Genomic DNA, 211,259 nt, shown 5'->3' on the forward strand with positions numbered 1-211,259 from the left:
TTAACAATTACGTCAATCACTCCTGGAAATTTTATGAGCCATTGAACAAATCTAACTAGCTATCATCAAATTATTTCCCTGGCAACCATTTTCAATGCTTGTGGGTGTTAGTCATTTCCTAAGCAAAAACTGCAAGTGAGGTAGACAGATATTTTGTCCATCAGAAGATATAGCTGTTTTACTATTATTATTATTGTTATTATTATTATTATTATACAGTCTGTATTTTATTTCTTTTTTTCCCCCCATTAACTTTATTGGTACATTTTAGGTATAAAACACAGTTACATTCATCATTGGGATCTTGTACCTTTACATGAGTCTCTTGGCTCTTATTTTTTTTTCCCCTTCCCTTGCCCTCCCTTCACCCCCTCCACCCTTCCCTATTTGCAAAGACCTTGTTTCCATTTTTTTCCTCTTCTCATATTTTTTCCTTTCCCTTTTTTCCCTTTCCCTACCCCTCCCCATTCCCCTGCTCTTTTAGACCTTTTCTTCCTGTTACACAATATCAGTTATACATTTTTTAAATTACAATATTAAGATCTAGGAGACATTACCACAGATTTTACAGACTTTAAAAGGATATAGAAAGCATATTACAAAAATCTTTTTTGAAATACATTTGACAACTCCTAAGAAGTAACTTAGAAGATAATTAATTAATTAATGAAACTAACTCTGGAGGAAATATAAAATTTGAATAGCACCTATTAAAGAAAGTATATTCCTAGCTTGAAAACCTACCTATATGACAACAGCAGGCTCATAAACATCTTAACTGATAAATTATATCAAACATTGAAAGCAGAAAAAAGAAGGAACACTTCTCCCCTCATTTTAGGAAATCAACATTGTACTAATCCTAAAACTGGATAAAGATAATAGAAGAAAAAGGTATGAACATAGATAGAAATTTGTTTAAGAAAACAAACTCTTAGAAGTCAGATCTGGCAGTATGTAGAAAGTGGTTTTGTTATAGGGATGGCAGTGTTGGTTCAGCATTGGAAGATCCACCCCCAAAAGTCATCATTTTAACAGAGGAAAGGAGAAAGCCATATGATCCTGTCACTAGTTGGAGAAAGAGTATTGGACTAAATTCTACAGCTGTTCATGGTAAAAGCTATCAGGAGACTAGAAGTAGAACAGAACCTTCTCAACAGATCAAAGACATGTACTCCATACTTCCAACAAAAACTCCTTCTATGAATGGAGACGATACAATGCTTTCTCCCTAAAGTAGGGAACGAGGGCATACATGCCTACTCTTCATCTGTCCATTAGACTTTGAAACATAAGTTTAAACCAAAATAGTCTGGCAATAAAATGACACAACTAGGATAGGATTGGCACAGCAGAAGCAAAATCTTTATATGTAGATGAAATGACCATCTACAGAGAAAATACTAAGAAATCTCTAGGAGCCCCTAGAACTTGTATTTGAATTTAGCAGGATTAGAAAACACAAGGTATATATAAAAATTCAGGTCTGTGTATACTTGCTATAAATGAAGAACTGGATATTGAAATTTTAAAGTTATGTAGGAGTACAAAGGACCCAGAAAAGCCAAAAACAAAAACAAAAACAAAAACATAAACAGTGTTGGAAGATGTTTAGCACGCAATTCTAAGACTTCTTCTAAAGCTACAGTAATCAAGGCAGTGTTGGTGTAAGGAAAGACATATAGATCATCTGAATAGAACAGAGAATCTAGAAATAGAACCACACATATATGGTCCACTGAGTTTTGAAAGATTATTTAACATTAGCATTTTATAGAATATAAACTCGATTCAAGAGCCGAGGAAGAGACAGTGTCTTCAGCAAATGGCACTAGAACACCTGCTATCTGTATATAAAAAATTAACCTCAACCCTTTTTTTCCATACATGAAAATAACTTGAAGGGATCTATGAACCTAAATAAGAAAGCCTAAAAGTATGAAACTTTAAGAAGAAATTATAAGGGAAAATATTTATGAATTCAGGGTAGGCAAGAACTACCTAGGATACAAAAGACATGATGTATAAAAGAAAAAAATTGATAAATGAGATTCCATCAAAATTTAGAACTTTAAATGACATCATTAAAATGAAAAGTGGTCCTTAAACAGACCATATTTACAATGCATATAACCTATGAGCAGAATATATAAAGAATTCTTAGAGCTCATTAATAGACAACCCAATTAAAATATAGACATAAAATGATAAATAGCCAGTATAGCACAAGGAATGGTGTGCAACTCTAGAATCAGAAAAATACTAATCAGTACAATAATAAGATTGAATTATACACTCATTAGGGAGATGAAGTCAAAAGTTTTAAAAGCCTTGTCATGACTTTTTCTTTTTATTGGATTCTCCCCCTTTGCATTTAATTTGTCACACCCAATGGATTCATTCTGCTGGGTTTCCTGGGGTTGTGACCCTCATGGTCTTTTCCTAGGGTATTGTCTAAAATTTTTTGGAGTGCCGGTTTATTATTCATGAAGTTCCTCAGGTGCTCTTTATCATGAAAGTATCTTATTTCTCCATCCATTTTGAAAGATAGTTTTGCAGGGTACATCAATCTGTGTTGGAGGCTGTTTTCCTTTAGGGCTTGAAATACATCACTCCAAGCTCTTCTTGCCTTGAGGCTTTGCATTGAGAAGTCTGCTGTGGTTCTGATGGGCTTTCCTTTGTATGTGATTTGTTTCTTTTCTCTCACTGCTTGTAGAATTTTATTCTTCTGTTGGATTTCTGGAATCCTAACTATGCTATGCCTATGTGTAGATTTTTTTTGATTAAGGCTAGCTGGAGTCCTATATGCCTCACTTATCTGTATGTCAAGTTCTTTTCCTGCCATCACTTCTGTGAAGAGTTTTTTTTTTATGTCATCTGCACTCTCTCCTCTTTCTTCATTGACTCCAATCAGTCTTATGTTATTCTTCTTTGCATTGTCTAGCAGCTGCTGGATTGATTTCTTGTGTTCCCTTACAATTTTAAAGCAATTTTTCTTTTCCTCCTCACTAATTGCAATCTTACCTTCTATATGTGAAATTCTGTCCTCACATTGGTTCGTTCTGCTGCGCAGACTTTCTATGGAGTTTTTAATCTCTTGGAAATCTGTTTGTATCTGTTTTATGGATTCCATTTGTTTCCTATGTTGGGATTCCATCAAGTTCCTCAGATCCTCCATTTTTTTATCTGTGTCCTCTCTAGATTTAGTAATCATGTCTTGCACCATGAGCACAATCTTTGCTGTTATCTGAGTAATTATTTCTGATTTCATTTTTCCCAGATCCTCTTTTGTTGCCAGTTCAGAGAGTCCAGGTGGTTGAGTATCAGAGTGTTCCATTTCGTTTCCCTTTGGGGTTGCTGTAGGTGATCTGGAAGTCTGTTTTTAAGGCTTGTTTATGTGTCTTCTCATTTCCACCGGGGAGGGGTGCTTCTGACACCCACGCGGCTCACCTTCTGTGCCCTAAGAGCTTGGGATGGTGGCAGGGGAGCTTCCTTCCGGGTGCTGGGACCTGCTCAGCTTCTCTGCTCTAGAAGCTTGGGATGGCAGTGGGGGAGCTTCCTTCTGGGTGCTGGGACTGGCTGAGATTCACTGCCCTAGGAGCCTGGGATGGAGGCAGGGAGCTTCCTTCTGGGTGCTGGAACCGGCTGAACTTCACTGCCCCAGGAGCCTATATACAGTCAGTATTAAACTTGTTTTATTTAGTTAAGATTTTTCCCAAGTTATGCAAACTTTGAAAAGCATTTGGGTTCATGAGTACTCATTTATGGCAAAGTCAGTTTGGTACCATGTAGATAATATAAAAATACAGGTTGGACATAGCATACCTGTAGATATATTACACACTATACATACCTGAATGTACACAGATATACAAAAGTATACACAGAAGTAAACAAACATAGCTTTTATTTAAGTTCTTAATTTGCTAGCTTCCAACTACTTTTTTCTTTCCCTGTAGACTATCAATCAATCTTTTGATCCCTTATTCTATCTCCTTAAGCAATCCCATCAGCTGGACAACCCTAAATTTGTGCCCCCACCTTCTCAGTATTAGGGACTGAACCCAGGGCCTTCATACAAGCTAGGTAGGCACTCTACCTTAAGTTATACACTTTAAATATCTGACTCTGGTGAAGCAAGATATAAGATTTACATTTTACAGAACTTAGACTAAACACCATTATTTAACAAAAATCCAAGTCCTTTTCTTTCTTTCTTTCTTTTCTTTCTTTTTCCTTCCTTCCTTCCTTCCTTCCTTCCTTCCTTCCTTCTTTTCTTCCAGTACTATCCATTGAATCCAAGGCCTTCGTACTGAGCTACATCCCCAGCTCCCTCCCTGTTTTAATTTTTTTTCTTTTTCTTTTTTCTTTTTAGACAGGGTGTCACTAAGTTGCTGAGTAGCCTTCTGCCTCAGCCTTCCAGAGTGCTGAGATTACAGGCATTTGTCACTATTCCTGGCTAGCTTGGTTCTTAATTAGATTTTAGGGAATAGCCCTTTAACTAATAGAACAAAGAATATTTTGCTTTGTTTTTGAGGCAGGAGTCTCACTATGTTGCCTAGGTTGCCCTTGAATTTAACAATTCTCCTACCTCAGCCTACCAGGTATCTGGGTCGACCACACCCAGCTCAAGGAATTTTTTTTTTTTGCACTTTATTAAATTCTTTTATTGGTACTTTGTAGGTATACAACACAATTACATTTCTCATTGGGAATTGTACCTTTACATAATGCATCTTGGTTCTTATTTTTTAAAGTTAGAGGCCATTTTTTTTTCTTTTGTTTTCAGTACCGGGGATCAAACTTGGGTCCTTGTGCTTGCACAGCAGGCAGCGAAACCACTGAGCTAAATCCCTGGCCCCTTCAAGGAATATTTTTTAATCCTACTTGGTCTGAATGAGTTTGTGAAAGCATCTATAGGGAAGTCTAAAGCTTTCTTATCTTGTTTTAATTCATTACAAGTTTCAGTCATTTTAGAATGTCTTGCAGAGAAGGAATTTTAGTGTCTGTAGATTGTCACAGAAGTCTAAATCTGTGTGTTCTGGTTGCATTCCTTATCCTAACTGCTTGCTTGCTCTAGATTTAAAAACCCTTGCCCCTTTTGAGAGAAGGACATGTATGCATAGCGCATTTCTAAGCAGTCCCTTCTGAGAAGATGTGTCCATGTAAATGGACAGGTGGTGGAGGATATAGCTCGGCCCCTCCTGTGGCATCCTGGGATGGGACTTGGCAGCAGCCACAGGATGATGAAACCCCCTCTGTCTCAATGGCTTCAGTACTCTGAGGAAGGTGACAGTTTATATCTTCCATACTTGCATATCACTTAAAGGCCCTTTTGTTTTGTTTTGTTTATTTTTTCAAACTTTTCGAAATAATCGAAGACTGGTTCACTGGGTTTTTCAACAACTTGTTGGCCCATTCTCCAACAAGCGATTTTAGATAAGGCTTGAAGAACAGTGTGATCAAGGGCCCGGGCTAGTTCTTGCTCCCTTTTCCATCCTCAGCTGTCTTTTATGAAGGGATCCACAGCTCCAGTCCATAGCTCCCATCCATCTGCTCTTAGCAGGCCCCTTGTGAGGCTGTCTTTCGGTCATACACATGTGCACAAGTTGGTAAGGATGAGAGAAACCTGGCTCATAAGTTCAAATGACTAAGTTAAGTTCCTTGGGAAACCCTCCTGGTCAGTGGGCAGCATCAGGGGAATTGATGATGGCTGCTCACTCAGCCCTAATCCAAGGGGAGCACAACACTGAAGGCTCCTCTTGACCTGTGGGCTCAGTCCCATGACGGGGACATCAAATGAGGGGCCCCAGTGGTGGCTCACTGAGACTGAACAGGCAGCAGCCATGTTGGAGGACGATGGGAAGGGGGAGGAACAGGCAAGGCAGATGAAAGAGCAGAAGGCTATGTCTCCAGCATCTGTTTTGTTTTGTTTTGTTTTTCCTTGAGACAGGGTCTTGCTGAGTCACTAAATTGCCCAGGCTGGGCTGGAACTTGCAATCCTCCTGCCTCAGCCTCCTAGATGGCTGGAATTATAGGCATTTGCCACCACAACCGACTTCCCTCTTCTCTATGTGACTTGATTATCTCAAGTATTTGTTACAGTGTCAGGGAGCCCACTGACACAGCTGCTTCCCCAGAGTTGGGAAACGCAAAGGGCTAGAGGCTGCCAAAGTCAACAGGAAGATATGCTCCAAGGTATGTGATTGCCAGAATCTCACAGGAGTGGATAAGAGAAGGAATTTCTTTGAGCCAAAAGTGATGCTGGCCTCCCAGTGGGCATTCTAGTTGTCCTGCCTATGTGCCCCAGAATGGCAATGAGGAGGTTTGGTCTTACAGATAAAAAAGACTAAGATGGGGCTTATAGCAAGTTGTCTGCTCGTTGCTTTGGTCAACAAGAATTGATATCAAAGACCATGGATTGGTCTTTGCTCATGTAGGCATTCTAGGTAAGACTGTGAAAAGCAGAAACAAAGTGTTCTTCAAATTATTTATGTTCTAATGGCTTCCACGCATCTAAGGAACTAGCCTGACATGGCTAAAGGTCAAGATCAACAGATCCTAGACTTTGGAATCCAGCGGAATGTGACTGCTGCCCCCATGGCTCATGTCCTGGAGGAGCCCTTTTCTTTCTCTATGTCTTCGTAATTGGCAAGCATGTTGCATGAGGGGCATCCTCCTATGTGCTTTACATCTAAGTTACTTCATCCTTAGAATAAGGAAGGAGCTTATTATCCTTCTGATTTTACAGACAGGGAAACCGAGGCAGGGAGAGGTTCTGTGACTTGCTCAAAGACACACGGCTAGAGAGGACTGGAGCTGAGGGCTGCATCCAGGCATCCTGGTTCTAGAGCCAACTCTCTGAATCTCTCCACCACCAGCCTTGCATAAATGTGGATGGTTTGGGTGGGTGGGATGCCGCAAGGATAACACTTTAATCCATGTCTGCACACCCAGGAGGGTGACCAACCATTCCAGTTCTTCCTGGGACTCTTCTGCTTTCGCCACTGGAAACTCTGCATTCCAGGAAATCCCTGCATGCCAGCGAACCAGGACAGTTGGTTACTCTGGTTTCTGCCTCTTCTCCCATGAGCATCATGAGTGGATGTGAATCCCACTGGGGGAGTTCCAGGGTTTGAAGATGGGAATTGTCCATACAACATGGCTTTTCCATCAACAGACACTGAGTTAAGACACAGGGCGGAACCCCGAGGAGGTGCTGGCTGCACTGCAGTGGCATTGAGTCTGTCTCCAGCCCTGGACCTGCCAAGAAGGTTTCCAGGGAGGAGTGGCAGAGCAGGCTTCCCCCAGGGCATCCCTATTGGCCTCCATAGTAACCACAGTGGAGTTAGACCTCTTTCGGCTTAAACACACAGCGTCCCAAGACTCCTGTACTGAGGATTTGATGTGCAGTGCAGCAATGTTCAGAGGCGACTGCATCATGAATGGGGGATGAATCCATAATGAGTTCATGGCCAAATGGGCCACTAGAAGGGGGCCGTGGTGGAGGAAGTAGGTCATTGGAGGTGGCTATGAAGGACACACATCCTCTCTGCCTTTCTTTCCCACTCTGCTTCCCGGCTGCCACAAGAGGAACAGCTCTGCTCTGTCACACCCTTCCACCATGGTACCTTGCCTTGCCTCAGGCCCACAGCAATGGGACCAGTCAGCTACGAGCCAAAATAAATGTGTGCTCCTGTGAGCTATGCATCAGGTATTTTGTCCCAGCAATTCAAAGGCAACTAATACAATGCCTTTGGGACTTGGCTCTGATGTTCCAATATGGAAATGACTAGCCGTCATCCCCAGCTTTGAGTCTGAAGTCATCAAAGGCTAAACTGACATCTAAGGAATGAGCCATGCTATGGGCTCAGATCTGCTGGCCAGAAGCCTGTCATGTCTGGCCGAGATATAGAGAAGAAAGAGCCAAGACCCTGCCCTGGGAGGTGGGCATGGACTGGAGCTAGAACAGACCCATGCCTGGGCTCAGAGAGGAAGAAAGAGAGCCCTGTGTGCTGAGCACAGGTGGCAAGAAACCTGGCTGTCCTGGGGGAGCCATCAGGACACAAGGCCGCCTGCAGAACCTCAGAAAGCCTGGGAGGTTGGAGAGATCAGGCACCTCTGACGGCGACAGGCATGGGGCAGCCCTGCAAGTAGAAGGCTGCAACTGGGTATCTAGTTCTCCCACCCCAGCCGGCCCAGACCGGGGACCCGCTCCCGGGAGAGGCTGGAAAGAAGCATCGGAGGCGGCGTGCACTGAGCTGGCATGGGCTGCCCACAAGTCATTGCTGTCCCTAGTACACTTACGTGGCCTCTTCCTGTCTTGCCCTCTTATTTTTTCTTCGTCACAAAGAGGCTCAAAGTCAAACGCAGCAAGAGAGGTGACATGGACAGCAGGCTCTACCTTCCTGCTAACTAACGCCTTCCCCTACCCACACACTTCCACCCACCAGGCTATGTGAGCGGCAGACATGGCTAGCTGCCTGCCAATATCTACTGTCTTCTTCAATAACAGAATCTTGCTTGTTAGCTGGACATCAGTTGCACGGTGTTTCCCAGTCTCCTTTGCAATTAAATGTGGCCATGTGCCTTTATGAATGGACATGATTGTGAGAAAACCCAGGGCTCTAGATCTGTAAAAGAGGGAAGCACTAGTAGCTTCTTCCCTTCTTCCCTACTGATCCCTGGACCACAGATGTGATGGCCAGTGCACCAGCAGCCATATTGGGAAATGCAGATAAGAGCTGCAAACCAGGGACGACAAGGAAGAGATGGAAGGAGCCATCTTCACAGAGGTCCTGTCAGCCCTCCATTGGCTGACTGTGGACTTCCTTCCATTGCAAGGGAAATAAACTTCTATCTCATTTCAACTACGTATTATCACTTGTGGGTTTTTCTGTTGTGTGCAACTGATGCTAATTCTATCTGCATTGAGATGAGATAAACGTTAAGCGACAACCTCTTTCTTGTCTTCTTTCCCTTCAGAGTTCCTGGAATATCAGAACCAGCAGGGTGGAGTCCACAGGTTCAGGGGCAAAGTATCTTTAGGTCCTACAAAGTTTTAAGAATTGGGAGAATTCAGCAGGGCGTGGTGGTTCAAGCTCATAACTAGCACTCAGGAGGCTGAGGCAGGGTGATTTTGAGTTCCATGCAAGCCTGGGAAATTCAGCAAGTTTAAGACCACCCTAAACTACTGGACATAGTGAGACTTGTTTCAAAAAGACCTTCCCCAAAAAAAGAAAAAGTAGGAGAACTCAAAAATATTTAAATACATTTTAAATATTGAAATTAATGCTTCTGGCTTCTCTTGAATGATCAAGGGTGTGGCAACACTGGATTAATGCTCCCTCCTTGCCGAAACCCCTGTCTTTCCTGTTGCTGGAGGATGTTCGCCTCTCCTTGTGAGTGAGATTTGTCCCAGGCTATGCTTTGAGCCAGTTATGTGCACAAGTTATCCAGGAACTCAGGATGCCTACAGCTTAGCCGGTGAGTTGGTGTGCGCATGTGCTATCTCCACGGCACGGCGAGGAAATTGAAGCTCAAAGGTCCTATCCAAGGCTATACGGCGAGGAGTGGAGACTCCTGGTCATCTGCATTCCAGCCCCGCTCTGTCAGAGGTGGACGTGGCAGCCCTGCCTTCCTGATCTCTCGTTCAAGTTTCACAGGGAAGCGCGCTGGAGCCCAGGAAGGAGAAATGCATGCACTTAACCACTGCTGTTTTGTGTGCAGCTCGACTGGGGCTGCCGCTATATTTCCAGGGTGTGCGGGATACAGAGTCAGCCTGGGGAACTGGATGCTGAGCAAACAAAGGGACCCGCCCTCAGTTATATGGCGCTACAGCAGGACCAGGGTGCAAACTCAGGGCTCCTGCCAGCCCCACCTGGCTCTTCCCCTGCACCTGGCTGCTGTCCTTCCTCACCCGCCTTCTCCTGGACGCCCACGAAGATCAAGTTCCAGCCCGGATATCTGCCATATCCGCACCCTAACCCGACTGTTCTTCACATCAGCTCTGCCCACTTTGCGCCTTGTTTCCTCTCCCAGCAATGGGGCCAATCATGGTACCCACTCACAATGGCACACTTAGAGTTGTACGCGCTGTAGTTACTGCTGGGAGGAATGGGGGAGGTTACCATGTGAGTCTCTGCTTGCAATTCCACCAGACAGCAGGTACTCAGTAGATAGTAGCTCCTGCTGGGACGTGCTCTATACGAATGTGTGGAGAGGAAGGACTAATTTCCCTGTGTTTGGAAATCCTTGCCCTCGGGCATCAACCTGCCCTCCCTCAAGTTAAAGCAATCTGCCCAGGGCTGGACTCTAGGCCTTGCTCAGTGAGGGCTTGGAGCTCCCAAACAATGACATTTTTTCTGTCATTCCCCCAACACACAAGCTCTTAGTCTCCACCAGGCCTTGAGCTAGGTCTGGAGATCCAGACAGAAAGTAAACCATCTGCCTGGCTGGTAAGGTTCTCCAAGGATATGTGACATTTTGGTACAAGGGAGATGACGGCAAGTCTCTTGGGAAGGGGAGCAAAGCAACCCTCTCAAGGCAAAGGCACTCTTAATCCAGCAGAGGCAGAGGCTGCTGAACGGCACGGCCAGGCTCCCCTGCAACTCAGGATGGCCATGTGATCCAGCTGTGGTGGGCTGAAGTGGCGTGTGCCGCTTCTGAGCTTGGGTCCCCCAAGCCCCAACACTACTTAATAGGGTTCACCTCTTCGGACTGGCTGGAATAAAGACAATGCCAAGAGTAACCTAGGGACCCACATGCTGTAGACTCAGCCTGGGCCCCAGAGCTGTTAGAGGAGCAAGAACCCTAGGTCTAGCAAGGGGCTTGGTATTGGCAACATTCTGTGAGCCGAGTAGCGAGGGTTGCCCTGATAATACATCTGCCTTGAACGCCTTCTCCCTCCCCTATCAGCCCCCTTCAAATTTCAACAGTTGCAAATGGTACCTTGGCACTGTTATCGGTGGTATTGTCACACTTACCTCTTTGTCTAACTGAAGGGAGGGAATATTCCTGGCTGATGTGGTATCTTACTGAGATAGGTTAGTTCTCAGACATCTCTCTCTCCCTTTCTTTGTCATTTTTGGCTTGGGATTATATCTCAGTTTTATTTCTCAGGAAGGGTATGTTAGTTAGAATTCCTGTGTTTTTGTTTTTGTTTTTGGGGGGTTTTTTGGTACCGGGGATTGAACTCGGAGCCTTGTGCTTGCGAGGCAGGCAGTGGAACCACTGAGCTAAATCCCCGAGAATTCCTGTGTTTTTGAGGACATATCTCTGGTGTTTTCAGACATGAGTGCCATGCTATGTCATAATGAATGTGGGAGAGGCATCTGTCCACTCCCCTCCATCTCTTGATAGATGTCAGTCCACTGTGTGTTGCATGAGAAGCTCATGACCAGCCTGTATCACTGAAGCCAGGTGAGGAGCCAGGTGACACACTCAAATGCAGTAATGGAGAAGTTTAATAAAGGAATTATTTACAAAGGTGTGGCAAGGTCACTGTCAGTGTCCTGGCAGGATGCCCTCAGCATCACTCTCCATGGCAACAGCTACATCTTACAGCAAATACCTGAGCATCACCGTGCCTCTGCTACAGATCTTGTCAGCCCATGGGCCAAGCTTAGGCAATTATGCTGAGTCAGCTGAGTGTGGCAGGAAGTGAATGTCTGGAAGCCGCCCTCATACAATACCGGAGAGATGGAGGTGTGGCTCGGGGGCAGGGTGCTGCCCAGCATGTGTGAGGCCATGGGTTTGATTCCCAGCACTGCAAAAAACAAGTCAAATCTGGGCCAGGGATTTAGCTCAATGGCACTACACCTGCCTTGCAAGCACAAGGTCCTGAGTTCAATCCCTGGTACCAAAAAAAAAAAAAATCAAATCTACACAGCATATTAGCAGAGGGCAGTGGGTGGATAAACTCCCTCACTTCTCAGTTGGGTTGACTCTGAGCCGTATTCCCCATCACCTCCCAGACTTGCCCCAAGACACTGAGCTCAAGAGGCCCAGCGTGGTAACCTGCCATACTGGAGTCTCCCATTTCCTTGTCTTATTTCTGCATTTCCTTCCCTAGTTTCCTGGGATCTCTTCCCAAATAAACTGTGAGGACTCCAAACTTTGCTCAGGCTCTGCTTCTGGGGAAAGCCTAGCCTGGAGAGCAGAGTTCAGGGAAAGTAACAAAGTGGTGCAGGACCTGTGGCTGTAACGGAAGGGCCATTGCCCTTGGAGAAAGGGACAAGTTGCCCCGGCTGGGCTTGAACTTGCAATCTTCCTGCCTCAGCCTCCCAGAGTACTGGAATTGCAGGCCCCCCGCCCGCCCGCCCGCCATCATGCCTCTTCTCACCTCCTGATCTCCGGCTCTTGCCCACTACTGACCAAAAGATACCAAAAGCTAGAGGACAAGAGAGCCCATGGTACCATCCATGAGGCCACAGGCCCACAGCAGGATGGAGTATACGCCCGGAAAAGCACACGGAAGACCTGCAGTGCACAGCCTGGCTATTTCCTGGATTTATCTGATTTGCCTGGAAAGAAGAATTTTAAAAGTCTAGGATCTGAGAAAAGGCTTTTGCAGGTATCAGATGGAGTAAACCAAGGAGCAGAGGCCAGAGGGTGAGGGCATGTAGAAGCCACTGTTCCTGTTACCTCTACTGCATAACAGTCTAGAGACCCCCAAAACCATGGCACTTCAAATAACAAGCATTTTATTGCTGTTCCGGTTGGTGTCTAGATGTCCCCCCAAAGCCTCATTTGGTCATAGGGCTTTTTCAGAGGTGGCTGAATCTAGTGTGTGACACTGCCATTAAGGGTGAGTGATTACTAAATCAGTCCGCTGATTGCTTTGGCACCACACTAATCCTGGTGGTCTGGATAGGATAAAAGAGGCAGAAAGACACTGTTAAGGTCCCTTGTTGCTTTGTTACCTTTGGTCTGCCATGAACTGTCACCCCTCTGCCTTGGAGCCAACTGATAATGGACTGAAACCTCTACAAACTCTGAGCTAAATAAAACTCTTTCCCCTTTAACTTTGGATGTTGGGTATTTTGTCTCAGAGACAAAAGAAAAGTAACTAACAGAATTACATATCACAAATTTATTACACATCACATTTTATTATATATCACAATTCTGTGGGTCAGGAATCTGGGCTGGGCTCAGCTGGATGTTTCTTCTGTCCCACATGGCACTGACTGAAATCAGGCTTCCAGATGGCAGCTGGTCTGGAGGGTCCAACATGGCTTCGTAACACATCTGCCATCTGAGTGGGGATGGCTGCAAGGGCTCAGCAGGACCGTGGACTGGAGCAGCTGAACATGGACTCACTAGCAGGATGATGTCTCTTCCAGTGGCTTAGGGGTCCCAGAGAGCACTTGGGACCCTCAGGGGTTAAGAGCCCCTAGAGAAGCCCCAAGCTTCTCATGGCTGAGCTCAGAAGTCTAGTAATGTTGTTCCTACCATGCTCTCTCAAACAGGTCACTGGGATCAGCCCAAGTACAAGAGAAGGAAAATTAGACTCCATCTCACAATGACAGGAATAGCAAGGAAACTTTGATCACCTCTACCTGACCAGCAAGTGATCCAGGTTGGCCAGAGTTTGGGGAATATGCTGGGAAGTAGAAGGACTGATTTTGGAGAGGGGTTTGAATGTCATGTCAGAGGCAGTAACTAGATTTGACAGTCAGATTCTAGGGTGAAGGTTCTATAGCCAGGTTGAAATATACATCTCAGTTCTACAGTCTACTTACAGGCCATGAGTTAAGCAGACCAGCCCCTCCCTGGACTTTAGTGTCCTTGCCTATACAACAAAAACAGTTCCTGCTTCACGGAGCAGATGGGGAGATCCAGTGAGACAGTGTTTATAAACTGCTTCCCAGGGTACCTGATGCCAAGGGGGTATAAACATGGCCACATCATTATAAACCTGAGTTACACAGAGATCTTATACAAAGCTACTCTGCAGCTCTGACAACATATTAGAAAGAATTGTTTTAGGGCTGGGGATTTAGCTCAGTGGTTTCGTTGCCTGCTGCGCAAAAAAAGAAAGAATTTTTTTAGATCTGCTCTTCCCTTCACTGCCACATATGACTCCACCCCAAGTTCAGCTGACTTTGCCCCTTACATGTACCTTGAACCTGAGTCTCCCATCTCTCAGACAGTCACCACCACTTTCCACTCAGATGGCTGCAGTTGCTCCTGCATGGTCTCCCACCCTCCCTCTAGGCTGTCCAATGCCTTCCCTCTCAGTAGGGCACTCAGGCTCCTCAGCTGGTGCTATGCACCCAAGGTGTTTGTGTGTTTGTGTGTCGGGGGGGGGGGTGTGAACATACAGATTCTGGTGACTTTGTAGGTCTGGATGGAGCCCCAGAATGTGCATTTCTAATCAGCTCCACTGGGACACTGAAGCTGATGACTTCCAGACCACACTTTACATAGCTGGAGAACATTTTTTCCAAATAAAAGTTTGATCCTGTCTTGCAGCCACTTAAAACCCTCCACTGATTACACAGTCCTCTCTGGGGAAAGACCAAACTTCCCTGTAGCCCACAGGCCCCCCAGGATCTAGATCCAACTGAGCCCTCCACCCTCTCCTCTCCCCTCTCCCTGCCTCCCTTCCCCGCTTATTGATGGATTTGTTAATTTATTTAATATGATGAAATCAAGGCACATCCCACCTACTGCTGGAACCTTACCACACCCTCAAAGTCCCTGTGTGCCCCTTCTGGTGCCTTCTTCATTCCTAAGACAAATAACTTCTTATTTATGTTTCTCTTTCCCTTACTTTACATTTTTTCCCACCCATACATGTATCTAAACATGCATACTTCTGTTTTGATTTTCTTTTTGCTCTACTGGGGATTGATTTAGTTTTTATGTATTCTAAAAGTTGCACCAAAATGTGTATAGTTTTTGCAACTTTTTTCTTCCCCCGCCTAACATTGTTTCTCAGTAGCTCTGTTGTTTCAGTTTCACTGCTGTGTAAGAAGAGTTAGTGTGAATTTTCCAGTCTCTTCGCCCATTTGCCGGTGGCTGGCATGTCCCAGGGGTTCGTTCCAGTGTTCTTATTCCAAACAGCACTGATGTCAACGTTTGCTACAGGTCTATGTCTGCGCCTGGGCGGGTTTATCCCAGTAATCACCCGAGAGGAGACTCACTGCTGTGTCCCTCTTCCCCTGTGTGTCTGGCCACCCCAGGCTCCTTTCATGCCCAGCTCCCGGGAGTCTCGCACGGAATGCCCTCTCCATCGGCCCCCATCCCCTGCACCTGGTGAACTCCAGCAGGTCCTAGACCCCAGCGGACCCCTCCGTGTCATTATACACTTCTGTTGTGGGTTTCTGCGGCAAGCGTAGGTCCAGCCTGTAGCTTCTGATGCTCGCTGGTTTCCCGCCTCTAGGTCGGGCCCGCACACAGTGGGTGCCCAGGCAGGGGTGGAAACGTCAGTGTTACTGGACCATCCCGGACCCAGGCAGAGCCCAGCGAGGTCTCCCGGCCGGGTATTGCAGGAAACGCGACGCCCGGCCGGCCGGCGGGGCGGGGCCGGCCGGGGCGGGGCAGAGGCGGGGCAGAGGCGGGCCCCGGCCCCGGCCCCGGTAGAAGAGCTCGGCCGGCGGCGGCGGCCACCGAGGGCCCCCGGGGATCGGCCGGCCACCGACTCGGCCGAGATCCATCCAGCTTCGGCCGAAGGAGCAGCGCCGGGGCCGCACGCTGGGCACCATGGCACAGGCACCCGCCTTCGACAAGCCCAAAGTGAGCACGGGCCGGGGCTCCGGGTCTGGGTTCTGGCTCTCGGTCTGCCTCCGGGTTGGGGGGGCCCGGCCTCAAGGTTCTCTGCACACGCGCATGGGGCTCCCGCCGCCGCGCTGTCCCCTCGGCTCGGGCCTGGGCTCGTCCCCAGGCTGCTTAGTGAGCGACCGAGAGGCGGGAGCGTCCAGGACCCGGGGGCGCCCCTGACCGGCCTCCCGGTTCTGCTTCTGCCCCGGCTAGGCTCCCGTGCGTCTCAGCCTCACCGACTGCCGCTGAGCAGCTGTGTGATCCTAGGAGGGAACTGAGCTGTAAAACTTGGCCCTCGAGGTCCACGTCTCTAGGCATCTGGTGTTGAGTCGGGCGCAGACTGAGCTTCACCATGATGATGGCTTTGGGAGCCTCGTGGGGCCAGGTCGAGGTGCGCTGGTGGGAAGAACCGTGAGCCACGCAGGAAAGCTTCAGGGGGTGAGCAGGACGTGCCCCTCCCCGCGACAGGGGCTGGGGTCCTGGACCTTGGATCACAGTAGGGTTCACTCCGTGTCTAGCCTCACCCGCCGGCTCAGCCACAGCCACTGCCCCCAGGAGAGCCTCCTGCCTCTGCACCCACCAGCTTTGGGTGTTGGGAAGAGCAGTCAGGGAGGGTCCAGGCCCCCACGGCCTGCTTTGCAGCACTGCAGATTCTGTCCAGGGATGAGTGGGTCCCTGTTACTGGGCACTTAGCTCAGGTTCAGGTTCTTTTGCTCCCCGCTGACGAATCAAAGGAGACCATTTATTTTGGTAAAAAGGAAAAAGGAATTATTCTAAGATAGCTCCAAGGAGATAGAGGGGCCCATTTGCCTCAAATCACCATCTCTCTGTATACAGGGAGGAAAGGATCTTTTATAGTAAGGAACGGAGGGGAGGGGGACACAGAGAGACCGTGCAGCTCTCTACACTGGCTGTATCGCTTCAGCCATTCAGCTCATGCTCCTCTTTCTCGTGGGAAGGAAACTGGCTTCCAGTCTCCTGGGGCGGACATCTGCATACTCTGTCACTTCTTTGGGGCTGAGGAGATGAGGAGGTATTGGTTATATGCGCCTCAGGAGGAAGTTTGGAGCAGATAAAAATCTAACTTTTACTTCTAATGTAACGTGAAGTGTCACCAGGAGTCTACCAAGCGTGGTGAATCAACCAATAGCATGTGAGACTAGGAGGCCAGAGGAAGGAATCAGCTGCAGTCAGCCTCAACTTCTCTGTCTAAGAAATAGGTACAAACGATGATGGGAGACATCACGCGTGTTAGAATCCTGAGGATGGGGAGGCAGGTCCGGGTGCCACTGCCGGCGCCGAACCCTTTTCCTCTGTGTGCTCTGGATTCCCTCTGCCCCTGGGCAGGGGCAGGGGAGCCACCCTGTCCTGAGGTGAATCCTGAGGCAGCAGGTGAAGCCCTTCGAGGGGAGTGGAGTGGGAGAAATGCAGGTGGATAATGGGTCATGCTTCCACGGCACTTGCTCTGTGCACCCACCCATGTGTCCCTTGCAATGCTTTCCTAGCAGCGCTGCAGTGAGGCCCAAATGCTTTGCTGCCCAGTTTGGGAGCCCTGTCCAATCCTCTCATCTGATCCATTTCCCCACCTGTGTGTGTGGGTGTTTGGACGCTAAAAAGTGGTCCAGAGAGGCAAGGTAGAGTGTCACCTGCCATGTCTGAGGTGTGACAAACCTCGTGTCATTGGAAGGAGGAAATGATGCTGGCAAGAGAATCGGGAAGGAGGAGCTGTGACCAGAATCGGCTCCTGGGCTTTCTGTGGGCAATCAGATAAAAAGTATCACGGTCAGATAATGATAATCGGTGTAACTACTAGTATCACTGGCTGAAGCTTCCTGAAGTTGGTCGTTCGTGCACGCGCCCAAATATGGTATAATCAAAATTCATCTGATTCTGAAAGTGACCCTGTGGGGTCGTAGTGTCATCCCCATGAGACAGATTGACTAGGCCCAAGATCACACATCGAGGAAGTAGCCAAGGTGGGATTTGAGCTGGAGGGGCTGGCTTGGAAGTCCCATGCCACTGATCATCTCTGGAGCTGTTTCTTCAGGAGCCTCGGGGATGCAGGGGCCAGGGCCCAGGTGCAGGCCTCCTGGGACAGGGCCTTCACTGGTTCCTTAGCCGCTCATACTTACACTGTCCTGTAGCTTCTCATACTTAGCTTCCTTAAGAAGGCAGAGCATAGGGCTGGGGATTTAGCTCAGTGGTTTCGACACCTGCTGCGCAAGCACAAGGACCCAAGTTCGATCCCTGGTACCAAAAAAAGAAGGCAGAGCAGGTGGTGCTTTTCCAACTTTAATGTGCATTCATATCACCTGCCTTTGAATGTTGCAGCTCTGATTGAGGAGGTCTGGGCTGTTTTCATCAGGCTCCCGCGTAAACCATGCTAATCCTGCCGGCTCTGAGACAAGGCCCAGACTGTGGCTCACCCTGTGTGACTGCGTCATAGAGGCTCCCTGAGCACTTGCTGGGCACTGGAGAAGGTGGGGAAGGGTGGGTGGGTGGCTGGTATCACTCTGTCCACAAGAAGTGTGCTGAGAAGCCAGCGGTCCTGAGGCCCTGTGTCCTGAAGGGCACTGTTAGTAATAGTAATAATAATAATAATAACCGTGGCTGTCCTTTGAGTGGTCCTGGGTGCCAGTCCCTTCAGTGACTTATCTCAGGGATGACAAAACTGAGACCTAGGGAGGTGAAAAGTCTTGCCCAAGGCTACACAGAACAGAGCACCTTGAAGTAGTGGAGGGGGAGCAAACTGGCTCAGGATGGAAAGACTGCTTCTAAGCTGTCCCTCCCTCCAGCAGAGGAGACTGGGGGTAACTGAACCGCCAGGGTGCACCTTCCTTCTCCTCTGGAGGAGTCCACCCTGCGCTAGGCGCTACCCTAACCACTTGACATCTCTCGACTCATTCCACATTCACTACTGTCCTGTTATCTTCATTTACATATGAGGAAACTGACTCGCGATTTGGTCACATGGCCAGAAAGCAGCCGATAACCTAAAACTGACGTGATGCAGTTAACTGCTTTGCTAATTTACCAGTCACTCTTTGTGAAGAAAAAAAAAAAACCAAAAAAACCTTAAACAAAATGACACCCCCCAAAACACAAATGAACAAGGAATGGATGGTGTGAGAAGTTCCAATGAGGGCAGCAATGCGAACCAGTGCCTTCTTCAAACAGAAGACGATGGAACGGAAAAAGTCGACATCGTTTTGGTGATAGGTGTGCAGTGCCGTGTTTCTTCTCTAGACTTGCAGGTAGCAGCGGGCTCTGCAGGCCCTCAGATGTGCAGGCCTTCCCAGGGCTGTGGACTCAGCTCCCCCACCTGCAGTGTCGGTCTTGCTTCTTGTCTTCCAGAGACAAAGCTCAGGTTTTTCCCTCATTGGGCTCTCAGTGCCTTTCAGTTACCAGAGCCACCTGTTGAGACAAACATGCCCCTGGGAGACCCTGCCTTACCCATTTGACTCACGTGGCAGCTGGGTGAGGGGAACAAAAGAGATTGGGTTTCCTGGAAGCCTTTCACTGGGCAGAGAGAGGGGAAGTCATAGTAGAAGAAGGGAGGGAGGCTGGCCAGCCTCAATGCTCCATTGGCCTCAGCACCTCGGCCCGGGGGAGACCGGGAGGCCCCTGCAGTGCCTCCGGGGGGGAAGTGATGCTGTGGTGAGGCGTTGGATGGGGCGCTGGCAGGTGGTTCACACTCACCCCAAGTCACTGAGGCCCCAGAGCAGCTGTGAGGGTGGGTAGCCTCTGTGGTCCCGCTGACCAGCGAGGGAGAAGGGCCCAGAGTTATGAACTCAGGCTCTAGGCCAGGCTATCTGAGTCCTGAGCTCCCACTTCTGGCGGAGGGGTGGACTTCAGTGAGTTAAAGTGCACTGTGCTTCAGTCTTCCCTTCGACGTGGCAATTATACCCATGCCTGTGTCACAGAGCCCAAGCGCAGGCGTGGCTCAGCAGCAGTGGGTTTACCATGGCTCTTACTTATCCTGCTTACAATTTCCCATCATTCCCCCACCTGGGTCCTCAAAATCCAGGATGCAGGGAGCTCATGGCAGGGGAAAAACGTTCAGCTTTAGGGTCAGACAAGTTCCTGGCCATGGTATTCATTAGTCTGAGACACCCCTTAGTCTCTTGTGACTGAAAGCAAGTTCCTTAATCTCCCTATGCCTCAGTCTTGTCCCCTTTAAAGCAAAGAAAACTGGAGCCATCCCTGGTCTGCTGCCCCATGTGATTTCCCTCAGCCAGAAGACGGATCTTGCGTGGGGAAACATCTGGGGAAGCTCTCAGCAGCAGCACAGAGCTCATTTGGGCCCCAAGACAGCAGGACTCACTGAGAAACTGCTTACCCCCTTCCATTCTCTGCCTCAGAGCTGTAGGAGCCCAGATGGGGCTGAGCATAGAGGGCTTCCTGGAGGAGGTAGGGCTGTAATGGTTTGGTGGCCTAGGACTGCTGTCTCCTGGCTCACCCTAAGAAGCCATAGGGACGTAAGGCACTGGCCCCTGTACTGCCAAGCTCATTGCCAAGAGCAGGGGCAGGAAGAGGGGGACTGTGGCTGGAAGAGGGTACTGGTGGCTCATCTGGGTTCTGGCTGCAGTGCTCAGGGCCCAGGGGCTGGTCAGGTGCCCTGGCTACCCTGCCCCTGTCTGGATTCTCTGCCAGTCCCAAGACAGGGAGGTCAGCCCCTTCCTCACAGCAGGGGGAAGACCCAGCGTTGCTGATGCAGGACAGGGAGAGGAGAAAGTAAGAATTTGAGAGCCATGACTTAGTGTGTTTCCCCAGTTCCCAGCACACAGCAAATAGCTGTCAGTCACTGGGGCTGCTTCCTGTTCACATCAGCCCTGGGAGGATTTCCTGTTGTTCTGAAGATGCCGGGTCAGCTGTGTGTCAGCGTCAAGGAGAGCAAGTGCAGAGCGAGGGTATGAAGCTCCCCTCCAGAGGTCAGGAGACTAGGTACAGGCTTGGTGTGAGGGCTGGGAGATGCTCTACGTGGCCCGTGCACAGGACTTGGGCTCCAACCTCACTGCACCACCAGTCTGTGTGATCCTGGGAAGGTTCCTGAACTTTGCAGCACTGAGCTGGCCAAGTCCATTTCCACATCTGCAAGTAGAGCTAATGTGTACCTTGCCAAGGGGCCAAGAGTAAATGAGATAAAGGGTCTGATGATAGCAGGTAGCCCCATTGTTAGCATTACTATTGCTGTATCTCTCCTGTCTGAAGTGAGATAAAATACAGTATAGTGATTAGGAGCTCAGGAGCCAGACCTGGGTTCAAATTCTGACCCTATCACTGAGTGACTCTAAGTCTTTAGATGTTTCTTTAAGCCTCTTTTTCCTCATCTATAAAATGGGAGCAAAGTCCCCTCCCTGATTGTGAGGATGAAGTCAGACATGCACATGATACTTAAATCTTAGAGCCCCCTGCTCTTCCTTCTCCTGGAATGGGGTCAGGAGAGCAGGATCCCCGCCTGTCCCCCGCCTTGGCCCTCAGGTCATCTGGGGTGAGTGAGCAGGCTTCTCAGCAGGTTTCTGGAAGGATTGGTAGAAGCCTTGCCTGAGCTTGGGCCACCAGTGAAGATGGCTCCTGCCTTTGTCCCTCCCCGAAAACATGTCTGGGTGGCCTCACAGGTGGCCACAAGGACAGACGAGAACTGGGGGCATGGAAGGTGTTCTGCAACAGGCAGGTTGGCTCCGCTCGCTACGCCCCGTGCCCGAGGCTGCAGCGCGTCCAACCCACAGGTTCAGTCCCCATCTGGGCACGGAGGTAGCACTGTCTTCTGCCCGGCTTCCCTCCCGATAGCCCTCTGCCTATTGGCGAGGAAACGGTTTTAAAAGGTGCCTCTCCTATTTAAAACACTCCCATGGGAAACCCTCTGCTGAGGCCCCCGGGAGCCCTGGCCAGTTCCCACCTACATCCCTTCCACCTGGACCTGTCCTCCTCCTCCTTCCGATTCTCCCAGCTGTGAGTCCTCTTCTGTCTGCTGCTCCTCCATGTGGTCTTTTCTGCGCACACTTGGTACACTGCTGCCCTTGCCTGCCTTTTTCTTCAGCACACAGCTCTCGGTCCTGTGTCTCACCCCAGTCTGGGACTCCAAGTGCAGAAAGGTGTTGGGTCAGCCGGGATGGGCTGCTCTGTGCTGCGGGACCAACATCCCCCGATCTGAGCCACCCAGAAGTGAGGAGGGAGCTGTTCTTGCTCACACCCTTGTTCCTCTCGAGTCTCCAGTGAGGTTTCTGCTTGCGGTGGTCACTCAGGACCCAGGCAGGTGGGACAGCAGCTGCCCTGAACATTGCTAGCTGTTGGCCAGAGCAGTGCACCTGAGGGTGTCTTGCTTGGCATTTAAATGCTTTCCTCAGAAGGAGCCTCAAAGACCCTTGGAGCAAACAGCCACCTCCTGGACTCAGTGCCTCTTTCCCTGCTCTGAGGCCTGGCTTTGCATTCTACACCTTCCCCCACCTTGTCACCCTTCTCTCTCAATGTCCATCATCCCTGCCAATGTTTGTTTTGTTTGTTTTAGTCCTGGAAATTGAACCCAGGGCCTTGTACATGCTAGGCAAGTGCTCCACCATTAAGCTATATACCCAGTCCATTTTATTTTATTTTATTTTAAGACAGGGACTTGCTAAGTTGCTGAGGCTGGCCCTAACTTACAGTCCTCCTGCTTCAGCCTCCAAGGTGTCACCATGCCTAGTTCTACCAGTTTCTTTTGTCCTGATACTAGGAATCAACCCATGGGTGCTCTACCACCAAACTATGTCCCTAGCCCTTTAAAATTTTTATTTTTTTATTTTTGGTACTGAGGATCGAACTTGGGACCTTGTGCCTGCAAGGCAGGCAGCAGAACCACTGATAACATTTTATTTTTAAGACAAGGTCTCACTAAATTGCCTGGTGTCAGCCTCTGTATGTGCTGGGGTTACAGGCATGCACCACTGTGTAAACATGACCCAGTCACTCCCACCTGAAACTTCTCTTTACCCACATCGCTTGCTGCCTCCCTCCAGACATTAGTCCTGCATTCAGGGGTAAGATTTGTGAGAGGATAGTTAAATGTTCTGTATTTTCAAGTGTCCGTTTCTGCCTTCCTCCGGTATGGTTCTGCCCCTGCTCAGACCTCCGAAAAGACTTTCCGGGGCACTGGCTCTCAACTTTCACGGCATGTTTGAACGATCCCTCACCATGAAACACGCACACATCCAGAGCAAACTCTTCCTCTCAGGCTTTCCAAGGGCCACATCTTCTGCCATGGAAGTTTATACTTACAGTTCTGGCGATTGGACTATAGATAGCTTTGGGGGCCACTACGGCGCTCACTGTGTCAAGCCAGTGGGGCCCCACTGCTCCCCGACGTCTGATGGCCCAGCCTCTGCACACAGGCTCCCCTGTCACCCACACCACTTGCCTGCTCTCCCCCAGGCTCAGCCTCCCCTGCTTAGCCACTGAGCCACGGCGCAGGCCATGGTCCTGGGCCTTTGCCCCACCTCTGTTGACACACTTCCCCTCGGTGACTTGGTTCGGGCCATAGTGTCACACCTGTCGGCCTCTTTACATCCCCCGCCTGGGTCGAAAGACACCCGTAAGTGCTGGCGTCACTCTGTCACCGCTCCGTTTTACCCTAACTAAAATCAGTCCAGACAATGGTGCCTCTCTCCTACATCCCTGTGCTTTGTCACCCTTTAGGACTTGATCTTCCTCTGCTGCTCTCTGTCACAGGCTGTGAGAATCACCCCCAACCTGAATCTAACCAGGAATGTCATCTTTTTTTTTTTTTTTTTGAAGTTCTGGGGATTGAACCTATGGCCTTCACCCTGAGCTACATCCTATCCTTTTTAAAAAAGTTTTGTCTTGAGACAGGGTGTTGCTAAGTTGTCTAGGCTGGGCTGAAACTTGCAATCCTCCTGCCTCAGCCTCCCCAGTGCTGAGGTTATAGGAGTGTGCCACTATGTCTGCTTTGTACCTTTATTGATATGACACTTGCCTGGTGGCTCTCCCCTTGCCGGACCATATGTGCTACAGGAATGAGAGTTTGTCCCTTTTGCTTACCTCTGTGTCCCTAGCACCCAGAATAGTTTGTCAAATGAAAAAGACTTGTAGTTGACACATATCTAGCATTTTGCTATGTATGCAGGGCTCTGCGACCATTAATGTCATTGACTGTCACAAAGTCCTAGGAGATATGCCATTCCCCCATTTGACAGATGAAGATACTGAGGCATAGGAAGTCAAGGGACTTTCTCCAGCTCACACTGGGAGTGAGTGAAGGAGCCAGGATGCCAGCTTGGACTAAGTGATGCTCCAACCATGATATGACCCTGCCTCTCTCACTAGATCTCCCCCTGCCCTGGGAGGGTTAAGGATTGGAAAAAGGTTCCGGGAGATGAGGTCACTTGCCCCAAGTCACACAGCTGGTTGGCAATTCCCTGGGCTACAAGTTTTGGTGTTCCAAGGCTGAGAATATTTTGAGAATCCAATAAATCTTTTGCCAAGTGGGAATTGAACTCATGTTGTCAAGGAGCCCAACAAATAACTTGACCCCGAGCCCGGGAGTGAAGACTGCTCTGTGCCTTGTTGGCTGGAAGATTACAGGAGAGACCCAACTACTCCAAGGTCCTGACCACAGGAAGCCTTGCGATCTCCTCCTTGCCAGCCCCCATGGACCCCCGGCCCTGTTTCCTCTGCAGGAAGCAGCTCCTATGGGTGCTCCCAATGACCTCTCTTCCCAGCCAGGCAACCAACTTCCTCATCGGGGTCCCTGAGTTCCAGAGATGGTCCTGCTCTCACAGAGATAATAGCTGAGAATTTTCTGGATCTCCCCCTGGCCCAGGAAAAGTTCCCTCTCTGACCTGGAACAGCCAGATGGCAAAGTCCATTAGCCCACTGCCTCCCAGTACCTGCTGTGCCTCTCTTAAAGCTCATGGTAAATATTGTGGCCAAGAGGCAGGGCCAGTTTCCCCTGGGCCACATCTGTCCACCTACCCCATCTTTAAAAATCCTTAACAACTATTATGGGAGACGGAGATGTACTATCCTATTGTTGTGGAAACTGAGGCTCAAAGAGGTCAAGCATCTTGTCTGAGATCACACAGCCGGCACTGGAACTCAAGCCTCTCCTCCGCTGTGGTTAAGAGCAAAGGCATAGGGTTGGATTCTTGCTTCCCTTACTTGGCTACCGTGTGGCTTTGGACAAGATACTTAACCACACTGAACTTCCATGTCCTCAACTGTGAAAGAGATGGGTGGAGGTAACAGTCGAACCTGTCCTGCAGGCGAGGAGGAAATAAGACACTGTGTGGAGTTCAGTGACGTGTACGTGGTAAGTGTCCACAGCAAATGGCACCCAGTGGTCCTTTCGGCTAGGGTTAATGTTAACCCCCAAAAGGCCCCTCAGACCTATGGGCATCTCTCTCTCCTCTCTGGCCTCTGTAGGTGGAGCTGCACGTCCACCTGGATGGAGCCATCAACCCTGAAACCATCTTGTACTTTGCCAAGTAAGTCCGCAGATAGAAGCCACCTGCCCAGGGTTGGGTGGAGCGAGCAGCTCCTCAGAGAACCCCAGGGTCACTGCTCCTTCCTGTGTCCCTGTGGGAGTCAAGCCAGCTCCCTCACTCGAAGGACCCTGGCCTCTGTGGGTGGAAGGTAAGCATGGGGCCTCCCTCCCTGCCAGGGGACAGCGTCCTGCACTTGTCAGCTCCACCTCATTGTCTGGAGCTGGAAGGACTCGGCTCTCCCCCACTGTCTTCAGAAGGTCAGCTCTGGCCCCAGCTGAAACATTCTTTCCCGTGAGCCAGAGTCCCTCCGGGGCTCCTGACACCTGCCCTTCGGGGGAACTCGTGATCCTAGGATGTTAGTCCCCAGCTCAGGAGCATCTCTCCCAACTCTCTGAGAGAGTTCTGGCAAGTACACTCTCCTCCTTCTTACTACACTTCTGGCAACTTTTTCCTGCCCTCGGCAGCTACTGTTGCACTAGTTTAGTTGTGCAACATAAGCACATTGTCACTGACCGAGGTCACACACCACTTTCTGGGCTTTGCCTGGTGACTCCTCAGGCCAGCTTGTGGGGCTGGGCCGCTTGCTCCACCTGCTTGATAGGTGAGCAAAGGAGCTGTGGCAGTGGAGTCACTGCACTTGCCCAGGGAGCACAGGGCAGAGGTTTGAGCCCAGGGGGTGTGGCCCGAGTCCGTGCCCCCAACCGTTACCCTGCAGCCAGAAGTTTCAAGAAGTGACACTTAGCTCAGGCACTGGGTGCACTGTAAAGGCCGCCTGATGATAGCGTGATTAAGTAGCACCTCCTGGCTCAGGCGAGGAGGTGAAGGCTTGGGCCTTATCTCTGCCTGTCCTTTGCCCACTTGGAGCCAGCAGCTTCTGCCACAGGGCCCCTTCGAGGTCATTAGGGTGGGACCCTGAGATGGGATCTGATCTGGGGGTGTGGATGGGTCATAGAGCACTCATTAGTGGGATCAAGGAGGTGAAAATGGCCAGGGTGGGTGGAGAACAGGGGAAGGAGCTGCCAGCATGGGCCAGCTTGGTGAGCCCTGGACAGGGGGTGTGGCAGGTGCCGCCTGGAGTTTGCCCTAGAGTCCTTAGGCAGCCAGCTCGGTATGGGCACCCCCAAAGATGCTGGAGGGCCAGGTCAGCAGCGAGCAGGGGAAGAGAGGAGAGAAGCCTGTGGTGGCACCCAGGCCAGTCCAGCGACCTTTGTTCTGTCTCAATGACTGTTCTCATCATGTCTCATTCCTTCCTCTCCTGAGAGTCTGCTCTTTCCAGGTTCCTGGTTTACCTCTTTCTCGGTCTCCTGCATGATCCACTCCTCTGGCCACCTTCTCCTTGGGTCACCACCCTGCTCTGAACCTGGTAGTTGCCTCCTGTCTGTCTGCATACTGTGTCCAGGTGTCCTCTCGGACCTCACCTTCTGCTGGCTGCTGGGCAGGAGTCAGAGTCATTGTCTTTGGACACAGTCTGACCTCTCACTCCCCTTCAGAGCCAAGGCCTTCCCCTCGGAGGGAGACTGGGTCAAGCTGGAGGCTCAGCTGGTGAGCACTAAGCATCACTCTGTCCTCTATGTCCGAAGATACAGCAGAAGCACCATCTCTGCCATGGTGTCTCATAGGGATCCAGGCCTGATAAGGTGCCACAGCTGGCAGCCTGATGGGTACCAGGGTGACCTCATAAAGTCCAGGCTGCTAGATAAGGAAGGGGCATATTTAGTGGCTTAGGAACAGGCATTTATGTAGGAAAACTTTTTTTTTCTGCTGTGGTGGAAACATGATAGCCAAGTGCTCTACCACTGAGCCACATCCCTCCCACCTCATACCTGAATGTTCTCTTTTTTAAAAGGGACATTCTTATTGCAAGGACATGGTATCTTCCCATCTCTTTGAGCATATTCATTTCAGGTTTTAAGCTCTCTTCTCTGCATTGTTTCCTCAAAGTGCCTTTTGTCCATTTCTAATTTTGTGCCCCATGTCAAGAAGCATTTCTTTGCCTGTCCCTTTTTATCTTAAAAGTAGAAAAAACTGAAGCCCAGGGAAACTGAAGCGCCCCCCCCCCCCCCCATGAACTAGAGCCTAGCCAGGATAGGAGGGAGAGACAGGGATGTGTTCAGAGGAAGAAGCCATGGAGCTGCACCCTGCTTCCTGTGGCCCAGGGGACAGGAGAGCTGCTAATGAGGAGAGGAAGGCTCCAGGCCAGAGGGCATTTGTCTGCAGCAGGCCGTGCTGGGGGTTGCCATGGTCCGGCCTGTGTCAAGGGGTTGGAGAAGGGAAGGGACAGAGCTCTGAGCTGGGTGGCCAGCTTACCAGGCCTGCTCCAGAGCTGCCACCCAGCCTTCTCATAGCACGCTGGGCTGGGGGCTGCTTTGGTGAGACAGACAGAAGGAGGGTGGAGGGGATGTCCTGGCGCCAGCCCGAGGTTCAGGAATTGTTGTGCTGCAGTTAACGCCCCGATCACCCCTGACTGGGCACTGGACCAGCTGGCTCTGCACACTCCTGGGGTTAAGGAGGAAGTTCTGGACTTGTCCTGACACTCGCCTGACACTTGCCCTGTCTCCAGGCATCAGCAACACGTGCACGCGTTCACACAAAGGGACTTCAGCCCCTGCTTGCCCCTTTTGCCGTCCTTGAAGTCTGCTGACTTGTCGTGGCTTAGGGCCAGCAGGTCCTGGAAGGATTGCCTCCTGGCTACACAGGCCCTGGACCTCAGTGTTCCAATCTGTCCAAGGGGAAGAGTTGGGTAGAGAGAGCCCACTCTTCCTGCTGGGGCTTCGGTCTGTCCATCCTGCCCTGTTAGGCTGTCTGGATCCTCCCCGAACTGCTCCTCTACCCTCATGGTTCTGTTCCAGACAGAGAGGGATCGCCCTTCCAGCTGACACAGCACAAGAGCTGCAGAAGATCATCGGCATGGATAAGCCGCAGTCCCTCCCGGAGTTCTTGACCAAGTTTGAGTACTATATGCCTGTTATCGCGTGAGTTGTCCCCAGCCCTCAGCTCCTGGGACAGTGGCTATCCCTGTGACCAGGACCAAGCATGGGGCCGGCCTGGGGTTTTCCGAGGGCACCAGAGAAGCCACACGGCTCTTTGGGAGTCTGACAGGCTGGCCTCTCCAGCCCCGGGGCACCGTTACAGATGTCAGATAAAGAGCCCTTTGGCCCGAGTAAACTGAGGTCCAGAGAAGACATGGAGTCCGGGGCAGAGCAGGGTATGGACGTGGGTCTCCTGTCCCCCAGTTCAGGGTTTCACGTTGTGAGGGGAGGGGAGGGGGGCTGAATTCTGGGGTAGGGAATGGGAAGAGGGGCAGGCTCTTGCATCCAGGGCTCGTGGAACGCTTGCCTGCCTTCCCTCACATTCCACCCAGCATTCTGTTTCCACTCTTTGTGGTGGAAACTTCTCGCTAGGCAGAGCCCACTAGCATCTGGCAGGTCAATTTGTGCCTTGCTTCTGGGCCCAACACTCCGTAGTCACAATGAAAATACTTTTAGCCTTTGTCTGCTGCGCTCTAAGCGCTGGCCTAGGTGAGGTTTAGGACATTTATTTAGCTCATTTGTCCTCATGATGACCCTCTGAGGTAGGTGTCAGAGAGGATGACTGACTAATCCAAGATCACACAGCAAATAAGTCCATGAGCAAGTCCTAGCAAGTCCTTCAGCCCGGTCCCATTGGATTTATCTGGCTGTGTCCATTGATTTCTTTCCCTGCCGGTCAGAAGTGGATTTGCTCTGCTAAGGGTTGGGGACAGCCTCGTTTACTCCCAGAACTCCCAAGGGCTTTGAAGAAAGTTGTCCCCAACCCCTTTCTTCCCTCCCCAGGGGCAGCAGGGAGGCCATCAAAAGGATTGCTTATGAGTTCGTGGAGACGAAAGCCAAGGAGGGTGTGGTGTATGTGGAGGTGCGCTACAGTCCGCACCTGCTGGCCAACTCCAAAGTGGAGCCGATCCCCTGGAAGCAGCCTGAGTGAGTGACAGCCCTCGAGTGGGCTGCGCTGAGGGTGTGGCTGGGTGGCCCAACCCTGAGACCAGAGCCGCTGGTCCATGGCCTCAGAAAATTGGGTTTAACTCGGCCATAGGAGTGTGGCTCCTATCCTCCTCACCTTGGGGTTGTTTTCACCCTGGGCAACAGCACTTGGCTGTGCTTCATAGCCCCGAGTTCTGGACACAGGCCTGCTGCCTGGGAAGGTTAGCTGCTTGGCCAGCGACTTCTAAGGGTCTTCTCAACCCTGCAGCTGGAGTGAGTCTGCCCCGTTCCCGCTCCCGTGCCTGGACCCCCACAGATCCGGAAATAATAGCACCAAGGCCCTGGCCTCAGCTTCAGAGCCAGATTCTGATCTACCTGGGAGCGGGAACCACATGGGCCTGAGCTCAGTCATGCTCTCCGAGAACTGGGTCTGACACCACCACACACTGGCATCTAGAAGTGCCCAGGCCACGCTAACGAGGCTGGCAGGGATGTGCCAAGGCCTGGGTCATCTGTCCATCCCCAGAAGAACTGGGTCAGTGGGGCAGCTCTTCCCCCCTTGCTCAGTCCCATCCCTTCTCCTGCCTTACACAGAGGAGACATCACGCCCGATGAGGTGGTGAACCTCGTGAATCAGGGCCTGCAGCGGGGGGAGAAAGCCTTCAGAACCAAGGCCCGGTCCATCCTGTGCTGCATGCGCCACCAGCCCAGTGAGTACGATCACCGGTTGCCCGACTGCCCCTGGCCCCGACCTGCTGGCCTGACTGTGGGCTGTGGCTGAGCTGCCCTGGTGTCCCCTGAGCACATCAGCATGCTCCTGGGGCTCTAGAAAGGCTCTGGTCTTCCCAGTGACACTCTTGACAGCCACGTGGCCTATAGGAAGCATAAAACCAAAGGATCTTGAGCAGTTGAAAACTGTCCAAGCCCACAGTTTCCCGGTTGGCCCACAGAGCCCTTGCTTAAGTCTGATTTCTGGGGTTGCTGAGGGGTCTTCCTTATCACTGACACTGACCAAATTCCGAGGGCTTGAGCTCCTTGCAGCAGACCCCATTGTGTGACACTGGGCAAGTTGTGCCACCTCTCTGAGAATGTCACCAGAGAATCACTTCCTCTAAGGATCAGGGGGAACCAAGCCAGAGGCTGATGCCAACCTACATGCCTGTTCAGGGCAGCAACTTGTGTGCATTTTCTCTAATCCTTGCTGTAGCCTATGAGGTGACTACCATTGTTTAACGACACTTGACAGATGGGGAAACTGAGTCAGAAAAAGGTAAACCCTCTTGCTCCTCTGCCAGGGAAACACAAAGTTGTAGTTTGAATCTGGGGCCATCTGGTCCTAAACCCTGTGTTCATTCATCTTATGTAAATAAATCACAATAACTTTATGGGTTAAGGTTATATAATACAGTAGTAATACCCTTAGCAATCCCAGCCTGAGTTTCAGTTAAGCTCCATTTCCTCATCTTCTAAGTGAGGGAAAGCCATCTTGGGAGCCACTGTAGGCACCAAGTGAAGAAACGGCCCACGCGTCCCTTACTGGGCCGGGGTCTGCCCTTCCTGCCTCACTCTTGGCCTGAGCACGGCCTTGTCTTGGCCCTGTGCTACAGCAGTGGTGGCGCCCCCTCTGCTGAGGGAGGGGTCTGAGGCTGTGGCCAGAGCAACTGGTCAAAGGGCATGTGGGTCAGGATTCCAAGACCAGACACTGAGCTGTCTTGCACTAGGGGACATGTGACAGCGATCGGGGTGGGAGGCAGCCCTGCTCCCCATGCTGCTGACAGAGCCTTGGTGGGCATCTCGCCATAGACTGGTCCCCCGAGGTGGTGGAGCTGTGTAAGAAGTACTGGCAGCAGACTGTGGTGGGCATCGACCTGGCTGGCGACGAGACCATTAAAGGAAGCAGCAGCCTCCCGGGGCACCTGGAGGCCTACAAGGTGGGCCTGTGGGGAGAGGGGAGACTGGCACTTGGTGGGCCTGTGGGGAGAGCTATCCCAGACAGGGAGTGGGGGGCCTTCTGAGTCCCCAAGTGTGTCTGTTAGGTCTGGGGGCTCAGAACTGGGTATAGAAAGCCCCTCAGGCCGGGGATTTAGCTCAGTGACAGCGCCTGCCTAGCAAGCACGAGGTCCTGAGTTTGATCCCCAGTACAAAAAAAAGCCCCTGAATTTTAGGTACAGTGATGCAAGCCCATTATCCCAGTACTCGGGGGCCGAAGCAGGAGGATGAGTTCAAGCCCAGCCTGTCTCAAAAGAGAGACCGAACAAACCCCACATGGTGTGGCATGTGGTGTTGGGAGTCTTGTGTTTGAGGCTGCATCTGCTTATGATTTGTTGTGTGGCTTTGGATAAGACTGTCTTCTCTGGGCTTGTTTCCAAGGATCCACACTTCCTGTTTGGTGTCTGTCCTATTACTTAACTTTCCTGAGCTTCAGCTTCCTGTGCTATAAAATGTTATAATACTCATGACTGTCGGATAATGTAAGCCATCTCAGAGCCTGACACACAGAACTGTGTAATAAGGGACAGCTACCACTTAGGTCCTGACTGGGGCCAAGCAAGCCCACACTGCCCCATGCTGTTGAAGCAGCCTGGCCTGACGTAGGGCCAGCCTAAGCCTGCCAAAACTCAGACCCCAGTTGGCAAAGCCAGGGCCTGGCAGGGTTCTTGACTTGGCTCTTCCCCTTCTAGGAGGCCGTGAAGAGCGGCATTCACCGAACTGTCCATGCCGGGGAGGTGGGCTCTGCAGAGATCGTGAGAGAGGTGAGGAGGTGCTGACCGAAAGCCCCTGTGCCCTGCTTCCTTGGACCTGCTCCCCACACTGGGTTCCCCTCTGCTTCTCCACAGGCTGTGGACATACTCAAGACAGAGAGGGTGGGACATGGCTACCACACCCTGGAGGACAAGGCCCTTTACAACAGGCTGAGGAAGGAAAACATACACTTTGAGGTGAGGGCCAGGGGGTTGAGGAAACCGTCCCTGGATGTCCCACCCCCTCCTAGACAGGCAGGTCTCCAGAGCAAGAGAAGCAGGCGAGCCCCGAGGGAGTGGCCAGTGGCTGTTCAAGAGCTAGGTGTGGAGAGAGGAGGCCTTGCCAGCTACACACCTGCTCTTGCAGGTCTGTCCCTGGTCCAGCTACCTCACAGGTGCCTGGAAGCCAGAAACGGAGCACCCGGCCATTCGGTGAGTTCTGGCCCCCAGGACTCGTTCAGTTCCGTTCCTGGGAAGCCCAGAGTGGGGAGGGAACACAGGGATGAGGCACTGGCCCGAGCTGGGTCAGTTAGTTGTGAGAGCTACCTAGGAAGCAGGCCCTGCTGTCCTCATCCCACCAAGGAGGAGACCAAAGCTCAGCTGTGCTGTAACTTGACCGACATGCCCCATCTACTAACCAGCAAATCTGGGGACCCTCATTCAGCCACAGCAGAATGCCCCACTGTCCCAAGGGAAATGTCCACTCTCAATTTTCCCAATTCTGCCTCCTGGGCCTCAGGAAGATGAGTCTCTGGCCCGTGTGTTCTCTGCTCCACCTGTCGTCTTAAAGCTTTCCCCTGGAGGGTCTCTCCCACACCTACTCCCATCCCACAGCCTAACCAGGGCCAAGCCCCTCCATCTGTCCTCTGATCAAGCCCTGGGACAAGGCATCAGGCTTTGGGAGGGCAAAGGTGTATTCCCCTGAAGCAGAATAAGGACAGCAAGGACTTGGGGTGACCATGGTCAAGCTGGCACAGATCTACCTGGCAAGCTTATGTAAAGGGAGGGAGCTTGTGCTTTGGCATTGACAAGGGTTCTCTCAGGCTGACCTCAGGAATGAGGAATGTGTGGTGCTGGTGCCAATCCAAGGGCAGGTTCTAGGAGGGACGTGGGTGCAAAGCCCATGGGCTGGAGACAGTTTCAAGATTCATCTGCACAGATATGACGGTTGAAGAAGGAAAGGCCCCAGAAGATGGAGCATGAGGGCCTAAGATAGAACCCCAAATGGCAGTAGCATTTAAGGGCCAGGAAGAAGAGACATGTAAAAGGAAAGCCAAAGGTGTGGTGTCAGAAAAATCTAGGGAAGATGCTTCAAGAACAGTTAACAGTGTCCATTATGCACAAACAAGATGGCTGCCAGGGACCGTGCCAAGCGCGGCTTCCGAGGTGTTGGGAAGGCCTGATGGAGCGGGGCTGAGGAGCGGTGGGATTGGGTGCCGACGCCTCTCTGGAGCAGTGCTGTGAAGGGGAAGGCTGGGGGGGGGCACTCTCCCAGCCCCCCAGGGCCCTTGCTCTCCCTGGCTCTCACATCCGTCCTCCTGTGCCTTTGCCTGGCTCTGGGCTGGCAGGATAGGGTTGAGTCTTGTGTTGCGGGTTAGGTGATTGTGGACAAAGCCTGGTGGGTTCGTGAGGACCAAAGCGGGTATGAGGCCGTAGGCAGTGATGGTCACAGAAGGATAAAGGAGGATCTTCTCTCCCTGTGCACCCACCAGGTTCAAGGACGACAGAGTTAACTACTCGCTCAACTCAGACGACCCGCTCGTCTTCAGGTCTACCCTCGACACTGACTACCAGATGGCCAAACGGGACATGGGCTTCACCGAGGAGGAGTTCAAGCGACTGGTGAGTGGTGCAAGCTGTTGCCCTGACTCCTGGCCATGGGGTCTGAGGCTTGCAGGTCAGGTCCAGGCCCTGGAGCCCCAAGAGACCTGGAGTGACTTAGCCTGGCGGTCCAAGCCTAGCCAAGCATAGTGTCAGACACCTTCCACACAAGATGCCTTGGTGCTGATGCCCTGGGGGCCAGGTGGTTTAGCCTTTGCTTGGATCGAGTGCACTCAAAGGGTCCCTCTCCCCCAAAAGATGTGCCTCGCTGTGAAAATCTGCACCCTTCAGGCCGCTCCTAGATCCCAGCTGAGCACTTGATCTTGCGTTATAATGCTGAGTCAGCTCCTGCTGGGGGCCACCCACCACCTCCCACCTCTCACAAAGGTGTCTCCAACCTCCTGCTCACAGCCCTGCATCACACAGTGCTGTGTCAAGAGCCTTGTGTCTCTGCACCAGCACTTGCTGCCTGGTGACCTGGGTCAAGCCCTCCCTGAGCTCTACTGTCCATGTTCCATGAAGAGGATGAACTATTATTATTAGATGCCAGAGGCTCCCGGCCTTGTTGCCTGATTCCATGTTGTCCACTACCCTGGCCCTTCTAGAACATCAATGCTGCAAGGTCCTCCTTCCTCCCAGAAAACGAGAAGGAGGATCTCCTCAACCAGCTCTACAGGGCCTACAGGCTGCCACCTCCGCCAGCCACTGCCGGTATGTTTTTGTCTGGGCTCCAATGGTCACCCTGCCCTGTCTTCTGCCAGCTTCCTGTGTGACTTCTAGCAAGAGCCCTTCCTCCTGGGCGGCACAAAGGACATGTGCTGACTGCCTGGCTTCTGGGCCTGGCTGTGGCCGCCCCTCATCAGATTGGCTTATTTTCTGTGTAGCTGCTTTCTGGAGAGCCTGGTCAAAGGCGAGACTTTCTGAGGCCAGGCCCAGACTGCCCAAAGCTGTCCAAAAGCCAAGAGCAGGGAATTGGACCGGGTCTTGGCCTCCTCTGCTTCTTCTCTCCTGTGTGGCCTTGGCAAGGCGTCACCTTGCTCTAAGCCTCAGGCTTGCTGTCTGTAGGAGTCCCTTTCTGGTGCTGGAGTTGTGATTTTTACAGTGTCCTGGGGGGTACTGTGAGTTGTCTGATCTTTCTGCTTCTCTGACCTGACAGATCAGGACCCTTGAAGATGGCATGGCCACCTCTGAGCCCCTCACCCCATGGATGGAGCCTGCATAACTCTGTGGGATCAAGTGACACTTTACCTACATTCCTTCCTCAAGACCAAGATTTCAGGAGCTCCTGATGTGTATCATATGCACAAACCTGCGACTGACCGCATCTTGCCTCTGATTGTGTGCCCTGCCTAGGGACCAGGGCCCTTGCCAAGGATGACCATGACTGAAACCCTCCTCCTCAGGTGACTTGTGCTGAAAATCTGGTGCTCAATAAAGCAGCCAGTAGCTGGCATTGTATAGCCTGCATTGTGTGGTACTTTGGTCTTGGCTGGTTGACCTGAGTGAGGTAGGAATGGAAGGAAACCTATGGCTCCCACACTTGGCAGCCTATTCAGCAGCAGGGCCCAAGAGCCCAGCGCAGGCTGGGAATGGAGAGCTGGAGCTTCCTAGCTGGGGCGGAGAAAGCAGGGCCTCTCCCTCCAGGAGAGATGAGGTTTCTCCCAAGGGGCTGTCCTCTAAGATGCCCCCTGCATTCTTGGCTCCTCCATTCAGGGTCTCGAGGCAAAAACCTTCCTTTCAAGCCCTCCAAACAGCTGGCTGGGTAAGAGAGTGAGATGGGAAGAGGGCTCATCAGATGCCGGGCTAGGAGTGGCAGCTGTCTTGGGAGCCCAGGCTCTTCTCAGCAGCTCATGAAAGCCAGAGATAGCAATAGAGCCAAGCTAACTATGGACTTGGGGAAACAATGCTCAGCCTCTGGTTTCACTATTTAAAGGAGAAATAATCTTAAACCAGTCACACAAATCATCAGCATTTATTTACTGGGGCCTAAGTCACTTATCTTGGTAAAAAGGGCAAAGAATCGCTCTGTTAGTTTTGAGCCCAAATTCCTTCCCTATAAATGGATCTGTGAAGCTCCATGAGGGAACCTCAGAGCTGCATAGATGGTCAGAGTTGAGCTTAAAATGGCTTTCCTAAAAAAACAAAACAAAGTGAATTGATTATCAGCTCTCTCCCTCTCTGCTGAAAAAAGGTTTAAAGTTTTTAAAAAGTTTAAAAGTATTTTTTTTTTAAAAAAGGGAAAGAAGGTGTTGACCTGGAAGGCCGGGGATGGAAAGGAGGGGCAGTGCTGGGACACAGGCCCTGTCCAGGTGGCCAAGAGGAGTGTCCCCTTGGGGGCGGCTCACCCGGTTGGCAGGGCCCAGCCTGAGTCCTGTGGCCGCTGAATAAATAACATCCCGTGGTTACAGTGTCTTGAGAGTGTACCTGGGTGTGCAGAGAAGGTAGTGGGAATGTGGAGCCCGTGGGTGTGGGCAAAGGACTTCCTAGATTAGGGACCACAGAGGCCTCAGTCTGGCCTGGGACATGGGCTCAGGGAAGAGGCCGCCGGGCCAGTGCCTGGGCTCCCATTCTGGGAGGGGGCAGCAGGTCTCTCTTCCGGCCTCCAGGACAAGGTCAGACTCAAGATGAGGTGGTCCCACTGCTGCTCTCGGGCTGGTTGCTGGCTTCCTTGTCCGTGGTGCTTGCTTCTGCCTGTCCTTCTAGAGAGGAAAGAAAGAGGAATGGTTGAGACACATCTCACTGTGTACCCCAGGCTGGACTTGAGCTCACAACCCTCTTGCCTCGGCCTCCCAAGTGCTGGGATTATAGGTGTGTACTGCCATGCCTGGCCAGGAGTGCTTTTTCTTGGGCACATTTACTACTTGTACACTAATGTAAAGGAGAAATGCACGTCTGGAAGGGCCCAGCCAAACTGTAACATTGGCTAGGTGCTGGGGACTAGAACAAGAACTAGAATAGGGTGGTGTATCCAAAGGGAACTTTAGTGTGGTCTGTCACAGCCTATGTTTTACCACAGGAATGCATGCAGTGTTGTTGGTGTATTTCAAAGTCAACTAAAAGCCAGGATTGTGGACAGGTGTGAAAGCAAGAGGTGAAGGGCATTGAAAATGACTATGCAAGTTTCTTAGAGTGAGAGGGCAAATGTTAACTTCCCAGCATGAAGTAGATACTCAATACATGGGAGTTGTTCTTAGAAAAGGGAACTGGACCCGGCCAGCTTGGGAGTGCCAGGTGGGACCTGAATTAGAATCTGTGGGAGTGTGTGTGTCAAGGACACATGGCGTGGCGTGCGTGGACAGCCCACCCAGTACACTACTGCAATCGCCACCCCTCCTAACCTCATCCTGCAGGAAACCTGGGCAGGGCTGGGGATGAGGGACCACGTGAGCTGGGTCTCCTGAGCCCCAACTTCCCCTGAGTCCCACTGTGGAAGGGGTGACAGGCAGGCCCCGCCATCAGCCACTTGGCTGGCAGTGCAGCTGAGCAGGGTACAGCGGGCGCTCAGCCCCTCCAGTCTCAGGGTGCTCCTCACCAAGCTTCGTGGTAATCAGGCATCTTCCACATTGTGCTCACAAGACTGGGCTTGTGGGCAAAGCTCCACCAGTGGTGGTTTTTGTTTTTGGGGTTTTGGGGTTCTTTGGTATATATTTGCAATACATAGTAATTACATCCATCTTGGGCAATTGCTGCACACACATACTGCATCTTGATTGTTTTTACTCCCCTCCCCCTCCCCTTCCCCCTCTCTCCCCATCTCAAGATCCCCTTCCCATCTCCATGAAGTCTACCTCCCTGTTTCCTATCGCCTCTTTTATGTTTTGCTCTTATATACTAGGTTTCTCATATAAGAGAAACCATGCAATGTTTAAGCTTCTGTGATTTCATTTAGCACTATGGTCTCAAGATCCATCCTTCTTCCTACAAATGACTCAAATTTATGCTTTATGGCTGAGCAGTACTGCACTGCGTAACACCACATTTTCTTTATCCATTCATCTGCTGATGGACATATAGGCTGCTTCCAAGATTTAACTATTAGGAGTTGAGCTGCTATAAACTAAGTATGCATGCCTCACTGTGATAGGATGTCTCTTACTCTTTGGGGAAGGTAGCTGAAAGGGACAATACCTGGGTGAAATGGAATTTCTAGTTTTAGTTTTCTGGAATTTCTAAACTGATTTCCCCAGGGGTGGCACTATGCAGTTTACATTCCCACCAGCAACGCAGAAGGGCTCCTTTCCCCTGCACTCTTGCCAGCTTGCCAGAATTTGATTTTGTGCTCGTAATGATAGCCTCTCTGGAGGGGCACAGCTCCTGTGACACGATGTGATGTCACCAGGGGCCCTGTAGGCTCATTTAGGGCCTGCATACGAATTCGGCCCTGCCAGACCGCACGCCCCCACATGGCCTCCCTCTTCAGCTCACCTCGGCTAAGCCCTTCTGACTGAGGAGAACCACCGCCCTGCGGCGCTCCAGGGCCTGTGGACTGAGGGCATTTTCTCTACCGTTCACACAGTGACCTGGAGGTGCAATTAGGGAAACCACACTCGTCTGCCTGAGATCGAGAGATGGAGCTGCTTGGTGCCAAAGCCAGTCCCCCTTCCACTGGATTTGCCTTCTTCCAGTGAGCAGCATTGTCTAGCGCAGTGATGGTGAACGTTTTAGAGCTTGCAATGATAGAAACAGCCCGCTCCAGCGTGCGTGCCATAGGTTCGCCACCACTGGTCTAGTGCTTACAAAGGACAGTGTGGCAGCATTACCTCAGTGTCCTTCCGGAAGTCTGAGCACATGGGTGCTGTGAGAGTGGCATAAGAACTCGGACGCAGTCTTTCAACTATGAGCCCTTGAAGCCTAAGCAGACCATACTTTGGGCAAAATTTCCACCTGTGATGGCTTATTTGGCCCCAATCCTCCTGCCTCAGCCAGCAGGAATACTCTCTCCAGATTTCCCAGTAATCTCTGCTCTGCTGCTTCCCGCTCAAGCAAGTCATTTAATCTGAGCTCTGCTTCCTGATCTATACAGGGGGGTGGTGACGCCTCTGCACAGACCATGGGGATGCAGGGCCCCGATGTACTTATGTGGCACGTGGGAATGTTCAGCCAATATAACGCTTCTTTCATGCCAGCCCCGGCTCTCCCTTAGTGAGGGAAGGTCTTCAGGCATTTCCTGGTCTATCAGCACCCTTGGGACTCCCTTGGGTCCAGCTGCAGACCAGCATTAGAAAATGTTCCTCCCAACTGGACGAGCACCTATGTCTGGCCTGTTTCTCTCATTATTAGCCAAAGTAAGGAAACATCTGAGCTCCCTACATAAGGAAATACCAAGGAGAAGAAAGGTGTGTGCACAGGGTGCTGGGAAGGAATGACAAACATGAGTAGGCCACAGAGTTGGGGGGGCCCAGGTAGCCAGGCTCCCCAGCAGGCAAGGACTGCGGCTCCCCTTCCTGCCCGGCTGCCTATCAGTCTCCCAGAAGCTGAAAGCAGAGGGGCTGCCCTGGGCCAGAGTCCCTGCCCAGACACTGCTCACTGTGAGGCCCAGAAGGGCCCTGGACCAGTCACTCCCGCCTGAACTCCCCCACAAGTGCTTCATGTCCCTTCAGAGAGCACTGATCTGTCCTCCAGTCCCCTTAAATGTCAGTTACCTTGCAGGTATCTCCACTCCCCTGGAGGACCTAGACACTTCAAGGATTCTGAGTCAGAGGGAGCAAACAGTAGAGAAAGGCCTGGGGACAGGGACAAGCAGCTACAATAGCTTTGGTAGAGGGGGACAGAAAGTTTATCAGAGCTGAAGAGAAGGACACAGAAGCCTTGAGTGAGCCCCTGGCAGCCTGCCCGGTAGAGCAGCTGGGGACCCCGCTCAGAGAGTCAGCCAGTAAACAGCTACAGAGGAGGCACCCGTCATGTGCCACCTGCTGCCAGGCACTGAGGGCACAAGGCAGAGCCTGTGCTGGAGTGCTTGGGCTATGGGGGCCCTATGCTAAGAGGATGGTGGAGGTGGCTGGGAGAAGAGGAGCCCCTCTTTGCTGTGGAGGGTGCGGTCAGCGGGGCTCTCAGCCGAGCAGGTGTCTGCAACAATGAGAAGGAGCCAGCTAAGCAGTGCAGAAAGGAAGAACCAGCCAGAGGGTACAGGTAGTATGGCCCATCAAAGGACCTTGAGAACCAGCAATACTTGGCTTTGCCTAGATAAAAGGGCACCTGGGGAGGAAGTCCGTGTTGAGGCTGGAGAGGGAAAGAGGGTGTGACCCAAGGAGGCATCCATACTTGGGTAAGAAATTGGGCCATACCACAAGGGAAAGCTGACAGACTTTCAAACAGAAAGGCCTGGATGGGGTTCTGAGGGTGTCAGCGGGCTGTTTCTCAGAATAAAAATGGCCATGCTAACCATGGTCATTTGCTGGATGATCCTGAGCAAACCAACTTACCTGGGCCTCAGTCTGCCCATCTCTAACCCAAAAGGATTGGGTCCCTCCCGTCCCAAAAGTCTACTCTGTCCTGCCACCACAGGTCACCTCTGTACAGCGAAGTCCAAGAGCTCCAGACTGGGGCTACACAGAGAAAGACAAGGCTACGGCTTTCCGAAGATGCCCGGGAGGACAGAGGGCCTGAAGCTGCTCGGCACCGTGGGAAATGATGTGACAGTCATGGCCTCCATGGTGCTGTGGGAAGCCAGGTGGCATCAGAAAAGACTTCTCAGGGCCAGTATTGAGCTCAGTGGTTTCAACACCTGCCTCGAAAGCGCAAGGTCCCGAATTTGATCCCCGGTACCAAAAAACAAAACAAAACAAAAAAACAACAAAAAAAGAAAAGACTTCCCAGAAGAAGGGCCAGTGGGCTTGAGCTGAGCAAGGCCCTGCTCTCCTGGAGCTCACAGTCAAACAAACACGACCTTATCTGGGAGTCCCCTTCCTGGGAAGGATGCTTGAGTTGTCTGGGGAGATCCACCAGGGACCTGCTAGCTGAGCTCGGGCCTGAGTGTGAGGGGACCACAGCCCCAACTCTGGATGCCAGGCATTCTAGGCAGAGGAAAAAGTGAGGCAAAAGGTGCTGCCGGGGAAGACCTGCACTTTGGCTGAGAAACACACCAAAGGTTATATGCGGGGGGTGGGTGTGCAGCATGGTGTTGGGTGGGATCCAAGTAGCAGGGCTGCCATGGGCACTGAAGAGCCTGGCTTTGCTGTGGTAGGATACCACGGGGGGACAGGACAGGATGGCTGCTGTACAGAGCAGAGGGAGGGCGAGAGTGGCTGGCCAGGTAGAGGCTGAGAGAAACAGGTGGAGCTGGGCTGCATCTTGAGAGAGCTGATGGGACTGATGGGTGGACTGGAGGGTGGGGGCAGGGACGGGCCCTGGATGCTGAGCCAGAGTGGCAGGGCCTGGGATGCTGGCACCCTCCAGCTAGCGCTTGGCTGGACTCTGCTGCTGACCATGGGCCAGGCCCCATTTGCATGCAGCTGCTTCTCTGAGGAAGTGTGGGTAATCTAGAACTCGGAGACCTGCATGGAGCTGGCAGAGGCTCCTGGCATGCTGGGACGCTGAAGTGCACTGGCTCTCACCTGCCCCCTCGAGGGCCAGCTCGCCCATGTCTCCAGCCAGCTTCCGCACGCTCACAGCCTCCGAGTCGCCCTGGATGTCAGGGACTGCGTTTCGACGGCCTGTCCGGTCACAGGAGATGAAGTCCGAGTAGGAGGACTCGACCTCCATCATGCCTGTCGCATCGCTCTCAGGCCTGTGGGGACAGGAGGGCAGAGGTGAGGCACTGGCGTCTTCGGACAAAATGACAGTTGCTCCCTTCCTCACTGAAGACAGCAGAAAGCATAGGAAGGACAAAAAATAAAATAAGTCACTCATAATTCTATACCCAGACAAACCACCATCATCTTCAAGTACATACACTGCGTCTTTATTCTAAGGTTACAAACAAACACAACTCGAGTATCAACATCACATGCTGGCACTGGCTAGATGCGGCAGATGTAGCCATGAGTCAGCTTTGGTGCCCACCTGCACAGAGCTTACAATCCAGAGGACGCTTCCTTGGCTCATACCCCGCCCCCTCCCCGAAGCTGCAACACTCACTTCCTCCCCAGGTGCCCTCTCATCCAGCTACAGAACTTCCAAGCTGGAGGCTGCATCAAACTACTGAGTACCTAAGTACTTAGTACCTAGGGCCATAGCTCTCAGGGAGAATACAGGGTGTTGGAGTGACTGCCTGTGATTTTACCTGTGATTAAAGGGTGGCCAGGCATTATGCAGATGAAGAGTGAGAGTAAGAGAATTACAAGAGGAAGGAACAGCCAGACATGGTAGTGCACACCTATAAACCCAGCCCTTGAGAGGCTGAGGCAGGAGGACTGTCACAAGTTTGAGGCCAGAGTGGGCTATATAGTGAGTTTAAGGCCAGCCTGAACTACATAGCAAGACCTTGTCTCAAAAAAAAAAAGGAACAGCAAGAGTGGAATGTTCTGGGGAAGGAAGGTGTGGCAGGTTGGACTGTGCAGGAGAGCACAGGGTCTCCAAAGACACTGCTAGGGTGGGCAGGGCCAGATCATATCTGACTCCTGAACCCTGAGGGGTTTTAGGCCAGGTCACAACTGATCAGCTGTGCACTTTCGAAGATGGCTTGGGTATGGGGTGGAGCGGGGTCTAGAAAGGAGTAAGTTAGGAGGCTCCTGTGGAGTCTGGGTACAATCAGACAGTGGTGGTGAGACACCTTGTAGATATAATCTGGAGAAAAGATCAACAGGTCTGTGTTTGACTGATGGGAAATTTAGGTTTCTGACACAAATAAGTAAGAAGGTAGAAGTCTGGCTTTCTGATATGGGGAACAGCAGACGAGTATTGGGGAAGGGAAGGTGGGGTAGAAATTAGGAGTTCCAGTTGGCCATGCTAGCTTTGAGTTGCTTGTGAGCCCTTCAAGGGGAGAAGTAGAAGAGGTACACGGGACAAACAGGATGGAACTCAGGACAGACAGGGGAGCAAGGTTATGAAATTAGAAACTATTTTCCAGGTGGTAGTTAGCAGCCTTGGTGGGTGATAATACAGCCTAGAGAGGAAATAGAACTACATACACAAAAAGGAGCCATATACTTTAAGAATTATTGAAAGGGCAGGGGACATAGAGTGGACATGGTAGAGTGCTTACTTAGCATACACAAGGCCCTGGGTTCCATCCCCACTGCAAGGGAAAAAATTATCTGGGTATAATAACATACTTTTTGTTTTATAGCCTACTCTCCGGCCCTTCTCTGGGCTCAGGTTCCCCATTTGGAAAATCAAGATGGGGGCCACAATTTGGTGGGGGTGGGGGCAATTCTCCCTATCTCCAGCAGATGGCGCACGCTGCCTATCTTTTTATTTGCCTTCAGCGCCATTGCCGCTCTCTGGCTTCTGAGGTGGTTCCTTCTGCAGGTCAGTTTCACTCCTCTCCCTCTGAAGAAACTGCTCAAAGCTCAGAAGACGGGAATGGCCTGTTGCAATAATGCTAACAGTAGCAACAAGTACGGATTATGACAACAATGCTAATGGTAAGAGTAAAGGTACCATTCATCAGGTGCTCATGCTTTAACATATATCACTTACTTCATGGCCACCACAGCCCTCTGTGGTAAATTCATAACCGTGACGCAGAAAGGTCTCGGGCAGACACTCTGGCTCGAAGGCTCAGGCTTTTCCTCCACATCACACCTGCTGCCCATGGGAAGGGTCAGACCCTGAGCAGGCTACAGAGCCTGTTTCCTAGCTCTTTTCCTCTAATTAGAATTATCAGCCCCATGAGAATAGAGAATTTTTTTTTTTTTGGTCTGGATTTTCACCAAGTCAAACTGAAAGGCCTAATCCTGACAGCTGAGCTAACGGACAAATTGAGTGTGACCATTTTTGGTCACCCAGATTCTCCAAACAATGCCTGGTAAAGAGCAAGCACCCCATAAATACTCTTTGGATCGAATGTCTACCTATCCATCCTGGACTCCCATTAGCTATCTGTGGGGATGATGGGGCCGCTCCTTCTCAGGAGTGCTGGGAACAGCCTCTGTCCACGACAGAGCACTGCACTGCTGTTCTTGTCTGCTATGTGCAGCACCCGACACCACACCACCACATGGAGTTACAGGCTCATCTGAAAGGCCAGCCTCTCGCTGGAAGACTCCGTGGCTCCGACTTGGCCCTCGCCCTGTATGACCTCACAAGCTGCCCGGGGGGGAAAAGCCTCCCCTTTGGCACACAGTGGTTCCAAGCATGGGTCTGGGGCTCTCCAATCCAGAACACACATGCATCATTTCCCTGGGCTCCCACTTTTATATTTTTCTTCACACACCATCTGCTCTTTAAAGTCAATGGCAAATGAGGAAATAAAAGAAAAAGAATCCTCAGAGTTGAAAATTGTGCCCAAAAATGGTCACTCTCCAACCCTGTTACTGAGATGTAAACTGCCAGGACCTCTCTAAGGAGCGGTTTATTGATTGTATCAAGAAACTTCAACCTTTTTAATATCCCAGAGCCACTAGGTCAGTTTATTATAATTTATTCTAAGGAAATAATCCAAGTTGTGGATGAAGACAAATGTACAAAGATGTTCATCACAGTATTATTAAAACTAGCAAAAGCTAAAGAGCACAAAATGAGTTCTTAAATGGACACATCAAATATCCTAAGTGGGCAACAGAGAAATATATACACATATAATGAATTTGTACCAAGTGAAATACCATTAAAAGAATTAAAATAATATTTGTAAATATTTTTAAAGACACAGGAAAAAGTTCACATATATTAAATTAAAAAGATCTTAAGCATACAATTATATTTAAAGTGATTTAAAATATTTTTATGTATTCTAAACTTTTTACAGTGAAAGTACTTATTTATTTATTTATTTATTTTTGTGGTGCTGGGGACAGAGCCCAAGGCCTTGTGCATGCGAGGCAGGTTACCACTGAGCAACATCTAGAGCCTCTTATTTGATTTTTGAGTATGTGAGCGTATGGTATAAAACCCAAAAGAGACAAAAGGAAAGACACAAGCATTCAGTCTTCTTACTGACCCATCCCAGACACTCTCTCCAAGAGACTTTCTTGTGTGGTTCCAGAAGTAGTCTATGCAATATATAAATTTCCTCCCTCCCTTTTTCTTTTAAAACAAAATTTTATTTTCCATCTTGCTTTCTTCATTTAAAAAGTCTTAGAAATAATCTCAAACTGCCCTGAAACCACTCACAGTGATTAGATCAAAACATTGGAAATAAAATCAAGGCCCTTATAGACTTAAATTTTTCTTTTTATTCAGTGGCATGATATTCTGTTGTCTCACTAGTGTCAATTGATTTAATGACTTTCCTTTTGAAGGACTTTGAGATTGTTTCTATAAAAGTAAAATTATAATGGATGTGGTGGTGCATGTCTGTAATCTCAGCACTCTGGAAGGCTGAGACAGGAGGATCACAAGTTTGAACCCAGCCCAGGAAATTTAGCAACTTAGTGAGATCCTGTCTCAAAATTTAAAAGGGGTGTAGGGAATGTAGCTCAGTGAGAAGGTCCTGGGTTCAATCCCCAATACCACCAAGAAAAAAAGGTAAAACTGCCCCATCAAAGGATCTGTGAAATTTTTTTTTTTTTGATTGTGGGTAAGCATTGTCAAACTTTCCTCCACAGAAGCTTTTAAATTTCTGTCTCAGTCCATTTTGTGCTGCTAAGTCAAAATACCTGACACTAGGTAATTTGTAAAGAACAGAAATTTTTTTTTCACAATTCTGGAAGTTGGGAAGTCAAAGATCCAGGCACTGGCATCTGCTCAGGGCTGCCCTCCGCCCGCTGTGTTCTCCAGAGGGGAGGATGCTGTGCCCTCAGCCTGTGGGAGGCAGGCCTGCAGGAAGGGCAGATGCTCAGTCAGGCTCTTTCTGCTTATTATCAGTACCTGTCTATGGCACATAATGAATGTGTTCATCACGGGGAGCTGGCACTTGTACATGACACATCTTCAATCTGCATTCTTTTTCACAAGAGCTTGTGATCTCATCATCTCTTAAAGACCCTGCCCCTTAAATACTATCTCTCAGGCGACACCTAGATTTTGGAAAGGACGCGTTCAGGCCATAGCTCTTCCCCTTAGATTTGTGTGAGGAGCATAGTGCCTCGCCATGTTCTTACCAATGCTGTTTTGCCTGTAACCTAAAGGGTGAAAACAGCAGCTGGTTGTTTCACTTTGTATTGCTCTGTGAGTAAAGTGGAACATGAAGAATGTGTGTTTCCTCTTCTGTTTCTTCAAATTCCTCTTCCCATTTTTTTTAATGGACTATAGGGTTTTTTTCTTATTGATGTGGAGGACTTCTTCCATCTAACGTTCTCCCAACGGAGCTATTTCAGCCACCCCAGGGCTTCTTACTATATTAAGGCAATCTTTTGCTTAAGAGGTGTTGCTCTTGGACTTATTTTTTTTTTTTAGCGTTTCTCCCCCAACATAGTTTTCTATGCATACAGTCAAAGTGATCCATATTTTTTTTATGGCTTCTGGGATTTGGAGCATCCTTAGAAAGGTCTTCTTCACTCTGAGATTAGTAATGAATTCTCTTGTTTATTTCTATTACTTTCATGGCTTCATTTTCCATATTTAAACCTCTGATCGCTCTATAAAGTATGAGCTAGAGCTCCACTTTAATTTTCCGCACCTACCTCAACATCATTTGTGGAATAACCAATCCTTTCCTCACTGACTTGAAAATTCACCGTTGTTCTATATAAAACTGGGTAACTGGGTCTGTTTCTGAACCCTTTGGTCTCTTACACTGGCCGCACGTCCTTGAGTCGTGTGTTTGTCTTTTGTTTTGTGCTGCTGGAGATAAAACACAGGGTCTCTCTCCTGTTAGCCACTCTATCACGGAGCCACACCCCAGCCTTACCATCATTCTATAGTAATTATATAGATGAGCTTTACACGTTTTAATTTCTTTAATAATCCCCTTCCCATTAGGGCAAGCACTATCTTTTCATGCTACCTTTTGTTGCCCGATGTAACCTGAAGTGCTAGTCCAATGCCTGGCACATGCATACTTCACACTTACTGAATAAATAACAAATTGATGAATGAGTCTTGCTTCTGACCAGCAAGGCTAGATCTTGCTTGTGTTCTCTTGTGTAACTCTCAATGCACCCCGAGAGTAGGTGCTATTGTAATCCCCATTTCAGAAATGAGGAAACTGAGGCTTACAGAGTGAAGTAACTTCCTTCAACCTCACAGAATGCCTTTCTCCGTTCTGGAGAACCAGAACCCTCCCAGTGCCACCCTTTGCTCCCTTCTGAAGTGTCTCCTCTCGTCACTCTATGCTTCTCACTCTCTCCTGTGACATCACCGTCCATTCATTCAACACTGATTCTCTCACTGCGGGGATGCAGGTATCCAACAGGAGGATAAAGAACAGAATTACCTCCCCCTCCTCCAGTACTCTCATTCCTTCTTTCTCTTAGTCAAAAGCCCCCTCCACAATCCACTGCACCACAGGCTCAATCACCAGCTTTGATCATTTCTCTCCAAAATATGGCAAGTCCTACCTCCCATTTTCTCCACACAGCCAGGCCTTGGTTAGTTATTATCCCTGCCTGGCTTAGTTCAACCTTCTCTTATCTGGTCTTCTTACCTCTAAATTGCTCACTATTACCACTTATCCCTCCCCAAATTACCCTTAGGACCTCTACCTTCCCTTTGCAAGAGAGGCATTTAAAAATGGCAGCCAGCTCACTCATGCCCAGCTCAAAAGCCTTCAATGATTAAAAAGAACAAGGTACAGTCAGGCATGGTAGTGTATGCCTATAATCCCAGCACTGGAAGACTGAGGCAGGAGGATCACCACAATTTCAAGGCCAGTCTGAATTACACAGCAAGACCCTGTCTCAAAAAACAAAACAAAACAAAGAAAGAAAATAGAGCAAAGTAGATCAGCTGGGTGTGGTGGCACATGCCTGTAATCCTAGCACTCGGGAGGCTGAGGCAGGAGGATCACCAAAAGTTCAAGTCCAGCCTGGGCTACTCAGTGAGTTATAGTGAGATGCCGTCTCAAAAAAAAAAAAAATACTCTCAGTAAATACTTATTTATTGGCGGTTCGAGGCCGAGGAGAAAAGGCTGCATAGTGGCTGCAGCCGTGGCTGAGCACAGAGAATGAACCAGCAGTGGAAGAAAAATGCTGCCAGCTAGCTGACTGCTATTGAAGAAGATGCTTTGTCTTTGTGGGGGGCACCAGTGGGATCTGCAACAGAAATGATGGCTGGCTGTGGTGAAATCGATCACTCAATAAACATGCTTCCAACAAACAGGAGAGCAAACGAGTCCTGCTCTAATGCCGTACCTTCTCTGACCATTGCTGAATGCGCCATTTGTCTGCAAACATGTGTTCACCCAGTCAGTCTGCCCTGTAAGCATGTTTTCTGCTATGTGTGTGTAAAGAGAGCTTCATGGCTTGGAAAGCAATGTGCCCTTTGTCACTAAGAAATTCCTGAGGATTTCCTTGACAAGCCAACCTTGTTGTCGCCAGAAGAACTCAAGGCTGCAAGCAGAGGGAATGGCGAATGGTATTAGGAAGGAAGAAATGGATGGTGGCAGTATGATGAATGCACTAGTAGAGAGCTGGAAGATGCTTTTTCCAAAGGTAAAAAGAACACTGAAATGTTAATTGCTGGGTTTCTGTATGTTGCTGATCTTGAAAATATGGTTCAGTATAGGAGAAACGAACATGGATGTCGCAGGAAGATTAAGTGAGATATAATAGATATACCAAAGAAGGTAGTAGCTGGACTTAGGCTGGACTGTGATACAAATTCTGTAAACCTAGCGAGAGAGAGCTCTGCTGATGGCGCGGACAGCATGTCAGCACAGAGCGGAGCACCTGTCCAGCCTCCAGTGTCGTCTGCTGTGAGGCCTCTGACATCAGCGGATGGGCAGCTGACCAGCCCTGCCACACCATCCCCTGATGCAGGCACTTCTCTGGCAGACTTTTTCACTCATTTGCAACTGAGTGGAGACAGCATAAATGAGAGGAGTCATAGGGGAGAAGGAGAAGAAGACCATGAATCCCCATCTTCAGGCAGGGTGCCAGACACCTCCATTGAAGAAACTGAGTCAGATGCCAGTAGTGATAGTGAGGATGCATCTGCAGTTACTGCACAGCATTCCTTGACTCAACAGAGACTACTGGTGCTGAATGCAAACCAGACAGTAGCTGACTGATCAGGAACTGACTGGTCAGCAGCAGGGGGTGGAACAGTGAGCGTCAGATCCAGATGACCTGATGGACAGTGCACAGTAACAGAGGTTTAAATAGATGCTTCCGTTCTGTGCCCACGGTTGGATGGTTATCTATAAATTTCTGCCTACATAACAATATACTCATGCCTAGTAGTGCATTTTGGGAGATAGATGGGAATGGGTCTGGGAAGGATAAAGCTGAAAAACTAAATGTCTAACATGTCTCTGTTGAGAAATAATTATTTGATGTAAGGAATTTGGGTGTTAATAGTTGACACCTGTTTAGTAATAACCCAGTTTTCTTGACATCTGCTTTCTTTACAGTTTTAAAAAAAATTTTCTTTAGTTCTTTTGGCCAGTGTGTGTATATTATCTGTGCATTAATGGCCCTCACCTGGCTGGCATTGTTATTTTTCTGCATGGATTGGCATAAAAGTATTACTAAAATTTGGCACCTGTGAGATGTTGGTATCATCATGAGCAGGAAGCTTAACGTAATGTGGAGATAGATGTGAATTTGGTTTAAAAATAGATGAGTAACACCAATTTTATAGTAAAGTTATTGAAATGGAAATGTAAAGAAAACAGCTAACAACTTTTGACTCAGACTCTTTGTAACACATTTCATGGCATTCCTTCCCAAAAGCTTTGCTGTCTAGCCCTTGTAGTCTGAGGTTTCTCTTGTCTGCATTTTTCTTTTTGATTAAAAAATTTATGATTTAGTAAATAACAGTTTATCAAAAAAAATAAATACTTATTTATCTGCCCTGACACCTGGGTATTCTGTCTTTTCTCTCCTGAGTTCTGGTTGTTTATATCCCATGGCCTGTTACATGTCTCCAGCCAAGGGGTAGCTTTGAGGGATTCAGGAATATCACAGGGCCTGGCCCACAGCAGGTGCTCAGGAAACACCTGTTCAATTAATGAAAAGTTTGTAGTACAATGCAACTGAAAGGGACCCCAGAGTTCATGTAGGCAATCATTTCAATTGGAGAAATGGGGGCTCAGAAAGGGAAAGTGCCTTGTCCAAGGTTTCTGAATCTGCAGGTCCAAACTCTAGTCCAGAGATCCTTCTCCCATACCACACTACCCTCAGGGGACCAGGGTGACACCACAGATCTCTGAGGAAGGGGTGCACTGTGGCAGAAGTGCCCTGTCTACTAGCTGTGAGACTGGACAACTTCTTCCACTGCACCCTCTTGGGAGCAGCAGTAGCAGCTCCCATTCGTGGGCTACTGGGAAGATCAGATGAGACAATGATGCTTAAAGAGCTGGCTAAGTTACATGGAATGCGAGTAGACAATAAAACATTAGTGTGGTCCATTTGTGGGGTGAGTTGTCAGTGAAATGTTCCTTTTGGGATTTCTTTTAACTCCTTTGTTTTTTTACTCTATTTTCTGGTGCTATAGAAGCCCAGAACTTATACCACCCTCTGTGATTTCTGCTGCTAAGTGGAATCTAAGTTCCACAAAAGTGGTGACCCTAGCTGGTATGAATACTGTAATACCTGGAAGGCCTAGAACACAGTTGAAGTTTAATGACTATCTCAGTAAATGATAGATGCTCTAGATTCCAAGGCAGAAGGAGCAAAGGATGTGCATCCCTGCATCACAGAGTGGGCAAAGGTCCAGTTGCTATAAATACCTTCCTCACTCCTAGCTTCCTTTCCCCTCATCTGAATAATGAAGGTTGAAATGCAATCTCTAAATCTCTTCCAGTATTAACATTTCATTCATTCCTTGTCTACTGCACCCTCTATATGCCAGGCACTGTTCCAGATGTGAGATGTACTAACTGGAGACTAAACAAGACATTTACAACCTGACAAAAAAAAGCCACTGAAGAAGCTAACTAGTCACTCATGGCAGATTATGGTAAGTGCTATGCAAGGAGAGGAGAGGGTTCTCAGCTGTGCAGATGGTTCAATTCAAGGTGCTATGGTCAGAGAAGGCTTCCTTGAGGAGGTGGCTGTGGGATAAAATACCAAAAAAAGTGGGTAGAGCATGTTTCAGGCAGAGCTAACAGCCAATCCGAGTCCAATATCTCCCATTTAACATCTTCTATCTCCGCTTGAGTTCTATGGGATGCAAAAGAATGAAGCTCTTGCTCATCCCCAAGAGGTTTGGGGCCTCTGTGGAGTCTGCATGCTTGTAGGGCATGTGACTGAACACCCAGGATGGGAGGAAGGAGCCCAAACTTGGAGGGAGGAGCTTATATACACATTGGCCCCGGGCCTTTCTGGCCTGGGTCAGGGGCTGCAGCACCAGCAGGTGCTTGACCCAGGCATGTCAGGTTTCCCCACAGGAAGCCACTTCTCCCTTGGGTTTTTATTATTCTCCTCAGTTTGTAAACCAAAGAAGCTGTGGGCTCTGCCAAGAGCTACATGGTCTGTTCCAAGTCTGTAGCCATTAGTCCTCATCCGTTAGGCAGATTCCATTACAGCTCCAAATTATTTTCCAAATATATTTGAAAGGTCATTTCCTGTTTTTTTTTCCTTTTAAAAAATTAAATTAAATATTTTCAGAAGCCATACAAAAAGCACATAGACTTTGAAGAGGACATGGAGCATAAGAGCGAGACTTGGCCCCATGGGAGAGGCTCCTTGGGGATCAGCAAAATGCTCTGTAAGGTTTCTCTGAGGAAAGAAAGGCAGTGGACACCTGATGGAAATGCTAGGGCCTACTGAACAGCATTCATTACCCAAAATCAAAGAGCAGCATTTCTCTCTGTGAGGGGAAGCCAGAACCAGAGTGGCACTGGAGTGAGCAGAAGAGGCAGGGCCCAAATGGAGCCCATTCTGAGAAGCAGCCAGGGGCAGGGCCACTAACTGCACCAAAGCCCTCTTAGTGCCTTTGGGATGCCACCCGCAGTGTCACCGGCGAGAAGCCTGTCTCCCGCCAGCACAGAGCCTGCTGCCCATTTAAAGAGTGGTCCTGGGTGAGGCTTTGTTTAGACAGAGGGCCAGGCTCTGGCCTGTGTCCTGAAAGCTCCGACTCCCACTGGCCCAGGTGCAGGTGGTGATGAGATGTGCTTTGGGAGGTGGCACAGAGAGGAGGGAAGAACAAGGTGCCGGAGCCAGACAAGGTCCTCAGTGACCCTCACACTGCCAGCCCCATGGACACGTTCTGCCCTCTTTCAACTTCCTTCTTCTCAAACTACTTTCCTCCTGGGGCTTTTCCCCTTTTCCGTCTTTTCCCCACCCCCTACCTCCAGTCCCCAGCCTCACTAAAAAGCATTTCTGAAGACAAGAGCAAGAGCAAGAAAATCCCAAGAGAACCTTCTACCATGCTGGCCAAAACAAAGACCCTTTGCGCCTCTCGAATGACCAGTGATGCTGAGCTTTTTTTCATGTATGTATTTGGCATGTACTTCTTCACCTGAGAAGTTGGTATTCATCTCAGATGCCCAGTTTTGGATTGGGTCTTTAAGTTTGGGGGGGGGGGTTGATTTTTTTTTCAGTTCTTTATATATTCTAGATATGAGTCTTTTGTCTGAGAACAGCTAGCAAATTTTTTTCCCCACTCTGTTGGTTGTTTCTTCACTCTGTTGGTTTCTTTTGCTGTGCAAAAGCTTTTTAATACAATGAGATCCCAGTTGTTGATTCTTTGTGATATTTCCCATGCAATTGGGGTTTTGTTCATAAAGTCTTTGCCTACACCTATGTCTTCAAGAGTTCTACATATTCTCTCTTCCAGCAGATTTAGTGTTTCATTTTAATATTTAGATCTTTGATCCATTTTGATTTTAGTTCAGTGCATGGTGACAGACATGGGTCTAGTTTTAGTCTTTGACATGTAAACAGCCAGTTTTCCCAGCACCATTTGTTAAAGAGTCTCTTTCTTCCAGTGAAGATGTTTGGCCCCTTTGTCAAAGATAATGTGGCTGAGTGTGTTTGGAGTTGTTTCTGCATCTTCTAATCTGTTCCACTGATCCTCGGTTGTGGGTTTTTTTTTTTTTGCCAGCACCATGCTGTTTTTATCACAGTAACGTTGTAGTACAGTTTCAAGCCAGGGATTGTGATGCCCCCTGCCTTCGCTTTGTGGCTCAAAACTGCTTTTGCTATTATAGGTCTCTTCTGGCTCCAAATGAATTTTAGGAATGTTTTCTCTAGTTCTGTGAGGTATGCTATTGGTATTTTGATTGGGATTGCATTAAATTTGTACAACAATTTTGGGAATATGGCCATTTTTTACTATGTTGGATCTTCCTACCCATGAGCAAGGGATATCTTTCCATTTTCTGATATCCTTTTCTATCTCCTTTTTCAGAGTACTGTAATGCAAATTACAAGAATGTTGAGACTCCATCTTACTTCAGAAAGAATGGCTATTATCAAGAAATCAACCAATAGCAAATGCTGGTGGGGCCGTGGGAAAAAAGGAACCCTTCTCCACTGTTGGTGGGAGTATAGACTGGTGCAACCACTGTGGAAATCAGTGTGAAAATTCCTCAAAAAACTAAGACTAGAGGTTCCATTTGACCCAGCTATCCTTGTTCTTAGTATCTTCCAAAGAGAATTAAAAGCATCATACCACAGCAATATATGCACACCCATGTTTACAGCAGCACAGTTTGTAATAGCTAAATCTTGGAAACAGCCCAAATGCTCATCAACCAATGAATGGATAAAGAAGATGTGGATTTTTTTATACAACAGACTACTACTCAGCCATAAAGAACAATAAAGTGGAGACATTTCTAGGTAAATGGATGCACTTTGAGATCACACTCTCAAGTGAAATAAATCAGAAACATATATGTAAATATTACACTGTTTCTCTGGTATGAGAAACTGAAAGCACAAATGAGGATCAAAATGTATACTAGATGGGGCCAGGAATTTAGCTCAGTGGCACCATGCCTGCCTTGCAAGTGCAAGGTCCTGAGTTCAATCCCCGGTACCGCAAAAAAAAAAAAAAAATTAGAAAATGTATAATAGATATTGTGAAATAGGAAGAAAGGTTTTTGATGGGAAAGGGCACAAGGGAAGGGGAAAGAAAGGAAGGGAAGAAGGAAAAAAATGAGAAAAAAAATAAAATCGGAACAAAGCTTTTGTAAGTAGAGGAGGAAAGGTTGAAGGGAGGGGAGGGGAATGGGAAAAAGTAAGAACCAAGATATATCATGTTCCATATGAGGAATGTGATCACTATGTATATCTTTTTTTTGTATATCTAAATTGTACCAATAAACAATTAATTTTTTAAAAAATACCCAGATGTGCTTTACTCATGCTCAAGCAAAATTCTATTTTGGATTTTCAACTGGAGGTAAAATGCTTCAGGGTTTTATAGTTAAATTCTATTTTTTGGAATTGAACTTTACAGTAATGGTGAAAACAATTACTTTGCGGTATACATTTTACAACTCTCACCTCCTTGGCAGCTATAGCCTGTCCTGTGTCAGGGCTGTGCTATTATTTCATGTAGGGCTGAGAACTGGAAATGACACTAACTCCCTCTAACCCATGAGAGGCTGTGCTTCTATGGAGGTCTCTGGGACAAAGGACAATACTCCAACTGGACTACTGTTTGACGGCCAGCACGTGCGTCTCCCTGGCCTCCCGCTGTTTACACATTATCTAAGTTCAGGGTGGGGCTCAGCTACAAAGCAAGGTTCTCAAAGAGTGGCAGCCTCCATCTACTGAGAAAGGAGAGGCAGGAAGGGAAAGTGAGGTCACTTCCAAGCAGGCTGCCAAAGGTCCAGGATCTGGGTTGAGCTCCAGTGCTGCCAGTGCCAGGCTGGTGCCCCTGGGCATGGTTCTTCCCCCTCCAATCTCAAGGGTCTCAAGGCAAATGAGGGGTAAGCTGGTTCTCTCCGTGGTGGTTGTAAAACTTATCTACAAATTTTTTGACAATTCAGCCAAGAGTGGAGTCTAATTTGAATCCTCTTGACTGAGCTGGCCTTAGTGACTAACAACTTTTTTCCCCTGTGGTACTGGGGAAAGAAAATAGGGCCTTGTATATGTTAGGAAAGTGCCCTGCCACTGAGCTACGTCCACAACCCCTGACTAACTTCCAACAAATTAAATGCAACACAAATGATGCTGTATGATTTCTAAGATGAAGTTAGAAGGGGCCATATAGCTCTCAGAGGACACCTGCCTTGGGAGCTTTAACAACATGTAGAAATCTGAGACTGCCATGCTGTGAGGAAGTCCAACCTAGCCCATGAAGTAACCACGTGAAGAGGGTCTGAGCTGGCATGGAGAAAGACATAGCTGGTGAGCTGCTGGCTGTACAAGCCTCTTGCTGCTCCAATTCCAATTTATTGCCTAAAACTGCAACTGCATAAGAGATCCAAGCCAGAATTACCCACCCAAGCTTTCCCCAAACTCCTGAGCCATAGAAACCATAAAAGACAATACAGTAAATTATTGCCACTGTTTCACGCTACTAAGTATTGAGGGTGATGCGTTATGCAGCAGGGGATAACTAGAGCAATCTCTATTTACTTCCAGCTCAGGGCCTCCTCTCCAGTTCTTCTAGAATTCTGTAAAAAGCATCCCCAAAATACGTTATGGAGAATGAAATGAAACAAGGTATTATCTTCACAATATTCATTCATTCAACAGAACTTTACTGATCACTCAATGTGTACCAGGCTTGGGACTAGATACCCCAGATATAAAAACAAGAAGACAATCATATTCTTAAGAGAAGCTCATGGTCTAGTGAGGGAGACTGACACAAACAGAAGTCCTTAACTCTTCTTGAGTGGAAATGTAACAGAATTACCAAAATCACCGAGGATACTTTCAAACTTAACCCCTTGCTTCCCTAGTAATCTATTAATGACAGGTGGGAGATGGGGTGTGTGTAAGCACTTGGTCCTGATCATGGTCCTTGTCAGCTTGTGCTGATGGGGAGTATCACAGCCTACATATCCAAATGTAGGGACCATTCAGTATTCTGTACGTAAACCTTTAAAATCTCTAAAAATCCTTAAAAAGGGTAGTAGCTACGAGCTACAGCAAAAAGATATACAGTATAGAGTAGGGGCTTGGGATAATTTTAAGGAAGTTCTACCCTTACTCCTCTTTCCTTATATTTATTGTTTAGTAGTGAACAAGACAGACCCCATTCTCATAAAGCTCACAATGATAGTGAAGACATGTATACCAATCAGCCAACCAATAGCAGGTGGCCAGAGTGCTACAGGGCAAGGCAGGAGAGCAGCTTTTTCTACAGAAAGGCCAGGGAGCTGCTCTGAAAGTCTATGGTGACACTAGCACAGAGACCTAAGAAAGTGAGTGGGCATAGCTGAGTGTCCAGAATGATGAACAAGAAAGGCACAGGGCTGGCAGCAGTAAGTGGACAAGAGGGGCCATGGGAGAGAGGCGTGACTAGCTGGGGAGATCTTCCAGGGTCTTGGAGGACTAGAACAGACTGAATTTTCCTGTGATTTTCATCTTACCCTTTCACTGGTATTTCCAAATGCACACCCCCACCCCCCACCCAGTACCGGGAATCAAACTCAGGACCTTGTATTTGCCAGGCAGGCGTGGCACCAAGCTACATCTCTGGCCCCAAATCCACACTTTAATGCTTCCCTTCCAGGCCAATTTTCAGAGGCTCTCCCTAGGGTACAGCGAGTGACGTCTCAGAGGCTAAGAGGGGGCTCATGGGCAGAGTATGCCCAAGGGCAGTTTCAACAGGGGCTGGAGCCCTTCTGTGTCAAGTACTATTATTCTTCCTACCACCACATAGAAATAAGGTTCAGAAAACAGCATACAGAATCCAGAAAACAGCATATAGAAAAATAATAATTAACCATCTCCCCTAGAACTTGGAAGAGCAATGTTTACAAGCCAGGGACTGTCATGACTTGAGCAGTGTAGATGACTCACATGAACACAGTTTACATAAAATTCCCAAGCCCTGGCTTCAGTATTCCAGCCTATCCCTAGCCTCCAGGCAGTAGGCCTTCCTGGAAATGCTGGCCAACAGAAATACCAGCTCAAAAGAAATAAGCATGAGTGACTTACTGAACCAATCAACCAACAGATAAGACTCTCAGCACTTTCAAGCCAATGATTAAAATAACCACCTGAGGACTGAGAGGTAGCTCAGTAGTACAGCACTTGCTTAGCTCACCCAAAGCCCTGGGTTTGACCCTGAGCACCTCAAAACAAACCCAACACAAGGCAAAGTATCTTAGTCCTGGCTCCAGATCAAATAAATAACTGTGGCAATAATAAAAGTAAAACAAAAATTATTTAAAATTTAAGAAAACAAATTAAGAACAGCTCACATTTATGGTGACAGATGCTCTCTATGCATCCCCTTACTTAAGCTTCACAAGAGCTGTGAACTTAGACCCCTTTTCCATGTAGCAAGGACAAAGTGGAGCCTGGATTCAAACTGGAGGACCAGCCGGCCAGCTGCTAGGCCCACGGCCTCAAAGACGAAGCTCTCTGTGGCTCAGTGAAGCAGAGGAAGTGGGAGCCCTTGGGAAAGGGAAGTTTAAAGGGGCTGCCGTGGCTGCCGTGGACAAGAAAGATAGGGTCTTCTGGGTTTCCACTTCATCTGTCCCCATCTGGTCACCTGACCTGAAAGAGAGTTATGCTCTAGCATTGAGAACTACAAAACATCTTTTCGTTCTGTCAGTCATTCTTTAGACATTACTAAGTAGGTACTCTTTTTAGCAATGACCTTTTAGAGGTACTGAATGACTTAATCATCTTCAAGGCAGAAAGCCCAGAGCTGAGAAGTCCTGGGATCACTGAAGGTCCTCTGACCAGCTACTAGTGACTGATCAGGGCTTAAACTTGTTTCCTCATTCCTGACTCATTGCACATTCCCTAAGGTAGTGTATTCTGGGGATGGCTTTTCCTGACGTCAGTGACACTGTATCTGTTTCATCTTACCAGAGGACTGTCCTGTTACCAAACTTCCTGTCCCTGTGGCTTTGCTCGGCTCAAATGGCTATTCCCATGTGAGTGGAATATATGTTACCAACCTGAGATGAGCTTCAGAGTGAGTCACTGAGCACCTAGCACACTACCTGGTGTACAGTGCCTAGTGTTTTCTAAAAGAAGGAATGAACCAATGACTCAGGAGAGACATACAATGGGTCTGCTCACATGCAATGGCTCAAGAGAGCATGTCCTCCAAGCACTGACAGGATGCTCTGCATGCTCTCACCTGAATTTCAAAGAGTGACACATGCAGACAACTACTATGTAAGTGCCCTTCACACTGACATCTGCAGAAAGACAGAGAGAGCCCAAGCCAGAGATACAGACGACAGAAAGAGGATCCTGTGCTAAACTGCCACTGGTTCTGATGCCAATGGAGGAAGGCAGCCCCATGAAACTATCATCATCTTACAGTGCTCACTGAGAAGACCCAACCTGACAGGAAACATTGATAAGTGGAAATTACTCTGAAAAAAACCTTGCCTCCTGCCTCTGTCAACCCCCAGTTGAGGCATAACAGAAACATGCTTGTAGCTTCTTAGCTAATAAAGCCATTTATAAAATACATTAGACTTGAATTTCATTTGCCTAATTATTCCCTGGGAAATGACACACTCCACAGCACTAAGACGCCCACCCACACTATTACTCTAAGTGTCAAAGCCTCCTCTGGAGACAGAAAGTAGGTTAGCGGTTGCCTAGGACTAGGGAGAGATGGGGGGTTGGAAAAATGATGGCTAAAGGATGTGGGGTTTCTCTGTGGCTGATGAAAATGTTCTAAAATCATGGTGACAAATGCACTCTGCATATACTGAAGGCCGCTGAACTGTACACTTTGTCAGTGAACTGTGTGCTGTGTGAATTCTACCTCAATAAAGCTGTTTTCAAAAAACTTTATCTGAATTACAACGAAGAGAAATTCTTCTCATGTATTGTGCTAATGCATTAGTGCACTACCCACTAATCTTTCCTTAATGATTTCAGATCACTACTATGAACATAGCTTTTCCCTTCAGCTGTAACTCCACAGCAATGCTCTCATTATTACAATGCACAGTACTGTTCGCCCTACACGAAATAGCCCCACATACATATTTCTGCTTTATTTTTTCTTAAAAATGCTCTTTACTTTGACCCTAAGGGCTGGAAATTAAGCTCACATGATTCATTCAAACACCACTGAGTGACTTATTGGCTGGGTGATCTGTGGTGAGTAGTCAAGCTTTGTATGCCTCAGTTTCTCCATATGTAAAATAATAGTATCAACTTTACTTACTAGAGCATTTTGAGGATTAAATAAGATAACATGCATCAGGTATTTAACAGTGTTCTTGGCTGTGATAAAGCAGACTGAACTGGTCTCAACACTGTTCTTATTGTTATCAGTGTTGCTGCCTGTAGCAGCCTTTCTCTGGACTCAGAAACCAGAAACCTCACACAGCATTCAGAGAACTTGAAATGTTCAATGAGATGGAAGAGAGGCTGGGTGGTACAACTTTATGATGAGACTCTGACACACCCCAAAGGACAGCCATGAGCTTCAACAATATTAGGTAATTTATCTGTTTACTCTTAAACACACCCAGAGGCCTAGTATGGTCTGCCAAGTTCCTGGCACCTGGGAGGCCACTGTCCAAGGGGACACAGTGGCCTATTACACTTTGGGTTCTCTCTAGATCAGTGGTTCTGAAACTTCTGAGGTCACAGACACAGCTGAGAATCAGAAAAGTTATGGACACTTTGCCCAGGAAGTGCACAAGTATATGTGTACGCACAGAGCGCTGCCCATGACTAACCTTAAGGTTAAAAGCTGCAGTTCTAGGGTATGCATGACCTCAGCACTCTTAGGTCCAGGGTCTCTGCACCTCCACACTCCCACAGCAGCTGGGACAGAAGGCTTGCCATCCTCAGCTGGCCCTGGCCAGAAAAACAGCCCTGGGAGCTGTTGGGTTCATCCTAGTCATTGCAAACATCTGCATCCAGGGTATTCCCAAGGGCCCTGAGTCAGAACAGGACACAAACTTGGTGGCTTGGGAAGCTACTATAGGCAAGGCACAGAGACCTTGCTGAAAACTCAATACAGTTTCCCACCAATGAGACCCTTGCTGTGCCAGCAGAGAAGGGGATCTTAGCAGAAGGGCTGGAAGCAAGGTAACATGTGTGTTAGTTACTTTTCTCATTGCTGAAACAAGATACCTGAAACCCAAAGTTAAAGGAAGAAAGGTTTATTTAGCTCACAGTTCGTAGAGGTTTCAGTCCACAATGGCTGGCTCCAAGGCAGGGTGGGGTGGCAGATAGGCATCACAGAGGAGAAACAGTTCATGGCAGGCAGAAGACAGCAAAGCAAGCAAGGGACAAGACAAGCCTCTTTCTGTCCCTTATATTGTATCCAGGCTACCATGATTAGGGCAGTGCCGAACCAATCAGTGGACTGATTTAATAATCACCCATCCTTAATCCTAGCATTATACCATCAATGAGTCACACATTCTGCCACCTCTGAAAAAGCCCCACCTAAGACTGCATGAGACTTGGGGGGGACATTTAGACACAACCATAACAGCATGTAAGACAGAATTTAAAGGAACTGAAAATTCCTGCAAATCCTGACACCACTAAGATTTGAACAGAGAAATAAAGGTTGGAGGCCGGGGATTTAGCTCAGTGGTGCCGCCGCCTGCCTCACAAGCGCAAGTCCCAAGTTCAATCCTCTGTATCATAAAAAGGAAAGAAAAGAAAAGAAAGAAAGGAAGGAAGGAAGGAAGGAAGGAAGGTTGGAGATTCTGCCCCAATTACAAGGAAACGGGGCTGAAAGGGGATAGGAATGGGGTGAACTGTGGGTTAGAGGATGTTTGAATCACAGGTTCATCAATTACTAACTGCGATGCTGAGCAAAACACTGAGTATCTATCTCTAAGCCTTGGTTTCTTTATTTGTAAAATAGAGATATGAACAATCCCTTTGGAGCACTGTGAGAGTAAAGAAAATATGTGCATAATTTGCATCTTTTCCTTCTAGGAAGCTGGAGAAGTAAAGAATGGAGAAAGTATAGGATGAGATTTAAAAGCTTACACTAGACTAACATGAGATGGATTTAAATCCTGGCTTCACTACTTGGTTAAGGAAAGATTGCAAATCTTTCTGAACTCAAGTTCCTCATTTGTGAAATGGGACAATAATATTTTTTCTGTGAAAGGTTGCATTAGGATTAGAATTAATAAATGCATAGTGTTGGGCTCAGACAAGATGCTCAATAAAAGATAGTAGTTACTATTATTGGAAAAGTGAAGCTTAATTCAAGAAGTAGCTTTGGTGAGCTGTATGTGGCGGTGCACACCTGCAATTCCAGCACTTTGACAGACTGAGGCAAAGTTACTAAAAGTTTGAGCCTAGCTTGGGCAAGTTAGCAACTTAGCAAGACCCTGTCTCAAATAAAAAATAAAAATAAAAAGGGCTGAAGATGTAGCTCATGCAAAGGCCCTGGATTCAGTCTCCAGTAAAAAAGAAAGGACAGAGAGAGAGAGACAGAGAGACAGAGAGAGACAGAGAGAGAGAGAGAGGGAGAGGGAGAGAGAGGGAGAGGGAGAGAGAGAGAGAGGGAGAGAGAGAGAGAGGGAGAGAGAGAGAGAGGGAGAGAGAGGGAGGGAGAGAGAGGGAGAGAGAGAGAGGGAGATCTGCCTAGTTCACTGCCATCAGTCAAACCCTGAGTTGTTGCATCAGCTCAAGAAATATGGTTTGTACTTTCAGCATATAAATAAATGTTATGTCAAACACAGGGACAAAATTATATCCAATAGCTAATTAGGGAGTTCTCAGTTTTTTGTTTGTTTTTTGGCAGTACTGGGGATTGAACCCAGGGCCTTCATATTGGGCCACAATCCCAGCCCTTTTTAAAATTTTAAGACAGGGTCCTGTTAAGTCACTAAGTTGCCCAGGCTGGGCTTGAACTTGCAATCCTCCTGTCTCAGCCTCCTTGAATGCTGGAATTACAGGTGTGCATCACCACACCTCGCTGATTTTTAAATTTTTAAGCTTTATTGAGTAAAAATTGTATATATTTAAGGTATACAATGTAATGCATTGGTACCTGTATACATTGTGAAATAATTATCACAATCAAGCTAATGAATATATCTATTACCTCATATAGTTACTTTTTCATGGTGAGAATACTTAAGATCTACTCTCTTAGCAAATTTCAAGTATAACATCACATACTGTACATTAAGTCTCCAGAGTTTATTCATCTTATAACGGCAAGTTTATAGTTTGCAAACTTTGACCAATATCTTCCCCTCTCCTGATCCCCCAGCCAGTAACTACATTTCTACTCTATTTATCTTATGTAGTAGAATTATGTAGTGTTTCTTTCTGTGCCTGGCTTATTTCACAAAGAATAATGGCTTCCACGCTTATCCATGTTGCTGCAAATGCCAGGATTTCCTTCTTTTTTAAAGGATGAATAATATTCCATTGTCTATACTGTGCACAACATTTTCTTTATCCATCTATCAATGGACACTTAATTGTTGTTGTATATTCTGGCCATTGTGGATAATACTGTAATGACCATGAGTGTGCAGATATCTCTTCAAGACAGTGATTTGATTTCATTTAGATGAACAACCAGAAGTAGGATTTCTGGATCATATGGTAATTCTATTTTTAATTTGAGAAATTTCAGTACTGTACTAATTTGCATTCCTGCCAACAATGAACAAGGTTCCCTTTCTCTGTTTCCTCCTCAACATTTATCTTTTATTAACTATGATTCTTTTTTATTTTTTTGGTTTTTTGAGACAGGGTCTCGCTATGTAGTTCAGGCTGGCTTTGAACTTGTGGTGATGCTCCTGCCTCAGACTCCCAAGTCCTGGGATTACAGGTGTGTGCCACCACACCTGACTGGTAACCATGATTCTAACATGTGCAAGGTGGTTTAGATTTGCATTGTCTTGATGATGAGTGATGGTATTTTTGCATGTACACCTGTTGGCCATTTATGTCTTTGGAAAATATATTTATTTAAGTCTTTTTAAATTGAGTTACTTGCTTTTTCCTGAGTTATTTAAGTTCCTTATATATTTTAGGTATTAGCCTTTTATCCAGGTACATGGATGCAAATATTTTCTCTCATTCTGTCAGTTGTATTTCATTTTGTTATTTCCTTTTTCTGCAGATACTTTTTAGTTTAATATTGTCTTGTTTATTTTGTATTTGCTTTTGTTGTCATATCTGAAAAAAATCATTATTGAAACCAACACAATGGAGCTTTCCCATGTTTTCTTCTAGGAATCAGATGGTTCCAGGTCTTACATTTAAATTTTTAATCCACTCTCAGTTGATTTTTGTATATGATATAAGGACTCAATTCATTTTTTTACATGGTGGTATTCAGTTTTCTCATTTATTGAAGAGACTATCCTGGGCCAGAGATTTAGCTCAGTGGCATCGCGCCTGCCTCGCAAGCACAAGGTTCTGAGTTTGATCCCTGGCACCAAAAAAAAAGAGACTATCATTTTTCCACTGTGTATTCTTCTATTCTTCACTCTTTTGTTGAATAGTAGTTGATTTTTTCTGAACTTTCTATTCTGTTCTCTTGACTGTTATTGTGCTAATACCACACTATTTTGATTAGCTTGGTAATGTAACTTAAAATCAGGTAGTATAATGCCTCCATCTTGGTTGCTCTTACTGAAGATTGCTTTCATTATTCCAAATCTTTTATATAGTTCTGTGAGACCTAACTAACTCTATTTGAAAGTTTGACTCCATCTTAAAATAAGACAGTGAAGTGGCCTTGACATGAATTCCACTTCACTGAGGTCAACTATTCCCCTAGTCTCCTTTGTGCCCATAAAATAATGATAAAATGTCCTTGCTGTGGGACAACAGATAAAAAAAGGACACAGCTCCTAACTCAATCCTCTGTCTGCCCAGAAAACAGACGCTCCCGGGCCCATTATCTATAAAACATTCTGTCAATGTGCTGATTGTTCCTTTTTCCCATAAACTCTACATGTAGCCACCCCTCAACCCCCCATGCTTGCTAAATATCAACCAATCATGTAACTGCTAAATGAAACATCCCCAAACCTTGCGGTAGCCACAATAAAAACCCTGCTGATTTGAAATTCGGGGCTCTCAATCCTGATCCGCTGTGTCGGTGACGGTTGAGTGCCCCTGCTCGAGCTTGAATAAACGACCCTCGTGTGTTTACATCGGAATCGGCTCCTTGGTGGTCTTTGGGGACTTTGGGATCTGGGCACAACAGTTCCATATGAATTTTAGGATTCCTTTTTATTTCTATAAGAAATGCCACTGAAATTTTGATAGAGACTGAATTAAATCCATAGACTGTTTGGGGTAATGTGGACATTTTAACCATATTGATTCTGTTGGCAGAGTCTCTAAATGGCTTCATGTGGACTCAGCTTCCTCTCAAAGGAGCTGTCTGCATGGCTGGCTCCTCCTGAAGAGCCCTTCAGTGTACACACCAGGTCAGTTGGCAGTTTTCTGGTGAAGTAACAGTGGGATTCCCTGCATGCATGGCCCTCTTTGTTCAGGTGAGAAGGAAAATGACCATACCGATGAGCAGGCACAATCCTTGCTACCAGGCAATGTGTCCACATAACAGGAAGGTGGCCCATCTATTTCACATACTTGGAGAAAAGACTCAAAGAAGGGAAATGCTAAATGGACCTGCTGGCTCCAGGATTTAGTTCCAGATCATGTTTTAGTTATCTGAAGGTCCTCTACAGAATTTTTAAGACTTGGAAGAGAACAGAAGAGCTGTCCCTGGATTTCTCTGTGGCCTCCACAATGCTTGAAAGGCCTGCAGGAGCAGAATGGAAAGTTCTGTGCCCAGACTTCAGACACTGGCTCTTCTATTTCTTCCTGTGTGGGCAAAGAAAAAGTAGCTCTGGAAGTCCTTCTATCTATGGGTGTGGTCGAGCACATCCTTGGTCTCCAGTTGGCATTTGCTCCCTCTCTGCTGGAGGCTCAGCTTCGTGAGCTGTGGGGAGAGGGGGCTGCGGGACTGATCCAAGGCTAAGGCTTCTTCATTGCCCTTACCACAGGGGTCAAGCTGCAGCTCTAGGAGCCCCGGCATCTTCTTGAATATTTCAATAAATCATTTTGTAGCAAACAAAGCAGAGAAGTTCATCTGGAAGCCCCAACTCATGTAAAATATCCAGTTAAATGAAAGGAGAAAGTAATACTATCTTCCTTCAATACACAAGGAAGCTGCTGCTCACAGATGGGAAGTGACTCATCCAAGGCCACCTCACTCTGCTTTATACTGCAAGCTTCTACCTACCCACCTACCTTCACCTCCTCACTTCTCTACAAAAATTATCTGCTCTCAGGCTCTGTCTTCTGTTCTCTTGAAGGTCCAAGGAAAGGTGGAACACAAGCACTGAGAAGGAAGCAACAAGAGTAGGCAGGGAAAGTGCGGAACTCTACTTGGCCCATTCTCCAGGTTGGTGTCAGAGGGTCTCCGTCCTAAGCCTGACTCACGCCTCTCTCCAACAGTGTCACCCAGTCACTTTCCACACAGAGGTGCAGAATAAAGTCCACAGTCACTTGAGGCTATCTATCTCAACACCAGCCACCGCCTCTTCTTGCACCAGGCATCCATGGAAGCCCATGAGTCCTCAGGAGCCATGTGCCCTCTCCTGCCTCTAGACCTTCCCTATGCTGTTTCCCAGGCCTGCAGTCTCTACTTTGGCTCACACCATCTCCCACATCCTTCCAGCCTTGGTTCCCTCCCACCTACCGCAGACAACTGTTACTCATCCACTGACCAGACCCACAAGGTTCCCGAGGGAAAGGACCTGTCTGACACTTTCGCTGTGGTAAGTTTCAGTGTCTAGTTCATAGGAACTGCTCTATAAACACTCGCTGAATAAATGTACAGACAAAAAGGACTTTTCCTAGGTTAGGCAGGTATCTATACTGAACTGCACTGTTCTCATACAGTGGTGAGGACAGAAAATAACAAGTCTTCTTCCCTCACAGTCCCTAATTTAGGGACAAAAACACAATGGAACTAGGTATGCGGGTGCACCCCTGAAATCCCAGAGGCATGAGGACTACAAGTTCAAGCCCAGATTTAGGCAACTTAGTGAAGCAGTGAGACTTTTATCTCAAAATTTAAAAAAAATTTTTAAAAGGGCTAGGGATGTAGCTCATTGCAAAGCACCTGGGTTCAATTCCCAGTACAAAAAAGGCAAAATGAATTCAAGAATCTCTTCAGAGAATATAGCTTGTTCCCAGGGTCTTTAGCATCCTTGCAACAATTCTAGCTATGGAAAAGACCCAGGCAGGTGTAGACCATCTGGGTATGTGCTGTCTTTGATTCTGATACCTTTAGCAGTTACATCCACAGATGCCTGAGTGGGCGAGAAGATCTCTATGGACCCTGTACTCCCAACTTGGCAGCGCAAAAAAATTCACCAGATTTATAGATAAACAGGAGTGCTTCAGGTGAAAAGCCAATTAGCATGTTATCTTGGATTTAAAATTACTAATTTATCCCAGATGCATTTAGATATCATAAAACTAAAAGCAATCCTCAAGGGGGCCATACTTCCAGGCAGCCCATTCCCACTTTACAAATTGCAGTTTGTTTTGAAACAGAAGGGCCCTGCATCACACCCCCCTTGGCAGACTACATTTCTTTGGGCTGGGTTTTGCTTCTCATGGCTTCTCTAAAACAGCATTGAAGTGAAAATTCCCATAATGTGCCCTGGTCTTTGTGAAAATGGCTTTAAAGTAAATACTTGGTAGAGAGAAAAGCAGGCATCACACCCAAAGTTGCTAAGAACTCCTGTGTATGATTGTATCTGCTTAAGTATATGGCTGAAGAAATCCATTAAGCCAGCAGAGGGAAACTGTCTTTCTGATGCTATAAAGAAACTGTCTGTAAATGGAATCATAACTGAAATTGCAGCACGATGTTATATAACTTCTTAAAAGAGCCATCTTGCCTCTTCTTCATGAGACCAAACCTCCTCCCTAATTTCATTCGGAGCCTATTTATTTTCTTTCTTCAAACAGGAAAAAAAAAAGGCTTTTAGGCAAAATTACAATGCTATGGCAGAGTGATATGAATAGCATCACTACCCACCTGGTTTAATTTCTTTTTTCTGCTTGCATCGCTTCAAATTTTCCACTCTTGATTCATCAATGTGGAAATTCTAAGGAACCAGAAGAATAACAGAGATCAGAGCCAGTCATACTCTGCATTGTAAACCAAAACAATCTTTTGGGAGAACAAGTTAACACTACCTGAGAACATATTAAGCATGCATATCCTGAGTCAGCCCAACATTTAGGAATTTATATCATGGATTATACTCACGTAAGTGAAAGGACAGTCAAGGAAAGATACTGTGTAGCCTCAAAAAATGGGGGAAATGATGTAAACATCTATTAATAGGGAAAGAGTTAAATTATGGTGCATCAGTAGAATGAGAAACTATACAGCTGTTGCAAAGAATGAAGATTTCATTATACTGACATGGAAAAATGTACATGCTTAGTGGTTAAAAAGCATACTGTAACCTGGGTGTGGTGATACATGCCTGTCATTCCACCTTTCTGTGAAGCCAAGGCAGGAGGCTATCAAGTTTGAATGCAGCCCAGGCAATTTGGTGACTTAGTGAGACCCTATCTTAAAATAAAAAATTAAAAAAGAGCTGTGGATATACCTCAGTGCAAAGACTCTGGGCTCATTCCTCAGTACTGCTGAAAAAAAAAGTATATTGTAAAATTGCATATATTATTTTAATAAAAGTAGTAACATGATTGTTTATTCTTATAAAAAGTACAGCATTTATAAACATATTCCTTTAAAATTTTAAAGTACACAGAGAAAAAAGGCAAACAGGCCAGGGATTTACCTCAGTGGTTTCACCGCCTGCTGCGCAAGCGCAAGGACCCGAGTTCGATCCCAGGCACCAAAAAAAAAAAAAAAAGGCAAACAGCAAATGACAAGAATGGTTCTCTTTGAGACTCAAATTGTAAAAAAAGAAAAGACTTTGTAATTACCTACTTCTGCTTTGATTGAAAAGTTTTTTTTCACTGATTTTCCATTTATTTTTTTTTCTTTCCCAGTACTGTGGTTGGAACCCAGGGATGCTCTATCACTGAGGCTATTTTATTTATTTGGAGACACTCTTGCTATGTAGTCCAGGCTGGCCTCAAACTCACAAACTCCTTCCTCAGTCTCCCAAATGCTAGAATTACAGGTGTGTACCACCACACCCAGCCTGCCCAGGCCTCTTCTGATTTTTTATTTTGAGACAAGGTCATGCTAAATTGCCAAGGCGGGCCTCGAACTTTCAGTCCTCTTTCCTCAGCCCCCAGGGTAACTAGGATTACAGGCATATGCCACCATGCCCAGTTGATTTTCTACTTCTGAAAGTCACACTTTAAGTTAAAATTTTCTGTTCTATAAATTTCCATTTATCAAAAGACACTAGAGAAATGAAATTATTTTATCTTCTCAAGAAGAAGAAAAAGGCAGCTCTTCATAGGTCTTTCTTCTTTTTTTTAGTTTCTTAAATGTCAATGATCACAAAAACTTCTGGTTTCTCTTCATTATAGACTTGCATTGGTGAATATGTTATTGCTTTGACTTCTGTTCCCTGAGGACGCTTGGAAAGTGAAAATTCTTCTCCCCACCCAATGGAAGGTAATTTGAAATTTCTTTGATCAATACTAAGTACTTTCACTTCCCGGGGTATGAAGAATTCATTAGCACTGAACTTATAAAGCCATTTATCTAAAAAGTGAAACAGAAGAGACTGCAAGTCATCTCCTTGGGCTTCTACTTCTACTGTCTGGAGGGCTCCACAGTCCCAGTGTCTGTCATGTATGCAAACATGGCCATGGCACATGGCTCGAATGCCTCCTCCAGAGTCTCTCCCCTAGCATGTAACATTCGTACTTCTGAATGACTGGAGGATACTTGGCCTTGATTGCTTTCTGGTCCTCAGTTAAATTGTAATCTCTAACATCTTCCTTTTCCTGCACCATGATTTCCGAACTCCTTTGATTGAAAATTTTTAAGGAGGTACATATAACTTTCATAACTATCAAACATACTGCCTATGTAGAACTTCACATCAAGTTAAAATATCAAAAGCAAAGGCAAAAGACATTTTCAAACAAAGACTGAGCAAGTTTACCATTCACAGACTCCAGGGACATTCTCCAAAAGAAAGGAAATTGGACTGGGCTAAGGATGTAACTCAGGAGTAGACTGCTTGCTTAGCACATACAAGGCCCTGGATTTAATTCCCAGAATGGCCAAAAAAAGGAGGAAGGAAACTAAATATAGAAAATATGTGAGATTTTATAATCAATAGTGAGCAAAGAAATTAATAAGCATATTGGTACATTTTCTGAAGTAAAGCAAAGCTAATGGGTGATAAAACAAATATGATAAGGTTAATCATTTGACAATAACATGGAGGAAGAAAGAGAGATCAGATCTCTGATGAAGCTGGGCATGGTGGCACACACCTTAAAATGCCAGCTGTTTGGGAGGCTGAGGTCAGCCTGCAAAACTTAGTGAAATCCTGTCTCAAAAAAAAAGGGCTGAAGATATAATTCAGTGGTAGAACACTTGCCTAGCATGTGCAAAGTTCTGGGTTCAATCCTCAGTACCATGGACAAAAAAAGAACCCTGTTGAAGTTCCCTGATGATTCAGGAAAAACATACAAATATTGCTTTACTTTAAATAATATGAGGGCCGGGGATTTCGCTCAGTGGTTCTGCTGCCTGCCTCGCAAGCACAAGGACCCGAGTTTGATCCCCAGTATGAAAAAAACCAAAATGAAACAAAATAAATAATGTGCCCATGATAGATAAACATAGTAAAGAGTAAGAACAAAAAGTAGAAATAGAACGCCTAAGTGCCAAATCAGCATGTTCTTGTATAGAAAAGACTAATTATCAAGACTGGGGATGTAGCTCAGTGGCAGAGCACTTGGCTAGCATGCACAAGGCCCTAGGTTTGATCCCCAGCACCACAAAAAGAAAAAAAAAGAGACTAATTTTCAACAAATGTCAATCTTTCTTAAATTACTACATAATTTCAATTAGGTTTCCATAAAAGTACCAATAAATTTTTTAGAGAAAGGAATAAATAAAATTATGCTTTAAAGTTCATATGGAAAAAAAAAAGTTCATATGGAATAATAAATATTCATGAAACTTGGCCAAGAAATAGTCAAGAAAATTACAAAAAATGGAGGATTTGTGTTCTGAGATGATAAAAACCTACTATAAAGATATAATAATAAGATACGCTATTAAAAACAGGTGAAGAGGGCCGGGGATTTAGCTCAGTGGTTTTGCCGCCTGCTGCATAAGCCCAAGGACCCAAGTTCGACCCCCGGTACCAAATAAAAAAACAAAAAAAAACAGGTGAAGGAAATTCACAGAAGAGAAAATGAAGTGGCCAACTGCATATGAAACATGTTCAATCTCACCAATAGTAAATAATACACTGAGTAAGCAACTATGAGACACCATTTTCTCCCATCAGCCTTGCCACAAAATAAAACAACAGAGATAGCAACAAGAAGGAGAGGAGGCAGGAAGGAGAGAATATCTAATATTGGTAAAGATTTGGGGAACTGGAAGTGCTCATATATTGTTGGAGTGTAAATTACTACAACATTTTGTAAAGTAGGATGGTATTATTTATTACAATGTCAAATATAAATACCCTTTGACTCAGCAATATTATTTTTGAAATGTAATCTACGGAAATAAAAGCACCAATAGAGTGGGATATGCATATAAGGATATTTAATGCAACAATATTTTTAGTGAAAAAAAAGTGTCTTAGTCCATTTTCTGCTACTGTAGCAGAATTCCAGAGACTGGATAAAGAAATGAAACTTATTTTGGCTCATGGTTCTAAAGGTCCAAGAGCATAAAAACATCATCAGCTCGGCTTCCGGTAAGGTCCTGCAGGTGGTGAATGGAAGGGAAGATGCATACAGGAGAGAGGGAGGGGACAAAGGAGCTGCCCTGCTTTAACAAGGGAGGCAGAGAGAGAGCTAACAGATCCCACTAGAACCCAGCCTCTGGAGGAAGACATTTACACTGCTCAAAGACTCCACCTCCCAACACGGTTACACTGGCAACCAAATTCTGACATGAGTTTCAGCAGAGACAAACCACAGCATCTAGGTAACATAAATATCTGTCAAAGGAGAAATGGCTGAATATACTGTGGTACTTCTAGATCTACAGGCCTGATACTATTGAAAAGAGTGAATTAGATCTGTATCTACCAGTGATATATAATTTACTAGGAAAAATAAATTGCAGAGTAATTGATAAAGTATGATCCCACTATGACAAAATAATCACATACACAATTAAACCATATATCCACTTTAAAAGGAGATTGGGCTGGGCATGGTGGCACATGCCTATAGTCTTAGCAGGAGGCTGAGGCAGGAGGATCACTGCAAGTTCAAGGCCAGCCTCAGCTACATAGTTCAAGACCAGCCTGAACTACATAGGGAGATTGTGTCTCAAAAATAAATAAACAAATCAATGAATTAATCAATGAATGAGTGAGTGAGCTTGGGAAAGATTGTGGAAGGATATTCACTAAATTGATGATGATGGTTACCTCAGGAAGACAGATGGGGGCGTAGGGGTAGGGAGATTATAATTTTTCTTTAAACATCTTCAAATTGTTCAGTTAGGAGTATGAGAATTGCGTAGGGGAAATTAATAAATAATAATAAACATATTGGAGCAGAGAAAGAATATTGGTAAAATGTTACTACAACCTATTTCTCTTCATATGGGATATTAAATCACATTTATTGTCACTTTCTTTTTGATCAAAATAGAATAGGTCTTCCAATCTATTGTTTTGAAAGTTGTAAGCCAAATTTTTAAAAAAACTTTACGGGGAAAAAAATCTTTAGTGGGGGAAAAAAATCTTTAGTAGAAAAAAAAGTGCCCCCTTTAAAATCCAAAAGAAGGGCAGGGGATTTAGCTCAGTGGTTTTGCCGCCTGCTGCATAAGCACAAGGACCCGAGTTCAATCCCCAGTACCAAAAAAAAACAAACCCATAAAATCCAAAAGAAAGCCTAGAACTTTCTCTCCCCCTTCCAAAGCCAAGTCCATCCACTCCTGGGAATGGCCATGTGCTGGGAAGTAGACTGCGCAAACCACAGTGACTCTGCTCACTGTCTAGCTTCTCCAAGCAGACACGCTGGCTCCTGTAGGGCATGGGGCCAGGAATCCAGGTAAGAGAAATGGAATGTTTTACAAATTATTTGGATGGAAGGAGAAGGAAAGAAAATGAAATAAAAGAGGAAAGGAGCAGAATAGCATTCGTAGCATCCAGCATTCTCCTGGAAGAGAGTCACCTACTCTGGATCTGCCATTTCAGAATTACCTGGAAGGTCCTCTGCTCTCCCGAGAGAAGGCTTTCCTTTGTTTCATTGATAATAAATAATGCATTGAAGTAATACCACCCATTTCTACAGAGCTTCGTATTTTGCAAAGTATAGTTGATGGCAGCCACTTCACCCTGGTTCCCTCTTGTTTCCAATCCATTCTTCAACAGCAAGAATCCCCCACAAAGGTGCCAGTATATATTAGGTGCTCAACAAAAACTGGTTGAACACATGAAAATTTTACTGAAGTGAACTTAAGGCTGGGCTCTGATGCTACTGCTCTTCTATCTCAGGCTTTCCACGGCTCTCTGTGCCTCTCTAGGGCACATTATCATCTGTTAGAATCATCTGAGTCTGCCTTCCATGAGATTATGAGCAATTAAGTCTTATTTACCTTGATATTCCTCACAGCACCTCGTATTAGACCTAACACACAAAAGTTTCTGAACAGCAGAAGAATTCATGCACAGTGCAGGCAAGCACAAATGGAGGCAATAGCCCACAACCAATCACAGGTGGTTGTTCCTTCCGCTCAATGGACCACAGCCCAGGGCACCAGCACCTTTGTGATATGCAAATGTATCTGAGACTCCCCAGGAAGAATTAAGATTACCACTAAACTTGAAGTTCAGTGGCAATGTGTGGATGAGAGGATGGGCAGAGACAGGCCCTTACTCAAAAACCAAAGAAGTGAAATCACCGGGTGGTGCTTTACATATGTTTTTCTGTACTGTCTAGCTTTTTGAACATGATCTAATTTTGTAAGCAGGAAAAATCCCCACAATAGATGTTATAAAAACAAACCAACAGAAAATCCAATGGGAATTTTGGATGACAAAATCATCCATCCTTATGTTTCTTTACTACAGTTTGAGGCTCCCAACACAGGTCCCTCCTAGGTGAGGCCCCTGCATTTTGTGAGGAAGAGTTCTCTCCATTCCTCTGTGGCATGGGGGACAGGAAGATGCTAGGAGTGAGTGCTTCCTCCAGTGCAGAAGCTGGCTCTCCCAATGTAAATGCTGGTGAGCTCAGAGCCTCAGGAGCTGCGAAGAGTGTAGGAGTAATGAACAAGCATGAGATCAAGGCCTCACTAGGTGTGATCCACTACCTGGCATTCTGTAGCCCCTCTGCGTGTTTCTCTTATACAACTTTTCACATGCCATAGAAATCATTCTCTCACCTGCCATCTCCCCTGATGCACAGAGAACACAAGACCAGTGGCTGCTTCTTTTTAATCACCCTGTTCCTGTAGTCCAGTGCTTAGTATGAGAAGGCTCTCGATACATATTCGAACCCAGGGTCTCACACATGCAAGGCAAGTGCTCTACCACTGATCTGTATCCCGAGCCTGCAATACATATCCATTGAATGATAGAGACCACACCTACAAAGTGCTACACATAACTGACCCAGGACTCTGGGACATAATAAAAAAGCATCAGCCACCAGATACTTCATTTCCTTTGTGGCTTGAAGATCCATTATTCAGTCCTAAGAATCAAGTGGGAGCCAGTAAGTTCTTGGAAGACTAACAAGGCTTCTTTTACTGTTAAGAAATGCAGGCTTTCTCCGGTAAGAATGGATGCATTTTAATCTGCAATTCAGAATCACTTGGCATCATAGCTGACTGCAGCTTCCTTGAAGGAGTGATGCTCAAAATCTTCATATGGCACTGCTGAAGGCTTTCCAGGAGCTAGTGAGCTCAGCTTTGGGCCATATTAATAACCTGTTTCCAAGGTGTATGTGTGAGGCATCCCACCACTTTCCATTAGGAAATGACAGGGCCCACAAGGTTCAAGTACCATCTTTGCAGCTTTACCTCCTCACTACCACCTTAGAAGACAGGTGACTTTTTTATTATCCAGTATCTCAAGATCTTGGAGCACTAAGGTAAGAAGGAGGAGGAGGCGCCAGCTTCCAAATGTCCAGGCCCACGGTTGGTTCTGTGGCAGCAATAGTCTATTTTCAATGGACTTGGTCACTGGGAGACTGCAGCTTTAAAATATGCCAAGGGGCTGGCTATGTGAACTCTCTTGCTAACCATGACCTTAATTCAAACAAACAGTTTCTAAATAACACATCTTTCTGAGGATTAGGGTTCCTTTTGACTTTAAAGATGAAGAGTCCTTGGTGTGGTTCACTGGTAAATGCTGGGTTCAATACCCAGCACTACCAAGAAGAGGAAAAAAATAGGAAGGAAAGAAAAAGGAAGGAAGGCAGACATAGAGAGATGGGGGCGGGGTGGGGGGGAGGAAAGGAAAACAAAACAAAAATGAAAGCCCTTAGATTAACAATGTGGCTGTAGCCATCTTTTCCCTGCAACAGCGGCAGCCATATTTAAGTCAAAAGAAGGCAGGTCAGGGAGGCAAAACAAGTGATCCCTTCCTGCCTTTCTCCCTCTGTCACGCCAAACTAGAAACTACGAAAGGTAGGTTTTAAGTAAAAAGTGAGTTGTGTCTTCTTTGTGCCAGGCTTTCTCTTAGGCCCTGTCGCATGGATGAGCTAAGCAGACACAAAGACGGTGCCTGAGGTCTAGTGGAGACACAGAATTGAATTTATGCCAATATTACAAGTGTAGTTCAGGTAAACTCTAGACAGGAGTTCAGGCTAATATGGGAACATGGAGTGGACATTTACTCCCAGTCAATGGAGTTAGGGAATAATAATCTTGATCATCTAATGTGATATAAAAGGTTGAATACAAACAGGGCCTACCACTTAAGAGGGGATCGATAATGTTAATTCTTTTTTTCCTCTCTCCCTATCTTACTTTTCTCATAGCTGAGACAAAATACTTGATACCTAAAGTTTTTAAGTTAAGGAAGGAAAAGTTTATTGTAGCTCACAGTTTGTAGAGGCGTCAGTTCATAGTTAGCTGGCTCCAAGGTATGGTGGCATCGAAGAGAAGGCAGCAAAGTAGCGAAGCAGTAAGCAAGCAAGTGATAAGTGGCGAGTGGTGACAGCTGCAGCCCTTTTTCTGTTCCCTAAATCCTATCCAGGGTACCCACCCTTAAAGCAAGTAGCACTCACACCCAGGGTGGGACAGCCTTAATCCTAGCATTGTACCCTGAATCAGTCCCAGTATCACATCCTTAATTCCGGCATCTCACACCCTAGATCCAAAAGGCCCCACCTATGACCGCATGAGGCTTTAGGGGGATAGCTAGACACAAACCATAATGCTCAAGAGAGCATGCTTGTGTGTGCATGTGTGTACACACAAATACACAACTACTGAGGCTTTCCCCCCCCTCTATCTTCAGAAACACTAAGCCTGGAAAAAACATTAAAAGGCCGAGGATTTAGCTCAATGGTTCTGTCACCTGCCTCACAAGCACAAAGTCCTGAGTTCGATCCCTGGTAGAAAAAAAAAAACAAAACCATTAAAATTCACAGGCTGGGGATGTAGCTCAGTGGTGCCGCTCCTGCCTGGCACATGCAAGGTCCTGAGTTCAATTCCTGCTACTGAAATAAAAAAAATTCACAAGTAACTTAATACTGCCTGATTTATGTCCTCTTTTAATTGTCCTACAGGTACCAGTTTTTAGCCACTCTGGGATACTGAAAACCTAAGGCCGTAAAGATCTGGCTCAAAGAAAAAGAAACACAGATGATTCATTCCAAGCTTAATTTGGAAATATCAAGATTATCTAAGTTTTACCCTCTCCTTTTGGTACAGATGAGGAAACTGAGATCCAGAGAGTATGAAACACTTGCCCCAAGGTCGAACAATTTCCTTGGGTGATCCTTCTAATATATGGTAGCTTTTTCTTCTTTCTTCTTTTCTTTCTTTTTTTGTGGTACTGAGGATCAAATGAAGGGTTTCACATATGCTGGCAAATATTCTACCACTGTGCTACACTCCCAGTCCTGCTTTTAGTTTTTCAAAGCTGAAATATTTATTTCTTCTTTAACTGTAACTTTTTAAATATATTTGGCCTGCTAAGAGGAGAAACAGACCACACTGTCCTGTAAGCTATCTCCAGCCGCCTGAGAGCCTTCAGCTCAGGGATCTACCAGGAAGGGTGCTGGGGCAACAAGGGCTCCTCTCCCCACACAGAGTGGCTTGCTCTGTCTAGATTCCTGAAAATAGAGCCAACAAATAGAACGCCTCAAGACTTACATGTTCTGTTTGCTTTCTAAGTAAAAACAACAAATTTAAAGAAGAAAGTAATAAAAGGATCACAAAGCCAAAATTAAAGATTTCTACTCCTTTCCATTTTGAGGTTCTTCACACAGCTTCTACAGTATGTGATACAACAACCTCATGAAATCTAACCGTATATGTACCAATTTTAGGTTTGTGAGAAGACTGGGGAATTTTCATTTTCAGAGATACTTCTTTGCAGAAGGTATAAAACTTTTATACTAGCGCCGGGGATTTAGCTCAGTGGTTGCGCCGCCTGCTGCACAAGTGCAAGGACCCAAGTTCGATCCCCAGTACCAAAAAACAAAAAACAAACAAACGAAAAATTTCATACTATCTTTGTAATTAAAAAAGTAAAGTTTACAAACACCAATTTCTAAGAGAGGATTGAGCTCTTCACCTATATTTGGGGCACAAAAATGCTTTTAAACCAGGTAAGGTGGCACACACCTATAATTCCAGCACTTTGGGAGGCTGAGGCAGGTGGATTACAAGTTCAAACCCAGGGTGGACAACTTAGCAAGACTTTCTCTCAAAATAAAAAATAAAAATTTAAAAAAGAGCTGGGGATGTAGCTCAATGTGAAGACCCTGGATCAATTCCCAGTAACTGGCACAAAAAACAAAAACAACAACAAAAACCCTGCTTTTAAAGGTCCAGATACTCCGTCAGAGTTCTTGGGGTGAAAAAGTAAACTAGCATTTGAATGGAGCCCATCTGTGACTTGAGGCTCTGCTTTTAGCCTTAGGCAATTTCAGAGAAAGCTATAATTTAGAGCAAACTCACATATATCGTAATATAAAAATAGACCCTCTGTGACCAACGGGCTGGAAAGCAAGCTCTCCAGAGAGCTCTGCCTCTCCCTGGAGTTGGGGCTGGAGGGTTGGTACAATTCTACTCACAGGAGCAAAGTTTCCTCCAAGTCCAGATGTCCTCTGTCCTCCTCACAAGTGAAGGTGGAGTTAAGAAATCAGGATTTAAAATGAGTAGTCCAGACTCAAGGTGCAGGCAGCAGTCTCTCTCTCTCTTTCTCTCTTTCCCCTTCCCTCTCCCCTCCTTCTCCCTCTCTCTCTCTCCCTCTCTCTCTCTCTCTCTCTCTCTCTCTCTCTCTCCTAAATGAAAAGCACTTCGAGGTTTTAGTGGGTGTTTCCCACGTCTCAGGCCAAGTAAGTCCCCATTTGTTGTAATCCAATGCTCAGCCTGATGATGTCAACCACTCAACTCACTTGCTCAGTTTCCACCTCTCCGTCCACAGGAGAGATCCATTTCCTCCGGACAATGAGCCAGGGGCTGTAACTTACCCCATGCCCGTCACATTTGCCTAACATCCTTCCTTCAATTTTCAACCCTGCAGCATTAGTGACAAAAGGCTTCCTATCAACTCATGTGCCAAGGCTCCCAGCATAGATCCCTCTGCTTTTAATAACTGACAACTAGGCTACCTAGTCTGCTTTGCTGTGTGTTTTAATTTGTTACACTGGAGAGGATACCTTCACCCTATGCTTTGTCCATCTCTTTTCTCTCTTCCCAACTCTCCAGTTCTTTACTTTTTCCAGTTTCCTAGGTGCATGCTAGGCTACAGCAGTTTGTCCTTCAGTGGGGAGATGACAAGCCCACAGGGAAGGCTCGAAAGCAGCACTGGTCTATTGCCTGAGGCACTGGTCTTGGCTACACCCTCAAAGCAATGAATGGCCTCAAGCAAGGTGTCACCCTGTCTGGACCTCAGTTTTCTCATCAGTAAAATGGCAACCTGGGTGTCTTGTCCTTCTGGAATTCCATGACTGAAACCATTTCTGGGAGCTTACCAAGGTTCTGGGCTCCAAGGACAACTCCTTTAAATCCCTTTATGATGGACGTGGAATGTTTCTCTGGGAGGAAACCCAAAAGAAGTCATCAACAGTCCCAGGGAATGTGAAAAGAGTTAGCATATGCTACTAGATAAGATAAACAAGAGAATTTAACTCTCCTTAGGGATCCACAAGGAATAGCAGTGGTGAGAGATAAAAACGTCTTGCAGATGCTGAGGGCTCCACAGTGAAGACATGCAAGCCTGTCCACCTCCGTGGAACGGGAAGCAATGAGACACAGCGATCATGAGCGGTCATTCTGTCATTCGGGAGCCAAAGATACGGGTGGCTTATCTCTCTGAACTGCAGTTTTCTTATCTGTAAAATGGGATAAATGTGTTTCCATTTCAGGATTGTGACAGTTAAATAACACATGTAAGGGAACTGAAAGTATTTAGTATATATGTACTAAGAAACTGAATAAATGTTAACTCTCGTTGTTGTACATAAGCACATCTGATTCTCATTATACCTTTAGGAGAATTGGGCGCCAAGGGGGTGCATGATTAATCTCTCTTTCCTGGGAAGGAAAATGATACAGAGGAGTGACATGCAGCTCAAAATGAAAGGGCCAGAATTAGATATTGAGTCTTATAACTCCTAACTAGGTCAGACAGCATGCCAATCCTCTTTCTCAAAATGGTTATTCCACCCGCCTGGTTAAGGAAACACTTCCAGCCACTCAATCAGAGAGGGCACTCACTTGCTTTGCTACCAAAATACTGGGTGGTCTAAAGCCAGTCTGGCTTCAACTGCCTCTCCCCAAAAAGGGGGGGGGGGGGACTCCATCTTTGTTAAAGTTATTTTTATGAGGATGGGAAGTTAAGATAGGAGCTCTGCCAAGAAAGCAGTTTTTGTCCTGTTTTTGTGTTTTGGTGGTATCGGAGACTGAATCCAAGGCCTTACCAGGAAGGTGCTCTACCCTAGTACTTTTTTTTTAATCTTTAATTTTTTTTTTTCTGAGACAAGGTCTCAGGGTCCTGCTGTATAGTTCAAGCTGTCCTTGAACTCACTATGTAGCCCAGGCTGGCCTCCAATTTGAGGTCTCCCTCAGCCTCCTAAGTGTGGGGATTATAGGCATGAGACACCACACCCACCAAAAATCTTTAATTTTGAGACAAGGTCTGGCTAAATTGCCCAGGCTGGCCTTGAACTCACTGCTATGGTTTAGAGCTGGGGTATCCCCCGATGTCTCATGTATTTGGAAATTGATTGGTTTGATTTTTTATTTATTTATTTATTTATTTATTTATTTGAGACAGGGTCTTGCTTTGTAGTCTAGGGCAGCTTTAACTCACTAGGTAGCACAGGCTGGCCTGGAACTCACAGCAATCCTCCTGGCTCAGTCTCCTGTTGACTTAAGAGGTAAAGCCTGGTTGGAGGTGGATCACTGGGGGCTCCTCTACTCTCTCTTTCCCGGCTGTCATAAGATGAGCAGTTTTCTTCTGCACCTGGCCCTTCCTGTCATTTCTGCATTTGAGACTGGCAACTATGGACTGAAACTTCTGAAACCATGAGCCAAAACAAACCTCTACTCCTTTAAGTTGTGAGTGTTGGATATTTTGTCTCAGCAACAAGAAAGTGACTAAGACATTCATGATTCCCCCATCTCAGTCCACCAAGTATAGTAGCTGAGATTAATAGACTTGCACCAGCACACCCAGAAGAAAACAGTTCTTTACAGGCAGGGTTAAAGCTGTGGCAGTTTATAACTTAACAAGAATTTCAATTAGTTATAGAAAACTTTGGTGCTTATCTGGAAGGGCCCAGGCAAACAGACCCTATTAGGGGGGTTCTGCACAAGTGGGTAGATTGTTAGATTGTCATGGAATAAAAACCACCAGCCTGAACACCCTCCCACCCCTACCCCCACCCAAGAACAGCAGTTAACAGTTGGGAGAGACATGCGTTCTTTCTGGTCCCTGAGCCTTCCTCAACCTGTAGATGACCATGGACAAGCTGTTTAACTTCTTCATACCTTGGCTGCCCAATGTAAGATACAATACCATTTGTCCTACAGGTTCTTTTTTTGGGGGGGTTAGTCAGGAATCAAACTCAGGACCTTGTGCTTGTGAGGCAGGCGGCAGAACCACTGAGCTAAATCCCTAGCTCTGTCCTACAGGTTCTTGTATGGGTTAAGTGCCTGGCACATAAATTCAAAAGACTTGGAAAGTTGAGCATGGTGACACACATCAATAATCCCAGCCATTCAGGAGGCTGAGGTAGGAGGATACAAAGTTCTAGGCCAGCCTGGGCAACTTAGCAAGACTGTCTCAAAATAATCAAAATGGCTGGAGAGCTGGGCATGGTGGCATACACCTGAAATCCCAGCACTCGGGAGGCTGAAGCAGAAGGATTGCCATGAGTTTGAGGCCACAGGGAGCTACATAGTGAGTTCAAGGCCAACTTAAACTACAAAGAGAGACTGTCTCAAAAGGAAAAAAAATGGCTGGAGATATAGTTCAGTGCTCCTTGGGTTCAATCCCCAGTACCACTACCACCACCACAACAACAAAACTCACAAAAGTAAGCTGCAGTGTCTTAGCAGTAAAGACATTATTTCTAATTATGACTCAGTGTCACCATTCACTGTCCTGATGATGATGTGACAAGGATGATGATGTGACATAGCAATACAGCCACGGATGTTGGAAAGTCAGAAGAAAGGCCCTGTATTTCTTCAGAAGGTCAGGTTGAGTGATGAACAAAGACCCACTGAGAAATGTCAGGCACGTTCTCTGCAGCAACATTCAGCCTGGAGGACCGGAGGTTGGAGCCATTGTTTGGCTGTGCCTTTATTCTAGAAGCTGAAGTGGGGAAATGAAACTGGGCCTTTGAGATGGGTCACTTTACTGACATCACCCTCAGTGCTTTGAATCATGTTTTGTTAGTTGAACAAAGATAATACTAAGGAGCCCATTCATAAAACACTATCGTTTTCTCAAAAAATGAGCACTTTGTAATACTTGCCTGCAGATTGAATAATTCTACATCTGTGACAGAATCTATAAAGAGAGAACCCTGAAAACATCCATCAGCACACTCATTTGTATCACAACTGACGACAATGGATACACTCACTGCATACTTGGGCCAATCTGCTGAGCTCTTTATAAATGCCACTTCATTCTCACAGTGATCAAGTGCAGGAGATATGATTAATATTCACACCTTACAACTACAAAACTCAGGGCTGTTTGGTGGCCAGGCCTGGGTTCCTAGGTCCTCACTACTGCCTTTTCTTTTTTTTTCCTTTCTTTTTTTTTTTTTTTTTTCAGTACTGAGGATTAAATCCAAGGCCTTCACACTGGGCTACATCTCCAGCCCTTTATATACTTTTTTTTTTTTTTGAGATAAAATCTTACTAAGTTGCCCAAGCTGGACTTGAATGGTGATCCTTTTGTCTCAGCTTCCCAGAGTGCTGGGATAACAGGCATGCACCATCAAAGGGCTTCCCTGCAGGAAGTCTGGTTATGCTCCAAAGAGAGCAATATGGGCTTAATTTGAGGATAGAATCCTATGTGGCAGACAACCAATTCCAGAGGAAATCAAGGCCTATACACTAAAAGGACTCTTCCATCATTCATTATGAGTGGCCAAAAAATGTACAATGGGCTCTTGACTTATGAACTCGATTGGCTCCCAGAGGCTGGTTATAACTGAAGTTGGTTGTAAGTCAATACAGCTGAGATCTGGATGTTTACCTGGTACATGATATAGATAACAAGAGGCAGATGAATCTTCCATTAACCTAATTGACTCAAGTTGTTCATATGTCAGGCTGGTCCTAACTTGAGGATCCACTGTATTACAGGGCATCTGAAGAAAAGCAACAGCATGACAAGGACTAAAATAAAGACAAAACAGACCCTATAAAGGAAAAGGAAATTTGGACAAATGAGAAGCTTTAAAAAAAATTCTCATGTCTTCGGAGATTCTGAAGATACTACGCCCATCAAGAATAAAGGAAATAAACTGACAAAAATGAGCTCTTGGGAATTGACAATATGAACACTGAAATTAAGAAGTGAGTAAAAAACCTGGAAATTAAGAAAAAGGAAACCTTTTACAATACATGGAGAAAATACACAGAAGATACAAAAGGATATAGAACAACAAGGCAGGAAGTTCAACTTGACCCTAAATAAGAATTCAGAAAGAAGAAAAGGGATAACAGGAAATCATCTAAGAAATTATAAAGAACATTTCTCAGAGCTAAAGGAAGACATAATTTTCCCAACTGAAAAGCCTCAAAAGGGGTTAGTAGGGTCATATCTAGACATAGCCTAACCCTGAAGATTTTAAAAGGAGAAAAGGATAAAAATTTCTAAGAAGGACAAACAGATTGTTTCAAAAGTAAAGAATCAGGGCAGTATGAGACTTCTTACCAGAATTACTGGTACATGAAAATGGTTTCCAAGAAAAAAATTCTGATCAAAAATGATGTGGAACTCAGAATTCAACACTCAACAAGGCAACACTTTCAGAGACATGGAGGTTAATATTGCATGCATTGTTTCTGACCTGGAGAACATACTTCTAAATAGGACTTTAAAAAAACAAGGGTTTCACAAGGGAGAGGTGGAAGAACCACCAGATGATGCTGAAGACAGTTCTGGACACTGTGCAGGGCCCCAGGCCTGGAAAGGACTGGTCTGATCAGGGCAGGAGGCTTAAGGCTCCAGGGAAACAACTGACATTCCCTGACGGTTTGATAAAAATGTTACTGAAAACCTATGAGAAAGTATGGGAAGGCACAGCACCAGGAAAGGCACCAGAAAAACTAAGCATATTAAAGGATAAACTATTGTTAAGTCCAGGGAAAATAATCACACAGGGACAAAATAGTTAGAATGTTACCGGCTCTGCAGTAAATAATACTTTCAGGGCTGTAACACTGTAGAACAGTGCACGCTAATTTGACCAAAAGCTGTGAGACTGGGAGAAAAGGAGACGTGTGAATGGTGTTACGTGCTTCTAAAATGCTAAAGCCTTATATGTCAGCCTAGGAAGTCAACAGGTAACATCAGAAAAGGACAAGTCAGTAAAGAGCAGTTTAGAAATGTGTGGTTCTTACTTGGATCTGACTGGAACAAAATATACTTAGGCTAACTGGAGATTTTTGCTAATAATAAAGGATTTTTAAATATTTTGTGTGTAATAATAGCAGAAGACAACGTAAAAAAAAAAAAAAGAATTCTTCGCTGAGGTGTGTAGCTCAGTGGAACAGCACTTGCCTAGGACACATGAAGCCCTGGGTTCCATCCCCAGCCCTGTGGGAAGGAAATGGGGAAAGAAGGTAATACTATTTCAAGAAGTGGCCATAAATACCAAAAGAAGTAAAAGCAGAAAAATAAAATGGCTGCCTTGGGATAAGAGGGAAAGCAAGAGACCGGTCCCTTTCTAGGCTCAGAAACAAAATTTTGAAGATTTAAAAAAAAATCATGTTCGTGCCTTGGTTAGATTTTTATAAATTTATTACCAGTTACTGCAGCCAAGTTTCAGCAGGGCTGTTTGCTAATCTTCAACATCTACAGACTGAACGATTCTTCAGATTAAGAATCTTACATCACCTGAGCATCTCCACTTTTAACTCTTTCGTACCATCTGTCAGGGAGGTACATATACGATTTTGAATCCAAACAACACTCCTGTAAGACAAATACTGATATTCTCACTCTATGGATGAAAAGACTGAGGGTGAGAGACACTAGTCATTGCTTGTGGTCAGAGTAGAAGGCCATGCCTAGGAGACTAGTTACTGCACACACCCCTTCCACTATCTCACCTCTCCTTCACATTGCGCTAGTCTAGTATAGTCCAGAGAGTGCTTTTATAGCCTTTTTTTCTCATCAACCCCAAGAAACAGAACAGAGAGAACTATGCTTATCTGACAAATGAAGAAACTAAAGTTAGGTAACTTGCCCAAGAATTCAAGTTTCCTTATCCTTAATCAAGTATTCTTTCTGCTGTCTCTTATCATCTGTCTCCCCAACAAAATGTCAAATTATTCATCACCTCTTAATGGATCTTTAATGCGAGACTCACTGTACATGAATATAGCTGAAGCAGGACTCTGTGTGTGTGTGTGTACATGTGTTAGGGGGGTGTGACTTATTTTTTCCAAAGGAAATAGTAATAAACTACAGAGTGTCCTCAGTTGTTTCACTAACAGCATTTTGCCTGAGTCCTCAAAGGGGCTCTAGAAATGCCAGCAGCTGACCTGGCCTGCGCGCCATACAGCAGATCAGCTACAGCGCAAGCAGCTCACAGCAATTCTAACAACCAATGCCACTCTTTTCCGTTTCAAAAGAAAAAAATGAGTGGTGCGTCCTTCTGCTCTGAAAAGACAAGTCTGTGCCTCTTAAATCTACTTTAGTCAATGGCCATGTGGCCCCAGGGCTTTCAACAGTTGCCAGGAATTTTAGCTCTGTGCGGCTCTAGGCAAGTTTAGACAGCACTCCAACAAGCTGGGGAGCGGGGGAAGCCAACAGTGGGACCTAACAGGGGTGAACACCTGACCCTAGGGGCATCTCAAGTCCTGCGCTGAGAAGCAGCCCAAGATTTGGGCACAAGTGCCTTGAACCTGGTGTGGGAGGCTGCTCCCAGCCTGTTCTGGCATGTGAATAATGGCCAAGCAGCAGCTAGGGGAAGAGGCTGTTTACTTGAGTTCAAACTATTTATAGCATCCGCAATCTGTACATATTTGGATGACAAATCTCTGGGCTTCAAGTGAGCTGCATTTGCTCCTGGACAATTTCACTGAACACATTCCCTCCCCACGCCACCCCCAAGTCCCTCACTAACACATGTTGCCCTCAGGATCTTTTATTTAAATTGCTGAGTTTTAAAAGATAAAAAGAAATCCATGATTCAAGAGCATGTGACTTTTAATCAATTTATCTAAAGTTTGAACTACACAGTACTTTAAGACTTAAATCAGAAAACAGGAAGCAGAAGTATAAATGGTGCTATGTGCTTCTAAATGCTAAAGCCTTACCCGTCATCCAGGAAGTCAACAGGTAATATCGGAACCAGAATAGTGCATATTCTTCAAAAATACACAACTATCCCATAAATGAGCAAAGTAGTACCTGAATGATGTCTGTAATTTAACATGCACTTTTAATGATAGTGCACCCCACCCAAGACCTACACAGAGAACATTTCTTACAGCAGTTTACATAGGATGAAAAAGGCTTTCAGAACTCATCCACCAACAGTTTGTACTCACACGCACATTCCAAACAAACAACAGAAGTTGTATGGCCCACCGATTTGGGGGCAGAAGGAGTGTGAGTGAAGGGGTTCACCAAAGCCCCTTGCCCTCGCTGCATGCCACACAGGGGAAGGGTTGGACTATAACCAAAGGAGGTGCAGAGCTTTTTGCAGTTTTAACTAACAAAAGGTGGTGTAGCCTGGCCAACAAGTTTGTTTGGAAAAACCAGCCTGCTACTAAACGCTGCCTTGCAAAGCAGTATTAGGCAAAGCCAGGCATTGTGTAATTCTGAAGACAGAAAAGTATCAACCAACATGTCAACTGACTGAAATGCTGGAGGCTTTCAGCCCTGTCACACCATGTAGGCAGGAACTGGCACAGAGAAAAAGGCCAGCAGGTAAAGAGAAAGGTAGGGTGACGGGCAATGCTGGACAATAGTTTCGGGAGAAGAGAGAGAAGGGATTCCTCAGAGAAACTGATTTGTTTCCTTATCTTTTCCTCCTGCTAATGAAGCTCATTAGAAGACAAACGGAAAGGTCCCTAAAATAATCCTTCTCCAACCTTACCTCCTCCCACCTCCAGTCCCCTGCCCAAGAAATGAACCCATGGCTTCCTGGAAGCATGCCAGGCAAGTGCTCTACCACTGAGCTATATATATATAAAAAGTGGTAGTGAAAGGCTGGGGATTTAGCTCAGTGGTTCCGCCACCTGCCTTGCAAGTGCAAGGTCCTGAGTTTGATCCCTGGTACCAAAAACAAAAAAAAAAAGTGCTAGTGAAAATGAAGGGGAGTGGCTGGGGATTTAGCTCAGTGGTTTTCGCAGCCTGCTGCACAAGCGCAAGAACCCAAGTTCGATCCCCAATACCAAAAAAAAAAAGTCTAGTGAAAATGAAGGGGGAAAAGGTAATGTATGCAAAGAGGAAATGTAAATGATTTAAAATCTTTTACAGGTCAGTTTGCCAGTAGACAAAAAAAAATGAGGTGGTGGGTTCTGGGGACTGAACCCAGAGCCTCACACATGCTAAACACATATTCTACCACTGAACTAAATTCCTCAGCAACAAAAATTTTTAGTTTTTTTTTTTTGGATGGTGTTGGGAATTGAACCCAGGGCCTCACTCATGCTAGGCAAGTGCTCTACAACTAAGCATTTCCAGCCCAGCATGTACTCTTTGATCTTATAATTCTATTTCCAGAATTTCTAAGAATGTAAGAATATCTTTGTTGGGCTGGGGATTTAGCTCAGTGGTTCCACCGCCTGCCTCGAAAGCACAAGGACCGGAGTTCGATCCCCGGTACCAAAAAAAACCAAAAAAAACAAAGAATATCTTTGTCATTCAGACCTTAGGTAAAATGTTGCTTCTTCACAAGGACTTCCCCAACCCACACAGCTAAGACAACCACCCTTCTAGCTATCCCATCACTGTCTGCAAACACTGCTGCTTTTCTTGTTCATTCGTTTACTACCTGTCTCTCACTGCTACCTCTCTGCTCCACATTAAGATGTTGGCTCTGTAAGAACAGAGACGTGGTCTGTCTTTTATAGTACTCATCCTAGGCAGGCATAGTGGTGGATGCCTGTAATACCAGTACTCAGGAGGCTGAGGCAGGAGGATTGCTGTGAGTTTGAGGCCAGTCTGGGCTACGTAGTGAGTTCAAGGCCAGCCTGAACTACATAGTAAGATCCTGTCTCAAATAGATACATAAAAATAAATAAATAATAGTGCTCATCCTATGTATTAGACACTAGCCAGAGAGACTGTATGCTTCATCTCATTTAATACCTCAGCCTAAGAAGTTTCTATTATCATTCCATCTTACAGATGGCAAAACTAAGGCACAATTTAAGTATGGTGGCCAGTAAATGGCATTATGGAACTGAATACTTGTGTGTGACTACAAAGTCCATGCTCCTAACTACCTCTCTTGAAATGAATCAAAAGTTTAAATATGCACACTTTTTGTTTTGAGACAGGGTCTTGCTGTGTAGTCTAGGCTGGCCTAGAACTTGCTAAATTTCCCAAGCTGGCCTTGAACTTGTGATCTTCAGCCTCTGAGTGCTGGGATTACAAGCACATATCACCATGCCTGGCTCCTAAATCACACACCTTTTGACCCAGCAATTCCAACTGTGGAAATTTATCACAAAGAGACAATCAGACAAGAATACAGTTTATTTACTGTATATTGCTTATAAAAGTAAAAAGTGGCAATATGTTTAGGTAATTCACCAGTTAGTTGCATTTACTTTCTGGTAAAACAGAGGCCCCATCTCAAAGGCTCAGGATTTACTGAGATAGTGTGCAGCCCTGGCTCACAGTCCATGTTTGCTGTTGGTGGTGTATGCATTTAAATTTCTAAAACGATATATAATGTACCAAACTGCTAATATATCCCCTGGATAGTAGGATCACAGGGAAAGTTTCATCACTAAATTTCGTACTACTTTACATGCTGTCCTAACTTTTTTGTTTTGTTTTGGGGGGAGGTTTTTTGGTTCTTTAAAAAATGCATTATTCATATTATAGTCATTAAAAATAAAGGTACTTGGGCAGGGGGTTTAGCTCAGTGGTTCCGCCGCCTACCTCGCAAGTGCAAGGATCCAAGTTCGTCCCCAGTACCAAAAATTAAATAAATAAATAAATAAAAATAAAATAAAGGTACTAGGGCCCGGGGATTTAGCTCAGTGGCACAGCGCCTGCCTGACAAGTATGAGATCCTGATTTCGATCCCCCATACCAAAAATAAATAAATAAATATAAAGGTACTATTCATTTGAAAATAGAGAATGAATAGGCCCCCATCAAAAATAAAAAAGTTTATTAGTAGGGCTTGGTGGCACATGCCTATACTGCCAGCTACATGGGGGGATTAAGGCAGGAGGATCACAAGTTCAAGGCCAATTTGTCTCAGAATAAAAGTAAAAAGGGATGTAGCTCAGTGGTAGAATACTTGCCTAGCATGTGTGAGGCCCTGAGTTTGATCCCTAGTACCCACCAAAAAAAGGGCAAAATCATAAAATGGGAGGAATTTAAACAGAGGAGACAATTTAATTTATGGAACAATAATGGATGGAAACTAGTATATCTCTCAAAATAAAAATGTTCCTCTCCATTTGTTCTATGTAAGAATAAGGGGCCAGGGATTTAGCTCAGTGGTTTTGCTGTCTGCTTCGCAAGCGCAAGGACCTGAGTTCGATCCCCGGTACCAAAACAACAACAACAACAACAACAACAACAACAAAAAACAAGAATAAGATCTCCAAGGTGCTTATAGGTTCTGTCCCATTGTAAGGGCTTACAGCCACAGTGAAGATTCTTAATAAAAATATAGTCTTATGAAATTTCAGATATTAAAATCTATCTATCTATATATACATAAAAGAAAAGAAAGTTGTTTGGTTTTTTTTTTTTTTGGTACCGGGGATTGAACTTGGGTCTTTGTGCTTGCGCAGCAGGTGGCGAAACCACTGAGCTAAATCCCCAGCCCAAGAAAAGAAAGTTTTTATAATCATATCTGCCTTCTAAAGAGAGGCTCCTTTGGGCTGCTGATCACTTTTTTTTTTAGTTCAACTATGTAAAAAATAACAAAAACAAAAGCTAGAAGTTGCTGAGTAGCTCTGTATAACATAGAAAAAACTGGAATTCCAGGGAAAATCTACCAGTTATAAAAGAAGGGCAAGACTAAGGAGCCATAAAGACTACAGAAGTCTGGATTTTCTGCTCTATGACTACTTCTGAGACCTCCAAATTACCAGCAAAGCCAGTAACACTTACAAATGCTTTTTGTGAGTTTATTTTTCATTTTTGATGAAAACTAAGGAAAGGAATGAGTTTCAATTCTGGACTGACAAATTAAGAAACAAAAGCACACGCCTATAATCCTAGCACTGGAGAGGCTGAGGCAGGAGGATGGTGTGTTTGAAGTCAGCCTAGACTACATAGTGAGACCTTATTCGGTCCAAAACAAAAAAGAAGGAAGGCAGAAAGGAAGGAAAAAGAGGAAGACAGGGAGGGAATGGGTGAGCAGAGAAAGGGCTAGGGATAGTAAAAAACATGGCTAGCACATGCAAAACCTTAGGTTTGATCTCCAGCTTCACAAAAAGAAATTTTTTTTTAAGGCAGAGGCAACCAGGAGGAGAATATGCCAAATAATGTACAGAATCTTAGGAAAACTATGGACAGCTACAGAGCATGAAACAAGGGGTCAAACTGATCTGATGTTGCTCTTAAAGAGCTGAGACATCGGGATCACAATGTACTTTATCAAGCGAATTCAAGAATCAAATAGATACATTTGCATGCAAAAATATGTTGACTAGACTACTCCATACCCCTGGAATGCTCTTCACTATATATATGTATGCTCTTCACTCACTTTAAGTTACATCCCTTTGAGAATCTGATGAAAGCTTAGATTTTTCTCTACAGAAAATGTCTACCATCAAATATTCTTTAGGCTATCTCTGGATTCATTACAGGTCCACAGACTAAGTTTAAGAGCTCTTGCTCTAGGAAACTGTAATGGTGATGACGGACATTGCTTGTTGGTGGCAATGGATATTGTCAGCCACTTGAAGTTTATACAGAAGACATCTGAACACTGCCAACATTCATTCATTTATAAGGCATTTGTTAGGGACCTAGTACACCAGGTCCTGAAGGCATAAAATAAATGCAATGTGATCCTTGTACAAATAGAGTTACCAGTCAACTGAGGGATGCAAAAAAGAAAATGCCAGTATAATATGGCAGGACACACCCCACATGTATCAGACTAGCCTCACCCAGCAACTTCCTTTTTGGTTCCAGGACATACTAGATACAAATGGAACAAAAGATGAAAATGACAGACATCAATACTCAGTATAAGTGGAGAAGAAAGCAGCAAGGGGCCAGGACACCAGTGCCAATGCTAAACAGCCAGCCTGCTTCTCTTGTGGACTTTTGTTTTCCCTCTGTTCTTACATTTTTTAAAAAAAAAATCTCAAAACAATATCAAAAATTAAAAATTTCTTTTCATGAATAAACAGTAACCACAGATTTTTCTTCTAAATGCCACTATTATGAATTGTGTCTAGATGTGGCCCCAAAGCGTCATGAGGTCATAAGGCTTTTTCAGAGGTGAATCTAGAGTGTGTGGTGCTGGTATTAAGAGCATGTGACTACTCAACGAGTACAGTAAGTGGTTTGGCACCACCCTAATCCCCTGCTAGTCTGGATAAGATAAAAGGGGCAGAAAGACCCTGTTAAGATTCCCTTGTTGCTTTGCTACCTTTGGTCTGCCATGAACTGTTGCCCCTCTGTTATGTGCCACTCTGCCTTGGCGCCAGACTATTATGGACTGAAACCTCTACAAACTGTGAGCTAAATAAACCTCTCCACCTTTTAACTTTGGATGTCCAGTATTTTGTCTCAGCAACAAGAAAATTAACTGAGACACTTTAAGAAAAAGGAATTTATTAATTTCATTTAGTTCTCATAACCACTTTATGAGCTTTATATCACTAGTCCCATTTTACAAATGAAAAAACTGAGGTTCAGAAAGGTTTATTTACCCAAGGTTACTCAAGGTTACAGCTCTCTCAGGACACAGAGATCAATTTAGTTATCCCAAAAGGCAAAATTTTAAAGTTTCATGTTTGCATATATTTTATTTAGAGTTTGGGAGGTGACCAAAATTACCAAAAAAATTAAAGTAAAAAACAAGGGCCGGGGATTTAGCTCAGTGGTTCTGCTGCCTGCCTTGCAAGCACAAGGTCCAGAGTTTGATCCCTGGTATCAAAAAAATAAACAAACAAAAAAAACCCAAAAAGTGGCTTTCAGAAGTCCTGGACAAGGCAAGTGGGGAGTTTTGTTTCTTTTTTTCCATTTTTTTCTTAATATCTTTCCATCCCATCTGAATGTTATTTTTGTGTACATATGCTACATTTTTAGTTCTTATTAAATTAGGAAACGAGAGAATGTTGGCAGAACTGTGCTATCACTAGCTACAATATGAATAATATGTAAATTTCAGAAAATGAAAATTTAGTCTTACAATGACTAGAAAGATATTCTGCTTTGAATATATCTTAGCAAAGATTTCTTTCTAATAATAATACTCAGTGTTGTGGAGACATGGGAAAATGTAGGTGACAATAGAAAAATGGTAAATCGTGTGTGTGTGTGTGTGTGTGTGTTAGTAGGGACTGAACCCAAGAACTCGTACATACTAGGCAAGTTCTCTAACACTAAGCAACACTCTCAGCTCTTTAAAATTTGATTTTAAACCAGGTATGGCTGTGATCCCAGTCACTTAGGAGGCTTACGAAAGAGGATCCTGACTTCAAGTTCATCCTGGATTAAACAAAGCAAGACCCTGTCCCAAAAATATTGGGGGGAGGTGCAACTAGGGATGTAGCTCAGTGGTAGAGCACTTGTATAGCTGCACAAGACCCTGAGTTCAATCCCCCGTACCACAAAAAAAGTATTAATTTAAAAAAGTATACATGCCCTTTGACTCAGTCATTTTACTTCTAAGACTTTATTCTAAAGAAATTATTATGCAGATGTGTGGAAAAATGCTTCAAGATTGTTCATGTTAGCACTGTTAGAATAATGAAAAACTGAAAATTATCCCCAAAGTCCATAATTATGGAGTGCCTCAACAAACTTTAGTACATGTACAGAATGGACTATTATGCAGTCACAAAAACTGATAACTATATAGAAGAATATCTGACATGAAAATATTGCCTCATTTTAATATTAAGGTGTATATATAGTGTGGACTCATGATTATTTTGCATAGAAAAAAGAATGGAGGAAATAATTGATGGTTTCTCAGGGTAATGACAATGTACTTTTAATTTTTATTATAATTTTTCAAAGCAATATTTTTATAATAAAAATAAGAATTACTTCTACAAAAAGAAAAATAATAAAAGTTATCTTAAGCTCCCTTGAACAATACATACCAAGAAGTACAAATATGTACACACTGTGATTTATAAGTGAGAGAGACATTTATAGCAAAACTGTTTATAATAGAGAAAAAATGGAAACAAAACATCAAACACATTGTCTGGGCATTAAAAATGGTTAAGAGAGACATGAGCTTCACTACTGCAGAACCCTGCTCCTGTCCTCCATATCCCAGCCCCTGCTCCAAAAGTAGTGGTGCCCAGCTCATGCCTGGCACTGGAAGGGGCACACAAAACACAAGCTGGACAAGGACCTCAGTAAGCAGTAGGCAGAGAAGCCCTTGAAGCTAGGCCTAAAAGTTGGAGCTCCGTTCAGGCACCTCAGCCATGATCCAATCTCTTTGATACTAAGAATGACCAAGGCAAGCAAGAGGTCAGAGAAAGGAAAAGAAGGAAAAAAGGAGTAAAGTAAGTCCTGGGAAAAAGAAAAGAAAATGGAAACAAGGAGAAAAAAAATTAGGATTTTTAGAAAAGGAGAGTGAGGCACGAGTCTGATAAAAGTGCCTTAGCAGCCTCTGAGCTCCTGAACCAGGAGTGCGCTCCTTCTAAAGCTTTAATGAGACATAACAGAGATGGAGAGCCCAGAGCTTTTCTTCTCATTTCCCACGACTGACTATCGCCCAATGATGATTACATACCCAGTGGATTTCAGCCATTAAATAAAAGATCAAGAAGGCTACCAGTCCATAAAAGAACTAAAAGTAATTCTGAGCTCAGTGTCTATCAATAGCATCATTTACAACAGATTCCATTTATTGCTAAATAGTTGCATTGAAGCTACTGTGTCCACAGATGAAAATACATAGCCAGGAAAAAATTCCAAGCCTAAAGCAGGGCGGACTTTAAAAGAGAGCAGACTGGCAAAAGATCAAAGGGATCTTCCTTCCCCTCCCCATGAGGGAGGACAAAAGCTGCTGGCCCAGAGATAAGAAGGCTTCAAAGATACTTCTGTTAATGTCTTAAAAGTCTTAAAGAGGAAACCAAAAAAGAAAGAAGAGATGCAAAGATAAATTTAACTGCACAGCTTAGAAATAGCAGGGCAACCTGTTCACTCCAAATACAGAGGCTAGAAGAAGCTGCCAGAATGCTCACTAACAGTCGGTATGAGCTTGAAAGAGGAAAATTAGATGAGACAGTAACTCTGGGACTTCTTCATCCTATGAATCCCCTGGGTAGAGGATGCTGTAAAGTAAGAATAACAGCCAGGAGACTTCCTTGTAGACTTCATTTATTGCATGGATTCAAAGAAAGGAAGAGGAATGGAATAAAGTTACATCTGAATTATGATACCTACAATTCTTACGCACCCAAATACGAACTCCAAATTTACAAATATCAGCTGGATAATTCCACTTTTATCGACTCAACTTTCACAGAAGACCGATCTTCTAAGCACTATTAAGCATCCATTGGTTTCTGGCCACCTCCCAAGATACCTGTGTGTGTGGCTAAGAGTTTCCTGGATTTCTTAACAGAACCCTCTGTGAGGTAGAGACACCATGGTCTGAAGCTGAAGACTACACGGTATGCTTAATTAAGCAAAAGGCAAATAAAAGTAATTACAGAAATAAAGCCAATAGACTGTTGGATCCAGCAATCAAAACAGGCTCATGGCACTGACTGGTTTTTGACTGAGTAGCTCAAAGGATCTTGAGGAGGAAATCACAGAATTTAGGAACTGCAAGAGGCCCAAATGAAAGTCTGAGCATAGACCTCCTTTCCCAGTCTCCTGGGACTCTAATATGGCGAGGTAGCTGCCTGAGTAAGGAAATGTGAACTCAAAAGGCAAATCACTCCAGATGGCATCATAAGCACCTGCAGAGTTTAAAAGAGAAGTAGTCAGGGTTTCTCTTCCCTCCCCAGCAGAGAGAACACACTTGGAGTGTGTTTTGTTTTACAGTGCTGGAGACTAAACTCAGGGCCTTGTGCATGCTAAGAAGGGCCCTACCACTGGGCCACACCACAGCCCACATCCAACCCCTACAAATCTGTAGTTTTAACAAAAGCTTTTGAAGAGTCCCAAAAGACTGACATTCTACCTATGAAACTGAATTTGAAACTAACTATATTTCACTATTTGATATACATCTTGTGTAATACTGTCTCAAAAAACAAAAAACAAATAAATAAAATAAAATTGGGAATTAGACAAAGATTTCCACCCTCATCACTCAAATTTAGTATCTAAAATTTGAACCAGAGCAATCAGGTAAGAGAAAGAAATAAAGAGGATACAAATGCAAAAAAAGAAGTCAAATTATCTTTATTTGCAGACAATATGACCCTTTAGACAACCCCAAAGACTCTACCAAAAGACTTTTTAGAGTGGATAAATTTAGCAAAGTAGCAAGATACAAAATCAACATTAAAAGATCAAAAGTTTTTCCATACACCAATAATTAACTGAGAAAGAATTCAGGAAAACAATTCACAATAACTTAAAAAAATAGGAATCAATCTAACCAAGGAGGTGAAAGACCTCTACAATGACAATTACAGAACACTGTAAAAAAAAGAGACCCTGTCTCAAAAAAGTCTCCTCACTGAAAAGGAAGCATGCAACAGAATAAAGAGCCTACAGAATGGAGAAAAATCTGCCAGATACTCTTCTGACAGAGGATTAATATCGTCAACACATAAAGAACTGAAAAGACACCAAAAAAATCAATAGCCCAATCAATAAGTGAATTGAACAGACGTTTCTTAAAAGAAGCACTAAAGGTCAAAATATGTATGAGAAACTGTCCAACACCATTAGCCATTAGAGAAATGCAAACTGAAACTACATTTAAGATTCTATCTTGGGATGGGGATGTAGCTCAGTGGCACCACACCTGCCTGGCAAGCACAAGGTCCTGAGTTTGATCCTGGTACCGAAAAAACCAAAAAAAATTACAAAAAACAATAAATCCGGGAAAAGATGCAGGAAAAACTTCTTCTACACTGCTGCTGGGAATGTAAATTAGTACAATCACTATAGAAATCGGTATTAAGTTTCCTAAAAGAAAACAAAAAACTAAAAATAGAACTACCATATGATCCAGCTATAACACTTCTTGGTATACATTCAAAGGAATTAAAATCAGTGCACTATAGAGATACCTGCATACTGTATTTATTGCAGCACAATTCACAATAGCCAAGATATGGAATCAGCCGAGGCAGATGAATGGATAAAAAAAAATGTGGCATATATACACAGTGGAGTATTACTCAACTGTAAAGAATGAAATTATGTCATTTGCAGAAAAACGGATGGAACTGGAATTCATCATGTTAAGCAAAACAAGCCAGACTGAGAAAGACAGATACTGCATGTTTTCACTAAAAGGTGAAATCTTAAAAAAAATAATAAAGGCAGGGAAACTATTATTAGATAAGAGGAAAGGAAGGAGGGGGGAAAGAGGGTAATGGGGAGATGGACATGACAAAAATGTTATATGCAGGTATGAAAATACCACACATTTTAATGCCCAATTTTTGCAAAAATAATAGGCACTAATGAAAGGTTTTTTTTTTAACTGTTGATAACTTTGATTATACAACAAAAATGTTCTGCAAAGTAAAAATCAAATGTCAAAGTGGGAAAAATTGTATCCCATACCCACAAATAGTGTATTTCCTTAATCTAAAAAGAGCTCCTACAAATGAAATAAGACAAAAGCACTCTTTTGAGTCTTTCCAGCTGGGGGTCAGGATAACACTGGAACCCTAACAAGGCAGTCTCCTGTGTGCCTGGTCCAAATTCCCAGCCACAGAACCCCTGGGGGCGGCTGCTTCAAGCCACACACTTTGGTTAGTTTGTCACACTACAATAGTATGTGGAATATTGAATTCCAAATTGTTAATATATAGTTTAGAATTTTTTATATTCTTCCTCATAATGTCACTGCTAAGTTTTTGGTTTTTGGGGGGTTTTTTTGTTTTGTTTTTTGCTAACCTCTTCTCTCAGGAAGTATTTGTGTAATACTAATTCTTTCTTTTTAAAATGCTTGGTATAAAGGAATAAGAGGGAGGGATAGAGTGTAAGGGGGGAATTAGGGATCACTGCGAACAAAATATATCCATTGAAACGCCCCCAAAAACGTGAAACTGAGGGAGGGTAGGGCTAGGGGTGGTGGGGGGTGAAAATGATCAAAGCCTGTTGTGTGCACATATGAATCTGCCTAATGAAACCCACTGATCTGCAAAACTAAAAATAACAGTGAAAAAAATGCTTGGTATAGCTGAGCATGGTGGTGCAGACTGTAATCCTAGCACTCTGGGAGGCTGAGACAGGAGGACTGCAAGTTTGAGCCCAGCCTGGGCAATTTTAGCAACTTAGCAACACCTCATCACAAAATTTTAAATGTAGGTGGGGGGATGGGGATGTAGCTTGGTATGAAAGCCCTGAGTTCAATCGTCAGTACTGAGGGGAAAAATAAAAGTTTGATAAAACTCCCTAGTGAAGCTTTCCTTCCTAGGGGAAAAGTTTTAATTGTTTATGGAACTTCTTTAATAATCATATTACTAACAGCTTTATCTACTCAACAAAATTTTGATTTAAAATAGTTCATAAAAAAATAAACAAAAATAAATGAATAAAATAAAATAGTTCATAACATTTTTATTAGTATAACTATACAATCCCACCTTTTACTCTTGATACTAGTTAGCCGTGCTCTTCCTTTCTCATTCTCCCTCCCTCTCCTGTGTGTTGGACAGAACCCAGAGGTGGTCTACCATTAAGCTACATAGTCCCAGGCCTCTTTATTTTTGAGACAGGGTCTCACTAAGTTGCCCAGGCTGCCTTAAACTGTCAATCCACTTGCCTCATCCTCCTGAATACAGGTTTGTGTCATCACACCCAGCTTCCCTTTTTAATTATTTATTTACTGCAGTACTAGGGACTAAACCCAGGGCCTTCACACTGAGATACATCCCCAGCCCTTTTTTATTTTGAGACAGGGTCCAAGTCATTAAACGGCCCAGGGTGGGTTCAAACTTGCAATCTTCCTGCCTCAGCCTCCCAGAAGGCTGGGATTACAGACAGATGCAATCATACCCAGGTACCTTTATTTCCTTACCAGTATTTTACTGTGCTTTTTGACTTCTTAAGATGGATGCTCTTTTTTAGCCTTTAGCCTTTTCTCTTTTCTAAAATATGCACTTAAGGCTATATACTTTTGAGTTGGTGAATTCGTATCTTTCAGCAGTTCTGGGAAATGTTAAGCTATCTCTTCAAATATTGCTTCTGCACTATTCTTGCTCCTTACCTTCTGTAATTCCAAATAAATATATATTAGACATTCTCATTGGATTCTCAATTTCTGTACTATTTTTTCTGTATTTTGCAGATTTTAATCCCTTGTGGTTCATTCTGGATCATTTTCTCCTAACCTATCTTTTAGTTCACTGATTCTTCAGCTATATAATCTTCTCTTCAATCTACCCACTGTGTTCTTGTTTCTGGTTATTATAGTTTTCAACTGTTAGAGTGCTTGTTATTTTTCAAATCTGCTGTCACTTGTAGCAGAATCTGCTTACTGACTAAAAATCTTGACTTCTCTTTTTCTGGTACCAGGGATTGAACTCAGGACCTTGCACTTTCGAGGAGGCCACGGTGCCACTAGGCTAAATCCCTGGCCCTCTATTTTTTTGTGTGTGTGTAGTAAATATAGCTGTTTTTAAAGTCTATGTCTGAACCCCAATGTCTTATGGCTTTTTTTGGTTGGATACTGTTTCTGCTAATTTTTTTCATGATGTCCTATTTCCTTGTAAAACAGATTTTTTTCCTATGCGCTGGTCCTTACATTTAAAAAGCTATTTAGAGGAGTATTTTGATGTCCAGAATGCTAACAGCTTCCTCCAGAGAGAATTTTCACATCCTTTTAATAGTTGTCTGATAGCACTGGAGGACCCCCAATTTTTTCTGCATCCTGACTGAAAATCAGAGTGCTTTCACTGCTCTGTGACCCAACCAGCTGCAGATTTTTCCCAGGAGACTTGAGGCCAAGCTGGAGCCTTGAACATTCCTAGGCACTGATAAAGATGTTTAGGTTGTTGCTCAAAACAGCAAAAGAAACTGGGCCCTGACCTTGAGCCAAAATTCTTTAAACTTTCATATAAACTCCATCCCTTGACCCTCTTCGCAACAGACATACCCAGGGAGAACAACCCTTTGGTCTTGTCCATTATGAGGATACACTGAGTACTCAGTAAGTAATAAACCCTAATAAACGCTTTGTTCTGATCACCCTGGTGTTTAGTGCTTTCCTTCTTTGGAATCTCAACTGATCTTCTCTCTGATCTGTTTGGGGCACTCCTTGTGGAAACTTCATTGCTGCTACTGCTACTTCTGGGGCAATTCTAGCTGGGAGCTTGGTGGGACAAAACAGCACTATGGTAAGTTCCCAACTTACAAACGTTAGTAGGTCGGATTCATTCATAAGTCTGACAAATTGAGCCTGATACATCTTTGACACAAATACATAACATATATTGCTTTGGGCTTCCTAGCAGTCCCCTCCACATCACCACTGCTTGTCCTCTTGCTTCCGGACATCCTGGGCTCCAAGTGCTGTAGTACTGTACACTGTCACACTGTACAGTGAGCACACAGCAGCACAGCTCTGACAATGTCCAGCAAACACATGAACTATTTTCAAGATTTGTTTGCATCTATGACTGTTCCTAATGTGGGGTCCTTTTGTATCTGTGAAAGACCATGAGTAAGGGACTTACTGTATTAGTTGAGGACAACCAAGATTAAAGGTCTAAGATTAGGTTTCCTGGACCTAGAAGCTTGGTTGCAAGACCATGAGGGTCTGGTTTAGTTCGGGTTTCCTCTCATGCCCTTAGGGGTTCCATTCCAACTAGGGAAGTGGTTTGAGTCTCCATCCTAAACAGGCAATAAGCTTTTAATTTGATCCTCATAGGTGAAGTCGCCAAAAGTACAGCTTAACTCACAAATGCTTTCCCAGGATAAGCATATACCTCAGGACAAAAGTGGCTTTGGTACCTATGCTTACCCCTCTTGACTTTTGCATTCTTTCAGATGTTGGCATAGCAATTCTCCAATATTTGATAAACTTTCTGAACCGTTCATGAAAATATCTTTGTCTTCAGCACAAGGATTGGTTCAAATTACCTAGTCTACCATTATTAAAATTAGAATTCTCAGGGCCGGGGATTTAGCTCAGTGGTTCTGCCACCTGCCTCAAAAGCGCAAGGTCCAGAGTTCGATCCCCGGCACCAAAAAAAAAAAAAGAAAGTAGAATTCTCACTATACAATTTTTGGTCATTTGTGAATTTTGTCCAAATAATAGTATTATCTATTCAAATAAATGTAACGAATTCTGAAAAGAAGTAGAATGGTGAAAGGGTAAAGTATTAAAACAGAAATGTGGAAAGGAGAAGAAAAAGAAATGGGAAAAAAAAAGAAAAAGAAATGGGAAACTGATTTTACTTTTTGGCATTTCATGGAACATTTACAGAAACATCTTTGGGGACCAGGGATTTAGCTCAGTGGTACCATGCCCACAAGCACAAGGTCCTGAGTTTGATCCTCGGTCAGAAAAAAACCCAAAACTTTGGGGTGTTGATGAACACACTTTTTGTTTTTATTTATGGTTCACGCTTGTGTGTGCATGGTGGAGGTTGCTGGAGATTGAACCCAAGGCCTGTGCACTACATCCCTAGCCCCACCCCCTTTTGGGACAGGGGTTCACTAAGTTGGCCAGGCTGGGCTCAAACTTGTGATTTTCCTGCTTCAGCCCCCCAACCTGCTGAGATTACAGTCATACACACCACAACTTTGGGTTTCTCAGTGGAAAAATATAATTACTTAATTAGAACTGTCTCTTAATACACCTGTCCCTTCACAAATGTTGAAACTCTATACTCCAGCCACTTGAACTTGGTTTTCCACCTGATGTGAAACCTTAGCTTTTGTTCAATATCACTGGCCATAAATAACTTCATATATTATGTTAAGGCTGGGCATAGTGGTGCATGCCTATGATTCCAGTACTCTGGAGGCTAAGGCAGAATTGCAATGAGTTCAAGGCCAGACTGTGCTATATAGTGAGACCCTGTTTAAAAAACAGAAAGAAAGAAAGAAAGAAAGAAAGAAAGAAAGAAAGAAAGAAAGAAAGAAAGAAAGAAAGAAAGAAAGAAAGAAAATACTGTGAGTTAAAACAAAGCCAGTTCCCTCTGTAGATGGGGAATATAAACTACTGCAACCTTCTAAGAATAAATTGGCAATGTGCATTTTTTTTTTTTTTTGAGACAGGGTCTTGCTAAATTGCCTATTTTATCTATGCTGGCCTCAAACTTATAATTCTCTTGCTTCCAGGTCCCAAATAAATAGCTGAGACTACTATAAGCATAAGCTGCACATCAAATTTTTAAATATATATACTCCTTGATCCTGGACAGCCTTCTAGGAATACCACAGAGATCTTACAAAATTCACAAAGACTTCCGGCGCGTTGGGGCTGTAGGTCGGGGGCTTCCGCACGGCGTGAGCGGCGGCTCCGGCGGTCGGGGGCGCCCGCAGGGATGCTCCGGGGGCGGTGAGGACTGTGGGAGCCCGCGGGCCTCTGCCCTGAGCGGGCCAGCCGGGCCGCGCCTGCCTCCGAAGCCCCTCCAGCTTTCGCCTCGGGGCCCGGGCCGCTGCTGCCTCTGTCCGCAGAGGCCGGGGAGCCCCTGCCTGGGCCCATCGCCTCCCGTTCGGGGGCCGGGCCTGGGCGGGGGGCTCGAGCCACTGCCTCCTCGGAGGCCTTCGAGCCCTATTTCCTGCTTCTTCCGTTTCCCTGGGGAGGGGCGCGGGGGTTGTGCATGTGTTGTCCCTGCGGTCCCCCGATAAGACGGGCCGGGCGGCCGTGCCCTTTTTAGGGGTCCCCGCGGGGCCAGAGTGGGGAAGGGGTTGTCTGACGTGTGCGAAGCCCAAGAGACAGCTCACCTGAGCCGCCCCTTCCCGGCCAGCATGGCATCTGAAGAAGCCTCCCTCAGGGCTTTGGAAAGTCTGATGACAGAATTTTTTCATGCTTGTACGACCAATGAAAGAAAACGTGAGATAGAGGAGCTTCTTAATAACTTTGCCCAGCAAATAGGAGCCTGGAGATTCTGCCTGTATTTTCTCTCTAGTACCAGGAATGACTATGTCATGATGTACAGTTTAACGGTTTTTGAGAATCTGATCAATAAAATGTGGCTTGGTGTACCATCTCAGGATAAGATGGAAATCCGTAGCTGTCTGCCCAAACTCCTTTTGGCTCACCATAAAACATTACCTTACTTTATCCGGAACAAACTCTGCAAAATTATTGTTGATATTGGTCATCAAGATTGGCCCATGTTCTACCATGACTTTTTTACCAACATTTTACAGTTGATCCAGTCTCCTGCAACGACTCCCCTTGGGCTGATCATGTTGAAGACCACCTCAGAAGAGCTGGGTTGTCCCCATGAGGACCTCAGTGTGGCTCAGAAGGAGGAGTTGCAGAAGCTGCTGGTGGATCAGGTGCAGACTGTGCTTGGGCTCCTGACAGGTATCTTGGAGACAGTCTGGGACAAACACAGTGTTACTGCTGCCACTCCACCACCGTCTCCAACCTCTGGAGAAAGTGGTGATTTGCTGAGTAACCTGCTGCTGAGTCCTAGTTCAGCCAAGCTGTTGAGTCATCCAATCCCCATCCTTGATGCGGAGAGTGAGTATGTCTGCTCCCTGGCCCTGGAGTGCCTGGCCCACCTCTTCAGTTGGATTCTTCTGTCTGCCAGCATCACCCCATCCCTTCTCACCACCATCTTCCACTTTGCATGCTTTGGCTGTGACACCTGAGCCAGAAAGATGGCCTCAGTGAATGGCAGCAGCCAGAACTGTGTCTTTGGTCAGGAATGTGGTCAGCTTGGGGTCTTGGCCATGTCCTGCATAAATGAACTCATGTCCAAGAACTGTGTGCCTATGGAATTTGAGGAGTATTTACTGCGTATGTTCCAGCAGACTTTCTACCTCTTGCAGAAAATCACCAAGGATAACAATGCCCACGCAGTGAAGAGTAGGCTTGAAGAGCTCAATGAGAGCTACATCGAGAAGTTTACCGACTTCCTGCGGCTCTTCGTGAGTGTTCACTTGAGGAGAATCGAGTCCTACTCCCAGTTTCCCGTGGTGGAGTTTCTGACACTCTTGTTCAAGTACACGTTTCATCAGCCTACTCATGAAGGTTACTTCTCTTGTTTGGATATCTGGACACTCTTTTTGGACTATCTGACAAGTAAAATTAAAAGTTGTCTGGGAGACAAGGAAGCAGTTCTCAACAGGTATGAAGATGCCCTGGTCCTCTTGCTCACAGAGGTGTTGAACCGAATTCAGTTTAGATACAAACAGGCCCAGCTAGAGGAGTTGGATGATGAGACTCTGGATGATGATCAGCAGACAGAGTGGCAGCGGTACTTACACCAGAGCTTGGAGGCAGTGGCCAAAGTGATGGAGCTCCTTCCTACACACGCCTTCTCAACTCTGTTCCCAGTTCTTCAAGACAATTTAGAAGTTTATTTGGGATTACAGCAGTTTATAGTTACTTCAGGGTCAGGGCACAGGCTGAACATCACCACAGAGAATGACTGCAGGTGCTTGCACTGCTCCCTCAGAGACTTGAGCTCCCTGCTCCAGGCTGTGGGTCGCCTAGCTGAGTACTTCATTGGGGATGTGTTTGCTGCGAGGTTCAGTGATGCCCTCACAGTCGTGGAGAGGTTGGTCAAAGTCACTCTGTACGGATCTCAGATCAAACTGTACAACATCAAAACTGCAGTGCCGATGGTGCTGAAACCCAACCTCACTGATGTGCACACACAGTCCCTGGCTGCTCTCCAGGCCTACTCCCACTGGCTGGCGCAGTACTCCAGCGAAGCACACTGGCAGAGCACACAGCAGTTTGTGACGCTCATATCCACCACCATGGACGCAGTCACGCCGCTCATTAGCACCAAGGTCCAAGACAAGTTGCTGCTGTCTGCATGCTACTTACTGGTCTCCCTGGCCACCAATGTTCGGCCCGTCTTTCTGATTAGCATCCCTGCAGTGCAGAAGGTGTTCAACAGGATCACTGATGCTTCTGCTCAGCGACTTGTCGATAAGGCACAGGTGTTGGTGTGCCGTGCACTCTCTAACATCTTGCTGCTTCCATGGCCAAACCTTCCTGAGAATGAGCAGCAGCGGCCCATGCACTCTCTCAACCATGCCAGCCTCATCTCTGCACTCTCCAGGGACTATCGCAGCCTGGAGCCCAACACTGTCACCGCACAGAGGAAGGTGCCACTGGATGACACCAAAGTGATTATCCACCAGACACTCAGTGTCTTAGAAGATGCCATGGAGAACATCTCCGGGGAGTCCACCAAGGCCCAACAGATCTGCTACCAGTTGCTGCAGGAATCCGTTCAGGTCTCCCTGGCCCTCTTTCCAGCTCTTATCCATCAGTCAGATGTGACTGACGAGATGTTGAGCTTCTTCCTCACTCTGTTCCGTGGCCTTAGAGTACAGATGGGTGTGCCTTTCACTGAACAGATCATACAGACTTTCCTCAACATGTTTATCAGAGAACAGTTGGCTGAAAGCATCCTCCACAAAGCCAGCACTGGCTGCTGGGTGGTGGAGAAGTTCCTGAAGATCCTGCAGGTGGTGGTACAGGAGCCTGGCCAGGTGTTCAAGCCCTTCCTCCCCAGCATTATTGCCCTGTGCATGGAGCAGGTGTACCCCATCATTGCTGAGCGTCCTTCCCCTGATGTGAAGGCCGAGCTGTTTGAGCTCCTTTTCCAGACGCTCCATCACAACTGGCGCTACTTCTTTAAGTCCACTGTCCTGGCCAGTGTGCAGAGGGGACTTGGCGAGGAGCAGATGGAGAATGAGCCCCAGTTTAGTGCCATCATGCAGGCTTTTGGACAGTCCTTTCTCCAGCCAGACACCCACCTTTTCAAACAAAATCTGTTCTACTTAGAGACTCTCAACACCAAGCAGAAGCTGTACCACAAGAAGATCTTCCAGACCACCATGCTCTTCCAGTTCGTGAACGTCCTGCTCCAGGTCCTGGTTCACAAGTCCCACGACCTCCTGCAAGAGGAGATTGGCATCGCCATTTACAACATGGCCTCTGTCGACTTCGATGGCTTCTTTGCAGCCTTCCTTCCAGAGTTCCTGACGAGCTGTGATGGTGTGGATGCCAACCAGAAAAGTGTTCTGGGGCGGAATTTCAAGATGGATCAGGACCTGCCCTCATTCACCCAGTGTGCACAGGCTGGTCAATGACCTGCGCTACTACCGGCTCTGCAATGACAGTCTGCCTCCTAGCACTGTGAAACTCTAGCCCACGGCCAAGGGACGCGCATTGCTGCACAGTGGCCGCACCGCCTGCGCCTCCACCTCCGCCACAGGTGTCACCAGGCAAGTCTCGGCCCTGAGCGGTAAGACTGGCCTCTGCCCTCCACTGCCTGTCCTACTGCAGCCCAGCGGAGCAGGCTCCAGGTTCATCGCTGCTCTGGTTGGTTCCCAGGGCACTTGGAGCAGGAGGAATCCTGGGGCCAGGTTCCCCAGGCACCGGGAGATCCGCAGAGCGATCTGTGCAGAGCGGTCACGGGGCAGAAGCACCAAGGACAGCTTAGGACAGTGCCACCTTCTCACCATCCGCCTCCCCAGCGCCCCGGGCTGGCTGGCCAGGAGAAGCCATGCTGGGACTGTTTCAGCCGAGCCTCCCCACCCTCCCCTCCCTCCCCTCCCCTCCCCTCCCCTCCGATTGCCTTGGAGGCTCTGCTCTGCCAGGGATTTGCAAAGACTCATGATTTTGTTCTTGTTTTCTCATCATTCCATTGTGATACTAAGAAACAAAGCTTAATGAAAAATAAAATGCTTACCTTGTTGTTATTAAAAAAAAAATTCACAAAGACATACATAATTTCTTTGCAACAGTGGTTTTGGCTATAGAAAAACTGAATATAGCAACATGAGGTAGTTAATCAAATAAGTTATGGTATCTTTATACAAGAGAATACCACTGTAAATGAAATCAATCATTATTCAAGCTTCCCAGCCTCTATTCACTTGTATTTGTGGGTAATTCTTCCACTGGGCATAGTCTCACCTGGGACTCCAAATCTTTTTTTTTTTTTGGTACCAGGGACTGAACTCAGATCCTTCTGCTTGTGAGACAGGCAGCGGAACCACTGAGCTAAATCCCTGGCCCAGGACTCCAAATCTTAAGCAATGACACAAAGACAAAAGAGCAGTTAAAATTTATTCCTTTTTTTTCCTCTGTAACAAAGATGATTTACTGAACTTCAATGGAGGAAATGAGACACTGTTCTACAACAAAACCATTTAACTTTAGATTTCACAAGGAAACATGTATTAGGAATATACATTCAACAAAGCATTGTTATTAATAGCTAACTACAGGCTGGTGATTTAGCTCAGTGGTTCTGCTGCCTGCCTGCAAGTACAAGGTCCCGAGTTCAATCCCCGGCACCAAAAAAAAAAAGAAGCTAACTACATTAGATCCTGGGGTAGTTTCCTTTGGTGTTCTCAAATTAAGATTTTTCTAAAAGAATTCTGGTAATTCTATTAAAGGTCATAGTTAAATTCACAGATTTATAAAATATGTGATTTGTACCTAAAAAAATGATAATTGTTAGCCACCGTTTTTGTAGGTCATTTCAACAGTCAATGAAGTGTTTTAGAAATATTGTGGAATATATCTAAAAGGTTTATTCCCATTCAACTTAAGTATCTTTTTTTTTTTTTGGTACTGGGGATCGAACTCAGGACCTTGCGCTTGCGAGGTAGGTGGCTTTTTAAAAATTAAAAACATATGTACTAAAAATTAAAATAATAAATTGTTGCTGGGCATGGTAGCCCATGGCTGTAATCCCAGCATCCAGGTTGGGGCAGGAAGATCACCAAGAGTTGGAGGCAGCCTGGGTTACATAGTGAGTGCAAGTCCAGTCTGAACTATATTGTGAGAACCTGTCTCAAAAAACAACAAAAAGAGAAAGTGTTGAAAATGGCATAAAAATATTTAAAAATTAATAGACATTAAAATGAAAAATTAAGTCCTTTCATAGAACTGTACTGGATCCTTATTACTAACTTCTTACAAAAAGAAAAAGTTAATAACATTTTTTAAAAACCAGTACAGTACTGACAAATCAGATGTGCTTGGAAAGTCTATAAACTTTCTTCCTCCACTTTAAAAAAATGTTTTCAAAAGCAATAAATAGATTCCCTTCCTTAAAAAACTATCACACCCATCATAATTACTACAGCTGTCATTGCTTTGCTATGAAAATAGTTACAGGGAAGATGGTGGAGTGGTGAGCAGCAGCAAAACAGCCTCTCAAAGATCCGGAGTCCTGACACTGGAATATAGCAATGTATGGAAGAGAAGAGAGAAGTGGGCCCCTGGGACCCAGCAAGGATCTGAAGCAAGAACTGGAGCCCACAAAGGGAGCAAAGAGAGAGTCCTCAATGCAGAAGAAAGAAATGGCAAGTCTCACCTTCTCTGAGTCCCAGCTTGTGGCATGGGAGGGAAGGATGGAACATCCCTGCAAAGGCATGGTAACTACTGGTGACTCCAGAGAGCTCCATGAAGAAACACATCAGTGGAACAGAGCAGTGGACAAACTACAGTGGCTGGAGAGTGATTCCAGTTCAGTTTGAGTCCCCAGGAGGGGGCAATTGGCCAGTTGCCATTTTGGAAAGAGGCCAACTGAACTCAAGACTCAAGAGCAGCAGTGGGTTGGCTCCATCTCAGGGCTCCCAATGTCAGGGTGAGGCACAGCTGTAGGAGATACCCAGAGTCAGAAAGCCAAGTTCAAGCCAGCAAGAGGCACCCAGAATGTTGTGTGCTGAACAACTCAGGTCCCAGCCAGAAACCAGAAGCAGCCTGAACTTCAGTGGAGCTGAAAACACAGGCTTGCTGGGATTATCCACCATCTCACCATAAATCCACTGCAGGCTTGCTGAGATCTAGGCTCTGTCTGGCCCCTTTGTCTATCAGTGACAGCAGAGACACAACCTGAAGTGAACTTTTTTTCCTTCCTTTCTTTTTTTTCTTTCTAGATTTTTCTTGTTTTTATATGAGTGTGAACACTGTTTCTAGTTTGTTTTTGTTGTTGCTTTGTTCTGTCCTTGTTTCTGTTTCTTCCTTTCCCTTCTGGTTTTTTTTCTACCAGTTTCCCAAAGCTTATGTAATCTTCCTTTCTCCTTCAGCCTTACTTCTAATCACTTTCCCTTCTTCTACTTCTCTATTTTTTCCTCTTACTCATTTAAATTCTTTCCACAGAAGATAAAATCACTCTATTGAGATATTTACTGTATATAACTTTCTGGCTTGTTTTAGATTTTGTTATGTAACTGCAAATCTTTTTCAAATGGTAGAAGGTGGCAAATTATTATAATAGTTACCACAGTTTCTAATTATCTAGCTTTGCTTGATACTACTGTTATTACTGATGATACTACTTTAGCCAAGGTGATACAATTGTTCTAATCAGTTTTTCTTCCTTATATGTCAAGACTGAGACTGCCTGAGGGTGATAAACAGTACTATAGGGCCAATACTAAAGAACCAAGGACTAGGACAAATAGGCAGCAACTTCTCATCCCTAATAAATTCAAGAGGTAGGATTTCACAAAAGACTCAAAAGCCAAAGTCAGTTATACCTAGAAGACATCTCTGAAAAGTAGTCATTTCCTAAGGGTTCTCAATACTAGCAATAAAGCTACCTATATAAGCAATTTATAAGCATCAATGCAGAAATTCAACTAAAAAAAAAATAGAAAATGAGAAGACATGGAAGCAAGATGCAATCCCAGACTTCTAGCTTGCCAAAGGCAAACCAATGAGGTAGAACAATTCAAAAGCCACCCACTTGAACTCTGAAATGGTAAGCGTGGAAGAAACAAAGCAAATTAATGAGGCTATAGAAAAATCAAATTAGAAATAATTTCTCAGGTAACTAAAAAGATGATGACACTAATAAAGGACAGAGTTAGTGAGTCTAGAGTAGATACAGATAAAAAACAAAACAAAACAAGGCTGAGGATTTAGGTCAGTGGTTCTGGGACCTGCCTTGCAAGCGCAAGGTCCTGAGTTCAATCCCTGGTACCAAATAACAACAACAAAAAACTGAGGAGCTGAGGAAACATGCAAACCATGAGTGCCCAACATAGGAAAGAAATGGAATACATGAAACAGATTCTAACAGATATCTAGGAAATTAAAAATTCTATTGAAAGTATATACACCAGAATCAACTAATGTGAGGATAGAATATCAGATCTAAAGACAGACTGGTAGTTAGCAATCATGAAAAGAAAGATTTCTTAAAAATAGAAAGGGACCATGAAAAATCAACATCTGCTAGATAATACAAAGAAGAAAAACATAAGATTGATCAGAGTCAATGAAAAAGTAGGAGATAAGCACAAGTGACACAAAAAAACCTATTCACAGAAGTAATGGCAAAAAACTTCCCAAGCATGGAAAAAGAATTTGACATAAAGATAAGTGAGGCATATAAAACTCCAATTAACCATGATCAAAAAGAATCTACACAAAGGCATATAATAGTCAAGATCCCAGAAATTCAATATAAGAACAAAATATTAAAAGCTAGAGAAAAGAAACAAATCACCTATAAAAAAAAAAAGTTCATCAGAATCACAGCAGACTTCTCAACACAAACCCTTAAGTCAAGGAGAGCTTGGAGTGAAGTATTTCAAGCCCTAGAAGAAAACAACCTCCAATTCAGATTTGTGTACCCGGCAAAACTATCTTTCAACTTTGATGGAGAATTAAGATACTTCTGTGACAAAGAACACCTGAAGAAATTCATGACCACCAAGCCAGCTCTCCAAAATGTTCTAAAGAATATTCTAGAAAGACATAATGAAGACTACAACTCCATGAACCCCAACAGAATGAATCCACCAGGCAAGGCAAACAATTACACAGAGGAGAAAGAAAGGGAACAAAAGGAAAATAACATTAGAAGGATAAGTCAATACATTAGTTATAAACATCAATGTTAATCATCCCAATTCACCAATCTAAAGAAACAGACTGATAGAATGGATCAAGAAAAAGATCCAACAATATGCTACATACAAGAGACACGTTTAACTCAAAAAGAAAGTCATAGACTGAGAGTCAAAGGATGGAAAACAATACTCCATGGGAGAGGAACTCAGAAAAGAGCAGAGGTAGGTATTTATTTGTAGGCAAAGTGGATTTCAAGCCAAGACTGATCAAGGCAGATGAAGAAGGTCCCTACACACTTCTTAAGGGAATAATCTAAGAGGAAGAGATAACAATCATAAATATATATTACAAAATACCAGAATCCCAACTATATAAAACAAATATTAACAAACAAGAAAAATCAAATAAGCACTAATACAATTTTAATGGAGGAACCTCAGTACCCCACTGTCACAAATAGATCAACTAGACAAAAAAAATTAACAGAGAAATATCAGAACTGAACCAAACTTTTGAACAAATGGACCTAGCAGATGTCTACAGAGTGTTCCATCCTACAACACCAAAATACCCATTCTTCTCAGCTGCACACAGGACATTCTCCAAAACAGACCACATACTAGTTCACAGAACATGCCTAAATAAATACAAAGGAACTGAAATTATCCCATGCATATTATCAGACCATAGTGCAAGGAAAGAAACCACAAAAACTGCATAAACACATGGAAATTAAATAATACCCTCCTGAACAACCAATGGGTCACAGATGAAATTAAAGAAGAAATCGGACACAGGCCAAGGATTTGGCTTGGTGGGGCTGCGCCTGCCTGGCAAGCGCAAGGTCCTGAGTTCAAATCCCAGTACCAGAAAAAAAAAAAGAAGAAATCAGTTTCCACAATTAAACAATAATGCCAGTACAACATATAGGAACTTATGGGACACAATGAAAGCAGTCCTACAAGGGAAATTTATAGTGGTAAATTCCCACATCAGAAAAACAGAGTGAGCTGAAATAACCTAATGTTGAACCTCAAGCTTCTACATGAAAAAGAGCAAGTCAAGCCCAAAACTTGTTTGAGGGAGGAAATTATAAAGATCAGAGCAGAAATTAATGCAACTGAGACTAAGAAGACAATATAAAGAATCAATGAATCAAAGAGTTGGTTCTCTGAAAGATAATAAAATAAACCCTTAGCCAACCTTATCAAAAAAAAAAAAAAAAAAAGGACTCAAATCCATGCAATTAGGAATGAAGAGGGTGGAATCACAACAGATCCTGCAGAAATCCAGAAGATCATCAACACCTACATCAAGAAACCTACTAGGGGGCCGGGGATTTAGCTCAGTGGTTCCGGTGCTTGCCTTGCAAGCACAAAGTCCTGAGTTCAATCCCCAGTACCAAAAAAAAAAAAAAAAAAAACCCAAGAAACCTACTAGGATGAAAAACACAGAAGAAATGAATAGATTCCTAGATACATGGGAATTACCAAAGCTGAAACAAGATTTAAAAATTCTAAATTCCAATAAAAGAATTTAATAAAAAAAAAATTCTAAATAAACCAGTATCAGTCAATGAAACTGAAAATGTGATTAAAAACCTACCAACAAAGAAAAGCCCAGGTCCTGGTAGATTCACTGATAACGTCTTCAAGAACTTTTAGAGAAGATCTAATGCCACTATTCCTCAAACTCTTTAATGAATTTGGAAGGGAAGCAATATTCCCAAACTCTCGCCTGGAAGCAACCACTACCCTGATACCAAAACCAGAGAAGGATCCAACCAAAAAAGAGAACTACAGGCAAATCTCCCTAATGAACATAAAACAAAAAAATCTTCAATAAAATACTGGCAAACCCAATGCAGCAAGTCATGAAGAAAATTACATACCATGACCAAGCAGGATTCATCCCAGGGACACAGGGATGGTTCAACAAATGAAAATCAATAAATGTAATACACCATATTAACAGAACCAAGGACATAAACCAGATGATCATCTCAATAGATATGAAATTCTACACCCATTCATGATAAAAAAAAAAACCTACAGAAAATTGGAATAGATGGTCTTTATCTCAATCTGATAAAAGTCATCTATGACAAGCCAACACCCAACATCATACTAAATGGTCAAAAACTGGAAGCTTTCATTCTAAAATCAGGAACAAGACAAGGATGTCCACTATCACCACTCTGATTCAATACAGTTCTAGAAACATTAGCCAGAGTAATTAGATAAAAGAAATAAAAGGAATAAGTTAAATTACCATTATTTGTGGATGACATGATACTTGTCTTAGTTACTTTTCTCTTGTTGCTGAGACAAATTATCTAAGACCCAAAGTTAAAAGAGGAAAAGTTTATTTTGCTTACAGTTAATAGAGATTTCAGTCCATAATCGGCTGGCTCCAAGGTAGGGTGGCACATGGCAGAGAGGCAACAGTTCATGGTGGACTGAAGGTAGCAAAGCAACAAGGGAGCTGACAAGCCTTTTCTCTCCATTAAATTGTATCCATGTTACTGGGATTAGGGTGGTGCCAAACCAATCAGTGGATTTAGTAATCACCCACCTTTAATCCTAGCATGGCACCACGAATCAATAACACACTCCAGATTCAGCCACTTCTGAAAAAGCCCCACCTAATACTGCATGAGGCTTTGTGAGGACATCTATTGCTGACTTTTTATTTCTGGTACCAGGAAAAAAACTCAGGACCTTGCTCTTGCCAGGCAGGTGCAGCACCACTAAGCTAAATCCCCAGCCCACGTGGGGACATCTAGACAAAACCATAACTATACATAGAAGACCCCAAAATTCCACCAAAAGACTTGTAGATTTAATAACCAAATTCAATAATGTAGCTGAATACAAAGTCAACACTCAAAAATGAGCAGCATTCATATACACAAATAAACTCACTAAGAGAGAAATTAGGGAAACCACACCTTTCACAATAGCATAAAAAATGAAATACTTATGAATCAATCTAACGAAGGAAGTAAAAGACCTTTACGTTGAAAACTACAGTACTCTGAAAAAGGAGATTGAAGACAATATTAGAAAATGGAAAGATGTCCCTTGTTCTTGGGTAGGAAAACCAATATAGTGAAAATGACCATAGTTCCAAAATTGTTATACAGATTTAATACAATCCCAATCAAAATAACAATAGTACTCCTCTCAGGATTAGAGGAAACAATCCTAAAATTCATCTGTAACCAGAAGAGACACAGAATAGCAAAAGCAATTCTGGGCAACAAAGGCAAGCCAGGGGGCATCACAATCCCTGACTTGAAATTATACTACAGATAAAAACAGCATGGTACTGGCACAAAAACAGACCTGAGGACCAATGGAACAAATCAGAAGATGCAGAAACAACTGCAAACACACTCAGCTATCTTATCTTTGACAAAAGGGCCAAACACCTTCATTGGAAGAAAGACAGACTAATAAATGGTGTTAGAAAAACTGGCTTTTCACATGCCAAAGATGAAAACTGGACCCATATCTCCTCTCACCATGCACTAAACTAAAATCAGAATGGATTAAAGATCTAAATATTAAAACAGAAATACTAAATCTGCTGGAAGAAAGAATATGTAGAACTCTTGAAGATATGGGTATAGGCAAAGACTATGAACAAAACTGATCACACAGGAAATATTACAAAGAATCAATAAATGGAATCTTTTCTTATTAAAAACTTTTGTACAGCAAAAGAAACCACCAACCAAGTCAAGAGATAATCCACAAAGTGGGAAAATTTTTTTCCCAGTTGTTCCTCAAAGGACTAATATCTAGAATATATAAAGAACTCAAAAAAATCAGACTTCCAAATTTAAAGACTCAGTCCACAAATGGGTACCTGAAATGAATAGACACTTCTCAGATGAAGAAGTGCAAATAGCAAATAAATACATTTTTAAAATGTTCAACATCACAGTTCATTTGAGAGAGGCAAATTAAATTGAGATTCCATCTCACTTTAGAAAGAATGGCTATTATCAAGAAATCAACCAATAATAAATGCTGGTGGGGCTGTGGGGAAAAAGGTATCCTCCACTGTTGGTGGGAGTATAGACTGGTGCAACCACTGTGGAAATCAGTGTGGAGATTCCTCAAAAAAGTAAAACTAGGGGCCGGGGATTTAGCTCAGTGGTTTTGCCGCCTGCTGCGCAAGTGCAAAGACCCGAGTTTGATCCCCGGTACTAAAAAAAAAACAAAACTAAAACTAGAGGTTCTACTTGACTCAGCTATACTCCTTCTTAGTATCTTCCCAAAAGAATTAAAAGCATCATAGCACAACAATACATGCACACCCATGTTTATACCATCACAGTTTATAATAGCTAAATCTTGGAAACAGCCCAAATCCCCATCAATTGATGAATAAAGAAGATGTGGGTTTTTTATACAATGGAATACTACTCTGCCATAAAGGATAAACTTCAGTCATTTCTAGATAAATGAATGCACCTTGAGACCATACTCTTACATGAAATAAGTCAGACACACATGTTTAAATATCATATTGTTTCTCTGGTGTGAGAAACTAAAAGTGTAAATAAGGATAAAAATGTATAATAAATATAGTGAAACAGGAAGAAATTATTCAAATGGGAAGGGACACAAGGGAGGGGGGAGGGGAAAAGGAAAAAAGGGAAAAGAAAGAAAAGAGAATGGAAGGGTCAGGTATGGTGGTGCACTCCTGTAATCCCAGCACTCAGGAGGCTGAACCAGGAGGATCATCATGAGTTCCATGCCAGTCTGGGCTACATAGTGAGTTCAAGGCCAGCCTGAACTGCATAGTGAGACCCTGTTCCAAAAAAAAAAGAATAGAAAGGAAAAAAAATGGAAACAAAGCTTTTGTAAATAAAGAGGGGAAGAGGGGTTGAAGGGAGGGGAGGGAATTAGGGAAAAAAGGATAAAGATACATTAGGCACAGGTACAAATTCCCTGATGAATGTGATCATTATGTATATCTAAAGTGTACCAATAAAATTAATTTTTAAAAATAGTTACAAATTAATATTAATTTAGATAAATATAAAACAACTTTTAATCCTAACATGATTAAGAAAAATGGATTAATCTCCCTAAATGTAAAGACAATTTGAGCTCTAATACTTAAAACTGAATATTTACTTTTTTTTAAGAGTAGGAAAATTTATTGGGGAATAGGAATGAGGAATAAGAATGGGAAATAGCAATAGCTCCTGAAAGACAGGAGGGGTTTCGAATGGGTTGCACAAATACTTACTTTAAAACTGAATATTTATTGTAATTATTACTTCCATTTAGTTTAATAGAACTGTGTTTGTTTTCATAACTAAATTATCCATTGAGGACCACCATAATTATTAAACAAAACTCCTAAACTAGATTAGATTACATGCTTTGTTTTGGTTTTTTTGTTTGTTTTTGGTACCGGGGATCGAACTCAGGACCTTTTGTTTGCAAGGCAGGCGCTGGAACCACTGAGCTAAATCTCTGGCCCTAGATTACATGCTTAATTGGTTTCCCCATATTCTGAAAATATTTTAAGTTCAATCATCTTTGTTTTTGTTTTTATTTTTGTTCTTTGCTACCGGGGATTGAACGCAGGTCCTTGCGTTTGCGCAGCAGGTGGCGAAACCACTGAGCTAAATCCCCAGGCCTAAGTTCAATCATCTTTTGGCTTAATTTCCTCTAAAGTGATCCAGAATAACAAACTGTCTGAATCAGTGAATGTACAAGTGCCACTTAAAGGGTATGGTTTACATTCCATTTATGCAAATAGCTTCGTATAAATGTAAATAAATGAGTTTGAAGCCAACCTAGGCTACATAGTAAGTTCAAGGCCAGCCTGAACTACATAGTGAGACCCTGTCTTGAAAAAAATTAAATAAATAAAATAAAACACCTTGGGCAGGGGATTTAGCTCAGTGGTTCCTTCGACTGCTTTGCAAGTGCAAGGTCCTGAGTTCGATCCCCAGTACCAAAAAAAAAAAGCATCTTATTAAGTCACTTCATCCACCTTCAAATCTGGCTCAGATCAGCAGGTGCCTACTTAAACAATGTCCCTCTCCATTGTTGGAGCACGGGCAGGGACAGCTGCTGACTCTCAGCTTTCCACCAGGCTCTCAAGCCTCCTCTATTGGGCGCTCAGTGGAAAGATGTTTGAATTCCTTCTTTCTTTCTTTTCCAATCTCAAATGAAAATCACCCTTTTCCTGGTGTTATCACAGTAAAACCTGAATAATAAAGTATCGAGATGATCTAGTATATTTGAAATTAAATCGTATGACTTATCACTGTCACATTTCAAAAGTTTTCATTAGTCAGAATTAGTTGGTATAATTTAGTATCATTAGCACCAGAATACCATTGCGGGCTCTGCTTCAGGTTCTAGGGCAATTTCCTTATCAGTGGATTGATTAAGCACACTAATGGTTTGTGACTCTTCTGCTTATGAGCCACAGCCATAAATATAGCTTCCCCATGGTCATTATCACTGACTGGAGTTTTTAGCAGAGGATTCAAAGGCATGCTGCATGTGTCAGCAAATGTTTATGTCAAGTCTTTGCCACCTGAATGGCACTTCTCAAGTCATATTTATTTCCAGTGAGAATCCATGGTATGTCTTTCACTAGCAAATGCTGTTTGCATTCCTTTATCCAAGATGACATGCTGTGAAAAGAAAACTAGCTGTGTTGGTCATATCATACATGAAAACCACAGCATGCATATTTCAGAGGTAATGCTGTACCAAGCTGTTGTCCTACTGAGTCCCATAACTGGATCTTGATGTGCTCCTCATCCATCTCCACAGCTCCTTCTCAGAAATCTACCCAAATGGTGGTCTTGGTGTGCTGGGGAAAGTCTGGCACAGAAGTGGTAGGTCAGGCACATCTTGCCCACATTGGAGTCCTCAATCATGATGAAGTGAGGGTGGGGCAGGCAGACACCCTGAAGCCCCTGACCCCAAGCAGCTGGCCCAGGAGCAGACCTTAAGCAATGACTCCATCTCTGAAGCCAGTCTCTGATCCTCGCCTCTCAAAGAGCCCCTCTCTGGGGAGGCGCCCTATGGCCAAATGGAGCACAACCCAGCAACATGACTGACCCGGGCCACATCCAAGGTGGCCAACCCTCAGAGAAGCAGCACAAGTAGAATTTACTCTTCACAGTGTCCTGGAGTAGTGATGGCAACATACTTGGCTGACCACTTCAGCTAAAAGAAGCTCATGGTTACCTGAGGCTGCCTTGTTCTGACCATTTTTCAAGCCTGCTTCTATTATCTGAAGCCAAAAGGTTTGTAAATAAAATGACCATCAAATCATCTATGTATACACTAGTGGCAGAACAGGATGTACAATATCTCATTTACAAAATGTTAAAGCAATTAATAGTATATTTCTGCTTAGATATGCACAGTTTCTGTAGGATAATTCAGGAAATTGTTAATGGTTACTTCTATGAAATGAGAATGGGAATTTGGGGGAAACGGAAAAATTTTTTTACTTATGGTATTCTTTACATTAAAAATTATTTTAAAAATCAATTTATTAAAAGGGAGGTTGGGGTGTAACTCCGTGAGAGGATACTTGCCTAGTTTGCTCAATGCCCTGGGTTTGAACCTCAGCATGGTGAAAGGGGGCTGATGGGATGATGTACTGTTCTGAAGCTGAGATACACTGAAATATCATTCTTTAGGTGATATGTGCTACACGAATGAAATAGTTAAATGGCAGAATGACGTGTGGCACCTTCCCAGTTCTTAGGTTGCTGTCAGTATCAAGCCTGGGGTCCTTCCTTCCCATTGCTCTTTGAATCAACCTAAAAGTCCTTACTCTTAATGGGGTGTTGGTTAAATGGGTGTATACATCTATGCTGAACATTTCATCATGTGTAAAATTTACCTAGGTTAATAAAATTTATTGTTTAATTACCAAACTGGTCTACAATGCTCTGTGATCTGGCCCTGCTAGCCTCTCAAATTTATCTTGTGCCCAACTTAACCCTCACTGTCCTTTGGTCACACTGGAACTTCTTTCAGTTGCTCCCAGAACAAGTTCTTTCCCTCACCTCAAGAGCACCATCCTTTTTCAGCCCTGAACACACTTCAGCCATCTCTGCCCTGCCCCAACCCCTTTCTCCTAGTTCAGTGTGGTGAACCTATGGCATACGTGATGCAGCTGGCTGTTATCACTGAAAGCTCTAAAAAGTTTGCCATCACTGTCCTAGTTAATTCCTTCCTCACTAGTCTTAGCTTAGGTACCTTTTCCTCCAGGAAGCTTTCCTTGCAAAAGCACATGCTCATATATGCAGACTGTGTTCCCTTAGCATTTACAGAAACATGCCTCAGATGATAAGGTCCATGACAGCAGCACCATGCCTCTATTATTCACTGTTGTAGCCCTAGCACTTGGCATATCACAAATGATCAGTAAATACTCCCTTAATGAATGACAAATGAAGGCATAAGGATATTAGTCATTCTAATCTATAAACCTTCCTCATTTTGTTGACTCAAATAAGCTGCCTAAATTCTGTGTCTGCCATCTCAAATCCATCCGTGAAGGGATCATAGATCTGGCTCTAATTCTGCTTGAGTTTCCAATCTCAGAAGAGAACATTTTACAGGTTCGATAGAGCTGAAGGTGACAATAAGGAGCAAGATGAATTTACTCTTAACATGTACATTTCAGGTACTTGTCTAACCTCTCAGCCAACAGAATTGGTTTGTCCAAAGTTCTATGTGAGAGGTTCAGCTATATGGCCTTGGTCATATGGCCACTCCAGGGCAGCATAAACTTTAGCCTTCCCTGAGATGAAATCAATGATGAGACACCTTCAAGCTTTCAACTTTGGAAAGTTAATAAAAAAAAAAGCCACTGAATTTCCTAAAAATTCTCTCCCTTGCAAGGTTGTTATGAGGCAGTGGGAAGGAAAATGAGAAGGATGAGTCAGTGTGAGTCAGTGTGAAGAAAAAAGTTCTGCTTCTGGTAAACACTTTGCTCTTTTACAGACAGGATTAGGATTATCTGATTCCCATTACTAAAAATACACAAATAACAGGTGGTATACATTATATAAGTAGTTCCAAAACAAAGACTCAGATCATTGACTCTAAAAAAGGGAACAATTAATCAGACTTGGGCCAGACCTTCCCCTGAGCCTGTTTCTTGGAGAAGTCCCAAGACTAAGTAAACATTTCCCTCAAAACAATTAAGACCCTAAGTGCTCCCAATCCTCACTCAAGTGACCTAAAGGAATGGCTAAGGCTCCCTTACAGTAACTACCACTTCATGAGTACCTGTTATGTGGCAACAACTCCACCAGGCACTTCATACAATTCATCTTTAAACTGCACAATAATCTTGTAAGATGGGTGTAATTATAAATGTTTTATAGATAAGGAAACTGGAGCTCACAAAAGTTAAGTGATTATTCAAGGCTGTACGGTGGCAGTGCCAGGATTTGAACTCAGACCCGACTTGGAAATGTAGCTGGCTTTCCTCTATTCCAAACTGAATTCAGATACACCTAAGAATCACCACTTGCAAGGGAATGTACCAGGTATCATGGGGAATACAAGGAAAAAGAGACTGTTCCAATTATTAAGAAAATATAGTAACCAGATATCTAAGATAAGAGATTTACTATAACTATTTATAGGATTTTGAACAAGGCCTGCTACATAGGCACTGTCCAGGAAATTATTACTGACATATATGTGGAAGACAGCAGAAACAGAATCAAAAGAAACACAAAGAAGTCTGTGGGTTTGTCACAATAGAGAATGTGCTGTGGGTTAGATTGTATCTTGACATAAGGCTCCAAGAAAGATCCATAAACAATATTGCATTTGAGATAAATCTGACAAAAGGACTTTGACAGGCAATAGAGAGAAGTAAAGAGATCACTGTAGTACAGGGAATAGAACACTTGTGATAAGCCTCTTGGTACCTCTAGCAAAACAGAGAGACATAAAGCTAGAAAAACATTCAAATTTTATGGCCATTGATTCTGCTTCAAGTCCCTTCACAGGGAAAAGCACAGGAATTACAAATATTTCCTAGTTGGTTCAGACCCATGGAGAGACACACTTAAGGTTGCATAAATGGAGACCTGCTGTATAGTTTTTCTGGATCAAAGTGGTGGTGGTAGAGTTAATTGAATAAACAAATGTATACACACAAATCTAGAACATACATGGCTGAGTAACAAAAGGAACACCATAGATAAGTTCTACCACTTTCATTACCTCCACAATGAATCAATATACTACAGGTTCTGTGAGCACATATTTTCTTTTACTTTAAACTCCTTCATTAGGGGACTCATTAAATCAACGACACAACTGGCACAGTCAGCCACAGAGCTTTCTGGAAATGTGGGAGCAGGGGGGGGGGCATTTCTGGTTGTCACATTACTTGATTGGCTCTTCACTTAAATGGGCATTGAGCAGGTGGGGACCAAGATGTTTAACATCCAGCAACTTATGGGCAATTTTATAGAAACAGAAATTGTTCCTTACCCTACGTCAAGGCTGGAGTGCACTGTGCCGTGAGAAATCCTGCCACTTCCCAGCCCTGCCTGGACTTCTGAGTGGCTCACTGAGCAAGCGGTGTCTCATCAGGGGGAGGGGGAGGGTTGTGGAGAGGAAGGGGATGCTGTCGATGGGGAGCTGGACCACGAGAAGCCGAGGCCACAGAGGTGACGGCTTAACTTTCAAATACCAAAGTATTATGGAAGTGAAAAACCTCCTTATAACTATCTATGCCTAGTACTTAACTATTTTTAAATAAGTAACCAAGTATTTGTCTGCACATGGTTTTAGAGGCAATGTATTTTTCCAGAAAGCACCTACTATGTACAAGAAAAATGGTACTTTGCTTTTGTTCATTTTTGTACACGCTGAGATCAAACCCAGGGTCTTGCAAATGCTAGGCAGGGGTTTTCTCTACCACTAAGCTACATCCTCAGCCTCTGTGCTTTTATTTCAGGGTGAATTATCAAATCCATAACATACTTTCAAGTACAGTAGTGCAACAAAACATGCACACACACACTCAGATAAAGCATATGTAGCAAATCATTAACAAGTATGTTTCATCTAGATGTTTGATACAGACATTCACTGTACTCTTAAATTTTTTCTGTATGTATGAATTTTTCACCATAAAAAGCTGGGAGAGGTCTATCTGGCTCTCATTAAATGAAAGGTTGAAAGCACTGACTCTAGCTGGGTGAGGTAATCCCAGCACTTGGGAGGCTGAGGATTGCAGGAGGATCACTGCAAGTTCGAGGCCAACCTGGGCTTCGTAGTGAATTCAAGGCCAGCTTGGACCACATAGCAAGAACTTGTCTCAAAAAAGTGAAACAAAACACCACTGACCCTAGAGCTTGTGAGTAGAGGTTGTTTTTCCTTCTTGTGTCCCAGTTTCCCCATCCATAATTTAAGGATAACAATAGTAACCTATCTCTGAGAGCTGTTAGAAGAATTAAATGAGTTAATAAACGGGAGTCTGGCACAGACTGGGCACTACTAAAGTTACAGCTACTGTATTATCATCACACCTCAGTAAACAGTCACTCACTCATGTACCTGCTCATTTTCCACTCTTACTATGAGCAGAAAAGTTGGAAATTCTGAGCCTAGAGTCGTTTTCAGTTTCCTTCCAATGAGATCCTCTCTCCCTGCCTTCCTTCTTGAATATGCTCCAGGCAGATAGATATTACCTATGCCTCTGTCACTGTTTTTTTCTCAGATAGCTCCTGATCTTATTCTCTCCCTTATCAGAATTTTTTTTTTTTAAGTGAAGAAGGAAAAAGACTTTCATTCTTGGCCAAGAATCCCTATCAGAATAGCTTTTCTCCTCCCTCCCTCCTAATCCTACCCATCCTTCAGGATGCTGGCGAAGCACCAGGCCCTTTGTGAGCCTTGCCAGACTCAGCCATCACTTGGCTGTCCTCTTTGGGGGCCTTCTCCCAGAAACTTAACACAGGACTGCCTCGTAGTGTCAGTTACCTTGCAATTTGTAGATACCTTCCTAAACAGACTTTAACCTCCTAAGGACAAAGGAGGCTTCTCAGTCTCTCACAAAACATGTGTGGTGAAATTATTCTCTGATCTGGGCTGTTGGAGTTGCTAAGAACATGTCTTTGTTCTTTGTTGTTGTTGCTGTTGTTGTTCTTGGCAGGGTCTCACTATGTAGTTTGGGCTGGCCTTGAACTCATTATGTAGCTCAGACCGGCCTCAAACTCATCATGATCCTCCTGCCTCAGCCTCCCTCCCGTGTGCTGGGATTACAGGCATGCACCATCATGCCTGGCCTACATGCCCTTGTTTTTAATGCAGCCTCAAATAAAACTTGATCCAAAGGCTTTGCCCCAAACAGAGCAGTTCACTTGTGACCAAGAGTGATCCCAATGAATTTCAAGTTGCAGTTGCTACATGATCATTAGAGGCCAAGGCACAATGAAGGACAGATCTGAGATGCAATGTGGTACTTCCCCATTAACATATCCAAAACCCAGCGCATCCTTCCCCTATAGGCAAACCCATCACCCTACCTGAATTCCTGATTGGGAGGACCAATGTGATGTGACCAATGGGTGGTATTCTGAAGGTAACAGGACCAGAGTCCTTCTTCCTAAATGGTCTCCATAGAAATGCATATAGGGGCTAGGAAGGTAGCTCAATGGGACAGCACTTGCCTAGCATACACAAGGGCTTGCGTTCCATCTCCAACATTTCAAAAAAAAAAAAAAAAAAAGTATACATGGGGTGGGGGAAAGGGAGACAAAGAATAAAAGAAAAGCATCATTCCAGACTGAGACTTTAGTGCCAGCACCTGAGCATTCCAATGAGCTCAGCAGGACCAGTAGTTCCCTTGCTTACAATCTGCCAGTCATTCCCACTGTGCTTAGAATTAGAGCCACACGCCTTGTCACAGTCTACAAAGCCTGATGTGGTGACCCTGGCCTTGACCATGTCTCTAGTCTGAAATTCTGTCACTCTCCCTGTCACCCTCTAATTCCCAGCTCATGGTCCTATCTGTTCTTTAATAGGACAAACTTAACTCTACCCTAGGATCTTTGTGACTGGGTTTCTACTTGTGCCTCTACTACTTTCCAGCTGTGTGATCACAGGTAAATGAGTGAGTCACTTTGAAACTTGGTTTCTTCATCCTTTAAGTTCAGTCACTGAGGAAATATTTACTGAGTGCCTACACTACATGCCATGTCCTATTCTAGGCACTGGAGATAACTAATGAACAGAACCAACAACTTAACTTCTACTTGACAAAACAAAAAACAATTGAACAAATAATTTCAGAGACTAGCAAATTTCTCTGCTCCTCCTCCTCCTCCACCACCACCACCACCACCACCATTAAGGTATACCCCCAGCCCTTTTACATTTCTATTTTATTTTTAGAGGAAAGACTTATGTTGGAGGTTTCAGTCCACGGTCTATTGGCCTCTTGCTTTGGTTGTGGAAAGGCAACAAATCATGACAGGCAATATGTTATAGAGCAAACTGGCCAGGTTTAATTTTAATTTTTTTTTTTTTTTTTTTGGTACCGGGGATCGAACTCAGGACCTTGTGCTTTCCAGGCAAGCGATGGAACCACTGAGCTAAATCTCCGGCCCTTGGCCAGGTTTAATTATGAGATAGTCTCACTAAAATTGCCTAGGCTGGACTTGAATTTGCAAACCTCCTGCCTCGCCCTCCAGAGTACCTGAGATTACAGGCATGCACCACTACACCTAGCTCAGACAGTCGCAGATTCCATGAAGAAAAACAGAGTAAGGGACAGATGAATTAAAGGAAGTGGGAAGCAGGCTACATTACAGTGGTCAGACAAGGTTACCTTGAAAGTGACATTTGAACTAAGACCTAAGGATGATGTGTCAGAATTTGAAACACAGGGAAGAACATTCCAGGCACAGCTTGCCCTAGGGCAAGCAACCTGAGGAGGGGGTTCCAGACCAAGAAATTATGGCTGTCTAGAAGCTGGTAAGCAAGAAAAGCAATGTAGTGGAGAGACAGCCAGGAGCTGGGTCCCACAAGGCTTTGGGAGCCCTAGGAAGGAGTTTGGATTTGATTTGATGTTATTTGATTTGATTTTTTGTTTTCTGAGTCAGGGTCTTGCTATGTAGTTCAAGCTACCCTTGAACTCACTATGTAGTCCAGGCTGGCCTTGAACTCACAGCAATCCTCCTACCTCAGCCTCCTGAGTGCTGGGATTACAGGCATGTGCCAGCATATCTGGCAGGAGTTTGCATTTTAATCGAAGTAAATGGAAAGCCACTGAAGTACTTTAAGCTGGGATGACATGATCACATTTATGTTTATCCTTTGGGATAATCTGAACAAGACTGATAAAGTGTCAATATCAATATCCTGGTTGTGATGTGGGATTATAGCTTTGCAAGATTTTATTATTAAGGGAGACTAACTAAATGGTACGTAGAATCTCTGTATTATGTATTACAACTGCATATGAATCTATTATTGCCACCAACAGATTTTTAAAGATCACACTGGCTGCTATGTGGAGAACAAATTTATAGTGCATATAATATGTCTGTATATGTGTATATATATAAGTCTTATGAGAAAGGGCAAAGAAGAGAATCAGGGAGACTAGCAAAGAGGCTGCTGCCACTATGGGATGGTTGGCCAGTCACAGCAGGTATGTCTTGCTGCTGCTGCAATGTAACCAAACAGCTTGAATGACAACAAAAAGAAATCAAGGATGAAAATGAGGTTTTGTTTCTTTGGTTTTCATTTTTTGAGACAGGGTCTTGCTATGTAGTTCAGGTTGGCCTTGAACTCACTATGTCACCCAGGCTGGGCTCAAACTTGTGGCATCCTTCTGCCTTACCCTCCTGAGTTCTGGGATTACAGGAGTATACCACCTCAACAGCCTCAAACAGAAATTTAGATTAGAAGTAACACACCTTCTACTACAACACTGGGTAGGTAACTACTAGAGATAATTTGTGCCAGATCCTTTGATTTGTGCCAGATCTTTTGAAAAGAAATATCAACAAAATATCTCAGGAAAAAATGAATTTAAAAAAGAGATCATAAAATATTTAAATAGAACAATCTATGGAGAAAAAATAAAGAGTTCATGTGTAATTGGGGCTAAATAGTAACACTACGAAATTGTTCTTTTTAAGATAAAACTATACCTAGTATTTATTTGTTTTCTTTATTTCAGGGTACAGAGTCAGTGTTCAGTTTGTTTGAACGAAAAGTTTATGAAAGTACAAGATGATATAAATCACAAATGCTAGGAAGCCTGAATTTTTACTATCTGAAACGATAAAACCAAAAGTTTAAAAAGTCAAACCTAACTGGCAAATAGTAGTTTGAATTTTCATTAAAAGTTTTTAAGTCCCCTGAGAATTTCAGTGTGGGCACTGACTTTTTGACCTGGGTTTATGTAACTCTCAAGCTCAGGGAATGTGGCAGCTGACTGTCCTGTCCAAACACTGCAGAAATGTTCTCCAGCTGTCAGGGCATCCCATTTCTCTTCCAACAGTACCTAATTCTTATCTCAGATGGGTAAGTCTGCATGTGGTTTGGATGGATGTTCTGCATATTTAGAATTCTCTGCAGCACTGAGGATAAGGAAAAATGTTTAAAACTTAAGTGTTCAGTTAAAAGAAAACTAATTTTCTAAAGAAATTTTGCGTTTGGGAAAGTAGCTTAGTAATCTGTAGATTATAGAGCTTTCAGTAGGAGTAAATTATTATGAGAAAAATCTAGACAAAGATAGTGTTTCTATTTTAAATACGGCAAAACAGATTCTTCTATAAAATTTTTCCAACCCTAATCCTCAGCCAAGGACTGTTTCTATTCCTTCATCAGCTTAGTTGAGAAGTATTCCAACTCCAGTGTATATATGGACAAGCTATATGTAAGGAAATGGTTTTCATGTTCTAGAAACATTTTATAAATGGAAACAAAGCTTACATTATTGCTATAATGTTTATGTACCAGGTGGACAAATGATTCTGGGGGTGAATATCATGAAACTGCAGAATGAGAGGACAGAGGAACTGGCTAAACTTTCAAAACAACTCCAGAAACAGGGTCCCTCCAGACCAGAATCCCACTCTTAAAGTCTGTGGTTAAGGTTAATTAATCCAGCACACTTCTAGATGCATTATTTCACTGCTCTGTGTGATATAAGATGCTATTATTATTATTATTCCCATTTTTCAGATAAAGAAACCAGCTCAGAAAGGTTGGTGTCCAAGGTCTCCAAGTTAGTGCCACAGTCACCAAACTCAGCTCTCTGAAGCTACACAAAGGTGATACTAATGGTGAAAGCAGTAGCAGTGGAACTTCAATTGTTCTTTGCACTTGCATATGTCAACTCATGTGACCTTTGCAATGACATTATAACAAAGGTAAGGAGGTTTGTCTATGGGCCACCAGCCTCCCTTTTCTCTTTCTATACCCTGCCCACTCTATATGCTGTTTCTCTCCCCAGAAAATAAAAATGTTTACGCCAAAGTCTTCAGGTTCTTTCTACACTCATCCCAAATCAAAATTTGTTCCAAGTGGAGTATGGTGCCACACACCTGTAATCCAGTACACTAGAGGCTGAGGCAAGAGGACCACAAATTCAAGCCCCACTGGGCAACTTAGCAATTTAGTGAGCCCCCATCTCAAAATAAAAAATAAGAAGGGCTGGGGCTGTAGCTTAGTGCAAAGGCACTGGGTTCAGTCACTAGTACCACAAAAAAAAAAAAAAAAAAAGCAAGCAATAATAGAAGAAAGTGACACTGATTCATTCTATGAACGTAAATTATCTACTGTGTGTTAGGATATGTAGGGGTCCCATGAAGGACTCCTGGTCCTCACCAAGCTAAGAGTTTGGTAGCAGACACCAAAAAATGCAAAAGTAATTAGGGAAGATTATTTATGAATAATGCTCTAAAAAGAATAGTTCAAAGTGCTATGTGATTTGGAAAAAGTCATCACATCAGAACAAACTCCAGTACACAAACTCTCTGAGACATCCAAACTTTTTGATATATTAAATGTCATTTCAAATCAGTGAGTAGCCCACAGAAGAAAGGGAGCTAAATTCAAAAACAAAATTAGGTCTGGCACACCACATGCTCTCTTTTATGGTATTATAATGGTTTCCAGACTGAAATCCACGCCCCTCAGTGACGAAGGGAAGAATTCCTTGGAAATCCTTGGATCAAAACATACTGATTAGAGAAGACTTCCTGGAAAGAAGTTCACCAGAGCCCCACTTTTAAAACTGAAAAACAATGTAAATGTTAAACAATAGGTTTGGGGGATATTATTCATTTCATCTGATGGAAAGAAACCCATACATCACAATTTACAAAGAAATAAAGGAGTCATTCTCTCCCTAATGGGATTATCAGAACTAATAACGATGTAATTCATTTTTTAAAATATTGTTAAAGAGAGGAATCACGAGCCAGGCACGGTGGTGCACACTTGTATTCATAACTACTCAGGAGGCTTGGGTAGGAGAATATCAAGATCCAGGCCATGAGCCGGGGATTTAGCTCAGTGGTTTCACCACCTGCTGCGCAAGCGCAAGGACCCGAGTTTGATCCCCAGCACCAAAAAAAAAGATCAAGGCCAGCATGTGCAATTTAGTCTCAAAATATGAAATAAAAAGGGCTGGGGATGTAGCTCAGTGGTAGAGCACCCCTGGGTTTGATCCCAGGTACTATAAGACAAAGAATATCTGAAAATGAAAATTCATGAGCTAATCATAGTGATGCATGCCTGTAATCCCAGTACTGGGAGACAGAGGCAGGAGGGTTACAAATTCAAGCCCAGCCTGGGTAATTTAGCAATTTAGCAAGACCCTGTCTCAAAACTTAAAAATTAAAAAAGGGCTGGGGATGTAGCTCAGAGCAAACACACTGGGGTCAATCCCCAGTACTACAAAAAAAGGTACTGCACATTCATAAACTGGGTGTGGTGACACATGCCTGTAATCTCAGCACTTGAATTGTGGAGGCAGTAGGATTCCTGTGAGTTCGAAGCCAGCTTGGCTACATGAGTTCAAGGCCACATAATGAGTTCAAGGCCAGCCTAGATGACGTAGCAAGATGCTCTAGAGCCACTCTAGGGCCGGGGATTTAGCTCAGTAGCACTGCACCTGCCTTGCAAGTGGCAAGGTCCTGAGTTCAATCCCCAGTACAGGAAAAAAAAAAGCCCTAAAAAGAAAAATCATTTGCCAAATACTTCATAAGGGGCCAATGCCTTTTCTTGGAGAATAAATCCTAATAATGACAGCTCCTGCATGAACCACATCTGTGACTCAAGTCTATAATTTCCATTTTCTACTGGGAAGACACTTAAACAGAATTCTAAATTTTGATGATTTTATTCTTTTTTTTTTTTTTTTGGTACCAGGGATCGAACTCGGACCTTGTGCTTGTGCAGCAGGCGCCGGAACCACTGAGCTAAATCCCCAGCCCGATGATTTTATTCATCAGCATTTTTTTTTTTTTTTGGTGTTTTGAGACAAGGTCTTGCTATGTAGTTCAGGCTGACCTTGAACTCCCTATGTAGCCCAGGCTGCCCTCAAACTCACAGTGATCCTTCTGCCTTAGCCTCCTGAGTGCTAGGATTACAGGCGTGTACCACCATGCCTGGCCTCTACCTTTTTCAGAGGTGTCTTCCATCTCTAATTTGACAATAGTTTTTAATAAATTTTATTTTATCCCCCCCCCTTTTTTTGAGAGAAGGTCTTGCTATGTCATCAGGTCCCCATATCTGGCCACAAGAACTTTTTTTTAGCCATTTGCCTTTATCAGGTCTTTCAAACATATTCAACTTCTTTTACTTTTTTTTTTTTTTTTAGAGGCAGGCATGGTGCCACTGAGTTAAATCCCTGGCCCTTCAACTTATTTTTCAAAAAAAGGTATCCTTTTTTCCTTCTTGTCTTCACGTCAGTTATATAATGTTTAGTTATTATATAATTATAATAACAAGTTAAACTCAAATAAATAGGCTTAGAAACCAACACAGCTGGCTCGTCGATCATCATCATCAACATCATGACAAACACTTAGAACGTGGTTAACATCTGCAGGGCACTGTCCTTAACACTCTACATATATTAAGTCTTTTAGTTCTCAAAAATCCACATACCACTGTGACCATAGTTTTACAAATAAGCAATCTAAGCCATAATGAGGGTAAGTAACTGACTGAGGTCATACAACTAATAAATGGCACAGTAAGAACTTAAATCTAAGCAATCTAGTGTCCAGGTGGTATCTTTAGTCAAATCCACAAAACCAAACATGTATCATTCTGGTGCTCTGAAGCACAGCATGCCCACAGAAGTTTCTACAAGCAAGGCGTGGTGGTATAAACCTGTAATCCCAGCACTCGAGAGGCTCCGACTGGGGGACTGGCACAAGTTTGAGGCCAGCCTGGGCTACACAGGGAGTTCAAGGGCCAGCCTGAACTACACAGTGAGACCCTATCTCAAAAAATCAAAATAAAACAAAATAAAAATGGTTGGGGGATGTAGCTCAGTGGTAGAACAATACATCCTTAGGGAGGCCCAGGATTCAATACCCGGTATTGATAAGTAAAGAGAGGTAGGAAAAGAGGAGAGAGAGAAAGAATACTTTCTAACAGAATCACAATTCTGTTTCTGATTGGTCTAAAGTCATTTTGTCTAAATGACTTATTTAAGAACCAGCCCTAAGCTAGTCAGGACATAGCATTGTCTAGTGACAGGAATTGGTTCAGGAATGGGCACACAACCCAGTTCAGGCCAATGAGATTCTAGGGCTAGTTTCCTCCTCACCCCTTGGTGGAGGGGTGTGAGTAAATACTCTAAGGAAAAACGCAGAGATGATTCTTGTGTTCTTGTTCCTTAGGTAGATACCAGGCATACATCTGGGACCTGGGACAGCTGCCACCAGAATTCTTCCACTAGCCTAAGAATGAAACCAATACTCTGAGGAGGGTACAACCAAGAGAATCTAAGGAAAGAAGCCTGCAATCATGGACTAAGTTAACCTTGAAGTCTGCCCTACCTTTATGTAAGTATGACTTCTATGAGTCAAAAAATATCCACATTACAGAGAGATCATCTCAGAAGCAATAGAAAGGGTACTAACAGTTATTCAAATATTTTGAGAAGCCAAGTAAACCAGATCTTCTTAGTGTACAAGGTTGGGCAAGGGGTCTTCAAAATACTGCTGTGTCTTTTCCATAAAGTAGTTACTATACAGTAAGTTTCCAAATAACAAGCTATTTTAAAAGAGTCTTTTCCACAGCTTTTGGGAAAAAAAGTTAATGACTCAACATACATATTTCAAAGGCCTCATAATAAATACAGCAGCTAACACTTACATCAGGTACTTTCCACCTGCCAAGAGTGTGCTGAGCCTTTTATTTCATGCAATCCTCATGAAAAACAAGGAACTCTGATTACATACATTTTACAAATGGAGAAACTACACTCTGAAGCTCAGAAATGTTAAGTAGCTTGTGCATGAAAGCAGACAGTACCTAGGCCAAGATGTGAATTCACATCCAGAGGACTCTGGTGCCTCATGCCTAGACATGATCTTGTACTGCTTCCTTCTGCATAAATAAAAGCACATCTAAAAATCTCCCTGAGACTGCACTACTTCCTTAAAAATATTCTGTTCTCTAGACCTTCTTAGTGTAAAATACTTATCACACCACAAGTCCCAATTTTTGGTTTAGGAAATATGAGCACCACATTTAATATGTGCCATATAGAACATCCAAAAAAAAAGCACTGAAATCTCATGCACACAGAAAGCAAAAGAATCATATTATGTTTAACAGACATCAAAGATTAGAATTAGACCATCAGCTTTTTTAAAAAAGTTTTCTTTTGGTCAAACATAGCACAAAAATGTGGGTTTATGGAATCATGACTAGGAGAAAATAAGATAATTCACATTTATTAAGTCTCTTCTAGTGGCCAAGTTTTATAATGGCTAAAGAGACAGGGTCTTACCATCTTGCTCAGGCTGGTCTCAAACTTGGGCTCAAGCAATCCTCCCACCACAGCCCCCCAAGTGCTAGGAACTTGGAACTACAGTAGGGCACTGCTGTGCCCTGCTTATGATAACTAACTTTTCTTTCTTCTTTTTTTGAGACAGCTTCTTTTTTTTAGGCCAAGCTAGCCTTGAACTATGTAGTTCAAGGTGACATCAAACTCACCATCTTCCTGCCTGAGCATCCCAAGTGCTGGGATTAGAGGTGTACGCCACCAAACCCTGACTCGGCTAACTTTCAAATGACCCTCATGAGCCGTTTTAGTGATACAGGACCCTAGACTCGGACAATTGCACAAGGTTACCCTGAGCTTCATGAAAACCAAGTTCTGATTCTTCCCATTATACAAGTAAGTTCTAACACTTTCCATGGACTAGCTAAAAGAGAACAAAGACCCTGAGACCATAGGAAAGCTATGCATCTTACTAGCTTTCCTAGAAATATCATTTTAATTAAGATTCTATTACTTCTGCCAGGTGTGGTGGCACATGCCAGTAATCCCAGCACTCAGGAGGCTGGGGCAGAAGGATCAGCACAAGTTCAAGGCCAGCCTGGGGTACACAGTGAGTTCAAGGCAGCCTAAACTGCCTAGTGAGACCCTATCTTGAAATTTAAAAAAGACAAAAAACAAAATAATGATTTTGGTAGAGCCCTGCCCAGCATGTGCGAGGCCCTGGGTTCAATCTTCAGCACCATTAAAAAAAGAAAAAGTTTATTACTTTGATAAAAGATAAAAATGCAATTGAGAACAAAAAAATAAAGGCTTTATGAGCAAACATTTTATGTACTTTCTTCATCCATAAGGTTGTCATCATTGGCCCATACTGCATATCTCCCCATACTCTCATTCTCAGAGCCACCTCAACCAGATACTAATCTCTAACATCTGTTAGCTGTTAATCGTCTCAAACCAAAGGAGACTGCTAACCATGTTTTCAATAAGGAGGATGTGAGACTGGGGATGTAGCTCAGTTATAGACCATTTGGCTAGCATATGTGAGGCCCTGGATTCAATTTCCAGCACTGAAAAAAAAAAAACAGGCCATATAGAAGCAAAGTCAAGGAGAGTGCAGGGTAACAGAAGGATGGAAGCTTCACTGTAAAATGACATTCAGACACAATGGTTCTTACCTTGGGTTAAGTGCTTTAATTAATTACATATTCAATCCTAACAACAATTATGAAGTAGATGCTATTATTAAGAAAGTTGGACACTCATTCAGTACATAGTACTTATTCCAGTACACAGGAAAACTTTGAAATGTGGCTCCCTCGCTTATTGTACAATTTGGAGCAACTGACATTCTCCAAACTTGTCTCTACAGATTTCAAATGCTAACTGTGCACTGCAGTCTGTATTTCCTAGTCCCTTATTGCAGGTGTCACTAAATTTCCCCCTTGCTCATGTCCTAAGCCAATCCTGAGTAGGACGGAAACAATATTAGGATTATAATTGTTACCATCAGGAACATGGAATGTCTGGCTCCTCCACCAGACTCTCCTGTGCCAGAAGCCAAAGAGCTGACTTCGTTTCTCCCCACATTCATTCCCGCCCAGTCCCTTCTTTCCTCTTCCTAATAAATACTGATGAGGACCCACAACGCTTCTTAACCATGGTTAGAATCATTTACTCTACCTCAAGTATAAGCAAAGAATCAAAAAGTATAAATAGATGTGAAAATTCGTGGTGGGTGGTGACATTCTTCATGCATCTACCTGAGTCCTAGAGGATTAGGTCACTGAGGATAGTCTCTTTTTTTTCTTTCTTTTCTTCAGTACTAAGGATTGAATCCAGGACCATGAACATGCTAGGTAAACACTTTACCACTGAGCTACATTTCCAGTCCAGTAATGCACCTTTTTTAACAGTCACCCAAAAAGACTTTCAAAGGAAATTCTAAAATGGATCAATACACCACACACCATACATCAATACACCATACAACTTTATAAACGGATCAATATACTGTGCTATTTTATAAGGAACAAGTTTGAACATAATCGAATCCTCAGCTGAGAAATCTGCTACACTTCAGAATGCTCACTGCCAGGCATGGTGGCACACACCTGTAATCCCAGCACTCGGGGGAGGCTGAGGCAGGAGGATTGCCCCGAGTTCAAGGTCACCCTAGGCTACAGAGTGGGTTCAAGGCCAGCCTGAACTACATAGCAAGACCCTGTCTCAAAAAACAAAAACAGAATGGTCATTGGAATACTGGAACAATATGGTTTGAGCACATATATATATGTACATATATATACACCTACATATATGTATATATGTACATATGTGTGTACAATACATATATATGTATGAACATATACACATATATTTGTGTGTATGTGTGCACACATGTGCAGAATGGTATTACTGGGGACTGAATCCAGGACCTTTGCACCAAGCTACATCCCCAGGCCTTTATTTTATTTTATATTTTATTTTGAGACAAGGTCTTACTAAGTCACTAAATTGCCCAAGCTGGGCTCAAACTTTCAATCCTCCTACCTCAGCCTCCCAGAGTGCTGGGATAACAGGTATACACCTCCATGCCCAACTTCATATCTTTACTTTTTGCAGTATTGGGGACCAAACCCAGGGCTTCACACATACTAGACAAATTCTCTACTGCTAAGCAACATCCCCAGTCTTTTTTGTTTTTTTTAAGTACTAGAGATTGAATCCAAGACCTCTGCACTGAGCTACAACTCCAGCCCTTTCTAAAATTTTATTTTGAGACAGGGTCTCACTAAGTTGCCCAGGCTGGCCTCCAATTTATGATCTTCCTGCCTCAGCCTCCAGAGTAGCTAGGATTCCAAGTCTATGTCCAGCTAAGAAATTCTATGTCATGGCTCAGAGAGAGCAGAAGTAGAAGTTTTACAAAGAAAGCTTTTTCTTATTCTATAAGATCCACTTTTTTTACCTTTCTTTTTTCAGTTCTTTCATTTAAAAAGGTGATGAAGACTGGGTGTAGTGGCAGCACTTGGGAGGTTGTGGCAGCAAGACTGCTGCAAGTTCAAGGTCAGCCTGAGCTACATCGTGAATTCAAGTCCAGCCTGAACTACATAGTGAGTCAATAAATAAATGAATGAACGAATGAATGATGAAACCGGCATGGTAGTGCATGCCTGTAATCCCAGCACTCAGGAGGCTGAGGCAAGAGGATCGCTAGGAGTTCGAGGCCAGCCTGAACTACACAGCAAGAACCTGTCTCAAAAAGGAAAAATGTAACTCCTCCACTAAATGGAAAATTATTCTCCTCCTCCTTCTTCCTTTCTAATGCTTACAAATTTTTGTTTAAAATCTCTTTTCATTATTAATATTAACTGTAAAGACTCATGAGACTAACTGTGATATTTCCATACATGCATATATCTTACATTGATCATGTCCATTAACCATTCTACCCCTTCCTGCCACCCAGCACCCTTCCCAGTTCCTAGTAATCACTATTCTACTTTCAGATGGACTCTTTTTTTTCTTTTAGTTTCCTTATATGAGATAGAACATGTAATATTTCTCTTTCCATGTCTGGCTTATTTCACTTAACATGATACCCTCCAATTTCATCTATTGTGCTGCAAATGGGAGGATTTCACTCTTCTTTATGTCTAATATTCCGTGATGTACATAAACACCGTATTTTCTTTATCCAATCACCTACTGACAGGCACCTAGACTGATTTCATATCTTGGCTGTTGTGAATAGAGATATAATAAACACGAGTATTCAGGAATCTCTTTTGTGTGATGAATGCATTTTCTTAGGATAAAGAGTGGGATATGGTAGTTCTATTTTTAGTTTACTGGGGAACTCCATACTGTTTTCCATAGTGGCTATCTATAGTGGCTATATTCATTAAGATATAAGGGCTCCTTTTTCTCCACATTCTCATCAGAATTTTTTTAAACAATAACCATTCTAACTGGGTGAGGTGGTATCTCTTGTAGTTTTAATTTGTATTTTCCTGACGGCTGGGCATTTTGCATATTTATCAGCCATTTGTATGTATTATAGAAGTGTCTATTCAAATCATTTGCCAATTTTTAATTCGATTACTTGTATTTTTGGTAAGTTTTTTGAGTTCTTTATATATTTTAGTTTGGTTTTTGTTTTTTTTTGAGACAGGGTCTCACTATATAGTTCAGGCTCGCCTTGAACTCACTATGTAGCCCAGGCTGGTCTCAAACTCACAGTGATCCTCTTCCCTCAGCCTCCTAAGTGCTGAGATTACAGGTGTGTGCCACCTTGCCTGACTATAATATATATATGTATGTATATATTATATTCTAGATATTATTAACCCACTGGCCTATGAATAACTGGCAAATATTTTCTACCATTCTGTACATTTGTCTCTTCTTCACTCTGTTGATTTTTTCCTTTGCTGTACAGGATGTTTTAGTTTGATGTAATGCCACTTTCAATTTTTGCTTTTGTTTTCTGTGCTTTTGGAGTCCTATTCAGAAAATCACTGCCTGTACCAGCATCTTGAAGTGTTTTCCTCTAGTAGCTGCAGTTTCAGGTCTTACATTAAGGTCTCTGATCCATTTTGAGTTGATTTTTTTATACAGGGTGAGAGGGGGCTCATTTCAATGTTCTGCTAGGTAATCTTTCTTTATATAAATCTGATGTCATTTCCTTTTTTAATTTTGGTAGTGTTGAGGCTTGAACCCCGGGCCTCCATTATGCTAAGAGAACACTCTAACACTGAGCTATACTCCCAGCCCCACTTCTCCTTCTTTTAATGGCTTTTCTCACCCTTCTGGAAAAACTCCAAACTGCTGAACAAGGACTCACATGGCTCTCCACCCTTATTTCTTCCCTTCTTCCCTAGTCTAGCCACAGCAGGATTGGAGCCCCTCCCACCAGATGCCAGAAGGCTTCCTCTTCCACTTCCCTCTCCCACACCTCTTAGTGGTGAAGTCCTGTGAATCTCCTGAAGGATCTCTCTAATCTGCTCCTCCATTCCCTTCTGGCTGCCCAACCCTCTTCAAAGGACATACAGTGGTACTTCAGTTCACTAACTTAATTTGTTCTACGATTTTGGGAACAACGGCCATGGTCATGTTCAGCACCGAATACAGAATTTCAAACAAAAACAAAATTTTGCCAAATAATTCTGTTTGGAAACCAAACTGCAAACAAAAGCATTCATGAACAGAGGTACCACTGTATCTCGACCGCCTTTTCTGATTATGAAAGCAATTTATGCTCATAAAAAAAAAAAGCACTGAGGAAAGAAATAAACACTTATGATCTCACAACACAGACATAAAGAGCCTTCCTTTCTAGTAGACATGTTTCCCAGCACCATTATTCCCAATACCAAAAGATAAAAGCAACCCAAATGTTCAGCAACGACAAATGGATAAATAAAATGTGGTGGTGCACACTTAGAAACCCAGCTACTTGGGATGCTGAGGCAAGAGGATCCCAAGTTTGAATTCAGTTGGGGCAACTTAGTGAGAATCTATCTCAAAAAACAACCCAAAAAGCTGGCCATGTAGCTCAGTGGTAAAGCAATGGCCTGGCATGCCTGAGGTCCTGGGTTCAATTCCCAGTACTGGAAAAAAAGGAGATGGTGGTTGTCAGGAGCTGGGGGGAAGGAGGGAAAATGGAGGATGTTTCACAAGTATAAAATTTTAGTTTTACAAGATGAAAAAGTTCTGGAGATTGGTTGCACAACAATGTGAATATACATAATACTATTAAATTGTATACTTAAAAATGGTTATGAAGCCAGGCATGGTGGGACACGCCTGTAATCCCAACACTTGGGAGGCTGAGGTAGAAGGATCACCATGAGTTGAAGGGCAACCTAGGCTACATAGCAAGACCTGTCTCAATCCTCCCTCAAATGGTTATGAACTAATATCTCCAGGCATTTTTTTCATATAGATATGTATATGTACACTTAAAAATTGGAACATACTGTACTATAATCTGTCTTTTACACCTAACATATGAACCATATGAAGCAAATATCTTTCTACTATATATAGCTTCCACCTGATTCTTTTTTTAATGGTTGAAGTATCCATCAGATGGCTGCAAGGTAATTTTTTTTTTAGCTTTCTGGAATAGTTTAACTTTTTTCTGAATATAAAAGAAATATGCAAAAAAATATGCATACTTACTGCACAAATTTTACAAAAACTAAAGTACAAAGAAGAAAATAGAGAACAAGTTTGGGAGACTGTATATGGATAATCATACCAAAGCTTTCCAGAAATTATTTATACCTCTTATGTGCACACGTCTCTTTTTTTTTTTTTTTTTTGATACTGGGGATCGAACTCAGGTCCTTGCGCTTGTGCAGCAGGCAGCGAAACCAATGAGCTAAATCCCTGGCCCAACAAGTCTCTTTTTAAAAAAAATAGATGGGTTATAGATATACATTAAAATATATTTGCTATGAAATTTTTAAATGTATAGATCACCAAAGACAAGAAAAATAAACAAAAATAAAGTCAACACACCTCCTAGATGCAGTGACAATTAACATTTTGTCATATTTGCTTTTTGTGTATGTGCATGTGTATATCAATCCATCTCTTTGTATGTCTAGGGAAATACTTTATGGTGGGTTAGACAGCTATCTCAACACTGAGTATATTTCCAGCAGGCATTTTAAAAAAAGAGGACATTTTCCTATAAAATCATAATCTTATTATCTTTAACAAAATTAACATGATTTTTTTTTTTTTTTTTTTTTGGTACTGGGGATGGAACTTGGGTCCTTAGCTTGTGAGGCAGGTGGTGGAAACACTGAGCTAAATCCCCGGCCCAACATGTTTAATTTAACAAAACAATATTTCTAGCTTTTTATTGTCAGTAACTGGGCTGCACCATAATTTAACCAGTCTGTTTTCAGTTTTTCAATATTATAAAATCATCACAGTCAGTATCTTTCCATACTTTCTCATAATGTATTACAGAGACTGGTTTTTACCTCCCCCTTTTCTGACATCAGTATTTTAATTTCCTCACATAAAAACTACCTCCTCTTCATCCTAATACCCATACTGTCCTCTCATTCTCAACTTTAGTGTATGTGGCAAGGCTTGGCATATTTTTTTTTGGCATATTTATTTTTAAGTTTATTTCTAAATGTCTTCATGCTGTTATTGTCATTTCTCCTACAATTACATTTTCTCTTATTGCTTGCATAAAGCTATTGCTTTGGGGAGAGTGGAAGGACATGAAAAAAGAATTAAGATGTGTTATGTTCATGTACCAACTCCCCATGATGAATACAATGATTATGTACTGCAAACATGGACCAATAAAAATTTTTTTTTAAATAAAGTTATTGCTTTTTGGAACTGGAGGGCCTAACTCATTGGTAGAGCATACATTTAGCATGCTTGAAGCCTTCCCCAACACCAAAAAAGAAGAGGAAGAGGAAGAGAAGGAGAAGGAGGAGGAGGAGGAGAAGGAAAAAGGAGGGTAGAAGAAGAGGAAGGCTAGTAGCTGTAATTAGACGGAGGGAAAAGGAGAAGGAAGCAGCCATTGCTTTTTCTCTATCTTATAGGTGCTTGTTCACTTAACCTTATACGTAAATATTTTAAACTTAATTCTCTTGAATTTTCTTAGCATATAATCACATCATAGATAGAAAATTATATCTTCCAGGTAGTGATTAAATCTAAAAGCTCTGGGCTCAGACAATCAAAACACCGGATTCATATACAGTTTGACTTGGGGTAAACATTTTTAGCTTAGTTTCCTAACCCATAAACCAGGGATCATAACAGGGTTTATTAGGGTCAAGACACAACACTGGTTCAATGAATGTCTGCTATCTGCCAATAATAAACGCGCTTATTTTTTTTTTTTTTGAGACAGGATCTATGTAGCCCAGGCTAGCCTCAAACTCATGCCTCAACCTCCCACATACAAAGATGTGCTACTATGCATAGCATCTGTAAATAATGAAAATGTGACTTGCTAGGTCACTAAATTGCCTAGGCTGGGCTTGAACTTTGCAGTCCTCCTGCCTCAGCCTCCTACAGTGCTGGGATTACAGGCACGTGCCACTGTATCTGGCTGAACATGTCACTTTACACAAGTACATCTTTTGTTGCATTATAGTGGTTTTGTTGGGAGTTACCTCTGTCCCTACTTCTCCAAAAGAAGCCATCAGACTATTAAAGGACCTGTGCTGTGAAGCTAATCCACTCCTACCCTCTTAGGAAAATTGTGTTATCAATTTTCCCTTTCGGCTCCTGTATCTTCCTAGCCTTTCCTTACGCTGGCTCTATGCCAACAGCATTTAAGCTTTCTCAGGCTTCATTTCTCAATTGCTCTCCAGCCTTCTTTCTCCCTCCCTTCACAGTCAAACTTCTTTGAGCTGCCTACACTTTGTCTTTCTCACATCCCACTCTTACTTCATCCCACTGATACATTACATTGAACCTTTGGAAGCTGACGATATTATAGATTCCACCTCTGCCTTTTCACCAAATCTGCTCAATGAGGTCCCTAGTGACCTCTCATTTATTCAGAGGACATATTTTAAATCTAACTTGGCTCACCTGACATCTAAGCAGCATCTAGCAAGCTGACCTCTTCCCTTGTCTTTCACTACTACACACTCCTGGGTTCCCTCCTACTCCTCAGGCCATTTCTTCTGGGTATAGCCTAAGTGAATGGCTCTTCCAAGAATGTGCCACGCAATAGCCTGAATGATCTGGGCCATCTGAAAATTTCCCTCTAAATAAATGTCTTTCAGAGTTGATCTCTAAGTTCCAATTGAGGCAGACTTTCACCTCCACAAATGTATAGTAATTTTGAATGTGTTTGGAATATGATTCCCTTATCACTCTTCCCCCAGATACAACTGACTCCTACTACTCCCTCAGAACATTCTATGGACACTTTCCCTGAATCCCCAAACTAGACTGGATTCACCTTAACATGAGCGCCTTTTCACAACTCTCATCACACTTACAACCACTTGTTCGATGCATGCTTTCTTCACTAGTCTGTGATCTCCATATGGAACTAGTTTCCTTACTACAGTACTTACACAGTGCCTGGCACACAAAAGACACTCACTATTGTTCAGATAGGGGCTGAGTGTGTCCCCCAAGAGCTTACGTGTTGAAATTCAATCTCCACTGTAAGGTATTAAGAAGATGACAGGCGGGGATTTAGCTCAGTGGTTCTGCCACCTGCATCAAAAGCACAAGGTCCTGAGTTCAATCCCCAGTACCAAAAAAACAAAAAAAAGAGGGTGAGGATTTAATCAGAATATGGTGTTTAGAGGTAGGGCCTTTGGGATGAGATTAGGATTAGACGGAATACTGGTGGCATGTTTATTTGTTCGTTTTATGATACTAGAGATTGAACCCAGGGCCTTTTCAATGAGCTACATTTCCAACTCTTTTTTTTTTTTTTGGTACCAGGGATTAAACTCAGGACCTTGTGCTTGTGAGGCAGGTGGTGGCACCACTAAGCTAAATCCCCAGCCTTGCTTTTTAAATTTTGAAACCGGGCTTCACTATGTCACTAAGCTGCCGCAGGTGGCTCCAATTTATAAATTTCTTGCCTCAAGCTTCCACAGTGCTGGGATTACAGGTTTGCACCACTATACCTGGCCTTGAATACTGGCGGCTTTCAGCCAGGCACAGTGGCCCACACCTGTAATCCGAGCTACTCTGGAGGCTGAGGCAAGACAATCCCAAACTCAAAGCCAGCGTGGAAAATTTGTTTCAAATTTTTAAATATTAATTAAAGCGGGGGGAGGGGGTAGCTCAGTAATAAAGTGTTTGTCTGGCATGTGTGAGGCTCTGGGTACAATCTCCAGTACTGCAGAAAGAAAGAGAAGGAGGAGGAGGAAGAGGAGAAAAGAGGAAGAAGGAAGAGGCGGAGAGAGATTAGAAAAGACACACATGTGTTGCCATGTGATGATCTGCTAATAAGACCACTGTCAGATCTGGGCCCTAGAATCTTCAATACTGTGAGCTAAGTAAACCTTGTTTCTCTATAAAGTTTCTCATCTTAAGATATTCTGTTATAATAATGAAAAATAGTCTAAAACAGTGTTCAATAACTATTTTTTAAATCAGCATAAATGAATGGCTGCAACATTAAAAATAAATGGGAGGGGGCCAGGATTTAGCTCAGTGGTTCCGCAGCCTGCCTCACAAGCACAAGGACCCGAGTTCAATCCTTGGAACAAAAAAAAAAATTTTTTTTAATAAATAAATAAATGAATAAATAGGAGGACGGATGAGACCAAGGGAGAGCAACAAAGATATCTGATCTTTCAGAAACCACACAGAAACACCTCCTCATTAAAACCCTTGAGACCATAATGTTATGTGAAATAAATCAGACATACAAGCTTAAACATCACATGGTTTCTCTTATATGAGAAATCCAAATTATAAATAAATAACAAAATAAAGGATAATAGGAAGAGATGGATCTTTCTCAAAAGGGAAGGGGATCAAGAGATGGAGGAAGGGGAGAGAAGGGCAGGGAAAGAGGAGGAAAAAAGAATTAAAATGTGTTATGTACATGTACCAACTCCACACAAGGAATGTAAACATTATGTGCTAAAAACATGTACTAATTAAAAAAAAAAAAAAAAACCTTTGACAGCTTCCTCTACCCTCAAAATAAAGTCTCAACTGCCAAAACTGACAAAGAAAATCTTTAAGAGGGCCAGCTGTTTAACTCTCAAACATCAACTAGCCAGACCACCTCCACCTGTCAAAATCTTGTCTCTAGCCAGCCCGAAATCCCTACTGATTCCCAGGAAGCACGCTTTCTCTCCTAGGGCTTTGCACACGCTGCTCTCTCTGGCTGCTCTCTGCCTAAACACAGTCCACTTCATTAGTCTCATCTTCTGGCCAATACCAAGGCACTCTTGCTGTCTCATTTTGGAAGTCACCTTCCTTGGAATCTCTGACCATGCTTATCTTTGAAAATTTAGATCAACTGCTCTCTCTGTGCATTCATAATCCTCCGTACGTCCAAAATCATGGTTCAAATCACAATGAATTGCTGTTTAAGGATCTGTCTCCATAAGACGGAGAGCAAAATGTCTCATTCACTTTTTTACCCCTGGCGATAAGCCCAGGCCCTGGCTCATAACAAATGCTCAATGATGGTCCCTGTAACAGTAGTAGCAATAAAACTCCCAAGTACTGGGGACTTACCTGCACGGATTTAAAATATAAATTTACTTCGTAATAACCTAATAACACAGATTCTACCACTATCCCCATTTTGCAGGTGAGAAAACCGACAAAGAAGTGAAATCTCTGTGGCCTCGGAAGAGTCGCACAAGCATATATTTTCTGCAGTTCCGAGTTATTCCCCGACCCCCAAATAGGAAAGGCTTTGAAAAAAGAAAAACTTTTGAATGAGGCCAAGGAAAACACAAAAAAGGAATCAACAGCCTAAAGCACCTTCCACCCAAACGCGGGGCGAGGGCAAAGGGCAGAGGAGACGCCACTCCCGGCGCGGCTGAGGTGACAAAGGTCTGGCCCTAGCGTCCTTCCCCGGGGTCTCCCGCGGCCCAGCTCCTCGTTAGTGGCGGAATCGACACCACCCCGGGCGCGTCTGGGCCGCGACTGTCCGCTGGCCCCTGCTCACCTGCCGTTTCGCCGCCTCGCTTTCTCGCCGTGCCGGTAGCGGCTACCGGCGCGCGGCGCCTCCCGGGGGCCGCCTGGCGCCCGCAACCAGCAGCCCAGCCGTTGCCTTGGCGACCTGAGCTGCCGAGCTCCCGCGGCGCTAGCGCTACGGCGGCTCGGATGGGACCAGGGGAATTTGCGGCCCCTTCAGCAGCCGGGGAACTGGCGGGGTTGGAGGGAGGCATGGGATCGGGGTCCTGAGCACTAGGGGATCTGGTGGTTGAGTTTGACAGCCGGGAACTTGGCTCAGGAAGGGTGGAGAAAGGCCAGCAGGAAGACTTTTGTCTCCTTGTACCTCAGTTTCTCTCTTATAACCGGAGAAGGGGACATTTTGGGGAGGAAAGGGGCCTTCAGGCTGATGCTTGGTACAATGGAAATATTTAAAAACCAGAAAATTGATGTGGGAGGGATGGCGGACTCTTCTCATAATCTGAAGGAGTGTTGTGGCAGGGAGTGAATAAATTTGTTTCTTTGGGTGAGAAGTCAATCACCAGAATTAATTTCAATGCGGGCAATAATTTAATTTGTGATCAGTGATTACCCTTGTAAGAATAGGCCTGCAGATCTGCTGGAACCTGACCACAAAGGTGTTCCTTAACATTGTTTGTAAAAGCAAAAGAATTGGAACCAGCCAAAGTGTCCCATCAGCAGTGGACTTAGTAAATAAATTATGGTACACCTATAAAATAAATACTGTAACAGGCCTAGAATATTTGAGGCTGTAGATACAGGGTTTTGGTTTGGTTTGGTTTTTTGTTTTGGCCGCAGTGGGGATTGAAGCCAGGGCCTTGGCATTGAGCTACAAACAGCCCCATTTTAAAACTGTATATTTTGAGACAGGATCTCGCTGAATTGCCCAGGCTGGTCTCCAATTTGCATCCCTCTTGCTTTAGCCTCCCAGAGTGCTGGGAATAGAGGTGTGTGCCACCATGCGAGGTTGTAGATGCAGTTTAGATACAGTGCTACCTTGAAGTTGTATAGTAATACATATAGTATATATATTGTATGTATATAGTAATAGTCCCCCCCCCCCCCGCCTTTTTTGGAGAAGAGTACTGGGGATCAAACCCAGGAGCACTCTCCAACCGAACTATATTGCTATCCTTTTATATTTTTTTACTTCGGGACTGAATCTTGATAAATTACCCAGCCCTGCTTTTGCTTCTACTCTTAATCCCAGGAAGCCATCTCCCAATCTATGTGTACTCCAACCAGCAGCCAGAATGATCCTTTTAAAAATGTATATACAAGCCAGGTATAGTAGCTCATGCCTGTAATCTCAGTACTAAGGAGGCTGAGGCAGGAGGATCACTTCGTGTACAAGGCCAGCCTGTGCTACATATGAGACTATATCTCAAAAAAGAAAACCCCAAAAAACATAAATATAGCCAGGTATGTTCATTCACATCTATAATCCCAGCTACTCAGATGGCTGAGGCAGGAGGATTGCACACTTGAGGCCAGCCTGGGCAACTTAGAGAGACACTGGCTCAAAACGAAATAAAAAAGGGTTGGGGATGTAGATTAGCACTCCTGGGGTTTGATCCCCAGTACTGCAAAATTAATTAATTAAGTAGAAATACAATCCTGTCCTGCTCAGAGCCTTTCAATGGCTCTCCATTTAGAATTACAGTAAATTTAGATTTGTTGTGTTGCAGTCAACTAGTCCCTAAGTGAAATGCACCCTGGAGAGCAGTCCATCTGTGCCTTTCACCATTTTCCCTTTTGTCCATGGTTCACTCACACTGGCTTTGAGGTTTGGATTTTGTTTTCTTTTTGTGGTGCTGAGCTGAAATCTAGGGCCTCACCAGGGCTGAACACCAGTTCAACCCCAGCTCTATATTGTGGTTTTTAAGTCCTCAGTACTTTTGCCTCAGGCAGGGCCTTTACTTTCTGTTCTGTATGGGACCACTTCCTCCAAATATCCCTAAGGTTGGTTTCCTGCCTTCAGGTCTCTGCTCCTATGTCTCATCCCCCAAAGACCTGTCCTGTAACCAGAATCCTAGCCCAAAGGGCTGCCTCTGGGGTGTCCCAACAAATGAGGTTCACCCACTTGCCCTAAAAAACAAACAGGAGATGTAATGATGACATAGGAAAGGAATTTAATCAATGTAGCTACATTGGAAAGAGAAGGGTGACCAGGTGTCCTTTGCCCTTTCTTCGGGGATACTGATATGAATTTTAGGTTTCAATAGAAAAAACTGAGGTGAGGTGAGACATATGCATCTTTATTTATTTATTTATTTATTTACACTGTTGGTATTTATTTTTATTTTTATTTATTTATTACACTGCTGGTCAAAGTGATCTGGTTGATCATCTTGAGGTAGGATAGAAGAAATAAAAGGTACAAAGGAGACAAGAAAATCATAACTAAAACTTGTACTTTAAAGAAGACTACAACTTTTGGGCCTCAGCCAGTGTTACCCAAGGTGATCCATGTCACCTTCCCTTGGTTAAATTTAGGTTCTTGCCAAGAATGTAGCTCAGTGGTTCCACCACCTGCCCCAAAAGCACAAGGTCCCAAGTTTGATCCCTGGTGCCAAAAAAAAAATTTGACTCCCACCCTACCAGATCCATCACGCCAAAAATTCCTCAAAAATACTGAAAGTCTATAAATTGGCTTGAGAAAGTAAAGAGTAGGAAGCTGATCCTAAGATAAAGGAGCAATTTGAGCAAACCTAAAGAATGTTTAAATTATGTATTTTTAAAAATTTTTTTAATTGTGTATTTTTTTTAAAAGCCCATACCTGTAGAATGGGCTAGTACCCTTCTTGGGGCGGGCACCTTTTCCTAGGCTTTCCAGCCCTTCAAGAGAAGCATAAATGTTCCCAGTTCCAAACTGTAATGTGCCTCATTTCTCTAGCCACCCGCACTCCACTCTTAAGTGGGTCCTAAATCTCTGCCTAATAAACTCTTCCCATACCTCTTACTCACTGTCCTGAAAATTCTTTCTCTGCAATGGGAGTCAGTGAACCTGTTACAAAGGGTAGTTTAAGTTAAGTTTCTTACTTCAGTTTCAGGATCCCCAGACGCAGCCCAGTGACAATCTTGTTTCTGGCTCCGTGAGGTGCCTCTAGAGAAGTCCTTATTCCTTGAAGGGGGATTTGGTTTTCATGAGATGATTGCTCCCATTTAGGGGGGCAGCCTCAGTTCCTAGCATGGGGTAATTGCTCCCTCTTAGAAAGAGGACCTCATCATGGGGTGATCTATCTGACAGGCTCTGTTATTCCTGGAACCCAAGGTGACTGCGGGTTTAGGGCAGTGACTGGGGACTTCTAGGCACCACTTCAGGGGATCCAGAACAGGCTGTTTTAAAAGCTGGCAATTGAGTGTCCCTGCAAACCTTGAAAATACCTTAGTTACTGTTATCTGCCTTCAGTCTTCAAGAGGAATGAGGTAGATCGGGTACATTTAGGGTCCTTAAACCAGATTGATTGATTGATTGATTTTTTTAGAGGGTCTCTCCCTAAATTGCCCAGGCTGAACTTGAACTTGTGCTCCTCCTGTCTCAGCCTCCTAGAGTGCTAGGATCATAGGCATGCACCACCACACCCTGCTGAAACTAGTTTTTAGACAGATACTCATGTGATTTAACATCTCCAAGTGCAGAGCTGAGTAGGACTCTGACTTAAAGTTTAAGGTAATAAAGCAGAGATGTCAAGTTTTATTCTTTTTTTTTTTATTTTTTGGTACCGGGGATCGAACTTGGGTCCTTGTGCTTGTGAAGCAGGCGGTGGAACCACTGAGCTAAATCCCTGGCCCATAATTGTTCACTTTTATTTATTTATTTATTTTTTTGTGCCGGGGATCGAACTCGGACCTTGAGCTTTCGAGGCAGGCACGGGAACCACTGTGCTAAATCCCCGGGCCAAGCTTTATTCTGCTTTTAGGTACCCATTGGGCATGTGTAGGCCCAAATGAAAAGTCAGGGCTTTTTACCAAAAGCAGCCTCTAACCCCTCTAACCCCTGTTATAGTTCATTCATAGATTCACCACAAACTCTATTCTTCTCTCTTTTTTTTTTCTTCATTAATTTTGTGACTGTTGTTATACTCAATCATGAGAGATTATAGAGAATCACCAACACTCTGAGCCAAATTTGACTCCTTTTATTACCGGCAGTCAAAAATGGCTTGTGCTGGAAACCTCTCAACTCCAAAAATTGGCTTTCGGGTTTCTTTTAAACAGCTCTTATAGTTGGGGAGGGGCTCAGGGAGAGGGGCAGCTTAAGTGGAATTTTACAGAAGCAGAACTTTGTTAAATTAGGTGGGGGGTCAGAGGAAGTTTCACACAGTTTAGTTGAAACAAAATATCACACAGGTGTGGAGTATTCTATTCACAAGGTCATAAAGATAATTTATAGCTGCAGACTGTTCTACCAAATGGGAAAGTCATAAAGATAGCATACAGCTGCAGAAAGCTCTACCAAATGGGATGCAGCAGTCTGTCAGGCATCAAGTGAGGGGACTCCCAAGCGGGGAAAGGGGGAGGCGACCACCTGGAATCACTCTACTTTACATGAAAGGGAGGGGAAGTGGTGATGAGGCACAACATGGAGTCAGGTTGCTCACACTGTCATATTACGTATTTGTGTATTGCTTGTCTCCTTTTGATACAGGGCGTATGATATGTGGACCTCCAAATAATCCAAATAAGGGAACTATTATAACTCACAACCTATTAGATATGTGAAATGCCCAGTTTGTGTTCTCTAAAATCAAAGATTGAATTCTAGGAACAACAGAGGTTAAGAGTAGGGAATATAGGGGTGGGGATTCAGCTCAGTGGTTCTGCCGCCTGCTTCACAAGCGCAAGGTCCTGAGTTCAATCCCTGGTACCAAAAAAAAAAGAGAGTAGGGAATATTTATTGAAGGAAAGACAGCTCCTGCCTGAGTGGGACAGGAGGGGACACCCAGAAAGTGGGTTGCCTGGGACCCTATTTTTCGGGGTTTTTTTATGGAGCAAAGCCATAAGGTGAGGTGGGTATAAAGTGGGACAAAATGAGAGTCAACTAATAAGATCCAATGGAAAAATCACAAGGTAGGGATGAGGTGGGACAAAACTATGATCAACCAATAAGATTACAATTGCTTAGGTAATATTGATTAAATGGGGAAACAAGTGTGTAGCAAGCATGTATGCAATGAATAAGGATTTTCCAGAAAGGAAATGGGCTAGGGTGATTTTGGTCTCACTTAAAGTGATTGATGTCTATTTAGAATATCAATCACTGCTATTCATCCCTAGGGAAAGTATGTGGGTGTGACAGTTCCTCATTTTTTGAATGCTGACCTTTAGTAAATGGGCCTCAATTGTCTTCTATGTTGACTCTCTCAAGGGCCCAGCCCTCTCTAACTGCCTATAAAACACCCAATTAACTTAGTTTCTACAGTACTTTCACTAGGGCAGAAATTCTTTTAAGGATAGGCACTTTGTTGTGTTTCCTACTATTTTTTCATTGCTAGGAACTGTGCCTGCCACATAGTTAAGCCTGGTAAATATTTATTGAATGAATAAGCTAAGTGAATAAAAGCAATGTATAACACCATGCATTTGGAATACTACCACATGTGAACAGGAGTAATAGAGAATATATATAATGCCAGCTTATGCACGTAGGACTCTAGAAGGAGAAAGGGGAAGCGAGGTGCTGGTAAGAAGAGGGACACTTTGTTTTTCCTATATGCTTTTTTTGTTTTTGTTGTCATTTTGTTTGGTTGGTTGTTTTTTGAAGCAGATCTTTTTTTTTTTTTTGGTACTGGGGATCAAACTCGGGTCCTTCCGCTTGCGAGGCAGGCAGCGAAACCACTGAGCTAAATCCCCGGCCCTTTGAAGCAGATCTTGCTACATACTTCTAGGCTGGTCATGAACTCATGATCCTCCTGCCTCAGCCTGTGAGTGCTGTAACCACCGGTGTGCTCCATCTGTCCAGCTCTGCTACTGCATGTTCTTTTATGCAATTCTTTTTTGTTTTTGTGGTCCTAGGCATTGAACCCAGGGCCTTTGCACAGTCTACATTGTAAGCCCCCTCCCTAACCTTTTTTTTTTTTGAGACAGGGTCCCATTAAGTCATTGAGTTACCCAGACTGGACTCAAACTTGTAGTCCTTCTGCTGTAGCTTCCCAGAGTTTGTTTGTTTTTGTTTTTGAGACAGAGTCTCACTATGTAGTTCAGGCTGGCCTTGGACTCACTATGTAGCCCTGGCTGTCCTCAAACTCACAGTGATCCTCCTGCCACAGCTGCCCAGAGTGCTAGGATTATAGACATGTGTCACCATGTACAGTTTTGTTTTTGTTATTTGTTTTTTGTTGAGACAGCATCTTGCTATGCAGTCCAGGTTGGCCTTGAACTCACAATCCTCCTGCCTCATCCTCCTCCTATGATTAGGAGGATCATAGATAAGCACCATTCCCAGTTTATGCAGTATTTTTTTAAACCAAGTACATGTATTATTTTTCAAACAATATACAGGGGCCTGGTGTGGTGGAAGCACATGCCTGTGATCCCAGCCCTTTGGAGATTAAAATAGGACAATTGTGAATTTTAAACCGGGCTGGAGTACATAGTGAGACCCTGTCTCAAAAACACAAAAAAAAGCTGGGTACTGTGCCACACGCCTGTACTCTCAACACTCAGGAGGCTGAGGCAGGAGGATCACCACAAATTTTAGATGAGCTGGGCATGGTGGTGCATGCCTGTAATCCCAGCACTTGGGAGGCTGAGGCAGAAAGACTACTGCAAATTCAAGGGCAGCCTGGGCTACATAGAGTTCAAGGCCAGCCTGAACTAATAGCAAGAACTTGTCTCAAAAAACAACAAAAAAACCCCTGGGTACCGGAAAAAACACAACAAACAAAAAAATACCACAACAATATTTGGTGGGGGCGAGGATACAACCTACTTCTGACAATAGACATACAAATATGAGAGGAGTGGCCTTGAGTGGCAGCAAGGCCTATATTCTAGAGGCTTTGGTGAGGGATCCTGCATGAGGTGGAAAATTGGTGTAGGTGATTTCAAAGATGTGCCTTCCTGCGGTCTGTCAAGTGGAGGATATATACTTGACTATTTAGGTCCAGAAACACCAATAAATGTTCAGGATCCCACATTTGGGAGAACAAATGCTCACAGGTAAGAAAATGAAGTGGGTCTGGTGGTACATACTTGTAATCCCAGAATTTGTGGGAGGCTGATGCAGGAGGATTACAAGTTTGAAACTTAGTGGCTTAGCTAGACCTGTCTCAAAATAAAAAATTAAAAAGGCTAAGGAAGTAGCTCATTGTGAAGCCTCTAGTTCAATCTCCAGTATCACACAGAGAGAGAGAGAGAGAGAGAGAGAGAAAGAGAGAGAGAGAGAATAAAAAAACTAGTCAGCTGGCAGCTAGACCCAGTGTTTCTAACTGAACATAAATAGTGATCACAGAATATAAATAAATATTTGACAAGACCTCTCTGTATTTGGAACAAGACAGAGCAAGGCCATTCTGGTACCACAAATATGACTCAACATCCTCCTCTTCAGACATGAGTGAGTGCTGCTTTTTTTCCTCAAAAAAAATCTACATTGGCTGTAATTCTCATACCTCCTGGAGAAAAGTTATTAAGATACTCAATCATTGAATAGTCCTCATTTCTTGACTGTGTCCAGTGAAAAAGTATTCCCTATTTCCTCTGTTAGCCTGCACAAGCCAAACCGTATTTCTTTGGTGTTCATTCTTCTTTGTTGAACAAGCTCAATAAATCTGTCTATCTGTCTGTCTGTCTATCTATCTATCTATGTATCATTTATCTTCTGGTGTTGGAGATTGAAGCCAGGGCCTTGAACATGCTTGGAAGCCACTACCACTGAACCCTAGCTCACAAAAGCTAATTTGTGTTTTTTTGTTGTTATTGTTGTTTGGGGGGCTTTTTTTTTCTAATTTGTTTTTTTACTACAGATATGTTCCTGATGGAATTTGATTGACAGGTTTTATTGCATTGTTAGCTACTACAGGTCTTCAGCTCAATCTAGCAATGTCTAGAAATAAGATTTGAGATGTTTTTGTTTTTGAGGCAGGGTCTTGCTATGTTACCCAGGCTGGTCTTGAACTTGGAACCTCAAGCAACCCTCTTCCCACTTCACCCTGCTGGGCCTACAGGCATGTGCCATCACATACAATTTAGAGTCAAGAATTTTAGGGATTTTTTTTTTTTTTTTTTTTTTTTTGGTACCAGGGATTGAACTCCCTCGAAAAACCTATACGTAATCACCCCTCAACCCCCAATGGACCTAGCCAATCAGAAGTATACACTTCATGCTTGCTAAATGCCAACCAATCATGTGATTGCTAAATGGAAAATCCCCAAACCTTGATGTAACTTTAGTAAAAACCCCGCTAATTTGAAATGCGGGACTCTCAATCTTGACCCGCTGCGTCGGTGACAGTTGAGAATCCCTGCTCGAGCTTGAATAAACGGCCCTCGTGTGCTTGCATCGGAAACGGCTTCCCGGCAGTCTTTGGGACTTCGAAATCTGGGCACAACAGTACCAGGGATCAAACTCGGGACCTTGCACTTCTGAGGCAGAACCACTGAGCTAAATCCCCAGGCCTTGCTTAGGTAACAGTGATCCAATGGGGAAACAAGTCATGTAACAAGTATATATGGAAAGAACAAAGACTTTCTAGGAAGTGATGGGCCCAGAGGTCCTGGGCACCAAGGGGGTAACTGATGTCTACCTAAAATTCATTAGGCCTAGTGTTTGTCTTTTGAGGAAGTATGCAGGCTTGGTCATTTCATCTTTATTTTAAGCCCTGGTCTCCAGCAGATGTGTCTCTGGCCACATTTGTGATGTGTTTCACCTTTGTCCTGACTCCCTCGAGGGCTGAGACCTATCTGACTGCCTGTAATATTTCTATCTAACTTAGTTGTCTACAATACTTAAACTAAATATATGTATATATATTGCTTGAACTCACTGTGTAGCTCAGACTGGCCTTGAACTGGCACAGCAACCCTCTTGCCTCAGTCTCCTCAATGCTGGGATCACAGGCATGGCATGGACTACCAAGCCCAGCATTAAAATGCAGCTCTAGGGGCCAGGGATTTAGCTCAGTGGTTTCGCCTCCTGCTGCACAAGTGCAAGGACCTGAGTTCGATCCCTGGCACCACAAAAAAAAAAAAAAAAAAAATGCAGCTCGAAAAAGGGCATTACAAAATGGATTTGGGAAGTCATTAGGATGATCAGAGTCTACACAGGCATAAAGAAAATGACACAGTCCCAGCACTCAGGAGGCTGAGGCAGGAGGATTACAACTTTGAGACCAGGCTGGGGTACATAATTCAAGGCTGGCCTGGACTACATAGACTCTATCTCAAAACACACACACACACACACAACAAAACAAGAATAAGAGGAAAGAAGAAAAATGAAAATGATTGAAGCATGTTAACCCTTGAATTGAGCCAAGGCTGGCAAAGCCATTAACATTTTTTTTTTTGGTACTGGGGATTGAACTCAGGACCTTAGGCTTGAGAGGCTTAGAGTTAGGGTAGCTTGTCTGCATCAGGGACCTTTCTTTTCACGTATTTGGTATTTGTGGTATTTCCTTTGTCCTCAGCTTCTCCTTCCCTTTAAAAGATTGTATGCCTGACCTGGGGATGGTGGCACATACCTGCAATTCCAGCACTTGGGAGGCTGAGGCAGGAGGATTGCTGATAGTTGAGGCCAGCCTGGGCTACACAGCAAGACCCTGTCTCAAAAAAACAAAAAAACTGTACACTTTACGTAGTAATATGTATGTAATTTTCCCATTTTTTTTAAATGAACACTCAATTATTACAAAATTCATTTTTTATTTTAAAAAATGTAATTTTTATTTTTATTAGTATATGTTTGCAGTACATATTATTACATTCATCATGGGGAGTTGGTACATGTACATAACACATCTGAATTCTTTTTTCATCCCCTTCTCCTTTCCTTCCTTCCCCTTCCCATTTGCAAAAGCTCTACCTCCTTGTTTCCTATTATAGTCTTTTATTTTGCTCTTTATTTATACTTTTGGTTTCTCATATAAGAAAAACCATATAAAAAAGAAAACTCATATAATCTGATTATATATCTGAGTTATTTCACTTGCCATTATGGTCTCAAGATGCATCCATTTTCCTACAAATGACTTAAATTTTTCCTTCTGTATGGCAGGGTAGCACTCTGTGTGTACAAACAGCACATTTTCTTTATCCATTCATGTATTGATGAACATGCTTCCAAGATTTAGTTACTAGTTGTGCTGCTATAAACATGGGTATGCATGTATCACTGTGATATGATGTCTTTAATTCTTTTGGGAAGATACCTGGAAAGGAAGTGGCTAAATTGAATGGAACTTCTAGTCTTAGTTTTTTGAGGTATCTCTATACTGATTTCCATAGTGGTTGTATGAGTTTACATTCCCACCAACAATGTAGAAGGGTTCTTCCCCACCCCTGTAGTTTCATCAAGATGTGTTATTATTTGATTTCTTGATGACAGCCATTGTTTCTGGAATAAGATGGAATCTCAGTGTTGCTTTAATTTGCATTTTTCTAATGGCCAGAAATGTTGAACATTGTTTAATGTATTTATTGGCCATTTGTACTTCATTTTAGTTTTTGGACAAATTTAGAAAGAAAATTTACATCACTGCTTAAATGGGAAATCAGCATTGCTTGATAGATATAGAATTACTGCTGGGTGTGGTAGCATATGCCGGTAATCCTAGCAGCAGGAGGTTGAGGCAGGAGGATTGTCACGAGTTCAAGGCCAGTCTAGGATACATAGTGAGCTCAAGACCAGCCTGCACTACAAAATGAAACCCTGCCAAAAAAAGAAAAAAGAAGAATTACTGCAAATATACACACAGTCATCTCAAAACAAAACAATATTAAACTGTAGATGTGTTTGCCTGTTGGAGAGGTTTGGGAAATGAAGATTTCACTCTGTTAAAAAGGAAGCTACCCTGGCATGGTGGTGCATTTCCATAATCTCAGCACTTGGGAGGCTGAGGCAGGAAGATTGTTGTGAGTTTGGGGGTTGCTTGGGCAGTAAGTGTGGGACCAAAATGACTCCATTTTGGAGCCGTCTCCTTTGCTCTCTCAAATTTGTGCTTAAACTAGGAATTCACCACTTGAAATTCCTGAGTTTATTACCCAACCACCTGTGTGCCCGGGGAAAGAGCGTTCCAGGCACACTATCTATAAGATAAGCAGTTAATGAGCTAACTATCCACACAAGATAGATGCGGCCATTAGTCAGTGGGTCTGCTAACGATCAGTATGTAACAACCGGCCGTTAATCTTTGCCCCTTTCTCCCTCACAAAAACCAATACGTAATCCCCTTCGACCCCCAAAGCCTAGCCAACCAAAACCCTACACTTCATATGTATTGAGTATTAACCAATCACCTGGCTACTAATAACCAAAGCTTGTTGTATTCTCAATAAAAACCCTGCGAGTTAGGGACTCAGGGCTCTCAATCTCGATCCGCTGTGTCGGTGGGTGACAATTGAGAGTCCCTGCTTAAGCTTGAATAAACGACCCTCGTGTGCTTACATCGGAAACGGCCTCCTGGTGGTCTTTGGGACTTCACAATCTGGGCACAACATAAGGTGAGCTCAAGACCAGCCTAAACTACATAGCTGATCCTGTCTCAAAAAACAAAACAAGCTGGGTGTGGTGGCACATGACTGAGGAGTTCAAGGCCAGTCTGAAGTACATAATGAGACCTTGTCTCAAAAAACAAAACAAAACAAAAAAAGAAAAAAAAAATTACCAGAGGCTATTGTTTTGCTCTTTGCTCGTTCATTGGGCTGCATCAGACCAGGTTAAAATCAAAATGGAGTAGTCACACTCAAGTTCTATGTCACTAATCCAAGACTGAGCTGTTTATCTTACTTTCCCAGAAATCAGGATTAGAAATAACAGCCACATTTTCCCAAACCAGTTTTAATCAACATAATAAAGTTAATACTTAAACAAAACAAGTAACCTGAAATAACCAGTGATAACTAATCAGTTATTTTTCCATTGTTCTGTCTCCTAATCCCTGCCTTATAAAGTAATTTTGAAATGACTGATCTTTTTTTTTCTTTCTCCTTTTCCAGTACTGAGTATCCAATGCAGTGCTTTCCTACTGAGCTACAAATATCCCCATGCTGCGCGAGACAGCAGCTAGTAGAGGCCAGTGATGTGGGCAGTAAAAGAATTTACCAATAGACGAAGAATACAGGAAAGACAAGAGTTTGTTTAGATCTCTTACTGAGCACACAAGGTCAAGAGGGGCAGTGGGCGAGTTTCCAAGAGGATTCCACAGTTGGGTGAGACAGGGGTTTTTATACCATGGTGTGGGAAATGGTAGAATTCAGCTATCTGGTTCACAAGAAGTTTGTTAACTAAGAGAATTAAGTGGTTTCTGGGAAATTCCACAAGTCTGTTTGTTAAAAGAATGCCAGAAAACTTTGAGACCTTGTAAAAGTCTCACAGGAGAAAAACAGGTTTTCCTAGTTTTCTTATTTACCATTTTCTGGGATCAGAGGACCGCGACCCAATGACTCTACGGGTGGTAAGAGAGATACGACTCACTATGCACATCTGTGATGTTTATGGTGGGCCAGTGGGCTTGATTTTTGGCTAAAGTCGTCCTGCTCTCTGGATACTATCTGCTAAGAAGAGGGCTGCGGTGTGCTCTTTGATGTATGGGATTGGTGAATGGAAACAGGGCACTTGTGAATTCTCCCGTAGCTTTTGTGAGTCACTTAAAGTCACTGGTTATCATCAGAGGTGAAAATCAGAAAGACAATAGTCAGAATAACTAAGCTGCTTCCTACATGTATAAAAGCCTTGCTTCTTTCCTTTGTGATTGTCAAATAGAGCCAGAGAAATTAAACTGCTGTTCGTCCCCCAAGCTGTCTCCTTTTCTTTCTTTAAAAATCTGTGCTTTCCGGGGTCTCCGGTTTCCCTCTAGAGAAACCAACGACACCATGGGAAAGGGTCTGAGTTGGCAACTGTAGATATTTTAGAAACACCTTTTCCAGAACCTCATGTGCCTTGTTAATCCTCTAGAAACACCTATTTTGTAACTAAGCTCGTACATCAAAGTTGCAAATTGTAGGGCCGGGGATTTAGCTCAGTGGTTCTGCCACCTGCCTCAAAAGCGCAAGTTTGATCCCCAGTACCAAAAAAAAAAAAAAAAAAAAAAAAGTTGCAAATTGTCAAGGACTCTGCTTAGGCCTTAAAAAAAACCTCTTTAGATTTAGATAAGGGTGTCCATAGTAATCTTTTGGGGGAAAGGTATCACAGTAGCTCGGGGGAAGAAAGGATGGTTTTTGTATTTACTTTCATTTTGTGCTGTTTCTAGTCCTAATTAGTGCAGTGTTTTATGACTGTCCAGAATGTACTGAGAAGTGTATTAAGGAAAGAAGTTTAGGTGTTGAGAGTTTTAACCTTTTTGTCACCACTCCACAGCCCTTTAAGACTTTCTTCTTTTTTTAAATTTGAGACAGACTCTCACTAAATTGCTAAATTGCCTGGGCAGGGCTCAAACTTGGAACCCTCCTGTCTCAGCCTCCCAGAATGCTGGGATTACAGGCCTGTGCCACATCTGGCATTGTTTTAGCTTTCTTCAGGCTCTTCTATCTATAAAACCATCCACTTTTGCTTAGATCATCAAAACATTCATTCCATATATATATATGTATATAGTTTATTTATTTTGAGACAAGGTCACATTTTATGGTGCATGCTGTCCTTGAACTCACTATGTAGCCCAGGCTGGCACTGAACTCTCAGGGTCCCTCAGCTTCCTGAGTGCTGGGATTACAGGCGTGTACCACTGTGCCCAGCCATTTATTCTTTTTTTTTTTTTTTTTTTTTGGTACTGGGGATTGAACTCAGGACTTTGTGCTTGCCAGGCAGGCAGCGTCACTACCTGAGCTAAATCCCGGGCTCCATTTATTCTATTTTATGGAATGAAGTGTTGCCTTATTGTAGAATCAGAAATAAAGCCAATTAAAGCCTTTAAATTGAAATTTTCTCATTTGACATAGGAAACAATGCTCATCTTTTCTTCGTTAACTTGGACTCATCCTTTGGTTCAAGGAGCTGAGTCTTAATCCAGGGTTAGTGCTTAACTAATCTGCCCAAGATCATGGGTTCAATCCCCAGTACAACGAAAAAAATTAACTATAAATTCATCAAAAGAACATTTGGAGACTATTCCCTAACTAAGTTACCTTCCCCTTAAATAGTAACCACTAGTCTGGGCGTAGTGGTGCACACTGGTATCCCAGCTGGAAGATGGCGGAGTTCAAGGCCACCCTGAACTATGTAGCGAGGCCCTGCCTCCAAAACAAAACACAAAACAAACAAAAAAACCAAAACACTAAATCATAAAATATGCTTTTTTTCCCCCATGCTGAGGATCTAACCCAGTGCTCTCGCACTCTAGGAAAGCTCTCTGTCCTGAAACATTCTCCCATACTACTTCTTCATAGTATTCAAGAGTGCGCCGCCACGCCAGGCTGATACTGTGTCTAGATGTGTACTTCCGAGCCAATCCTCACACAAGACAGGGTCCAAGCAAATACCAGCAAATGAATGAACTCTTGACAGTTCCTGCAACCCTTGGCTGGTTTAACCCCGCCTTCCCCTATGAAGGTTTAGCCCCGCCTTTCCTTTTACCCACCAATGAGAGATGCCCTCTCCACAGCACAAATCAGGGCGGTGGGCGGGGCCATGCAATGACGCCCACCGCGCGTCCTGCGTAGGGTGGGCCGTGTTTCCGGCCTGAGGAGCCTTCGCGTTTCTGGGACGACGCTTCAGCTGGCAGTTACCTCAGAGCAGGAATCCTGCGGACCAACTCACTCCGTCTCCAGAGTCACCATGGGGGCTGTGCTGGGCGTCTTCTCCCTCGCCAGCTGGGTAAGTTTGGAGTCCTGTGTCCTCGGCGGACCTGCGGTTCGGGGAAGGGCGATAGGGAGTCCCAAGTCCGGATCCAGACAGGCCTAGGCTCCAGAGGCCCTCAGGGAGACGGGCTGCGCTGTGGGTTGCAGAGGTCCGCGGGGTCCAGGCCCACTTGTGCAGTGTCCCCAGGTCGGTGGAGGGCTCGCCCGCAGCTTTAGTGTGGGGCCCTCCCGCCGTTGTTTACAGCTCTGACCGCCCCGCCCCCGAGAGCCTTCCGGACGCCAGGTGCCTCCGGAGCTGGATTAGGACCAAGGACTGAGAGCTCCCGCGGCTTTTTCGGTTTCTTTTGAAACATTTTTTAAAGTGCCGTCATTTGGAGCAGGGCATGTGGCGCACTCGGGAGGCTGAGGCAGGAGAATCGCCCTGAGTTCGAGGCCAGCCTGGACTACATAGTAAGACCCCGCCTCAAAAAACCAAAAACCAAACAAAAACAAAAAACAACCGTGGGGTTATTTAATTTCCCGTGACTTGAGTAATATTTTTATTCCGCAGCACGGGATTTGCCAAAGCTATGGAGTGGGATTTAACTAAGCCCTGCTACAGCTCTGGTCTGTGCGACCTGACATTGTGGAACCCATACAAGTCATTTATCTGTGAAGATGAACACTTTAGCATTCCTCCCCATCCAGAGCTGTTTGAGTATAAAGTAAATAAATGAGTTGAATCATTTTGTAAATGGTAAACATTTTAAAAAGGAAATTTGGGGGACTATGAAAGAGAATATGCTAAATTCCCTCATATATCGACTTCGAGTGTTACTGGAGTTTTGGGGCAGAAGCCCTGGCTCTGGTGTTCCCAGCAGAGCAGGCTTGCCCTTTCTGTGACACTGCTATCAATAATAGTAGTAGTGATTAGCAGGAAAGGAGCTTTAGTCAGCATGGCCATGCTGGGAAGCACAGATAACTTTATAGAGGCTCAAGGTCGGTGTTCCAGGAACTGACAGACGCTTTGGGGTTTTCTAGAAAGGGAAAAAAAGCACGGAAGGGTTTGGGGTTTCCCTAGCTGTCCTGGTCTAGAAGCACTCTGGTTGGTGGGTATCTCAGGAATGGTTCTGCCAGACTCAGAGAGCCATCATCTGGGTTAGTGAGATGTCTGCTGTAGCTATGGGGGGCAGCCTCAGTTCCTGTCTTGAGGTCAGGGTGCTGGGTTGAGGGGATGATGATCTTGTGGGCTTGTCTGAGGTTCTGCTATTCCTGGAATCTGAGGTGGCTGCAGGTTTAGGACAGTGAGTGAAGACTTACAAGCATACTCCAGTGGGTCTGGAACTGGACCTCATAAAAATTGGCAATTGGATGTCTGAGTAAATCCTGGAAATTAGTTACTTGTATCTTGGTTGCCTCAGTCTTGAAAAAGGGAATGAGAGAGGCTAGGTAAATTTAGAGTTGATACCTTTTGTGTACAGACACTCCTCAAGTGATTAACATGCCTGCATGCAGAGCTGAGCAGGCATCTGACCCACAGTTTTGAGATAAAAAGGGAGGCACAAAGTGAAGATGGCCAGGGTGGTGAATGCTTGTAATCCTACTCGGGAGGCTGAGGTAGGAGGATCTCTGCAAGTTTGAGGCCAGCCTGGGCTACATAGTTCAGGGCCAGCCTGAACTACAAAGGGAGACCCTACCTCAAAAAAACAAGAACAAAACAAAACAAAAAGTGAAGGCAGAGATGCCAGGCTTTATCCTGGTTTTAATCACCCATTGGGCATCTGCAGGCCCAGGTTTTAGATCCCTGTTACATGAGGAGCTCAGTTCCTTGAAATCATTTCCTCATTCCCCAGCTGATGAAATTGACCAAGGATTCAGCCTGAGCACATCCCAAATATCATTTCTTAGGAGCACCATGTGTCTTAGTTCCTTTTCTTATTGTTGAGACAAAATACCTGACACCCAAAGTTAAAGGAGGAAAGGTTTATTTATTATTTAGCTCAGGGTTTGTAGAGGTTTTAGTCTGTAATCAGCTGGCTCCAAGGCAGAGTGGCCCATGGCAGAGGGGTAATAGTTCATGGCAGCAGAAAGACAGCAAAAACAACAAGGGAAGCTTAACAGCATCTTTCTGCCCCTTTTATCCAGACTACTAGGGTTAGGGTAGTACCAAACCAATCAGTGTACTGGTTTAGTAATCACACAATCTAGATTCAGCCACCTCTGGAAAGCCATGTATGACCACATGAAGCTTTGAGGGGACATCTAGACCCAAACCATAATGCCATATATTTTCCATCCTTGAATGTTGTTGTGAGGCCTGAGTGACTCCATTTTAAAATTTGGCCCCATCTTAGAGTGAGGTGGCCTGGACATAAACTCTAGTTCCAAGAAAAACCACAAGATGTACTTTGGCCACCTGCCTGTGATAATGTCCAGCGGTCCCCTAGCAACTCGCCTAGCAACAGCTAATAAGTAGCTGCCCCAATGTCCCAGATGCTCTTCTAGATGGCTTGCAACAGCTAATCAGTAGTTACCCCAATAACCCAGTATCCCAGATGTTCTTTTCGATGACTTGAGCAACCCTTTGCAGTTCAGCGCAAGGCACAGCCAATCAGGTTTAAACTTTCAAAACTTGCTAAATGCTAGCCAATCGTGTGATTTGCGTGTGATTTGAAACCCTGCGCCTTGCTGTAACCTCTATAAAAACCCCTGGTGTTTTAGAGTCGGGGCTCTCAATCTCGACCCGCTGTGTTGGTGTCGGATGAGAGTCCCTGCTCGAGCTTGAATAAACGACCCTTGTGTGTTTGCATCGACCCTTGTGTGTTTGCATCGGAATCGGCTCCTTGGTGGTCTTCGGGGGTCCTTGCGATCTGGGCACAACATTGTTGCTCTTATAATGAATGTTGAGTCATTAGAGGTTCATTGAATAATGTCTTTCTAATTTTTCTGTCTTGCCCTAAAGAAATACATTTGACATAGTTGGCCTAATGCACACAAAGCCTTTTTAAATGATTCTTATGTTTACCATCTGCTGTGCAATTTTTCTTCTGTCACATAAAAACAAAACAGCCTGAGCATAGTGGTGCAATCCCAGCACTCTGGAAGGTTGAGGCAAGAGGATAGCAAGTTTGAGCCCAGCCTGGACAGTTTAGCAATTTAGTGAAATCCTGTTTCAAAAGTAAAAATTACGAGGGCTAAGGATTTAGCTCAGTGGCACCGAACCTGCCTCGAAAGTGCAAGGTCCTGAGTTTGATCCCCAGTACGGGGGCTGGGGGTTAAAAAGGGGTGGGAGTGTAACTGAAAGCCCAGGGCTCAATCCCCATTACCATACACACACATACACAAAATTGTAGTCAGTTAATTTCTACAATCTAGTGGATCAACCCTGTTTACAAAACAGATTTTAAAAAATATAGCCAGGCATGTTGATACATGCCTATAATCCCAGCATTTAGGAGGCTGAGGCAGGGCATGAGTTCAAGGACAGCCTGAACTACATAGTGAGAAAGTCATTAGTTAATAAGTAAATTGGTGTTTTGAAACAAACATATCTTTCTTATCTTGATAACCTGAAATTTAAGTTTTGGCTTTGATTTGAGGTTTGAATTAATTCTATTCAAGCATTTATATCTATAAATCATTTTTTATTTTATGAATTTGTTTAGTAGGAACAGCAGGGAGGTCAGAATACTGCACCAGAGAGTGAAATGAGTGAGAAAAATAATATAAAAGAAAACAAGAAAGACAGTAGGGGACTGAGAGTATGGCTGAATGGTAGCCTGGTTACTTTTAAGTGATGTGAGAAGCCATTACTTTGAAAAATGATACGATCTTGTTATAGACAGCTAAGTTAGGTAAAAATATTATAAACAGACAGGGCTAGGCCCTTCAGGGAGTTGGTGCAGAGGATAAAAACACATTACAACCGAGGCTAGAGGTGTATTCATTAAAGGCCTGGCCTCAAGATAAAGATGGTATGGCCAGGCTTGTATGCCTTCCCAAAAGATAAGCAGTATACAGTACTATAATTGGTATTACCTGGTCCAGTAAAGTCTGGATAAACATCAGTCACCCAAGTGGGTGATTAGGACCTCCTGATTCAACTCTTCCTAAAAAGGTTCTTGTTCTTTCCATGTATACTTGGTACATGATCTGCTTCTCCACTGGATCAATATTACCTAAGCAACTATACTTGTAATCTTATTGGTTGATGGTAGTACCCACCACATAATTTTGCTCTATAAAATTTCCTCTGTAAAGTGGGGTCTGTGGCAATCCACTTTTGGGTCCCCTCTTGTCTCTCAAAAGTTATCTCAATAAATATTTCCTATTCTTAACCTCCTTTGTTTCTTAGAATTTAGTCTTCGATTTTGGGGAACATGAATTTGGTGTACTTGACATCTAGCAGGCTGAGGATTGTATTTATTTCCTCTATACTGGGAATTGAGCCTAGGGCCTTTGCACAGAGTTACATCTCCAGTCCTTTTTATTTTTTATTTTTATTTTTATTTTTATTTTGAGACAGGATCTGAGTTACCAAGTTGCCCAGACTGGGCTCAAATTGTGATCCTCCTGCCTCATCCTCCCAGAGTGCTAGGATTACAGGCATGGACCACCACACCAGCCCTGACCTGTGTTTTGACAAGATGGTTCTGGTTGCTGTGTGGGGGAATAGAAAAGAGTAAAGTAGGATAAGGAAGGAAGTACCTCCTCTACCCTCTTGGGTCTTGGGAGTCTTGGGAGTTAAACTGACCAGAGACAGATTAGCAAAAGAAAAAAATAGTGTATTTATTTTAAATTTTTTTCCATAAGAGTTTATGTATGCAAGATGCATAGAGCAATGTTTGGTGATGAGTAACTCACAGGGGTGGTTGGAATTTTTGTCTTACATCCCTGACTTAGTAAGGGAAAGGAGGGGAAGAGAAATAGGTTTTTATGGGAAGAACAAATTATATATTATGTATATTAATGGAGACAGGGTCTTGCTATGTCGTCAGGCTGTCCTTGAACTCACTGTGTAGCCCAGGTTGGGCTCAAACTCATGGTGATCCTTTTGCCTCATCTCCTGAAAAACAAATATATGTATTTTTAAGGGAGCACAAATGATATTTTAGAAGGATAAGTGGGAGATAAAATTTGTTATAATGTTTGTTTACACAGATGTGAGAAGTTATTCTTCCATGGCTTTAAAACTCTCTTGCAAAGAAAATTTATGATAACCTTATTTCCCAGGATTTGCTTTTAGTCCCAGTAATAGAAGGGGAATAGATGTAACTCCTAAACCTGCTAGATATCTGAAATTCGAGTTTGTGTTCTCTAAAATAAAAAAATGAATTCTAGGAAAATGGAGATTAAGAGTAGGAAAAATTTATTGAGAGAAAGATAGCTTCTAAGAGAGACAGAAGGGGGACCAGAAAGTGGGTTGCCCCCTACCCTGCTTCTCAAAGGTGTTTTTATGGAGCAAAGGCACAAGGTGAGGCCGGTTCAAGGTGGGACAAAACTATAGTCAACTAGTAAGATTCAACAAGTACAGTTGCTTAGGTAATATTGATCCAATGGGAAATGCAAGGTGAGACAAAACTGACCATCCAATAAAATTACGACAGGTATGATTACAAGTATAGTCGCTTAGGTAATATTGATTAAATGGAGATTAAATGCAGAAGCAGATCATGTAGCAAGCAGTATAAGGACTGAACTAGGATTTTCCATTAGAGGTGGGTCAGGGATCTTTCCTGGGAGGGGTGGGTTAAGAGGTTGGTCCCCCACCCAGGTGATATTTATTTAGAATATCAATTACTGCTGTTTATCCCTAGGAGAAGCATATGGATGTAGTACTTTCTCTTCTTTTAAATGCTGGCCTTCTGTGACTGTGTCTTCATTGTCCTCCATGTTGGCTCCTCCAGGGCAGGTCCTGTCAAACTGCCTGCAAGATAATTAACTTACCTATCTATAATAACAGGAGGGAAGTTCTGATGAAGTTCACGTGCTTATTTTGGGGACAGAACCCAGGGGGTTCATACTGAGCTTTATCCCCCAGCCCTGTTGATTTTATATATTGAGACAGGGTCTCACTAAATCACTGAATTTCCCAGGCTGGGCTAAAAGTGATGATCCTCCTGCATCAGCATTGTAGAGTACTTGGATTACAGGTGTGTGCCACCAACCACACCTGGCTTTTTTGGGGGCATTGAGGACATTGCTGGGGATGGAACCCATGGCTTCTGCTGAAGCTTTGCGCATGCTAAGAAATCGCTGTACTAGTAAGCTATACCACCAACCTAAGGCCTTACCTGGTGTCCGTTGAATCTCAAATGCCTTTACCTTAAAATAATCTTTATACTACTTTAAGAGTTCCAAATGAGTCTCCATAAAAAGATAGGAGCTAGGGCCTGGGATTTAGCTCAGTGTTTCCGCCACCTGCCTTGCAAGCGCAAAGACCAGAGTTTGATGCCTGGTACCAAAAAAAGACAGGAGCTATTGTATTGAATCAAGATGAGAATTGATAGGGCCGGGGATTTAGCTCAGTGGCACCACGCCTGCCTCAAAAGCTCAAAGTCCAGAGTTTGATCCCCGGTACCAAAAAAAAAAAAAGAATTGATAGTAGTGACTTGGACCAAGATGAGAATGAAGGATGCTATGACAGAGGTCATGTTATTGGGTAGCTTCTTTAGAAATGACTCACCAGCCGGGTGTGGAGACACATGTCTGTAATCCCAGAACCTGGGAGACTGAGGCAGTGGATCTGTGAGTTCATGGCCAGCCTGGGCTACATAGTGTGTTCAAGGCCAGCCTGAACTACAGAGTGAGACTTTGTCTCAGAAAAAAGAAAGGGCTTGCCAATCAAAAGTATTCCAGGTCCTTCTTGCCTCAAACAAAGAATTGGGGGAGACAAGCCAAAAATGGTGCCAGAAGTTTATTGAAAAGCATGGGGTGAATGGGTGTGGCAGAAACCAGCTCTGCAGAGAGAACTTGGGCCAAACAAGAGAAAAAGAAGGTAAAAGCAAAAATAAAAGGACACACTGGGTCTGAGAAACGTAGTGCAGGCTGTCTTGGGAACTCATGATAGCGGCTCCCCATGGCATCTGGTCTTTTATGGCATCCATATCTTGTGCGAGCTCACTAGAAGTTCTACATAGAGGGTCCTGGTGTTGCCCTGGGATCTTGTGATTGACAGATCCCACTCATTTCTGCAGCTTTGCCACTCCCCATATCCTATATCAGTCGGATCCTGGATACATTTTGAGGATAGTGGTGATGTTTGGGCACATTGCATGAGGATTTTGAAAAAAGGGAAGATAACCAGGATGACCCCAGGTTTTTAGCCCAAGCAGCAGAGAATAGAGTTGTCCTTTAGTGAGATAAGGGACTGACATAAAATACAGTAGGGTAGATTTGTTGTATGGATATTTACTGATTTCTTATTATGTGAAGGTGCAAGAGATAAAATGTTAAAGGTAGTCCTTCTCTCAAAATATTTATATTCCCAGGACAGTAGCCTAGTATATACAAGTAGGTATATTACTTTGCTAGGACTATATAATGAAATACCACAGATTGAGTGATTTAAACAATGACAGTTTATTGTCCCTCAGTTCTGGAATCTGAAAGTCTGAGATTGGGTGTCCACACAGTTAGTTCTTAGATTGTTGAGGGAGAATCTGTTCTATTCCTCCCCCGTCTTTGACATTCCTTAGCTTGTAGATTTCTATTTTATCTTCACAAGGCTTCTCCCTGTGTTGCAAATCCATGTCCAAATTTCTACTTTTTAGGACTCTAATCATATTGGATTTTATGTACACTCTATCACAGTATAACCCCATTTTAACTACAGTAATTATATCAGCAGTGAACCTGTTTCCAAATAAGGTCACAGTCTGAGGTACTGTGGATTAGGAATTCAATATATGAATTTTGAAGGGGAGTCAAATGATGTGGCATATGCCCATAATCCCAGAACCTGGGAGGCTGAGGCAGGAAGATTGACAGTAGGGCTGCATAGTCAAAGGCCAGCCTGAGGAACATAGCATGATTGTGTTTCAAAAATCCAAAAAAAGAGGGCCAGGGATTTAGCTCAGTGGCACTGTGCCTGCCTCGCAAGTGCAAGGTCCTGAGTTCATTCCCTCGAACTGGAAAAAAAAAAAAGAATTTTGGAGAAACACAATTCAACCCATAACAGACAGTAGGCAATTACTATGAATTTTTTTTTTTTTTTTTTTACTACGAATTTGTTAGGCAAAAAAATAGCTAAAGGGCCATAGGAGTGTTGACAAAATAAACCTGGAGCAGTTAGTGCCATTATTTTTTGGCTGCAAAATGCCTGATTTTCCATTTTCAGATATAGACTTCCATTTGGTCTTTTGGCCTCGGGCTGATTGGTCTATTTTCCCTTGCTTGTAAGTACACATAAAAATGTCTACCATGATATATTGAGTCTTTTCTATATCGAGTTTTACGATATGTGCCTTATATTCTGACATTTCATTCTTAACGTAGTGACCCTGTTCAGGTAGGTGGTATTATGCCCATTTTGCAGATAAGATATTGAGGCTTTTAAGAAGGTTAGCAGCTTGCTCCAAACCATACAAAACCCTATAAAGTAAAAAACACTTGTGTGGACAAGGTACCATCTGTAAAAGGAAAAGATTATTATTGGACTCTGAGACCAAAGTCCACCATTATTTACATCTGGGTCTACTAATTCTGGATTAGCTTATCCTAGTAATATGACTTGATAACCACTTGTCAGAGAAGGCCAAGGAGTTTATTAATCAAGCAGGTATATAAGAATAACTCAAATTACATCCACTCTTCTAGAATGCTTGTTAAGAGATTTTTTAACTAACCAGGTTACTTTTCTTTTTACTCTCTTAAAATTGAAAGTAAAATTCACATAGTATAACATTAACCATTTTAAAGTGCATAATCTAGGGCCGGGGATTTAGCTCAGTGGTTCCAGCACCTTCCTTGCAAGTGCAAGGTCCTGAGTTCGAGCCCAAGGTCCTGAGTTCGAGCCCCTGGTACCAAAAATAAAGTGTGTAATCTAGCTGGGTGTGGTGGTGCACACCTGTGATCCAAGCACTCTGGGAGGCTGAGGCTGGAGGATCACCATGAGTTGAAGGCCAGCCTGAACTACATAGCAAAATCCTGTCTCAAAAAACAAAAACAAGGCCAGGGATTTAGCTCAGTGGTGCCACAGCCTGCCTCCCAAATGCAAGGCCCTGAGTTCGATCCTTGGTACAAAAAAACACAAACATCAGGGCCAGGGATTTAGCTCAGTGGCACTAAGCCTGCCTTATAAGTGCAAGGTCCTGAGTTCAATCCCCAGTACTAAAACAAACAAACAAAAAAGTGTATAATTCATTGGCATTTAGTAATTCAGTATTGTGCTACCATTACATCTAACTCCAGAACATTTTCATCACCCTAGAGCGGTGTTGTCAACCTTTTAGAGCTTTCAGTGATAAGAAACAGCTAGCTGCAGCTGAGTGTCATAGGTTTGCCACCAGTGCCCTAGAGAAAAACCTTCATTCCCATAAGCAGTCACCCACTGTATTCCTCTCCCCAGGCCCTGGTCATCTTTGTATTCTGAATTAATCTATTTTGGATACTCTGTATAAATGCAATAATATAAATGGAATATGTGACCTTCTGTTTCTGGCTTCTTTCACTTAGAATGTTGTTTTTGAGGTTCACCCATGTTGTACCATGTATCATACTTCATTGCTTTATATGCCTGAATAATCTGTTGTATGAGAATGTCACATTCACTTATACCATTTTATCAAATAATGGATATTTGAGTTACTTCCACTTTTGGTGATTGTGTGGTGCTGCTCTGAATATTCATATATAAAATTTTGTTTGAACAATTGCTTCATTTCTTTTGAATATACGTACTTAGGAGTGGAATAGCTGGATTGTTTGGTAATTCTATGTTTAATTTTTTGAGGAATTTCCAGGTTACTCTTTTTTTGTGTGTGTGTGGTACTGGAGATTGAACTCAGAACCTTGCACTTGCCAGGCAGGTGCGGCACCCCTGAGGTACATCCTGGCCCTACAGGTTACTCTGAAATGGAGCTAAATGACCTTGCTATCAAAGTTTATAAGAAGGTTTCCGTGTAATGATGCTCTGTGCTGTAACACCAGCTTTGGTAACAAGGCTTAGTAAACAGTGCAGTTGGGTTTGTATTATTCTTGTGTTGTTTAACATAAAATACGCTGCCTGTGAATGTAATGTATATTGGACTTTTACTATGTTTCAGGAACTGTGTTGAATGCTCATTTAATATAGCAAGTCTGAGGGAGGAAAATTCTGTTATTGAGTCCATTTACAGATGCAAAAATTGGGTTAGCTAGGCATGGTGGCACACACCTGTAATCCCATCACTCAGAAGGCTGAGGTAGGAGGATTGCTGCAAGTACAAGGCCAGCCTGGGCTACATACTGAGTTCAAGGATAGCCTGCACTACATGGTATGACCATGTCTCCAAAAAAAAAAAAAAAGAAAGAAAGGAAGGAAGGAAGAAAATTGGGTTAGATTGTATAACCTGCTAAGATAAAATGGCAGAAATAATATTGACTCAGAGCCCATACCTTAACCACATAATTCTTTGATTTGAAATTGTCAAAGCCTGGTTTGCCTCATCTTCTGCTCTCTGATATCTTTGCAATAAAGGTGATCTCATGCAGCCCATGGTGTTCCTATAGGTTCCATGCCTCTGTGGCAGTGCATCGTGCTTGCTGTGTAGTTGCTGTCCAAACAGTAAGAATTCTACTGTGACTCGAATCATCTATGCTGCGATTCTCCTCCTGGGCACAGCTGTGTCCTATATCATGCGGATAAAAAGTATAGAAACTGAGCTGAAGAAAGTAAGTAGAAGTAACAGCGCCTGTGCTATACTGGTTATTTTTATTAGATTTTGCAATATTTGGTTTGTAATTGTTTCTAACAGCCCGGAGAAAACAGATTTTTTTCTGTGGTTTGGATTGGCCTTGACCAAACATGTAGTTTAGGCTGCCCTCAAACTCAGGATCCTCCTGCCTCAGCTTCCCTAATGCTGGGATTACAGATGTGTGCCACCATGCCCAGGAAGAAAAAAAGAATTTAAAAGGAATCTCAGAACTGGATTCTGTGATGCATGCCTGTACTCACAGCTGCTCAAGAGGCTGAGGCAAGAGGATCACAAATTCAAGTAATTCTGGGCAATTTGACAAGACTTTGTCTCAAAATAAAAATTTTAAAAGGTCTGGGGTTGTAGTTTCATGCTGTCTGGGTTCGGTTTCAAGTATTAGGAGTTGGGGTGGGGAGTGATCCCAAGACATTTTCTTTCCTTATAGGTTTAAACTTTAAGCTATACTTCACCTGTGAAGTCCTTCGCCTGTGGACAGAAAGAGGTCTGTTGTAGCTAGAAAGTCTCATAGGGGAATTTAAGACAAGTTAATTAGTATGAAAGTTAAAGACACTTCATTTTTTTTTTTTTTTCTTTTTTCTTTTGGTACTGGGAATCAAACTCGGGTCCTTGTGCTTGCAAAGCAGGAGGTGAAACCACTGAGCTAAATCCCCCACCCAAAGACACTTAATTTTTGAATGCAAGCTGTTTATACTATTTGGTAACAAGATTATAGTCAATTAGAAATCAAGAGAAAAGTCCTTGGAGTTGCTGAAGTGGTCAGTTTTATAAATTCAGGTCTTCCTACAGTGAGATTGAATCTCTGATTAATGTGGATATTCCCATGGGATTGAAATTGTTTCTTTTCCCCTAGATTCCTGGATTCTGTGAAGGGGGATTTAAAATCGAGGTGGCTGATTTAAAGGTGGATAAAGATTGTGATATGCTGGTTGGTTATAAAGCCATATATCGGATCAACTTTGCATTGGCCATCTTTTTCTTTGCTTTCTTTTTACTCATGTTAAAAGTAAAAACAAGTAAAGATCCCAGAGCATCAATACACAATGGGTATGTAAGATTGTTTATTAATTGGTTATATTATAGTGTGACTTCTCCAGCAGTTAATTTTTTAAAAAATCTGTTTTTATCCATACATGTTTGTAGTATATAATGATTACATTCATCATGGGGTGTTGGTTTTTATACATAATACATCTTAATTCTTTTTATGTCCCCTTCCCCTCAGCAGTTAATGTTGCCGTTCTGTTGGAAGCAGTGAAATATGTGTGTCAGTGGCCCAGATGTATATCTGATCTATTATGTATGTGTAATTTTCACCATGCTGGTTCTCTGAGTTTCCCAAACTTAACCCATGCCGCTGTAGCAGGTTTGCTGATTCCCATTGCAGAAAAAGAATTTTTAGGACATGCTAGAAAGAGACATGAGTAGGGCCTGCTAGACAAAGACAGAGAGTACAGCACGTACTGAGCAAAATATTCATTATAGAGCGAAAGCAGAAAGCTGCCTGTATTTTAAAGTGAAAGCAAACAGCCTGCTGGTTGTTCAACCTGGGAGGGGGCCCAAATCAGTTGCCAAAGGGACTCCCAGTTTAGTGCTTTTGTACTAAAAAAATTACTACCTTGCTAACATTATCAGTATAAACACAACAAAAACATTTTTTTAGAAGGATATGGATATCTTGCTCCTAGGCAAGAAATCCATCAGTCTAATGAGGCCATTTTTTTTGGTTGAGCTCCAGGTCCCTGGCCTTGGTCATTGATGTGTCCTTCACTGAATCTTTCTGACTCCCCCTTTGGCTTTGCCTTTTCCTGGCTGCCTGCAGTACCCTTTGCCAGAACTCTGCTCACCTTCAATACATACACAAACTGATTGTTGAGATTTCTGTTGAGAGCCTCTTCTTAGGAAATACTACACATTTAGTAGTATTTCAGTTAGGAAATTGGAATCCAAGCCCAGCCATGCCTGCAGAGGCCTCATGGTTCATTTTCTCCAGGTCTCTTTCTTTTCTTTTCTTTCTTTTTTTTTTTTTTGGTACCGTGGATTGAACTCGGGACCTTTGGTTTCGAGGAAGGCACTGGAACCACTGAGCTAAATCCCCGGCCCTCCAGGTCTCTTTATCTCCCTACTGTTGACTTTGGGGCTGTCCTTATCTCAGGGCCAGGCCCCTATACCTTATTTTCTTTTTTTTTTATACCTTACTTTCTTAATTGAATCAATTTTTATGACCTTCAGCTGTGTCCTGGAAGTTGGAAGTTACAGTCTTCTTACGAAGTACAGTTGTTATGATTTCCTTATGTCCTTTCTACTTATCTTGAGTGTCATTCTCTTTGTTTTTTTTGTTTTGTTTTGTTTTTGAGACAGGATCTCGCTGCATAATTCAGGCTGGTCTTGAATTCACTGTGTAGCCCAAGCTGGCCTTGAATTCATGGGGATCCTGCTGCCTCAGCCCCTCTAAGTGCTAGGACTACAGGCATGCACCTCCATGCTAGTGTCATTTTCTTTTTTTTTCTTTCTTTGAAATAGGGTCTTGTTATAGTTTAGGCTGGTCCTGGATAGCCCAGGCTAGCCTTCTCAGCCGCCCATGTGCTGGGACTACAGACATGTATCACCACACTTGGCTCAGTGTCATTTTCAGTTGGAGCCTTGTAACAGGGCAGTGGTGGTGAACTTATGGCACACATGCTGCAGCAGGCTGTTTGTATCATTTGAAGCTCTAAAAGGTTCGCCACCATTGATATAGGGAATAGGTAATCCTTTTTTTTTTTTAATACTTTTGCTCAGGTATCTAGATTTTTATTGAGCACCTTTCAAACACTATGCAAGGCACTGAAGGGAGTTTTGTAAACTTTGTATGTATTATAATCATCCTTAATAGATACAGTAAAGAAGAGATAAATAACATTGGCTAAGAGCTCATCCAGTGAGGTTGAAGCTTGAACTTTTCAGCTCCAGAGCTTGATAGCATTTTATTCTGCCATACCAAGCAGTTATTAAATAAATGGTGCTGGGAAAATTGGATATTCACACTCAGAAGATTGAGTCAGTCCCATATATCTCATTATGCACTATATAAAATAAAAATGGATCGAGGATCTAAATGTTAAAACAGAAACACAATCTGCCAGAAGATAATATAGGTAAAACTCTTGAAGACATAGGTGTAGACAAGGACTTTCTGAACAGAAAACCCCAAGGGCACAAGAATTAATATTGAGAATTAACAAATGGGATCATATCAAATTAAAAAGCTTCTGCACAGCAAAGGAAGCAACCAATAGAGCAAAGAGACAATCTACAGAATGGTAGAAAATTTTTGCCAGCTATTCCTTGGACAGAGCAGTAATATCAAGAACGTATAAAGAACTCAAAAAAATTAGACTTGCTAGACTAAAAGAGTCAAAAAATGGACAACTGAAATGAATAGATACTTCTCTGAAGTACAAATAGCCAATAAATACATGAAGAAAGGCCCAATATTGCTGGCCATTAGAGAAATGCAAATTTTAAAACTACATTGAGATTCCATTTTGGTCCAGAAAGAATGGCTCTCATCAAGAAATCAATGATAACATGCTGGCACGGCTGCAGGGGGGAACAAGGAAAGCCTGTATATTGTTGGTGGGAACGTAAGATAGTACAACCACTGTGGAAATCAGTGTGGAGAATCCTCAAAAAAACTAAAAATAGAAATTCATTTGACCCAGCTATTCCCTTTCTAGGTATCTTCCTGAAAGAGTCAGAGACATCCTATTGCAGGGACACATGCATACTCATGTTTATAGCAGCACAATTTATAATAGCTAAATTTGGGAAACAGCCTATATGCCTATCAACAGATGAGTGAATAAAGAAAATGTATTTATACAGAATGGAGTACTATGCCATAAAGAAAGATAAATTTAAGTCGCTTGTAGGAAAATGGATTCAACTTGAGACCATAATGTTGAGTGAAATAAGTCAGTCAGACAAGCTTAGATATTGCATGGTTTTTCTTATATGAGAAACTCATATATATATATATATAGATAGATAGATAGATAGATAGATAAAGAGCAAAATGGAAGATAAAGAGGAAGTAGGGAGATCTTTTTCAAATAGATAGGGGAACAAGAGGTGGAGGGAGGAAGAGGGAAGGAAGGAAGGGAGGGAAAGGGATAGGAAAAAAATGATGAAAATAGAACTTTCTTTTTTTTTTTTGGCAGTATTGGGGATCGAACTCAGGCCCTGACGCTTGTGAGGCAGGCGCGGTTCCACTGAGTTTATCCCCGGCCTGAAAATAGAACTTTTGCAAATGGGAAGGGAACAACAGTTTTAAGGAGCAGGGAGGGAGAGGTAGGGTAGGGGCTGAAATTTTTTTAAAAAAAGATGTATTACCTGCATGTACCAACTCCCTATGGTAATCATAATCAGTATGTATCACATGTACTAATACATATAAAAAACAAAGCAGTTATTAAAGACTATGGACTGAAAGATTGGTTCTGCTTTGCTAGTATTCATCTTGAGATTGTAGACAATGATTTATGTCCTGTATAAGTGGAGGATTTGGTGATAATTTTTCTCACAAACCTAATAGTTAATAGCTCTCTATATAGCTAACACTGTTAGAACTTGTAATTCTAGAAAAATCCTTACCCTCAAGTGCTGAAAGTAGGGAGATTCTTAAGTTTACTTATGACTTTCATTTTGAATGTAAATGACTTATTTTCTGTGCTAACATTGCCCGTTGTATGAAATATTGAATGAAATATTCTCAAGTCAAATGAAGAAATAAGCCTAAACAGGTTGGAATTATTTTTATCAGTACATCTTTGCTTTACATAATGATTCATCATGGAGAGTTGATACATTTTTTTTTTTTTTTTGGTCCGGGGATCGAACTCAGGACCTTGCGCTTGCAAGGCAGGCACCGGAACCACTGAGCTAAATCCCTGGCCCGAGTTGATACATGTATATAACACATCTTAATTGTTTTTACATCCCCCCTCCCCTCCTCTCCCTCTGGAATTGTTATTAAGGCCTTATTTTTGCATGTAGAAATTCATTTTTCTCAGTGTAAGGATGAAAATTATCATTTCATAAATGCATTTTTATATTTTAACAGGTTTTGGTTCTTCAAAATTGCTGCCCTTATTGGTATCATGGTTGGATCTTTCTACATCCCTGAGGGCTATTTCACTTCAGGTATGGCTCACTACTGAGGGATTAATTATAAGGTGTACAAATTCTACAGGTGGTTAACTTAGATGTACATTTCCATTAGTGATTTTGCAAACTGGCTATTAAATGGGTTGGTCTCCAGTTATATGACTTGGTACTAATATGAAGACATTGATTTAAGGACAGGATACATTCTTCTCATTTCTGAGCTTTTCTAGAATTGCATGTTAATCTTTTCCTAATATTTTAATAGTTTGTCATCTGGGTTGACAGTTAATCAGAGAGCTTGTCAGTATGAGGACTTATAACTCCTGTGTGTTCCATTATCTCTGTTTTAGCTTGCTTGATGGCCTGCCTGCCTGCTTTCCTTCCTTTTTTCCTTTTTCTTTCCTTCCCTTCCTTCCCTCCCTCCTTCCCTCCCCCCACCTCTCTTTCTTTCTTTCTTTCTTTTTGGTACTGGGGAATTGAACTCAGGACCTTGTGCTTGCGAGGCAGGCGCCGGAACCACTGAGCTAAATCCCTGGCCCACTTTCTTTCTTTTTTCCTGTACCGGGGATTAAACTCAGGACCTTGCATTTGCAAGGCAGGTGAGGTGCCACTGAGCTAAATCCCTAGCCTGCTTTCTTAACATGGCATTGAGTGACAGCTGAGAATTCCACTGTGATCATCCCCTTCCCCCAAAAAGTAAAGGAAGAGCCTTACAGAACTACCTGGAATGTCAGGTCATAGGCTGCCTTTGGACCAAGCTAAAAGAAGTTTGTTTTTTTTTAAAGCTAAAACAAGTTTTAAAAGGTCTGAAATCCAATGGAACCCTTCTCAGAAAATGCCTTTGTGACAAAAAAAGAAAATGCCTTTGTGTTTCAAATTGGCATAGTCTTGTTTTACTGCCGAATAGAAATATGCTTCAAATGTTAAGACAATATTCTGCAGTGTTATTCCTGTGGTTAAGAATTTCTGTCTTCTTTGTTTGTAGTCTGGTTTGTTGTTGGCCTGATAGGGGCCGCTTTCTTCATCCTTATCCAGCTGGTACTCTTGGTAGACTTGGCTCACTCTTGGAATGAAGCATGGGTGAATAATATGGAAGAAGGAAACCCCAGAGTCTGGTATGCTGGTAGGTATCTAAACCAGTTGTGGGAGCCATAGTGCTGCAGTAAGCAGGGTGTACAGTAAAATCGCCAATGATTTAAATGTAATGTATAAATTCAGTGTAGAGCTGCCTTTTTAAAAACTGTAATTTTCCAGTTGAGTCAGTTGTGAATTATATGCATTGCTGAAAGGGAGTAGCACAGATATTTTAAATCATTAAATTCCCCCAACTAATATATTTTAAGATTTGTAATGTAGCTACCTTGTATTTAGTGGTGTAATTCTGGTTTTGACAACCTTATTTCCATGGACAGGGAACTCGGATGAGTTCTAAATGTGGGTTACCTGCCCACATACTTCAGGCAGATTTGGGTGACAGCCCTTTACTGCTGTATTCAGAGTGTGATCTTAGAACCTCTTTTAAAAGTGTTCTGGTGGGAAAAGGACACTTAAAATTTCTAAGTTTAGAATAGTACTTACAGCTTATTTAATGGTGGGAAAGAACTATATAGTCTTCTATTTACTAGGGTTAAAGACCCAGCCATACTTCATTTTAAATATAACAGTTAAAGTTGGGCACAGTAGTGCATCCTATATTTCTAGCACTTGGGAGGCTGAGACAGGAGGCTCACTGAGTTCAGGGCCAGCCTGGAATACATAATGAGACCCTGTCTCAAAAAAACAAAAAATAGTAAATTAAAAAGTTGAGATTTCCTACTCTTTCCCTCCTCCCCTATTATAAATAGTATTTCAGGAGCCTGAAAAGCAGAAAATCATAAAAGGAATCAAATTTTTTAGGCTGAGGGTATAGATCACAGGTAGAGTTGTTGTGCAAGGCCCTGAGCATCAAAAACCAAATTCTCCCATAATCTTAATATTTAATAATTATTACTTAATGTTAACATATTAGTCTGTTTTCTTCCTGTCTTTTTCCTATATGTACCTATGTGTCTTTGAGTATAAAAAAAGATCAAATCATATATAATATGGTTGGTTTTAAAAAATATATATATATTATGCATTTAAATAGTTTGTAGTTGGCTGTTTTGTTTTTGCAGTGCTGGGGATTGAACTCAGGGCTCCACATATACTAGGCAAGTACTGTACCACTGAGCCCAGCCCTGTTTGGTTGTGCTATGGTTCCTTTCCCCCCATCCCCCATACCGGGGATCGAACTCAGGACCTTATGCTTACAAGGCAGGCATGGTGCTACTGAATTAAATCCCAGGCCCCTGTTTGGCTATTTTTCAACTTAGAAGTAGCTTATAAATATATTTTGGCTTGTAGTATAGCAATAAATACCTAGAATGTTTGAGCACATTTCTGATTATTTCCTTAGGCTGAATTCTTTTTTTTTTTTGGCACCGGGGATCAGAACTTGGGACCTTGGCTTGCAAGGCAGGCACCTGAACCACTGAGCTAAATCCCCGGCCCCAAGGCTAAATTCTTATAAGTAGAGGGTCAGAGGGTATGAATATTTTAAATGCTTTTTGTGCAAGAATCAAATTGCTCGGTTTTTTTTTTCCTTCAGTACTGGAGACAGAACCTAGGGCCTTCACATTGAGCTACATCCCCAGCCCTTTTTTATTTTATTTTGAGACAAGTTCTCAGTAAGTCATTAAGTTGCCTAGGCTGGCTTGAACTTACAATCCCCTGTCTCACCTTGCCAGAGTGCTGGGAGTACAGGTGTGCACCACTGTGCGCAGGTTGGCTTTGTGTGTGTGTGTTTTGAGTGTTTGAGATAGGAACTTGCCAGGTCATCCAGGCTGGCCTCGAAATGGTGATCTTCCTGCCTCAGCCTCTGCTGGGATTATGGGTGTACACTATACCCAGCTTTGGGCTTAGCCTTAAACAAACAAACAAACAAAAGGAAAACAATACTATTTTTACTGTAAACACAAATGATAGAAATTTGTAAAGAATGGGTCTGGGGACATAGTTCACAGGCAGAGAGCACTTCATATGCCCTGGGTTTGATTCCCAGCACTGTGAAAGAAAGATTTATCAGAAACAAAACATGGAATTCTCTACCTCCCTGCAACCCATTTTCTTTTCTAGACATAGCCACTGTTACCAGACCTTTGGATATTTATGCATATACATATTTTCGCATTTAAATGTAATTGATTTTTTTTTTTTGGAACAGGACCTTGTGTTTGCCAGGCATATGCGGCAGGAAAGCTACATCCCTGGCCCTTGCATTTAAATGTAAACAGAATCAAGGCTGGGGATTTAGCTCAGTGGTGCCTCTGCCTGTTTCCCAAGCACAAGGTCCTGAGTTTGATCCCCGGTACCAAAAAAATTAAAAATAAATAAATGTTAACAGAATCACACTATGTATTATTTTATGATTTGTTCTTTTCACTGTATGGTGAATATTTGTCCATACCAATGAATATAGGTATGGTGTATTCATTGAACAGCTACATGGGATTCCATATAATTCCATTGGTATTTCACAACACTGTATACCATAGTTTACTTAACCTTTACCCTGTCCTTCCCAGGTCACTTAAATTGTTTGAAGTGCTATTCCAGTTTTTGTCATGCATTTCAGCTGGGAATCTCTAAAACCCTTTACTTCTTTTGTTTAGTATTGAGAATTGAATCTAGGGCCTTCACACTGAGCTGCATCCCCAGTTTTTTTGTTTGTTTTTTTTGAGAAATCTTGTATGTTCCCAGAAAAAGCATTAAACATGTAAAATCCATTGAGATAAATACTGTAGAAAGTAGTTTTCTCACATAAGTTTGTGCTTTGAAATGATCACAGGCTTACTTAGTGTTCTGTATGTTTCTTTTTTGCTCAGCAAACTGTTGATTATCCTTGTGAATGGAAAAGAACATTTCTGCAGACATTTGAAAATAACAAATAAGCAACTTTCCCAGCTCTGGGACATAGTTTAGGTGGCCAGTGGCTGCAAAGGAAAAGCTCTTTTAAAAGATAGCTGTTTTGTTTCTTCCTAACATCATCTTCGGCGTAGCTTGCTGTGAACCGTGTCATCTGGAGGGCCCAGGAATCATCTAGGTTGCTGAGAAAAGTTTATGGTATACATTATTTAGCACATAGTTAGCAGGTGACTCCAGCTGGAATGGTCAAACACCTGGTCATTCAATTCATGAAACCAAATGAAGTAACCCAGGAAGTAAATTCACTTGCTTGGTGCGTTTTAGAATATGACATTAAGCCAACTTAACACAACCTGAAAATTTGTTTTGGTTTTGGTTTTGGTTTTCAGTCAGGGTCTTGCTATGTAGTTCAGGCTGGCCTTGAACTCGAGGTGATCCTCTTGCCTCAGCCTCCTGAGTGTTAGGATTACACGCATGCATCACCACACCCAGCCTACAACTTGAAATTTTAACTTTGAAACTTACGGAATTTTGCTGTAAATTATTGACTACCATAAGAGTGAATTAATGCCTCTTAATTTTTATACAGAATAAAAGAAAATTGGTCTTGTAGAAATTCATTAGAATTGTGGACATTCATAGTGGTTTCCCTTTTTCTAGCTTTACTCTCCGTCACAAGCTTGTTTTATATCTTGTCAATCGTCTCTGCTGGGCTGCTCTACACACACTACACCAAGCCAGATGGCTGCACAGAAAACAAGGTCTTCATCAGCATTAACCTGGTCCTTTGCACTGTGGTTTCTGTTATCTCAGTCCACCCAAAAGTTCAGGTATGGTTATTTTCCGCCATTTCCTCTGTGAGGAGGTTTTAAGTAATGCTGGCTCAAACCTGTGTAGCCTTTTAGAGAGTTTATGTTTATGTTTACCCACTTAAATATTTTTCCATTTTTATACTCTTAATAGTTAGCAACTTAATAAACATTGTTGAGCGCCAGTATCATAACTAATTTCACTATCATTAAAGAAAGCTAGGTAACTTGGAAATAATGTAGTTCTTGTAGAAATGTTTAAATCATGGGAATGATTCTTACAAGTAATTAGCCAAGATTTTAAAAATGAAGAAAATGGCTGATTTTAATATTTAAAAGCAAAACTCTCTTACGTTTCATCTTATAAGTACTGTATAGGGCTATAGTATAACTGAGTTGAGAATGTAGGCCTGGGTTTGATCACCAGCATCAATAAATACCAGACTGAAAAATTCCTAGAGTTTTAGATGTAATGTCTAGGTACCATCTCACCTTTTAAAAGTGAGAAAACTCGATCTCTGGTACCAAAAAAAAAAAAGTGAGAAAACTCAAAGAAGTGATGGGTCACCAAATAGATAGTGGTAGGGTGGAGTTTAGGCTCTTTCCATTTTATCACGTGACTAGAGAATCAGTGGCCCTGTGTGATACATAGGCAGTTTTAGGATTGTGAAATGCCTTAAGCAATAGTAGATGCTTAGTTTTTGCAAGCTAGCTCATACTGAAAGGTTACTTGTCATCTTTTCAGCTATTAAGCAGGTTCTTCATTACTAACAAATCAGTGAATCCCAGGGAATTACACTGGCTTTTAGAAAGTCAGCCCTTGGGATTCCTATGGTATTGTTTCCTTTTGACTCCATAGGAACACCAGCCTCGTTCTGGCCTCCTGCAGTCCTCTGTCATCACTCTGTACACCCTGTACCTCACGTGGTCAGCCATGACCAATGAACCCGGTAAGAGAATGTCAATAACTCACTCATTTGATAAAAATAGAGAAGTATTTCTTTGGTGGGTCCAAAAACTAGAACTAGAATAAATGTGAAATGAATAGAAACTACACATAAATATACAATGTTTACTGAAGGTTTGTAGATACTTTGTTTTATTCCTCATATCTATTAACTACTCATAGCTGGCAGTCTGAAGGACTATGGTCCTTTAGAGTCTAGATTTTATCTAGCCAGGACTGAGTCATACTGGTCAAGAGCTCTGGACACAGGTGACCTTGTTTTGGCCTTTTGTAGAGTTCTAATTGAGTTTTACTTAGGTGTCGTAGGTTATAACAAATAGCTGGAGAAAGTCTCCTTTTAGAGCTGTTACAGGATTATTTCTCAATAGGATATCCTGTTAACTCTTTTTAAGATATACAAGTATTGCAGACCCCCACCCAGGGATAATTTAATTTTTATTAAGTAACTATATTTAAAGAAAACCAGGGATAAGTGCCTGTATAAAACTTTGGCACTATAGAACTAAAAAGATTTGTCCTTTAAACCAGTGATGGCAAACCTTTTAGAGCTTTCAATGATACAAATAGCCCACTGCAGCATGCATGCTGTAAGTTTACCACCACTGCTTTAAACCATAAAACCAATAATACCACAATGGACATTTGTGAAATTTGACAGATAATTTTGTTTCTTTTTTGTTCCTAAAACCAAATCACTGATTGAGACACAAACATGTTACCAACTGCTGAGTTTCAGGGTTTTTTCAGCATAGCACATACGTCTGGATGGAATGGTGTGTAGGCAGCCTCAGATCCTCCTTGCTGTAGATGAGCTTACTAAGGCTGCACACATTCCTCTTTTCAGACCGGTCCTGCAACCCCACCCTCTTGAGCATCATTTCACACATAGCTGCACCAACTGTGGCTCCTGCAAACACGACTGCTGTGGTCCCCACCTCGGCTCTGCCGTCAGAGAACGGGTACTCTCTGGACACAGAGAATGCTTTGGGAGTGTTTGTCTTTGTTATCTGCCTTTTGTATTCTAGGTAAGTTATAAGGATCTTAGTATAATAATCTTGTCAAAGTTCATAGTGGAGTCAAGGGAAGCTATTTTGCTTTCAGGACCAGTGTGAGGAATTAAAAAAACAACTGAAATGTCTTTAATGAAAAGTCCTTTACTCATCTCATTTACTCAGTTTGGTATATTTCCTTACAGTTCAGAAAAATCATCTCATCAGATTAATTCCTTCCAGTTATACAGAGATGCCTTCTTTTTATAGGAGGATAAAATCCTCACTTGACCCTACATCTGCTAGAATAGTGGCTCTCAAAATCAAGTGGGTTATCTCTTTAGAGAAAAAATCTTGGAGTTAGAGGTGCAGGTCAATGGTAGGTAAAGAGCTTCCCTGGCATGCTCAAGGCCTTGTGTTTGATCTCTAGCCGTGCAAAAATTTTAAAAATTCTTTGTTTTCTGACTGTAATACATAATTCAACTGTAGAATTATTATCATCATTATTATTATTTTAAAGTTTCCAGGAAAAAAGAGGGCCGGGGATGTAGCTTAGTGGCACTGCACCTGCCTTCCTGGCAAGCACAAGGTCCTGAGTTTGACTGCGGGTACTGGGAAAAAAAAGTTTCCAATTAACATGTTACTCATTAACACCCATCCTCCCACCCATTTTTACTGAGGCTTTTTGTACAATGGCAGATTTCAATTTTTTTTTTCAAAAAAAATTTTTTTTTTGGTAGCAGGGACCAAACTCGGGACCTTGTGCTTGTGAGGCAGGCACTGGAACCACTGAGCTAAATCCCTGGCCGTGCTTTAATTATTATTTACATTTTGTCTTTTGAGACAAGTCTCACTATGTAGTTCAGGCTGGCCTTGAACTCACTACATAGCCTACGCTGGCCTTAAACTCATAGGGATCCTCCTGCCTCAGCCTCCAGAGTGCTGGGCTTACTGGTGTGTACCACCACACCCAGGTCTGCTTTAATAATTAAAAAATATGAAATAATCAAAATAGGCAAGGATAATTTTATATAAGTTTATAAAATAAGAGAAAATATGGATAAAATAGGAGATGAAGGTATCCTCCCTCCAAATCTACTTGTCCCATGTGAGTAACATTTTGGTACATAATATTTTAGATTGCTTTCCTTTGTTAATTCTCTATCTCTGTGGATATAATTTTGTATGTAATTGTATGTGCATCATTTTATATCATTTGATGTATAATTTTAAAATTAGGATCATGCAATATATACATTTCTGAAATACAAATTTGTGGATGGCTTTCCACATTATGTGTATAGATTAACTTAGTTTTTAAAAAAGATTGCTTAGGCTAGGTGCAGGGATACCTGCCTGTAATCCCAGCTACTCTGAGGCTGAATCAGGAGAAGCTCAAGTTTGAGGCTAATCAGGGCAATTTTGCAAGACCCAGTTTCAAAACAGAAAGAGCTAGGGAAGGACCTAGGCATGGTGGCACACATCTGTAATGCCAGGTCTCAGGAGGCTCAGGCAGGAGGATCACCAGCTCAAGGCCAGCATGGGCTACATAGTGAGAGCCTCAAAAACAAATGAAAACATAAAGTGAAGGGTGCTCCTGGGGAAGTAGCTCAGTGGTAGAGCACTTACTTACCATGTCTGAGGCCCTGTGTCTCAAAAAAAAAAAAAAAAAAGATCCTTAGAACGGGAATTGGCGAACTACAGCCCTCGGGTTGGCTTCCTATTTTGTAAATAAAGTTTTCATAGCTCAGAAGTTTACTCATTTGTTTCTCTGTTGTCTATGACTATTTTGCTTTTGGCCTAACAATTTTTATTGAGATAGAATTCATATACCATAAAATCCACCCTCCTCAAATACACAGTTCAGTAGTTTTTTAGTATTCACAGGGTTGTACAACCATTATGACAATTTTAAAAGATTTTTGAGCTGGAAGTGTAGTTCAGTAGAACATCGCATGCCTAGCTCACATGAGGCCCTGGGTTTGATCCCCAGCCACTCACAGAAAAAATTCTGTTCTTCTGAAGTGTGCCCACTAGCACTCACTGCATGTTCTTCATCTTTCCTGCCTCTGGCAACCACTAATGTACTTTATGTGTCTGTAGATTTCCCCCCTGGACCATTTCATAAATAGACTTAAGGGTACTTTGGGAGAAGTGCATCATTATACTTACATAAACTGAGATGGCCCCTGTAAGCTTAGGGGGCCATGTTCATGTGTGCGTCCTGTGCTCAAGTGAGATGTTGTATGTGGTATATGACTGTATGTGGAATCATAAAATCCATGGCCTTTTTTAATTGTCTTTTTTCACTGAATATTTTTGAGGTTCATTCATGTTACAGTACATATCAATATGCCTTTCTGTTTTTGGAAATACTGTTTTTCATTTTGTGGATATACCGAATTTTGTTTATATATCAGTTGATGGATGTTTGGGTTGTTCCACTGTGGGGCTATTATGAAAAATGCAGCTATTAATATTTGTGTGCAAGTTGTTTGTGTGGTTGTATTGAGAGGATAGGGAATGGTGATTGAACCCAGGACTTTTACAGTAAGCTACATGCTCAGCCCTTTTTTTATTTTTTGTTTGACACAGGGTCTAGCTAAGTTTAAATAACCCAGACTGGGCTCAAACTAGTGATCCTCCTGCCTCAGCCTCTCAGAGTGCTGGGATTACAGACGTGTGCCAACACACTTGAAGTGCCTGTTTGTTTTTAGTTCTGTTCAATATATAGCTAGTGCTGGAGTTTGTGAGTTATATGGTTAGTGCTTAACTTTTTTTTTTGGTACCGGGGATCGAACTCGGGTCCTTGGGCTTGCAAGGCAGGTGGTGGAACCACTGAGCTAAATCCCTGGCCCAGTGCTTAACTTTTTGAGGAACTGCCAGAATGTTTCTGGAATGGCTGCATTTTTATTCTAATCCCTCTAGCAGTGCATGAATTCTTTAGTTTTACCATCTCCTAATCATTACAATGTCTTTTTTATTGTAATCAAACTCTAGAGGGTGTGATACATAGCATTTCATTATAGTTTTGACTTACATTTCCCTAATGACTAATGGGATGGGCATCTTTTCATGTAATTATTGGTCATTTGTGTTATTTTCCATAAAGAAATGTCTATTTAAATTTCTGTTTTTAAATTGGGTTGTCTGTGCCAGGCATGGTGGCACACACCTGTAAGCCCACCACTCAGGAGGCTGAGGCAGGAGGATTGCTGCAAGTTCAAGGCCAGCCTGGGCTGCATAGTGACTTCAAGCCCAGCCTGAACTACATAGTGACCTTGTCTCAAGGAAAAAAAAAAATGGATTGTATTTTTATTATTTCTAAATGTGGTTTGAGGTGGGCGGTCCAACTTTCTTCTTCCTGTGAATAGTCAGTTGTTCTGCTCTATTTGCTGAAAAAAACTGTTCTTTCCCCAATTAAATTGTTCTGGCATCCTTGTCAAAAATCAGTTGATTCATAAATTTTAAAAAGTTTATTTTATTATGGTACTGGGGGTTGAACTCAGGGCCTTCACACTGAGCTATCTCACTTAGGTCTTTATTTGCTTTTGGTGGTTTATAGTTATTAGTGTATGGATCTTAAACTTTTTTATGGTATTGTAAATGCAGTTGTCTTAACTTTTGAGTTTATTTCTACTATATAGAAATACAGTTGCTTTTTGTGTGTGTGACAGGGTCTCACTGAGTAGTTCGGGTGGGCCTTGAACTCACTACGTACCCCAGACTGGCTGATTGAACTTGTGGCGATCTTGCCTCAGCCTCCCAGTGATTACAAGCATGCTCCACCACAACAGGCTTGCCTTTTGTTTTGTATAGTGATGTTGTATTCTGCAGTCTTGGTAAACTTAATTTATTGGTTCTAATAGTTTATGTGTGTATATTCCATAGCATTTTCTGTGTACATGCTCAGTCATCTGCTAATAGAAATAGTTTTACTTCTTTGGGATCCTTGTCCTTTTCCTGATCTTAGGGGGAAGGGTTTTAGTCTTTCACTGTTAAGTATGATGTTAACTCACAATTTCACCTGTGTACTTTGTCAGTTGGAGAAAGTTCTGTATTCCTACTTCAAGTATTTTTACTTTGAAAGGGTATTGATTTTATCAAATGCTTTTTCTTCTGTTGAAATGATCATGTAGTTTTTGTCCTTTTATTTGTGTGTTCTTTGACTCAGTCATATAACTCAGGTTTGTAGGGAGTGTCTGGAAATGCCTAGCTGATTAGAGTTATTGTTAAAGAGTTCTTTGAATAACAGACAAGACAGGATGATCAGTGCTGGGGCAGAAGGATGCCAGGGGAGCTGTAAGGAGTGGGAGGAAGCTTCTAACCCAGCCCTGAGAGGCCTGACATTAGGGCAGGCTTCCCAGAGGACGTGTCCCTGAGTCAGAGATGAGTGTTAGCTGAGATGAGTGGTAGAGGTTGGCACATTCCCAGCATAGAAGAGGCACTTGTTCACATTACTCCAGTAATGGTAGCAGGCACTGTGTGCATAGTATGCTTTGAGAATGAGCCACTGAGTAGTAACGTGTGCAAGTACTGTTAGTCCTGTAATAGCAGGAAGCAGAGCTGAGTGAGGTGGTGCATGCCTATAATCCCAGCGTTCAAGGGGCTGAAGCAGGAGGATTGTGAGTTCAAGGTCAGTTTGGATACATACTAAGAGCTGCCTTAAAAAAAAAAAAGCTAGGCATTGCACGTGCTTGTAATTCTAGCACTCTAGGAGATTGAGGCAGGTAGGGGAACTTAGCAATTTAGTGAGACCCTGCCAGATAATTTAAAAAATAAAAGCTGAGGATGTAGCTAAATTCGAAGACCCTGGGTTCAGTCCCCAGAACTAATGGATGAGTGAATGAGTAAGGGCAGGGGATATAGCTCAGTATGGAGGCTCAGTATGGGGATGAGGGGTGTGGGTAATGCAGCAGGTCAAGAATTTAAGTTGGACCTGCAAAAGGCCTTCAGCCTCCAAAGTATGGGCACTCAGAAATAACCTTCATGTGTACAGGCCAGAGGCAGCAGTTTTTCATGGCTTCTTTCTGATTTGTCTTCCTTGGAATCACTTTGCAGCATCCGAACTTCCAGCCACAGCCAAGCAAAGAAGCTGACCCTCTCGGGGAGTGACAGCGTGATCCTTGGTGATACAACTGCCAGTGGAGGTGGTGATGAGGAAGATGGACAGCCTCGGCGGGCTGTGGACAATGAGAAAGAGGGAGTACAGTACAGCTACTCCATCTGCCACCTGATGTTCTGCTTGGCTTCCTTGTACATCATGATGACCCTGACCAACTGGTACTGGTAGGAGGCATAGATAGAACATATGGAAGACTTCTTAGCCCTTGTGCTGCCTATAAAATGTTTAGCCATTGTCCTGACCACAGAATCTCTTCTTTTACTCCTATTATGAAGCTATGCTGGGTGCTCTTTTGTAAAATACTTTTGACTTTGCCTCCGCTAGCATTAAAACCCAGTTGGGATTCTTTGCAATACAAATCATTTGGAGCTGAGTTGGGTTAAGACAGAAAATTAGGACATAAAGCAATCTAACCTATCTTTGTTTACTAGTTTTCTCTGTGCTTAGAGATGGCCATTATCAGAGTATTCTGGTCAAAGTAATAATGCACTCAGGAAGGAGTTTCAAGGAGGCCATTTCAATCTAGACTTTTGCCAGTAATTGGCCAGATATTCCTGGATAACCTTGCCCCAAGAATAGCTGAAGGCTTTTATGCTGGCATGAAGAAAAATGCCATTTGAAAGTAGTGTCCTATACTCATAATGGCGAAAAAGAGCAACTTCCTTAAGTCCCCTACTAGAACCCTCTGCGGGTGGCAGTGCCAGCCAGTCTTCACTGGGAAGTTTCTTGGCCTTGGCTGGGGGGAGCTGCAGGATGTTGATACCAGGTTCCTTTACTGTTTTTGAGACAGGGTCTCACTATGTAGTTTAGGCTGGCTTGAACTCATGTGATCCTCCTGTCTCAGCCTGCCAAGTGCTGGGATTCCAAAGGTGTGTGGCACCATGCCCAGCAAGGTTCCTTTACTTGATGCTCTTATTTTCTAGCCCCGATGCCAAGTTCCAGACTGTGTCCAGCAAATGGCCAGCCGTGTGGGTCAAGATTAGTTCCAGCTGGATGTGCCTCCTCCTCTATGTCTGGACCCTTGTTGCTCCACTTGTCCTCACCAATCGGGACTTCAGCTGAACTTCTGGTTGCCAAGGACACTGCTAAAGTTCATAAAGGTCACCTTTGCTGAAAGCTCATATCCTTTTAAGTTTGCTTCAACTAAACTACTAAGTGAATGCTTTGTGAATTTGCCTATATTCACGTTTATATCAAAAGGCAAGATTGAATAATGCTCAATGCAGAATCTGAATTTTTCATTTCTATGTTTATTATGTTTATTTGTAAGGATATAGCACAAAGGGAACATTTTTATGCATTAAAGTGAACTACAGCTGTGCTGTGAAGAAAGTTCTTTATAAAGACCTATAGGTTCCTACAGTTTTGATTTAAAATACTAGAAGAATGTTGGATATTTGAAGCTATGGTTAATATATTTCTATTGAAGTCTCAAAAAGCAAAAAATAATGCATTTATATGACATTTTCCTCTGTGAAGGTCTTACTGTGTGATATAAGCACACTGTTCAGTGAGTAAACTCTTCAGAGATGTAGCATTGTAGTTCTCGGGCAAGGATTATGTAGGCAAGTCCTTCCCCAGAAGAGTGGTTGCTGATAAGCCTACTGCTTCTACATCTTGAGTTTTTTATTTCCTTTTTTTAATATGACAGCATTGATGCTGCTTCATACAAGTCTGTGGCTTTGCCAGATATGTAAATTTCAATAATTGCTTTGTAGGTTTGATTAAAATGAACATTCAGTTAGGAAAACATTGTAGTGTATATGTAATCTTGTTATGAATATGTAAAAGTAAAGTGCATGTAAATTTATTATATTTGCACTAAAGGTATTTGATTAAAATAGAAAGATACTAAGCTTTTAAGGCCCTTTAACAGCTTTTTGAGATAGCAGCCATTCATTATTTTTGGTCAGTCACAAGTTTATTTGGTATCTAGCCAGGAAGCTCCTCTTCCTTCTAAAACTTAGTGAGCCAAGTCTTGAAATCGTTAAAAAAATCATCCTGGGGCCAGGGATTAGCTCAGTGGTTTCGCCGCCTGCTGTGCAGGCGCAAGGACCCAAGTTCAATCCCCAGTACCAATAAATAAATAAATAATCAATCACTCAATCATCCTAAATACCTTCTCCAGGTTAGACTTTGGTAGATGAAACACAATTAAGGTGCTGTCAGGAAACATTTCCTGACAGGCAGCATAGAGGGAGATAAGTAGGTGCAGTGGTGCACACCTGTAACCCCAGCACTTAGGAGACTGAGGCAAGTTCGAGGCCAGCTTGGGATACACAGTGAGTCCAAGGCCAGCCTGGACTACCTAGTGGGACCTGTATCAACAAACCAAAAATAAAGAGAGGTAGAATAAAAACAGTTCTTTCAAGATTCACTGATTTTTCTGTGCCAGGCCCTGTAGGTTCTATACCTGGAGGTACAGATAGACACCTCACGAAAAACATGGTATACATAGCTCTTTCACTTGGACTTAGGTTTAGATGGGAGTGAAAATGAGCTGATGGGTGTTTACAGTCTGGTAGATTAGCACTGTGATCTCAAAATGGCAGAGAACTCAAGAGAGGTACCTGGATAGAGGGTGTCACGGTGGACTGACTGGAGAAAGTGCTACCTAAGCCAGGAACTGTTGTGGGAGTCAGATAAGAGAGAAGTGGTACGGTGAGATGACATTGCCGAAGGATAGCCAGAGTGACATGCTAATAAAGTCAGAGGTCAAGCAGGGATGGGGGGAAGTATCAGGGGATTGAGTGGTGAGGGCTTTATAACCCGCCCTGAGAGCTTAGACCTTACACGTTGAGGGTGACAGAAAGTATATTCAGAGTGACATGAGCAGACAATGTCTTTAGTCACTGGCTTCTAGAAAGTGGTTGGATTTAGAGATGATACTGAGATTTGAAATAGAGAAGCAGGGGAGAAATTGACAGCTGAGGGCAACTTGGTAATTAGAATTTTAACATTGGCAATTAATTAGATCTAGGAAAGAAGTTGATTTCTTCAGTGATTAATCATCCAGGTAGATGGTAGTTCCACTTATAGTGGACCCTTGACTTACAAACTGAGTTTGTTCCCAAGGGCTGGTTGTAACTCAAGTTGGTCAGTTGCCTTCAGAGTCTCCTATATAATTTTAGGCCACACTTTCTTCCAGACAGATCTGTGTCCTTAGAGAGACTGGCCCAGGATTTCTCAATTAACCCCACATAGGAAAAGATGTAATGTTTCTTCCAGAACTCTTTAAGGGTTAAATCTGTATCCGAGACCATCTGGAAGCACAAGTGGCCAGCATATGGGTCATAACTCAAGACTTTGGTCATAAGTTAAAACTAAAATTCTGGTCACAACCCAAGTTGTTTGTATGTCAGGCTGGTTGTAACTCGAAGGCCCACTGTATTTAGATAGGAAGCAGGAAGAAGCCTGGATTGTGTTACAGCAAAGAAAGTGGTCCCTTGGGAATGGTTATTTGGCTAATAGTTTAATAGATCTTTTGGATTTCCATCCCAGCTATTTTCTAGATGTTAAACTGATCGGCTAATACCGAGTATATACTATGCTTTATGATCCTGGACAAATGGCTCTACATCTCTTTGCCTCAGTATTAGTACCTTATACATAAGGCTGTTTGAAGAATACAGCTATTTTGCAAAATCCTTAATCCACTTTAAGCACTCTGACAGTGGCTGCTAATCTCAGTGTGGGTTAATATGAGACTGGTGGTACTCTGGCCAGTGTTGTTCAGAAGTTGATGGAGGGTGGATTGGAGGTTGTCTTACAGAATGAAGAGGGGGCAGTCTCAGTTGGAGGTAGGGAAGTAGCACTCGATGTGAATTGTTGGAAGCACCATTCTTTACTCCAGTGGTTTATGGTAGGTTCACATGCAGAGATAAAGTTGCAGAGGATTTGCAGGGCAGCTAGGTTTGGCTTTCAGTCTCTCCCGTGTAAAGCAGATACCCTACTTTTCCTTCACAGCAGGGGAGCCTCAGTAAAAAACACTGAAGGTTCTAAACTTCAAAAAATTCTAGTGTCCCATCTCTCCACCTTATATAATTCAAAATAAAAGCAGTACTAACCTGTAAAATAATGTAACAGTCCAATAAAGTTTTTTACTTTTTTGTCATGATAACTTTGATATTAATTTGAAGTAAGAAATAATTTTTTAAAATTTGGGGCAGTGTGTCTCCTTTGGTTGGTCATCTAAGAATGTTAGTTCTGCCTGTTACTAGGAAACGCAGTCGTTCACTGAAGACCCAGCTGAATTATACGTGTGAGTGCTGAATGATACACAAATGCATTTTGAGTAAGCCCAGGATCATACAGCAGGGGAATATTTGGAATCATTGGATCTCAAGGTGTCCTTTCATTTCAGATGAGTCACCTGGTGTTTCATCACTAGGAATAGGCCTGTGTCCCCTGTGGCTGCCGATTGAGGGCCCTGGCTCCTGGATCAGTGGCACACTTTAGGGATTCATCAAAGGCCACAGCAGTGGCTGCCACCTTGCCCAAGTTACAGCTGTGAAAAAGCTGGTAGGCCCATGTTGGATTAGTTCGCTCTCTAGGTTGGTCTTGTACTCGGCTGGGAGATTAAACTTGAGAACCAAAAATATTGCCAAAGAATGACATGAACTTGGTTATCAGTATAGCTTTTGATGTTCTGGATCAGACCATGACTCAGGTCTAATTCAAAACAGGATAACCTTTTTCCCATTATAGGTCTTTGCTTGATTGTATTTTTCTTTTTACACATCAAGCTAAAGTGAGTATTTAGATAACATCCTGCATTTGATTTGTATAGATTGATAGCAGATACCAGGCTTATGCTTATTAACAGGAGCTGCTGGGGCTGGGGATGTAGCTCAGTGGCACCACGCCTGCCTGGCAAGTGCAATGTCCTGTTTAATCCCTGGTACCAAAACAAAACAGGAGCTGCTGTTCATTTCTGTACTCTTGTTGTGTTGGTCTGCCCATCCTGTTACTAGGTACTCAAATCTGTCAGGCTCCTTAGTGTTGTCTTCATTTCTGCTAGGTGACTCAAGCCACACAGTGCCTCTGTCCTCAGGTAAAGAGTAATTAATAGATACTACATAGCTGTGTAGGTGAAGAGTAATTAATAGATACTACATAGCTGTGTGCGCTACGTGCTGGTTGGATGTATCTGCACTCCTGTAAGATAGTAATTACCCTCTCCCCTTTACAGAGCAGACTGAGACTTAGAGAGGTTAATAACTTGGCCGAGATTACCCAAGGAGGCAAAGCTGAGACAAACTAGGGCTTGAGTTCTTTTCTCAAACAGACTTCGTCTTTGGGTCTGCATGGAGACATAGGGGAATCACTGGGCTCATAAAACTACTTATCATTTAAAGGAAAGTTAATACTGTTGCATGGAGGCAGTCACTAATATCTTACTACGTCATTCTGTTCCTACAGGCTGGCACCTAGTCAGAAAAGAGCCTAAACATTGGTTAAAATAAATTTCCCTAAAAAGCTGGGTGTGGTGGTGCATGCCTATAATCCCAGCACTCGGGAGGCTGAAGCAGGAGGGTCGAAAGTTTGAGCCCAGCTTGAGCCAACTTAGTGACTCAGTGAGACCCCCGTCTTAAAAATAAAGGGCTGAGAAGTTGTAGCTCAGTGCAGAGGTCCAGAGTTCCATCCCCAGTACTGGGAAAAACAAATCCCTAAGTGGTACCCGAAAGGATGTTATTATAACTTTATTTGGTGCTAAGGATGGAATCTAAGGCACTGTATGCTTAGTACACACTCTGCCACTGAGGAACCCCCAGCCCTCCTCACCGGCTTCAGATGCAGAAATTTAAAACTTAACTGCCATTGACTGGGACTGCCACACCAGTAATGGGATGAATAGGCACTGAGAGAATGCCCTTTCAGGATATGGAAATTGGCCTGTTGCTGTGCGGAAAGAAGGACTGGAGTTGTTAGCTCCCATTTTCCAAAGTGAGAGAGAGACCATGTTTTAGCTGCTCTGCAGCTTCCTCAGGAAAGGCTGGCCTAAAGAGCTACTTGTGCTGCAGTGTAAGGACTTCTGGTTGCACCATCAGAAGCTAACAGAGCCTGCATCCAGTGTTGGGAGTTTCTCAACTGCCTCACCACCATACCAGACCCTCTGTGGGGACCCAGCTGCTGGCTACACTGGGGCCAAGTCTGTGCCCCTTCATAAAAACAAGATGACAGGTAAAGACAGCTTAGCATGTATGGCACCAGAGTTGGGCAAGCCACACCCATAACCCCTCACAGAGTCTGGGTTTTCCTCATAGTCCTCCTGGAATAAAATGTTCAGTTATAACCTGGGTCTCAGATGTAAAGAACTGCTGCACTATATTTCCAGAAAAGCTTTTCTCTATGAACAAAACTTTCTCACTCTCTATAAAAAATTCCCACCTTCTTTCCCTGTTCTCTCAGGGGTGGGATGCTTGACTGGGGGAGTAAGAGATGTGCACCACCTGGCTCTGGCCAGCAGGTCCTTCCGTCGCAGGCTCCACCCACACTGACTTGGAGGGCCAGCTCTACTGTTCCACTAGCTGTGTATTCTTGGGCAGGCCACTTCACTTTTCTGTGTTTCATTTCGCCCTTAGTGGGCAATAATGCTGCTTCATGAAGGGGATCTGGAGGTTAAATGTATCGTGTGCTTAACATGTGCTCACTCTGCAGGAGCACTTGGGAATTGGAAGGATTTGAGGCCAGTATGAAGAAGCATCGCTGGGCCTACAGAACTGAAAAATCGGCACATTTTTTCTATTAAATGTAACTGACTCCATTCTCCTTTGTACACCCTGGTGTAATCTCAGTGCATGTGATTTTTGGAAGCAGTGAGCCCAGCGTCTGCTACAAGGCCCTCCTGGCCTCACCGAGAGGGAGGCTCTGCCTGTCAGTAACAAACCTCAGAATCTTTACCCAAATTGTCATGGCCACCAAAGAACTCCACACATACTCCACCTTAAAGGAATTTTTATTAAGACCCAGTCATGCATACTAAAGTTACATATTTTCACCACTCTGACTTAGAAAAATGCACTAGAAAAATAAACATTTGGTCAAAACAAATACTGAAGTAGATGAATCCACCACCGTTGTCCCTATACTCAAAGCCAAACTGAATTTCAGTTTGAAGCAAGGAATGTCATCAGTGGCTGAAATGGTGCTGCAGACTGGTCAGGAAATTAGCCCAGCTCCCACCCCATCAGAGTGGGGTCAGAAGCCTGTGGCCACAGAGAAGTTTCAAGTATTTCACACAGCTTCCTACCTGACACGCCAGCAGCGGAGGCAGGTCCACAAGAGCCCACAAAGCCCGATACTGCCTGACTAAATGTGCTACCCAGTGAGATTTTGAAAGCCAGTTAACTGAAACCAGTAAATCCATCACTGTCATCTCTGTCCGTAAGTCACACTGGACCTTCTCATAAAGCAAGCTCCTGTTAAGGAGAATATCTGATGTTTCTTTCATTTCAAGCACACCATTTCTGAGTCGGGAGAGCAGAAAGACCTTAGATTTACAAAGCTAATTGATCCCAAGACTGGAATCTCTTGAGCAGTCCACGTGTTTGGAGCCTCCATGACTCTCACGGCCATAGGACAGCCACACTTAGATTAGCTTAGCTGAGATCTTATTCTCTAAACAAAGGTTTCAAAGGAAAACCTGGAAAGCTGAAAACTTCTAAATGAGGTAATAACGCCACAACAGGACAGCTTTTGCTGCTCAAATAGAAAAGTAATCCTATGACTGATCTGAGGGTGAGATAACATTTACAGGAGTGGCCCACTCAAGGCCAGTAGCGCACAGGAATTCAAGGGAAGTGCTTTCTGTCACCCCAGCTCTTTCTTGGAAAAGCTGTATCTGGTAACCCGAAGCGCTTATAAGCCCGAGTCAAGTGATTCCTCGGAAAGCAGGATGAAGTGTGAACAATCCCAAGCTACCTCAGGTAAAAATAAACAGGAAAGTCAAAGGGTGAAGGCAGGGTTGCATTTCTGGCTGCTAAATAGACTTCACTTGCCTCTCCTCATGAAGGTAGAACAGAAGGTTCTAAGAAGAGGCAGTTTTCCAGAATTCTGGGTAGGTGGATAGGGGAAGGGGAGGAAGAAATCCCTATATACCTAAGCTCACACATTGATTTGGAAGCTCCAGTTCCCAACACTTTCAGACCTAAATTTCCTAAATTCACATGGACAAGAAAAACGAGTACAGTGTCCCTGTGGCAGTAAAACCAATTAGATGCCAGAAACAGGAGGTTCAGGCTGGGCATGGTGGCCCAACGCCTGTAATCCCAGCATTAGGAAGGCGGAGGATGGGATCACCGCAAGTTGTGGCCAGCCTGGGCTACACAGTGAGACCTTGTCATACAGATTCAAGGGTATGAAGGGGCTCTAATTCAAGGCCACCTAGGAGGATAAAGCTGGCACTCAGTTTTCCTAGCTTATTATAGCTTTCTTGTTCTTCCTGGTACACTACCATGAATATAGAGAATGGTTAATTTCCAGGTATTTGTGAAACACCTGAAACTTTTCCCTGATGGAAAACACTCCCCAGTTTTCAGTGTTCACTTGTGGGCTCCACCAGGGGTTTCCCAACTACTAAGCATGGCTCACTGCGGCCCCGCTGGTCCACACAGCCCCTGCCTTAGTTTGCACCAGGGAGGTTCGTGTTCACAGCTGGGTCCAAACCTCCTGAGGTGCAAGACTATTTGATCTCTCTTTGGAGCCAAAATAAAGCACAGCAGCTCCCAGGCAGACCAACCCAGGTGGACTTCTCTCAGAAGCTGAAAGAATCCGCTCTTTCTGGGTCCAACCAAAAAGGCCAAGGAAATGAGCGACATCCTTTCTGGTCTTTCTTTTTTTCCTCCTCGTACTGAGGATCGGACCCAGGTGAACTCTAACACTGAGGTACATTCCCAGCCCTTCTTATTTTTGATTTTCAGACAGGGTATTGCTAAGTTGCCCAGGCTGGGGTCCAGCTTTTGATGCCCCTCAGCCTCCCAAATAGCTGGAATTAAAGGTGTAGCACCACGCACTTCACCTTTCTGGTCTTTGGTAGGCTTCACCAATGCCTGGCCATCCCTATGTTAAGTCATACAGACAAAGGCAACTGGCCAGCAACTAGATGCAGGATCTAATCCTCAGCAACATGGTGGGGCTTAATGCTTGATCCCTCCTTTTGTCTAGCTGTTTGTTTGGTGGTTTTCTCTCTCTAGTGCCTCTCACCAGGTCGTCCACACAGGCTGCTGGGTTCTCAGTGTCTACTTCAGCCATTGCCCTCATGTCCTTTCAGCACTGCCGGTCCGGTCCTATCACTGTCAGTTGGAATTAAGGGGAGGGAGGGGCGTACATTTTGGCACTTCTGGCCCAGCCAGGACCCTAGAACCTAGGGTTAGTATCTGGTACAAACAACTGTCCATAGAATTAGCATTAATTAAGTCAGTAAATTAATTTCCACCAAAAACTTACCAAGGTGTCTTTTAAATGGCTGTAAAGATGAACAGCTAGGTAGCATAAACTGAGCTTTGAATTCCAGAGTATTTTCTCTGAGCAGTTTGCCTTGCCTTTACAGTCTAAATGCAGAGAAGGTATGTGCACAACAAGCAGTACTTGTCACTATTTAACTCCACAGTCACAGGCATGAATAGGAAAGGAAATAGGCTGAAAGCTACCAGATGAACCACCTAATATGGTGCTTGGGTTAAGTAAAGCTAAAGTCTTGACAGGGAGGGTCTAAAGTGCTGAAGTAGTGACTAACATTCAGGCTGATGAAACTCCAGTGGGAGTGCAGGGGCCCCAGAGGTGACTTAGCAATAATCTGCCCTGTGTGCATTTCCAAGGATGGATTAAAGAAGCCCAGGTATTATAACCACCATAGCCAGGTTTGCATTATACTACTAGTGTCTCAGGGATGGAAGGAATTCATACAAGATCTAAGTCAGCTCACCTGGAGGCCTGACCAGTGCAGTCTTTTTTTTTTTTTAAAAGACGGTCTCACCATGAAGTCCAGGCTGGCCTCAAACTTCAGTCATCCTGCCTCAGCTTCCTTGGTGGCTGAGATTACAGGCAAAAGCTATCCTCTTAAAGTTTAGCCATCACTAGAAAAAGGAAAAAGGAAGTTGGTGTCATTGAGTTCCAGAATGTATATACTTTTTTTTGGTTGTAGTGGTACTGGGAATTGAACCCAGGGCCTTTGCACTGAGCTACATCCTCTGCACTTTTTATTTCTGGGTATTTTGAACAGGGCCTATGTAGTTCGGGCTGGCCTTGAACTCACTATGTAGCCCAGACTGGCTTTGAACATAGTGATCTTCCTGCCTCAACCTCCTGAGTGCTGGGATTACAGGAGTGCGCCACCACACCTGGCTCTCCAGCACTTTTTGAGGCAGGGTCTAAGTCACTGAGTTGCCCTGCAGTGCTTGAACTTGTGATCCTTCTGCCTTAGCCTCCCAGAGTGCTACGATTACGGGTGTGTGCCACCATGCCTGGCTGTACCTACTACTTTCTTTAAAGGCTGGGCTAAGTGGTGACAAAGGCCTGTGAGTACCATTAAAAAAACCAGGATCCAACTATTTGTATATACACAGTCATCTGTCCAATCAGAAAAGCTAATTTCTCCCAGCCTCATTTTACAGATAAGAACGCCGAGGCCCACAGTGGCCCATGTCTGGTCCACACAGATCTGGAGCTCAGGTCTCTGACTCCTAAGCCAGAATTCCTTTAGCCAGGACCTTGTATAATTCCATTGAGAACCAGGGCTAAGGTTTTATAGGTTTGGGAAAAAAAGTTTCTACTGCAAGATTTGGCCAGTGAGTCCAGGGATGCTCTGAAGCCTCTGGCTTCCAGATTTGATCAGGGAGAGGTGCTTGGGTCCTAGTGCTTCCACTATCAGCTAAGGTGCTTCCCAAACCCAGTGACGGCAAACGGGGCCAGACCTCTGGTTTGAAGATTCCTGATGAGCAACAGAGGTATACGGTTAAGGTTCCTGTGAAAGACAAAGACCTCCCAAGTCTCACATTTGGCCACCTTACAGGTCTGGCCAAACTGTTTCGGAGTAGCAGCTGACTGGTCAATCAGGTTTTCTCCAGGAAAGTGGGATCGAAGCAACTTTGATGCTGACTTTAGCTTCTGAGATGAGTTAAGAACCAGACACAGCTTAACAGTTGCAAAGAGCGAGTGCAAATGTTTGAGAATCACACTGGGGATATTTTCCACATATCCTAGGAATAATCCAAGTGACCAAAGGCTTCCCCATGGTGGCCTGGCCCTTGGAGCTCCTCAGGTTGTTCCTCTATGCTACCATTTCATTACAAGCAGCAAGACTGAGGCCTTGGCATTTAAGTTCTTTTGAGTCTCTAAAGAGGAAAGGAGAGGATTTAAACCTGGTGACACCCCAAGGGGCTGGCTAATAGCAGGAATACAGCTGGGACTTCACAGCTCGCATAGAGTCGTCACACTGAGCATCAGAAGTCAGCCCCTCGGGCAGCTGTGCTTGCCCCAGGATGCTGTCGCAGGCGGGCACAGGTTGGCAGAACTCTCTCACAAAGTCTTCCTCGGAGGCCAGGAGCACTTCGTTCCAGGTGGCAGTGTCCAGCTCTCCTGCTGTGCCCCCGTACTCCTTGGGGAGAATGTTTCTGGGAAGGTTTGTGTGGAGAGAGTTCAGGTCAGACCCATGGAGGAAGAACTAAAAGGAAATATAGACAGACACACATGACCTTAGTTAAATCAGCAGTGCAGCAGTCTCCTTTGTGGTAGGTGTTCAAATGAATGTGTGCTGAATGAAGAAGGGTTAATAGTAACTGTGCCCTTCCAGATTTTCAAGTCCCTAAAGCTTAGTGCATCCTTAATTCTTTTTTCCTCTTACAACACATCCTGTTGGCTGGACCTTCCAAATATATCCAGCATCCAGCCACTTCACTGCCACCTTAGTTGTGCCATGCTGTCATCACTTCCTGAAGTCCCACATTAGCCCCCTACCTGGCCCGCTCCTTGGCCCCATTCTTGTCACACGAAAACCGAAGCTCAGGTCATGGCCCTTCCCTATTTATGACCTTCCAGTACAGCCAAGTCACGAAAGCCAGAGTCTGTGTGGTGGGGCACGAGGCCTATCACAAATTGGCCCCATTACTTCTTCACACCTCCTCGGACCATTCTCTCTTGCACTTCTGATTATCCACCACACCAACCTCCGGGTGGCTCCCCCAGCATCTGGGCATGTCCCTGCCGCAAGGTCATGCTGTGCTGGTCTCCCAGTTGCCGTATGGCTCACGCCCTCGCTTCTCAATTCTTTGCTCAAATGTCAACTTCTCAATGCCACTACCTCTAACTGCCCTGTTGTACACTGCAACCTTTTTTTCACCTCTCATACCCATTATTCCCTTCATTTGCTTTATTTTCCTCGGTAGCACTGATCATATTCTAATACCAGATAACCATTGCCTATGTATCTCTTTAGAATATAAGCTTCTCTGGGCAGGGATTTTGGTCTCTTTTGCCCACCTTGTACATAGTAGTTGATCAATAAATGGCTTGGAAGGAATGAATGAACATACAAGGGAACAAATGAACCACAGACCTGTCCAAAGGCTGCTCTGGTAAAAGTTCCAAATAGAACCAATATGAATCCACACCCAAGGAGGGAGGCCACTAAATCAGCAGTTCTCAAACCTAGCTGTGGATTAGATTTACCTAAGGAGCACTGGGCACAGTGGTGCACACCTATAATCCCAGCAACTCGGAGGCCAAGGCAGGAGAATCTCCTTCCATTCTCCACCCCCCCCCACCCCCCCGCCCCGTACCGGGATCAAACTCAGGACCTTGTGCTTGCAAGGCAGGTGGCAGCACACTGAGCTAAATCCCCGGCTCCCAAGGGAGGAGAATCTCAAGCTGAAGGCCAGTGTGGCAAATTACCAAGACCTTGTCTCAAAGCAAAAGGCTAGGTAGGGAGAGCCAGGCATGGTGGCACACACCTGTAATCCTAGCACTCTGGGACGCTAAAACAGTAGGATCACAAGTTCGAGCCCAGCCTGAGCAATTTAGCAAGACCAAAATAAAATTAATAAAAATGTCTGAAAATAAGAATTTTTTTTTTTTGGTACCAGGGATCGAACTCGGGTCCTTGTGCTTGCGCATCAGGCGATGAAACCACTGAGCTAAATCCCCAGCCCGGAAAATAAAAAATTTTAAAAAGGGTTGGGCTTGTAGGTCAGTGCAAAGGCCTAGAGTTCAAACTCCAGTACTACAAAGAACAAAGAGAGGAGGGGGAGCGTTAGGGAGAGGCCCCTGGGTTCAATCCTTAGTACAGACAAAAAAAAAAGCCTAAGGAAACATGAAAACCATGGATCCCTGCTGAAGTGCTAAAATCTCCAGGGAAAGGGTCTGGAAATGCAGATCTGGATTTTAAATTTTCTCCTTTGCAACTCCGAGATTATCTGTATACACTTCCTTTTGGCAAAGAGTATAAACTTGAGGATGCAGTCTCTGGAGTGACTCCAGTGTTCCTAGGCTGAGGGAAGGAGCAGAAAGTGCCACTCCTCATAGTGCAGTCAGCAGTCCTGGGAACGGTGAAGAGAAAAGGGCTCTCTTATCTTTCAAACTGTTATTTACCCTCTGAATTCAGAGTTAGGCTAAAATCTCACACAGCTCATAAGCCTTGAATTGTCCCACAACCTTTATACAAGACAACATATTAAGTAAACAGAAAGGCTGAAACACCTTTTTGTGCGTGTTTGTTTTTGAGACAGGGTCTTGCTGTGTTCCCAAGGGTAGCACCAGCCTCCTGGGTTCAAGCAATCTTTTGCTTGGCCTTAAAATCAGCATTTACAAAAGAGCATTTTTAAACCCCAAGGTGTTCTAGTAAGAAATGACCATTATGTGTAAGGCTCTGGGTTTGCTCCCAGCAGTATGAGCAGGGTAGAGGGGGAGGACCCATTAACTCTTCTGGGTTTTTTTTGGGTACTGGGGATCGAACTTGGGACCTTGTGCTTTCGAGGTAGGTGGCAGGAGCACCGACCCAAACCCCCAGCCCACCCATTAACTCTTTTAAGCAGTCTGACCAGTGGCTCCTTTCTGCTCCTCCTGTTTCCATATCTTAGTGCACATAAAATGTAATGTTGCTTCACATGCCTATGCCAGGAATGATTACAGAACAGAGAACCACTTATGATAAAAATCCTGTTTGTTCCCTCTGCTGGTAAACATTATATTTTTACTACTTTCATCTTACCCTCATAAGAAGGATTGCTCATTTACATTTACCCCTAACTTTGTACTTTCCAAATTAGTTCCAGGGCAAAAATAATTAAGTACTAGTTGGCATAACTAAATAAATCAAGGGAGAAAGAAAAATTAAAGCATCTGAAGTCCAAAAGGATCATCACTTACTCTGTTTGCTATTTTTTCCTTCAGAAATGGTTTTATGATGGCAAAAATGCCTTTAAATATTCGAGGTTCATTTACTACATGGACCGCTTTTATCCGAATGGGAAAACCATCCTGTGGGCAGAAGAGGAAGGGGGGTTAGAACACCTGCAGTGCCTGAAAGTGTCCCTTCTACAGCCAGCCTCCCCACTTAAACCTTGCATCCAGCCCCAACATCAGTCTGGCTTGACTCTCAAGGCTCCTCAAAGACAGCCCCCACTGGGGCCAAACAGGAAGACAGGCCTTAGGGAAGCTTCCTCTGGGAGCCAAGACATGGTCAAAGAGTTGGCAAACAGGTGGAAAGGTGTTCCTCTTGTAGCAATACTCTGAGTTTACATGGATGGATCTGAAAATATCAGACTTTCTGGGTCAGTGCTACCCTAAATATGTTTCTCAGTGCGTTCGTGTGATGGGAAAAAAAACGCTTCTGGGCAGGTAAGTTTGAGAAACAGGGTAAACACAGTCAAAAGGTTTCCTTAACTGTAATACCGTACAGCCTTTAACACATAAATGTTTATACTGAAATTCACCAGGAAGGGCCATGCTATACTGCACTTCTTAAACTTGTTTCATTCTGGAACTTCAGGAAAATATTGGTCCAGAGTCTATCCTGACACCGATGTACACGGTATTCAGCAGGGGCATCAAAAGAGAGTAGTGAGCTAGAGGTATGGCTGTGACTAGTTCAGTGCAGAGCACTTACCCAGCATGTGTAAGGCCCTGAGTTCAATCCCTGGCACTGCAAGTTAGTAACAACAGCAAACAGCAAAGTAAATGCTAAGGAAAGCCAGAGTACTGGCTCTAAGCCAAGAATCAGATTTATAGTAATGTCTGAATGTGGCCTTGATTTCTTCAAATAATAAGCCTGGTGTACAGCAGGGACTCACACACGACGGGACTCGCTAAAGGGCACTGTTACCCCGGGGCCCCGAAGTTCCCAAGAGGCAGTGCTCAGGGAGTGAGTTATAATGAACAAGGAGTCCAAATCTGTTACCGCTGTGACACTCTGGCCATGCTATATCTTCTCTAGTTCTGTTTCCCCATCTATCAAAAAAGGAAAAGGGGCTGGGTGTGGTGGCACACCTGTAAATCCCAGGCACTGGGGATGCTGAGGCAGAAGGACCACAAGTTCAAGGCCAGAGTAGGCAAGTTAGGAAGACCTTCTCTATAATAACAAAAAATGAAGGAGCCGGGGACGTAGCTCAGTGGCAGAGCACTTGCCTAGTATGTGCAAGGCCCTGGATTCAAATTCAATCCCCAGGATCACCACCAGTAAAAAAAAAGAATTCTTGCTTTGCCTAACCCAGGGGAATCTTTGAAGGACCGAATGGGTTATAATGACTGTAACAGTGTTTTACAAACTGTTAAATGCTGTGCAAGGATGTAAAGACTTTTATGGCTCTCAGTTCAGAACCTGGGCTCTGAAATGCAAAACAGGAGGTGTGAAGCCTCTCACCAAAATACAGTCCCACAGAACAAAACGCCCTAGGTCCACAGAGGGCAGGACAGGCTCCAGCACCTCAGGCAGAAGCAGAATTTCTCAATTTCATTTCTTAGGAGAATTATTCCTTTGCCTTCTGCCCCCCGCAAAAAAAAGCAGAAAGCCTTTTGCCTAGTTTTTTGGACTCTTTCCCTAAAGATAGTCTTGCCTAGATAGAAGCTAACTTCTCTGAAAATGCCTGGAGCCCCTGAGGAGCCAGTGGTAAATAGGAGTGCAGATGATTTCCCATTGCAGGGTGGGAAGTGAGCTTTGTACAATCAGTGAGACCTGCAGTAGACAAACGGGGCCTGGGGAAGCCAAAGCAACCACAGAACTGACACACAGCAAACAGGAGCCATACCTGGAGGATGCCAATCACCTTTTTGGCTATAAAAGGGCCGAAATGAGATGCTTTTGATAAGCTCACTCCTTTGTAGTCTGCAAGAATTATAATTCCATTCACCTGGGTTTCTTCAGACTGAATGAGTTTTTCTAATGTCAAGTATATGGCTCGGATGTTTTCAGTAATTGGATAGTTGCTCGGTATCCATCTGTCTAAGGTCATAAGACATGGACAGAATGTTACGGAAATGAATACAAACAAGTGATGAGACAAAGATTTATCTTCTAAAACTGCTATTTCAACATGGACAAGCGGGATGTTCTTGTGGTTAGGGTCCTACACAGAAACTGATATTTCTTAATGCCAAACCCAGCAGCACATTCAGAAATGGAAATGCAATTGAGTGTCGAGGTTAAAAGCCTGAAGTCAGACACAACTGGGAATCTGAACCTTACTAGCAGTGTGACCTTGGGTAAGTTGCTTCCTCGCTCTGAGCTTCCATCTGTCCCTAAGTAGAGCAGGAAAATGATACCTACCTTTGTGGAAATCTCTGCTTGTGGACCCCAGATATTTCCCCTCATCTTCGTGTAACCACCACCCTGATTGTCCTCAGGGAGCAACCAAGACGAGCCATGCAGTTAGGACAGAGGTGACTCAACTCCTGACTCTAGTGGTGGCAAAGTGGCAGGGGACTGACTGGCAGCCTGGTGTGACCACCCGAGCGTGTGATGCAAGCCACACTGGGTCATGCAGAGCCAAGGAGACTCAATTCTGGGACCTTGGCCTGTGGGAAAGGATGATCTCCCCTCCCTGGTAACAGTGGTGGGGCTCTGAGCCTGGATTCAGGGGCCCTGATTCCAGAACTGGCTGGAGAATGAGGCCCAGGTTGGGGCCAGTGCAGATGGAAGCACCCTCCACACCATCATTTTCTCCCCCCATGGGCTGGGACTCCAAGCCAGGGGCTCAGCCATGCTAGGTAAGCACTCTGACTGAGCCAAGGCCTGACCTTCCAATACCATCACTTGAGCCCTTGAATCGGGCCCTATCCAGATGTCATTTAGCTGGCAGATGAGGTCGCTTTTTTTGGTCTCGGCTGGGGCTAAGCTGGCTTTCAGTCACCTGCTCCCCGAAGAGAAAGTCTTAACTCCTGTAGCACCGTCAGGGGGCGCTGTGAGGAGGTGTGTAATGCTAAGTTCTAGGAGATCCTTCATCCAGTTCTCCTTTCTGGGGAGGATGCTTCTTCAAGGGTACTCACATATTTAATGACTGTTTCTTTCCTTTGGGAAATAAACATTTTATTTTATTTCATTTATTTATTTATTTATTTTGGTACCGGGGATCGAACTTGGGACCTTGAGCTTGTGAGGCAGGCAGCAGAACCACTGAGCTAAATCCCCGGTCCTAAAAATATTATTTTTGATTATTAGACCACTATCTTCAAGAAAATCCCACCAAGCTCTATGTGTCTTTTTCTTAGACAAAACTTTAGAAGTTTGTCATCAACAGGGTATGTAACATGTGCAAAATTCCTATGAAAAATCTTTGCCCTTGCTGGGTGTGGTGGTACATGCCCATAATCCCAGCACTCTGGGAGGCTGAGGCAGGAGAATGACCAGTTTAAGGCCATCCTGGGCAACTTAGTGACTAAGACAGGACCTTTCTCAAAATATAAAAAGGGTTGGCAGGTATAGCTCAGTGGAAAGGCTCTGTATTCCACCTATAGTACCACCAAAAAGAAAAAAAAATCTCTGAGCAAAAATAGTGCCAGCTTGCCATTTAATGTTGCTGCCTCTTAACCCTTTGGGGGGTTGCAGCTGATCTGAGATATACAAACTCTCCTCACCTACTGTTAAGGAGTCACATCAGACCTGCGACCTCTGCAGGGTTAAACCTGCCTCCATATAACTAGATGTCATCCCTTTCAATCACACGCATTTCCAAAGAGCTTATAAAAAGGCAAAGCCAAAGCCCAGGTGAGAACAAAACTTTGTGTATATATATGCCTCTTCCTAAGAAGCTGAGTCAGTAAGGAGGGGTGCAGACATGGCAAAATCCACCTCACAGCAAAGGGTTGAAACCATGCAGCTACAAGGTGCAACCGGTAAGGTAACATCTGACTGTCGTGTAATATTCTTAGAGCTGAGCACACAGAGCAGCAGAAAAGCCTGCTGGCTGGTTTCTAGGTCTCTTGGTGCCCTGAAATCTGCACTGTATTACTTATTTTAAAATAAACACCCCTAATTTCAGAAAGTGCCTGCCACAGCAGGTAACACTGCGAATACTGTGCCTGGTACGGGGTAAGAGCTGAAGGGACTGATCCAGTCTCCAAAGAGAGATAGGTGAATGACTAAAGGCAAGAGCGATGTGGGGCTTATGGGCACAAGAAAGAGCGTCCCTGTTACACGTCCCTTTAAGAGCTGTTTGTACGCACGAGGGCTCCAGTGTGTTCTCATTTCCCAGCCTGCTCCAGAAGAACACTGCAGTCTTTCTTCCAGTTTCCCCGAGGTGCTGGGAAATGTTGAAGCTGTGGGTGGAGTGGGGAACACTCCTCCACTAATAGTGCATTTGGCATCAAGGGAGAGTACAAGATTAAGACTCAGAAGGCTGCAGTTCTAGCACCCTCTATTCACTTGCTATATATGAAGTTTTTAAATTATTTAAACAAGATTTGGAGTACTAGGGATTGAACCAAGGGCCTTTGCACTAAGCCACATCCCCAGGCCTTTTTTTATTCTGAAATAGGGTGTCACTAAGTTGATAAGTTACCCAGGCTGGGCTTGAAATTACCATCTTCCTGCCTCAGCCTCCCAGAGTGCTGGGATTACAGGTGTGTGCCATCACTCCCAGCTACACATTTCTAAATGGTCTTTGTGTGAAGGTGGCAGGGCACTGCCCCAACTGTGCCAAAGAAATAAGAATAAAAGAGGCAGAACAGTATTTTTGGTTTTATCTCTTTCTCAGCCCCTAAATTGCTGCTTACTTTCTACTGTTTGAATAATAAAGTTAACATAGATAACTAGTGGTATAAACAAATGTGATATTTTTTTCTTTTGGTTGTACTCATGTTTTTTGTTGTGTTTTTTTTCCCTATAACATAAAAGACAATGAACTTCAAAAAAAAAGAAAGGAGGGAGGGAGGGGAAGGGAAAGGAAGGGAAGGTATCCTGATGACTACCATGAAGTGCTAAGATCAACACGTTAACTGAAGGGCCTGAGAAGTACCTCTATGGTAGTGTCTAAGGGCCTGGGTTCAACTCTAATACCGCAAAAAAAGAAAAAAAATTTAAAGTGAATCCTGCCAGGAGTTAACAAAGCAGAGGAAAGGAAGGAGAAGGTAGAGAAATGAAGTAGCCACCTTTTCAAGCTCTGGCCAGCCTATGTTCTCCCTCATTGATACATTTGTGGTTTTGGGGTTTTTTGCAATGCTAGGGCTCAAACCCAGGGCCTCACGCATGCTAGGCAAGTGCCACCCCTGAGTGACACCTCTTGCTCACTGACATCTGAGCCTCGGCCCACAGGGAGGGGCCATGGCTATATCCTATGACTACGGGCAGATTCCTCAGCCCACCATTCTCTCCTCTGGAAATCTGGAACCTGCACTGAGGGAAGTTAATTTGAGAGGTGAGAGGTACCAGATTTAGCTTTGTGCACACAGGAAGCCAAAGCCAGTCTACAAGGAGGACCAAGGTGGAGGCAGGGGAAGGGCTGACTCCTGGGGGCACTCTGGCTCTTGGATCTAGGGTCTGTCCGATAAGAGATGCTCCCCCTTTACCTATTCAGGTCTAGGAGATACTCTTGTCTCCTTAGACAAGGTTGGAGTAGGGTTTTGTCACAGGCACCCAAAGGAGGCTCAACTAACACAAAGAAGGGGGAAAAGGGACTAAGATGGTGTGAGACAGACATGTCCCTGAGACTATGCACATACTGCCCAGCAGTCTAGGAAAATACCTGGGCGGATGCAGAGCACGTGGCAGCCCCTGGGATCCGTGTGGGGCAGCACAGTGAGGAATCCGGAGCTGAGGACATCTTTCAGGGCTGATGGCCTCAGGTTACTGAAGACTTCGGGCCAGCTTCTCCTGCAGCTGTGGTAGTTGACCAGTAGCTGCAGGGCCCGGTCATAATCAAACTTGCGGGCACGCAGGAAGCGCAGCAGGAAGGCGTCGTCAAGGGAGGTGCTCAGGTTGGGGTACTCCTTCCGTACCATGTCACGGAGGGCCTGCACATCCCGGAGTCGCCACTCTGGCTTCTCCTGCAGCTCTTCCCGGGCCTTGGTGACCAGGTCTTCGGTCAGTGAGCACACGTAGCCGGGAGGCTCAGGTGGCGGCGGCAGCAGCTCATTTTCAGAGAGTGAGGCCACAGAAGGGCTGGTCCGCAGAGAGTCACTTTCTTCGGACATTAGCTACCAGGGTCCCTGCAGACACAGAAACCCCAGGTGAAGTCAAGAAAGCTCAGTGCTGCTCCTTTCCTTTTTTTTTTTTTTTGGTACTGGGGATTGAACTCCGGTCCTTGCGCTTGCACAGCAGGCGGCGAAACCACTGAGCTAAATCCCCGGCCCAGCGCGGCTCCTTTCAAACCCCAGGATGGCAGGATATGGGGGACAGCAATATTTTTGTCAGACCCAAGGAACCTCAGGGTTCTACAACGAAATGAACCAGATCTGAACCATAGGCCCAGGTCCGACCCCAGGAGGATGACGAACTTAGAATTCCCTGAAGACCCCACCCCACCCCACCCCGCAGCTCTGGCTGAATGTGCAAGTTCTTTGTCAAACATCGTGGCCTTCCCCGTAAGTGTACGGATGGGTGTTTGGCCTTACTCATCCATCATTAAATACAGGTGAGTCAAAACAACTCTGAGATTCAGATTGGCAAAATAAAGAATAGGCACCTTGAAATACTGGTGGCAGTATAAACTGACATCGCCTTGCAGGAGGACAGTTTGTCAATATCTACCAAAATTTAAAACCACATAGGGCTCAGTGGTTCCATTTCTACAACGTATATGTGTGTGCGAAATATAGACACATCCATTACAAGTATTATGATGACGTGTGACTGGAAATGGAGGGCAGGCTCCTGGGGACTGGTCCAGGGCCCTTACACTGAGCTACAGCCTCCTATCTATCTATCTATCTATCTAGGAATCATCTATCTATCTATCTTGAAACAGGGTCTTCTAAGTTGCAACTTAGCAAGGCTGGGTTTGAACTTGTGATCCTCCTGCCTCAGCCTCTCAGAGTGCTTTGATTACAGCCCAGCACCACCATGCTCAGCTTGGAAATAACTATACATCAGGAGACTAGTTTGTACCATTGGAATGGGGTACTATTCAGTTATGAAAAGGAATTACCAGACCTTTGTGAATGCACAGATAATTTTTACAGGAAAATATAAGAAATTGTTATTAATGGTTACCTCTAGGGAACAGAGCTGGGCAGCTGGACATTTAGTGTGAGAAAAAATCTTTTTACTAAACTATTTGAATTTTTAAGTTTTTTTTTTTTAATTTTTCAGCAGTTCTAGAGATCAGATCCAGGGTCTTGGGCATGCGAAGCAAGCACTTTACCACACAGTTAGCCATTCGCAGCTCACATGTACTCGTGTAATTTTTTGAACTTAGGTCCTTGCGCTTGCGCAGCAGGTGGCGAAATCACTGAGCTAAATCCCCAGCCCTGTACTCGTGTAATTTATTGTGGTCACTGTGAAAATGCATGGGTCAGATCTACTGCTGGAGAAACATAATTCACAAATGGCCTGAGCTGCTGTCCCTCTGGGTCATCATTCAGAGGATGCCACATTTTCCACAGACCATGCCCAGCCAGCAACTGAGTGAAACAAAGGCTCCTCTAATAGGCAGCTTTGGCCCAAGGACTCCCTGTTCATCTGAGCGAAACTTTCCTGGGCCCAGCCTGCCCTATTCTTGGCCAAAACCTCCTTAATGGGGCCCAGGTCTGCACCGCTGTCCGAAGATTCTTCCTACCTCTCCAGCTCCCCTCCTTCTTACCTATTGCAGTCATTACCTCCAGTAAACTTTGTGCACTGCGGGTCCAACCTCTAGATCAGCATGTCTGCTTCCTGGAAAACCTGAATGACACACTACTGAATGAAAACAAAAAACAAAAGATCTGCCCGAGATATTCTGAGAATAAGGTGACAGCAGGGTTGCCCAGTTCCTGAGCTCAAGCCCTTGTCCACAGGAAAGCAGGGACCGACTCAGGGCTTCCCACACATACCTGTGATGTCCTGACTGCGCCTGGCGGGACTCCTACTCCGCCACGGCCAGTGACCAAGCAGGTCACTTCCTCCAAATCTGAATCTGCCCACTCCATCTCTTGCAGCCCATCCTCCAGCTTACCCAGCTTTTTTCACTTCCTCCCAAAGGTGTTCTCATCCCATGCAGCCCTGATCTCCCACTGGCATGCTCTTCCTCCACTTCCTCATTGACCCACACTGATTCACCCTAGAGTCTCAATTAGATGCCACTTCATTCATTCCACAAATACTGAGACCTGCACCGGGGCCATCTGGGCATACAGAAGTGAACAAGGAATCCTGCCTTCATGGAGCTTAGATTCTAGTGAAGACAGTGGGATAAGGCCATAAGCACAATAAACAATAGTCTACTACAAGGTGCTTTGCAGAGAATCAAGAGAATGGGCTGAGTGCATGAGAGTAGGGGTTGCAATCTTAAACAGGGTAACCAGGGAAAGTCTCACCTACGTGACTTCTGAGCGGAAGCAAAGCAGTGGAGGAGCAAGCCATTCATATCTGCATGAATAACAAGTACAGAGAGGTTTCATGTAGAACATACCTGGCCTTTCTGAGCAACAGAAAGGAGGCCAGCATGGCCACAGCCAAATGAGCAAGGTGTGAACACTACCAGATGAACCCAGAGGCTTACCAGTAGGGAGGCCAATGGTCAGGGTTTTGCAGGCAACAGGAACTTTGCCTTTTACTCTGAGTCGGGAATATGGAGGGTTCTGAACAGAACGACGTGATCAGATTTGTATTTTAAAAGCATATTTTATATGCCACCTTAAGAACGGACTGTGAGGACATAGAGACTCTACAGAGGTTTACTGCAATGATCCCAGTGAGACATGACAGCGGCTTGAGGAGACCATGTTAGGTGACCCCACCCCCGGGGCTCTCTGGGGTAGCAGTTCTCTCACTCTGCTGTCGCTGTCTGCAGGCAGTTTGTGGGAGATATCTGGTCTTGTTCATCGCCATACATTCAGCACCCAACATCAGGCAGTCTACAGACCATAAACATTTGTCCAATGAGTTTACTGTGCTTGGCAGAGGTAGGCTGAGCAAGAAATGAAACAACAACCCTGGCTTCCTAGGCGCCATCCTGTGCTGTTTCCATGGCAGTCACCAACAGACGCCTGTAACCCTGACCCTCCTGTAACGGAGGCTGTCCCGAAACTCCTCTCCACCCTCAACTCCCTCCTCCCCCCAGCCAGCACAAACAAGCTGATAGCCCATCATTCTTGGAACACCTTGTGTGCCTCTGATACCCTCTGCCTGCAATGTCCTCTCCTTGTTCGGTGTTAATCAGACAACTCATCATCTTCAAGGCCCACCTGTCACCTCCTCCAAGCCTTCCTTGACTTCCCCACAGTGACTCCTCCTAGTTTTCCACAGCACCGGGAGGAGTCCTATTTCTCTTAGAAATTGCAGTCCAATGTCACAAGTGTTTACATAAAGCTCCTCAGAGTCAGCTTCCTCATCCACTTATTTACCAAATAATTACTGATCACCAATTATACTTGTCAGGCACTGTGCTCATGGGCACTAAGGGACACAGTACTTCTTTGTCTCATGAAGCTGACACTATAATGGAATGATGAAAACAGCTAAGACATGCTTGAGCGTTTTATTAGGCATCAAACACTGCTCAACACTACATCGTTTTCTCATTTCTTTTTTTCTGCCCAGTGCTGGGAATGGAACCCAGGGCCGCTGAGATGCTAGGCAAAAAAATCCTCTCCCCCACCAAAAAAAAAAAATTGCTCTCCCACTGTGCTACACCCACAGACCCTCAGTAACCTTCACAATATTTGGTGGGTGGAATATTACTGTTTCAATTTTACAAAGGAGTAAACCAGAATGTCCCCTAGACTGTGAATTCTACGAGGGCAGAGGACTTGCCTGCCATGTCCACTGCTATCCCCAGTGCCTGGCACTTCGCAGCTCTCAGCACACAGGGTAAGATACCAGGTTAAGAGATGTGCCCAAAGGTACAAACCTAGTGAAGCAGAGAGAGGAAGTGTCAAGCCCCACCCTGGGCTCATAATCTCTACCCTCCACCTGGGCAGTGTGGCTCAGTCACAGTCTGGTGGACAGATGGACAGGATGCAAACATCATTTGTCACCAGGGTGTAGCCAGGAATCTTCCCCAGCTGCAGCCCATCATTTTGTGGAACGTCACCCTCCTCCCCTCCTCAACGAGGTGCCAGGAAGTCATCTCTCCTGGAGCTTCAGAAACTCCACATCCCGCTGACAATCTTCCGAGGCCCCCTACTTCCGGTCGCCCCCTCCCCAGGTGTCCCCATTTCCTGGGGTCTCTCGCTCCTCTGGCCCCCACTTCCGGTGATCCCTCCCTTTCAAGGTCCCTTTCTCGGCCTTCAGGGAGCACGCACGGGCTCCTGGGGACTCACCAGCCCGGCTGCGGGGCGGAGCGCGGGTCAACCGGCGGCGGGAGCTTAGTCCGACAGCACGCGCAGAGAGCACCCACGCTGCCGGCCCGGCCGGCCCGGCCCTTCACGCCGGAAGTAAGGTGCGGGGCGGGGGAAGGCGGGGCGCGGGAAGGCGGGGCGCCGCCTAGGAGTGCGCATGTGTGCCATCTTGTCGCGTACCCAGCGCTCTGTCGCCACCTGGCGGCCGTTCTCCGCGCTATAGAACCCCTTGTGGCTGGGAGAAAGGGGAGCTTGAGTGAACAGCTTGTCAAGCTCTTCTTATAGATGGGGAAATAGACCCAAAAAAGGGAGGAGAGAAGCAGCCGTTTTCTGAGAATATATTATCTGTACCCGGTATTTCCCATGAGTTATCTCATTAAATCCGCAGGTTTCTCTAGTTTCCCTTTCTCATTACATCCTCGTATTTGTGCAATTTCCCTATTTCATGAAAGGGAAAGTGGCAATCAGTGCAGTAAAGGACTTCAAACCTCAGGATCAGCATTCCAGAATTCTTCCACCACGGCTGCCAGCAGCACTGGTATATCAGTCTGGTTAGCAGGTCTCCATTCTTCCTGGGGCTCGGTTTCAGGTTACTCTGGATCTTGATTTACTAATTGTTTCCTGCTTTGGGGTTCTTGACGTTCCATTTAGATAGTGGTAAACTGAAAAAGATGAACACTCAGTCTAGCTCCATGCCTAGACTAGCTCCACACCTTGTCTTTTAGCGCCTTCCATACATGGTTTGTGCAACTGCAACTTTGAGACAAATCTCTTAGGTCCCTCCTTCAGACAGACACCGGACTTTTTCTAGAGAGATTCTGGTGGTCCGGAAGAACTTCAAACCCACAGGGATGACCTTTCTACCCCAGGGAAAATGAGAGTCTCAGGGAGCTGGGAAGTGATCCAGAAGGTTGACAAGAACATGATAATTTCTGCCAGTTCCAGATTGTGTGTAAGGTAGGAGTGTGATGGTTTCCTGGGAATTGTAAATTTTGACTTCTAGTGTCGTGTTTACCATTTCTCAGGTTGCCTGAAAAAATAGAGAACACTCAGTTCAGTTTAAATTTCACACACACAACAAACTTTTCAAGTATAAATATATCTTAAGCAAAATTTGGAAAATACACATTTTAAATGGCTGTTTATCTGAAATGCACATTTAAGTGAGCATCCTGATTTTTCTTCCTGAATCAAAATGATTAATTTTTTATTGCTGCTGTAACAAATTACTGCAAACTTAGGGGCTTGAAGCAGCAAAAATGTATTCTCCTACAGTTCTACAGGTCAG

At 43.8% G+C, this 211,259-nt stretch overlaps 4 protein-coding genes and 4 pseudogenes across 17 annotated transcripts; 4 read left to right on the plus strand and 4 right to left on the minus strand.

The window, feature by feature from the left end:
- Positions 1-15,567: 15,567 nt before the first annotated feature.
- Positions 15,568-35,228, plus strand: Ada (adenosine deaminase). 4 transcript variants are annotated; one of them, XM_004858185.4, is made up of 12 exons: positions 15,568-15,744; positions 25,186-25,247; positions 28,097-28,219; positions 29,060-29,203; positions 29,798-29,913; positions 31,007-31,134; positions 31,885-31,956; positions 32,041-32,142; positions 32,312-32,376; positions 33,657-33,786; positions 34,371-34,476; positions 34,922-35,228. In XM_004858185.4, the coding sequence occupies exons 1-12, from the start codon at positions 15,712-15,714 to the stop codon at positions 34,933-34,935; spliced, it is 1,095 nt and encodes a 364-aa protein (XP_004858242.1). In that variant the 5' UTR covers positions 15,568-15,711; the 3' UTR covers positions 34,936-35,228. The 4 variants fall into 4 exon arrangements, with proteins under 4 accessions (XP_004858242.1, XP_004858241.3, XP_021094573.1 ...); XM_004858184.4 differs by lacking the exon at positions 15,568-15,744 and adding an exon at positions 24,029-25,072; XM_021238914.2 differs by lacking the exon at positions 15,568-15,744 and having other exon boundaries at positions 25,205-25,247; positions 28,101-28,219.
- A 490-nt stretch (positions 35,229-35,718) lies between these two features.
- Pkig (cAMP-dependent protein kinase inhibitor gamma) lies at positions 35,719-142,370 on the minus strand. Of its 7 annotated transcripts, none has more exons than XM_087197845.1 (5): positions 142,231-142,312; positions 78,306-78,665; positions 67,039-67,108; positions 41,319-41,491; positions 35,719-36,464 (listed from the first exon to the last, which is right to left on the minus strand). In XM_087197845.1, the coding sequence occupies exons 4-5, from the start codon at positions 41,467-41,469 to the stop codon at positions 36,385-36,387; spliced, it is 231 nt and encodes a 76-aa protein (XP_087053971.1). In that variant the 5' UTR covers positions 41,470-41,491; positions 67,039-67,108; positions 78,306-78,665; positions 142,231-142,312; the 3' UTR covers positions 35,719-36,384. The 7 variants fall into 7 exon arrangements, with proteins under 7 accessions (XP_087053971.1, XP_087053976.1, XP_087053973.1 ...); XM_087197850.1 differs by lacking the exon at positions 78,306-78,665 and adding an exon at positions 67,622-67,655 and having other exon boundaries at positions 142,231-142,262; XM_087197847.1 differs by lacking the exons at positions 78,306-78,665; positions 142,231-142,312 and adding exons at positions 67,622-67,655; positions 77,403-77,582.
- Positions 48,011-49,066, plus strand: LOC101708711 (E3 ubiquitin-protein ligase RNF146 pseudogene; annotated as a pseudogene).
- LOC110344530 (tRNA-splicing ligase-activating factor archease pseudogene) lies at positions 67,667-77,393 on the minus strand (annotated as a pseudogene).
- On the plus strand, positions 101,334-104,906 carry LOC101707643 (exportin-6 pseudogene; annotated as a pseudogene).
- LOC106010533 (ras-related protein Rab-33B pseudogene) lies at positions 114,654-116,614 on the minus strand (annotated as a pseudogene).
- A 14,655-nt stretch (positions 142,371-157,025) lies between the features above and the next one.
- Positions 157,026-189,191, plus strand: Serinc3 (serine incorporator 3). The gene is made up of 10 exons (XM_004858187.4): positions 157,026-157,212; positions 167,886-168,047; positions 168,942-169,135; positions 173,193-173,272; positions 174,222-174,359; positions 177,842-178,011; positions 178,850-178,940; positions 179,802-179,982; positions 185,008-185,235; positions 185,995-189,191. Exons 1-10 carry the CDS (start codon positions 157,174-157,176, stop codon positions 186,131-186,133), a joined length of 1,422 nt encoding a protein of 473 aa, XP_004858244.1. The 5' UTR covers positions 157,026-157,173; the 3' UTR covers positions 186,134-189,191.
- A 2,820-nt stretch (positions 189,192-192,011) lies between these two features.
- Positions 192,012-210,084, minus strand: Ttpal (alpha tocopherol transfer protein like). 5 transcript variants are annotated; one of them, XM_087197852.1, is made up of 9 exons: positions 209,954-210,084; positions 209,445-209,541; positions 208,463-208,546; positions 208,007-208,058; positions 207,311-207,389; positions 205,240-205,702; positions 201,310-201,503; positions 199,433-199,543; positions 192,012-196,733 (listed from the first exon to the last, which is right to left on the minus strand). In XM_087197852.1, the coding sequence occupies exons 6-9, from the start codon at positions 205,685-205,687 to the stop codon at positions 196,455-196,457; spliced, it is 1,032 nt and encodes a 343-aa protein (XP_087053978.1). In that variant the 5' UTR covers positions 205,688-205,702; positions 207,311-207,389; positions 208,007-208,058; positions 208,463-208,546; positions 209,445-209,541; positions 209,954-210,084; the 3' UTR covers positions 192,012-196,454. The 5 variants fall into 5 exon arrangements, with proteins under 5 accessions (XP_087053978.1, XP_087053980.1, XP_087053979.1 ...); XM_087197854.1 differs by lacking the exons at positions 208,463-208,546; positions 209,445-209,541 and having other exon boundaries at positions 207,311-207,374; positions 209,954-210,082; XM_087197853.1 differs by lacking the exons at positions 208,463-208,546; positions 209,445-209,541 and having other exon boundaries at positions 209,954-210,082.
- Positions 210,085-211,259: the final 1,175 nt, after the last annotated feature.

The sequence above is a fragment of the Heterocephalus glaber genome, unplaced genomic scaffold, assembly GCF_053883595.1.
Source record: "Heterocephalus glaber isolate CG9 unplaced genomic scaffold, H.glaber_assembly_v1.0 deba00001673, whole genome shotgun sequence".
In the NCBI taxonomy this organism is placed as follows: Eukaryota; Metazoa; Chordata; class Mammalia; order Rodentia; family Bathyergidae; genus Heterocephalus; species Heterocephalus glaber.

Coding starts and splice junctions, on each gene's coding strand:
- Pkig (XM_013077169.3), bottom strand. CDS start 41,469: ATGATGGAGGTCGAGTCCTCCTACTCGGACTTCATCTCCTGTGACCGG. Junction 36,465..41,318: donor GCTGGCCCTCGAGGGGGCAG/GTGAGAGCCAGT, acceptor TTTCCTCTCTAG/AAGGACAGGCAGAAGCAAGC.
- Ttpal (XM_021239049.2), bottom strand. CDS start 205,687: ATGTCCGAAGAAAGTGACTCTCTGCGGACCAGCCCTTCTGTGGCCTCA. Junction 201,504..205,239: donor CGTGCTCTGCATCCGCCCAG/GTATTTTCCTAG, acceptor TTATGACCTTAG/ACAGATGGATACCGAGCAAC. Junction 196,734..199,432: donor AGGAAAAAATAGCAAACAGA/GTAAGTGATGAT, acceptor ATTTCCTTTTAG/TTCTTCCTCCATGGGTCTGA.
- Ada (XM_004858184.4), top strand. CDS start 24,971: ATGTCCTCAACTGTGAAAGAGATGGGTGGAGGTAACAGTCGAACCTGT. Junction 31,135..31,884: donor GGCACCTGGAGGCCTACAAG/GTGGGCCTGTGG, acceptor TTCCCCTTCTAG/GAGGCCGTGAAGAGCGGCAT. Junction 32,377..33,656: donor ACGGAGCACCCGGCCATTCG/GTGAGTTCTGGC, acceptor TGCACCCACCAG/GTTCAAGGACGACAGAGTTA.
- Serinc3 (XM_004858187.4), top strand. CDS start 157,174: ATGGGGGCTGTGCTGGGCGTCTTCTCCCTCGCCAGCTGG. Junction 157,213..167,885: donor TCTTCTCCCTCGCCAGCTGG/GTAAGTTTGGAG, acceptor GTGTTCCTATAG/GTTCCATGCCTCTGTGGCAG. Junction 173,273..174,221: donor TGAGGGCTATTTCACTTCAG/GTATGGCTCACT, acceptor CTTTGTTTGTAG/TCTGGTTTGTTGTTGGCCTG.